At 41.2% G+C, this 266,106-nt stretch overlaps 5 protein-coding genes, 1 long non-coding RNA gene and 1 other non-coding gene across 12 annotated transcripts; 1 reads left to right on the top strand and 6 right to left on the bottom strand.

The window, feature by feature from the left end:
* Positions 1 to 27,749: 27,749 nt before the first annotated feature.
* LOC115789189 (disabled homolog 2-interacting protein) lies at positions 27,750 to 152,066 on the top strand. Of its 5 annotated transcripts, none has more exons than XM_030742471.1 (16): positions 27,750 to 27,984; positions 77,940 to 78,058; positions 85,310 to 85,428; positions 117,557 to 117,710; positions 119,600 to 119,698; positions 121,475 to 122,029; positions 135,484 to 135,628; positions 137,094 to 137,238; positions 137,558 to 137,794; positions 137,900 to 138,101; positions 139,970 to 140,157; positions 141,956 to 142,835; positions 144,280 to 144,417; positions 149,806 to 150,008; positions 150,093 to 150,180; positions 151,768 to 151,935. In XM_030742471.1, exons 1-16 carry the CDS (start codon positions 27,945 to 27,947, stop codon positions 151,933 to 151,935), a joined length of 3,480 nt encoding a protein of 1,159 aa, XP_030598331.1. In that variant the 5' UTR covers positions 27,750 to 27,944. The 5 variants fall into 5 exon arrangements, with proteins under 5 accessions (XP_030598331.1, XP_030598333.1, XP_030598332.1 ...); XM_030742472.1 differs by lacking the exon at positions 27,750 to 27,984 and adding an exon at positions 40,248 to 40,454; XM_030742470.1 differs by lacking the exon at positions 27,750 to 27,984 and adding an exon at positions 62,276 to 62,378 and having other exon boundaries at positions 151,768 to 152,066.
* Positions 152,067 to 158,671: 6,605 nt separating this feature from the next.
* On the bottom strand, positions 158,672 to 176,419 carry ttll11 (tubulin tyrosine ligase-like family, member 11). Its single transcript, XM_030743033.1, has 10 exons — positions 175,295 to 176,419; positions 171,131 to 171,230; positions 170,402 to 170,535; positions 169,157 to 169,447; positions 168,770 to 169,054; positions 168,389 to 168,484; positions 168,195 to 168,307; positions 162,897 to 163,142; positions 162,162 to 162,268; positions 158,672 to 160,183 (listed from the first exon to the last, which is right to left on the bottom strand). The coding sequence occupies exons 1-10, from the start codon at positions 175,817 to 175,819 to the stop codon at positions 159,876 to 159,878; spliced, it is 2,205 nt and encodes a 734-aa protein (XP_030598893.1). The 5' UTR covers positions 175,820 to 176,419; the 3' UTR covers positions 158,672 to 159,875.
* A 3,882-nt stretch (positions 176,420 to 180,301) lies between these two features.
* Positions 180,302 to 187,183, bottom strand: dipk1b (divergent protein kinase domain 1B). The gene is made up of 5 exons (XM_030742852.1): positions 186,678 to 187,183; positions 185,653 to 185,787; positions 184,744 to 184,851; positions 181,740 to 181,916; positions 180,302 to 181,408 (listed from the first exon to the last, which is right to left on the bottom strand). Exons 1-5 carry the CDS (start codon positions 186,744 to 186,746, stop codon positions 180,596 to 180,598), a joined length of 1,302 nt encoding a protein of 433 aa, XP_030598712.1. The 5' UTR covers positions 186,747 to 187,183; the 3' UTR covers positions 180,302 to 180,595.
* Positions 187,184 to 188,024: 841 nt separating this feature from the next.
* LOC115788934 (uncharacterized) lies at positions 188,025 to 191,880 on the bottom strand. Its single transcript, XR_004020652.1, has 5 exons — positions 191,833 to 191,880; positions 190,720 to 190,777; positions 190,473 to 190,555; positions 189,917 to 189,981; positions 188,025 to 188,534 (listed from the first exon to the last, which is right to left on the bottom strand). It is a non-coding gene; the product is annotated as an uncharacterized LOC115788934 (long non-coding RNA).
* LOC115789867 (small nucleolar RNA SNORA17) lies at positions 189,777 to 189,886 on the bottom strand. The gene has a single exon (XR_004020741.1). It is a non-coding gene; the product is annotated as a small nucleolar RNA SNORA17 (small nucleolar RNA).
* Positions 191,881 to 192,797: 917 nt separating the features above from the next.
* On the bottom strand, positions 192,798 to 196,094 carry mrps2 (mitochondrial ribosomal protein S2). Its single transcript, XM_030742045.1, has 4 exons — positions 196,024 to 196,094; positions 195,631 to 195,747; positions 195,418 to 195,538; positions 192,798 to 194,078 (listed from the first exon to the last, which is right to left on the bottom strand). Exons 1-4 carry the CDS (start codon positions 196,046 to 196,048, stop codon positions 193,532 to 193,534), a joined length of 810 nt encoding a protein of 269 aa, XP_030597905.1. The 5' UTR covers positions 196,049 to 196,094; the 3' UTR covers positions 192,798 to 193,531.
* A 78-nt stretch (positions 196,095 to 196,172) lies between these two features.
* ppp1r26 (protein phosphatase 1, regulatory subunit 26) lies at positions 196,173 to 206,977 on the bottom strand. 2 transcript variants are annotated; one of them, XM_030742988.1, is made up of 5 exons: positions 206,541 to 206,977; positions 199,351 to 202,682; positions 197,019 to 197,133; positions 196,801 to 196,878; positions 196,173 to 196,694 (listed from the first exon to the last, which is right to left on the bottom strand). In XM_030742988.1, exons 2-5 carry the CDS (start codon positions 202,611 to 202,613, stop codon positions 196,623 to 196,625), a joined length of 3,528 nt encoding a protein of 1,175 aa, XP_030598848.1. In that variant the 5' UTR covers positions 202,614 to 202,682; positions 206,541 to 206,977; the 3' UTR covers positions 196,173 to 196,622. The 2 variants fall into 2 exon arrangements, with proteins under 2 accessions (XP_030598848.1, XP_030598849.1); XM_030742989.1 differs by having other exon boundaries at positions 196,793 to 196,878; positions 206,541 to 206,976.
* Positions 206,978 to 266,106: the final 59,129 nt, after the last annotated feature.

Raw genomic sequence — 266,106 nt, 5'->3', positions numbered from 1 at the left:
GGTGCAACTCACCAAAAACAGCCTATAGTCTTACTAGGAAGTCTTTATTTCATCAGTGATATAAACATGATCAGATGAACAAAATATGTGCATATTGATACACATAAGCAAAACTTTGAAGCAAAAACAAATGAATGAAACTGAGAGTCTTATTTCTATCTCAAGAACTGAATCTTTTCCCAATCTCTAAATCAGACCCTTGTAAAAGTCTCATTCGGGTGAGTTGGCAGGTCAAAAATCCATATCATGTAGGAGTTGTAGGTGCAATGACTATTCTCTCATGACGATTCAATAATAACTTCAAACAAAACCTAGAATATGCAGAAAAAAAGGAAGTTAAATTTAAGACCTCGCTATAAATTTTCTTCAGATTAGATTCCAGCCGGAGTCGGCCTGACATTTCCACAACTCATCCTAAATACAGGCTCACATATCCTGTGTTTCTGCTTCCACTCTCTCATTTTCCTCCATCACTCACTGCACTGGGGTTTATACAAGAATATTTCAGACTCAAAGTATTGATTTAAAACCATTTGATATTTGTTCCGCCAATACATGATGGTGGAAGGCCTCTGTAGCGATAAGTAGAGAGCGAGGTTTCTTATCGGAGTGCTAAGCACAGCTATTGATGCACGAGTAATAAATGCTAATATTGTGCCATTATTGATCTTCTCAGTCAGCCACTAATATGTAAAACACATGAGGCAGCAGCAGCACAGGATGGTCAGAAGTATATGCAAATCCAGTGTGGCCATGCATGTGTCCTCTGGGTTAGATTAGAGCAGCTATGTGCTATCTGATTGAAACACTCCTTACCAGAGTGAAACACACTCATGTGTGACGCTGCACTTTCACGGACATACAAATATCAGTGCACTGCACACAAACCCAATGAGTACGTGATCTGTTGTCTCTTTTTAGCCTCCTGTTCATTTGAGCTCCAGCAAAACATGCTTTATTACATAACTGCTGCACAATGGAAGGTAACACTTCACAAAGAACCAGTGTGAATGCGCCGCTTCATATCACCTTTTTATTCAGAAAAACACTTTGTGGCTTCAGGACAGAAACGGAGAAGGGAAAGCGATGCTGTCCGTGTAATGAAGTGATACATTTAGACCTAATGGTTGACTGTGATGTAATAGGTATTTTATATTAATGAAATGTTATGTAAACAATGTGAGATACAAAGTGTAAATAACAAAATGGATAATTACATTTTTTTTATATGCAATGCATCTAAAAAAAAAAGTAGAACATTTTCTTTCATAATTTGAAATACACTTTCACATATTGTATTCCTTCTAAAGTGAAGCTTTTTGGGTTTTCATTTGCTTATAGATATAGAATAGGAAGTCCAGTAACAACAAAAAATAAATAATACAGTATGGAAACCTTTGGACAGGCAAGTTGGCTGGCCAGTGAAGCACAGCAATAGCATGATTTGTAAATCAGCTGGTAGTAATTTTGGCACTGCGGGCAGGTGCTATGTCCTGCTGGAAAAGGAAGTCGCCATTTCCATGAAGCTTGTGAGTAGATGAAATCATGAAATGCTCTAAAATCTCCTGGTAGATGGCTGTGTTGGCATCTAATGTGATAAAACATAGTGGACCAGCCACCACCAACAGCACCATGTTACCCCCAACCAGAGATGTATAGTAACGAAGTAGAACTACTTAAGTACTGTACTTAAGTACTAAAATGCAGTATCTGTACTTTATTGGAGTACATATTTTTTCCCCTACTTTCACTTTTACTCCACTATATATTTTTGATTAATTTAATACTTTTACTCCGATACATTTTTCACGTGCTGAATCGTTACTCGTTACTATTATGAAAACGTTATTAATCATCCCCAAGTCATAGTATCAATGCCAGAGCGGTAGATGGCGCTGTCACGGTTTATGAAGCTGGCTCATCATTGGGCGATTTGAGCGATCAAGCCTAAAAAAAAAAATGCAGGCTTCGTCTCCGCCTTTTGCGCTGTTGCTTGCAAGTATTGAGGACAAAACGCATCAGCTTACTGTCCGATATCGAGATGGATGACGTCCCAGGAACACCTTGTCCAGGTTTGTCTTTTAGCTGCTCTGTGGACTGCCCCTCTGGCCTTTTGAGATGTTTTATTTGTGTTTGTTTTTTTGTAAACACTTGTATGGCCTTTTATCATTGTACTCCAGCTTCAGCCAAATACATTGTGCCTTTCAAATGTTTGAAATAATATAAACAATGATAATCAAACTTTTGACTGCCTTTCTTTAATATACACAGTACTTGTACTTTTACTTGTACTTGTACTTTCGGTACTTGAGTAGCAATTTTTGAAATACTTCTACTTGCAATACTTAAGTACCAAAAAAATTGAGTACTTCTGTACTTCCACTTGAGTATGGTGTTGAAAGAACACTTCAACTTTTACTCAAGTCAATTTTTTTATATAGTACTTGTACTTCTACTCCACTCCTCTACTCCAGTACTTTATACATCTCTGCCCCCAACTCATCACAGGCTGTAGAAACGTCACACGTAGATTTGAGACACCTTGGATTTGGTGCCTCTCCACTCTTACTCCAGACTCTGGGTCCTTGATTTCCAAACAAAATGCAACATTTGCTTTAATCTGAAAAACGGACTTTGGTTCACAGAGAAACAGTCCAGTTCTCTTTAGCCCAGATAGGACTCTTCTGACACTGGCTCTGGTTCAAGAGTGGGCTGATATGCCACAGTTGTAGCCCCTTTTCTGAAATGATCTGTTTTTGATGGCTCTTGATGCACTGACATGAGCCTCAGTCCACTCCTTGTGAAGCTCTCCCAAATGCTTGAATCAGCTTGTCAGTCCTCTAAAGGCTGGAGCCATCCATGTTCCTTGTGCTCCTTTTCATACCACATTAATGCAGCACTCTGCCAGCAGCCTTTTCAGCAATGACCTTCTGTGGTTTGCCCTCCATGTGGAGGATGTTAATGATAATATACTGCTCAAAAAAATTAAAGGAACACCTTTTAATCAGAATTTAGCATCAAGTCAATTAAACTTGATCTGGTCGGTTAAGTAGCAGAGGGGGTTGTGATCAGTTTGGTCTTAATGAAATTATCAACAGGTGCACTAAAGGGCCAACAATGAGCCAATCCCCAAAACAGGAATGGTTTTACAGGTGGAGGCCACTGACTTTTTTGCCTCCTCCCTGTTTTTTCACTAGTTTTCCATTCGGCTAGGGTCAGTGTCACTACTGGTAGCATGAGGCAATACCTGGACCCTACACAAGTTGCACAGGTAGCTCAACTTCTCCAGGATGACACATCAATATGTGCTATTGCCAGAAGGTTTGCTGTGTCTCACAGCACAGTCTCAAGAGCACTGAGGAGATTCCAGAACACTGGTAGCTACTCTAGGAGAGCTGGACAGGGCTGTAGAAGGTCCTAACCCATCAACAGACCAGGAGGAACAGGATGAGCACTGCCAGAGCTACAAAATTACCTCCAGTTGTCCACTGGTGTGAATGTCTCTGACCAAACACTCAGAAACAGACTTCATGATGGTAGCCCAACATCCTCTAGTGGGCCCTGTGCTCACTGCCTGGCACTGTGGAGCCTGACTGGCATTTACCATAAATACCAGAATTGGCAGGTCCACCACTGGTGCCCTGTGCTTCTCACAGATGAGAGCAGGTTCACCCTGAGCACATGTGGCAGATGTGAAAAGATCTGGAGAAGCAGTGGAGAAAGTTATGCTGCCTGTAACATCGTTCAGACCACTTTAATTGTGGTTTAGTGATGGTCTGGGGAAGCATCCATTAGGTGCATGCTCCAACGTTGTCAGGCATGCATACAAGCACGCGGGGCCATTCAAACTACTGACCATTTTGAGTTGCTGCAATGGAATTTTGGCATAATGGACTAGCCTGCTGCATATTTTTTTCACTTTGATTTTTGGGGTTGAAGTCAACCCTCTGTAGGTTGATAATTTTTATTTCCATCAAAAGATGATGCATTCTTTCAAGCTTAACATATTACCCAGGCCATCTATCTAGCATGCTTTTTTCCCATTGAGATCTGATATTTCTATTCTTATATTCTTTTGAGCAATATATATATATATATATATATATATATATATATATATATATATATATATATATATATATATATATATAAAACCAAACACATATATGGTAACATTGCACATTGTATGCTACAGCATGACTGAGATCTCCTCAGAAATTGTTCTAATTGTCATGATGAGCCAAAAAGCTTTTTTTTTTTTCTTTTTCATGAGAAAAGTGTGGTTCTATCTTCAGTCCATCTGCTGTGCTGGTTTTTCCTTCTCTGGAAAGATATTGTGTGTGGCTGTTCTTTCTTTGAGTGGTGCTTGAGTAAAACTCTTCCATATATTCTCCACCACTCAGATTTGTTCTAGACATAATTAAAAAAAATGTACATTCAAATAAATAGAAGGCAACTGTTTACCATTTGAGGAGCTACTTACATGAGGTCACTGAGCTCACAGCACTAAAATTGATTAAAAGTGTAGTTAGTGTACTTTAGATTGTAACAAAAACTGAAAAGTTATTGTTTTGCAGGTTTATAAACTGATATGCGTTTGTCGGTCCCAGGGACAACTGCTGTGGCCCCACTGACAGTGTTCACTGGTCTAACTGCTGCTGGTTTCTTTGGAAAAAACAAAAACAAAAAAAAAAAAAAACAATAGCGCCATTACAGGAATGAAGAGGAGCTGTGAAAGTAATGACCTTACATTTGGCTTCAATTGTGGGGGAGAAAGTCTACACAAAAGTTACTTATGCATGCAAATTGTGAATGAATGCAAAGTTCTATAGTATGTAAGACCTAGCTAAATGAACCTAACTTGCTAGGTTTCTCTTGGGTGTGTCATAAGCCCAGAGGTGGGAAGTAACGAAGTACAAATACTTCGTTACTGTACTTAAGTAGATTTTTTAGGTATCTGTACTTTACTTGAGTATTTATTTTTCTGAGTACTTTTTACTTTTACTCCCTACATTTTTACACAAGTATCGGTACTTTCTACTTCTTACATTTTCAAAACAGACTCGTTACTTTTTAACACGTCAGGGAGAAATTTGCGTTTCCGGTCAGTGCGCCGTCAGTCATCAAGCGATCTGAGCCTAAACGGAGGAATATTAACATATAGGAGACAATCGTACTGGCGTATCCTCCATCACCGGGGCTTATCGGGTACAAAGGGATTAAATACACAAACCCATGTAATTAATGTCTCATTTATAGCGCTATAATCAGGGGTCACAGCGGGCCGGACCGAATCAGTAAGTTATGCTCGCAGGACATAAACAGCTTAGCTAGCGCTACTGAAGAGGAGCGAGCATGAAGGGAGTAACGTGTGGCAGGTAAATGCAACGTTTCTAAATGCTCAACAAATATCAGCAAACACACAAAGTGTGTGCAGTTTGTCACACAGTGTGTCTGCTAGCTAAAAGAAGAGCTGCTGCATTTCAGGGAGAGCAAAGAGAGAGAAGTTCACTCAGAGATGGAGAAAGAGGACAAGAGAGGAAGAAGAGAGGCTAGAATTAAAGGTAAGGACTGGAAAATAAACTGAAGTATGCTGACTTTGTGTTATTCAAAGATTGGATGAAAATACTGCAGTTTAGTACGTAATAAACAGGTTATCTTGTTGTACTGTATTTACAGTAAAGCTCTGTGTTGGTGCACTTTGTGTTGATGGTCAGAGTTACAGGTTACATCAGTGCAGCAGAGATGAGTCTGAATCAAAGCTGCTGATGCTGAGATTCATTCACTGAATCCAACATTTCTACAGCCTGTATGCTGTCAGTGTAGGGGATGGAGATCAGCTCAGGTAGCTGTGAAATACTGGGTTACATCTTTGTGAGTTCAGTTCATCCACACAGAGCAGTAAACCTCAGAGCAGCAGCAGCAGGTCAGCTGATCACAGCCTGCACACCAACATCATTTACTGCAGCTCACAATAGAAAGTTGTGATTCTTCTCCCCATGCAGAACCACTACAGCTGATCTTAGGGTTCCTCCAGCTTCTGAATCCCACTGTAACCCCTGAGTATCCTCATGTTGGTGTTTAGGTGGAGGCACAGTCACCCTCTACTATGGAGGACACCGAGAACAGAGCTGTGTTTAAATTCACTTTCACAGTTTGTGATTCAAGCTGAGTACATTCATTAGAATTAAAATTTAGATTGGAATAACGTTTGTGTTCTCATGTATTATTTTATATTATTACAATAATATATAATAAGGTTCAGTTAGCTTTACACAAAAATAGCAGGTAGAAACGTCCTCCAAAGAGCTACTTTTACTTTCTTACTTTGAGTAAATTTCAGAGCCTGTACTTTTTTACTTTTACTTAAGTAAAGAAGTTGAACCAGTACTTCGACTTTTACCAAAGTATTTTTTAACACAAGTACATGTACTTCTACTTAAGTACAGAATGTTAGTACTTTTGCCACCTCTGCATAAGCCTTGCCTGTGTTGAATGATGAATATTTTGTTTGCAAAGTATTTGGTTAATGAATTGTCAGCAGTGTTGTTTTATTTCTAAATCAGTTTTGGGGACTACTGTTATGCTTTGTACAGAATTTGCTTGTTTTCTGTTATGTGCAGTGTGTGTGTGTGTGTGTGTGTGTGTGTGTGTGTGTGTGTGTCCTCAATTAACTTTTAGTTAATTGGGGATTTTTGGAAAAACCAAGACGTTCTATTGTGGTTGTGGTTGGGATTCTCTTCTAACCACCTGGATAGAAAAAAAAAGAAAGTGTCTGCTTTCCCACAATAAAAGATAGAATTATTCTCCCAGGCAGGCTGCATCTCTGTTTCCTATCCAGGTGGGTCCAAGCTTACCTGGAGAACAGCTGTCCTTTGGATTTAGGTTTCTCACAGTTGCTTCTGTCTCTTCATGCATTCCCAAAATGACTCAGTGATGTTGTTATCAGTGCTTTGTGTGGCCCATACCATCTGTTCCACGACTCCTTGTGCTTATTAGTTTGGGATTGTTATCATGCAGCAGAATTAATTTTTGGATGGATTGGATTCCTTCCTGGTGGCATTGTGGTGGGTAACTATCTAATGTAATCATTCACAGAACCAAACCACATCTCTAACTCCTTTTGGAGAAATACAGCTCCAAATCTGCCAGGAACTTCCATAATGCCTCACTGTTGCCTGTAGACAGTCATCCTTGTGGCACTCGCCAGGTGTTTTCAACAAACAAACTGTTTTCTTTCAGATCTGCAACTGTGTTAAACTCATTAAGGCAACACTGGGAAAGGATGATCGTATCTAGGGCCAGACGGATGTTCCAAATAACCTTCATATATGCAGTTTGCTTCACATAAAGCCATTAACAAAAAACAAAAAACAAGTTGCTGCTTAGCAGTTTACCACATCTCTCAAAATTGTGTGCTTTCTGTCATTCTGTCATTCTTTTAACTTGCAGGTACAACTGAGGTGTGGCCATCTGTTCAGTTTGTGATTAAGCTACTTTCAGCTGCTCTCTGAAAGTTTTTTTTTTTTTATTAATCTCAGCAGTGTTTTGCTTTTGTGGAAGAGGAAGTTTGTTGAGTTTTTCCCATACAAAGACATTACTGCCAATTGTCCTGCTGTTGGGCAGACTCTGACTCTTACTGTCATGGACTGCAGCTGGTGGCAGAAGTGAGAGCGCCACTCTAACTCCAACCTGTAGCAGGTGAAGAACAGGTTTATGTGCCACTACAGAGAGTTCCCCGAGGCTACAGAGCAAGGACTTCTGTCACCAGCAGGATGGCAGAGTCAGAGTCAGTCAGTGGGACAACAGACACACTAGAGAGATAGCTAATTACTGCTTTTTATTTATTGCAAAAACTATATATACATAGTACTATTTAAAAATGAATTTAAGGAAGCCTGGGTGCACCTCCTTTTGCACCCATGCACGTGTATGTGTACTACAGTGTGTTGCTCTGAGGAAAATGCAGGTTGCTTATGTCATCCGAGGCTTTTACCTCAGGAAGCAGTCCTGTATTGATTGACAACAGAATATGTACCTGTCATAAGCCTGGAATAAATCAGCCAAGCCATAAAAAAAATCTATATTTATATCAGTGAGTTGTCCTTGGATCTGTCTGTATACACAAATCCAGTAGGTTGTCTTGAAGACCTGTTTTAGAAATGCGGTGCATTTTTATGGCATCGCAAGGGATGTGTGGGCCTTTTATTTCTACCTTACTTTCTGTTGGATTACATACTGAAAAGTTGTGTTTAACAGATTTACAGTGTGAGACTAAAACAGTCAGAACTCATCTGCATCACACACAAGCTCTGAGTCTCACCCTTGTTGCTCAGTTGAAGCAAATGAAGGCAGACGCACCAAGGAACGACCGTGACAGTCAAAAGACTTCCTTCACTTTGATCTTTCTTGCCTTTCTATCTGTTTCTGCATCAGAACTCTAAAGCTTATGCAGCTGATTCTAAACTGCATAATTTAATCAACACCAGGATTAGAAATCTGTCTCTAAATAAGCCCTCGCCAAATGGAAAACTGTGTTTGACCTCTCCTGTCCGCTGCGTGACTGTAAGCTGATCACACAGTTGCCATATGCTGAAACTGTATCTCTGTGTATGTTTGTGCATTAATTTGTTTGTGCACTCGGGACTTACTCTCTAATTGCATACTTATGCGGCTATCTGGGATATGAGAGAGGTACATCGGTAAACCAGCAGGCAGTGTACGCAAGCTCTAATTACACAATATTGCATCTGAGATTATTAAGGAATGAAATGATAAAAACCTGTCAGTGCGCTGTACACCTCAGTGTACTGAGCACTCTTGTAACTCTGCATGGCTGTAGAGTATGTTACAGCACTCTCACAGTTTTACATTTCAAAGAGCAGCAATGATAACCTCCAGTTTCAAGGATGCTACCGGTTGCGTTTTAACAAAAGTATTGCATCCACTGTTTAGGAATTACAGACATTTTAATGCAGAGTCCCCTGTTTTTTGGAGGCCCAAAAGTCATTAGACAAGTGACTAGCAAGCACTTTCATAGGCTGGTGAAGCCTGTTCCCTCATTATTCCAGGAGAGATTAAGTAGATAAAACATCTGGAGTTGATTCCAAGTGTTGAGCTCACATTTGGTAGCTGTTCACTTGAACCCTCAATAAAGGTTCAAAGAAATGTTGATGCAAGTGAAGGAGGCCATTGTTAGGTGCAGAAATTCCAAATAAACCTTAGACATAGTAAAAATGTCTAAATGCACAACCAATTCACTCCTTAAAAAAAGGAATGCACTGGCCAGTTCAGTAGCACCAAAAGGCCTAGAAGGCCAGAGAAGACAACTAAAGTGCATCATTGCAAAAAACCCCTCTAATCAACTCAAGAACAATCGAGGAGGTTGATGAATTCATGAAAAAGATACAGAGGGTTTACAATAAGGTGCAAACCACTCGCTCCTCTCAAGAATAGAAAAGCCAGATTAGTCTGGGCAAAAAAAAATTGTTGGACAGACGAGTCAAACCAGAATGATGGGGAAAGTACACAGAACAAAAATAACATTAAACATGGAGGAGGTGATGTTATGGCTGCCAGCTGAACTGGGTCGCTAGTGTTTATTGATGATGTCAATGCTGCTGGAAGCAGCAGGAGGAATTCTGCAGTGCACAGGGCTACACTCTCTGCTCAGACTCAACCAAATGCTGCCAAACTGATTGAAAAGCCCCAATGGACAATGACCTGAAGCATACTGCAAAACCACCCAAGAGTTTCTCAAGGCAAAGAAACGGGATGTTCTTCAATGGCCACGTCAGTCACCTGATCTCAACCAAATAGAGAATGCTTTTCAGTTATTGAAGACAAAACTAAAGGCAGAGAGACCCACAAACAAGCACCAACTGAAGGCAGTTGCCATAAAGGCCTTGCAGAGCATCTCAAGGGAGGAAACACTGCATTTGGTGATGCCCATGGGTTCTAGACTTCAGGCAGTCATTCAGATTTTCATCCAATTATTAAAATTTGTCCAATTACTTTTGAGCCTTTGAAAATGGGGGGAAATGGACCGTAACTCCTAAAGAGTTATCGCAGTACTTTTGTAAAACCTGTTAAATCAAACCTGATAGTCTGCACTTCAATCACATCTTGATTGTTGGACTTCAAATCCACTGTGCTGGTGTACAGAGGAAAAAAATAAATAAAATGTGTCAATGTCCAAAAAGATCAGAAAAGCACACTCTGACCCATATGCTGCATTCTCTTGCCTCTGGCTGACATTCACCCAACACAGCAGGTGATCACAGTTATCACTGAAATGTTGCGGTGGATGTTAGCCGTGAGAAATTTATTTTCTCCTGCGTGGAGTACAGCTGAGAAGGTTTTAAAGTTTTGTTTTCATCACACAAGCGAACCGGAATAAAAGCCTTTGAATATGCACGGTGTTGATTGTCGTAGTGTAACAGTAAGCCGTGTGTGAGGCTTGATGAATTACATTTCATTTTGAGAAGGAGCACATGCAGTGCCTTTCTGAGATTTATGTCAGTGTATCATAGCAGATGCTAGAGAAGCCAATTTACGCCTGTCTCGGTTTCTTTTTAAATGGGTTCTTTCTTCACCCGACATCCACGGAATGATTGAAGTGAAAAAAAAAAGTGAAGCGCGTGCAGCAGTCGTTACCTCTCCGGTGGCGTTAATGATTAAGGAGAGTTTTGGCATTTGCTCAGCAAAACAGTTATTTGGACAAGTTCCTCTCACAGAGATGTGGGGCCCATTAAATCTGAATGCATCGCCTTTCAGAATAATTCATCACTCATTCTGTGGGGCTTTTTTTAGTATGTAACTCATTCTAATCTATTATCAAGTGCACAAATACACAGTTTCTTTCCTCCAACTTTATAACTGATATTTTTCTTCATTGTTGTGCTGTGTGTGTGTGTTCTTTCCCTCTTTAGATGCCCGATGTCCGTTGAGACACCGGATGGCTCGTGGTCATTCCTATGAAGAGCGAAGTGTGTGGAACCCGAAGTACTGTGTGGTTACTGACTGTCAGATGCTGCTTCTGAATGAAGAGGAGGTGGTGAGAGCAGACAGCACAGTCCGGTCTCTTGTCTGTCATCTTTCTCTGTCACCCTTTTTCTTTTTTCCTCTTGACAAATTCATTGTGTGCTTCAATTTTGTTGTTAGATAGTTTTCATCCATTCTTCACAACGATTTATTGCATCTCTGGATTTGTGAGTTGTTAGGTGCTGTGGGCAAACCAAACATTCGAAGTATGTGGTATGTGGGAATTCAGACTACAGTCCATCAGTAGCTGGGTGAGCTGGCTCTTTGCCTCCATTGTTTTGATTAGTGTCACACCGGATTATGCAAGTCTCAGTAAGATTAGAGGTCCGGCTCAGCAGAGATCAGGAGTCAATACGCTAATCTAAATTGCACTGTTCACTCAGCAATAACCCGTCCTTGTGAAGCAACTTTTTGTGAGCCTATATTCAAAGGTCTTTAATCCACTTTGGCTTGCTTTGGTGTCTTCACAATGCACACATCCCTACAAATAGCAGGCATGGGAATATTTTATAATAATAATCTAATATTCAAGCCCTGTGATACTAGTGATCTGGATGAATGGATGTTAAACGTGTGCCAAATCTCACTGCTGGTGGGCAGCGATTTGGCCACTGCTGCGAACCCACCAACTCGAGGGTGTCACAGTTAAGGGTCAAAACACCCAGTGAAGGTCAGGCACCGTCTCATTGTGCCGTGTTTAATATTAATGGTAAAAACATTGTCTAATATGTTGTAGAATATTAATTACACAAAACCAGATTTGTGACTTGTGTAAACTAAAGTAGCAAATGGCCTTACGATGCAGGGATGTGCTTTTTAAAGTCAGATTTTTATTTATTTTGTAGTACTGGATTGAGCCACAGTGGGGCCTAGCTTTCTTTCTCTATAAAGCCACTATAGAGGAAATGATTTGATGATTACATTTTTTTTTTTAGCCGCTGAGACTGATTGAAGGCTGCATGAATGGCACAAAAAAATCATATTATGTAAGACCCCTTTTAAATAAATCTGACACTGGAATAAATTACTGAAACTGGGACTCCTGAAAAAGTAATTATTTGAATATACAGGCTCAGAATATTTCCTTTTTCCTAATACAACTCTTTTTCTTTTTTCCTTTAATGATGCCTTAGGAAAAATGTTGCCAGGCATCTCATGTTTCAGTTTCAACAGGTGCATTGATCTAAAACCCGCAGCTGTAGCCTAGATCGTCCCTTCTGAGGGAATATAGGAAGCTTTGCATTAACTGTTAAAATGGTATGGGCCACCTTTAAAGGAACAAAAGAGCAAGAACAAGGCATAGATATTGAATTTTCCAGACCTTTTTATATACCAGTGTGACTGCTGAAACTGGGAAGAACAGCATGGCTTCAGTGTTTCTTTTAATGCAATTACCTAGCCACACCGTGCTGAAAGAGAGCAATAATTGCAGGGAGGAGTAATTTAAATCGACCCACTGGCAGCCTTTCCACTATGGTGCTTTTTGTTTCTCGACAACAAAGAACAACAGCTTTTAAATGCATCCATCTAGAGACCCAGCCTTGAAAAGGTCATCTCTAACATGTCATGTCAGCATGCTGTAATGGTGTGATGACATGGCTTTGACAGCTAAGCAAGCTCAATTCTAGTGACCAAGCAATCATACATTCAGGGTCAAACAGTTATGTACGCATTATGGACATTTATGTAATGGTAACTGTTTTAGTAACTTTTGATTTTGATGTGACTGTTGTACTTAGTCACAAAGGGAGTGATTTGACTCAACAACAATAAAAACAATAGCTTAACTAAAGCTCACTCAACCTGGATTTGCTATAGACGTTCCTCTTCATGGGTGTATTTAATGATGTGGGGAAGAGCATGCAGTGATGTTGATAGATCAAAAGGAAGCAAGAAAAAAAGCAGTTCAGTCCATTATTATTAACTTAATATGCTCAAAAGTACTGGGTCACCTACACTGTATACTTAGAGGAGCTGCTCAGCCATGGAAACCCAGGCTATGAAGCTCCCAGCACACCACTTTTGGTGCTGATTTTAATGCCAGAGGAGGTCTGGACCTCCGCAGCCAGTGAGTGGTTGGATATCTCAGCTGCTGTGGTTCCTAAACACTTCCACTTTGTGAAAATACTGCTTACAGTTGATTGTGGTATATCTAAAAGGGAAGAAATTTCATTGACTGGCTTTTTGCAATGTTGGCATCCTATTACAGTACCACATTAGAATTCAGCAAACTCTGTGGATCCGTTCTTTCATAAATGTTTGGAAAGGCAGTCTGCATGGCTAGATGCTTGATTTTACACACCTGTGGCAATGGGACTGAACGTACCCAAATTCAAAGATTAGGAGGTATAGCCCATATAGTGCATCAACTAAACACAAACAGATTAATTCATCTTCATAGCACTCATCGATATTTTCACAAGTTTCAGGTTTCTTGACAGAAAAAAACAGAAATGTCGAAATCTTTGCAAATTTATTAAAAAAGAAAAACTGAAATATCACATGGTCTTAAGTATTCAGACCCTTTGCTCAGTTCTGAGTAGAAGCACCCTTTTGAGCTAGTACAGCCATGATTCTTCTTGGGAATGAAGTTTTTTACACCTGGATTTGGGGATCCTCTGCCATTTTTCCTTGCAGATCCTCTCCAGCTCCATCAGGTTGGATGGTGAACGTGGACGGCCATTTTCAGGTCTCTCCAGAAATGCTCAATTGGGTTTAGGTCAGGGCTCTGGCTGGGTCAGTCAAGAATGGTCACAGAGTTGTTGTGAAGCCACTCCTTTGTTACTTTAGCTGTGTGCTTAGGGTCATTGTCTTGTTGGAAGGTGAACCTTTGGCCCAGTCTGAGGTCCTGAGCACTCTGGAAGAGGTTTTCTTCCAGGATATCTCTGTACTTGGCCGCATTCATCTTTCCTTCAGTTGCAACCAGTCGTCTTGTCCGTGCCGCTGAAAAACACCCCTTATAGCATGATGCTGCCATCACCATGTTTCACTGTTGGGATTGCATTGGGCAGGTGATGAGCAGTGCCTGGTTTTCTCCATGTGTTTTTTGGCAAACTCTGTGCGGGCTTTCATATGTCCTGCACTGAGAAGAGGCTTCTGTTGTGCCACTCTGCCATAAAGCCCTGACTGGTGGAGGGCTGCAGTGATAGTTGACTTCGTGGAACTTTCTCCCATCTCCCTATTGCATCTCTGGAGCTCAGCCACAGTGATCTTTGGATTCTTCTTTACCTCTCTCACCAAGGCTCTTTTCCCACGATTGCTCAGTTTGGCTGGATGGCCAAACTAGGAAGAGTTCTGGTCGTCCCAAACTTCTTCCATTTAAGGATTATGGAGACCACTGTGCTCTTAGGAACCTTGAGTGCTGCAGAAATTCTTTTGTAACCTTGGCCACATCTGTGCTTTGCCACAATTCTGTCTCTGAGCTCCTTGGGTAGTTCCTTCAACCTCATGATTCTCATTTGCTCTGATATGCACTCTGAGCTGTGAGGTCTTATATAGACAGGTGTTCGCCTTTCCTAATCAAGTCCAGTTTAATTAAACACAGCTGGGCTCCAGTGAAGGAGTAGAACCATCTCAAAGAGGATCAGAAGAAATGGACAGCATGTGAGTTAAATATGAGTGTCAAAGCAAAGCATCTGAATACTTATGACCATGTGGTATTTCAGTTTTTCTTTTTTAATAAATTTGCAAAAATTTCTACATTTCTTTTTTTTTTCTGTCAAGATAGGGTGCTGAGTGTACATTAATGAGAAATAAAATGAACTTTTTTGATTTTAGCAAATGGCTGCAATGAAACAAAGAGTGAAAATTGTAAAGGGGTCTGAATACTTTCCGTACCCACTGTACATTAATGATGCATGCACTCAAACTGTGGGACTTCACAAAGAAAAAAAGAGAGAGGAAGCCGTGTGACCGACTCGAAAATCAGTCGGAACACTTTTTAGCAGCAATCAGAGTTGTAGAATGATCCATAGCACCCCTAATCAAAGCTGCAGTGACTTCCCTCCTAAAATGATGATAACTGTGCAGATTGCGCTTTACTTGCACATCCGCCACCGAAGGACGAGACAGGCCAGTGCTTCATGCATGGCACAAGGGTTTTTAAAATGAGTATTATCTGCAAAAGCCAATAAACGTGAAGGACTTTGCATCCAAATCGTCAGTGCCATCCGAGGGAAAGAAAAGCACAATATTGCGCGATTTAACAAAATAAGATCAGAGTGCAGAGTACTCTTATTTAGTCATACAATGATAAGTTTTTTCAGCTCAGCTTTGGTATGAACCAGGTGAATTTGTGTCCTGATACTGGAGCTCAGAGGTGAGCAGGTGGAAAAAGCAAACTGTTGAAGGAATGAAAAAAACGGATTCTCAATGCAGAGGATTGACTGTCAAAAATAAAGCGTGGCATAAGAAGTATTGGGGGAAAAAAATGTGATTTGAGTCTCAGTAATAAACAGTATACTGATCCACTTATTGTGAGGTCTTTTTTTATAGTAAAGTCTTAAGCTGTAATTGTGCTGTATACCACGTTTTATTCCTCTCTTTGCTACCAAAGTGTACAAAAAATGTGCAAGTAAAAAGTAATCAACGCGTAGAAGTACAATGAGGCTCGAGTCTTTGAACAAAAGTTTTGATTGTTTTGTTTGTTGTGATGATGTTTGCTGTAGGGTTTCTTTGCAAATACTCGCCTTTCTTTATTGTTTTGTTTCTCACTTTTTGTTTCATCCTTTGTCGTCTTCTGTTTTTCTGTCTTGTTCGGTTCACTTAATCTCTGCTTTCATCACTTTTTGTGTCTTTTCTCCCGTTCCTGTTTGTCTTCTTTATTCGTGCGCCGTGAACCGACGTTATGTGGAAGATGTGAAAAACATAGTGTGACAGCAACTGATGCTCGCTTTAATCACTGCGAGTTTTCTGTGATTTGTAAAGCCAATGTGACTCTTCTTTAACACGTAACAAATTAGACCTGAACAAAACACAAAGAGGAACCAAAAAGAGAAATGTAGAAAATGAATGCAAAACTTAGTGGATACCAGTCTTTACATTTCTCAAGTGTGTTACAGTTCTTGATCCCTGAAAGCTTCCTAAAATCTATATTTTTCTTATTTCTATCCAAGCTTGTTGTGAAGCTTTTACAGCTTCCTTGGGGCCATGGAGCACACTGTGATCCCGAAGGTCTCCGATTTACTGTACACTCACTGACCACTTTATTAGTGACGCCTTGCTAGTTCTGGGTTGGACTCCCTTTTGCCTTAGAACTGTCTTAATTCTCTGTGGCACAGATTCAACAAGGTGCTGCAAACATACTTCAATGATTTTAGTCAATACTGACATGGTAGCATCACAGAGTTGCTGCACATTTGTTGGCTGGGCATCAATAATGTAAGTCTCCTGTTGCCCAAATTTGCTCTATTGGATTGAGATCTGGTGACGTTGGAGGCCATTTGAGTGCAGTGAACTCATTATGCAAGAACCTAGTTTGAAATGATTTGAGCTTCGTGATATTGGTGCATTATCCTGCAGGAAGGAGCCATCAGAAGATAAGTATACTGTGGTCATGAGGGGATGGGCATGATCAGCAACAGTACTCAGTCTGTGATGCTTTCCAATTCTCTTCTTAGCTGACAGCAGTGGCACTGGGCATAGTCTTCCACAGTGTATCCCATCTGCTTCGAGGTCCAATGTATTGTGCATTCTCTTCTTCATACCCTGCTTGTAATGAGTTATTTTCCCATCAGCGCGAAGGAATCTGGCCATTCTCCTCTGACCTTTGACATCAATAAGGCATTTTCACCCAAAGAACTGCCGCTCACTGGATGTTTTCTCTTTTTGGGGCCATCCTCTGTAAACCCTAGAAATGGTTGTGTGGGAAAATCCAAGTAGTTCATCAGTTTTTGAAATACTCTGACCAGCCTGTCTGACATCAACATTCATGCCACCTTCAAATCATTTGAACCACCTTTCTTCCCCATCCTGATGCTCGGATTGAACTCCCGCTGGTTGTCTTGACCATGTTGACATACCTAAATGCACTGAGGTGTGATTAGCTAAGTTGATATTTGTATTATTGAGCGATTGAACAGGTGTATCTAATGAAGTGGCTGGTGAGTGTATATTTCTAAGGCGCACAGTACTGCCAGTACAGGGGGTTCTCCAAAACCAATGACAATTTTTATACTGGTATCAAAAATCATAAAATCCAAGACACACATTCAACAAGTTAACATGGCTCTTTGACTCTTGTAACTAAACCAGTGCTTACATCTGGGACAAAAGCTATCATCTTAACTAAATAATCAGAGAATGAAAAAGATACATTACAGCTTACTGCAACATTACTGCATTCTGCATTCTACTCAGTTAACTGCTTCATTATAAAACTTGCCAAATGAGTTTCTGGATGCTTTAAAGCTATAAAACAGCAACAATGTTTGCTAGCATTTAGTCAGGCTAGCTTGTATGCTGTACTATTGCTAGCCAGTTTCTTAGACCCTTATGTACCATCTCCAGCATTACTGAGTTATTTTAGTGCTGGTAGCTACAAGATCTGTAATGAACTTACTGAACTGACTGAAAAAATTACACCGACTGGGAAGGTTTGCTTCAGGTTATGTAAAGTGATTCATTTGTGACTCTCTGGCATCTGGAGTCTCATCTCCACTCTTTTAATATTTTAGTCATCTGAATGTACAGTAGGCTACGGTCACTCTTCAGATAAATTATTACACTTTGACTGAGCTTGGAACATGAATAATTGGATGAGAGGGTGGTTAAGATAATTAAATAATTAATGATCACAACAAAGCCACAGATTATACTCCAGTCCCTGCTCAAAACCAGTGTCCCAGAATCTGCTCCTGGCAGTACTGTACTGCATACAAGACTACAGGCACTGTCTCAGGGAAAAGTAGTTCAAGTTACAGCCAATGTTACAGAGTCATTATTGCTACCAGACACTATCACCGATACTGTCAGTTTGAGCTGTCCTTAAAACTCGAGTCCTATGAGGCAGGCAGAGGGGAGACTCACAGAGAGATAAACAGACAGACGTGAAAACACAGGAACAGAGAAGCAGACAGACAGACAGGGTGCTGCATTGAGTTGAGAGGTGTGAGGATGTTCGATAAGCCATTATCACTCCACTTGGAGGACAACTGGCCCTTTCTTTCTCTCTCTCTTTTCCAACTCACCACTTTTCTTAACGCAGCCATTTTTTTTCCCTTTGTCTGTCTAATCTTTGGGAACCAAACATTTGGTATGCAAGCAGCAGGATGATATGATCTGACACTGACTGATGTGCTGCTAATGCCTGCTCTGTTTTAGTCAATGACTGCTAATTTATCAGGACTACTACAGCTATTGTGTGCTGATGGCCCAACACAGCATTAAAGATGGCGACCAGAATAACCGCAACAACAGATAAGGGACCTCAGTGATTGCTGTGTGTGCTATTCATTTGTTTTTTTGTAACACCACCATTTTTTTTAAAACCATTCTTCTTTGGTATCAATGCTGTGATTTATTTTTTATTTTTTTTTTAGTCAGGATTTTATCTGCCTTGAATTATTTGCTCTGTGTCTGTGTCCCTTGTATCGCTCTCTTTCTCAGCAGACCCATTTCTTGCTTCCTCAGGAGAGGTGCTCTGCGTCATCCAGGGGCCATCTCCTGCGTCGCACCATCAGCGTCCCGGTGGAAACCCAGTTTCCAGAATTCCACAGCCAGCTGTCCACTGAGAGCGGTGAGTAGCCGGAGGATATACCTCTGCAGTGTTCGCGATACACGCACATATGCATTCATACACATGTACATGTTGAAACTACTTTAGTTGCTTTCTATAAGCCATTTAGTTAAAGTACAGTTATTGATAATTATGGATATTTAAAACAGGATCTGTTAATATGTTAGGTACAAACAGTTGCTGCTCTACTTATTTCAGTCTTCTGTGTCCAAAGCTGTTGCATTTCAGTGCTGAACTTTCTTTGTACTCCTCTGTGATCTAACCAGTCACACAACTAATACAGGCAAGTGAGCCTTGAGCTGCTTACATGCCTGCTTTATATCCACTAGATGGAGAGCTTGCTGCTTTATAGCGCTGCTCTGCACTTATGCTGTCACATTTTAACCCCTAAGAGAGACAATGAAAAGTTCTTTGCAAGTGCTGCAGTTCCAGTGAACTTTTTCTGTTGCTTTTATGTGATAATAGCGTGTTGAATACTTTCTAAAGGTGCAAGTGGATACGTGTGTCACTAAAAGCTGGAGTCTGTGGTTGTGTTGAGGATTAGCACTTACGATCACTCCAAATGATCACGTTTCCACTGATTCTGTGCTGGTGTGGAGTCAGCTCTGCCTCGGTGCCTTTTGAGAATAAACTCAGGAGTTTCAGGATCAGGGCCATGATTACTCCAGATACTTTATGCTCAAATTTTTAGTTCAGTGATTTTTTTTTTCCTTCCTTATCCACCTGTTTGAGACTTGGAGTTCAAGGCCTGGTTGATATGGAGTGAAATTTGCAGCTTTGACCAACCATCACCATTAGAGGGAGCCATTTAATTCCTTTTTAACATTTAACTCCAATTCAAAGCACTTAAAAACGTTTTTCCCAGACTTGGTCAGTTTTGTGGGCAGGGTTGGGCTCCTCTAATGACTGGATGTTGGATTTAGTAACTGCGCTCTTACATGTGCGAAATATTATTGTTCATATTCTTATTTACTTTTATACTGCATTGGTACTGCATTGAACGCACAGCCTAAACACCTCATGCTGGTCTCCTTATGCACTGTGCACCTTTGTTTTCCCTCTGAAGAGATGATTATATTTACATGTAAAACAGAGACATTACATTTTGTTTCAGTGGATATTAATGTGTTTATTTCAATCTTCTTTTTACTGCAGCTACTCCAAGGCCATTGGTTCTTAACACAAGTTTAATCACAGTTAAAGGATCAGGTTACATTAGAGAGCATAGCTTTAAAACAAAGTGTGACTCAAGTGTCTTTTCAGTTATTTTGTATTCTCAGCTAAAATGTTTTAAATATTTTAAATTTTCTTCTTTCTGGGACTCTGTTCTTGACTCATATCTTTAACCTTTACCGCCTGAGTAAGGCCACATTATTGTTGTTAGTATAATGAGGGCTAGATAATGTGACAAGCAGAAAGGTCTTTCTGTCTCCTCAATGTTATGGCTGACAGCCAGGATCCTGTGCATAGCAGATTCTTTTTTTTTTTTTTGGCTGGAGGAAACATCTCACAAACACACCATAATAAAAATCAGAAGAGTTTTGCAATATGAGTATTCCATTTTTGTGTCATTTATACTGATTGATTCAAGCGATGACATGATAATGAGAAATCAGCATAAGGCACATGATTATACTGCATCTCGGTGATTAGGTTGATTTTGTTTGGGAGGAGATGGAGGCTAAAAGAATAAATAGTCTGTCGGCTTCTCCCATAATTACAGGGTACCTTTGCAACTTTGCCAGTGACAATCAAAAACATTTCCATGATGATTATGTAACACAGTCGCTGAACTGCTGATTCGCATTTCCATAGTCAACATAATCTATTCTGAGTGTTACGCAGAATGCATTACAATACATTAATATATTACTGTAGCAGTTATTATGTCAGAAATTAAAATGTAACCTCACACTGTATACTGCTGTGTTACCTTGAAGGTATTTAGGCAAATTAATCTTCTTATTCTTTAATAGTATTGCCATGTTGCAAAGATTTTGACTTCAACAACATCTAACCAATGCATTCATCCATTTTCTTAGCTGCTTGTCCAATCCAGGGTGACGGTGGGCTGGAACCTGTGCTAGCTGTCATAGGGCAGACCCTGGATAATCGTTCACACCAGTGGCCAATTTAGACTCATCAGTTAACCTAAAATGCATGTTTTTGAACTGTGGGAGGGAACAAGAGGGAACCCAAGCAGGCACAGAGAGAACAAACTCCACAGAAAGCCCCCAACCAGGAAGCAGGTTCCAACCAGCTTCTAAAACATCAGGAAAAGTGATGGAATAATAGATGACAGAACACACAACTTTTTTTTTTTAATTATTTCATGTTTGATAGCCTGTATAGATGGCAAACAACTTAAGAGAGACCCTTGTTTTCACTAAATATAGTTTTTGTACATTTGACTACATAAAAAAACTAGAACATGCCAGAACATGTCTTTACAAATAAAATTTTAGACATTAGAGAAAAAATTATTCATAACCATCTCAAAGATTATTCTTCATGTTCGGCTGCTTTCAGCACTGCTGGTATTTGTTTAGACTCTTTTGCTCCAGTTGATCTTTCAGAGTTAACTTCAATAGTTACTTCCTCCAAACCAGCAACATGTTTATTAGATCCCATTCCTACTAGACTGTTCAAAGAAGTCTTTCCAATTATTGATGCTTCAATCTTAAAAATGATCAATCAGTCTTTATTAGTTGGCTATGTACCACAGACCTTCAAGGTGGCTGTAATTAAACCTCTGCTTAAAAAGCCATCACTTGACCCAGCTGTCTTAGCTAATTATAGGCCAATCTCCAACCTTCCTTTTCTCTCAAAGATTCTTGAAAGAGTAGTTGTAAAACAGCTAACTGATCATCTGCAGAGGAACGGTTTATTTGAAGAGTTTCAGTCAGGTTTCAGAATTCATCACAGTACAGAAACAGCATTAGTGAAGGTTACAAATGATCTTCTTAGAGCCTCTGACAGTGGAATCATCTCTGTTCTTGTCCTGTTGGACCTCAGTGCAGCTTTTGATACTGTTGACCATAACATTTTATTACAGAGATTAGAGCTTGCTATAGGTATTAAAGGTACTGCACTGCAGTGGTTTGAATCATATTTATCTCATAGACTCCAATTTGTTCATATAAATGGGGAGTCTTCTTCACACACTAAGGTTAATTATGGAGTTCCACAGGGTTCTGTGCTAGGACCAATTTTATTTACATTATACATGCTTCCCTTAGGCAGTATTATTAGAAAGCACTGCATCAATTTTCATTGTTATGCAGATGATACTCAGCTTTACCTATCAATGAAGCCAGATGACACACATCAATTAGTTAAACTGCAGGAATGTCTTAAAGATATTAAGGCCTGGATGACCTCTAATTTCCTGCTTCTAAATTCAGATAAAACTGAAATTCTTGTTCTCGGCCCCACAAATCTTAGAAACATGGTGTCTAACCAGATACTTACTCTGGATGGCATTACTTTGGCCTCCAGTAACACTGTGAGAAATCTTGGAGTCATTTTTGACCAGGATATGTCCTTCAATGCACATATTAAACAAATATGTAGGACCGCTTTTTTGCATTTGCGCAATATTTCTAAAATTAGAAACATCCTTTCTCAGAGTGATGCTGAAAAGCTAATTCATGCATTTATTACTTCTAGGCTGGATTATTGTAATTCATTATTATCAGGCTGTCCTAAAAGCTTCCTGAAAAGCCTTCAGCTGATCCAAAATGCTGCAGCTAGAGTACTGACAGGGACTAGAAAGAGAGAGCATATTTCTCCCATATTGGCTTCTCTTCATTGGCTCCCTGTTAAATCTAGAATAGAATTTAAAATTCTTCTCCTCACATACAAGGTCTTGAATAATCAGGCACCATCTTATCTCAAAGACCTCATAGTACCACATCACCCCAACAGAGCACTTCGCTCTCAGACTGCTGGCTTACTTGTGGTTCCTAGGATACTTAAGAGTAGAATGGGAGGCAGAGCCTTCAGCTTTCAGGCCCCTCTTCTGTGGAACCAGCTTCCAGCTTGGATTCGGGAGACAGACACCCTCTCTATTTTTAAGATTAGGCTTAAAACTTTCCTTTATGATAAAGCTTATAGTTAGGGCTGGATCAGGTGACCCTGAACCATCCCTTAGTTATGCTGCTATAGGCCTAGTCTGCTGGGGGGTTCACATAATGCACTGTTTCTCATTCACCTTATTTACTTTGTTTATACTCCACTCTGCATTTAATCATTAATTGATATTAATCTCTGGCTCTCTTCCACAGCATGTCTTTCTCTCCCCTCAGCCCAACCGGTCGCGGCAGATGACTGCCCCTCCCTGAGCCTGGTTCTGCTGGAGGTTTCTTCCTGTTAAAAGGGAGTTTTTCCTTTCCACTGTCACCAAGTGCTTGCTCATAGGGGGTCGTTTTGACTGTTGGGTTTTCTCTGTATTATTGTAGGGTCTTTACCCACAATACAAAGCGCCTTGAGGCGACAGTTTGTTGTGATTTGGCGCTATATAAATAAAATTGAATTGAATTGAATTGAGATTTAGATTTAAAGTTTTTATCACTTTCATACTCAGTAATATAGTTAAACTAATAAAGTTTATATGCTGCCAAGTATTTTGGTGTTTTTACACATGAATGCGACAGTAATTCGATGCATGAATAAACAGCCTTTAATAAGACTCCAGATTTTCTGCAGCTTGTGAGTTATGAGTAAGTTCATGTGTGGATGATGCGTTTAAATACAGAGATGTTTGCTACGTTGGTGAGTTAGCTAAAAAGATTAAGCCACAATGAACAGCATTGCTCTCATTTTGCTTTTCATACTCTGATGGCTTAACTCACACTTGTTTGACTTAATTTAGGACATGGGTATGATTACTACCCTGAAAAGAATAAGCAGAAGAAAATGGATGCCTGGGTGGATGGCTGGATGGATGGTATGATTACTATATTCTGTCACAGTAAACGTACCTGTTGCACTTGAAAATCCATTAGCCAACAGAACGGCTTGTCTTTTGGCCAACTTCTTATCCAAGTTGGACACATTAACTCCCATCATCTGCATAGATATGAAACATCTTTTAAAGACAGGTTTTGTGGTGTTTGCAGGCTTTGCCTGATTGTCAGCTGTGTAGCGTTAGTGGATCTGCTTTGCACACGTGTGTTTGCAACCATGCCGCTCATTTTGTCACTATAAAAGCTAAAATGAACTGTTGTGCCTATAACTTATGTATAGCACATGTAGTATGGGACAGGTCCATGATATCCCATACTATGTGTTGTAGCGAGTGAATCAACTGAAAGAGAATGCACAATATGTCTACACCATTATTATGTAAAAGGGCATAGTGCTGTTTTTGCTAGCAGGGTACATTTGGAATTGGATTTAGCAATCAACTGCAATTTACATTTTAGATCCAAATCATCATTTTCTAAACACACTAAATGGATACTACTGCAAAATTAATGTAAGTCTTTAAATGTAAATTTGAAATGTTTTTTTGTGAACCGCTAGTTATGATAAAAAAAAAATAAAAAATTCATGATGTTATCTTCTGAAGTGCAGATGTCCAGCAGAAACATGATGGTCTCCCAAACTGAGTGGAAAGTAATGTAATCGTAAATGACTCAATTTTATTAAATATCAAACGTTTTCTCATACAGGGGCAAAAACAAGTGCCACATCAAAAATGAATCACTTCAAAAACCAAATTGACAGAAGGGTTTCTAAATTTATTCCTAAAGCAAGTAGTAATGTGTGCTCTAATCCCCACAGCAGTGTGCAACCTTTAAAGCTGCATTGTGTGTGTGTTTCACACCTGTATCATTTTCTAATCTTGATCCACATCACAACACTACAAACACTCAACACCATCTTTTTTTTAACTAAATTATTCATCGGCATAGGTCCCAACTGCTCTTGTCCTTGTGTGACACGGGCTCTAAATAAGCAGTGTGATGAATAAAAACTTCACTTTGATGAATAGGAATCTACCGCGAATCAGAGCGCGCTCTCATCTCATCCTCAGACTGAATAGCGAGTGGCTGCCGCCTCTATTCTTTTGAACTCGTCAAGGTTTCGGCACAAACACGCATAAGAGCGAGAACCTTGTTATGCTCCCACCAGAACAACTGAGCTTAATTTTATGGAGGTGAAAGTTTTAGCTTTAGAAGAGTTCTCAACTTTTGGTTCTCGGGCATATGCTGCCCTATTTTCCTCCTCTTTTTTCTTGCTGTAAGCTGTAACATTTAGATAGGATTAAATAGATCTGGATAACTGACCAAAGGCTGCTGAATGATTTATACAAGCCTTACAGCCCAAATACTGCCTCACGTGTGCTTCAAGTCATTTTTCTTCACAGAATGTAGAATTACAATAAGCTGCTATTAACTAAAAATGATAGCTTGCACGACATTGTGCCACTTAGGCTCGTCTATCTTGCTATTGCACTGCTAAGTATTTGATTATTTTGCCTTAAATTAAAACCATCTCAAATATGGTGGAGATATAACTTATCAGAAACTTGAGATAGTTGAGATTAATGGCTCCATTTGGCTGGGTTGCTTTGCTGAGAGGATAGTACAGAAACATTTGCAGTGTGTCTGCTGACTCATCCTGTTGATGATGAGCTGTACAATCACTGCAACAGAAACGGGCACATATGCACTCACCAGCTACTTTGTTAGATACACCTGTTTAGCTGCTTGTAAATGCAAATGTCTGACCAGCCAATCAAATGGCAGCAACTCAGTGCATTTAGGCATGTAGACACGGTCAAGATGACCTGCTAAAGTTCAAAACAAGCATCAGATTCTGCAGACTTTGTGAAGGCCTTGGCTGCTCATTTATCTGACCATTTCAGAGGATTGTTTGTTAAGCCACTGAACACAGACCTACTGTATGAATGACTGAAGCATAAAAAGTGCAACAAACTCAAAGAAGGAACCAGTGTTGCGTCTACACATGACAGATGACTTAGCGAAAAAAAAAAAAAATTTGAAATTGTATCTTTTGTTGGTTTGTTACTAGCAGTTTGCAACAAAAACGTATCATTACCTCACCCACAGAGGTATTTGCATTTGTCTGGCCCCAACAACATATGATTTCATTTTGAAGGTCAAAGGTCAAGGTCACCAAAAATTTTCCAAATTTTTTCATCTATTGCAATGAAATTTGATGCTCAGGTATAAACAGTTACTGTTGATAATTCATTTACTTTTTCTATTTTAAATTAAAATACAATAATGCAAAGTGACCTTCAAACACATATACACATATACAATTCAAATGTTTGTTTTTCTTTTTTTTTTTATTTAGTTTTTTTAAGAGGATGCTATTAGGGAACTTAATACAATATATCCAGACTATATATGCCATTATCTGGTCAAGTGGGTCTCATTTTTTTTTTATAAAAATATAAAATCATTCAGTTTTTTAAGCCAGTAGAATAAATTTGACCCTACTGAGTGCCCTTCAAGTTTATTTTGTGGGTTATTTATTTATTTATTTTGGTTGAATCTATGAAAAATGCCAAAGATAAGACAGTTTGATAGACATAAAATAGCATTTTTGCATCAACATTCCTTCCTGAAGAGCTATTAGCAGAAAACATGGCATATTTCTGCATAGCGTGCAGTGTTCCCTTAAAAAATGTGAGGAAATTGACAAGTGCAGGACAAAAGAAGAAGCAAGATGAACAGATGAACAGTATCTGAAAGTCATGTCCTTAGGGAAAAAAAAAAAAACATCCAGCAACAACCTGACACAGGATCTGAGAGATGCATCTGGGCCCTTCAGCTGATCCGTTTACTGTTCACTGAAGCCTCATCTGAAAAGGTCTCAGTGGAAGGGTGGCTGTCAGAAACCATTTGTAAGGAAGGGAAACAGGGAGAAAAGGCTGAGGTATGCTAAATTACACAAGAATTAGACTAAATATCAGTGGCAACAAGTCTTATGGATCCAAATTTGAAAGTTTTGGTTCCAGTCGTCATCGGTATGCACAGAAGAAGTGAGGAAAGCGGTACGTCAGAGAGCGTCTACAGCCTGAAAACATGGGCTGCGTTTCATCCAGTGATGTTGGGGATCATGTGAAAACTGATGGAATTATGGAAGCAGAAGAATGCAGTCAGATTTGTCAATTGCGTACTTGGTGATGCGTGATTGGCTATTCTGCAACATAGTTTTTTGCTTGAACCAATCAGCGGTGGCCTATTGGAAAGTCTTCAGCACCAGAACAATCCAGCATCAGTGATCGCAATAACAGTTCAATTAAATGACAATTAAAAAGCATCCTGTCAGGCTGAACATGTTTTTGACCTGGAAGGTGGACAACACAATCAGCTTGTTGTCGAGGTGAGTAGTCAGCCTCAGCCTAGGCAGCCCCAGACCCCCAGCCTTCACCTTACTTACTAACCTCAGCATTGCTGAAGCAGTGTGGGATCATTGCAACATCTTTAAACTTTTCGTCTCGCTAAACAGCCCAAGATTCATTTTACCGTCATGGAAAAGAAGAAGAAGGGGATTGTAAAGTTTGGTAACGCCAAAAATGTTATACATGGTTTTGACAGTGTTCCATTTTTATTTGTATGTTTGTAGGTCTTAAAGATGTTTTTTTAAAAGCAGTCATTTACTTTGCCCACTCGTTCACAGTTAACTGCTGAGCTACCTGCTGTTAAGTTTGTAACAGTAAGAGTTTGTAAGAGTTTTTTTTTTAAATGATGTGAAAGAATACATATAAAATGTAATACTGATCAAAGTGGAAACACTCCCAAAACTCCCTCCACCCATCTCTCTCTCTCTCTCTCTCTCTCTCTCTCTCTCTCTCCATGTGGAAACTGCTCTTTTCCCTCCTCCCTCCCATTCTGTGCTCTCTCTCTCTCTCTCTCTCTCTCACTCCCTGCTCTCCAGAGAAGGGCTCAGTCAGACAGATGTAACACAGCGGCAGAAGCCTGAGCTGAGCTGGCAGGCTGCAGGGGCCAGACCAGCGGCTCTGACTGGGGAGAACAGCAGAGCAGAGAGCAGACACGGCAGCGGCAGAGGAGATAAAACAGCACTTGTAGTTGTAGTTCCAGTAGTTGCAGTTGAGTTATCGAGTTAACTTTGCCTCAGGATATGGGTGTGTTGATCTGGGCGCTCAGCACCCTGTGAATTTAACATGGACCCTGACACCAGCACCCATCCAGAGGCACAACATGGTAAGTGGGAGGAAAAGAAGAGAAATGATGGAAGTGATACTTTTTTTTTGGGGGGGGGGGGCATATGTAAAAGAGAGTTATGTCACATGGTTTTCCTGTTAACTTGCGGCGATTATGTCTATTATCTTCACTTGGCACTTAAGCTGTTGACTAGGGCCTCTGTGGTCAGTGATGAACAGGACGTCAGTCTGTTCTTTGGGGTGGGGGGTTAAAGGGTGAAGGGCGTTACATGGCAATGTGATGAAATCAGCTGCCTGCTGAAGACGTTTTGGTTTAATGACCTTTTGGGCATTACTTCAGCAGGATTAGGCTTTGGCTTTGTTGTATCTAAGCAAGTTCAGAGCTCTATGTTGAATGGATTCTCTGTGGGATCTGCCTTCAATTGCTGACTGATTTTGGTATGAGCTTCATAGAGTAGGTAGCTCTCCTCTTGGTCTTTGAATAGAATAATTAAATGTGGAATATGTGAGGTCCGTGGGTGGACCTTTTTTTTTTTTTTTTTTTTTCTCACAAATGCACTGAGATGATTTTATGGTTATTTGAATCTGAATATTTGTAGGCTGTATAGTGGTTGTACCATGTGGGTGTTTGTGTTAGAGACACAAAGCAGCAGGAACAAATGAAAGCAGGAGACAGAGGGAATGAGAAAGAGAAAGAGTTATGTACACAAATAAATCCAGGGGGATTGAGACTGCACTGTAGGCCAGTGAGTGCTCACTCTCTCTCTCTCTCTCCCCCTCATTTTCCGCTGCCTCTTATTTTTTCTTCCACCACTCCAAATGTTAGAGCCTAAACTAGATAGTTAAAAGCATGGGGGAAAAAAATGGTGTATTATTAACTGGGCCAGAAAAGACGATGTTTTGTCTTCATGACCAACGGGAAGGACTCTGCTGTGCTGCCGATGAAGAATGCGGTTAACGGAATGAGTCAACAGAGAGCATATTTCCAAGAGACCATAGTTTCTGTTTGCCAGCGTCTAAGCCACATTGCTTTATGCACTGGGCTGTCTGCCATGATGGAGAAGGAAAGACAAAGAAAAAGGGAAAGAAAACTGTTAGATGAAACTTTGGCATTTTCATCCATCCCTTGAGACACGAAACTTCTGGTAACAATCTAACCCAAATAAGTGAGAACACTGAGCTTTTTTCTCACCTTCACTTTAGGCTGTCCCGAAATAAAATGTCAGCTTCACGCGCTAACATCAGCCGTCACCTCTCAACCACACAGACGGCCTCTTCCAGTGCACACAGTCTAAGAACATTCCTCTCAAAGGTTTAATATATAAAGAAAAGTTAAGAGTAGAAAGGCAATAATCAGATATCATCCGATTACATTCTCACTTCAGGTTTGGAAGCCACAGGAAGAATTCGCACTTCCCAAGGCTTGCAGGCTTCAATTTTCACTCTGTCATGTGTACACACGTACACACACACACACACACACACACACACACACACACACACACACACACACACACACACACACACACACACACACACACACACACACACACATTGTTGCTGTTGTTTGCAGCACATCTATGAGTAGAGCCTTGCTGTGCATTTATATAAGCTAGTTATTTACATATAGTGCCGACTGCATTATGCATTTATGTATTTTGCCTTTAAAGGAGATGTTGAGATGTTGTCTGCAACTGGCTGATTGTTATAGGACCGATCTGTGACTGAATCTACCTGTTTCCCATTTCTGTCTACAGAAAGCAGAGAAATGCTGATGCTGTGTATTACTCTGCGAAATAGCACCGAGTGGGAATTGCTACCAGACAAGCTCATAAAAACTGATCAATAGTCATAACTGTTACTGTTATGTTAGAAACAAAAACAACAACAACAGAAATCAACATAATATGATGTAATGTCAGCTTCTATGGAAAGTTTTTGGCCTTTTCAGTCCTAAAGGAACTACTCTCAGTGTGAGCAGTTACTCTCCAGAGTTTCCTTGTTGTTGCTTTGCCTCTGCCATCATCATATTCTGCCATCAGTCTGTACTCTTTCTTTTCAGGTGCCTTATCACTCATGTTGAAAGTAACACAGTATTTCCATCCCATGCCATACTAGCATTGCTGCAGGACTGTCACTTTCCCATGTTCCTGTCTATTTATCTTCTACCAAGGGCAACAGTCATAAAAGAGAGTACCCTTTTAACAGAGAACAAAACACATTATTCTGTTACGATATGATGGGATAGGTCATTATTCTGCTCCTGGTCAGCTTGGGACATCCAGACAGTTTTCTTAGTGATGATCCCACTATGAGTATATGAATATAAAACAGCCATGCTTTATTAGGCATCAAAATAAATACATGTACTGTGCTAGTTTATAGGAGCATGCAGAAATGAGAGGAGGTTCCAGGACGGGAAGTAAAAAGGGAGAGGCAGACAAAGTCCTCATCCATGGCCTTCATTGACATGTAAATAGGTCTGCATGTTTTTGTCCTAGATGAGAAAGGTTGAATCCCTGCTCATATACAGTAATGTTTTTTTAGTATATGAGTGTGTGCTTTTACTATGTAAGGCAGGAAGATTAAACCAGCTGAGGTTTCTTCAAATATTTTTTAATCATTTTGAAAAACAGCCACCGTTCTCCTTGTTTTCCATTTTGACCCCTTGTCTGACTACCGTTCTAAACTTACTATGCAGATGAAACCGTGGTTAGAAAGAGCTGCGGGGCTTTGTCATTAGGAATCTTCAGCTTTTAATAAAAGATTTATTCTTGCTTCTGTTGTCATGTGCTAAAACCTAGCCAGACTTGTAAATTTAGGAACTGGGCTGTCAGCTTAATACGTGTAATCTAGTTTTGAGAAAGGAAACGTTATCCTGCAGAAGGCCTCAGTTCAAGTTTATTCTGGTCTACAAGACACATCCCTTTACACTGGGTGGGTGTAGCCTTGGCAGATGAGTTTGAGAGACTGATAAAAACACGATGTTTAGTCTGTCTTGTTTCCATCTGTACATGTTGTGTGTTGTGTGTGTTTCTCTGCACTTGCATCTTTGGGGAAGCATATCTAGATTTGAAACACCAGTGGAAAGACAATATGAGGTCATTCTGTCCCACTTACTAAAGGGGCTGTGTCAAAGTTTCAAGGACCCAGATTTGAGGTTATGGGTTACACTGTCCTAGAACAGTAAACTTGCAGAGCTGTCACAATATTTTTCTTGTCTGACTGATGAGAGGGTGGAGCTGGTGAGTGAAGCCTGATTAGAGAAGCATACCCCTCTGAGGCTTGAGATCTGTGATGGAATTATTTTCAAATGGACCATCAGCACAGTGATCAGAAGGAGTGAATTCATTTTTTTTTTTAAAGTTGTCTTTTCTTTTGGTCTGTCCCTATATGATGATGACCTCATTCTATAATTTAGGTCCGCCTGCTCTATCAGACAACCTATCATTAAGAGCCAAAGTATAAACAAAGGAACACCTTTAACCTGCCACTGGATTAGTTTGGCAGGGAAAAGAATGTCAGAAGTAGTTTTAAATGACAGACTGTGTGTTGTGGTAACTAAAGAGCCTCTGATGTTATTTTGAAACAAAAACCAGGCATTACCTTTAAATGTATCCACATTTGTCCACCTCTCATTAATACTGGACTACATCCATATAAAAAAAACACAGCTTTGTAACTCTTAAGACCTTGCGTCATCCACATTCAGATTGTATCAACATCTAGCTGATTGCATTTCATACTTTGATTTAAAATTCTCCACAAATGCATTTCAATTGGCTGCTTATGATGAGATTTTTTCTTCCACACTTAATAGTATATTTGACTTAATCTGTGGGGAATAGTGTGAATGTTTCTGAATATAAATGGAAAAAAAAAAAACATCACACACATTGCAGCCATGCAGCCACACAAGAAGATTGCTGAGGGCATTTGCATAATTGCATAATGGATAGTACAACATCAAAAAAAGAGAAAAAAAGCTGGCAACAAAAGACCCTTGAAGCCACAAAGAAGCCTCAGTCTTCTGTGCTTGAAAGTTTTGTCAAGCTGTCTATATAGACTTGACTAGGTGGTCCTTTCAAAGAGATCAGTGACACATTTGCTGCATTTTTTTGTAAATGGGGATGCACTGTTCCAACTGTTTAGGTAGCAATACCAATACAGATATTTTTGGCTTTGAGTAGCTGCCTTTACTGATAAACTGTATTTCTCATTGTGAGGAAGAGAGGCTCTTTGACAAGTAAATACACTGAAGTATATACATTTACTGATTTTATTATCTGTTGGTAAAATAATACATATCAACAGCACCAAAATCAATAAAATGAACTATTTTACTTACACTCTTGTGAATTCAGCTCAGTGTGAGAGTCTTTTCTGGGCTTTGCCATCTGTTGTGACTGCACTCCTTACGTTCTTTTCTCTGCTTCTCAGTTTCACTACATGTGCAGAGGGAGTGGAACAAAAATAATAATCAAGTTTGAGGACAGCTCATTATGTTACTGAAGAGCTGAAGCTCGGATACTGAGTGAGAGAAAGAGTTAGAGAAACGGTGTGAATTGGGTTAGCTCTGCGGCTGCAGTGATGCAGATGCTGTACCGGTCTTTTGTGGTGAAGAGAGAGCTGAGCATAAAAGTGGAGTAGTTGATTTATTCGTCAATCTACGTCCCCACTCTCATCTATAGTCACAAGCTTTAGGGTAGTGGATATTAGAATGAGGATATTAGTTTTCTCCAAAGGGTGGCTGGCCTCTTCCTTAGAGACAGAGTGAAGAGTGCAGGGGCTCAGAGTAGACCCGCTAATCCTCCACATTGAAAGGTGCCAGTTGAGGTGGTTCAGGCATCTAACTCGGATGCCTCCTGGATGAGGTGTTCCGGACATGTCCTACTGGGAGGAGGCCCCGGGGCAGACCCAGGACACGCTGGAGAGATTATATCTCTCGGCTGGCCTGGGAACTCCTCTATACTCCCGTAGATAAGTGGAAGAAAATGGATGGGTAAATGGATTTAGACTGAGGATGATCTATTCATTTCTTGTCAATACTAATCTAGCTATTTGAGTTAATACTGGACTGATATCCAATAAAGGTGTATGACCGGTGCATCCCTAGTTGTAAATGTGAATGTGAACAGTCAGGTGTCCTCTGTGCTTTTTGGGATGCTGCTACTAATAATTGTCTTAAAAGAGGGGTTAATTACCAGGGAAATATTTTAAATAAATTTGTCTGCCTTAGGTCAGGAACAGAAACAATCTGCTCCCCAGTTTGTTTTTCTTTACAAAGAAAGCCAAACACATCACACGTTACAGCAGGCAAATGATTTTTTTTAAAATGCAGAGAAAGACTCAAGTAAATATAGATGAGCCTGAAGTTATTGTGTTCATTTCTAAGTTGTGTGATTTGTGATGCTCTGAGGGAAGCATTCATCAGAAGAAATGCCACAAACATTTGTTTCTTCCTCTGTTGCCGTGCACAGTTTGCCTGCTTCGAGTACAGAACCACAACAGAGCTGTTGGCAAATATATTAATCTTTCAGTTTCTCTTGCTCGTTTCCTCCCTCCCATTTGCCTTCTCTCTATCATGCTTGTTTTCAGGCTCTTTAGTCATTTTACATGTCAAGTAACACCAAAGTAAAAATGGGTACCCTGTTTGGAAAACATTACTGCGTGCAGATATGTCCTGTAATCGCTTTGCTTTAAATTACATGTTTGACCAGTCAGCAGTGTTGGTAGTTACAGGTCCAGTTAAAAAGCTCCACCTAGAAGTCATTCAAAGGTCAAAAACCTGACGACAGTTTGTTCACGTTTGCTATACACTGCTGTCTAACTGATAGTGTCGCTACCCCTGATTTTGAGTGTACATGCGTTGGTATCATCTGCTTCCAGGTAACAAGGAAATGACCTTTTTTTCACAGAGCATCGTGATTCGCAGAGCTAACTAGACATTTAGACTTTTTAAATTTAAATTTGCAGATAGATAACTCCATATTTTGAGTTAATTTAGAGAAATCAAGTCAGAATTTTGAGAAAATAAGTTATGGATAGCAAAAAAAAAGAAAAAAAATTTTTTTCAGTGGCAGAAATAAGCTTCCATATATACGGACTCAATCAGACTTTAGAATTAGTGCTAGGGAGGCTGGCATTGTGTTCTCACAAACAGTTCCTCTGAGTAAATGTCGAGAAAAGGTCAGGACTGCAGTGCATTTGTGTTGACAGCTATGAACTTCTTGAGTTCCTAAAAAGACCTTGATCAGTAATGACAAACTTTATTTTGAATATACAGTAAAGAAACAGTTGCAAAATATATATTTATACATTAAATATACACAGGAGATCACAGATGAAAAGTTAATCAAACCTAGTCTGGTGGTGTATATGGTGTATATAAATAACACTGTAAAAGCAGAGCTCAGCAATAACCTCAGTGAGCTGACTTGTGGCCAGCAGCAACAGTGGCACGACTCCATTTGGCCCCATTTGCTAGAAAGCCTCCCTGATGGGAGACTGTCAGTCAACAGAGCACTGCAACAGGAGGAGGGTGACACCATGAAAAGCAGAGCATTGAGAGATTATCAAAGAAAAGATTGTCCGAGACAACAGAGGGTTAAAGAGTCAAAATGGAATGCTAATGTAGACATAGATTATGCCTTTGCAGCGTGTTGTGCAGATGCCAAGCATGTTGGTGTGGTTCACGTGTACATCCATGTGTGAATTTGTCCGTGGTATGTTTTGCTTTGGAAGCGTGCGCCGTACGTCTAAGATGAAGTGACTGCAAGGGCGAGAAACGGAGCCAAACACGGCCACGAGCATGTTACATGCTCACAACAAATTTATGGTGGTTGTATGCTTTTCATGTCTCTGTAAATCGGCTGTAAATGTAGCGCGTTGGGCGAAAAAGAAGCTGAGAGTGCCGAGGGGAATGAGCAGAAAATGGAAAATACTGACTGAGTGATGGGAACAGTAACTGCTAAAGCAACAAGGAGCTGGATAGCACACTTGGGCATATTTTTCCCCCTTTGTAATCAAAGTAGGATTCTTGACTTTTGAGGTAAATTGATTTTAATTAGTGTTTATCCTTTGTTATTGTTCATTTGGCTTACTGAGTTACAGATCTGTCCTAAGCCACCAGAGTATTTATTTCAGTGCCAGTGCTGGTGGGAAAATACAGTTATTTGAGCCTGAAATGAGACCTTTGGAGTAGCAGCAAAATACAACTTCAGGTACTTGGTCTAAAGCTTTTTGTGCCTTTGTTTTCCCCGTTACACTTAAATCACACCTAGCCTGTGATCATAGAGTGAACTGGCACATTGTGCATACTGTATGGAAAAGTTTGATTGATAGTTCAGTTCGATGCAGATTGCCACAACCATGATTGAACTTATTGGTAGTAATATGCCATGTAAATAGGGTATATAGACACAAGTTGAATGCCTCCATGAAACAAAATGTAATATGTAATAGACTGTGGCTGTGGCTTGCTTATAGTGCTAATTGAGTAGGTTCAATCTGTTCTGATACCGCCTCTCATTCCTGTGTTTCATTAAAAGTAACTGTTCAGTTTTTATAGCTCCAGATTCGAAACTCAACACAGTAAGAAGGATTCCATGATTTCAATAGGAAGGAGATGACAGCTTGTATTTTTCAGGAAAAGGATGGAGACACACAAACAGCAACTCAAGTGTTATTGTGGTGGCTGTAAAGTACTACACCAGCAACATCATTCCTCTTTTTTCCTTTGGCATGTTTACAGTGGTACAGAGCTGAGAGGTAGAAAGAAAAAGTCTGAACAGCTGACTGGGTGCTCTGTACTGGTATTGGTCAGCCTTGCAGAAGAGAAGGAGGCATCAGGTGTCACTAAAAAAAATGTACACATAATCTCTGTGTCAGGATTTTGTAAAGCATCCCAGATGCGGTGCAGAACGTTTTGTAAACTATGACAAGCTGTGCGGGATAAAACCATCAACAGTCATGCACCACTCCCAGTTAGTCCTCTGAGCCAAAAGACAACCAATGCCATCCAAGTCAGGCCACAATTGCGCTGATATTATGCAGCGTTTTATGATTAGATCAAAGTAAAGTCATAATTACATGGGGAAAGTTGAGTGGTGAATGGCGCTACACTACACTGTGGATGTAGACAACATTTTGCATCTGGAAACAATACAAAAATGTGTAATTGTGGGAAAGGACTTGTTGGATGGGATTTTTCCTGTTTAGATGGTTGACAGTGGAGCTTGACCAATAAAGGATTTTTAAGACCCAGGGTAAGGAATGATTCTGAATGGATTCCAGCACCTTCAATTAATGAGCAATTAAATCTGATAGGCAGGTTAATACATACTGTCGAATGAGTTGCTTGTGATTTTTCATGTGCCTGCAGCTGATGTACTCGCTCAGTAATAAGAAAATAATGACATCCCACGGCCAGCTCACACCTTCAACACATCCTTTTTCCTCTTCATCCCTGTGATGAGTTCAAGGTGCATTTGCAAAGTTGCTGTCTAATTATGTGCTAGTCAAAGGTTGTATAACAATATGTGCAGTTTAGTGCAGTGTAGGACAGGCGTGACTGATTAGTCTGCAGTGTTGTTGTGCAGTTTTCAGTGATGCACTATGTTAGACTGGTGCAGGGCTTGCTGTGGTGTTTGTGTTAGGGTACATCAAGGGTAGCAGACATCAGTCTAAATTAAAGGTGAAGACACTGACTAGATTCACTCACTGATTTCTGCCTTTTATACTAGCTTCATATTGGCCGAGGGTTGGAAATCAGCCATATACTGTAGCTCTCTGCTTATATGTTGCTAAATTCAGTTGGCTCATCCACAAAGAGCAGTAAATATCAGAGTAGCAGCACAGGTCAGCTGATCACAGCCGGTAGACTAAGAAAAAATCTACTGCAGCTCACAAAGGAAATTATTGTGACTTTTCCCTATGTTGCACCACTTCACCTAATCTTAGGGTTCCCCAGACTGCCAAATCCCCTGCTGATATTGATATCTGCTGAATAAAAAAATCTGATATCATGATGTATTGGCCTATTTTTTTTTTTCTTTCAGTGAAGTTGCAGGGTGCCCTCTGGTGAAAAACTACGCAACATCCACACTCATAACATGGTTGAAAAATGGTTCTTCCATCTGTTCTTTCCCTTTTTTTCATTTTCTTTTATCAGCTGTTATAAATGTCAATACTGATAAATCAGCAAATAGCCAATATCGGCCTGCCGATAAATCAGTTGTGCTCTAGCTGACAGTAGAGTGTCAGAAAAAGTGTGGAGGGAAATGTGTGATTCAGTTCCTAATGAAGCTGAGGCCTGGACAGTTATATGGTATGCATGTTCAGTTGCTGGTGAACAAGATGCTCCTGTTGTACCTTTTATGAGTTGAATTCCCTTTGGTATTTTTCAGCAAAAAAGCACTTGCTGGCACAGTCGGCGTGGTAGCAGCCTGACCCCACGTGCTGCACACAAGTGCCTTTGTCTCTGAAATGGCAGATGTTGGCATTCCTGGCTGTCCCACGTCCAGCTCTTCCTCCAGCTAAAAAAAAAAAAAGAAAACACTCTCTTTGCCGCTGCCGGTGAGAGGAAATCTTAAGCCAGACAAACTGATTTGAATTGATGTAAGCTGACTGCTTCATGTGATAATTTTTCTCTTACTCAGCCTCCCGAAGAGGGTAATGTCATTTTGTTTATGCATTAAGTTGGGCCTTTTTTTCTTCTTTTCCAGCACCGAATAAAATGTGGAATGACAGAAGTAATTCTTTATTTTGTTTTTTCTTCATTGTTGCCGCCATTCTTTTAACTCTGCTTCAGCAGAATAATCCCTGCATTTCATTATACGCCTGTGAACCTGACATACACATGGTGGCAAAAAAAACCAAAACAAATAGATCTTTTTATAGATTAAACTAAGATGCAGGTTGGTCTTTGCTGTTTATGCCCATAACTTTTCACTTGTTCCTAGACACACATTCACACACACACACACACACACACACACACACACACACACACACACACACACACACACACACACACACACACACACACACACAGAGGAAAATAAACAGTGACAGGGGTTGAGGGATTAAGGAGACAGAAAGGGAGACAAACAGAGGAAGATTAAAGGAGAGGTGTGTCCAAGTTGTCAATAGGAGTGGACCTCACTGCTTCACTTGTTGTCCCTGGGTAACTCTATAGCTCGCATACCAAGTGCTCATTGTGTCATTTCATCCTTTGGGTTTCTGCTTTCCCGTTTGTACTCTCGCCCCCTCTTTTCACCCCATTTTTCCTGTTCATTGTCTAATGAATGTGAGATTAGACCTTATAACATGTACTTAAAATTGCTTATTTTAAATAACTAAAACTAAAAGCTGACAGCAGTTTAGACCCAGGTGGAGGCCACTGCGCTGAAATTTTGTCTCTTAACTCAAAGCTTTGGCCAGTATTTCTTGGAAATTGAAAAACCAGAGCTCTACCTGCAAATACCTTTTGGACATCTGCATTTGTCACGTTTAGCTTGCAGCGGCGGGCCACTGTGCTTTTCGTTAAAAGAATGTAGATGAAAGACGCCACTAATTGTAAGAAAAGTTTGGAAGTCATTAAGCTGCTCTTTCAAAAACAAAAAATGGAGCAGGCCAAATGTGTCAGATAACTCATCGCCATGCTTTTGTGCACTACCGACAAAGACAAGCTCAACAACAGAACTTCTAAAAGAGTTTTACAGTTTTACTGGAGGCCTGAGAAAAATGAAGTAATAGACTTCAACTACTTTTATTCCATCTTCAGCAAATGTCACACACTGCCTGTGTGTACAGTGTATCATTCTACATTTAGTGGTGCAAACATGTAGCAGTCTGCCTTCACTTCATTCTAACCTGGTGACTTTTCAGTGCTGCAGTAATCCTGTGTGGCTTAATTATAAATTAATTATAAAAGTACTTCAGCCGAGGAAACATCCTGTCATCACAATGTGTCAAATCATCAGTGGAAGTCGTTTGTCTTCAACACGAAATGTGCCCAATACACAATGAAAGAGTCTAGAAAAAAAAAAGGAGAAAAACAAATCTACTGAAAAGATAAAGACATTTTAAAAAAAACAAGCCACAGATTTGCACAGCATTCAGCACAGAGGCATTTTTAAAACACACTTGAAGAATATCACATGACTTTTTTCTTCTTATCCCTAAGGCTTTAGTGTGACTGGATGTGGCGAGAGGAGTGAGGGGAGAAGGTAAAGCAGCCAGAAGAAGAAGAAAGTAGTGTGAATATGAGGAGGAAGAGGAGGAGGAGGAGGAGGGTGAGGGGGGAAATCTGCTGTCACTTCTGTGGACAAATGCCTTGCTTGACAAATGTCTGTCCAAGGACAAGAGCAGAAACATGAGAGTACTGTTATTTAGTGGGAAGGAGGGAGGGTTGTGGGAAGAGAGGGAAAATTTTCAAAGTGGGATTTTCTTATTTTTAGTTAGTTGAATTGTCTTCAGTTCAGTTGCGCTGACTATTTCTACGTGGTATATGTACTACAGAGAGCAAACAGTTTGGGCTTATTTGTAGATAGAGATGTCCTGTGGAGTGATATGTTTTGGGAACTTCTGTGCACGTTGAACTGCTTTTGAGTCTAACGTGTGCAACGTAAAGATTTCTTGCCTGAAATGTGTTAATATTGAAAAAAAACTACTTTTCCAGATCTAAGTGCATTTGCACCCAAGAGGGTGAAAAGGGTTATCATCATCATCAACAGCACCTCTGCTGAGGTTTGCTGAGCGCCCAGCAAACTTCGACTAATGCTTTAAAGCTGGAGTGTGGTAGTGAGGCCCGGCCTGGCCCCATGGTTTTTGGTCAGCCACAACAAGATCTCTGATTGGTTGGAGGTGGGGTAGGAATTTGGCTCTCTGAGCTCTAAACTCCACCTCCTCCTCCTCCTCCTTCCAGCCCCGGGTGCTGAGGCGCAGCAGCATTCCCTGTGCACGAGTGCGCGCACACGCACGCACTTTTTTCTGTCATTTGCTTTCTCATATGAAAGGGAGCCGCAGAGCAGGGAGTTGCAGATATTTGAAGGCGCAGAGTGAGGACGTGAGAGTGAGCGACAAAAGATAGAGTTCTCTTCTGGCCTCTGTGTGTGTGTGTGTGTGTGTGTGTGTGTGTGTGCTTTTTTTCCTCCCTGTGTGAGTCTGAGAAGGGGGAGGACCTGATCCCTACTAGGAGTCAATACCCCTGTAGGAGTCCGCCAGACCGTACACACTCTCACTCACACCCTCAGACACACACACACACAATAACACACACACACACACACACACACACACATACATGTCCGCATACTTATTCAGTCCACTGCAGGTACTGCAGCCTTAATAAGTTCAAACCAGACGGACAAACACAGCAAGGAAGCTGAAGTGTGAGAGAAGGGAGGAGAAATCTCTGGAGTTACTACTTGTTGCTCTTGGTTTTTGTGAGTGGATTGAAGATGATTTTCCTTCTGCTTTCCCAGCGGCAGTGGAACCTTGTCTGAGGTGAGCGATAGCTCCATGCTTTTCCTTCTCTTTTCACTGGCCGGTAATTGTGTTAGAAGGAAAATAAAGAGGGGGGGCTGAGTTAGATCTTTTATGAGGGTTTGTGTGGGATTGCTCTCTTGGTAGAATGGCGCGAGGGGGGTGGGGTGGGGGTGGAGGGGTGGTTGGGGGATGGTTAAAGGAGAGGAGGAGTGTGGAAGGAGGATTTTTGCATGTCAGGGAAGGATCATCTGTGAGAGAAAGAAGCAAACTATGGGTAGAAAGAAGTAGACTTTTATGGTTGTGTCTGTTATGGAAGAGCTGAATGAGGAGCAGAAAGCTCTGCTGCAAATGTCTGACTCAAAGACACAAAGGCCTGCAACATGTGATTCTGAGCTGTGGTTCCAGCAGAAGATGAGAGTAGAAGAATCGGTTCAAATCTTGTTGTGATTTATGCCTCCTTTTGGTGTTCGTGCATGCACCTTTGGGCTGCTTTGCTGACAGAGCCATGTAATATAAATGTGACATTTATTCACCTTCTGTGTGTGTGTGTGTGTGTGTGTGTGTGTGTGTGTGTGTGTGTGTGTGTGTGTGTGTGTGTGTGTACTGGAGGAATATTCTCATTACAAAGCTCTGTGGCAGAGGCAGAAGGTAGCGTTTAACTACTTTGGCCATGTGTAGTCTTCATTTATCAGCTCCTGCATGATTACAGTGTCCCAGCAGATAGCAGCTTACTTGAATGTGCAGCCTCATCATCATTCTTCCACCAACATGTGTTTACATGCTTCAGTCTGTTATCCACTTACATAAGGGCAGCATGTCAACAGTTTAGATAGTTACTCTTTTGGAGTTGGATATTAACCATTTACTGACCTTTTTTGCATATCTTTGTAATCATAAATGAATTAGCTGTTCTATATAAAGTCAGTGAATTTTGAATTGTTGAGCCCCCCTCCCTCCCTCTCCCCAGTAGTAGTGCAGTGCTGTGTGTCCGGGTGTGCTGCATTCATTGTTGTCCTATTATTAGAGCAAGCCGGGCCAGCCAGCAGCTGTGGGGAAGGAAGTAGGTTCAGAACAGCCGGAGTAGAGGGATTACTTGGAACACTGAGTTAGAGTTATGGACTGACTGCTAGAATGGCATTCCGAAGGTGGCAGTCACTGGAGAGGAAGGTGGGTGAAGCAGAGCACCAGACAAGGATCATGGGATATTAAGAGGGACAGAAAGACATACGAGGCTGGAGGTCAGCACTCTGCTGTATTTGTAGATCCTGTTTGTGTTGGACGGCTTGGTTGTTGATTTATTGGCCCGAGTTTGTTGATGCTTCAAATTCTCTTTCATTTTTTCTTTTTAAACCAGTGAACCGTTTGTCATTAAAACACTTTCTTAGAACGTAAGGCAGCAGTCCAGAACAGACATAAAGCAGATATCATAAGCAAAATACAACTTAAACCTTAACATCTGTAAGATCTTAATATTTAGCGGCCCAGGCAGCTCATTAAGTGTTCTTAGGCAGTGAGAGTGAAGGAAGCTCCTTGCAGGTAATGACTGACTGCTGTGATAAACTGTTGCCACTCTGGCTAAAGGCACAATAGAATTCCAGTATTAGTCGGTATCTCTGTTATCTCTCTCTTTCTGGCCTTGTAATTTTTTTTTAATCGTATTCCAGTGAAATGCAGGGCTGTTTGATAACTTTGCACCAGTGCCGTTTGTTTTCTGTAACGCGTAACTATTTGTGTATTTCATTTTAACTTAGTTCATTTTTGTAAGTCATGCTGAGTTTTCTGCGTGCTTGCAGGCTGTAATGTATGAAGTGAAGAGCGAAAAAGCTGAATAAAACAATTATGCAAAAGTTGGGATGCCATGTACTGCACAAGTATCCCACAGCAAGCCTGTATAGGCCTGGATATATGCACCTCTGCCATAGATGAGGTGTTGCTGTTCTACTCCAGCTGCAAACACTTTACCTTGGAATGAAAAAAAATCTTGTGAGTATTATAGTAGTAACACATTTAATTATTTATAGGCATATTATGGGTAATACCTTACAGGGAGAGATCTTTAAGTGTTGCCATACAGGGGTCCATTCTCCTTTTAGCAGCTCCATTAAAACCAGCTCATCTGTGTCACAGGCAAACTGGGGAAACTCCAGCATGTACACTAATACATTTTGCAGGGATCCATTGCGTTTTCATAAATCACACCAACACTCGAACCACTACCTGAACCAGCGAGGCTTCATCAGATGTCACTCGCCCTTAATGAAGACTCAATATGCGCTTCGTGAAAGACTTCCTGAATTTCTCGACACGCACTCCGAAGCCTCGACACAGCAGTCCCATCACCAGTCTGTTCACGTTCTGACTCCCGAGTCCTGCATTCTGGGTCTGAAACCTGCCTGTTTCACTGCACTCTCTGATGATATACTTTTCAGCACTGATGGTGCCTTATCCAGCCTTTCCTCTACGATGCCCAATCAGTCATGTTGTGGACATGTTGCCAATTAACCTAATTAGTTGCAAAATGTTCCTCCAGGTGTTTCCTTTTAGTACCACTTACTTTTCCAGCCTTTTTGTGGCCTTCTTCCAACTTTTTTTGAGACATCTTGCTGCCATCAGATTAAAAAAAACAAACAGCCTGATGCAGAGAAGATTCAAGATAAACATCTTTTGTCTTGATCGTACCTGCTCAGATGTTCCAATCATTGTGAAATCAAACCACCTGCGCTCATTTGTCAAATTCTTTCCAGTTTTCCTTTACCCCTCCCACCCCCACCCCCCACCCCCACACTCCAAAATAAAAAAAGTGTAATTAGGTAGAGTCATAAATCACACAACAAAAGGTTTTTGTGTTTGACAGCAGCATAAAGAGGTGGTTGCACTGTGTATGTGGACTTTAAATTGGGGGGGGTGGAAGAGGGTAGGGGATGTTTTGGCTTGCAATTACTGAGCATGTGTTTTGCAGGGCGCTTTCTGTGCACATGCTCCGTGTGCGATCGTGTGTAATAATCTGTGCCGTGTGTTTCATTTTCTTTCAGATAACATGTTTGGACATGTGGGCGCAGCTGTACTCTTACTGCACTCATTGCTCAATTAGCCATTTCAATTGTTTTCCTGGCCAGTGAATAAAAAAAATGACTACTGTGAAATGTCCTGAATTTAGGGCTACAAAACATGACTTTGTGACCCCAAATTCTTTGTTTTGTTTTTTGGCGTTTTCTACCTTTATTTATCACTGCAGTCCAGAGAAAGTGGGAGGGAATGGATATGTAGAAATAAACATGTAGGCCTTACTTAAAAACTGTTTGTTTAATTCACTAATCTTCCTAATTGCGTTGTCTAATTCAGCGTGGAAGGGGGCTGGAGTTATCCCGGCTGTCATGGGAAGAGGCAGGGTATACCCCTGGATAGGTTGTCAGCCTATTGCAAATGCCACCTACAGCTAATTCAAGTCACCAGTTAACCAAACATGGAGAGAACCGACCAAAGCAGCCGGCTCCCAAGAACTGACAACATCTAGACAAACTGTGCTGCTCTTGTATCTTTGAAATGTTAATTTATTCCAACACAGCTGATGTTGCATGTTGAAAGGGACCTGCATAAACACGGGTTACGCTAGGAGCCTCAAGAAATTCTCGGGACTTCAGTAAAGACAACTATAACTTTGCTGCTTTGGTGGAGACGCTAATGGCCAAATAGTTAGCATAAGTTGTATCTTGGTGTGTGAGCTGTCCTGACAACCAGAAATAAGTAGTTTTGTATTACTCATCACAGCCCTTGACTGCAGAATCACAACAACAATGCCCTTGCAACTGGCTGGTATGAAGCAGAAAAAAAATCTTGTTTGCGAATTTAGTGGTGTGTCAAAAGTAGCTAAATGCTTATTTATTTATACTAATATATAGAGACAGTTTTTAATGAACCCAGCAGTACTAACATACTCATCAACATTTTTACTACCAATGAGTAAAGGTCCCTTACATTTGTTACATTTACCACAATACTGCACTGCTTGTTAATGCGCACTGAGGTATAAAACTGGCCTTATTAGACTGAGCTGTGAGTCCTGAAACTTTTTTTTTTGATCCAGAACTTGATCCATAATTCATTTTCTCTTTTGAGGCCGTCGTCATTACTGTCCGCCTCTCAGCTGGAAACCGAAATTTGAGTCTCATTCACATTCATTTCATTCAAATATTGAATGTGTCACCAAAATAGCGCTATTAGACCCTGCACAGTTTTGAAATGTGTGTAAGCCACAGATTAAATAGACTTTTTATTTATACATTCGTGGGTGTTGCAAGCTGTATTGTTAGTTACGGAATAGCGGTGCAGTGGTTGGCACCATCACATCACATCAAGTCAGGCTTGCCAGGACCTTTTTGTGAGGTGTTTACATGCTTTTTTTTTTTTTTTTTTTCTTCCTGTGATGTGTAGTGTGGATGTGAGGGTGAGGGGTGAGTCACGCTGTGTCAGCCCCCCCGTGATGGACTGCAGCCAGTCTAGGGTGCCCCAGCCTGTTGACCTATGGCTGCTGGGGTAGACTCCAGCCCCACAGTTGTTTAAGCAATTAGGAAAATGGAGTCATTTTAAGAGACTTTCTGAAAGCACCTACTTTGAAGGAGAAATATTTTGTATTCTTTGTTTATCAGTTCTCTTCCCCAGTTTATCTTACAGCCTTTTCTCAGTTTATCACTTACATACGAGAACATACACAAACAGGAGGGATCGTGAGTGACGTAAAGAATGTGGCCAAATATGCTGAGGAGAATCAGAAAACAGGAAACGGGGGGGAAATTAACTCCCGTCACAGAGGTCCCCCATTCCCTGCAGTGTACCTCACTTCCTGTCACATAACTTCCCACCACCCATTTTGACTCTTTCCACACACACACACACACACACACACCACACACACACACACACACACACACACACACACACACACACACACACACACACAAACCACACAACAGATACTCGCACGTTCCAACATAACTGCCCACAACTATTTTAATGACAAATCACTAATTCCACTATTAGTGGGTGTTTGGGGGGTTTTGTTTCAGTTAAACCTGTTTTCATTAACAATGAGCTACAGTTGAGTGGCTTGTCAGTGTGAGACTGCACTGTCCTAGATAGTTACACTCCTCCTGCGTCCTGCCCTCGATCTCTCTGAATAGCTACACACACACAGTAAAGCTGCACAGATGAAAGCGCGGTCGCTCAGTTAGGTGTTTGAAGCTGTTAAAATACAGAACTCCAAATCCATCTGCTTCCTCCCTTTCTAACAAGTATCATGTCATCATCGGAAGGATGCCAAATACAACCACCCACTGCGTGCATCTGTGTCTGTGTGTGTGGTGTGTGTCGGAGAGCGAGACTCGAAGATTATTGTTTATAGCTTGGATGTGGATTCCCACACAGCAATGATGCTGATCAGTCAGATGGCTTCGTGTTCAGGGAACATAATTTAAATGCCTGTTTTGATGTTTTTCTTTGCTTCGTGTTTGAGTGTTTTCTTCCACGCATCTGTGTGCGTTTAGATTTGTTGGCAGATTCGACTAGCTGTGTTGCCTACAGTGTGCCTGGCTGAAAGTGACTGAGATCAGAAGGCTTTTTGCCAGCTCTGTTTCCACATAACAGGAAACTGAAAAGGTGATGCTCACTTGCATCAGCTGTTAAAGCTTTAAGGTTTTCCCAAACCAAAACAAACTTTTTTTTTTTGGCCTATGCACAGATTTCATTTAGAAACTTGCTGTTTGTATTTACCTTGCAAACAGAAAGGTGCCATGCTGGTTTCTAGACTTGTGGTTGAAAAACAAGTACTAAAAATAGAGCAAGATCAACTTTTATAGTGCCAGCAATTACTCAAGTCATGGTTGCCAAAAGTTGTAACTAAACCAGTACTTCCTTCATCCCAGGGATTTAAAAATATATATATATACTAATGATCAAGTCATATGAGCCAAAATTAACCATAATATTTATAAATCAAACCAATATTCTTTGAAGTGTTCTTGGAAGTCTGCTGGTGCACACTACAGTAAGATGCTGTTCACACTACATAGATGTGGTGTAGTGGTTGATTTATTAAAAACAAAGTCTTCCCAGTTGTTATGAATAGACTGCCATAGACTCCACAGCTGTTTCTCTGCTCTAGGCTTGTAAACATCTTAAGTTTGGGCGTTTCAGCATGAGAGTCTATGGGAAGTGACCAAGCAGCAACCTCTGGAGTTGGAAAAATGATGAAATGAAATATGATAAGCTGGCCAAGGGAGAGAAAGCTCCTTACCATGCATGGAGGCTTTCACCCCAAATCCAGCACCCTGAGACTGTACGCTAGGCGGAAGGAAGGAGGTCGAGGACTAGTGAGTGTCAGAACCACTATACTAAAAAAAAAAAAAAAAAAGAACCACTATACTAGAGGAAATAACCAAAATCCACGAGTACATCAGGAAGATGGCCACAAGTGATCATGTCCTGAAGATGCCATTCAAGGAATTTCACTTCTGCATTAGTTGTATTTTGCCAGTTGGTGCTGATATTAAACAGACATTATGTTTACCGTGATCACCAGTTTAGTAAATTTGTAAATTAATGTTTGCTCATAAACAGAAATTAGTGCTCCAGCTAATGGGAAGGCTGATTAATTTTGACATTAACTAAGAACTGAGCATAATTTCTACTTAATACATTCGCTTACTTTGTCAAGTCGATCTCAGTACATCTCGTTTAACCCTGCAGGGGAGCCCAGAAATACCCTGCTGTGAATTTGTACTGAATACAGATCAAAATGATAAATTATGTAAGGCTCTTGAGTACGATACCTTCACACAACTGAGTAAATCTCACAGTTGCCAAGTCCTAGTGTGTGCTGCAGGGGTACAGGTTGTTATAAACAAACATAAAGAAAGATATATGGAGAGAAGTGATATAGTGGAGTGAAATTTTATATTGATTTCTTCAGATACACAAGCCCCGCAGGAGGAGATACAGGTTTGCAGCTATGTAAGGTAACCATAAGGGTGATATAATGCAGCTATGGGCCATGCAAAATAATATGCCACATATCAGAAAATATACTGGTAAGTGTGAGCTTTAGAAGGTCAGGGACAGGGAGCAATATTTATTCTGACCTCCAGTGTATTCACTGCAATATTTATGCTCTGCTCCTTGTGAAGCCAGAGCAGAATATGTGGGATTTTCAGCAACACAAAATGAGCTTTATTGTCCACAAAGTCTGAAGTTGAGTCAGATGAAGAGCAGGCTTCCAATTTTATGCAAAAGAACGGACGGCCCTGGGGAAATCACAGACTTTGAGGATTCTTGATGCAGGTGTGTTGTGAGGGCCAGTCCAATAGCATTAACCTTTTTTTTTTTTCTTTTTTGAGGAGGGGAGGTATAATGAATTCTGGGATAACCCAGCCTCTTTACAGTTTCTTGGCATTTTTATCCAGAATTTGAAATCCATTACTGTGTGTAATATGCTTTGTGCCACCGTCTGCCACACAACCCCAAAGCAGAATATCAACAGCTGGCAGGGTGGCGTTCTTTAATCAAATGCTGCTTCTTTGTCTCTCTCTGAGTACACCTTTGAAAATTGTTGTCAGAGGCCATTTTTGTCTTCATCTGTCCATATCAGTTTAACAAAACAGCACATCCAGGTGTTCCTTTGCATGCTGTAGACATTGATTTCTGTAATGAGGTCACAGGCGAGGTTATCCACTGTTTGTGCGTCAGTGCTGCACAGCTTTCTTTTGCGGTGACATGGAGGCTTTGTGTGGCCTTTTTTTCAGCAATCGCAAAGCTAAAAACGCTTAATGCATTTTTATAGATCCTTTCCTTTCCTTTTAGGCACCACTCAGGCATCAGCTCAGATCCTCAGTCAGTAAATGTGGTCACGAGATTTGAGCTGACAGTGCTGAACGCCATTTCTTGGCTTGCATACGACTGATAATTTAGTTAAACCTTAATATGTTTAATGCATATCTTTGGACTGTGGGAGGAAACCGCAAACACGGGGAGAACATGCAAACTCCAACAGAAAGACCCGGCCAAGGTGGAACCGAACCTAGGACCTTCTTGCTGTGAGGAAGCAGTGCTAACCACCACGCCATAGTGCTGCGCCAACACAAAGTCATAACTTTAAAAATTAATTACCTATTTTTAATCCTGAACTCGTCTTTTATCCGACTGTTAGTTGGAATGAAATAAAACAGAGCTGTGGCTTCAGGTGGCAGGAGTATAGCTAATGATGGAGAATCAGGTTCAATAAGTAGTGATCAGAAGATCACTGGAAATATGTAGTTTCCACCTGTATATGATGACAGTTGTCATTGGTTGGGCTGCAGAAAATGTTCAAATTTCAAACTGAAGTTTAGGAATGGCTGCTCTGAAATATTTACCCCTCCGTCAACAGTAATCCACTTCTTTCCCGTCAAAGCTGAGCTTTTCATTAGTACATAATAACAGGCAAGACAATAAATAAATAAAATGAACAGTACAGTAAATTCAAAAACTGCTTTTAAAAAGAACATTTTTGAGGCAATGCTGCCTACTGTATCTAAGGCCGTGTGCCATCCACAGCTGTGCCGATAATCAGCTATTTGGATATTATTTTCATTGTTTAGAGATTCAGTTTCCGGTTTAGGGATCCGAATAATCATTTTGTAAAAAAAATGTGAAAAATATCCACCATCTCAGCTTGGCCCCATGGCATCTCTCACTCTCAGACGTGATTGTCACGCTGCAGTTCACCTCTTTGTTGCTGCGACTGTGTCATCTAGAAATAACACTTTTTATAACTTTTCTTCAAAAAAAAAAGTGCTCGGCAAAAATGCTGTGAACACCACTGCTCTGCAGCGGAGCTCTTATTCTCCCTCTCTTATTCTCCCTCTGCTCTCTGCCTATGCAAAGAGAACAAAGCAGCACTCATCCTGTTGGTTAGGACATTTTAGGGAATCATTTAGATGTAAATATGGCGCAGCCATCATCTGGTATAAAATCATGAGACCATTCACTTAGATTCTTCATTTGAGATAATTACAGGCTTTTTTTTAATGTGGAAATATCAGCATGTCTGTCTTGCTCGCAGCAATATAATCATGCTTCTGTTGTGCTGGATTTTCTTTTCAAACTTACCACTTTTTTACTAGATTTAATTACTTTCTTTCTTTCTTTTTTCTTTCTTTCTTTTCTTCTTTCTTTCTTTTCTTTCTTTCTTTTTCTTTCTTTCTTTCTTTCTTTCTTTCTTTCTTTCTTTTCTTTCTTCTTTCTTCTTTCTTCTTTCTTTCTTTCTTTCTTTTCTTTCTTTCTTTTTTCTTTCTTTCTTCTTTCTGTCTTTCTTTTTTCTTCTTTCTTTCTGTTTCTGTCTTTTTTTCTTCTCTGTCTTTCTTTCTGTCTTTCTGTCTTTCTTTCTAATAAGCACCCAGCAAAAACAATCTAGGAACTCTTGCTCTAGTTCGGCATGAGGAACACCTCCATCTGTACTGTTCAGCACACAGCAGCAACACCATGGAGAGTTTGTGCACTGTGTGAGACACTGAGAGACACTGTGTTCCTTCTAACCTTCTGCCTGAAAAATTGTCTAACTTGTGCTCATGATTTTGCCAGGCGATGTTTGCCGTTATAATATCCAAACCTCTCTCCGCTCTCCTCCGGGAGCAAATCTTTGACTATTCCCAGCTGATTATCATCTATTGTATGGTGCACAGTGGTTTATGTGTAAGCTAATCCCAGCTGTGTTGTTTTGAATACGGTGGGCAGCATATCTGGGGAGCATATCTCCCGTCTGAGTGTCATTGACGCATTGATTTAAGTCAGCTTGATTGTACTGCACAGTTTGTGTGTGTTTGCTCTTTGTTTAAGAGGAGATCTAGACTCTGTGTGCTCATAGCATTGTAATCTTTGTAGCGCACCAGCTCAGTGCGGCTGCCACATTTAGACATGAAAGCGGGTGATTGTATGTCAGACTGTGTGCATGCAGGTGAGAGATCAATTAACAGTTGGCACGTTTGCTCACATCAAAGGTCAGTGGGTTGATGGAAGAGAAGTACCAGCCTTTGGCATTGCCTGTATGACTGCCAACTCTCTAGTGACCCCTCAGTAGCCTCCCTCTGTGGGCCACTTAAATTTCACATGGGCCGTTTACAATTATGCCCAATTTGTTCATACGACAATGGAGCCTCTGTGACGGAATGGATAGCAATGACCCTTACATGGGTTGTGACTGAATTCCATGCATTCCAATCTAAAGCACATAAAGTGTGATTAAATAAAGTAAGAAACACAGTAAGGTTTTATTGGTCTGATTTAAGCTTTATTTAAGCAGAGTTGTGGGTAGTGTCTAAGTGTGAATGGCAGATGAGCAAAGAGAAAGTGAGGAGTAATTAAAAGAGAAAAGAGAAATGGTGCATCTTTATTGCATGCGCACAGTTAGGGAAAGAGCAATAAAAAGCTGGGGAATGACGTTTGAGGAGATAATTGAAGCACTACAGTTCTACTTCTGTAATGACATGTTTCTCTTCCTAAAAAAAAAAAATCCACTTCCTTGGCGTTCCCTGTCCTCTAATTTTTTAGTCTCTAGAGACCGTCCTGCCAGGGAAAAGAGAATTATAGATTTCTTACCAAAAAAAAAAAAAAAAATTATGAACACTATTTCAGAAGTGTGTGTGCATATTTAGTTATATATTAGTCTTCTAGCTGTAAAGCAAGAAGATGAACACTTTTTATATAATATTTGGCATCAGAATGGACAAGCTTTCAGTACATCCTGTTGAAATGAAAGGTCACAGTGCTTTATTTGTAGCTTTTGTTTCACAACTAAGCTCCACTCTCAATCTTTAATGACATATTGTTCAGTTTATTTAGTATAGAGGGTTATATGACGTCATGTGCACATTGAATGTGGTGCAACTATCAGTTGCAAGGATGGCAAGCGGTTGGTGGAGGTTGCTTGCTGTTGGCAGGTGAAATCAGTTGCAAAAAGAGCTCCACACCAAAAACCTCTTTATGATTGCTTTGGTCACTACCAGGTCGCCTGTAGTTTGGATGGAAGATGCCAACTTATCTGCAATGCTTGCCAACTAATGGCCAAGAGGTAGTAAAACTCTCTGCTGTTTCCGTGAGAAGGCCACTCTGGAACAGTTAAGTTAACAGCTTTATAACACAGTGGAGGATGTTCACGTGGCCTGCCTTGCTCTTACCAGTGTTTCAGTTGTGTTTTTGCTTTCATGTGGATGGAGATTTGTTAAGCCTTTATAATATAATGATATGATTATTTTTTTCTTTTAGAACAGCAGAAAACCCCATTTTAAAAAATAAATAAATAAAAATTCTGGCATATGTGTAGATCAGGCCATAATAAAGTACTTTAAGCTTTTATTTCTTCCATCCCCCTCCTGAAAGAACAGCCTGCATTTGGCATGGGATTTAAAGGGACTTTTCATCTGGATTAAAGGAGAAATTACTTCAAAGGAGATGGACAGTGAAAACTTATAAAGAGCCTAAAATGTACTATGTGTCAGTGTACGCTTCCTTGAACAGATTCTCCATGAATGATTCTTCCTGTTTTCTTGATTAAAGTCTCATTAATAAAGATGTAATTGCACTCATGAGTTAGCAGGTAGCTAGAATCTGTCCAGCAGTCTGCGGTTCTTTCTCTGGGTGGTTGTTTTGTGCCTTATTGAACCTACTGAGGATTGATTGCAACAGATTTTGCCGCGTAAGCGTTCGCTTGAATGTCAACAACAGACTAACAGGGCTTTTCAAACCATAATCCTTACATTGTCTCTTTGATATGCGTTGCACACAGCCGTGCATGACCGTGCTTGTTTACTGTCAGCAGGAAGGCTACATGGTATCACACATACTGCATATGTGTTGGAGAGTCATGTGTTAGTCACATTAAAAAAAAAAAAAAAAAAAACTAATCATGTTTTAAAAGTTATTGAAATGTGTGTCAGTTTGTCTGATGTGTAACATTGCAGACACACACATTGTCAGCTGGGAGTGAGTGGGGGTCATATCAGGGTTCAGTCTCTAGCAAGGTAGATAAATTCAGGCATGAATGGAAAGCAATAGCTGATTTTTTTTCTGTGCTTTAAAAACGCTGTTGCAGCATGTTCATGGATAGAGCGTGGTTGGTTTCTCTGTGTATGTCTTATTTAGCGAGTTACAAATACACAACAGTGGCATTGCAGATTACACGTTCTACTCTTTACGGTACTTGTTGCCATCTTGGATCTAATTATTATACATTCTTTTTTTGAGTTCTGGTTTTCAGTTCAGTTTCCCTTCACTCAGTTTCCAGAGTTTCAGTTCTGTTTTTATTAGTTTCAGAGTTAGACTTTCATGTGATTATAATATGGAGGGGATTTTTTTTTTTTCAGGGGCACATTTTATATTCAGAATAGATATTACTAAATAAGCAGCACTTGAACACAGTCATGTAGACTGTCTCAAGTATTAAAAAACAGATGCACAAATCTTCAAAACCTAATGATAGCTGATGATAGCTGGTATCAAAGTGGTTGTTGTCAACTTTCTCTGTTAAGTGGGGCTTTCTGCTTCAGGCTCTGTGCGCGCTCATAAGAAAGGGTATTTCACACATCATATGACTCTTATTCCACGGAAAATGTCAGAGACATTATCAGATGATAAAATGGTGATAAAACATAAAAATGTAACAGTAAAATGCAACGCTGCTGCAAATAAGACGAGAGAACAACGCCGCAGACAATTGGCAATCTGGTGATTTAGGAACAGAGAGCGGTAAAATGAACATTTAATTCCAGTTAATTATTTTAACGCCAAGCGGCCTCTCAGTGCTGCTGTTTATTTCTAATGCGACGGCTGCACACTGCAAACTGCATCCATTTAAACATTAAAGTTTATTTTCCCGCAGCCTGATGATGGAGATGTGGAAACTGCTTTAGATCAAAGTGAAATTCATTTTACTCACTGAGCAGGTATTCTCGGTGTGCGCTCTGTGCCAGTAGCTGCAATTCCAACACTGTAAAAGAGACTTAGCAGCAGATTAGAATCAGGTTTAAAAACATTTATACAGTTCCTAAATCGCCAAATTAATACGTGCACAGTTTCTCCTCTGTAACTTCACAGCTGGGTTTCATTCACGATGTCAGTAAGGTACATCTTGCGCATATAAAACACATTTCCCCCCAACAGAGACTCTACATTGCATTATGTGGTCAGCATAAGTTACCACAGTGATTTAGGCAGGTAAAATCATCCTAACATCATAGATCTATGCAGCTGCTGTTGCACTTAAGAGAATTAGGATTAAATAGTTTAACCAACTAGTATTTCTGGTGCTGATTAGTAAGCACAGCAAGTTTGAAATATCCAGTCAATTAGGTGTAGTCACTGTGACATCATCTTTTTGCTCATATAGGGCTTTTACTTGTATTTAAGTGGTGACAGGCATTTGTGTTTGTAATGTACAGTATTGTATTTGCAGTAGGACTACAGTTCAGTTTTCTTTGAAAGCAGTTTAGTTTTTGTTTCATCTTCAAGTAATTTTGGTGATAGAGGCATGTTTTGCTGTCCATCAGCCTGTCTGTACCATAGTTGTACATCCAATATCTTGAATGTCTTCGGGGAAGAGCAAGAGCTTGGCAACAGTGGGAAGGAAAAACTCCATTTTAACAGGTAGAAACCTCCAGCAGAACCAGGCTCAGGGAGGGCCAGACACCTGCTGAGGAGACAGAGAGTAGCAGAGACATGGATCTATAGAAGAATTTCATAAAGGCATTTGTGGCGGTTCTCCTGGTGTGAAAGAAGCTGGAGTGTAGCAATCTTGTTATTCTTTAGTTCTTTTTTTTCAATGTCGCCGTCATCATTCATTTAACAGAGGCTTCAAAATAAGCACAAAGTTACCACAAAGGCTGCTTAGTGGCGAGACTTGCTTCTGGAAAGAGCTTGAAAGCAGTCGCTTGTTACTTTAGATAATGAATATGACTATGCATGTGCCCCTTGTGGCATTTAATATTACATTTGAAGACAACATTGTCAAAGGTCCTTCTGTGCTTCTCTCAAGTGGTTGTTTCATAAGTGAGATCTCTCTCATCTCTCTCTCTTCCTCACTACTTATTTGTTCTCTTTATTCCTCTAATCAAAGCTAAGAGGAGTTCATCTCTTCTCCTCCTCCTCCTCCTCCTCCATCTTGCATATCTGTCTCTGGCCAACGGTGTCACACAGGCTCGCCTGTTCTCTTTCTGTCTCTAGGCTTGTATAATGAGCTCTGCTTGGGACAGGACATTCTGCAATTTGGCCTTTTACTCTCAGGCCAAGAGGGAGTGGGAGACATGAATAAGAGGAGGAAGAAAAGAAAGCATGGATAGATGTAAGCAGTCTGTCACTACAGCAGCACAACTAGAATGCGTTCAAAGAGAAATTCTGCATCAGCTGACTCAATTGCTCTACATATGGTATAGTGACCGGAATGGGCAGGATTAGAAATGAGTACATCAGAGGGACTCTGATATATTCAGAGTTATAGAGGCAAGGCTGGGATGGTTTGGACATGTGCAGAGGAGGGACTGTGGATATATTGGACAAAGGATGTTGAAGACAGAGCTGCCAGGCAGGAGGAGAAGAGGAAGAGCACAGAGGAGGTCCATGGATGTAGTGAAGGAGGACATGCAGAGGGTTGGTGTTAGGTGGGGACAGGCTGAGATGGAAGCAAATGATCCACTGTGGCGACCCCTAAAGGGAGCAGCCACGAGAAGAAGAGGAAGAAGAATGGTAGCAGAAATCCCACCGTCCACATCGGACACATCGAACTGTCGGAGTTTTGTAATTCATGGTTCCCCCTGTTTGTGCAGATTCATAATTATGATGCTGTAAATTGAACTATGTCACCTAATGAGGATATTTTGCATTGTGCCTGCATATCATGATAAACAATACTTTTTCTTTCTTTAAATGTTCAACCCAAAGGTAAGACTGTGCTTAAAAGTCAGAAAAGTAATTAATATTGGAATGAAAAAAAAAAAAAAATGAAGTAACCCCAAATGCTCCAAAGGAATAAGCCAATGTGTGTAGGGAAAAAACATAAATAACCAAAAAAAATCAATATATCCAGGACAACACGGCCACTACCACCAGCTCCACCCTCCCCACCCCTCAGGAACCACATGAACAACACAGACAAAAATCTGCAACATTGAAGCACCAGAGGAAATGAACAGACCGATTCATCATAAATACACTGATCACCCTTATTATCCATATGCCACATTGAGATAAAGGTGATAAATTAAAAGGGTAAAACCAATGCAACCAAAAAGAAATAAAGATTGTACATTAAATATACAGTTTTAGCAGTTTTGTGACAAACATGTTTTAGTATATGGTCACTGAGATCCCTCCTGTATGTGCTTGCATCAGTTAAGGCTAAACAGCTGCCCTATTGACTGTTTGAAGTGGCTCAACAGAGTGATGTCGCTGCGTCACTGAGTTGTACATTACCATGTTTTCCAGGAGGGGGCAGTATTGATACATGTTTGATCTGCCTTGGCTGATAGGCTACATTTGTATCTAAGTGCTGTATATTACAGCTATGTTTTGCACAAAGAATAATGACTACATTATAAATACTGTGCATAGTATAGATAAAACTGCAGACATAACTACCTAGTTATGATAGAAAACAGGTTTTGTTTACCAAACAGCTTGGATTTAAGGAAAAGTTTAAACCTGCCCGTGCCTGCTTGCTTTTATTTCGTTTTATCTATTTATAGCATTTTAATTGTTGTGCCTTATTTTAGATTGTAAAGCAGTTTGTGGCTTTTGTTCTGAAAAGCACCACATAAATAAACTTGACTTCCTCACTTAGTTGTAGGACAAGTTGGTTGCTGTTTACACCAAATCAGAAGTGACTTTATTACATATAATAAAGTCAAGTTGTCTTTTAGAGGATAAGCTATGATCTCCCCAAGGAGACTCGAGCAGCAGCAGTCGCAATCAGTTTTGGCCTATCCGCTGCTTGTAATCCATACTAATGTGTTTTTCTATTTCCAGATGAATGAGACACTCAGTCCTTGAATCTTTATGCTTTCTTAGAGCTGTCTAATCCCCGTGACTCCATCTGAGATGTTTTGCTCTAATGGCTGGCTGTATTTCAGGTTTAATAGCCACTATGTTTCCCTCTCTGCGTTAGACCCTGTATCTGTGTGGGGAGAATAGAGTGGGCTGTGCTGAGAATCAATACGTCTCTCTCTTTGTCTTTTTTGTTTGCGGGGAAAGTGGAATAAGTTCCATTTTCAGAGCAGCAGTAATTTAGAGCGTGGCAGACTTTCTCAGTGCCTTTCTGGGTTTTAGGTCTCACTTTCAGAACTCTGAAACGCCATCGCTCCTACCATCCTAACACTGAGTGTTTCGGTTTAGTATGCCTTGCTCATTACGCTCTTTCAAGTACAATACTCTTGGTAAGTCAAGGTTAGGAGAGAAGCTGACTGAAACTTGTAAAGAAACAGAGTGAAATATTACTCCTTAGTGCTAGCTGGACTCACTTCTACTTTTCTTTTTTTTTTTTCTTTCGTGTTTGCTACCATGTGGATTCTTTCCCCAGTCTCTTCAACTTCAGATTCCCAGTGTGATGTTTTCACTCCTCCCAGGTTTATTTTCTCTCAGATAGCAGCCATCACAGGTTTTTCAGAGCTTTTTCTAAAGGATTATACTGTTGTGTTTGAGTGAATAGAATAATTTACCCTCATTTGCTGTAATACGCCCTCTTACATCAAACACTTGTTGTTGAGCCCATCATTTGATGGTCAAGCACAGGAACACAAAGGCTTTGCGTGAGTTTACCTGCAAACCTCCTTTTTTTTGACTCTTGCTTAATTCCTTCTCAGTGCCCCTAATGGCCTGTACAGTCAGTACAGCCGGTGGAATACATTTATCATGATAGATTGAATCATTACTCTGTCTGTACACTGCAGGACTTTTTGTTTAAAAAGCCTTCTCCACTCTGCTGCTCTTGAGAATAATCAATTCAGTTGGCTGACTGACTGGAAAATGGCCACTTAAATACCTGCTAGTGATTGTTGGCTTTCAGGGAAAGGCTGTCAAAAAAAGAGCGTAAAGAAACCTGCATATCTGCATGAGCCCTATGATGCACATTCAAATATTCAAGTAGACTGAACAGAGCTGACAGTTTTCAGAATTTATGCTATTTTTAACAAAAACAGCTAACGCGTAGCTCCGTGTAATCTAAAAAGGCTCTAGAATTTTCCTGAAGCATCTGCACTTAGAAAATTGGAAGAAAAGTCACTACAACTTGAAAAAAAACTTCTAATCAAATGCACTTGACCAACTCTATAAAAGCAGAGATTTTGGTAATTTGCTGATCTGGAGCAAGTGTGTGTTTAAAAACCCAAGAGCTACAGGTCAGACTCACCAGGCCTCAGTTCATGACAGTAAAATCAGAAAAAGACTGAATAGGTACGGCTTGTTATGAAGGGTTGCCAGGAGAAGGCCTCTTTTGTCTAAAAATAACATGACAGCACAGCTTAGGTTTGCAAAGTTGCATCTGAACAGACCGCAAGACTCCAGCAGCAACGTCTTTTGGACACATGAGACCAAAATGGAGATTTTTGGGGCCATAATGCACCACATTTCACCTCACATCAGCTGTCAGCCACGGCGGCGGAGGGGTGATGATTTGGGCTTGTTTTGCGGCCACAGGAAACGGGCACCTTGCAGTCCCCGAGTTGACCGTGAACCCCTCCGTATGCCGAAGTATTCTAGAGTCAAATGTGAGGCCATCTGTCTGACAGCTAAAGCTTGGCTGGAATTGGGTCAAGCACAGCAGCAACTCTACAACAGAGTGGCTGAAAAATAAAAGAATGAAGGTGTTGGAATGGCCCGATCATCTGTCGACCTCAATTTGATAAAATGCCCAAATGCTGTGGCGGGAACTTAAGAGAGCTATGTGACAATAAATCAAAAAGTAAACATGGCACATATCCTGATCAGTCATGCTACAGGCTTTATTTGGGAGGGATTGAGTATTAGATTTGTTAATAAAGCACTTTGTAATTCTAAATTAAGTTGCCACTGGGGGAACTCTGCCTTGATCTCTTTTTAAAGCTGTGTTCTTCTCAAATTTATCTGCATTTTGTTCTGGAGGTGTTTTTTTATTATTATTATTCTTGTAATGTTTTCAGTATTCATTAATACACACTAAAGGTTATACCACAAGAGTTTGCAGCCAGTACAAACAATAAAACAGAAGCCTGTGGTTTACTTTTTTCTTGGCCTTTTTTTTTTTTTTTTTTTTGGCCCTTTCAATGCCCACTGGTGTGTTTATCATCGAGGCAAAGGGGAGCCACCAGCTGTACATGAACTCTCTATGACCGCGTTTCTCTGCTCTGGCCGTCTATAAACTCCTGGCCGGTCAAACAAGAACTCATTGTAGGTAGCTATTCCCACAGTGACTATCATGCTGGCAAGATCAATCTGCTTTGAAATAAATAGAAAAGGGTCAGGGCTTACACGCGCCTCTTTTGTGTGTATGAATAACACTCAGCTGCCATATATTCAGTAACCTTACGGACTAGGTTCTTAAAACTAGAGATATTTTGTGTATATGACTGCTTTCACCTTTGAGAGTGCTTTTTGTCCATGAGTTCAGTGGCAGCAGTGCAAAGCCTGGACACTGTGCATTCCCTCTGCTTAGCAGCAGGAGGCTCCGGCTTGATACTGAGTGATGTATACTTGCTAAATACTCTCTGTGGGACCAGGGGAATGATTAGCCTATGTTAAAGACATACAGACACGTACGCACACTGCTACATTCTGTCCATGGGAGTTTATGGACTGGGGTAAAGACAGAAACTCTTTTCACGTGCAGCGTTATGGTCCCCACTGCTCTCACTAGCAACAAGCATCATCACAGCGAACAATTGAGCAGCCACTGAAGGAAGGAAATGTATTACAGAGAGAGAGAATGAGAGAATACGAGAGGAAGACTATGATTAGGTACAATCAACACAGAAATCCATTCATCTTAGAAGCCGTGGCAGACCTTGATTACAAGAATTTTTAAAATCGACCTTTTTTTGAGCTCTTGTTTATGATTGGGCACATTGCTTTTTTGTGGTTTTTGTGATTAGGTATCTTGAAAATGCCCTTTTCATAATAGGTTTAACATAACTTTTAAAGTTTTACTCAGTTCCCAGCTGCATATAATGGCTGTTTTTAAATGAGTGGAGTTGTGAAGCAATTTTACTTTTGGGATTCATCTGCCTTACAATTTTTAATTATGAGGATATAGTCAAAAAGTTTTGGAATTCAGCCACATTCTTCTTCAAGGCCAGGTCTTTGTGTAGTGCTGCACAGCTAGGGCGACAGCCGGACTGATTGGCTGTTATTATCCACCAATATTAGGTATTTGCTAATATATGGGTATCAGCATTTATAATAGCCTATAAATGAAAATTTTAAAGGTAAAGAAGAGACAGGAGAAACGCCCTTCAGATATGTTATAGGTGTTGATGTGTTTGTCCAACAACTTCAACTTCTCTATTGGCAACATGTGTGTTTGGAAGCACAACAATCAGCTGATCGCTCAAAGTATAAACAAGTAAATAAATAACTGCACATAACAGACTTCAGTGAAATCTATTTATGTTATGTGTGAAAAAATATATCAGAATATTGGATTTTTAAGTCATCATATATCGGTATTGGTATTGGTCTTAAAAGTCAGCCGAGCTCTAGCCGTGAGTGTTCCTGCTTCTTCAGATTGCTCCCCTGAGTTTCTCTGACCACTTGAAAAACCAATGCAGTTTCACCACAGACGTCAGTAACCCAGCTTTCATGTAGAGGATCATAACCGGTGGCAAAAATTGGATTTCCAGCTGCAATGCAGAGACCAAGCAGCAATAATCAGTGGAAGAACTCATGGTATATAAACCCGAGTGTGTCTTGCTGTTGTTGCGAGCGCCCTGAGGCTTTTCAGAAAGGACACTGGGGGTAAATTGTCTACACTGTGGCCACCACGTCCCATTGAGTTTTGTTTTGGCCACACCAGTACAGTATTTGCTCATCACCCAACCTGTTTGCTCTCTGTGACTCAGCCAAATAAAATTCAAGTTTCAGGATGGCTGTTTTGACAGAGTGGATGAGATGGAAGTGCAGCTGGTCAAAAAAACATAATTTTCCGGAGTAGGAATGCTGGAAGCTGTGCTGTGCTTCACAAAATGACAACCTTAATGGGGACAGGTGAAAGCTTTGGGACACAACTAGTATACTCTTTATTTTTATTTTAACATATTTAAACAAGCACACAGTTAGATCCCCTTTGAAACTGCTTCCAACATCATGAAAGTAGTATCAGTGGTTCTAAACGGGTTGCTAGTGATTAGCAACATGAGGAATGACAGGTGGAACCTGTTCCATTTAAACGCATTACATCATTAAAGTTTTTGGTGTTGTGTCAATATCTCAATGGTTCTCTAAGGTATTCAATAAAAAAAAATGCCTGTAACTGTTTCAAAGGGTTTCTCAGTATCTCACAATTATTTGAGATAAATCATCCTGATGTAACAAAACCATCTACAACTGATGGAGTGTGAAAAACGGTCAGTTTGTAAAGGACTGGCTGCTCCAGAAAATCCAGCTGGAGAGCATGAATCAGCTGTATGTGAGGTCAGAAAGAAGCAACAACAGCTGCCATAATTAACCCCTAATGTGCACGCATCTGTGCATTTGTTCCATTGTGTTTAGTTGTGGACTATGGTCTGTCTTCTTCAGAACACTCTTTATAGCTTATTTATTTTGCTTCTGATAGGCTGTTACTCCCAGGCATGCTTTTTTCTTTTTTTCTTTTTTTTTTTTTTTGCTTATGAAGGCAAATTAGTGGCTGAACTGTAAAACCCGGAACAAGAGTAAGACCGGATCTGGAGCCACTGAGCGTCAGGGGTTGTGATGTTTTATAAGCAAGATTTGTTTACTGCTCTGGCTTTTGTCTTGTCTGAGTGTTTAACCTCCTGAGAACTGAGGGGGGGGGGGAAAGTATCTTTCATTGTAACTGTTTTTTTGTGACCACGATAGAGGACATAAGGTCTCAGGAGGCTGTAGCAGCTTAGTTTGTTTGTGGGTGGGAACTGAAACACGCTGTCTTGTTAACTCCATTCCACTGAAGGCTGCCTCTGTGCCTGTTTTCTAGGCATCCCAAACTTTTGTCCCTGTTGTTCTGAACCACATAGCATGTTTTCTTCTCTACACTCACAGGACTGAGTTCCAGGAGGTGAAGATAGTGGTTTTGATTGTATGTAAACTGTGTTAGGAGGTTCTCCTTTACTGCTGTATGAATATGAGGAATTGGCTTTGTGACTGTCTATAAAATTCCTTTAGTGCACTCTTGCACTGGGAGCAGGAACAGCTTTCCTGTCATTCAGGATACACGCTCACACTATTCCGGACATCATGCCTTTGGGATCTCAGTGTGGGAAACTTTGAGGGGGAGTGCTCAGAGCTTCAGAGCAGTAATCTGAGCTTGTGGGACAAGACACAAGTATTGAACTGAAGTGGATGTTTGATGGCTTAATCTTCTCTTTCTTCAGTGGGAAATGGTTTCACAGTGGAGGGGATTTAACCTAAAACTACCCATGAGGACTTAAGTAGGTGTGAATGTCTGCAAGAGGACTCTCAGGTGAAATTTGCCACATATTTGAGTTGTAGCCCATGAAAACTTCACCTCACGTTTATCTGCACTGATAGCACGTCAGGAGGGCTTGATTTCAGTGCTGTTCAGATATCGAATCTGTGGTGGATTCAGAGTGGGAACTCGCACCATGGCTGGAATTACGAGAAAGGGATCTGGGAGACCCTCATACTACTACAGATTCCTGGGCAAATCCCGACTGCAGCGTCAGCGAAGCCGGTCACGCAGCCGCACCAGGCCGTCTGCCAGCAGGGGTAATAAATACTACAACTGCTTAAAAAAAAAAAAAAAACTCAGCATGCAGCAGTTTTAGTCTCATGTACACCACAGTTTGCAAGTACAGACTTTTTATTTAAACACCAGAGTTGTTTGGACGAAACTGACTTGTTTCTCATTTAATGTTCATATTTCTGTAATCTGTGGCAGTTCCTCATTTCTAATTAAGTACCTCTAAGTACCTCTTTTCTGCATTGCTCATGAGAGAGCTTCTCTTGTGATGGCATTATTTTTAGTCTTTGTAACAAGCGTGCAGTGTGGCTCCCGCTTCTGTGTTCTTAAGAAGAAGTTTGCCAGTTGACACTTTGCTGTAACTAATACACAAAGTGATGCTGCTCTCACATTTCACCATCAAAGCTTGAAAGCTCACAGTTCAGTGTGAACCTGCTGAATTCCATCCACCCTGTTTGGCCACTTTGCCTGCATGTATTTTTAGTTATTAGCAACCACAGAAGGCTGTTGGTTAGTTTTCTGCACTGCATAACTGCATTTTTTTTTTTTTTTTTTTTGCTAGTCTGTGTCCTGGAGCAGTGTGTGTGTTCACTTTCCTGCTTTTCTGCTTCTCTGTGCTGCCTTACTTAGTGGTAACAGCAGTGTTTGAACTGCAAGGTTATAGTGATAAGTCTGCCCCCAAGGCTTTGCCAACATTACTTGAATGAAGAGGAAAGAATTATCTCTGAAATCTTCAGCCTATTGATTTTTTTTTCTTCTTCTTCTTCTTCTAAGTGAGTTGCAGGAACATGCCAACCAGGATATGAAGAATACTGCTACATATGTGTTTTTCTGCCATAGTTATGATGCAAAGTTTCTGAAGTCAAGGTAGTTAAAAAACAAACAAACATCTGGCTCTCTCACTGCTCCTGAGACTTAGCAGCGTTTGTGCTCCTTGGATTCTATAGCAAGAGACAGACAAACCCAGACCTGACCGTGAGAGCGAGACAAGCGCAATGTGTAGGTGCCTGCTTTGTATGTCTTCGCTCCAGCTGATGAAAGAGATGCTTTGAAGTCTCCACTCTGTGTCATTCACTCCTCCAAAGAGCGCACATACACACACACACACATGCATCCAGTTTAAGTACAAAGGGGCACGCAAACACACTTTGCCTTGATCTTTTGCGGCTAAGTGCATGCTCCTCGCACAAAAACTTTTTACACACAGGCTGCGCATTGATATGGTGGCACAGAGACGGGGAAGGACAGGTTGTGAGCAGATTGGATGTTGGTCGTAGTGGTCATATTTTAATAAAAAAGCCAGCAGTATTGAAGTTATATTCCCACTTCTGTCTCATGAAGTAGATTTGAAAAGAAGGAGCTTCTAAATTCATTGCTGGTGTATATGTAGGGCTAAATACATACAGTGAGAAGAATAACAGGCAACTTTGTTAGCTGCACCTGTTTAACCACTTGTTAATGCAAATATCTGGTAAGCCAGTCATATGGCACCAGCTCAGTGCATTTAGGCGTGTAGACATGGTGAAGACGGCCTGCTGAAGTTCAAACGGAGCATCAGAAATATCCAGTTGGCGGCACTTCTCTGGTTCAAAATGCCTTCTGGATGCCACAGGTCAGAGGAGAATGGCCAGACTGCTTTGAGTGGACAGGAAGGCAACAGTAACTCAGATAACCACTCAGTATCGCCAAGGTATGCAGAAGCACACATCAGGTATCCCTCTTCTGTCAGCCACGAACAGGAAACTGGTGCTACACTTTGCCTGGGCTGACAAGGTTAGATTTCTGTAGTGACATTCAGATAAGGTAAGGTCAGAATTTGGCATAAACAGTATGACCACATGGCAAACTGCCTTGTATCAACAGATCAGGCAGGTGGTGGTGGTATAATAGTGACTTACTTGACTTATGCCTGTTGGCACCCTGTGGAACATAGGGCCACAGTGTAATAGTGTAGTGGATATTTTCTTGGCACTCTTTGAGCCCCATAGTACCAACTGTACATCATTTAAATGCCACAGTCTACCTGAGTATCATATATGACCGTCTCCATTCCTTTATAAACACAGTGTACTCGTCATCTGATGGCTGCTTCCAGTAGGATAACGCACAAAGCTCAGATCATCTCAAACTGGTTTCTTGAACATAACAATGAGTTCACTGTACTCAAATGGCCTCCACAGTCACCAGATCTCAATCCAGTAGTGTACCTTTGGGGCGGGGTAGAACAGGAGATTTACAGCGTGGATGTGCAGCCGACAAATTTGGGAGCAACTGTGTGATGCTCTCTATTCTAGCATCTTGTTGACTCTATGCCACGAAGGATTATGGAAGGTCTGAAGTCAAGGTGTACCTAATGAAGTGTCCAGTGCATGTATATTGTGAGATGAAATAAAATTGCTAGCCATCTTAAACCTAATTCAATCTGATTACATCTAAAATCAGGCTACGTGTTTACATGCAGTGTAACTAGGTGCTGGGATGTCAGTGTTTTTGCTCCACTTTGCTTGTTGTCCACCTCCTGTTGAACCAAAGATGTACTTTTCATTTCTGAAAGCAGCCAGAATGTAATAAATAATTTGTGGAAGGGATCAGTTCGCCTCCTACTTCTGCAAAGAATTCAGCCCATTGTTTCAGCCCGCAGCTTTAGTTCACTTCCACTGTTCTGACCGTGCATGCAACATGAAGCTATTTTCACCCACTGCACAGCTGTTTTCATACATGCACTGCAGCCCTGAACTTTTCAACATGTCACCTGACACAGGTGCGTGTGGGAACACAAATGTCTGATGAAGCTGGATTGGGCGTTAGCTGGTCTTTAAACCGCCACCCATGTAGTACATAGTCTTTGTGATGTCAGATTGTGCCAGTGTGCAAACAGTGCAAGTAGACATCTGTGCCTTCGCCGCGTGTGAGTGAGGGTCTTGTGTGCCCCCTTCTGCACACTCTCCCTAGGCACTGAAACAAGCCAATTCTTCATAAATTGTCCAAAGGTTTGAATCACCTGTCTGTCACCAAAATGGGATATTGTTATTTAGCAAGTAACGGAGTCTTTAGTAACAGAATAGCCGCATAGTTTTTCTCTCTTATTATAAATTTAACACCCAGTATTTTCATTCAGCCAAAAGCAGGACCCCGAATGAATTCTGTTGCTGCTCCAGATGGTTCAAACGTCTAAATAAGACATCTGCATCAGCCATGCTTTCTCCAGTTTCTTCCAAAATGACTTTATTACCATAGAACAAATAAAATTGCACCCACATGGTAAGTTTTCTCTAATTCACTGTAATGAGATCTGTGGGGAGAAGAAAAGAAAAAGACAAAAAAAAAATAAATAAAATATGTCTCTCTGGTAAACACTTCACTGTGCCTGAAGCAAGATGATTCGCTTTTGCTGAAACGTGTCTCATATGTGAGGCCCAGCAGCAGAGCGCGAAACAAAAGAGTACTTTTTGTTCACACTATAATCTCGAGTAAGTCGACGATCGCGCCGTCAGTGGCGCACATCAGACGGCAGCCGCGTGAGCTCACGCGTTATTGTTTTCTGAGCGCGCGCTTGTCTGCGCATTGTTATCTGTGAATGGAAAAAAATTCAGGAAGGTTCGCGCTTGCAGCGCTCTGGATCTGTTTCCTCTTCTCTGCCAGGGTCGGCGACATTTACATACAAAATTACGGCTCATCTGAAAGAGGATGTCAGAGAGAGGGAGAGCAGTGCTGCCTGTTCTGACTTGTGTGCGTCGAAACCCCCGCTGCAATCAGAAACCTCGATCTAAATTGTCCTCTGATTGGAATAATGACATTTTTTTTTTTCCACAGCCGAATCCTTCGTTTGTGTCTTCTGTGTCAGTCAGAGTCTTTGTGTATTACATAACAGCTTTAAAGAATGAAAGTAAAAAAAAAAGTTTTTCTTAAAGGTGACTTCACTAAACTTTTTCAGCCTCCTTAGAGAGATGGTTTTGTTGGGGGTGGGGGGGTGACTTTATTAGAGTTTGAGTCCCTTGTGTGCGTGTGTGTGCGTGCGTGTGTGTGTGTGTGTGTAGGCAGATTCCTTATATGGTTGAGCTGTCATTTCCTTCCATCATATCTTTCAGGTAAAAATCTGATATCGGATATGAGACTTACCTTAAGAGTGTTTATGGAAAGTTTGTATCTTTTTCTCTGTATCACCCAAATCTGCCAGTTATTCCCAGATAGAAATAACTTGACGTGTTTTTATCCATTGATCTCAGTCTGCTCCTGCATATGTTTTTTTTTTCTCTCTCCGCACTTTAAAGCTGGCAGAACATCACTAAAACACCACAGGAAGCGATTCTTTTCTGTTCTTCTAGATTACTTTGATTTCCTTTCATCTCAGATGTCTGAGTGTTTTAAATTAGTTTGAGCAGTTTAAACTTTCCTAACCCTTGTCCTGTTTCACAGACTGTATGACTGTAAGAGATTTGTAGTGATTTGGATGTCAATCAAAATGGTTTTGGGATTATTGTTTGACGTCTCAAGCTGAACATTTTTGGCAATTTGCATCTTGTTTTTTGTTTGTTTGTTTGTTTGTTTGTTTTGTGACGGGCAGAGAGGGGGATCGGAATGAGAAAAGGAGGGAACTGCATGCTCCAAACATCAATTACAAGGTAGCCAGACACTATAGAGAACTCTGCTTTCTCATCTGTATGCAGTGAAAAGCATGTTGGATTACATACTGTAGGCGTTTCAAGTAGGGGTTGAGAGTATAAACTCATCAGTAAAATGCTTAATAAGGTCATAAATCAAATGGGGGGTGTGGCCATTTTTTTGGTTTTTTTTGACAGACTTGTGCAAAATCTCACTTCCTTTTTGCAACCAGAGGTGTCGCCCCCTGCTGCCCTCTAGTAAGAATGCAGGTTTAAAGCACTAATGTAATTTACAGACCTGGATGCTATGGTTGTAGTTTATATATGACCTGTTTCCTACCCCAAAGCCAGTTGGAAATAGCTGCTATTCTCCTTCAACTTCTTGCAAAACATTAGATGAGGTGATCTAAAAAGCAGTCTTGATTTGATCTGTCTACAATCTTTTTAGATAGGAGATGTCAGAAAATGAATATTACAGTACATTAAATTACAATAGAAATTGATGTACACAACAGTATATACGGTGACCAAAGTTGGGTTGTTTTTTTTGTGTTTTTTTTTTTTTAAATAATAAAGTTCTTTCTAGCTACCAGGGTGTCTCCCCTGGCTTTCAGGCAACCACACAGTAATGACAATACTTTGTGTAGATAAACAAACAGGGCACATGTGCTAATAAGCGAGTGTTAGCCGTTCCCTCCTGTGTCTAATCTTGTGCTCTGCTGAGCTAATCGGATAATGGCTTTATAATAAAATTAAACAAAAATGACAGCGCTAGAAGATTTCTCGTGGTACTCTCACTAAGTACTGTAAGTGAAGAAACGTGTTTTCCAAAATGGCAAACAGTTTTTTTTTTAAACGGGACGAGCCACAGTTGGAAACTTGATTTAGGTCAAGTTTAAGTTTTCAAGTCTTTGTTTGGTTTAGTGCGGCCTGCGATCACTCAGTGGGCTCTGTGTGTCCGCAATAGCAAGTGAGAGAGGACTACAGAAGAGAACAAAAGAGGGGGAAACGCAGGCGTGGGAATGAGAGAGAATAAAATAAGCAGAGGAAGTTTGGTAAAGAGAAAAATTGAAAAAGACAAGTTGAGTTAACTAAATATTTTCCTCATAAAGCACACATACTCAAACTTAAGGGGTTATATTAAATAAAACTGGAATGTAAGGAGTACTGTAAACTCCAGTATGCAAGTACACAGACGGATAAGTGTGACTCCACTGAGAGTACTAACCAAATCCAGTGCAGTCACATAAGCAACAACTGCATGAAACCATCAAACAGCACAGAAAGAGTTACGGGCAGCAGCAGCTTGCAAGAAAGCGTTTGAACTGCTCAATAACAGCTCAATAATGCATTACCACTGACACTTACTGCTCGTAATCATATTCTCAATGGGTCATTACCAAGAAACACTTTTGATCTGTGCTGCTGTGTCATGCTTGATTTTTGTCCGGTTGTTTACGCTGCGTGTGGGTGTTTGTGTGCGCTCGTATCTACCGATGGGAAGTGAGGACCGAGTTCGGGCTGATAGATAGGAAACATGTTGGCAACAATACAGACAGCCGCGGTGACTCACTTTCTCACTCCTACGTCACATTTCCACCCAAACTCAGGAAGTCAGACAAGTCTGCGTTCATGCTTTGTGTCCCCAAGTGTTCAGCTAGTTTGAATATGAAGGGGTGGTGGGGTGGGGTGGGGTGCTAGAGCTAAGTGGTGCCAGGTTCAGCTGCAACTTCCATGCCGAAGGAATCATTTTGCTGTTTTCTCTCAAACAGATTAGCCCTTTGATCTGTTTCTGCAGTTTGCTCCTGAGCCTCCTCTCTGTGATTAAAGTCATGTTTTAGTAAAAAAAAACTCACTAATCAACATAGACAACGTGATTTTTTTCAGTATTTTCACTTCATTTTCTTCAGATGCATACAATCAGGTCAAGAGTCTGGAGAATATATGAGATGAAACGGCAGAAATTAACATAGAGGCAAAAAAAAAATATTTCCCACTGACTTCCCCAGTTCTGTATTAAAGGATGAAGAGGATGATAATGTATCGCTTTGCCTTGGAGATCGTATAATAGAAAGCAGGGACATGAAACAGAGGCGGTTAATATAGCAGTGCGGCCGTGAAGTGAAGCCATCAGTGCGCTTTACATCATCTTAGTATTTAACCCGGGATTACTCTCTGATCTTAGTCTCATTTCTGAAGTCCGTGTCTTTGCCTACCCTCTTTTTTCCCCCTCAGCTCAGTGAGTCATGGACACAGACCAGACAATGCAGTCCAATAACAACCTGACAGGTGCAGGCTAATCCCCCCTTAATCCATAGATATCAACTCAGATTACAAACTGGGGCTAGTTTTTTTTTTTGAGAAGTAGCTGTAGAACTATAGAAGATTATTGCCTGTCAACACACAGCAGACTGTATGTGCCACTGAGCGTAGTTATTTTCTTGTGCGCTTATGGTACGTGCAGGAGCACAAATGCGCAATTGACAGTAGAAGTTGGGAAATGATGCCATAATGATGCCATATTTCACTAACATGCATTTGGTTTTTTTAGCCATTGTTACCCTGCTCGTGCCTGAAAGACCAATTAAAGACACTGAAAGCAGCCCAGCTCATACTGTAGTTTCTATTCTCAGGTCTGTATGTAATACTGTGATCAACAAAACATGGAGACTGAGAACAAATACTGCGAAGCACAATTTAAGAGCTGCATCCAGAGCAACCTGTGAGAACCAGTTCATAATATCACATAAAAAAGTAATGCAGGAATGATTACCACTTGGAGTTTGAGTTCACCTTGTGCATTAAAGGAAAATCTACCTAGTGCCCTACTTCATATGGTGCCCCAGTGTTTGCCTCTGAAAGAGCTCCAGGGTGCCTTGACTTTCACTTCTTTTCCACCAGTACCTACTCGGCTCGACTCTATTGAATTTTAGGGTTTTCCATTAGCTGGTGGTACCTGGTACCAGGTGCTTTTATTAGTACCTACTCAGTCTGAGTTCCAAGCGAGCTGAGGCAAGCTGAAAATGTGACATCAGCAGACTGCATGCCGCTGATTGGCCAGGGAATGACGTCGCTAGATGAGTCATGAGAGCGACTCCTTCACAAGAATCAAACATGCAGTTTTTGAAACTCGGCAACGAGGGAGATGGCTACAGACCAACAGATGTTGCAGGCTGTTAGTGGCTGATGGTAGAGTCCAGAGGGAGCTAGATGCATACAAATGACATCATGGGACTTTTGGGCTGCCTTGCTATAACGACCCCACCCACTCTTCATACTCTTCATATCATTCAGTGACAGTGGAAGAGGCCACCCCATCAGGACAGAACTGTTTTATCATACCCAGAGCAGCTCTGTATTGATTTGCAGTGACCCTTTCCCCGCGTTGACCCAAATCATGCCAGGAAAATATCCCCACAGCCACCGGTAGGGGCTCAAAGGTTTGGGTTTTCCCTGTAACTTGTCAGATCATTATGGGATACTTGCTTCATGTCTGTGTGAGTGTAAGTGGGTTAGTGGATGTTATTGAAGTTAGTAGGATTCCAGCCGGCAGTTACAGGAATTTTGCTGCCGAGTCGCCCTCTGCACAAACACAAACTTCCTCCTCCTTCCTCCGACTTCTTCTCCTCCTCCTTCTCCTCCACCATCCCTCTCCCGTGCTTTTCCATAACAAACTGCAGACAAAGGCAAGAATGTGCCAAACTAAACACAAAGCAGAGCTCCTCTCTTTCTTGATATCACTTGGATATTGTTGAATACCGACTTATGCTGCTTGTAGAAAAGAAAAAGTCAGCTGTAGCTGACTGCTGCTTGATGCTTCCTGCATCTGTGCTTGTACTCTGTTTATTGGTTGGCTGGTTACACAAACCTGACAGAAAGCTGAGGTTTGTGCTGCTTTGATTTGTGTGTTATCAACGCACGGTCGACTTAGGGCGGACCTCGGTGCCCGGTCACGGCTAAGCGACTGCTGTCTGTGTCTGCACTGGTGGTTTTTGTTGGCTGAAATGATTCTCTTTTATTCTCTCCAAGCAGACGGAGCAGCACCTCTTTATCACCCCGTCGTCTCTGCGCTGAGTAAATACAAATCTCATAGGTCAAAAGTCCAGTGTTGTCCTCACAGTTCAGCGTTAAAGCGTTATAGTTTCTTTGTGCACACAAAGGATAGCCATTAAGTTTGACGACTCAAAGCTGTGCCCGTGGTACAGTGTGTGCCTGCGTGGGCCTCTGCTGTTACACAGACCGCTGTCCAGCTGGGAGTCAGATATTCCAGCAGGGAGACAACATCTGACAAAACAGCTAAAAAAAATAATAACAAAAAAACAAAATTCACAGTCCACAGACAGTTATTTTTGCAACACTAAGAGCTATTCAAAGAAATGCTTCTTTTTTAGTTGAGGGGAAAAACAGAAAATTTATGTGTTTGTGAAGCTCCTGCGATGAGAGCCGGGGTGGACCGGGAGGAGAGAGTCTTCCAGGTAGAGAGAACATAGTAAACACAGTCTGACAGCCTGTGATTTTGGTGTGTGTGTGTGTGTGTGTGTGTGTGTGTGTGTGTGTGTGTGAGAGAGAGAGATATCTCTTCTGTTTTTTTTCCCCCCTCCTGTCATAACACTAGAACTATGCAATCTCTGTGGGGGCTATTTTCCGACCCTGAGGGTATAAACTGCTTGAAACACTGATAACAGGATCCTGTAGTTAAACCTTCATCGCATTAGCAGTGAGCAGTTTTTTTTTTCTTTTTTTAACCTAGTTTAAATATGCTAATTAAAGAGGCTATAATAAATATTTAAATATTAATGATCGGTTTCCACTTGCTCCACAGCTCTGTAGAATTTTTAAAAATTTCAGCTGGTTTACTGTTCATATTTGTGTTCATATTTGTGTTCATATTTGTGTTCATATTTGTGTTCATAGTTGTTTTCATCTTTGGCCACATGATTAAACTGAATCAAATCGCATATGAACTCATTAGCATTTTTTTTTGTTTGTTTGTTTGGTTTTTTTGTACCGCTGGTATTTAATGGGAAACTTTTTGGAGTTGAAAACAGAAGTTGCACAAACTGCAGTTCCTCTTGGTGCCCTGTGAGGCTGCATTTCCAGCATATTTGCTGGTGCGAAATGCAGTGTTGGCCTCTATGGATAGCTTCTCCCTCTCATAACTTTTTTTTTTTTTTAATGGCTACTCCAAGTGATTAAACTGGACCTCCTTAATGTGTGTGCTGGGTTTCTGAGGAATATTATGGCTCGCTGTGTGGTTCAAGCCATCCCTGGATTTTGTGCTTCAGTTTCGGTGGGTGAAATTCTATTGCTTTATTAGTTACTTAGCACTAGTTAGCTGATATAAGTCTCCGTGCGTTGCATCCGGACAGTTTATGAATGCCACTTGCTAACTTAGCACTTCACAATTTCATCCAACTTCTCGGTTAAAAAAAAAAAATGCTAATGCTGAAGCTTTTTTTAAAAAATTATTATTAAAAGATAAACTGTGACAACACAGAGTTTAATTTCCTTCAAGAAAATAAGGTAGTGTAGCTTATCTTTTTGAAAATGTGCATTTATGAATGTGTAATTTGGCAGCGATTAACATCAAATTGAATTTCAAATTAAAAGGAACCATTAGCCAGGTGATTGGTTAGCTGTATGAGCATTTATAAATTCAGTCATTCATACAGAGTGTAGGATGATGTAGGTATATAGTTAAGATAAGTTAAGATCCTTATCCATACTATTTTTGCAGGTCCCTATTTTGTTTCTTTTTCTTATTTGTGTACTTAACCATACACATACTTTAGGTAAGGCCGGGAAGGAGCAGAGTATCATCGAGCAAACAGAAACACTGCAGGTTCCAAAATATTAAATAATTCATGTAAATGTTTCAAAGCACTCAGTTTATCTTTTTATATAGCAGGATATGCACAAAGTGTGTTTTGATGACAATAAATGAAAACACAAACTTTATTTATGAGAAAACCACAGGTGTCATTTAACAAGCAAATGTTGCTTTGTGTGTGTGTGTGTGTGTGTGTGTGTGTGTGTGTGTGTGTGTGTGTGTGTGTGTGTGTGTGTGTGTGTGTGTGTGTGTGTGTGTGTGTGTGTGTGTACTTTGCTTTGATTTAGCAAAGAGACCCAAGCGCTGGAAATTCTAACACATTATTGTCCCCGTCTGAGTTATCTTATATAAAGGCTTCATTCACTCACAGAAACGGCAGCATCCGTGTAAATGTAACAGATGACTCATATTTTCAAAGAGGGACTAAAAAAGACAAGAAAAATCAACCACCCGAGCACAGCGGAATAATTACCAGCTCCGGCAGAACAGAGTGGAGATACTTAATGTTCTTTTTCACATCATTTGGAGGTAGATTAAAAACGCCGCACGACGACGTCTTCCTTACAGTTTCATTAGTCATCACAGAGCCACTTAGCACAAGCAGCTCCTCGAGGTCACAAAAAAAAAAACACCGCTTCAGGCAAAAGAACAATGTGTGTTTAAGAAGCCAGGCATCATTGTGAAACAGCAGCACTTTGGTACGGCCACAGTAAAAGTACGTTGGTATGGAAATATTCCTCACCAGACCTGTTCTCACATTGATGAGTGACTAGATGTTAGCAGTGGTCTGTCTGACATTTGCCTACCTGATTTGGATTTTTTTTGTTTCCTTTCCTTGTTTCCATGAGAGTTTTAAATATCACACTACAGTTATCCTGCACACCCCCACCCCCACGGTCCTCAGTCATTTGGGAAATTGGTGCTAGTCAAATCTGAGGAGTGAAGGTTAGCTCTTGATAGACTAAAGGAAATGGGAAAGAAGAAATGCAGCTAGGCCCATACAAGTTTGTGAATGCTCTGAGTGTTTCATCAGCAGCCTAATGACAAAAAATCAATAGAAAAATTGTGTCTGTGCACTAAGTATGTTATTAGAGACTGCAGTAGGTTTGCTTAGATAAGCACAGAGAAGAAATTACTACACTATCAACCAGCTGTTGACTATAAAGCTAACTCTTGCCCAAAAGTCTAAGATTCCTAATTTAGATGTAAACTACATTCACTCCCAGGCTACACTGTGTCTGTCTCTGCTGTCAACTAGTTTATTTCCAGGGTCCCATTAACAAGCTGAATGTGGGTGGTGCTGAAACAGACATGGCACTTCTTGTGGTAGACTGAAAGGTGGTTGTATGAGTTTTTAGGGATGTAGGAGATTGGGGGTGGGGGTGTTGATACAGTAAAGCAATTTTTGGATGGATAAAAGAAAGGAGATGACATCGGGATAAGGAAGACAGTTTACTGGATAACGAAATGAAGAAAAGACGCAGTATATGACCTTATGGCCTTGAGACTTGCTCGTTAGGTAACACAAGTTTTAACATAGCTGTTGTCTGTGGACCCTCTGATCCTCTGACCTTACAAATGCACCCATGCATTTAGCTCCCAAACACAGGCACAACTTCAGATCTCAAAATAGCTCCAGTTAATAACAGTTCCCCAGAGCCCTCGAGCAAGATGTTTCAGCAATCTGAGACCAGCCGCCACATGCAGCACAGCACAGCTCTTTCATCGCTTTCTTCCGGATTTTGATTGGAATCTGTGTTTTTAATTTAAATTTCATTGGGTGCGACTGTCTGTTTACAGCTCGCCGTCTGCTTGTGGGTTAGAAACGGGAGCAAGTTATAGCGGGGAGAGATTTCCACGCTTTTGCGGAGATGCATCGCGCGCAGATGTTGAAGACGTGTGGAAGCACGGGTTGCAGTTTCTCACACACACACACACACACACACACACACACACACACACACACACACACACACACACACACACACACACACACACACACACACACACAGCAATTAGTCCACAGCTAAATGATGTGTGTCTGCGTGCGTCTTTATGTGTGAGCTTCCCCTTTTGAGTTGAGCGGAGAAATCCACACTGCTGACTTAATTGAGTCAGTGCTGATGATTACTTTAATCAACCCTATTTTCTCATGAATGATTTTCTGATTTTTAAAAGACTGAATGCATTTGTTGTCGTGGCAACATATATTGCAAAAATCTTTGCTGCAAGGACGCGAGTAAAAGCAAGTAAATGCTGTCCCATTACAATAGATCCCCACAGCAGTCAGCTCCTCACGAGTATAAGTCATACAGTGGTCTTAGAATCTGTAAGCAGCCCTTGTATCACGTCTATCTGAACACGGGCTCTCTTCCATCTGGATATGGACTCAGCTTGACACTTGACAGACAGGCCTCTTGAGTCTTGCGCCCTGCTTTGTACAGATATAGTGGTTTTAGATGAGTCTAATTCTGATATCTTATCTCTGCCTGCACATTTCTAAGCCCTGCATGTCTCCTTGGCGTTAACCCTAAGCTAGTTTGTCTTGCCTTCACAGAGAAATGGATCACCGCTCAGCGGATCGGCGGTTTCAGTTATAGAGATCTGAATTTGCTCCATGTCAGAGCATTTCTGTTTGATTCCCTCAGACCACGTGCGTTTACGGTCACCTCTTGGTGCGGATCGGGATGCGAGCCCGTGCCCCACGCAGCAGTAGGTGCTGTTCCTCCATTCGTTCATCAGTTCACCGTGTGAGCTTAATACAGTCAACCAGCCTGTCAAACAGCAGACAGCTAATTTAGCTCAGCTCAGCTTGATGAGCGAACAGGAAAGACAGCGCCGACAAATACGTCCTCCAAGTGTGTGTTCTCATGTGTGCGCGCGTGTGTGTGTGTGTATGGATGGTCTTTTAGGAGATGCCTTAAATGCAAATATCATATTAGGCACATGTGTCACATTTGATCCAGTTTTTAGGCATGTCATAGCAATCCTGGGCCACTTCAGTCCTTAATTAGCCAAAACCAGTTTCCATACCAGAATATTCAAATACAGAAATATTACCATCCTAAAGTCAAAACTGATGCAACAACAAAGCATATAAACTTCCCTGAAAGTGGGTATGTAAACGCTGCATAATGAGCATCTATGTCAAACTGTAAACTGCTTCTTTACTGTGGCCAATAAAGATGTTGAGAATTTGGAGATGTTATGCATTTCAAATCTCACTAAAATGGTCAGTGCGCCTATTAAAAAATGATGCGTGTGTGTGAGAGGATGTTTAATCCATATTAAAGTCACGTGGAACCGCACGCATTTATCGCTAATTTAATTCATTAGAGCTCATTTAAATGCTCTAACATGTCCTAATTGAAGCCATGTCCCCACAGAGACCTCTAAATGTGCTTAGATATCACTGTTTCTGGCCCAGTTGTGCACGCTGTCTGCTCTAGCTTTGTTTTATATTTTCTTTTTAAATGGTCTGCAGCACTGTGCAGGTTTGTCTGATAGCTGCTGCACTTCCAGGGAGAGAAAAGAGTGAGCAATAACTTCATTTGGAGATGGAGAAAGATTGAAGAAAGACAGGACAGGAGAGGAAGAACAGAGGTTAGATTTAAATGTAAGGACTGCTCAGTGACATCTGATAAAGTGGAAATTTAAAGCTTCCATGTCCTCATTTTTTAAATCCAATAATGGATTATGTGAAGTTATGCATTTTCATATTGAGAAACATCCTGCAAAACAAACTGAGGCATGCAAATTGCGTGTTATTCAAAGGTTGCATTGAAATACTTGTCAGTTTAGTGCAGGCTGAACAGGTCAGCATTCCTCTGAAAACTGTCAGGTACAAGGACTGGAGTGAAATAAAAGAAAGACCACTTTAAAAAATGAGATCCAAGGCTGGCTCCTCGAGAATAAAAGTTGAAGAAATAAAGGGTGGCTCTGGACTTTAATTAAATTCAATTTACTGTCCATCAGTTGGTTAAATGTGAGATGTTTGTTGTAAAATGGACTTAGGTACAGCTTTCCATTTATAATATGGAATTATGTTAGTTCATGAGCTAAAGAAGCACTTTGCGGCGATGGCTGTCTGAAATCTGTGAGGGCTTGCAGGCTCGACGTCACACATTCCTCCTGGACTTGTCCAGATATGCTTCTTCGACGCACATTCACAGTTTCTGACTCCACAACACATTCAAAGCTCATTCAGATCAGTATGATTTATTAGATCTTATGCTGCTCTGTGTCTGGGTTCAAAGGGAAAAACGACAAAAGAGAGACACGTATGATAAAAAGGTAACACATGAGTTTAGTAAACATGTGAAGGATGGGAAAATAAGAACTGGAAATTGAATGTTCATGCATTCAAAAAAAAAAAAAAATGCATGTTTTGACTAAGCTACTGTGAACAAACACTGAAATCATTCGTCGTTATGACCTTAGCTAAAGTTGTTGAAAGCATTAAGTTGAGGTTTGAGTTTGTTGTGTGTTGTTTTCTTCTTTGTAGAGAGTTTTCAGTTGATTCCAGATCCCTCCAGTTTAAGCCCATTTGGCACCACAAGCTCCAAACCTTTATTTGTATCATGCTGGCTGTGTCAGAGGGCTGCCTTTGACACAGGCAGCATGATCTTGGCTCAGTTTGACACTCGGGCCAAGTTATTTCAGTTCGGAGTCTGTTTCCTCTTTGAGTTTCTTTTTTTTTTTTGTCTCTTGATTTTTCAGAGTTGTGTTGAAAGTGAGTTCAAGTGAGTTTTAAGAGCAATAACAAATGATTTTTTGCGCACGATTTGCTGTGTTAGACCTAAAATGCATCATACACCACTCTTGTGAAATATTGGGAAATGCACTGAATTGTTTTCTTGCTGAGGCAAGAAGCTCACCGCCACCCTCATGTACTGTGTGTATCTTAGCATATTAGAAGGACTGAAGGGAGACACTCTGTCCAAAGCCTGAAATGCACCTTCCAGCACAAAGTGACAAGTGTCATATGTGTTAATTAGTCGGCTTTTGAGGTGCTGATTGCTGCGTTTACTCGCATAAAGAGCCGGGCTAGCACTTTGCATTTGTTTCCAGGCTTGACGCAGTTATGTAATGGAGTACTGAACAAATGTCTTTTTACAGTTCCAAGGCCAAAGCTTAAGGTCTCTCTCTGTTCACAGAGTCTCCTCCAGAGAGGACAGGACGCCGACGCAGTATGCCAGGGTCCTCAGACAAGAGCACACCCTCCATGGAGCCTACATCCACCGCTGCCACGCCTTTCAGAGTCACCGTGAGTACTGTGAGTTACTTTTTGTTTTGTTCTCTGACTTGGTCATTTTCTCCCCCTTACTTTGCCTAAGCAGGCTGTTACTAACACATTAGTTTTTCTTCTTTTTCTGGAGGCTCGTCCGGTGTCCAGATGGAACAATGGCAACTCACTTACTGGAATGGGGCCTTTGATGTTTGGCGTCTATAAAATAAAAATACATTTGCACAATTTGGTTTCATACTCAGCACTCAAACCCTCACAGATTTATTTTCTTTCATTGAATTTCTTATAGTAAGATTCAAATGGTTCATACACATACCTGCGCATGCGCACCATCCACCTGCCGTCCTTCAGTCCTGTTAAACACACATGCGCGCGCAAATGCCGAGCAGTGCGTTGTCTGTCATATTGCATAATTCGGCTTTGCTTACTGCCATGTTTAATTCAGCAGATAAACAGTGAGTTGATTAAGGAAAAGGATCCTCTATGAGTCATCAATTTAAAGATAATTAGCAATTAGCAGCGCATATTTCCATTAATAAATAATGAGTGGGGAGATGTCGCCCCAGAGGTGAACTGTAAACAGTCGAAGTTAGGCCAGCAGAGCCGCACACGCTCAGTAATTAGTCTCTTATAAACAATCTTCTAACTTTGTACAAACTGTCAGCCTTTGCAGCGTTTCAGCAGGTACTCCAGTGGACTTAGTTAAGAGCTACACATTCTTACATCATTCCTGAAACCAGAAATTATGCATTAGTTTTCTCCACCATCAGCAATATTCAGCACTCAAATGACTCGAGCGATCTAATAAAAGCCCACAGTAAATGTAATAACTATAAACATTAGGCCCACTAGTGCTGGACCACCTGCAGAGTAACAATAAAGTCCATTATTATCCGTAGCACCTATTTCAGGAGTTACTCATATAACATGATCACAACTTGCCAACCTAGAGATGGCCAACAGCTGTCATCTGTCCTTATAAAAAGATAGAAATGATATTAGCACAGGTGTGTGTTTGTGTGTGTGTGTATGTGCTCTTTCTCTGACCTTTTGATTACCATTGCAAACTTTACCAATGTAACCCGACTTCCCGAAATATAAAAACGAAAAAGGAGAACTGAAAGCCTGCAGACAGAAATATAAGAGTGAAATGAAAAAAGTAAGAGCTTGGAGGAGACGCTCAGGTAAGATGGGCTACACACTGAGTAAGTGTCACCTCAGCAGCTCATTTGTACTTTCCAAGGGGAAAATGGGGTTGAGGAGCACTGCAACAATGGTCACATGACCACTTAGCTTTTTTTCTGACATTTTATTGACAAGCAGAAGTGAAGATTTTGTATAAAGAAGGCAAGCTTCCTCAGGGGGATATTTAACCCTCTCCTGCACTTTGCCCAATACTGCCCCTGTCTGGCCTCTGTTTGTAGCACAGCAAAAATTCCCCCCACACTACACCAGTTTTCTTTACCAACACTGGTTACAAGTAACAATTGATCAATATTTTTGATGAGCAATATTTTCTACTGAAATTACTGAGGGGAAACAAGATGATGTGACCAACACAGGGACTAGCAGATCATACAGATACTTGTACATTAGTAGAGATTAATACACAGCTGTACTGGGCTATACAGAAACTTGCTGTTCACTTTAAACAGTGTGCTATTCCTGGAGCCCCCCCCCCACCCCCAGATAGAGAAGTGAAGTTGCTGTTTTATGCTGATGATGTCTGTTTCCTACTGACTAATGACTGCAGAAACACACATAATTGAAAAGTGCTTTCAAATTCAACTCGGATTCAAAGCACTTAATGACAAAATTAAAATGTTCTTTGGATAAAGAGACGGGGCATGTCTCTATGCCCAGTATTTATACAATGACTGTATGAATGACCGGTATATTATTAATAATAGTATATGAACATTCATGATATTGTTGTAAATTCTGACAGTGTTATTTATTGATAGTTTCGTGCTAATAGAGCCCTTTGAATTGAGCCTGAATCACGGGTGGGTGGATAGATGGATAAGGTACAGACACGGCGCACGCACTAATATTGGAGTGCAAACTGGAAGACAGGCAGTGGTTTTCTTCTCCTTCCCTCCCGCATCTTCCACTTTTCAGCAATAACAAACCACCCCACACTTTTCTTCTAGTGAAAAGAGTTGTGGTGACATCTAAAGTAGTCCTCCTAGGCCTTGAGCTAAATCTGTCAAAATGGTTTTTTGTCATGTACTTTGCAGCGACTGGATTCGGGATCTGAACGCGCACCACGGAATCCGCGTGCACGCGTGCACGTGCGCATTCGCTCGCATGCAAAAGCACGACTCCTCTAAAACAACTTCTCACCAGTAGGCAAGAATAAAATCTCTTCTGAGCCTAATCTTTCAAAGCCAATTCAAAAATAGTGGAAATTTTTCAAACTTTAAATGTAAAAGTTACAACTTGGTACTTTCTAATATCCAGGGCTTGTTTAAAGAGCAGACAAACAAATCTTATCTAAGTCTCTCATGTCCACGTCCTGCTGATTGCACTTGCTGGCTGGATTGATTTGACTCAGCTCTTTATCCTATCGCTCCCTAACTCCATTCTCCCTACCTTCTAGCTCCTCTTAGATAATAGCAGGGGGTCTAATTGGACAGGTAGGTCGCTTGTTTTCATCAGGTTGCTCTAGAGGAGGACAAGAGAGGTTGATGTGAAAGCAGGGAACACCCTGCTGATTGTCCAGGCACTGATTCTATCAGCCCCCATTAAGGGAGCCTGGAATTGCCAAGCCAAGGGAATAGCATTAACTCGTTGCAAGCATTTACTTTAATTTCAAGAAGAAAAAAGCCCAATTATACAATGAGCTGAACTCTTAGTGCTGATTTAATGAACTCGGACAGGCTGAGATTACAATCAAGAATGCAGACCTGTTATGTACTCACACACAAACAGGCATGCACAGAGCCGCACTGTAAACAAGTATCGTATTAATTATAGATGGATTCTTTTGACAGACAGATTTCAGGGGCCTAGCGCAATAAAGGAGGACAGAAGCGCTCCTCCCTATTAAGGATGCTCGTTGATCAGAATATTCGATCCCCCTCCTTCCCTTTAACTGTCAACCATAACAATATGAATTGATTAAGGAGCTCACTGGAATTCACCATAATGCCTCCCTTTAGGCTGCGTCTTGTTTCTGTGTGTAAATGGGAGCAAAGGGCCTGACCTCAGAGAAAAACATGTAACGCTGGTGAAGACCCGCCGCAGCATTGTTGAATTAAAAATGAATCGAGCATTGTTAAACTGAGCTCGCTGGGCGACTGTATTCTCATTAGGAAGTTTCTTTAGCACACAGCAGAACGATGGCGTGACGCATCTCATTTAGGTGTCAGTTTCTTTGAGAGCGTACAGCAAGATATAACGGGGTGAGGTCAAGCTTCCTACAGTGATGTCGGCCATCTCTGCTTACAGCGTGGTGATTGGTGTCACGTAGTTTGGTAACATTTGCGCAGACAAACACCCAGGACTATTAACCACAGTGGGGGGGCAGACTTATTTGGGCGTCTATGGTTTTAATGTTGGCTTGATTCTCTCAACAGCTACTCCTCTGCTATAGCCCTCATCCGCCAGTGACCTTGTCACTCGTTTGCTATTCTTTTCTCCTCACTTTCTCCCTCATTTAGTTTCATTCTATTGCTTCTTCTATCAGCTCATGCTCTGCCACCTCCACATCGCGCTCCACTTTTTTTTCCATTTATCCTGCTCCTATAGCTCATCCCTTTCTGCAGGCACTCGCTGTCATTTTCTCAATTTTTGACTGGTCCCACCTCTATTTCTGCGTCTATCAGGCGCTGAAGGCAAATTCGGTGCTAAAAAATTTTTTTGGACCAGATTTCAGTCAGTCTGGTCGCCCCATGGGGTTTAAGCTAATGTTAATATAGGCATCAGTCATTCTTGAGAGGAATAGCGTGAGAGGAGAATAGGTTGCTCTCTTCTGCTGACCTGTACCCTTTCCAATTGCTCTGTGAGGGCTTTGACAGGTTAACTGAAATATGGAGCGCTGTCTTTTTTTTTTTCCCTTTTAATGTCACGTCACTCTCTGCATGCACCGGAGAGGGTGAAATGGAGAAATTATAGCTTTGTGTGTGTGTGTGTGTGTGTGTGTGTGTCTCTCTCACTCTTTTCTTCTTGATTCTAATTTTCTTTCTGCTCCATTCTTCTGAGGCCATCTATCAGGGGAAGGGAAGAAGTAAAAACAAAATGAGCAGCCACTAATCAATCCACCTCGCCTACAGGGACGTGTTTCTATTCACTGACTTATTTCTGCAAATGGGAGAAAAAAAAAAGGGGGTGGGGGAGCATTTTAATTTGTTAGCTGTGAATATACCAACAGTAGCAGGCACCACACACGCTCCGGGGGCTTACAAAGAAGAAGAATGGAAGTACTATGACTTCGAGAGGGATTTGTGAATGATGATGTGTGGAAATGCAGAAAGGTGTGCGCTGCACTGCCGAGAAGGTCAAAATCTTTTACCTTTCTTTAATGACTTCTGGTCACGTTGGTAACCCTGACGCTAAGTGCAATCCTGCTGCAGAGCCTGACTCATATTTGTCACCGTTTTCTGTGGGCATCTATGCTAATTTAACCACATGCCCACACAAAACCACATGCTCACGCCCTCGCATACACATATTGAATGAATTATGTATTTATATGACTAATAATATACGAGAGGAACTGGGAGCGAATTAGATTTAGTGAAGGGGGCCTGTCAAGAGCATCAGGTGTCTCTCTCGCTAACAGCAGTGACTCAGCCCCGTTCGTTTAGCTAATGGCCCCTGAACAGAGTTCACCGGTGGCAGGTAGCAATTGTAAGCCATTTGCTGCCTGCTTCTCTCTGGGCTTGCACCTGTTGTCAGATCTAGCTAAAATAAGACTTGCATACAATACCAAAAAGTATGATTTGTTATCATGGAGTACACACACAACCAATGCAAATGTCATTAAATTACAATTAGAATAAATATTTAACAGTTGTTCTTATTGTTTGAGCCCAAATTCTGGTGTTAATTAAAAAAAATCTCATAACCACCCGCAGTGTGATCTGTTTGATGTTGGCATTTAAATGCGTAATATCCCACAGCCTTTGGGATTCTTCATAAAGCAGCGTCATATCTGTGCACATTAGCCATACCACTAGAGACCTTATAACCACTTGAATAATCCTGAAGAGTAATTGGAAATTTGTACCAACTGCCGCTGATTTTCAGCCCAGTTCTTGTGTAACTTGGCATACTTCAGCCTGTTCCCCATATTTCCTTAAGAATGGCTGCTTGACAGCTGCCCTTCCATTGATGCATCTCTCAGGTCCTGTGTCGTGTCTTTGCTGGATTTTTTTTGGGTCTGCCACCGCTTCTTTTGTTCTCCTGTTCTCCGCTTGTCCAGTTTCCTCACTTTTTTTTTTTTTAAGGACATCCTTATAAGCTCTTTGGGAATCGCCTTGCTGGTGCAAAAAAGTACTATTTTATGCCTGTCAGCCTGTGTTATTAGGCAAATAGATTGGATTGAAAATGAGTGCAAAAGCAGCCAATGTCCAAAGAAAAACTTTGAGAGACATTCAGAAAATCTGACTGTTTGGAAGCGAAACACAAAGACATGAGGGGCAACTCAAGACTTTTGCGCAGTACTGTACTTCCAGAGTCACAAAAGGAATTTTACTATTATTTTCATAGGCTGGCGGGTTTGCGAGGTGTTAAATCGATTCTGTGTACTTTTATATTTAGTTTTTGGTCCTTTTCCCCAACATCTTCCTCCAGCTGTCTCACTACCATCTAGAAATTCAGATGCAGCTGAGAGTAGCTCCTCTGTTTCCTTTGAGCATTGCATTGTGGGATGGTAAGTGTGCACCAACAGCACACTCAGAAAGAAGTGTGTGTGTGTGTGCGTGCGTGCGTGTGGCTGTTTTAAGTACACATTTCCTCAGCATTCCACTGACAGTACAGTAGTACTGTTGTCATCATACTTGAGTGTCTAACTTCAACCTTGAAAATATGGATAAATATCCAATATCCAACACAACGCTGGATACCACACGCCACATATGCACCCGCTAATGATACATAACCACTCTTATGACTGGCGTGAGCTTAAATGTGTTGTCATTAGCAAGCCTTTGTTCCCAGGCCAGAGCGCCTCCTGATGACAGGTGTTGTTCATCAGGATGCTGGGGCTCCTCTGTGATCAGCTGGCAGGCTGTCTGGAAGTCACTGTAATTATCCCTATTCCACTGTTGCCTGGGGCGACCTGTTCACACTGTAGGCGGTAATTATACAGGTGTGTTAATGGCACGAATGGGAAGCAGGGAGGTCTTTTTAGCCTGTAGCTTGTATAAGAATGCGATAAACCACTATAGGTATGAGTTGTTTCGCTACATTTTTTCCAGGAGGCACTCGGTGCATATTCAGCCTATTAAACAGCTGCTGTGTTTAATTTTAAGAAAACGCTACACCTGAACAGCTGATCAGTTTAGTATATATACGAGCGTGCTTCAAAATGTCCTCCTTTTTTGTGCTTTCCCCTGAAGATGCTGTATACACCGCCTTTATTAAGAGTCCTTTTTTGGTTTTCTTAGTCTTAATAATCGTCCCTGCAGTAAAGCCTTGAAAATAAACCAAAAAAAAAAAGGCGATAGAACAATCAGGATTTTGTCTCTCGAAAACTTGCAACATCATACTGTTTATGCAGCGCATCTCATTATTCTCTCACTTTTAATGCCAGCCAACAGTTGCCATGGACACGGCGAGGCGCTTGGGGGAGTGTGATTGCAGATGTTAGAAGAAGAAAACAACTCAGACAAAGAGAAGAGTGAGAAAACAAAATAAATAAACGGGTGCATCCATAGAAACATTGCAGAAAAAAAATGATTACAAAACACGTCGCAAAATTTGTCACAAATGCATAATTAGTGATGTGGGAAGAGCTGTAATTTCTTCGTGCATGCGATCGAACGCCGTTTTATGCGTGCGCTCTTTGGGAATGTGTGAGAATATGCTGGTAGTCTCTCTGTACTCGGGAAATGTTTTGTGTGTCTAACCTTGTACTGACTTTTCCCAGTGTGAGCCTTTTTCTGCCTTTGCTATGAGATCTGTACTCATTTATTACCTTTGAACTCTTCAGGACATTTGACCTCTCCTTGAATTTAGGATGTGGAGCTTGAGTCTTGGTATTAATATGTTCTGTCTTGCTGCCAGGTTAAGCAGTGACACTGTCTTATTGAACGTCTTTCTCCACATCAGGGTTTTCTAAGTCGACGGCTGAAGGGCTCCATAAAGCGCACCAAGAGTCAACCCAAACTTGACCGCAATTCCAGCTTCAGACACATCCTTCCCGGCTTCAGGAGTGTTGACAATGACAGGTAATTGTTGGTTATTGTTCCTGTACCCTCAGCTTCTTCATACATCACTTCTTGTGCTCTCCTTTGGCCGACAGCTGGTTATTTAGGTCACTGTTGACATATTTGTGTTGCAATATAAGTGCAAAAAAAAATAAAAAAATCGTAAATCCACTTTTTTTTGTTGTTGTTCATCCGTTCTTGTCATGTCATAGCACGCAGTCTTTGACTTGGAGTTAAATTGTGGATTTAAGGTTATATGCCTGCGATTCAAGTTAGAGCTTGTGCTGAAATATTAGTTATGTTTGTTTTTTGTTTTTGCAATAAGGCCTAAGCACACACGGTTTACTGTTGACAATAAACTGCAATGGTAACCTTGTGTACAGTTGTTCCGATCGAGGAAATCGGCCGTCTAGACCAGAATTATGTTTAGCACCAAAGCTGTAAACTTGCTTCTGCTTTAAAGTTGGATGTTTTAGCATAGGAGTCTAAAGGGGACCGACACGCTTTTAATGCCAGCTTCACGTGGCCGCTTGAGGAACCGTCTTTTTTTTTTTGTTTTGTTTTTTTTTTGTTTTTTTTGGCGCTTCAACACTTGGCAACCCCCGGAGCTGAGAACCAATCTTATGCTATTACTTTGGTATGAAGGTCAGATTAAAAAGACATCTACAGTCCCTGAGGAAACCTTTTCATGTCAGCACAGAGAATGCCAGCAGTCGCACAGTCACAACAACCTTAAATGTTAAGAGCTGTAATAAATAAGCAAATGAGCAAGATGCGAGGTGCGTGATCGTACTTTGGCTAATGCAACACTCCCAAATGGGAGCCGCGCTGCTTAAACGACAGGCTAAAACGCTGGAAAATACCACCTTAAAAAAAACAGCGTTCAATAAACTATTCGAGTGGTGATTAACAGTGTCTCTATCAGCAAAACTGGTCATGAGTCATGAGACTGACATCTTCCACAAGATCCAATCTCCTACAAGCCTGCATTTTAGACTTTTATTTATAGGACTGATATAAGTAGTTCCTTAAAAACAGTTTTAATGTAGTGTATTGATAAACCCAAAAGAAGAACATGAGTGTGATAATCTTTTACCATATTTACCAGCCATACCCACCAAGATCTATTAGTCCTGCCTATACAGTACAGATCTATATTTGGTTTTCTACCCACAGTGCTACTCATGTAATATTGTTTTGCTTCTAGCTGTGATAATTGCCAGTTTGTCATAATGCCTCCTAATTTCCTCAGAAGTTCAGTCACTTGGCAAATATTTGCCCCCTGCCTGGCAGTGTCAATTAGTATTCCGCACCAGGCTGCGGTGACCTGTAATCACACTTTCAGCTCACTCTGGATTTTTGATGGTCTTTTTTTTTAAATTTTTTATTTAAGTGCATGCATAACTAACAGCTATCACTCCCAGTACCTATCTTTTGTGTGTCTGGGAATAAGCCAGGATGTCCATCTGTGGGGTTTAATTAATGGAGCTGCTGCATTTGAAGAGATGTTCCACGGCTTTCTATTTCAAAACTTGGACCTGAGTGGCTGCCTCTCTTCATGCTTTTAATGAGGCATTAACATTACTGTCAAACTATCACAAGAGGACACTAGCGATTGTTCAGTGTGGAACACGGCGAACTGTTCCTTTGGTGCAGTCAGACAAAATGAGCTAACCTCCTCTTCTTTATCTCGCTGTCTTTTTCTCAGTCTCTTTCCACTTCTACATTTTTTTTTTTTTTATAGCTTCTGTGTTTCTATTCTCACTCCCTTCCATCCGTTCCAGCCTCATCACTGCTCAGTTTACCCCTCCCTCTCCCCAAGGTTGCCTAACCTATCAGCATTTGTGTGTTTCACTGATAAAGCGCTCAACAAAGAAGGTAAATACGGGACAGGAAATTGGAATGTCCAGGAGGTGTCTTATCTCTCCTGGCTTAACACAGAAATGCACAGACGGCACACACCTCAACTGCAAAATGCACACACTGACTCCTGTGTAATGGTGCACCTCCAAACACATACCCGCATGTAGCGGAAGAAGAGAGAAATGCTGCTCTCTTATTTACACTCTTCTTAGATGTTATTTGGGCAGGCGATGGATATCCTAGCATATGTGTGTGCGCTTTTGTGTCTGCGTGGAAAAAGAGGGAGAAAGGATGAGAAAGATGCCGAATGAGAGAGTAATGTGCTGTGAGAGGAGTCAGTGACACTCCCTGTCAGCCTGAGAGCTCCCTCCCCACAGGGGAGGCTGCATAAGAAGACAGGCTTGGGAACTGGCAAGGAGAAAGAAAAGAGATGATGAGATGCAGGAGAGGTGGACTGAAGAGAGAGGAGGGAGGGAATCCTATCCCCTGAAAGCTCCTTGGCGTGCACACGTTTAGACTTGAATGCTGGAGATGCAGCAAGCATTTTTAGTATTCACTGAGCATCTCAAACACTGACCACTACTGTTCCCCCTGTATGGTTAGAGAGTTACAGAAACACTTTGGATAACACCCAATGACACGTGCACTGTAAGGAAGTAATGGACTCCGAGTTCTGCCCTTTACCTCATCTCTTAATTCCTTATAGAGGATAAGTTGGGGATTTTCCTGCATATATTGCCAGCACATGAGAGTGGAGGGAAAATAGTTTTTATAATTTTTTTTAAGATTCATACAGTTTGACATGGGATGCACCTGTATATTCTGGGCTAATGCCAAATTGTGTGCATGTGTGTGTGATTACATTTGTATTACTGTATTACTTGTTCCAGGAAAACAAAGATAGTTGACTCTTTAATACTTACACAATTCGCAAGTGTGAAATTGATATGACACAACAAATGAACCTCTGCCTTGCTGCCGTGAACTTATTTGCCGGTATCAGCTGATACTAATGTGCTGGCGTTATTAGTTTAGATGCAATTACATGAAAACAATATAGCTTTTTGCATATAGCAGGAATAAAAGGCATGTACAGTGCAAAATAGCACTATGATAATAAATATGTGTAAGTCTGTAATAAAATTACATCACAGATCACGGGTCAAAAGTGATAGTGATGATTGAATAACATGCTAGTTCAAATTTATCAAAATAATAGTGCAGATAAACTGGTGGTTATGCAAAGCCCTTTCTGTTCTGTTGTTCTGGCCCATCAGTCTGATAGGAGTCTGCTCCTGTGCCTTTTCCCTACTGCATGAGTGAAAACAGGCTGTGAGAAGGATGAGTGGGGTCATTTGCATTGCAGCGCTGGTTGTAAATATCCAGCAGAGATAGCTGGCATGGGAGCAAGGCATCAATCATCTTTTCTACTGTTCTTACAGCCCCGCTTAATTTTCTGTCTTTCCTCTAATTTGCCATCGCCAAACCAGGAAGTAAAAGTAAGCGATGCCTCGATATAAAATGATCATGTCTGGAGTGGGAAGGTTCGCTCTGTTCAGTCTGCGTGGGTGGTCGAGGCACTGCTGGGCCTTTTTTAATGATGGCAGCAGTGTTGTGACTGGAAGTCATATTGTCCGTTAGAAGTACCCCCGAACTTTGTGCTTTTACCCCCTCTCTAATGCAGAACTATTGATGATCAGCAGAGAGTGATGGCTGGAACTGGCCCTCCTGAAGTCTTCAGTTTTCTCTGTGTTGAGAGTGAGGTTGTGTGTTTGACACCAGGCTGTCAATTCCTCCACCTCCCTTCTGCATGCTGACTCACTATCATTGCTGATGAGGCCCGCAACAGTAGTGTTATCCAGAAACTTTATGATGCGGTCCTTGTTGAAACTTGTAGAGCAGTCATGTGTCAGCATCATGAACAATACTGTACTGAGTACGCACCTTTGAGGCGGTCCTGTACTCACCATTGCAGTTGTGGAAGCTGTGCTGCCTGCTTTGACCATCTGCTGGCTCTGTGTACGAAAGTTCATGATCCATGATATTGGTGCATTCCTATATTTGGAATTATGCTTAACCACAAGGCTAGCAAGGCACCCAGCCACGTCAGTGCCCCCAAAGCAATATCAGGATCCTCGTGAACAAATGGTCACTAATGTGTAACGCTGAAGGATCAAGATGTGAATTGAAGATTTTCTTCCACTTTCTTCCAAATTAAAAAAAAAAAAAACAGCCATTTTATTTAATCTTAAATAAAACTGCAGGTGTGTTTACTGCGAAATTTGACAGAGAAACACAGGCAAATCCAACAAAGCAGCCTTTGTGAAGGAGGGTGTTTGACAGCTGGAGACTGGCCGTAATACTTGTCGGGCCAGTGTTTGTCAGGACATTGGAAGACGACAAGACGTGGCTCCGTCCTCGTCTCTCCTGCACTGCCGGAGCTCAGTAAGCCCCCAGGCTGCCCTCGCGTCGATGGCTTGTCACCCACATTATCTGATGGCTCTCCAGGCCGGCGACAGAGAGCCGACCCACAGCGGTGCTTCAGAGATTTGCGCAAGACACATTAAGACATTAAGTGTAATAACCTCTTTGCCGCTTTAAAGCATGTTCCCTGGGAAGTGAAGTCCCACTGGCTGCCTGCTGTACCACACATTAGAGACCACAGTGGACTTCTGATGGTAGAAGAAAGATTAATTATCTGATGGACCTTTGTTAAATACATGTATAACAGTTATATTTCTTTAAATTTGCAGCAGGTCACACCAGAACTTCAGGGCTTAAAAATATAAAACCGCTAGGTTTGCTTTGTGTGGGTCATCCGGGTCCTTGTGGAATGTGCACCAGGCTTACATATTCAACCCCATCATCATCTCTATGCATGATGAAAGACGTCAAATAGCTTGCCCTCCCTACCACGCTGAGCCAAATATAGTTGGATGTCATACTAGACTTTTCTGCCCAGGCCAAGGAGCGTATTGAGAGGGCAGTGGAATTACTAATGAGTTTAAGTTCTGAATTAAAGATGCAGGGCTAGTGGAGCCTGGTGTCTGCTTTTTCTGTGTTGTTTAAGGATGGCTTTGAACACCACATTTCCGGTTTTGAATTTGGTGTGTGTAATGCCACTGAATTCAGCTAAATAATAATTAATAGCCCTCCAACGTCTCAGGCTGTCAACGCTTTAGTCTTCCCTAGCCTTGATGGAGCAGACAGTGGCATAAAACTCCCGTGGTGTCTCATTCAGGTCATCAGCATAGCAGCTTTCAAACTGCCATTGTTGGGTTCCATTATTACCATTTTCCCGGTACTCCTTTTTTCTTTTCAACATCTGTATTTTAAGCTGCAAGATTTTTGATATTCACCAAATAGGTTAAAAGAATTGCATCTGCTTTATTAGACTTATTAAACATCAGCTTGTTAGCGTTGCAATAAAATGTAAATGGTAGGCTTTGACTTTGTCCCTGTTGCCATGGTCTCCCTGCAGCCAATCAGAATCAAGTAAGCTCTCTGACCATTGTATAAGTAATTATTTTATAATCTTCTATTACATTTCTCAAGCCATGAATTATTACTATTTGCAGAGAGAAGCAGACATGGAATCATGTGAACACACGCATACATTTTCACTGTGTGGGTTGTTAGCTGTGATGACATTGTTAGGGATTGTAGCCTGAGGCAGACTCAGGAGAGAGACCTGCAGATGAGGAGCAGCTGGACTTCTGAAATGAAATATTCATCTGTGTTAATCAGAGGGTGGACACTCGCTGAGCACTCCTATCTTCAGCAAAACACAAGCACAGCAATGTGTGTGCACGCACGCTGACACTGTGTACACCAACTTTTTTTTTTTTTTTAACGTTATCTGCGTTGCCTAAAGAATATTTGTGCATTTGTATTTCATTAGGCTTACAAGTGCTCATACCAGATTATCTCTACCATTTAACTGGGTTATTTTTCAAGGGTCTTTGGGTTGTCAGGTGCAGTGTGTCATCAGGAGACCGTAATAGGTTGTGCACACGTTGCTATCAGTTGAGGGAAAGGAATGGAAAACCTAGTCTTTGGATAAACATAGTCTTGAAAATCCACACAGTTTCTAGCCTGTTATGTATTTCTTTGGACTATGGGGAAAACCCAAGCAGGAAGAGGGAGAACGTGCAAAGTGCATGCAGAAAGGCCCCGAGGTTCCACCCAGGAACCTTCTTGCTGTGATGGAAATGCTAAACACTGCACCGCCACGCTGACCTTTGTATTGAAAATGAGGAAGCAATTCCAGTTGTTTGTGGGCGGGAAAAAAAAAGTGCCTTTGCAATTCTGTTACTGTTGTGGGCAAGAAGAGTACAACAGCTTTGCGTTAGTAACAAATAAAAATTTGCAAATATATATTCCAGTAATTTGTGGTATTTTCTTCCAGAAGGACACAATACAAAAAAAAAAAAAAATTACCAGTATGGTTTAATAAATATTCAGTTGTCTTTATCATCTTATAAAAACAAATTATGCACCTCCTCTCTTGTTCATTTTGGATTTACCCTTTTAGGATCGCAGAGAGTACATGAGTGTGTGCACAGAGTATTGCGTACACACTCGTGACAAAATTTATGTCACTCCTACCCTAGCTGTGGAAAGTGCAACACTAGCTTTGGACTTGAGTGCAACCTTATCAGTAGATACATCTGCCAAATAAATATTATGCTCATTTCTCAATCTGCACCCATTTTTGGCCATTAGTTCTGCAATTCAGGCTGGTATCTATATAGCTGCAAATGATGCAATTTATTGCACTGACCTTATTGTGCCCTTGTATGCCTCTTGTTGTTCTCCGCTGCTCTGAACGACCCTGGACGCTTTTCTCGTATCAGAGATTATCTGACCCTTACTGCTGTAGCGGCTGCTCCACCATCTGATCTGCACTGACCTTGCTTGGACATGCTGATGAATATCAAATTGGTTGTGATGTGTGGGCAACAGCAGAGTGCCTCATTTGGATTAAGCAGTTAATATCATTAAATATATTTTTTTCCTGTAAAAACTTATACATTTATATAGTAAATGCTTCTTTGAGAATAAGTAATTATTTAATAAGCCCACAGAAAAGCAGTTTTTGGCTTTGAAAACTACTGTTAGACATCAAAGTTGAACAGAATATAGTGTCATGTCGCCACATAACCTCCGACTCTCTCCTCTCTATCTGCTGCTTTTCTCTTCATTGCAGCATGTTAGATGTCACTGGCCATTGTATTTCAGGATCATTTATACATTGTATGACTCATTAAATATTCAAACAGGGGTGTGTGTGTGTGTGTGTGTGTGTGTGTGTGTGTGTGTGTGTGTGTGTGTGTGTGTGTGTGTGTGTGTGTCTTAGATCTTGACATTGCAAGTGCCATGTTCCAACTGGACTGAAATCCAGTTATACCCTTTATATAGTTGTATTATTTCACTCATACACATGCAGTCTTTCAGGTACTACAATCATTCTTCCAGCTATCTTGAGTGCACCCACATCATTAATGGCATCATTGCTGTAGAGAGTACTAACCCCTTTCTTCCGGTCTGTCTAGCCTCTTATCGAGTACAGGAACAGTTGCCTTTGTGGATTTGTGGTCACAGAAGGAGTTGATTTGAAATGCGGTGATTTTGATTATGTGTTTGTGATTCTGTGCCTGTAATTTTATGCATATCTCTGTGTGCAAGTGTGTGTCTTTGTGTTTGGGTAACTGCAGTTTTTAGCATGGTGGCACCAGTGACTCATGGGTTTTTATAACACACCAGCCTTTTTTCCCGTCACTCACAGAATTCAGCTCTGAATATTAGCACATAAATAGAGCAGCTGAGCTGATTTATAACATCCACATTCCTCTTCCTGTTTTGGTGCCATGTCTCTCATCTCTCCATATGCTGTAGTTATGTTTACAGTACACACGATACCATAGCAGAAAGGGACAAGTCCTGAACAAAAAATGGGTTCATAGACAATGGATGTACATGATAAAATGTAGTAAATGTAGTAAATGGCTTGTAAAGTAGCACTACAATAACACAATATGGTTAGTGGCTTTGACTCACTGGCACTTATTATGCAGTCATGTGAACAAAGTTTCCACAGGACTAATCAGTCTTGTCTTGTGAAATACTGAGTATACTCTGAATCAGTAGCAATAATAGAACTTTAGGTTACTTGCATAACCCCGGTTCTCAGAGTAGCATGAGTGAGATGTCTCACTATGGCAGTGCTTCTCAAATAGTGGGGTGCACCCCCTTGAGGGGGCGCAGTGCGCTACCAGAGGGGCACGTCTGACCCCGGGGAACATGCTTTTTTTTTTTTGCCGTACTAGAATTAAGTGTAATTGCACATCCACTACAGTAGGTGGCAGTTGTGCTCTGATTGTCAGAGTGTGCGCATTAAGTAATAGTACTATGGCGTAGCAGCAGGCTGTGCCGTGACTATTTATAGTCGCGGCAGAGAGTGTGGGGGGGGGCAAAAGGTTTTCTTCTTCCTTTGGGGGGGGGATAACAGAAAATAATTGAGAAGCACTGCACTGTGGGAATGTGCCTTCCTGCGTATTCCTCAGAAGCATTTATCTCACTCCACCAATCCTGACTGGCTGGTGCAATGACCATGTTGGGCAGAGCCACCCACCCTTTTTCAGCCATGCTGTTTCAGATTTGCTGCTGTGCTTGGGATCACTGTCCTGTAGTATGGTCCAATTTCAGGAAAGCTTTAGCTGTCATACAGATGGCCTCACATTTGACTCTAAAATGCTTTGCTATACAGAGGAGGTCATGGCTGACTCAATGACCCCTCCACCACCATGCTTGACAGTTGGTATGAAGTGTTTGTGCTGATATGCTGCATTTGTTTTTTGCCAAACATGGTGCTGTGCATTATGACCAATCATCTCCACTTTGGCCTCATCTGTCCAAAGGAGAACATTACACCGTCAGACCTTGGGGTGATATTTTAGGAATGAGTAGGGTCTGTAATGTCAGAGGCAGCTCTGAAACTATTGCTTTGTGAGATATGATAGCAGGGACACTTGAATCATTTATGACATTCATGTAATGGTCACATCCTTTGTTGTCTCTTAAGTGAGGTGTTTGGTGATTTGGTGGTTTTGTGTATGTCGTAAGAAGCTTTATGTCTGAACTCTGAACGTCTGTCTGTAACATGATTCAAGCACCCTGTCATTTTTCCATAAAGCTGTACCAGTGTGAACTGTTGCAGGTGGGGCTGCTGGTGTGTGTGAGTGAGAGAGAGAGAATGATGGAAAGAGTGCAGCATAATGGGAGAGAGACATCCGTCCATAAATCCAATAAAGTGATGACATTTAGAGTTATTAAATTCTGTAAACATTCCCCAGGTGGTCCGACTGTAATATCCAACCTCCTCTCAAGCTCCTTCCCTTTCTTCCTTTTTCCTCTTCCTATCCCCTCCTCACATCTCACTCACTCACTGACATTCAGTTTTTGGTCTTCCAGCATCCAAAATCTATCAGCCCTTGACATATTTTTATATGCCACCTTTGTCTTTGACTTTCTCTCTTATTTAATTCTTTTTCTCCGTAGCACATTTCTCTCATTTGTCACTCTGGCCCTCTCTTACGTACTTCCTTCTCCTCATGTTAATAGTCATGTTGGAGCTGTTTTTTTTTTTTGTTTTGTTTTTTAAGCTGCAGACTAATTGTGGATTTCAGCTACATTAAGCCTGACTTGGTGCTAGCAGATTTACCCACAGATCCTCTTCTCTCTTCTGTAGTTTATACTGCAAAACAATCTAATTCTTGCACTCGCTGAATATATGATCTCAAATGTTGATCCCGTGTTTATTGATGATTTCTTGCACAGTGTATGCGTACACATGAAGAATGATGGCTTGGACGCTGTCCAGAGAAAGTAATGTACTTAGCAGTGACAACAATCAAATGCTCAGTTACAGAATTTTTTGCCAGCGCTTTAATTATGTTCATTGCAGCCGTATAATTAGACGGGGAAAGTTTGCGTCTCTTTCTTTCTGTTTTTGGCATCCTTCCCTTTTTGCCATCTGAATTTATAATGCATCAGCGTGATTTGGTGCAGATGAAACAGCAGAGTAATAATCAGCTTTACAGAGCAGGCTTCACCCACCACTGTACTGTATTAAGGTCTATCCCATACAGACTGAATGAACCCATCAATAGCATCTGAAAATGTAAAGCCTCTGAGTTGGTGATGATTGTAAGACTTCATTGTACTTTTTTTTTTTTTCTGTTGGAGCATATAATAGAGATTTTAATAATTTTAGAGTCATGCAATGCTGTTTTTGGTGACCAGACAGAAGCAGATGATTCAGAAGGGTTGATTAATCATGTGCCTTCATTTGCTCCAAGGACAGACATGGCTATTCAGCTTTGAAGGCATAACAGTGTTTGTTTTTTTTTTTTCCCTGTTTCAATTAGAGTCTAACGGAACAAGTTTTAAATTGATATCCAAGGTTAGAACATTGGTACAAAGAGTCCTCAAAGTACCTTCTGTACTATAACTAAGATAATCTGAATGAGACTGCTGCTGGTTACTGGACTGCTCTTTCAGTAGTCCGTACACTCACACAGTTCATACACTTCCACAGGCTTTGTGTAAGTTTTGTTAACAAGCAACTACATATTCTAGGTCGAAATCTATGTACAAGTGTTGGAAAATGCTGGCCCCAAGTACATGGGGATGTTTGTGTCAGAAAGGGCATCTGGCATAAAATCTTTGCCAAATCAAACATGGGGATCATCAGTAGATTTCCCATACTGGATCAGTCCGTGCAAAGGTTAACAATGACCGCCACAGGTGCTGCTGACTGGCAGGATTGACAGAACAGGGTGGAAACTGGCTCTGGCCAAAGGCAGAGCCATGGACATACTGGAGGAGGAGATGCACAGGGCTGGTGTGGCAGAGGAGGATGCTGGGGATAGGGTGAGATGGAGGCAGATGATCCACTGTAACGACCCCTAAAGGGAGCAGCAAGAAGAAGATGATGATGACAAAGGAGACGATAAAGAAGATGAAAATTCAATTTTCAAAAGGGGAAAGAAAAAAAGCTTCACGAGCGTGGGGAGACTTTTCCGGCTCTGCACACCCCTCACATCTCGTGCTTCCGCTGAGGTTCTGTGAAAGCTGTTGTGATAGCGGCATGGTTCACAACAACCAGTTTTTCCTTTGAAGCTCCGACTTTGTCAGTAACCAGACTTTACATGTCTTTATTTATGGAGAAAAGCCACCTCTACGACCCACATTTCCAATCTCGCTTTGTTAATTGGAACGTCTGTATCCAAGGGGCGTCTGGAAAAGTCATTATCACAGAAGTTTATTTATATTCTCCATCCAGCAGCTTGAGTGATTACATGAGTCAGATTGTGTCTACACGTGCAACTTCAATGAAGACCACATTTTTTGCAGAAATGCAGATAATCAGTTCTTTTTTTTATTTTCTATTCTGCAATTGACTTTGAAAACAGAACTTTTTTTATTGCTACTTGGTTAACTTTACTATGTGCACGGTTTGTCAAAGAATCATCCCCAGAACAATTATAGCTGTGTTTACAATCCTAGTGTTGTTGACACCTGCCCAGCTGGTGGGATTTCGTGGCTTGGTTGATGTTTAACCCTGCTGCGTCTTCTGTGAGCTCAGGCAAGCATGGCCAAGGGTCTCTACTTTCTTTTATTCTCTCCCCGGGTAATGAGCTGTAATGGATAGTGCCTTGGGCGTGACAGGAATACCGAGGGCCCCATCAAAGCAGTGCCCTGCACATCCCCTTAAAAGACTGCTCAGTGCACATGCAAGCACTCATTTACTCATTAATTCCTTCCTCTCTTTAGTCTGAGCTGGTCACAGGCTTTTTTAGTTATTTGTCAAGAACTGATATAAATATTAGAAACTATGTAGCCTTATGCGTGCGTCACTTTCTTTGTTTAAGTGCTAGCTGGGCAGAGGGTTTGAGGTATTTTTAAAAGGTGCGGTGAAATTGTTTCATTCATTCATATACAATTCAAACATCACAGGAAAGCTGGCTTTCCATCCAGTGGTTATTCTGGTCCTTACATGGACCAATGCATATTAAATCTGCCCCTTATGTCCTCATCAGCTTCACTAATCTGCCACATAATTGAAACCATCTGCCTATTGTTGTGTGTCTCCCCTTCAAGCTACCAAAACAACTCTTATTCATCAGGGGTGTCTTGCGGTACCTTTGAGTTATGAGTTGGGGGTTTGGAGGCCAAGTCAGCGTCTTGTTCTCTTTGTCATGTCGTTTGAGCCATTCCCGAGCAATTTGCGTGATTTGGCAGGATGCGTTACCCCCGCTGTGGGGAAGTGCTGTTACCATGGCGGGATGCGGTGCTCGGTCTGCAGAAATATTTAGGCGCGTGATAGATGTCAGCCCAAGGATTGCCAGCAGCGCAAGGGGGTTTTATCAAGCGTATTCATGTTATTCACCTGTCAGTGATTTTAATGGTGTGTTGATTTAAAATTAGTGTGATGCATAGCACTTCTTCAGTATAAAAAACCCCAGCCTTTTAAAAAGCTCTGAATGGACATAATAGTTCTTCAAAAAAAAAACGTCTCCCGTAGATAAAAGAATCACTAGCTGGCAGACGGTGTTACATTAGAATGACCTTCGAGTCATTCAAACCATGTTTTAAGCAGTGTGTTATCCTTTCATCCTCTTTGACGGGGGTCAACGTTTTTATGTTTTGTCTCTGTAAATTTGTACCTAAGTGCTATTTGAATTAATTTTTAATAAATTAAGTGTTATAAAAGGTGTTCAGAAACCTTGGTGTGATGAAGCACTTCAAAATTTGATTCTGCATTGATGAAGCTTGATGGGCTCCTGGTGTGCTTTGTTATTCACCAATCACCAAGCCTCCTTCAGACGCTGCCTCATCAAGGTCAGACTGCCGTTATGTATGGGTGTGTCTATATTAAAGCTCGGCCGGTGAGGCCCACTGACAGAAAGGAAACACAGTCAGGGTTACAGTGGCTGTACTTCATCCTGATGTTATATCACTATATATATATATATATATATATATATATATATATATATATATATATATATATATATATAATTATAAATTATTTTTTTACTGTTAAATTAATTAATAATGTTTCTATTATTCTCTGGATAATAGACACGTTTTATACTCAGTTGATAAATGCTATTGCTGCAATATCTAACTCATAGCTCAAACAGAATGAGAGAGAGAGAGAGAGAGAGAGAGATTGGCATATGTGGTGTAAAAACAGCTCAGCTCTGATGGTGCAGTATGACCTAGTTAGAAACAAAAATTTAACTACCAAGTGTCGTAGCAGCCTGTTTGCACCTCTTCCTGCTCATAGCTGAGCGTGGATGGGCTTCCACTGACGTCGAGGTGCACTTCAGGTCGCAGAATGCTCACCTGTCACCGCCATATGAGAGAACCGCCGTCGTGTTTTTGTCTAGTTGACTAGAATTAGTTGCAGACTGCTAGACTGACTTTAGAAGTGTGGTCCACACTGATGCACTGAAATGCATGTTATTAACATAATGAATTGTAAACACTGACGTGAAAGAGAGAGACCCTGAGACGCCTTCATTAAGGGCTGTTTTCGGAGTGCTCTCACTGTAAGCTGGATTGTCTCCGGGTCAGGCTGTCGGCTTCTCATTGTCCATTCGTAAACCTTCTCAAGTAGCTCCATGCACTCAGGCTGCAATCTTGTTTTTTGTATTAAAAAAAAAAAAATGCAGTATATTTTTCAAATGTTACATTCACAGAATATTGAGCAAGCCTTTGTTTGCAGATCTGTTCTGTGGTGCAACGCAGAGGTAATATGCCTGATTTTTATCCTCATCCTCGAGATGAGGATAAACATTTTCTCAGGCTACATTGATTTGTATCTGGTTTGGGTACAGCAGATTATATATTAGTCACCCAATGGTTAATTTTGCTTCATGCATTTTGGTCTACTTCTCTTCCCTCAGCTGCTATATTTTAAAAGCATTTGTTCATCACAGCTGTCATAGAGCACCAATGATTTCTCTTCCACTGGTTTGCATGTGCAATGTGATTATGGCACAGTAATCCAGACACTGTAACGTGTATCGTTTGGGGGGGGGCTGATTTGATAATTTGGATTATTTCTAAATGAAGTCTTGAGGAGACGGTGGTTAAACGTTGGCATCAGCTGCGGGAGCTTAAATCAGCATGCCACAGGTGCAGCTAATTGGTCTGATAAAAGGGATAGTGATTGGTTTGTGTGTGGGAAGAGAGAGGAGTGGTAGCTTTAGGCTTACTTAATTGGATTAAGTGAACCAGAAAGGAGTTGCCGTGTAGATTTTCAGCTGATAGGATAATAGAGCGAGGCAGTAAAATATACGAATGGACAGGAGCCCAGAGGCATTGCTAAGAGGACGTTATGAACGTAGAAGCCTTCTTAATAAAAGCCTCATTAAGATCAGTTAAGAAAAAAAAAAAGATTGATCTTCAAAAGCACCCACGCTATCATGGAATCAGGAGTACTCTGCTGTATGAAATTTTTTAGGTAGCTAAAATCAGCAGGAATGTGATGAATAATAATTAGGACCGATTACCTTCATTTTGAAGGAAGTGGGAGTGCACACTGTTTGTCTGCTTTGAGAATATACTGCATACATGAAACATGTTTACTGCAGTGTATACAGACACACACACACACACACACACACACACACACACACCGCAGCACTGGATTGGGCCTGACATTGCTCTCACTGTGAGAATGAGTAATTAATCCACACACCACAGCTGGCTACGCTGAGGTTAAATTGTAATTGAATTTTAATTATAATTGTTTACAGTTAAGTATGGTTAAGAACCTGTTGTCATTGTTTTTTGTTTATCTACTGTATTTTTCTACTGTATTTTTTTATTTGCCGTGCATGCACGTATTCCGTTCAGTAGACAAACTCTTGGTCAGTCCAAACCTCACAGATTTAGACTAAATTTGTGTTTTGCTTGAGTTGCTTTTCACTTGTAAATGGATAGCTCTTCTTCGCTCATGTTTTGAAAGAGGTGTCCAGCAGCAGGGTACTGCGATACTTGGTCATTTTAAAGCCAGTAGAGTTCTTTTGTTTGGAAAGGGTGTGGAGCTATACCTCACACCCTATTGTGCAGTAATTTGGTTTATAAATGCACTTTTGTGTGTGTGTGTGTGTGTGTGTGTGTGTGTGTGTGTGTGTGTGTGTGTGTGTGTGTGTGTGTGTGTGTGTCTCATGTGTCTGGGAGTATAAGGGGTAAGGGTGATGTCATATTTGATGACATCATTGCAGACGTGCGGGGAGTGCAGATTAGTGGCCGTAGCTCTTTTGAACAAACTCTCCACAGCTGCCCTTCCTTATCAGTGCGCCCGCCCAGCCCTTTATTCCGTTGTGCCAGCTCTGCCAATGTGTAATCTCTCGAAATAGCATAAAACTCCCACCCCCCCCTTCCTCTTCCAGTCTACCATTCCAGGCTTAAATTGAGCATGGCAAAACCCTCCTGTCTCACTACTACCAACCCTTTGGCTGGCCCCATCAGTCAAGTCACTTTGCCAAAGCTGAGCTTCAGCCACATATGTACAGTGTTTTTTTTTTTTTCCTGTCTGAGTTCCAGTACAAGTCCTGGTCTTCCACCTGATCTGAGTTCACTCTAGGCACTCTGGGCTGGTTGGCGCCACACACACATTTCTCACTCCTCTCAGTCCCAGTGACACCGGGGGCAACAGCAGCAGCAGCAGTGGCTAACAGAGAGAGCAGCACACCTCGCGCCAGAGTTGACAGGACAAAGAGCACACATATAACACTCCCCCTGGAGCCACACAGGGGGCAGGACAAAGCTAGGCTGCACTACACACACATTTGATACCCTCGCCCACACACACACACACACACACACACACACACACACACACACACACACACACACACACACACACACACCACACCACAAACCACATGCAGGCTCCTCCCTGTGCAAGGAGACAGAGATGGGAGGTGCAGTCAATCACTGACAGTGAGAGAGAGAGGGTTAAACAGGAGTTACCAAGAGGGGGAGGGACAACAGAAGAGGAAAGGGGGACAAATCTTCATCATTCCAAAATCCGAGTCAAGTGTCAGGATACCTTTTAAATTCATTCATGAGGAGTAAAAGAAATAAACAGAAAAGAAAAGGGAGTGTGTCCCATTTCAGAGACAACACAGGAAGTAGGGCATGCTCTGTGCAGGGTGAGCAAAGAGAGGGTGGGAGAAAGAAAGGAGGAGAGGGAGCAGCAAGAGAGGGAGACCATTGTAGCGCTTATTCCCCACCCCTCGCCTTAAAGCAGCAGCAGGAAGAAAGCGAGATGTAGTCAGGGAGAGAAGGAGGAAGAAAACCACAAGTAAGGAAGAGGAGAGGCGAGCGACAGTCTGCATCGGCAGCAGGGGGGGAAAAACATGGAGCTTTGAAATCGCCTTTACCCTCATCCATCACTGCCCTCTCTCTCTCTCTCTCTCTCTCTCTCTCTCTCTCTCTCTTTTTCTTTCCTCTCTTATTCTGACTCAGCCTCGCTTTCTCTCTCTCTGCCTGCCTTCGATTGTTCTGTGAGATTCTAACAATGCCGGGTGAGTGTTATCCTGCTTTTTGTTACACGTCACTCGCCCTCCTTTGTATGTTGGTCTGTGAACTGTGAGATTTGCTGTATGTGAATGGTGTGGCCATGAATAGGAAAGTGGACTCTGTCTGTAGATGGAGATGCTTCATTAAAGACTGTTTACGCTCTTCTGCCTCTCAGTGCTCCAGCTGTGCTGTTCTCTTACTTCTTTCCCTTCCTGTAGCAGTGACAATGCAAGAGAGGGTGCTTATAAACGCACACACACACACACACACACACACACACGCTACACCCTGCGCACATTCAGGATTCTTAGTCATTATGTAATTGGTTTTAACTCCCAATTGGTTTTCATTCAAAGTAGCGCGTTTATCATGCGTGAGATCATATGTAACACCAGAGATGATCATGAAAAAATGTTGCTTTTTTTTGTTTGTTTGTGGCAGTGCTTTGAGTGTTTTCCACATCCTAAATGTGGTGCCATCGCACAAAGCTGGCCTGTGTGACAGAGGGCAGCCAGCTAACGCAAATCAGATGACTGGGCCACAATGTGAGGTCAGCCGCTGGTTTTGGCCGCCGTTCTCAGTCCAAGTCCCATGCTGGAGGCAATTAGCAGTTGGAGAGGTGTGTGGCAAGAGAGTCTGAGAGTTGCACAGAGCAACAGCTTATTTTGTTGTTGAAACATTATAATGACTGCACAAGTGGAAAGGCTGCTCTTAGTGGTTTGTAATCACTTCATCCAAGCCTCAGTTATGTATTACAAAATGAGATTCAATTAGCATGAGTTATTATGCTGGCTATACCAGATTTATATGCAGTTAGGATGAATTTCCACAAATGTCCATAATCCAGCTGATGCACCATACACAGTTGTACCCACAGAGACATGGGCGTCAGGCTTCTTCTATGCATGACATTAGATCACAGCTACACGTGAAGGATAATTTAATCTATTTAGCTGAGCTGTGCATTTTATATGTGTATCATGACAACAGATAAAACACTCCAGGTGCCTGTGACCATTCCACACAGCCAAACTTCCCTGCCACATTATGCAAAAAAAAAAGAGCTACATTAAACAGTTTCTGCTTGAGAGCAGGATGCATCCCAACATTCATTTTCCTCAGAGGAGATTGTTTCTTGGGAGAAAGCCATCCCTGGTTTAGAGAATACACAAATTGTTGTTTGATGGTCGATGATTAGTCTGCTTGTTTACTGTAGCGCGCAGATACGTTTCAGTGTGAGAGCTCAGCTGGTGGCTCTTGCAGCCTGCTCTTGAGCACTCCGGAACAAAACTGAGCTTGACTTCGACATATTATGCCACAAGCATGTGGGAACAGTCAGTGTTTGTATGCAGTAACAGTAGGGTCCTGTTTTTTTTTTTTTCTTCCTAGCCTGAAGTGCTGTATCTGCTTGTGTACATGCACAAATGTTTCTGCACATATGAATGCCTGTTCACGTACTGCCTTCAGATATGAATTCTGACTTTCTGACTAGTAACCCAGATAAAGGATGGAAGTGTGAGAAAATGAGATTTTTATTTTCACAGTTGGAGCAAAAGGGAGAGATCGACAAATGTGAGATGCAGACAGTGAAAAAAAAAATAAACCAGAGAAAATGGAAGAAAGGGGAAGAAAATAAAATGAATGATATGACAAAACATAGAAGGGCCAACAGTGAGCAATTGTTTATGCCCCACTATTTTGTGCACTAGTTAATTCTGGGTGACTAAACCTCTTATGCAATGTTCATTCACCTGCCAGATTGTTGCTCTTAAATTTTTTTTTTGTCTCTTGGACTGAATTAAAAATAGAATGTCAAAATTATGGGGAAAAAAGTAACTGCCGCTTTTGGGTGTTAAATATATACCGTGATCACATGTTTCTGCGATTTCAGAAAAGCAGATAGTGAAAGCAGAGCTTTGCTTTGCTCATTATCTTTCCACTCTTCCTTCCCATCTCTTCATATCGTTTTCAGAGCGTCCTGTCTCTGTGTAAGTACTCTATCACAGTGCAGATTATCTCTGTGATGTCCATTGATTCACTAAGAGCTGATGAAGTGGAGCAGAGCATTCGATCAGACGTGTATAGGGAGGGGTGGGCCGTACAGCACTACACCCAGGGGCTGCTACTCGAATGGGGGTGGGAGGGCGGTGGGGTTGAAGAGGTTTGGACCACTGCTGGTTTAGAAATGGGGGGAGGGAGAAGCATTTGAGCACTTGGTCACCAACATGGGTGGGTACAGGTGTTTGTTCACATTGTCCATAAATAGTTACATTTGTACATTCATACGTACATTGAAATATAAAAAATCAGCCTGGTTAGAGGCATTTTAAAAATGCATGGCAACGGGATTGTTTGTGTCTAATTTACTGTCATTGTTTTTGTTGTAACGCATCAGAAGCGCTCATACTTCCTGTTCATTTCAGAAGAAGACAAGGTTGAGGCTGGCATCAAGCCGGCGTAACGCACTTTAAGTGCTTTATTCCAATCCATTTTTTATACAAAGTGCGCAGCATTTAGGCTTGTTTTAGTCAAAATGGTTAATCTGAAAAGGATTCGGGGCATAAAAGGAAGAGAGAATGTGAGGCCTTGCACAAAAAAAAACGTCTCATTTCAGACGGTTTGTCCATTCAGTGAGTTTAATGCTTTGTCATTGGTGATGCACGTCAGCCAACTGGAGGCTGGCGCATTTGCTTCAGTCGAGCTCACTGCTGTGAATGGAAGATGGTAGACTGGGGTGAATAAAAGACGTTCAGCAACATTATTCTGCATCTCCTCAACTTTGCCTGGGAGGAGATGAAAGCAAAACATATGCTCATGATGAGGCAATGTTGCGCGTTGTCAATAATTCAATCACTCATGCGCTCTCTTGCCCCGAAGGCCACAGTGCAGAGTCAATAGGAACAACAGGAGAGGGGAGCTCTCAAGCATCAGACCTACAGGACTCTTTCTGTCCATCTCCTCTCATACTTTTTATCTCCGTCTTTATATGTTTCTTTTACCCAAACAATCGCACTGCAGCTGATCCTAATGCTACATCTCTATTCTATTTGTGTGCCTGTTTCTCAGCAGTAAGCTGCTTTACAAAAATGAAATGGAAGGCAGGCTGTACACGCAGAAACGAATAAAGGAACGAAGGCAGGGAGCCGTAATACCACCTTGTACCATTTCCTTTCTCTTTCTCTTCCTGCGCCCACCTCTGCAGGAGACAGAGACGCTGCCTTTGAATTACCTTTATCTTTTAACAGGACTTTAGCCAAAAGCGGCTGACCATGCAGTAGCACAGAAGCACATTGATTCTGCTCCTCTCTGACTGCTTTTGGATGCAGACATTACAGTGACAAGCGATTTACACACACGCTCGCAAAACACACTGAGTGTGTATGGATTTGTGCTCTCATTAACTGTTGTTGACTCCGGAATAGGGAGTGGATGATACTGATAAAATCCTCAGATAGGGATTTAACTGTGCTAGATGATAAGACTGGTTATATTCTGTATATCATTTACCGTCAAAAAATGCAATGAAAAGATTCAGTGCAACAAGTAACTTATCTTGTTAGTGTATGTTGTGCAGCCAAAGGAAAATACACTAGTTGCGTCACTTGTGGTGTTATTAGTCAGCAGTGATTAGTGTTATGTCGTCCCATGTGTATAAATACTAACATTTTTTCTATTGTTGTGTGTCTGAAAATACTCTTAAGAAATATTTAGGGGAAAAACTACAGTTTTACTCTTTCAGGAATTGAGTTACATTAGACTGGATTTGGGATTTAGCCCACAGACAGGATAGGGAAGCAGGTACATACTGAAGATTGCTGCTCTCATTGGATTATGTTGGCGGTGGGGGTGGGGTGGGGCGGGGGCAACTGTATCTTTGACATGATGCAAAAATCATATTGGTATTTATTTGTTGTGATCTCTATTGGCCCCGCAGCCCAGCTTATCTTCCCTTCTCCCACTTTCAGCATTGCATGTAGAAAAACAGACACACAAATCAGTGCATTTAAAAGCAGATGATTCCAGTTTTCACAAATGCAAACACATTAGAAAGCATCATTAAAATATAGGAGGAAAACTGACTTTCAACTGAGTTTCCACCTAGAAGCACAAATTACTGTAACAGTGGTACAGACTGTATTTCACTCTGTCCTGAAGAAACTGCCTTTCATATTTAACTGCAAAAATGTCTAATGAAACCTATTAGTTACCGATCATTAAAGCATTGATGATGTGAGCCATCCCCCCCCCCCCCCCCAAAAAAAAATCCCCCTTTCTGTCTTGTTAGTTTCTTCATCTTTTTCTTTCCATCTGCACTCTATCTCCAAGATGTCTCTGGCTTTCTCCATATCCAGCTCTCCACCATGCGGACTTGTGGAAGCTTGCCTGGAATGTACTGTGTCCACCAACAATTTTTTTCTCATCTACCTCTCCCTCCCTGTGTTTTCCTCTATTCATGCAGGTGTTCTCCGCTCCTCTAAGCGGGTTAGTGGTTAGCAAGGGAATAACACCACAGAGGCGAGGCTTCTCGGGGAACACCTACCATGCAGCCAGCCAGCCAGCCAGCAAAGCTACCTTCACTTACCATCTCCTTCTGTTGCTTGTCTACTGCTGCACACTCGGCTCCTGACCTCACACATAGCCGCCTGCACACTTGTTGGCATGATTTGATGTGGATTTTTCCTGCAAAATTGCATCAAATAGAGATGCAATTTCTGTTTGCGTGTACACACATGCAAGTAATAATGTTGTCTGCACACTGTATTTCACATATAAATATTGAGAATGGGGGGGAGGGGTCAATTCTCAATTGAATAATGAAGATTCAAAAGAGTTTTCCGCTTCCTTCTCCCGCTGCTGTGATTATAAACAAGCTGCAGCGGTACAGCATTCTTTGCGTGTCCCACATTTTATTTGGGAGCACACCCCAAACAAACCAATAAGGTATGATATGATCATGGCCCAGACCAGAGGAATGAGGAAATCCCCTTGAGTGTTTAGTCTCCCAGCTTTGGCTTGGCTTTGTAGTTAACCTTTACCCAGCCGCTCTCCAAAACAGCAAGGCATGCAGGCGTGTTTGCTCTAGATAAGAGCAAACAACTCTAAATCGTAACATCAAGGGGAACAAGTACATTAAACCTGGTCCAGTTTCACCTTTCAAATGATGCTTGAAGTGTTTGGAAGCCTGACAGTCGGTGCAGCTATAATGGGCTGTGAGGACCTTTTTCGCTGTACAGTTCAGTGTATTCTTAACTGTACAGTAGATGATTGATACCAGCTCCTATGGCGCTCCATTTGAGTCCTCTGCTGACTCCTGAATGATTGAGTTATAATGTTATCCAGTCATTCAGAAGCAGTTTATCTCATTTAAACGAGTCCATGCCAAACTGGTCCTGTTTCCATGTGATTTTTTTTTTTGCCAGAAATGACACTTTTTTTTTTAGCTCAGTCATCAGTTTGGATTGAAGTCCTTGACAGCCTGTCTAAGCAGCCATGTCTTCGCCTAAATGGGTCACCAGCTATGTGGAAAATGGGGGGGAAACCCCCCACCCCAAAAAAACAAAAAACAAATGATACATCTGGCAGTGCGTCCATTTTCTAGACCTGGCAGGCCTCATTTTCTTCTTCTCTCTCTCGCTCCCTCTTTTTCTTTTTTGAGCCTTCCTCTCTCATTCTGTTTTCTCCCTTTTCCTCAAGTCCTCCTCTCTAGCCAAGGACCCAGGATTTTCCCACAGAGCACTGGTGCTGAAGGCTGAGCCATTGTTTCCTGCTACAGGGAACGGGAGTGGGGGCGGGTGGTGGGTGGTGGTGGTGCGGGTGACTTCCTGGCTGCCAGTATAGGGCCTGTGTCAGTGTGAGAAAAAGCAGAGGAGACCGATCTGAAGACATAGAAAGTGTGTATCCCAGAGACTGAATATAGCTAGATACAAGCAGGAACTAAATGACTTATTTCTCTTCTACTAAGATTACCCATATATGCATACACAATCCTTAAGAAATACCACAGTGATTTCAAGGCACTATATTGAGACAACATTTCATGCTATTATTTGTGCATTATTTTATGTCCGCATGCTTTTACAGTGCAGGGTGGGCAGTCTTGTTCTAAATAACAGCGCTGTCTTTTTAAATGGGAATGTGGAGATGGGTGTGTTAGCAGCAGCAGACATCCTTAGGGAGCGGTGTGGTGTAACTCGGAGGGCAGAGACTCCAGCCACGTTCCCAGAGACTCAAAAATAGTCAGAAAGCTCTGAGACTGTTTCGCTAGTGAGGAATGCAACCCAACGTGGAGTTGTGTGTTTCCGGGATCCGGCTCCGAGAGGTCCTGCTGGACAATGTTTCAACTATTCCTTAAATCGTAAGTGTCATTTTGTTTTAATACTTTTTTCAGGGGAGTGATTGCTTCAGCGCTGGATAGCTACAGCACAGCTGCACGCTGTTTATGGAGACCGCTGTTTCTGCACCCACCCAGGGTTCACTGTACGCCGGGGCTGCGTTCAACTAGTTTTTTAGGGCATGAATGACAAAGTGTTTTCTCGGGGCGCTTAATTTAAAAAAGAGGAAAAGTTATACAGCTGAAAAGTTGGATGGGAAGGTTTCTAGAGGAAAGGTGGAGACAGGTTTAGACTTGGAGATGAAAACTATTCAATGCCAGGGGCAAATCTTGGCTTGAGATTGCAAATAAGAGCTCTGTATTGACAGCACACTCTGAAGTTTAGAAACAATTATGTGTGAGAATGACTATATAACTCTGATATGAATAAAAATGCAACTATGAAAGCAAGGGGGGCAGAAAAAAGTACTATTTGCAAAGATCATAAGCTAGTTATTGTTTTTGCCATCTTGAGTCTTCCCATGTTGTGTGGGAAGAAAGTCTCTGCTCTTTTCCTCGTTGTGAACTCTGGTGCTCGCCTGTTTTTTTTTTTTTTTTGTTTGTTTTTTGGTCCAAGGCCACAGGGGGTGTTTGGATATTCAGGTCAAGAAGTGAAAAACACGCTTCCTCATCTCCTCTGCTCATTTGCACATGTTTTTATCAGTTCCCCGAGCACTTAGCAGTTATGCAAGAGTTCAAGAAAGAGGCTTTGTTGCTTCTTACTAATTTATGCTTCTTCTCAGTTTATGCTCATCGGTTTAAGCACATGCTCGTGCTGAATCCGGTGGTGTCACATAAGTCCGCACACATGGGCGCTTTAGCACATGAGCACAGATGCTTACACTGTTTCTATGACCTTGGCATGCCTTAAGTATTCTCAGCCTCACGGTCATAGCTGAGTCATACCCAATAATATTTCCTGATCCTAATAGTCTATTAATGTCACTGTGGAGGTTTGTTGTTAGAGCCTATATGTTTGCTTTCTCCAGGTGATGGGCTTAAGTAACAAATCAATAATGGCTAATGAATAAAAAAAACAGGTAACGTTTAGTGGAAAATGTGTTTGTCTATATGCCGATAAACGTTAAAACCACTGACAGGCGAAGTGACAAATGGTGAGCTCATGTTCTCTTGACCTTTACCTTTGGTCCTAGCATACGTGGATGCTACTTTGGCGTGTACCACCCACATATACATTGTATAGACACAGTGTGCACCAAAAGGAGCCTAAAACCTTTCCTGTTCCAAAAGACCACTGTTCCCAAACACAACCTTCAGTACACAACAGTACTGAATGACGCCAGACCTGTCTTACACGAGGCTTTATTGTAAGTCATTTTATAAAGGCTGCAGCTTTAAAGCAGACATTTATACCTTGTTTAGTCAGTTGCTCACTCTTATCTCCCTCCCATTCCTGGTAGCGTCTTTAAATGTATTTCTGTGCTTCTATCGCCCGGACAGTTACATGTGTGTCTGGGTGAGTTGAGGACATGAATTCTCAATGAGTATGCCACCCCACTGTGTCGGGGGAAATAAGTTGTGTGCATTCTAGTGAAGCCATATTAGTCATGATCAATCATTGGGATGCTTTGGGGGTGTTTTTTTTCCTCTTCTCATCACATGAAGTGCATTGTTTAAATCAATGCAGTGATCATACTTCATTGGTGGTCAATACTGTGACCTTTCCCCTTTAGCTATGATTTAAGGAGTCATTTATTAGTATAACCCTTGACCTTACTATAAAGTCTCTGTCGCTGCAATCTTTTGTTGAATTACCCCAAATGTAATTACTATGAATACAGCTGTGGATAAACATTCAGTTCATTGCACTGCAGAAACTATGCAATATATTTTGATAGACACTTGGTTCTGACCCCTTACTGACCTGGGGACAAAAAACAATATGACTAAGAAGGATTTACCACATGATATGACATCACCACCAATATTAAAGGACTAAACCGTCCTTGCAGATCATCATTCAGTCATCTGTATGCAGCCGTTGTCTTTGCAGCCAGCTGTCCTGTTCTCTTTCACTCAGCACACAAGCTCAGAGCCAAAGCTCGGCCCCCACACCAAATCAGCTCTTCAGTGGTCCTCATTGGCCTCCTGCTGTGAGTGTCCTAGCAGATGTTACACTGAATTACCTCCCAGTCTCGCAGGGAGGCTGCACACTCACTGTAATCAAGCTGGGCACATGTGTGTGTATGAATGTTACCAGACAGACTCAGCGGCTGTCTTAGCTCTCCCAACAGTTGTTCTTCAACCACCTGATCTCAGCTACCAGCCAATCCTTTCCACACTGCAATGTGTATGCCAGCACTCTGAGTCAGACATCCCTACAGATGCCTAAAAAAGGGGCGCCTCAAGGATCCGATCATTCAGGAGATACTAAATACTAAAGCTAGGTCCCTCCTTTCCTGTGTGTATTTGTCTCTTTTGTGGGAAAGGGGTGTGAATGTGTTTCTATGCGTCTCATTCTTGCCTTTAAAAGCTTCCTTCCTTTTATGTGTATGAAAGTCCCTCTTTGTGCAGTGCTGTTCCTTCTATACTCTAAGCCAATGTGTGCTTCAATGTACAGCTCTGACTGGTTTTTGGTGGTCACACCAAAGCTTCGGTGTTTTATTCCCTCTTGTTTGGCGCAGGGATGCCTGGAGCTGTGTCTTTTTCTTTCCCACTTCCCAGTGTAATCTCTCTTTTGTCTTGTGCATTAGACCACTGGCAGTGTAAAAGCCTAAAGTGTTGAAACTGCAAACAAGAACAGGTCCTGTTAAACACTAATGCACTAACGCCTATGTTGGCCATAGGTTTACACGTACATTAATGCTTTTTCCCCTTTCACTGTCATTGTTACGGCTCTAATAGCCGCACTGTGGAGCCGGTCGGGGTTCACTGGGGTCACGGATGGATGAGCAGAAAGGGGCTTTTAATTAAGAGCGTAAGCTTAGATGTGATATGTGCAAATGTCCCCTCAAGGTTTTTTTTTTTTTTCTTTTTCTTTTTTCTGCAAAGGCAGCTATAGGTGGACTGTCACATTCGCTGCTGCGTCTCAAGTTCACTTCACCCACAACCTCAACCTCTGTCTTCATCTCAAGAAATCATTCTTTCACTGTGTGTCAGGCTTCAGCTGTGAATGAGGTTTGCTCTGCTGTTCTGTTGACTGGATCCTCTGGCTGGCCTGATTGCTGTTTGGTCTCCAAGGCCTGTAGCCACATGTCAGTGGTGCAGCTCACACATCCACTGTTCTGCACCAGCAGCATCTGACAAGATCCCTTTTGTCTCTTTCCTTTGACTGCTATTCTTTCTGGCTCTTGCTGTGGGCCAGACATTTTTTGTTTGTTTGTGTTTTTGTGTTTTTTTTTGTTTTTTTTTTTGGTCTATATTCTCTTGCTACCCATCACCCAACTGTTCGCTCCAGTTCAGATGACAGTCGACAGATGGCTGGTTGATGCAGGAAAACATACATTTTCATGGGTTTACCCGAAACACAAATGGCATTCTATTGCTGAATAAAAAAAGTGAAACGGGGTCATGAATGCCCCCCAAAAAATTCCCAACACTGACTGCGGTAAGATTTTAACATCCTCCCTGAGTCCATATTGCCTCATTATTGAGGTTGAGCACTGAGAGAGATTGCCCACATCTGCTTGGATCAAATGAGCGCGATCAGGCTTACGGCAGAGTTTTCTGCAGTCACTGTGACAGACACTTTTTTGTTTCATCGTGGCCCGTGGTCCTTTCCACTGACTCAGCGCCAAAGCAGTGAGAATAATGGACACTTCATTGTATGAGGCTTGATGCATGAATAATGGCCTGTTTGTCTGCTTTCCTGTTCATGTAGTGCACGTGTTTCATAATCAAGCTCGAACAATCACTCTGTGTGTGCGTCTCTGTGTGCGTCCGTGTTTGTACAGTATATGTTTGTTAAGTGCGATGCTTTCCTCTTTGATGGTTTGTGTTGGGGCCCAGGTGCTTGCAGAGGAGTTGCTGCTGGCTGGCTAGATCCTTTTTGCTTTAAGCACCATCTATAAGCCAGGACAGCTGCAGAAGCTGGAGAATGCTTCAGGCGCAAATGTGATGAAAACTGAGTGTATTGGACGTTGCTTTAGGTATACTGTTACAGAACTGGTTTAACCATTCTTCCTTAATGTCTTTGTCTGGTTTCGTGGAGAAGAGAGCTAGCTCAGTGGCCTCAGGGTATAGACCTGTTCTTTTTGGTTAGGAGGCAGCCAACGTTTAACTCGCTCAACCCAAAAGATACAACTAAGTAGCTATTTTTTTATTACTTTCGCCAAACTTCTTACTCAAAGTCAAAGTCTCACTGAGACCATGTCAAAGAAGTTGGTGATTTTGCTGATTGTTATAAAAACTGATGGCCAAAAAGCTCAACTACCAACATAACATCATCTAAAAACACTCTATCAGAATGGACATAATTCAATAAGTTTGGCTTATACTTGTTTTCTAATGGCAGGCACATCCAGCAAGCTGTTATAGAGCTCTGACAGCTACACCCAGACCAAGCTGGATGCGAAGCCTCCTCTCATCAAGATAGAAAAATCTTATCACAGGAATGGGCACAAATGCTGCAAAACTACATATTTATATTTCTCATTTGGGCTAAAAAGGATGGTGTGCATTTAGTACACTGTGGCAGATACAGTATGGATAATGTAGAGATACTGTGCTGAAAGTTTGGGGGGGGGGGGGGGGGGGGGGGGGTTCCCTCCCCTCCCCTCCCCCTCCCCTCCCCTCCCCTCCCCTCCTGTGACCAATCAATTGGTTTCAGAGCAGGCAGGATTTCAGCTGAACATGATTTTCTGTGGTTGACTACTGTATAGTTTCATATCTATACATTGCCAAATTCTAACAGTAAATATTGATATTTGTTCTTCCTGATCCAGATAGTTTCTCTTTCCATAGGCTGTATTTATAGCTGCACATGGGCATACATCATAGTTAAAGTGATAATAGACAACTTATCAACCCCCTGCCCTCTGTACAGCTGTTGTAAAGTTCAAATCACTTTCCAGCTTTCCATTTCAAAACACACTGTTTTTTTGTTTTTTTTTTGGATTCAGATTTTTTAAACTTATTCAACTAAAAGAAATCTTTTCAAGTCCCTGAGCTCTCTCAGCTTTCACTCTTTTTTTTAAAACTTTATCTCTCTCTCTCTGCCTCTTTGCAGAGACAATGGAGCTCTTTTTGTTTAGCCGGATAATGTTCACAATTACTTTGGAATAAAATAAGTTCATGTAGCTCCTAAAAGACCGTGAGCTAGATGTCATCAAAAATTTTGCATGTACTCATCTGTCATCCTTTATCTTTGACTGGCTCCACTTGCTAATATGTTTACCTAAAGGGCACACAGGTCTCTTGTGTGCTTGGTAGAGAGTGTTATTAACAAGTAATTGCCCTGCCAGCGTGCAAGTTGAAAGAGTATCGATTGTTGTAAATGCTGGACTAACTAAATGCTGTGCAAACACTGGACAGGGTGGTATCCACAGTAAACACCAGAATTAAGAAGACTTAACATTCTGCCTCTCCAGGGGAAAGAAGGTTTCTTTTTTTGGGGATGTTAGAAGGGTTGACTTTGGTCATTTGGCTCTTTCTGCTTGCTGGTTATTGCAGCAGTGTGATTGGAAAGATAATACAAAGAGGGTATTATTTCCCATGTGGAGATTAGCACTAATTCACATGTGCTGTAATGTGTTTCTGTTGTAGTTCGTGTGATTGCGGTGAAGCAAAGCAAACTCTTGTAGTAGCTCAGTAGGATGCAGATTTGGAAAGTGCTGTTACTTTATGTTCCACTCCATTAATTCAGCCTATCTTGAACCATCAGTACAAACATACTCCCTTGTGGTGTAGCCAGTGCAGTGTTGTGTGTCTAAGTACACTGACGCCTATATGCGCCTGATGTTTTAGACTATATCAGAGCCCAGACAGGCTATCTGATGAACTCTTTTTACAGAATGCAGACACAAAGAGCACTGGGTGAAGCCCATACACGCTCAGGATCCATTACTCTGCTGAGGTTCAATGGAAATTCAGTTAGGAGTCAGTATTAGGGCTGGCAGAGCAGAGCACAGTCTGTCTAGTTCTCACACTGGGCTGATGGGATTTGGCCTGATGCAGTGGTATAAATTCCTAAATGGTGAATGTAAAGCTACACTAGCAGGTTGCTTGGATTTTTAAAAACAATCTAAATGTAAACAGTCATTTGGAAACAATTATGTACTGGAAGAGTAGCAGCTTTATGTGCTTTCCCACAAAGTCAGTCAAAGAGGATTTTCACTCGTCACTATCCCTCCTTATTTTTGGCCACACGAGTCAAATTGTTGTCGATACGTTTTTGTTCTGCAGTTGCGAAAGGAGTCTACATTTGGCTGAAGTGGAAAAGCTGGCAATGAGAAAAGGAAACGGTACAGATAGGAGCAGATTTTTTTGTGATTTTTTTTAAATACATCTTGGTAACGGTAGAAAAAGCATTTGTGTCGTGCTGCTACTCGCTGTTGCGTGTCTCTACTCCAACAGGAGACAAAAGGAAAGGATGAAAAGGGGGGGTTTTACAGAACATGAAAGCCCCCAGTTTGAATCCAGGCAGGAGACTTTGGTTCATGTCGGCCACGTCTCTAAAACTTTAACGCCTAATAAAAACCCGACAGGGGGCCGCTGTGCCTTCTGTGATATTCAATCACATATGAGGTACTTTCTTGATTAAAAATTTATTCCTGCCATGTCTGTATGAGTGTAGAAATACGCACTGATTCTTATCCAGGCTAATTCTCTGGGGTTAATGTTGTCATCCAGTAGTTGTAGGACTCACTATATACTCTTACACGAGCATCTATTTATGCCTCTACCCTCAGGTACTAGAGATACAGTCCTCTTTGCAGCGTCTCTTTCATTTCTATTTGTTTTTCCTGTGTAGGAGCCACTGGTTTGTGATCTGTGAGGAGCTTGGGTATCACCTGCATGGGATCTGAAATATTTAAAAAGTCTGAATGAATCCCAGAAGAGCACAGTGTGTGAGACAAACCTGAGACACAGGGAGAGAAAGCGCTGGAAAGCTGTACACCAGAAAGTCTGAAAGCATCCACCTAAAGTAAAATGTGCCCCAAACCTCAGGTAAACACTAAAAAGAGAACTAGAGATAGAGAGAACTGAAGGTTTGTCAAGGACAAAGAAGGGCATTTGCTGAGGCTGGATGAAGCTGGGGGGGGGACGGCAGCAGGCTGCGCTTGTATTGCTGGTTGTCATTTGCAGAGGTTGGCACGAAGAGTTTGTCAGATGTAGAAGTTATGAACAGGATTCATATGTCAGGCAGTCTTTCACTGTCATTATGGCAAAGTGGCTTACAATAGGCTGTAAATTACACGGTGCAGTACAGTTTAATACAGCACCACACAGATGACAGGCAGCGTTTTTATTTATCAATTCATACTTTCCCAGCCTGCTACAATTCTCACTGACACTAATGTTCTCATAATACAATATGCTGAGAGAAAAAGAAAGTCGTTATGTAAGAATGAAATGGATCACTTTTAGGAGACGCAGTACATTCTTTCTAAGGCAGTTTCTCTACACTTTAGTCAAATATTGGCCGCATCTTCAGGGCCATTCTTTGCAGATAAAATGTTTGTTCACGTCTGCCTCAATATGAGAAATGCATGTGCAATTAGTTCATTAAAATCGTAGCGCTGTGACAGATTGTTTCCCTCAGAATCATCATGCAGCTTTAGGAGTTTGGACTGTGGTCCATGGACATTCCCTTCCTGTTTCTAACAGAACATCCCACCACAAGAAAAAAAAAACCTTGTTTCCCCTCCTTTCTGCTTATTTTACTTGCTCTCTGTTCTGCCCAGTACCCTGTCAGCCAATCACAAAGCAGAGGAAGGTGCAAAGTCACTTCCTCTGCAGCTGTGCTGAGGAGTAGTCTAGGAGCTCCTAAAAATGGGATTTTCATATTCAGAGCTATCCTTTGCATGAGCTGTCTTCTTTTCTTCTATTTCAGAGGATGCCATTCTCCTCTGTGTGCTTGTGTGTGTTTGTTATTAAGGAATAATAAAAAAAAAAAAAAGAGAGTCCAGGTCATTATCCACTTCACATTGCAGAGGATTTGACAACAAAGCTGGCTCACTCTACAAATGACTGCATGTGGTTGCTAATCTGTCATTACGGCTGCTGCATTTTTCCTGGAAAGCTCTTCCTCTAGTCCACTGAAAATATGTATAGCACACACACACACAAGCTCATACACATGCATGGGATTAGTGTGTAAGCCGTCCATAGAGGGCACTGTTAAAAGACTGTTCTCACTCATTACATGAGCAATTGACCCTTTGTCTTCATCTTCCTCTGAGTATTGGAGCATCGGGGGCTAATGTTATGTAGCTTGCCCGTTGTTACTTACATCCCTCACTTGTGTACAGTATTTAAATTTTCATCCTCTTCCAGCTGTGATGCTGTGGGAAACTTAGCTTTAGGTTATATTTAGTGTTGTTTTTTTTTACCCTGAATAATAGTTAACAAATAATGTGGCTCACTAGCATTATATACACAGCACAGAGACACGTTTACTCTTTCTAAGTGACAGCCACTCAATCCAGCTCTTCTAGAAAGAAAAAAGTAGGCCAACATCAAACACCGCAAACAGTGGAAAGCTCTTTACTTTGGTCTCTTAATCTTCTGTGGTTAAAGAAAAAAAAATGGCCGTGAATCGGGCCCAGGAGCTGTCTTTGTCAAACTATTGAAGTGCACTCTGAGGTCTTGTTGTGGAGAAGAATTCACATTTCTGCGAGGATGCTGTTGTCTTTTGTGGCATAAGTGAAACTCCAAAAAAAGCAGCTGGCGAGCGGTTTGTCTCTGTTGAAGATGATTGCATCATGGGTGTCTGAACATTAATGATAATCTGTAAAATGTTTAACTTCCTATTTATAGTGGTTCCACTGCATTAGTTGGCAGAGCAGCTTGACTCGATCTCCCGAGCTTGTTTCATTAATTCATTGATGTTGCAACTCGTAAATGAGGAGCCACAAAGCATCTGCTAGCGCTGCGCTTAGAAGGGGCTGCATAAATGTGTTGATATAAGCATAGCGCGCGAGCTTGTCATCCTGAGAACTGGCTGACTTCGAGGCAAGTGGAGCATCCTCTCTTCGTCATCCTCGCACTCGCCTCCTTCGCACTCGCCGTGAACGTTCGCTGTTACGTGCAGCCCATATGCTCCCTCTCTCTCCCTCTCTCTCTCTCACTTCCGCCAGTCAAACTCAGCAGGGTGATTCAGTTCTCTTCCTCCTTCTCCGCTCTTAGATCTCATCTGATGCCAAGGCTGAAGGAGTCTCGCTCCCATGAATCACTGCTCAGCCCCAGTAGCGCTGTGGAAGCCCTGGACCTAAGTATGGAGGACGAGGTTATCATCAAGCCTGTTCACAGCAGCATCCTCGGGCAGGACTACTGCTTTGAGGTGAGGGGTGTATAGGGGGGGCACATATGCATCCACACACACACACACCTGATACTGTTTTACTTGTAAAATGGGATAAAATAGTTCAGATGCACATAAATAGAAGTTGTTTGCAGACATCAAAAAGATTTCTTCTTTCAAATTTGTTTTAATAAAGCAAACCTGTATTAAAGTATGTTGTGTGGCTCTTGTCCCATTTGTTGTATTAACAGTAGTTTTGCTGCCTGTAAATCTGATCCATGTTGGTCAGCAGGCATCAGAAAACCTTTAAAATCCACCACACGCTGGTTTGACTGCAGCACAGAGCACACAGTCAACAGCTGTATATGAATTTGATGTCCAGATGCTGGCGGGCATCAAAGCAGAACTTAAAGGAAGAGTCAATTTAGGATTTATAGTTTGTTCTTCTCTTATTTTTTTTTTTTTTTTGCACGCACAGCAGAAGCCCAGAATAAACTAATAGTTAAATTATTCAGTGGTTTTAATGAGCTTCCCTTTTGTTTCTAGTTCAAGTGAAGTTGTGACTCTGTGTTGTGTTCTCAGTCACTATAGCAAACGATTTGGGGTTTCCTGTAACTCTAAACTGGCTTTTTCTCAAGTGAAACTGCTGAGTAGTCCTTTAATCTGTATAAAACTGTCCAGAATTTTTTAAAAAGGAAGGGAAAGGGGCTCAGATCACAGAAGACAAACAAAAGCTGAAAAAAAGCAGGAACTTTTTTTTTGGGGGGGGGGGGGGGGGGGGGGGGGGGGGGGTGTCTAATGGCAATACTAGCTGAGGCTCCTGGGCATTCTATTGTTAAGCGCCATCTGCCAATCTGCCATATTTAAACAATAATATTACTCAAAGCTGAGAAAAAGCTAATTAAAACTAATATTCACTACAGAGTCTTCAGTATTGGTATTTATCCAGGAGGCTTCTATGTTCCATACTGTTTACCGTTTAATAATTCAAACTTTGAACTGTGAATTGGGAGCTAGAGCCCACAGGGTGATATTAGCTATTTTTTAATTTTTTTTTAAACTCGGTTGTGATATTATGTGAGGAAAGACTCGTAACTAATGTTAGAGAAATCTGTCTGTGGTTCATGTGCCTGGAAGAAAAGGGACATCATGTTGGACTTGTTGGTGTCTGTCTCATATCAGTTGGACTCTAACAGGAACATTTTTGGAACCAGCGAGTCCTCTAATCCCACGTCTCTGCTGTAAATCCACTTCTGTCTGAGGTGCTGATGACCAATAACAGTAAAAAGTCATAATGGAGCCAACCTTTCTTTATTGTAGAACACACAATGTCAGTGATTAACTCCTGATGACTTTTCTCTAGTTATAGGAAATAAATGGAAGTACAGTGGGCAGTTTGTTTAATTACTACATGAAATTCGATGTCCTGTAATTATTATTGTTGGAGTCGAATCATTTAAAACAAATTTGTCTTTAATTATTGTTTGAATTTGCATGAAATGTGCACACAAATGAATTAACAGCTGAACTGTTAGCGAGGGAGCCTCTTAGCCTATATTGTCCTGTACTTTCTGCTGTAGAGACCAGAAATCTGTGAAATCTTTACAAGCCTGCTCATTATGTTGTTTCTCATTTTGTAGTTTTCTGCTCTCTATTTTCTGTTCATCCTGCTGTGCTTATTTTAAACCATCCAGTTAAAAAAAAAACAGCCATCTCTTCTCTGACAATCCAGCCATTTGTCATCTTCAGTCTCTTCATATCCACTGCTGTCTGTGTGTGTATCTTCTTGCTGTCACAAACTGGTATTTATGAACAAAGTTTAGCGAAACCTTTACTGTTTTTCCTGTAGCTGTTATGCTTGAGTTTTTATCATTAAAGCATTTGTTTTTTGTTCTCCCCCCCCCACCCCACCCCCCGCTCTGTGGTAGGTCACTACCTCCACGGGAAGCAAATGTTTTTCATGCCGTTCAGCAGCCGAAAGAGACAAGTGGATGGAGAACCTGAGGAGAGCGGTGCAACCAAACAAGGTGAGTATGCAAATACATAGTAGATGGGACAAGGCCGTATGAAGCAGTGACTGGTAATAAGTTCATATGCACAAGTGTCCCAATTCCAAACCACACTGATAAGGACAGAGCTGCACAGTGTTTGCATCGTGTGCTGTAATTCACACAGCAGGAGTCTGATATGTGTACATCGAGTTGTGCTCTTCCTGCCACGGGAGCAGAGGATGGAGAGGGTACACGGAGAACGTCTGAAGTGCTTTTCTCTTTTGTGCGTCTTTACCATCTGTGATCCTGACAAGCAGCTGCGACAAGGGGAAGGTGGCAAACATTTTAAGCCAAGAAAATGGCCCTACACACTCAGCCTCTTCACTCTTTCATCTGCCATTATTTAGCAAATTACTCATTAATTAGATGTGGAGAAGTGGTGGTAATGGGGAGTTGTTTAGATAGCTCTGGAATCTTCTTTCCCCAGGTGCTTTTGACAGGGATGTGTTATTTCTGTCTTGCAGTTGATATTACTGCACAATTTTGAGTGGATGCAAGGCATTTTTTTTTTTGTAATTGGAGAATGAAAATGATTAAAATAACATGAAAACGTTATAGTTGCGATAAGCACCACCGATCACGTGTGACAAGACATCTAAACTGCAGCTCTCCATTATGAGAATGGAGCAGGGGAGCATAACTACAACCAAACAATGATTTTGATGTAACAGTGAAGGAGTGAGACGTGCTTTTAGGAGCAAACAACACTGAATTTAATGATACTTTTTAATTTCCTGCTTAGTTACCTCAACAGAACTGTCCTTTAGTTATCTTGTGCAGAATGACTCAGCACACAGATATCTGCTGTCTATTGGAGAAATTAATAAGGAAGTTAAGTGAGTGCTTATCATTCGGCGGGCTTATTCACTCGGTTTGCGGGGGATGGACCTGGAAAGGAACACAAGTGTGATCCCTTAAAATTCCTTGAGGATCTGTGTAAGACTGTGACATAACTAGGCAATAAGTAGAAGAGGAAGAGGATGAGTTTTTTTGATCTAGACATATATATGTTTTTCAGTCCCTTGAGCAGCTAGTTTAAAGGGCTTGGGGAAAAAAAAAAAAAAGCCACCTCTTTTCTTTGGAGATGTCTGTAACTCAGTGCCTGAAATTTCAGCTCCCGCTTCGCGCAGCTCCGCTTAAATGAATGACAGAGACATCAAAAATAAGATGAAAAGCAACAGAAACATGAAGCATAAACTAAATTTTACTGCAGCAAATAAAATGTGAAAAGCGTTCAGATGCTGTCAAGTTTTCTTAAACACAGTAGTCCCTGGCACTTCAGGGATCCAAAGCACTTCTTGTGATTGTAAGAGGCTCTGGAATTTCTTTTTAATAATGTAATTATTATCTCCTCTCTTCATTTTCGGAGGTAGTTTTCAAAGGCAGTGTGAATAATGGGCCAAAAATATGCCCGCTCTTGGCAAAATCAATTGATGACATAAGAATGGGTTAGCACTCTGTTAAATAATGTAGGAAATTTCTTAGCTCTTTAATGACTGGAAATGGAGGGGAGAAAGGGTTTTTAAATTGCTTCAGTGAAATGTTTGAAATACTGCCTGGGTTGTTTTTGACACTTGAAATGGAGAAACTTCACTGTCAGGGTCTGATCTTGAATTTTATCGGTTTATTTTTCCAATTATGTGGTTAGCTTTGTGGATTTGTTCACTGCCTTTTTACCCAGTACATGCCCCTCCATCGTGCTGCTTTTAAAAATATCTGACCAACCTACTTCCTATCACCCTCTGTCTCCAGGACAACAGCCGACGGGTCGAAAACATGTTGCGGCTGTGGATCATCGAAGCCAAGGACCTGCCGGCCAAAAAGAAATACTACTGCGAGCTTTGTCTTGACGACTCGCTCTACGCCCGCACCACCTGTAAGCTCAAGACCGACAATGTCTTCTGGGGAGAACACTTTGAGTTCAGTAACCTGCCGGCTGTCAAGACCATCACAGTCCACCTCTACAAAGACACAGATAAGAAGAAAAAGAAAGATAAAAACAATTACATTGGACTCATCAATATTCCGGTCGCAGCTGTCACCGGGCGACAGTTTGTGGAGAAGTGGTATCCAATCAGCACTCCGAACCCCCCTAAAGGCAAGACATCCGGGCCCATGATTAGAATTAAGGCACGCTATCAGAGTATGAACATCCTTCCTATGGAGATGTACAAAGAATTTGCAGAGTACACTACCAATAACTACATGCTACTATGCTCAGTTCTTGAGCCCGGGATTAGTGTCAAGAACAAGGAGGAGATGGCGTGCGCGCTGGTCCACATCCTGCAGAGCACTGGCAAGGCCAAGGTTAGTAGCAAAGATAATTTCTTTCAGATGTTTCCACGTTTGTTCTCTCTCTCCACGGAAAAAAAAACACACGTCAGACCATTACCTTGCCATGAGGTAATGACAAGTCATTATGAAGGCTCACAGAGGTTAACTGTTCCTCAGCTGCCTGTTCATCTTGTGAACTATTGACCCCCCCACTGCTGTAATGCAGAGCAGACAAAGACCAGACAGACAAGTGATTTCCTCTTGCTGCACCAGCCCGTATTACAGTTTTAACTCAAGCTAATCCCTTGCACATATCCCCCGCAGTGCTCCGCAGCATACCGATGCAGGACCGAGCACAATACATCCACTGCTGTCTGGAGCACTCCACGCACAGGGAGAGATTAGCTCGCCGCAGTGGTAGCTAAGCCTCCCATGACAGCAGGTCGTTGGACTCAAATAATCTTCTATCCATCTAAAATAGCAGCATTTTACTTTCCTTTGGCCGCACAGCGTTTGTCTTTTCAGTGGGTAAAACATGATGGACCATTGCAATGTGAAAATAAAATGTAAAAATACACAATAATCATCATAAGAAGTAATAGTAATGGAATTTACTAAACTGCAACACATGTGTAGTAAGCATGTATTGCTCTGATACATCATATGGAGAAAAGTACCAGGTCACACCTCTTGATCATTGAATTCACCTGTATGCAGCCTGCCCTTACGAAAGCTGTGAAAGAATGGGAGGTTGTAAAGGGCTCACTTGGATTCAAGCATGGTGCTGTATTAGGATGCCACCATTACAAGTCAGATGGATATTCCACGATCAGCTGTTACTGGGATTACTGCAAAGTTACAGAGCAGGGTTGTCGAGTACTGAGGTGTGTAGCGGGTAAAAGGCCCCACTGCTGGTATTAACATCAGCACGAACACTGTGTTCTGGAAGCTTCGTGGCATGGGTTTTCAAGGCACCTGTAGGTGTAATGTGTAGGTGGCTCTGTACTTTAGTCCATATTGTGTATTATATTAGTGTAGCATCAGTTTATGTTTCCATTTAGTTTCTCATCAGCAAAGCTTTGGACTTTCTTTGACTTCATCACGGCTCAGTGGGGCGATGAATGATTAGCGCTTAAGAAGTGATGTCAGTACACAATGTGCTGCCACTCTGCTGGGTTTAGGCTCAGCACTGATAGCTGCTGATTGATGGGGGGAGAAGGCCTCTACTAGTCCCTGCAGAGATGGCTACTTCCTTAATTACTTTCAATTAATCCCAGACTTCTGAGCAAAGCACTGAAACTTTTAGACCTCCTGGTCTTCCTTCCCTGCTGCTCGATGCACATATGCCGGTGCTGGCACTAGGAAGCGCTACTGCCAACTGCTCGTCTTAAAAGAGAGACACAAATAATGTCCCGAATGCATCTGTGTACAAGAAAATAAAGTCCTTTTAATATGAGCCTTTGCATGCTACATATTGATGCCTTTAGAAGAAAAGGCAAAGAAAAGTCTGAGGATTGACGTGAACACAGACTTAATGGTAGCTGCTTTCAAAATGTGCGTTTGTGGTGTTAACTACTGCGGCTTCTTCTTTCTGTCAAGCCTTCGAGACACTGTAAAGTGGTCTGACATTTTTAGGCGGCTTACTCAGAATTTTTTATTTTTTTTCCTTTAGCCTTGATAGATCAGAGATAGAGAGCGAGAGCAGTCATGCTGTGCCAGACAGCACCCTGTATTTCCAACAAATCACTTATCTTAAAATATTTTTAAGCCTAATGATGATGTTCTGTGCTGCTGCGCACGTGCTTTAAATAGAGCCATTTCTGCCCGTGTTGCAGAGTTTGTTCAGTTCAGCGATTAAGTGTTTTTCATGTCCTCCCAACTTAGCTACAGCCTTCCTGAAAATTGGGAAGTTATATTTAGGAATCAAGCAATTTATTTGTGCAGAGATAGACTCTGGGAAATCACGTAAGCTTGGCTTTCTGCAATTGTTTAATAGAGCCTTTTGGTTATTTACTTCCCTCGGTATTATTGTGTAGTCTACCAACTATCCAAGCTCAAGTCAAATCCATGAGTCATTTTGTCTAATTCAGTCTGCACCACACTGGATTTTAGCAGTTCAGAAAATAGAGACTGTGTGTTGCATTGGCTTCAGACGGCGACAAAAGAACACATGGCGCCCAGAGGGGTTGAAGTGGAGGTGAAAGTCTCTGTGTAGTCCTCAAGTCCCGCTGATGTGCGTTGTCTTTAATCTGCCGTTTGCAGGTGAGAACCTGCTTCTAAGTGGAGCTGGCTGTTGTTAAAAGATGCAGATTGCAGGTTGCAGCAGCCATCAGTATGCAACACTTCTAGGCTTCTGTTCCTTCTTGTGACATTTTCTCGCCCATCACCAACTAATTTAGCCCTGCATATTCTGCTCTGTTGCACTCCTTTTCTCTTGTTCTCTCCCCCACTTTCCATCTTTGTCTCCCTTCATCTCTCTCTCATGCTTCATTGCATCTTGAGGCCAAAGGTTTCTGGAGAGATGTCATTACTGATGCTGTATTGATGTCTTGATGCATCAGTGAGCACAGCCGCACCCCACGTCAATGCATAGGACAGATTACACACACACACACACACACACATACACACACCTTTGCATGATCACAAAGCTTTAGTGGGTCATTGATTCAGTTTATACATGACCATTATGCCCAGTTTCGACTACATATATTTATTCACAGTTCAAAATAATCTGTACTTACTTTCTTATACTGGGACTAATTGTTCCTCATCCACTGTCTGAAACAAGCTGTTTTATCTCCCTTCCCTTTGAAGGCCACCCTCACTTAAGCCAGCTTTCTTCTAATAGACTGACCCTGACAAACAGAAGGTTTGAGCCACAGATGGGTGAAGTTGCTGTACTCACAGCTAGAGCAGTGTGCCTAAAATGACCACATTGGGGATATCCTGCGTTATTGACATCATAGCGAGCCAAGTGTAGAAAAAAAAACGCTTGAAACTGAGCATTTAGAGGCTTTTAACTCATAGGGATTAGTATAATTATTTGCATTTTATATGTGAGCTTGTTGTATTTGGATTTGAAGCCATATAGCAAAGCTGAAAACCAAATGAGAAATCCAGTTTTTCACAAATCTGTAGGTTTCCAGTGCTGTTGGGGCTCGACATCAGGCCACGTCCTACCCTGTGGGAAATGCTGTTTTGTCTGTACACCCAAGTGATACAATTTGAAGTTCCCCAATAACAATAACAAGCCCTCTGCCATATTGGAATTGCCTGGAGAAGTTCACCTTCCTTTTTATGTGGAAATATCCACTATTGGCATTATCGATCACGTCCTCTCGACACCTCGGCCCTCAGGAAGATTATGTTCTAATGTTGTTGCCGCTCATCTTAGCTGACTGTGGGAAGCGACGATAAGGAGAATTTATTTTTATGATAACTGGCCAGAGGACGGGGGTGTTCTGCTTATTATGCCATACCATTTTATGTCACTGCTCCTCGAGGTAAACTAACGGTCCTGCTTAAGAGGGAGAAATATGTGAGTCTGTCCTCTGTGCAGCCTGCAGCACAGCTTCACTTATGTTAAGCATTTTAGTAATGTATTTTTGCGCTGTCATCAGTCGGTAGTGATGCTCATCGCCGCAGCTGTGGCACACAGGCACAGTTGGCTGTAGGAACATAATATGGTGTGACAAATGATTTAGTAACATGACATAGAGGGCTCGGATAGTTTTGTACTCCTTTGGGCTTTTTCATTGTGGCTTGGAATGAATCGGTTGTCCCCTGATGAGGCTGGTGAGCATTCAGAACATGATGGCTGCTTGTCAGTGGATACCCTCCCCATTAACTGCAGTAACATGATTTGTGTATAATGTGGACAAGAGGGCACACTGAGAACAGTAGATGTTAGCTAGTCCTGGTGCCGTAGAGCGTTGGCCCTTAAGCAAACAGGAAACAACTGCAAAGCACATCAGTGTCCTTGCTCTTCTCATTGTCCCTTGTGTATTTGCAATATAGGTGCAGCCTCATCATACCTCCTGACTTTTTAATCATTCCAGCATGATTTTTATCGACCTTCCCCTGACAGCGTGGGGTGACGCGGGAGGTGAAAGCATTTAAGCAGCATTTTCTCATAGAGGAGAAAACTAAATAAGGGAGATGCAGACAGAGCATACAGAGTGATTTTGTTTCACCTTGTAGCAACACAGTTTTAGACCGTGGAGCCAGACAGCAGCGGGGAGGGAAACATTCAGCTCTACAGTGATGCTCAGAACACACTGATCTTGGAAGTCTTCTGACATATCTGTTGGCACTAAAAATACCTGCAATCTCACACGCTTCTGCTCTGTCTTTGCTCTCTCTCTCTCTCTCGCTGGCTGGCTGTCTTTAAAATAGTTAATTTCCTTGGTTGCATGCATGTGCACTGAAATGCATACAAATAAACTATGTGAGTGCAGCGCTGAGACGGGAAAAAATATGAAATGGAATATATTTATATGCAAGTTCTCTTTGATGTCCCCTGTCTTTGGCAACACACTGAGCCTCACTCAAAGTGAGCTTCATTTTGACTAGCTAGTCCATCTCAATTTTGTGCTAGGTCACTTTTGATCTTCATGTTCCCAGTCCCCTCAGCGAAAGTGCCTCTATTTGCTGCACTTGTAGCCACTAAAGTCGATGGTTATGAAAGCTTAAAAAAAAAAAAAAAAAAAAAAAAAAAAAAAGTGGTTCGGGCTCTTTTCTCGTGTGACACTGTTGTTAGTTGCACAGGATTGGTGGCTCTCGATGACAGTGGCTTGGGTGGTCGCTCCAGACTGAAATTTGGCAACGTGTAATCGATGGATTTCAATTTGTGGTCCAAAAAGTATGAATCTTAACAATGAATCTTGATATTGGAATTAGCTTCGTACCGAGGTCAAATTTTTAATTTAATTAAACTGGAATCTAAAACTGATGCCAACCCCAAATGTTCTGTATTTAATGCTAATTACCAAATGCTTCTATGCTAATGCAGTAATCATGGTCACTGTGATACTTGGCGAACATCAGCATTCTTGTAGATCAGTGTGAATATTAGCATTACTGAGAGTTGGCTCAAAGCAGTGCTGCACCCAGTGCATTTTCACAGAGACTCTAACAAGATGTTGACTTTTAATCTTGTCTTAAAACAAACTGTCAGTGAGTTAATTTGAATCTTAGTGTTTTATGTGTTCTGTGTTGTTTGCAAAAAAAAAAAAAAAACCTGCAGCAGAAACAAGTGGAAATGACTCAACAATCTGAAAGTCTGCATAACATCTGTTGACTTAATCTGAGCCCTTATATGCTTTATAGGACTATAAGATACATCCCTGCAGAAATGCAAACAGTAGTTACTCCTGTTAATGTGTTTTGCAGCTGATGGCATTTTTCTGTAAAACCCGGTCAAATCTATCGTCGTAACGATTATCTGCACCAGCAGCTAAATCGCGAGGGTTGCAGGCTTTCCGGTTTTTGCGTGCAGTGACAAACCTGCGCGCCTACGGGAGGAACCGCTTCCATTTCCGTGCAGCCTCTGGTCCTCTCTGTCGACCCCGCGTGACCCTCACAGGAAGAGCTGCGGGCTACGCTGCTGTAATACTAGCCACCAGTCCGCAGGGGGAAAAGACCAGAGAATGCAGAAAGTGGTGGAAAGATGAGGAGAGCCAAGAACAGAGTGGAGAAAACTGCGCTCATTAGTGAAATTGTTAATGTCGCTGGTTTTTGCACCCAAATTAGTTTTTTTTTTCTTCCGTTTTCAATACTCAAATTATTGAGCACACAATTTGTCATTTTAAATACCCTAATGTGCAGCTACTCCCTTGTATGTAATGCACTGCTGTCATCAGTTGAACCATCAACAGATAACTTCTGTTTAACATGATATCCAATAAATCCAAGTACTGCAGTTCCTCGTCTGTGAATCCCGCCCTCATGGTGTCACAGGAAACGGGGAAAAAAAAAACCCCTGAATGAAAGAAAAGCATTTATGCCAAATTGAAACCTTTATTCATGCTCTGTTGGACATCAGTGGAATCAAATTCAGGACACAATGAAAGAAAAGAATAAGTGCTGCTATGAATTCATTTCAGTAGTTTGAATTCTGTCACGCACATCATTTTCTACACCAAACGCAGCATAGTGTGCATTTATTCTACCCACTGAATGTGAGGTAAATTGATCTGTCAGTATGAGATACACATATAGACAGTTTTAAAGGAGAAGAGTTCAGAAGGGCATGTTGTTACTGAACATCTTTTTTTTTTTTTTGTTCCTTTTCTCCTGCCCTGTTACTTCCTTTTAAGGTATTTTATTGCTCTCACTGTTAGATGTCTTCTTTTTATTGCCATAGAAACACACACACACAAAAATGTCTGAGCCAGTGCAGAGCATAAACACGACCCCCTTTTTTTGTGTACTTCTCCTCTCTCTCGTTTCAAGACTCAGTGTGTTAGCCTTGCACGGCACAGCAGTTGGAAAGCGTGCCATTCAAAACTTCGGTGCGTCTTGTTGTCTTTGTCATTGTCTGAAGCACTTGCAGTGAGAGCCCTGATTATTATCTCGCAGATTATCGTGTCTCTTCGGGCTTCAAAGGCCATCCGCGTGTTTGGGTTTCAGCTCCAAAAACACGTGGCTGCACACTTGGCAGGGGGAATATCGCTGAATAGAGACGTGACACCGCTTTAATGGCAAAGTAAACCCATATATAGGGAACTTCAACTTTTTCAACAGGACTTTTGTTCCCTACTATTTATTAGATCTAATGAGCCTTGCTGCACCGCCTACCCCCCCCTCTGACCCTATAGTCATATCACCCTCCTTTCTCCGCTCTCTGTGTGTTGGGTTTTTTGAGGCATGGCTTGCTTGATGAGATGTGGCAGTGATATAGAGAGCGTTCTACTTCTCCTTATTAGCACTGAAGCAGAGGGAGGGGAGGGGGCAGCAGGATGGAGAGCGTCAGAGAAAAAAGGCTCAAGGCAAAAGGAAGACACTCCAGACACTTTTCAGGACATGATTGCTCAGAACATTGTGATGCTAGAATTATGTGCCCACCTATAATAGTTGCTGTTTTCCAGTGTTACATGTTTAAATGAATGTCCACACTATCATTTGTTTTTACATGCAGTACATAAATATAGTATCAATACCACTAGACGAGGCAAGAAAGCCAACCCTGTGAACAGTGCTAATCTCAGCTCCTGTTTGTGCTGGCCTTCATGGTCCACAGAGGATGAATCTTAGTGGCTTTTGTGATACCCTTATTTATCCTCTTGTGCCACCAAGTGGTCAGCTGTTGTTCATTTTTGAGAAAATACCTGCAAAATTAATTAAATTCTCATCTTCCTCATCTGTACTAATGTTCATGCCCAGCTTCTTCAGCTGTTTGTCAGCGGATCTATTAATAGGTTTTTAAGGTTGAGTTGATTTTTTTTGGTTAATAATGAAATCCAAATACAGGGCAACATACATTTACCAGACACTTTATTAGGTACACCTTACTAGTACCTGGTTGGACCCACTTTTGCCTTCGGAGCTGCTTCAATTCTTCATGGCACAGATTCAATAAGGTGCTGGAAACATTCCTCAGAGATTTTGCTCCATATGGACCTGTTAGCGTCACACAGTTGCTGCAGATTTGTCGGCTGCACATTCTTTATGGGAATCTCCCGTTTCACGACATTCCAAAGGTGCTCTGTTGGATTGAGATCTGGTGACTGTGGAGGTCATTTGAGAGCAGTGAACCCAGTGTCATGTTCAAGAAACCAGTTTGAGATGATCTGAGCTCTGTGACATGGTTTGTTTAATGCTGGAAGCAGCTGTGGTCATAAAAGGATGGACGTGGTCAGCAATGATGCTTGCTTGTTTGCTTTCATGTTGTTTTCATCAGTTCTGACCCTACTATCTGAATGTCACACAGAAATTGAGACTCATCAGTCCAGGCAATGTCTTTTCCAGTCTTCATTTGTCCAATTTTGGTGAGCCCGTGTGAATTCTAGCCTCAGTTTCCTGTTCCTACCTGACGGGCGTAGCACCCAGTGTGCTCTTCTGCTGCTGTAGCCCACCTGCTTAAGGTTCAGTGTGTTTTGCGTTCAGAGATGTTCTTTTGCAAACCTCAGCTGTAACAGTCTAACTTGGTTGTAGTGTTGTCTTCCCATCAGCCCAAAGCAGTCTGGCCATTCTCTACCATCAATTGTCCATTTTGCTCAGAGAACTGGATATTTTCTCTTTTTTTTTTTTTTAGACTGTTCTCTGTAAACCCTTGAGATGGTTGTGGGGGAAATTCCAGTAGATCAGCAGTTTCTGCAATACTCAAACCAGCCCGTCTGGCACCAACAACCCTGCCACCTTCAAAGTCACTTAAATTAACTTTCTTCCCCATTTTGATGCTCAGTTTGAATTTCAGAAGGTCGTCTTGACCGTGTCTGCGTGCCTATAATCACTGAAAAAAAAAAAAAACAGTGAATAAATAAAGCATGTGGCTAGACGTGTTTCTATAGTTGTCCCTGGTGTTTGCAAGTGTCAGCATTCTAACGTCAGCTACCCATGGGCTGGATTGGCACTTATATAGTGTTCATGTAGAATTACTGATCACTCAAAGCACTTAAAAGCCACATTCACCCATTCACACAGCAATTTGCTCTGTACACTTTATCAATCCCACATCCACCCACCCACTAAAGCCCACACAGGCTCATGGAGAACATGCAAACTCCATGCAGCAAGGTTCAAACCCAAAATCTTCTTGCTGTGAGGCCACACTGTGAACTACTGCACGACCGTACCACGAGCATCAGAACGTCAGTCCTCACTTTCTCTCACTGACATTGTGAGCTTGCTGTCATGCTCGCATTAGCATATAAAAGAAGAGACAAATTCCCATCTTTTTCTGATTTGTGTCATCAACAGGAAGCCTGTGAGTGCAGTTGACTCTTAAATAAGGATACTGACAAAGGTGGCCCTTGCAACAGCACTACCATGCTGAAATAACACAACTTTGGAATAAAAATAACCAAAGGAATGGTTGGAGTGTGGATATTTTTATAGCACGCTGAAATGAGAAGCAGGTTGCCGGTTGCCACACCAAACATTAAAAACCACGCCTAAGAACATGTTACACACTGAAAAATGGTCACAATAATGTGTGCAGTGTGTGCCTGATGTTCATGTTAACAAATTATAGATATGCTTGCCTCAAACTGGAAGTCGTGTGTGTGTGTGTGTGTGTCTCACTGATTGCATCTAATTTTTGTTTCAAACTATGAGCAGAAATTACTGCTGCTCATTTGCCTGTCTTGATAGTTTGCCTTTCCCCGTCCCTCTCCGCCTCCCCTTCATCTGACCGTCATCTCTAATAACACTGGGATTGGCCTCACTTCAGTAGCCACACAAGGAACGCAAAAGGAGAGAGCCACGGAGGTTCAGATGTTAGTGGAAAGATCATAATTGGGGTGACATTTTCATCCACTAAAAAAAAAAAATAATAAAGCGGGAGCGAGAGCGAGAGAGAGACACACCTCAGGATTAATGATGTGCTGGGTGTACGTACACAACAAAGATCAGCTTTCCTTAGTTGTTTATGTGGTATGTGTGCTGCTCTACCTTATTTAGTAACAAATAAAAAAAAAAATATGGCATGAATAATGACAAAATAGCTTTCTAATAAGGAATAAAAATTCTTAACTTGTAATTGGCATAGATGAGAAGCCAGTATGAAAGAATGTCATCCAAAACAAGGATGATTTACGGTGCCCAGAGAGCTCCACTCCCTTTGGAGGTTGCTATGTTGGTTTTACAAAAAGATTTAATTTAACCGTTTTAATCACGAGAAGAGGGAAACTCCACTTGGACGGTTCTCAGCTTTGCACTGTCTGAAAACTTTCAAGGTCTTTCCAAAACTTCGAGCTCTGTGAGGTTCCACAGAGTCAACAGCCTTTTTTTAAGTGCAGTCACGTATTCTCGCTCGCATTGAGATCTGGACTCTAATTTAGCCACCGTAGCGCACGAGTCACATTAGAGTAGCTGGTATTGCTTTCACTTCCTTGGTCATTGGGATAGATCACTGTAGTTGAGATCTAATGGCTTAGTCACAGTAGAGTAAAAATAGGCCAGCAATCTCATTGCCAGTAGGGATTACATTGGATGATTTCACATTCGGCACCAATTGCAATTAGTTCCAGTAACCAGAGGTCGCATGTGAAACCCCCTCAACTTCTGGGTGACCATTTTTGATCACAAGGCGATTGTACAGGTCTCCTGGTGGATGGCAACCTGTCTCCAAACAATCACTGTCCGACTTGGACTGAATGCAGTTACTCTCGAACAGAGTGGTGAAGGTTTGCAAATAATTGCAGTCTAACATATAAACACAGACAGATTGCCAGCACATTGCAATCAATCTGAGTCAGCCTGTGCCAGTGAGCATAACCCATTTGCAGTGCATCTCTTTGCAGTAGGGGACTGACTCAGACTGATTTGCGATTTTCATCGATTATCACAGTTAATTGCAAACTTGACCCCTAGACTGCATGTGATTGTCAACTTGACCCCAATACCAATGAATTCTCACACCCCAGACCCATCACAGAGCTTACTGTTTAAACACCACATACAGATACCCAGGATGGGGAGTTGCATTAAAAAGTCAAAAGTGCTTGATAGGCCCCCTACTTCATATACCCTTTACTCAATACGGATTGGTCTCAATGGTCGGACCACACCCGTCTAAAACTTGACCCTTATTTCGATCCAAACCACACCTGTAAAATTTAGTGATTCTGTTTTGCGCCTCCTTACAAAATCTGCCCAGAGACAGACACACACATAAACACGTGCCTTTGTGGCAGTTTCTGCTACTGCAGTTGTCACCAGAGGCACATTTTCCCAAGATGATACACACACGTACGCGCACACACACACACACACACACACACACACACAAACTTACAGGCTGAAAACAATACCAGCCATGCGGTTACAGCTGGTAATAGTGTAGTAATGACTATCAAGAACACACGGAACTGAAAACCACTGTGGTGACTGTCGCGGCTGGTGTGATCGTATTATAAGAGTCTTTCTTGTATTTCTTTTTTTTTCCTTTAATCAAGTGTTCCTTTGTCATCAATGGTAGTTTCTTTTTTTAAGCACACAAGTGGTCACTGCACAGTGGACACTTTTTTTTTTTTTTTTTACTTTTAATGCTTCTCACACTGGAGGACTTTGTAGAAAACTTAAACATTAAAGGGTTTTATTATTTTTTAATCAATGTCAAAAAGTCCCATACTAGCTACTTTTATAGTTACTGTATTATTTTTTTTATCATTATCCATCTAAGAAGCACACTCGCACACAAAGGGCCATCACACCTACAATACCATCCTCGGGATTATTGATCATTTCTGTGCATTTGTTGAACTTAAGTTTTGATTTTCTTCTGTGTGAGTTCATATTTATATGTATATGCGCGTTTGTGCGAGGCTTGTGGACGTGTGGAATGTACAAAATGTGTTAACCAAAAAAGGCTCCTTTTCTCTGCACATCAGTGGATGATTGGCTCCCTGTGGTTTATCTTTGATTAGCCGGATAACGGGCTGCTCCAGCAGCTATAGAAACTGTCTGAGAGTGTCTGTTGCTTCCCCCCACCGACACCACCTCCTCTGTTCTTTAAACTCCACCACTCTGTCTCCTCTTCTTCTTCCTCTCTGTTTCCCTCCATGCATCTGTCACTTGCCTCTCGTCTCCCTCGCTGTTACGCTGGTTCCCTAGCTTAACAAGCTGCTGGGGGACTTACATGAGAGTACACCCAGAAATTCGCTGAAGGGATCTAAACAAGTGATGATTCATCCCCAGATGGCTTCATCTCCATCTCTCCCTTTCTTTAATGCCTTAATGCCCCTCTCCACCTGTTTTTGCACCTCCATAAAATACCTAATTGATTTTAATTGAAATGGCTTTTCATTCAAATTAATAAATAAGAGCATACAGTCGAAATAATGCATACAACCAGCTTAAAAGAAAGAAGAGAAGCATTTTTAATGTGACGCGGTGCTTCAAAGAGATCACAGCCTTTGCAGACTCTTGTCAGTTGTCTTTTATATTTGTTGCTTTTCCTTTGCATGAAGGCAGGTGCAAAGATCAATCTGTGCATATGAATCAAAGTGAAGAAAAAGCCTCTTGTTATTACATGGGAACAAAGTTACCCCAGGGGCCTGGGTTTGAATCCGCCCCCAGACCATTTCCTGTGTGTCATTCCCCCTTTCCTGTCTGCACTGTTCTATCGAATGAAGAACAATTTTTGAATCCCTAAACATGCCTGAAAATGTGACATTCGCACACCTCTGGTTAGTTTACTGCTGCAGATCAGCTGATGAGTTTGTCAACTTCTGGCTTTTTCCCGTGGTTTGGTTTCATCTCACACACTGTGAACTCCACGCAATTCAGTACAAAGCACTCGAGAACACTTTGCTTATCTGGTTATTGGTCAGATGTGTTTGTGGCAGGAGCAACAAAAGTAAATACAGGAAGAAGGTGCTGTGTTCTGGACTAGTGGATAACATGGAGAATTTATTCCTAACATTTGTATTTATCTGGGTGATTCATTTTAGCAGCTAGTTGTTACAGTTGCAGAAGGTGCTTTTGCTCAGACTTGCAGAGTAAACCTGGTAGTTGGGTTGGATTGAAGTCACAGTCTCACCGTAAGCAAACCGCTCTGGGGTCTGTTTGGTCTCCTCTGAGAGGAAAAATGAGCCAGAGTTCATTTTAAATGAACTAAATAGCCTTAAATGTGTGTTTGCACGGGAGCTTCTGTATGTTTTTGTTTGGTGGGCAGGGGTAAATTATGTTCCCCTCCTCAGGACTTGTTACACCATAAAGAACCAGGCTCAAAGTGACAGCCATCATAACTAATCATAATAATAATAACCACTAAGGTTAATTACTCAGATATAATTTTCCTAACAGTGTCTCATTGGCTGTGATGGAGTTCAGTGCTCCACCTGAAGAACAAATATTTAATTTAAAGACTTGTGCTGAGCCACGGTGACAGGTAGCAGCACAAATGCGCACCACAGAGAGATGGTGGAGGCGAGAGGGGGGCCCTTGATATCCGCTGTTGCTCTGATTGTGCATCTTTAGGAAGTGGCTGAAAATGAATGAGATGAAACTGTATTGCGAGCCCAGGCCATTTTCTTTTTTTCATCACACGTATTTATTATTCGCTTGTCTTTCTCGCCACCACTAACTCTCCTCTGAGGACACTTTTTGTTTTCGTGGCCATAACATTGAATTTCTGTCGTACGTCGTCATCTGTTTTGCTTCCAAATTGCAAAAGTCTCACCTTCATGCACGATTCAGCTCTTTGTATAATTGGACAGACATCTTCATCAACTTATTCATTAAGTGTGTGTGTGTTTGTGTGTTTTGAGACTCGCAGTTATTAACCTTGTGCTTGTCCTGTTTTGTTTTTTTTTCTGCAGGACTTCCTCACAGATTTAATGATGTCAGAGGTGGACCGCTGCGGGGAGAACGAGCATCTCATCTTCAGAGAAAACACGCTGGCCACAAAGGCCATAGAGGAATACCTCAAACTGGTGGGGCAGAAGTACCTGCACGATGCCCTCGGTTAGTGATCCGAAAGGGAGCCGGGGCAAACGCTGTAATCTTCCGCTGTTCGTCTTTTTGTTGCTTTCTTCTGCTGCATGCCGACACGTCCTCTGATGTCTGTTTGTCCCCGACCTCTCTTCTCACACCGAAGCGGAGCATACACAATACACATTGGGTAGGAATATAGTAGGAATAGTGTTATAGTAAATACAAAAGACAAGTAAGAAGCATGTGGCACGCTGTCAGGCCATAGCATAACTAACACAGCAGCAAGCAGGTGGAGAATGACTGGTGAGTGGGGGTAGATGTACTGCAGGTGTGTATGCTGTTTGGAGCAGAGCCAGGGAGGAGTGAGATGCCAGTGCCAACTTCCAAGATTAGCCCATACAGACAGACCAAAATCAAACATGGCAGGGCAGCACAGAACAAGCATGGAACAAGAGGAGGAGTCACAGCCAGGCTGAGAGTAGTAGTGGATAGAGTGCAACTAATTAAATAACAATCAGTGACATTAGACATTAAATTCATTAGTCCACCTTACTTTTGCTTTGGGAGGCCCACTGTGGATAACATATTTCAGCTGCCCAGTCACACTTTTTAATACCCGATTGCATAATCAGGACCTGCAGCTTCTCTGCCATAAGACTGGAGCTCACACTGACTGTAAGGTGGAAGGCACCACATGCTTCGTCTAGTGGCAATTTCAATAAAGTTTTTTCTTTTTTTTTTTTTAAGTTAAACAAGATAGCTGTCCTGAGAGTGGATAAAGGAGAGAAATACAGTGTTTCTCTCTGAGGCTGAAATTGGAATTCAGCTTTTAGATGCAGATGCGAGACACAAAGTCGAAGTGGATTTTGTGTGGCTGTGAAAGGAAGTATGAATGTTAGCCTAAGGTTAGCTCAGGTTTGAGAACTTTGTATCCACTGTGTGCTTTTCCCTGTGCGCAGCAGCAATCTGTAAATAGCAAACATCCTTTCTGGCACCCATTTTTAAACTTTTTTTAAATTAATTAATTTGTTTTTTATATTTTGCCAGTATTGGTACCCAGTGAGTTTGTTTATTTATTTTTGTGTCCATGTGGGTGTCTTTTTCTGGCTGTCTTCAAATTGCTGCTTGTTTCCTTGCATGTCATTCAGAAATTGAGGTCTGGACGTCTGGCTAAGCTATTAAAATGACTGAACCTTTTTTAGACCACCGGAAACCGAAGACGCTCCCGTTCCATTTTCAGTCACACTGATTAGAGTGGAATAATAATCTCAGACCACAGCCAAACTTCAAATTGTCTCCTTTTATGTGCCGTAGACTTTTGTTTTACACAATTCTTCTACATGAATATTTTGGATCTTGCTGTCTTTTAGTTTTATGGACCCTATCACAGCAGCAACTTTGTAACCACTGTGTTACTGTCTGTGTCACAGATCTACAAGGAACCCTATAAATCAGTACTGTATGTTCCTTAATTTTTTATTTATTTATTTTGTAGGGGAGTTCATCAAGGCTCTGTATGAGTCGGATGAGAATTGTGAGGTTGATCCATCCAAGTGTTCATCAGGTGACCTGCCAGAACACCAGAGTAACCTGAGGATGTGCTGCGAGCTGGCCTTCTGCAAAATCATCAACTCGTACTGGTGAATACTGGAGCTTATTGTTGTTTAAAAATGTGCGCACACATTAGGTGTGTCCAGTGCCTAAATTAATGTTTTGTAACTTTTAGCAGTATCCAGACTTCATCGTATTTTTTTCAAGGACAAGCACTAATATGTATTGTATTATGGAAGCAGAAAACACAAATAATTTGCATCCTTTCTTTGAATCCAAAAGAATCATCTTAAATTTAGGGAAATTATTACATTTTTGTGTCACGCCTCTCTGTGCCACTTACCGTCAGTGAAAGACTACGTTTGGATCTCAGAAAGTAACTTCTGTCCTCTCTCTAATCATCAACAGTGTCTTTCCACGGGAACTGAAAGAGGTTTTTGCATCATGGCGGCAGGAATGCAGCAACCGGGGTCGACCGGACATCAGTGAGCGTTTGATCAGCGCTTCCTTGTTCCTGCGGTTTCTCTGCCCGGCCATTATGTCCCCCTCGCTTTTCAATTTGATGCAAGAGTATCCCGATGATCGCACGGCACGTACACTTACGCTCATTGCCAAAGTCACGCAAAACCTGGCAAACTTCACCAAGTAAGTTTCTGTTTTCAGCTGTACGTTTGACGAACCACCTTCTATTATTAGTGTAGAACTTTGGACTTACAGCTCTGCTATTTTCTTTGCCCCTGTTTCTAATAGATTTGGTAACAAGGAAGAATACATGTCCTTCATGAACCAGTTCCTGGAGCACGAGTGGACAAATATGCAGCGCTTTCTGCTAGAAATCTCAAACCCAGAGACAATCTCCAACACAGCAGGCTTCGAGGGCTATATTGACCTCGGCAGGGAACTCTCTACATTGCACTCCCTTCTTTCTGAGGTGGTCTCCCAGATGGACCAGGTACTGAAGAATTTGTTGCTCATTAGCTGTTATCAGGACTTGTCTCAAACTTAGCTTGAAGATGCAAGAAACTAAGTAGGTGGGTTTAAATACCTGGAGTCAACCATCCACAGCAATGGACAGTGCACAACAGAGGTGAAGAAGAGAGTGCAGCAGGGTGGAGCTGGTGAAGATGAGTGTCAGGGGTGATTTGTGACAGAAGGATGGCAGCAAAAGTGACAGGGAAGGTTTACAGGATGGTTGTGAGACCTGCTATGATGTACGGTTTGGAAACGTGGCGCTGACGAAAAGATGGGAGGCGAGCAGCCAGAAGAAGAAGAAGAACTCTGCCAAACAAATAAATGTGCATGTACCTCTGAGATTATTTGGGAAACTCTGGATAGATTTAGTCAGAAACTAATGTGTAGTGGAAAAAAAATGTTTCTGTAATGTTTTAAAGTTAAGGACATAAAATATACCCCTTTGCAGTTGGTTAAAGTAAGTCTTACATTTACCTGGAATGTGTCTTACAAGGTTTTTCCTCAAAATATTTCGTTACACCTCTGATTTTAGCCCATTTGCAAACTGGATTTTTCTGTCAATTCAAATGCAGTCAATGCGCTGCTGCCCGTGCCCCTTTCAGGAAGAGATATGTGAGTGACAGAGAGAAGCGCTAATGGGAGAAGTACGGCATATTTAGCTGACTGGACGGCAGCTGATCAGACGTGAATGAAACATTCTGACACTTCTAAATTTCTCCCTGAGTGATGATTCTCGGATGCAGACATAAATCACAGCACGGCCGTTGCTTTAAACTTAAAATCTGGATTTTTACCGCTGCAGAGCGGCGGCTTGAAAAATGGCTTGTGACAGCAGGTTAACACGCAGTTAATGGGCCACATTAGAGTCAATATTTCATACTCATTCTGTTGACTGACACAGAAAAATGTGTACATGAGAGCAGATTTATTGGAAATTTGGCTATATTGAAAGACAGTATATGTGAGCATTGAGAGAAGGAGGGAAGCAGATCTAAGTGGAGTTTAGCTTGCACTAACACAACCTTAAAGGTTTATGGTTTATATGACTGTTTGCCAGCACTGCAACTTATATAGGCCATCTATACCAACAGGCTTGGGCCCAAAAACATATTATACTGTTAACAAGTTTCTTGAATGCTTATGAATCTGCTGATTATGGTGTTATTATTAGCACTTATCTAGCCTTAATAGAATGTACCAGTGGATTTTATAGGTTATTTAATTCTTATTAAAGGGGTCTTAAAAATGGCACATTGCAATATGTTTTTTATAATCTCTGCTAACTCTGAAGTGCTTACCCAGTAACCAACTCTGTGCATGTACCTTAATACCCAAGTTTGCCCAACTTTGAATTAATATGCATTCAAATAAAGATAAATTTGATAAAGATGAGATCCTGCTGGTCAGGATAGAAAACTACCTACTGTAGATCAGGATGTTTTCCTACGTCATCGATCAATAATTTTTTAGTGCGTTACGTAAACAGTGCGCTTGGGGAGAACACACTGAGAAGCATCAGAGGCTGGACGAGGCATGTTACGGGTTTACAAGGACATTTACATTAGCTGTGGGAGCAGATTTTTTTTTTCCTTCCCTTCCTGTAGATCATTCAGCTCTCTGAAACTTTGTCTTTCAATAATTGAAAAATCAAAGTCTGCTTGAAACCGCTGTCTATCAGACTGCAATATAATTATTCAATGTGGCGCAGGGAAAATAACATCTTAAAAATATGCAAATAAGAAACTCAACCAAACAGCACTTAAATAAAATTGAATTAATGCTGCCGCTGGAGTGGTCCGGAGTGATGTTTCATTTGGATTACATTTAATTCTGGCTTTTTCTTCACAGAGTGCTGCTTCCAAGCTGGGTCCTCTACCCAGGATCCTACGGGAGGTGAACACAGCTCTATCGAACCCGTCCAGTGTCCAGATGGCCCCCGGTCAGTCCTCAGAGCAAATGGGCTCGCCTCCTCCTGAGGCAGGCTGCAGCATTTCCACTGGCCTGCAGAAGATGGTCATAGACAATGACCTTTCAGGGTAAGACACCTTAGAAGATAAATCCACAAAATTCAGTTTTTAAACAAGAAATGCAATTTGAAATGTTATTAAGATGCAGTGGAGTCTGAAAAATTATACATACTGAAAAGTTTACGTGCATGTGCATCTGTGCAGCGGAAAACAATATATTTGTCCTCAAGCAGTTCTTTTATCACTAAACAATTTAAAAAATGGGATGTTGAGATCTGCTAGTGACTCACCCTTCTCCTAATGATGTAGCCTTGAGGTGTTTTGGGGCATCTATCCAATCTTTAGAGAGCTGGATACCCTGAAATCTGAATTTAAACCCTGTGCCACTCCAAAACATAAAGTGCAGACATACCTGAGTTTGTTTACAGTTTTTAATAATGGATGTCTTCTCCAGCCTCAACACTAGCAGCTAGCTGTGGGCAGATTTGATTACAGGTTGAGTCTGGAATTGATTTGGGAGACGGGCTACTTGCAGGTAGTAGATGTGCTACAGGAAAGTTCTGTGAGCTGTCATAGGATATTTTGCTGCTGATTTTTTTATTTTTTTGTGGTCAAAGGTCAAGATCACGGTGGCTTTGCAAAACATTTTTGTTTTTTGGCCATAACTCAGGAAAAAATTGGCTAATTGTGACAAAATCTTACACGAATTTCTATGGATGGGACGAAATTATGAACTCGACTGGTTTTCGGAGGCACGTATCTGGATAGCGAGGCGGTAATGAGAGTTCAGCGCCAGCTAGATCGCCTTCTCACGCTAGCACTTTTGCTGAGTGTTAGTGTTTGTCAGGTGAGGCAGTGACACAGTGAAAAGTGTCACCTCTGCTTGTTTACATCAGCCCAATGAAATCCTGTTTACTTTCTAGTGGATGAATACTCACTCAGACAGCGCCTCGTCTTGCTGTCCTCTCACCCCCCCCCCCCCCCCCACCCCCCCCCCACCCCCGCCAGAACAATGGCAAGGTGACACTTAAAAAGATTAACATAAAAGCACGGGAAACAACGGAAGAGAGATGTCAACAATAGTTAGAGAAACAGCCCACCGCCAGAAAACAGGTAGACAAATGAGAAAATTATACTGCACGTTAAGAGAAGATGAGGAGCGGGAAGAGTGTCAGACAGCTGGTATCATTGTGCTTATCGGGCTTCAGGATCAATAGAACTAATTAAGCGATGTCCCTATATGACCTGATGTCAGGGCCCTGCCCTTGTTACTTTATCACAGTAACTGTTTGCTTGTGTGTGTGTGTGTGTGTGTGTGTGTCGTAACCTCATGAGCAAGCTGTCAGACTGAAATTCAAATGAGCTCGCCATTTGCCCTTAATTGCTTCTCATCCACTAACCAGCAAATGTGAAAGGTAGGAGGAAAAATAGGAGTGTGTGAAGATTTGGGAAAGGAGAGCAATTGAGCAGAATGAAGAGGAGAAAGAAGTTAAAGGAGGGAAAGATAATGGAACACTGGCGGAAGGACACCAAAAGAGCGAGGAGTGGAGCGTGAGGTGAATGATAGAGATTATTTGACGATAAGTCACATCTGTCAAGGTAATGGTCTTCTGGCGGTGAAGCCTCCATCTGCTATCAGAAGGGAAGGAAGAAAGAGAATGTGAGGGGATGGGTGAAAGAAGCCAGATAGTCATAAAAAGATTGATTTATCAGAGTATTTGGTTATATTAGATTAGATTTGTCTGTTGTTTTAACTCATTCTGACTCTTGGATCCACTTTATTTTAAGACGAACTAACATTAGAGGCACTATTTTGGCAAGCAAATGAATACTCATTGTTATTGCTGCTGCTGTGTGCCTCTTTCAGATTGGTTGACTTCACTCGATTACCCTCACCCACACCAGAAAATAAGGATCTGTTCTTTGTGACAAGGAGCTCAGGTATCCAGCCTTCCCCCGCACGCAGTTCGAGCTACTCTGAGACAAATGAGCCTGACCTGGGCATGGCCAATGGCAGCAAGAGCTTGTCCATGGTGGACCTCCAGGACCCCCGCATTCTGGATGGTGGCACAGGTCCCAGCTCCTCAGACGCACTGGGTGAAGGGCCAGCTTCTGTGGGAGGCTGGTCAGCTATAACCTCACAAGGCAACATCCCCGGAGGTCCCACCATAAGGAGGCCAGGCCAGACCCCCACCACCCCAGGCACGGAAAGCACTCCTGGCCGACCTGTCCAGCTGCTAGCCCCATTGTCCTTCCAGAACCCAGTCTACCAGATGGCGGCCTGCTTGCCCGTGTCCCCCCGAGGAATGAACGACTCGGGCTCAGAGTGCCACAGCTCAGTGAGTTCCCATAGCAACAATGAGGATGGACCAGCAGGAGGGAAGCACTCCTTCTTGAACCATGGTGGAGGAGGGGGCGGGGGGAGCAGCGGGGACGAGTACACAAGGCGTTCGGGGGAGTTCAACCGCCGACAGCTGTCCCTAACAGAAACACCACATCAGCCCGCTGTCCCCAGACAGAACAGTGCCGGCCCCCAGAGGAGAATAGACCAGCCTCCACCTCAGAACATTACTCGGGGCCGCACACCCCCAAATCCACTGAACACTGGACCCTACCCCCGGCCCACCTCCGGCAGCATGATGACATCGTCACCCGACTGGCCCGGCAGCGGGGCTCGGTTACGACAGCAGTCGTCCTCCTCCAAAGGTGACAGTCCTGAGACCAAGCAGAGGGCTCAGCACAAACAGGTATAGGTTGCACACTGTGTGAGCTGCAAATGTAAAATACACATTTCACTTACAGTCATATAGGCGTTATTTGAGACAGCCAGCTATAGCTGCCTCACTGTATTTAATCACTTTAAATTACAGTAATGTACAAATTTGCTGTTACCGAACACCCAGTTATGTCATGCATGTCAACGAAAGGGTGGGTGGGTGTTCTCGCAGACACTGCACATTGTGCCCTAATGAACTATAGTCACTGTGCATGTAATAATAGTAATTTGCATACAGGCAGCTCATCACCGCACCACTGTTTTACTGGTTAAGTTTAATGGGTTGAGAATTAGGGTGGTGGAGGCATAATTAGTATCTTATTAACAAGCAGTATGCGCTCATACGTGCTCACAAGACAACAGAAAGCAGATCTCATGGATACAAACGGTTACAGTAAATTGCTAAGTCCCTGCTCAATATTGGAAAGTTGGGACTTTAGGGTGTCATCAAAAACACTCCTCAATTTTTTGCCCCTGGCAACTGGCTAGAGGGGAGAACATCTGCATAATAACCATAATGCTTTGCTCCCCAGTGTACTAAAAAGTTTACAGTATTGCCCTAAGACTGGCTGAATTAATGATAGCAACAGAACAAAAACTAACAAATTGAATTTGTGGCGCTCTCACTCACAGTTATCATTAAGCGGAGGGCCTTAATGCCAATCTGTGTAGACTGATGGATTGATACATTAATTTCCAGGCTGGGGGTGTAGCTCTAGGGATGCTAATGTTTATCAGTCACTTAAATACCTCAAGTATCTGGATCAGGAATTCATGGCTCCAGAAGATGAATCCTTCCCTTAGCCATGCTAAATTTCTCAAAATTAGCTCCACATTTTATAATAATACTGATACAGTGAAAATGTGTCATTCACATCGCATGTATAGATGGGCATAAAGTTTTATCCAGTTTTCTTATATCCAGATTCAGATATTTCATCCTTCAAAAGCAATAATGCAAATGAGAGCGTCAGACTAATAAAAAAAAAAACATTTCCTCTCAGCCCACGGCCACCTCTCTGCTCAGCTGTCCTTCAACAAAACCGGCACATAGAAACGACACACAACTGCTTACCTCTGCCTCCAGGCAGATTTCAATGCACTTATTGAATCCCACAGTGTTTACTTTCCTCGCTGCTAGTATGACACTGTAGCTGTTCTCACTCCCACATGTTTAAAAACCTGCTTCAGAGAGAGTGCGCCACAGTTTGCGTGCGCCTGAAAACTGGGACGTGTATCCATTCCACCTGCTGCTTTCAATCCAGATGAGTTTGGTGCATTTCAAGCTTTTTTTTTTTTTTTTTTTTTTTTTTCTGTTGTTTCTGTGGCGTTAATGCAACCTCCCTCCTCCTCCCCCTCCTGCTCGTCACTTGCTCTCATGTGTGTGCGTGTGTGTTGTGTGTTGGTTTTACTAGGCCCCCTCCCCAGTGAACCCCAGTGCGTTGGACCGCACAGCAGCCTGGCTATTGAATATGAATGTGCAGTATTTAGACCATGAGGGGATGGAGCCCGAGTCACTGAGAAACAGAGAGGATCTAACTCAGGTGGAGAAGGTAACCTGCCATCCGACCCCCAACACCCCTCCCCACCTTTCACAAACCACCTCAACCTTCAGCCCTGATACCCCACTGAACTGTCCTTCCTTTCTTTACCACTCATACACCTCCCTCCTGAAAGCGCCCCTTCTGCTGTTTTTACTCAAACTTTGCCCTTGCCTCTGAGCCAAATTGCCACTAAAAGCCGAAGCTTGCATATTTACAAGATAAAAGTGAGGTAAATAGCCTATTTCGTGCATTGGTCTGAATCAGTAAATAATACATTTTCACAAAATTGATTTTTTGGTGATAGTCCAGCTGTTTATCTGTGATGGGTCTGTTTTTTTTTTTTTTTTTTGCCATTTTATGCAGCCAGGATTGAGCTTAGCTGTGGGAAAGTCATAGCAACAGCAGTTACAGCAGAAGGTAGTTATCATGGGCAAATAACTGTAAAGCTAAATATAGTAGGCAAGAACATCAGTGTGGTCTTTAGCAAGCTCCAGTATTTACAGCAGCAGCTTCATTAATCTCAATATTTTATTGATTAATAACTAAAATCCAGAATATATTAATATATATTGTCATGCAATTCTATCACATTTGAAAAGCTTAAATTTAAGAATAATTTGAAATTATGTTTGCAGTGAGAATTCAACTTCTTCAAAGACATCTCCCAAAAAAAAAACCTTCCCTCAGTATCTTTAAAACAAAGTTAATAGTCCAAACCAGGTGTGTGTGCGCGCGTGTGTGTGTGTATTCACATGCAGCATCTACACAGACATCTTGTAGCTTGTGTGTGCTCGCATCTGTGTGAGACATGAAAGACATAAAGAGGCTTTTTGCTGCTTCCTCTGCCTACGTTCGTTGCTTCTCTGCTGAGCTACCTTTACAGCTGTTCACTCTCAGCTTCCATACTTTGGTTGACTTGCCACATGCTCCCTCCCCCCTCTTTTTATTTCCTCTCTCTCTCTCTCTCTCTTTTTTTTAAACATCCATAATGAATACAAACCTGTCATCCAAGCATAGCTCGTGCTTTATGGAAGCCAGCAGCCCAGGCAGGGAGAGCAACCAAAGAAGGCAATAACTTCAGTCTTAACAAAGAAGCCGCAGCCACCTTAAAATAGCAGAGCAGTAACAAGACAGGGACCGGAAAACAGTTCAAGAGCAGCTTAGACACTCCTGCAGCTAATGGTCTATACAGTCTTAACTATATAGCCATTATAGCAGACAAATGTAGAAATAAATGCTACTTGAATTTTAATTTTTTTTCTGTTTCTTACATATGTTTAAAAATTGATATCCTGAATAGTTTGAGTATCTAATTGATTTGATTGATCATCCACAAATCCCTCCTGTTAGGGTCATTCCATGGAAAATAGTGAATACCTTCCACCTAGCACCTGAAAAATCATTTTGACACAGAAGGAAATTAAATGGAAGTAAAATGCAAACCTATCACATGCCGCACAGTATTGTGCAAAAGTCTTGAGCCATCCATTATTTGTTTATATTTTGCTTTTAGGGGAAAAAAAATATTCAGCAGAGACTTGATACAGAACCTGAGAGATGCATAGATGGGTCAACTAGCAGTTTAGTTGATCCATCTACTGTTTGCATGTAGCCTCATCAGAAATGGTCTCAGTGGGAGGGTGGCTGTCAAGAAGCCATTCTTAAGGAAGGGGAACAGGGAGGAGCTGGTTTTGGCTTTGGGGTGTTGATGTGGATCTTGTCAAAACTGATGGAGTTATGAACACAGAAATGTACCATCAGATTTTGATCCACCATTACCATCTGGTAAACATCTAGCAGTGGCTTTATTTTTCAGCATGACAATGATCCCAAAGACACAACTTTTCCTGAAGACTATTTCAAGAAATTCCATGAAAGCTTCTCTAAGAGAGTTCAGGCTTTCAACCTTGTTAGAATTGTACAAACTTTCCTTACTGTGTATCCATTTATGTTTGCACATTTCAGTAAGTCCCTCTACCTATTTCCTGTTTTCCTAGCGAAATATAAAGAAGCGAGGGGTGGCTCAAGACTTTTGCACAGTACCGTAAAATTGGTTGTACTTAAGAAGGTATGAGGGCTCAAAAATGCTGGAAGAAATTCTGCCAGCTGAAAAGCTGAAAACATTTTGATTCAGGCACTGTAACTACAAAAATCAATTGATTCTGATGGACTCAAAGCTCTTTTTTTTTTTTTTTTTAGATTTCATTGATTGTATATGGAGTGACCCATCATCTCATTTCCCTGTACACCCTTGAGTTTTTTTTAATTATATTGGTTAGTCTGGTTCATATGCCAGTGTTGAAGAGAAGGTTTAAAACCTCTTTAAGAAAACAAACAAAAAAACTCCTTTCAGTGATTTCTGTTGGGCTTCTATTTTGACTTAATTGTCCTGGGAAAGACACACAGACACGATAGAAATATAACCTGGAGCCTGGAACGTTGTCAGATGTGCCATCAGGACAAAAGAAGCACAGATGCATCTGTTCGAACTGCCTTTGTTTTCCAACTCTCTCTTCTTCTGTTCTGTGTTATCAATATTCATATGTGTTAATTGTACTTTTTAGCCTGCTGAATATCAGGTGCACGTCTGCGAAGGACAGGTAGAGCCAATATGAGTGAAATACTCAGATCGTCTGTGTGTCATTGGCTGAAATGCATAAATATTTAGTGGAGCTCAGTGTTGCAAAGGCACGGGTTTTATATTTCAGCAAAACCTTTATTATGATAAATATTCAAAAACAAAACATTACTTGTCAAAATAGCTGCTTGGACAAATGTTCTAACCCTTTTGACAAATACAGAGGGAGAAGAGGATGATGAAAGGAGGTGATAAATGTTTTTTTTTGTGTGTGTGTGTGGATAGAAGAAAAGGTTTGACAGCTTGTACAGCTGCTTGATTTTCTTTGAGTTAGATAGAAAGAAAGGATGCAGGTAAAAGGACAGTATAAGGAAAGACACTGGGGTACCAATCGGAGTCAGTGTTTACTGCATTTGAAGCAGACCGGTGCAGGGACCGAGGACAGAACAAAGGAACTTCAGATACAGTAGATGTCATTTATTCTCAGGAGATCTAGTGACAAGAACATTTGGGATATCAGAGACGGAGAGAGGAGCAACCAATACGATGAATCTATTTGAGGGCACGCTTACCGCTGGGAATGAGAGAGTTGATGGGAAAATATCCCAGTGGTAGGCAGGAGAGTGATGTGGGGAAATGAGTAAAAGGTGAATGGGATGTTAAACGACCTGATCAGCATCATCCCTGTGTGTATCATTTGGGATGCTCTAATTCTTTCACGTCATTCTTCATCAGTTATGGCTGAAAGATTGTTGCATTTTGTTTAAAGCAACACAAAAGACAAGAATTAAAGTGAAGCAACCAGAATTTTTTCTAAAAAAAAAAAAGATTTTAGAAAATCTGAAGTAAGATGAGGAGCATGATAAATATAATCATCACAAACATGGTAACGTGGCGTCAGGGGTGCTGGTGGCCTGAAAATATCCGAACATTTGTGATGGTACCTCTCATTATGCTCTTCAGCCTCAGTGAACTACCAGAGAGCAGCGAGTGAACCAGTTTTAAGCCAGCTGCAGGTTCTGGATGGAGTGCTCCTCCAGCTCATAGAAGTCCTTTACAGGAGGTCATAGAGTACCATCACCAGCTGCAGTTCAAGACAGTGGTGTTAGTCTGTTGGACCGCGGGATCAGGACCTGATGAGACTCCCAGTAGGGAAAGAGCAGACAGGAAGGGTGCTAAGGGGGCTAACTGTTAGCAGTAGCTGCAATTTGCCCAGTACTAAATGGTGGTATCATTGCTTCTCGGATTTATGAAAAATAAAATAAACCGTAAAATATAGTCGGTTGCTGGTAATATACCTGGGAAGCCCACATAGGTATCTGTTTATTGCATTCATTCACTGATGCAGGTACAATAATATTTAAATATATTAAGCATGGCTGGTTTAGGCCCCAACCACACAGGCCTAAAGACTGGTTGGTGACTGTCTTGTATTCCTCAACTGTATGTAAATGATTGCTGGAGATGAAATTGGTCACAAGCAGGTATATGTGTGATTGTGATTGCTTCAGTCACTAGCAGGTTGCCGCGGTCAGTGCAAGGCAAACTGGAAACGGAGATCGTTTGCCTTCAAAGTAAAAGTTGTGCAAATTAGTTATATAGCGAGTGTCTGCTGACATGTCATGTCAAGTCAAGTCAAGTTTATTTATATAGCACATTTAACACAACAACAGTTGACCAAAGTGCTGTACATAAATTTAGAATCAATTTAGGGCCAAATCATTGTACATAATCATTGTACATAAATTTAGATGTCGTCATCTTCCATGAAAACTACAAATGACCGCAGAAATCTGCTAGCGGCCAAAACAGTCGCAAGGATGTTTTTGATGCAGCAGCCTCTTCGGGGTGGCTGTGGCTCAGGAGGTAGACCCAATCATCTACTACTTGGAAGGTCGGTGGTTCAATCAAGATGCTGAACCCTGAGTTGCTCCCAGTGTGTTCATCGGAGTGTGAGAATGTTAGATAGAAAGCACTTAGCTTTAGAAAAAGTGCTTGTGTGTGAATGGGCGAATGAGATATGCTGTATGAAGCACTTTGAGTGCTCAAGTAGAGTAGAACCAGTCCATTTACCATCTACGACCAATTTCACACAGAGGCAGCCAGCAACCACTCACCAACCAATTGAGGAATTCCCATTTTTCCTTAGCAACCAGAGGCTGCCAGAGGGTTCGCACACAGGTCTCAAGGCCTGTGTGACTGAGGACTTACTGTGTCAAAGTCAGTATGGCTGTCAGAGAAAAAACATTGCCTACCCCTGCTTTAGACGGTTCAGACCCCAAAAATATGTTTGATTCCTCCACTCGTTTCCCCTGAAACATAGACCATATATAAAAGATGGACATAGCCTCTGAGTCTAAAAGTAATGTGGAATTGCCTTAAAACTGCAATCTTGCTAATGCTCAGCAGGGGGCAACTCCCCTGCTGAGCATTAGCAAGACAGCAAGAATCCCCAAGTCTGATTTTGCTCATTTCATAAACATAGCAATAAAAGCATCGCCATGTGAATAAGGCTTTTTTTTTTTTTTTTTTTTTTTTTTGTGCAGCTATACAGGTCCTGTATAAAAGTGCTATTATGAGAATTCCATATAAAATGAACCATATGATTCCCTGATAAGAGCCATCTCTCTAGACAGAAATTATTCTCTGTCTCAGACACAACATGGCATAATCTCAGGTCTGATTGAGAGATTGTCTTTTTTTTTTGTCCTTGTCTGCTGTGGTAATGAAGAAAGAAAACCCTGCTGCTAGGGCTGATGATAACGCTGATGACAAAAGCGATGATGAGAGTGTCCTCATCTCTCTGCTCCTTTGTTCAGTACCAGCAGGAGATCGCAGTGCTGCAGGAGAAACTGCGGGCGTCGGTGCAGAAGCTGGAGGAGTACGAAGCCCGTCTGAAGGGTCAGGATGAGCAGGCCCAGAAGGTGCTGATGGAGTACCAGGCCCGGCTGGAGGAGTCGGAGGAGCGCTTGCGCAGACAGCAGGACGACAAAGACCTCCAGATGAAGAGCATCATCAGCAGGTAGGGAGAAGATTTGCTGAGATGCATTTTCATGCTTTGCTCCGCAACTCCTGTAACGCTGCCCTCTCTTGTTTATATTCTCAGGTTAATGTCAGTGGAAGAGGAGCTGAAGAAGGATCACTCTGACATGCAGGCAGTGGTGGACTCTAAACAGAAGATCATCGACGCACAGGTCAGTTCACTGCAGCGATCCCTCTGCTGGCTGCATATGGCTCTGTGGATACTTTTCATCTGCATGTTTTAGCTTTGGATGTGCTGTCACTTGTGTCTCCTACTCAAGGAAACAAAGGGTCACTGAAATACAAAGAGATGTTTAATTCATGGCTGTCTAGCTTTGGCATTGACAAGCTTGAATGGCTGAGCAGAATTTCTCAGCTCCCTCCCACTCCTCCTTCTAAAACAAAAATTTCTGATCTAGTTTTCTGTCAGCACGCAGCACCTCTGTAATCCGTGATGGGTTTTATTTATGTAAAACTGCGTTTAAAATCTACCTTAAAAGAAAAATGTTTTTTAAAGGAATCTTGAATGTTTATTGTTGGGAATATGAACATGTCACCAGAGAATGATTGTGTGGGCATGAATGTTATAGGCCGTATAGAAGGATTAAACCATCTTGCTTTGTGGTACAGCTGTATATTCCGTGCAAACAACAGCACAAAATTAAGCATGAATGTGCATCTTTGTGGCTTAATGTCAAAGGTGTTTTACAACAAAATAGGGGAATGGCAGGGGGGTGGGGGTGGAACTGTGCTGTAAGATGACATTTACACAGACGCAAACATGCATAGGTGAATAATCTCCATCACACCCGCAGTAATGAGAGCTTGCATCTGCAAACACATACGCCGCAGTAAGGCGATGAGTCGTCTCCCTCTGTAAACAGGGGCAGATAGAAGGAAAATAAAGAGGTCATTACAAAGACAGAGAGGGAAGTTTGCTTCTGTGGATCAGCTCAGCCTCGCACAAGAAGCAACTGTACTCACGGATTTTTAACTAGTGCTTAATTTGTTCACTAGTTTTTGCCAAATTTCTCAAGTGACCTGCAGCATGAGTCATCATACTGATGTCTCCTATTAAAAAGAAAAAAAGAAGAAGAAATGCTTTTTGAGGATTCATATGAAGTTTGAATGTGTTACCAAAACACTGACATAGGTAATTAAGTAATCTTTTTTCTTTTCTTTTTTTTTTTTGATGCCCAAATACAAAATTTTAATATTTGTTATATTTACACCCGCTGTGTTAAACCCCACAGAGTAGGTTTAAAACTTCCCAAACAGGGGATCAATGTGGACGCATGCTCACATTAACATCTCATCAACTGTCTCTCCAACAGATAACTCATAAACAGTTGTAAATTAGCCACTTACAACCATAGACTGTAAATAAAAGATGGTTATAATCACAGTAATTTCACCTACTGATTTGTGGACTGAAGTAACATCCCCCCCAAAACTGGAACATAGACTTCTTAGATGAGCTGTTAGCAAGCAGCTGTGAAGCTTAAGTAGACAGTTAGCAGCCTAGTTGGCACGTACCTGTCACTCAAAGCAACCACACCCAATATAATGTGACCTTAAGCCCTAATAAAATACAAAGTTAGAAAAGATTAGTTTGTGGTATGTTTGCACATCAGTGATTTCACTTTTCTGCCCTAAAGGTGCTTTGGTTGTAGAACAGATATCACAGGAAAGGAACCCCCCCCCCCCCCCCTCAAACACACACACACACTGCACCTAACTGTATTTATGTGTGTTTGCAGGAGAAGCGCATAGCATCGCTGGACGCTGCCAACGCCCGTCTGATGAGCGCTCTTACCCAGCTGAAGGAGCGCTACAACATGCAGACCCGCAACGGCATCTCTCCCACCAACCCCACCAAACTGCAGATTACTGAGAACGGAGAATTTAGGAACAGCAGCAACTGCTAGACAGACTGGCGTCTGGCCCGAGTGAGAGTTGAGTGTCTGAGAGTGTACAGTTGTTTGGCGAGGGGGAGGTCTACGTGCATGCGTGGATGCATGCCTGTTTGAAAGACAGTGAGACTGCTGGTTCATGTGTGCGTGCGTGCGTGCGTGCATGTGTTTTATAAGCCAGACTTTTTCACTTTTTTTCGGAGACGGTGTAGGAGTGAGGGCATCGCTCTTTAGGGGCCAGCCAGAAGAGGCGGAACTTCAACGTGATGGACAGATCACCAGACAGCCTTGATTATGAGGGTGATGGCCAGAGGAGGTGGGGCAGAGCTTGTGTATATATATAGAACTAGAAGCTGTTTGCCAATGGATGTACGTAGTCGCTGGGACAATTCAAGCTGCTGCCTAAGCCTGGGACGAACCACTATATTCCCACACACAGTGACGACCACCAGACACGGTCACCCTCGCAACCCTCCTCTCCTCCTCTCTCTCTCTTTCTTCTTCTTCTTCTCCCTCTTGATGACCAGGTGAACCCACTTAAAACCAACAGCACGTATTGAGGATTATCGCTTTAGTTGTCTCAAGAGGATTACTTCCTAGTGCTTTATTTTAAAGAACCAAATAGGAGCTTATTAAAAAAAAAAAAGAAAAGAAAATATTTTTAATTCAAAACAATCTACATTTCCCTTTCCGCTGCCGGGTGTGTTCCTGAGCGTCCCCTCGTATCCCGACCCCCGCCTCCTTCCCTACGTAGTGCACTTTGTGAACAGCTATTGGTACATGAAAAGCCTTAAGTAAGGAACACACCTCGACTTTATCCCACAGCTCCCCAGCAGCTTTTTTTTTCTGCAAAAAATTAAAAAGAAGGCACAACTTATACTGTGGATTTGTAAAGAATACAAACACATTACAGATGTATTATAAACACTTAAGTAAATGAATTCTATGTGATACTATATTAATGAAATTTTAAATAGATGTATGCAGTTTTTTTTCCTTCTATAGATTATACACACATATACCTATATTTGATAATCTCAAATATAAAAGCAGCCCTTTATTTCCGAGTTTTATTTTTCCTTCTCTTACGATGAAAGACTGTAGTGTGTAGCTTGCTTTAGAGCCCTGGAGAGAGGGAGGCCACGCTGTGAGCAGTTGTGAGCACCTCAGTCATCCTTCGGAGTAATGTAAATGATGCGTTAACCCTTTACATGCAGTTTGAGAGACAGCAGCGATCTGGTCTCCCGGTGCTCATCGCTGCTCTTTAGAGGCAAAGATTACCAATCATGAGTTCTATGCGTGGTCTTTTTTTTTTTTTCCCCTTTCTTTTTCTTCTCTAGTTGCACAAGAGCTATTGAGAGATGTGTTTAAACACACTCGCTCATACTATACACTGGACCGATGAGCCGTTGTTACAACGGCCCCCCCCCCTAATCTTGACATTGTCGCTCTCGATGCTTTATTTGTCCGTGGTTATGAAGTACGCTGCATCCAAACTGTGACTGTTGATCCTAGTGGCATCATCCTTGTCTCTGCGTTTTGTTGTTTCTTACTCACCTCCACCTTCCTTCACCTTGTTCTTCTGAGTTCTTCTGAATGTGAAGATGCTAACTCACAGCTGGTCTTATCACAGGGTTTGGTCCTTCTAATCTCTCCGCCCTGTCCCTCCCAACCATCTCTGTATTTTGAATATTTTTGTAGCCAATTTTTTTTTCTTCTTACCCTGTAACAAACTATATACATCAAGTGTGAGGCTGTGCATGCTTCATCCTTGCTCTATAGCCAATAGTAGCGTCAGTATCACCATTTGTTTTCTTTGATTGCCAGCTGAACAGTGATGATGATGATGATGATGATGATGAATGGCTATCTGCAGACATGACGTGAATATATGATATGTAACTGAGTGTATTAAAAGGCTGGACAGCCTGAGATAGTGTAAATAAAATACTCACACTATTTTTACCTAATGTTAACAGAGCTTTTTGTAAATGTATCTTGTGCTCAGACTCTGCTGTACCATTATGGATATTGTAAATAGGAAACGGCTCAGCCAGTCATCTGTCCTCATCGGGTAGAACTATACAATCAAATTTAACCTTTCAGTGTTCTCTGTTAAAGCTGTTGTTTTTTGTATTTAGAGTGTATTATCACTAGCCAAAAAAAAAAAAGCTCATTAAGTAGGAGTTTGACTCTTGGGATGTACTTCTCATTGGTTACAGGCCAAGTCGAGTCCAGTCTCGATGAGATTCACAAGCACAATCCTGTATTTCTCATCAGTCTAGCTCTATGCACTTTTACGTTTAGTGGTTGGTGTTTGTAATTAGCTTTTTTTTTTTTTTTTTTTTTTTTATTTCCAGGTGTTTAAAAACGTGGCAAAGTTCAAAACTAAAGAAAGGGATTTTTATGGTATGGCAAATTCACAAAACTTTGTATGAAATTAACTTAACAATATGACTTTTTTTTTTTTTTCCCTGCCTGAACCAAAACAAATTGCCTCAGACTGATGAGTTCACAGGACTGCTCTCCTTATCGTATCTCACCCGGCGTCTATCCCTAAACTGTGGTGAACATCTGCACGGGTAAAAGCCAGACTATGTCACTTTGAAGAGTAGAAACGATGCTTCAGCTTAAAGAGCAATAAACAGATTGCGTACTGTTTTCACCAGTAGCATTTGATGACTGTCTGTTACCATTAGCAAATTTTTAGGTACATTTTACAATAAAAGGCACATTAGTGTATTCAGACTCTGTCCTATTGTTAAAATAGAGTTCAATAGTGAGGTTCTGGAAGTTAAAAATCCCATTCATATTCTCCATAGGAATTTTGATTATAAGCCATAATATCTTAACCATCCAAAGTAGACTGACTGTGAGCTACTACATTATGAAAAAATGGCATGTGCTCCTGTAGAAACCACAAACCGGTCTATCGGCTTTGTTTTAATTAAAGTGTTTGTCAGGGAATTTCTAAATTGAAACCGCTACGTTTCTGATTGGTGGAGGTCGATAACATTCATTCAAAACTATTATACAACACTATGATACGAGAAGGATTAAATTCAAGAAGGTTGAAAGCCGTTTTCTCTGGTATCTGGGATTTGCAATGAATTATGGAATAAGTAGTTCTTTCAAAGTTAAAAGTAACTGTGCAGTTTTAAACTTTTGGTTTTTTCCTTAATTCATTTTTTATTTTTTTTTTTATCCACATCAAATCTTTTTATGGTCATGATTCATCTCAAAGGTGGTTGGCTTGGTTCAAGGTTTAAAACTCTTCATATAAAGACTTCTTGAAATGGCAATGGAGAAAATGAATGGGAACCAGAACCCTCTGAATGCTAAACTACTGTTTAAAACAGTTTAATTTGCTATTTAGCTAATTATTTTATTTGGTGCCCTTTTAGGGAACTACATTTTTAAGATTATATGGTCACAAAATTTGATTACATTTAGTTAGCTTTAATAAAATAACTCCAGTTTTTGTTTAGCCAGTTTTGTACATTAGCATACATTTAGCTCATAGAGGTAATAGTACTAATTAATAGCTTAGCACTGATGCTAGATAAACACCATGAAGCGGAGGGGCATTTATTATTTGACTAAACTGTTAGGAATTCTGGTGCTAACATTTTAACATGTAGCTTAGCATTTTAGCTAAATGGTAAACCAGTTAATGCTATTTTGCTAATCAATCTGTATCTGTTGATCAATAAAAGTCACATAGTCTCGCTTTAAACTTGACAAAACTAACTCAAGGTTGCCACATTTTTCCATCGAAACAGATTCAAAGAGAAGAGGCCTTCCGATGTTTGGTTTCTAATTCGACTCCTCATATTTCAGTTTGCTTTTTTTATTTATTTTTTGCTTTTTTTTTTTTAATGTTCTACTTTTATGAATCAGGAACAAATGAGCTCACTCTAAACACACAGTTCAGCCAATCTGACAAAAGATGAATCGAAATATAAAGCTATAAATAAAGTAACAGATGTATGTTTTCTATTATCTTGTAGAAAATACTTTTGTAAGTATGTTGAAAGTATAAAGTATTTGCTGGATTCTGCTTCCTTTGACAACGGTGACAAAACAATAATGTACAGAGGAATTTGTGTTGACGAAATGTGGCTGTGCAATTTATGTACATTTGCAACTAGACCTATTAAAGTTTTATTTAGCTATTTTAAAATCGTCTGCCCTTCTGTCTTTGTCTCATCGCCTCGCTCGCGCTGTTATACGTCAAACTTACTCTGCTACTCTGACAGAATAAATGGAGCTTAATTTGAGAACATAACAGATGAATCACGTGTTCATTAAATACTCGAGCAGGCCTCGATAGATGACAAGCAGCAAGGGAGAACATATGCTCAGAAGCGGGGTCCAAAGGCAGGGTGGATGGTGTGATAGTGCAGTTTGATAAGTGTCTGTTTTTCTCAGCAAGTCTGACCTACATACTGGCTCATTGTTATTCCCCACCATGGCTTTAAAAAAAAAAAAAGGCCTGAAATTTACAGGAATGTTGTTGAAACTTACAGTGAAATTTCTGTACAGAGCTGAAAGGTAAATTTTAAAAGAAAAATTCAGAACTGTTTCAAGTGCAGGAAAAAAAAATAATAGGAATGTACTTTGAATTGTGTTTACTTGTAACAGAATGGGAACAGCCAACCTCATGAACTCCACATCAGTTGTGTTTTTTACAGGAAAGGCCCTCTTCCATACTCTTGCTCCCTGTGAAGCTCCCTTAATTCTTTGGCCAAGTGGAACAGCCCCCCCCCCCCCCCGCAGCAAAGGCACACGTTCAGTTTGTCAGGCTTATAAAAACACTTTTCTTACTACTACTAGCCACACCGGCCTCCAGTGGTCACAGTCAGGAGATAGCAAAGGTTCAAAAACAGAGCCGCCAGCTTAAGACGAGATGGTTTACTCCCAAGTGCAGAGTAACAGCGTGCATGCTTCATTTCCACTTCAGTTTATACATACATGTTTTATTGAAATTATTAAAAAAAAACAAAAACTTTCAAGTGTATGTAAAGGTAAGTAAACAACACATGACCAGACCTTTAACTCAATACTCCGGTCTCTGTAGACCAACAATGGTAGAACATAACTCCCCCCTAAATACAGAAATCTCTGAAAGTAAGCTTAAATTAAAGCTGCACTTTATTGGGATCATTGTTGAGCTGAAAAATGAAGCCATTTCCAATCAGACGCTTTCCAGATGGTATTGCATGGTGGATCAAAACCTGAACATACTTTTCTGTTTTCAGAATTATATCAATTTTGACAAGATCTTCAACACCGCTGGCTGAATCCATGACAGAGCCTCCACCGTGTTTTACAGATGGCTGTAGACACTCACTGCTGCACCGCTCTCCTTACCACCTCCGTATATGGTGATGATTCATCACTCCATCAGACGTGTTGCCACTGATATTCAGTCCAGCTCTTGTGTAATTTGGCATGCCTTCTTTAAGAATGGCTTCTCGACGGCCATCCTTCCACTGAGGAAGGTTTCTGATGAGGCTTCAGTGAACAGTAGTTGGATCAGCTGAAGGGCCAGATGCTTCTCTCAGGTCCTGTGTCAGGTCTTTGCCGGATTTGTTCCTATTTCTTAAGGACATGACTTTCAGATACTGTTCACCTGCTGTTTTTTTTTTTTTTTAAAGGTCTGATCTCCACTTGTCCAGTCTCCTGAAGATATGACATGACAGATTTGATTAATAGCTCTTTGGGAATCACCTTGCAAAAAGACTATTTTATGCTTGTCAAACTGTTCTTGTTGGCATTTTTCATAGATTTGACTAAAGAGATGGGGAAAAAAGTGTTTTTGTGACAAGCTGCTACTAATAAAGTGCCAAAATATACTATTTAAAATCAGTTCTTTGCTATGTTGGGCATAGTGTGCCCTTAAAAAAAACCTGAGGAAACTGGACAAGTGGAGGACAAAATAAGTGAAAAACCTTAAAACAAACAAAAAAAAAACCAACAACCTTCAGCTGAAGCCTCATCAGAAAGTGTCTCAGTGGAAGGATGGCTGTCAAGAAGCTGAGAGAAGGCTGAGGTTTTGTGATTATTTTTGCCTTGTATACTGCATTTCCATTTATGTTTGCACATTTCAGTAAATCCCTGCACCCGTTTCCCCATTTTCTTAGTAAAATTTAAAGAAATGAGGGGCGGCTCAAGAGTTTTAACAAGAGTTATAATTTTAGAAATGAGAAACCCATAAGCTGCGTCTTCACACACAACAGCAACTAACGAAGCAAGCACAGTGGAGAGATGAACTTGAATTTAAAGATATTGCAGTAGTGGCACTCTTCCAGTCTGTGTTTACACACACACACACACACCAACCAGGGTCAAGAACAAGCGTTAGTACTGCTGGTTATTAGCAGCAGCAACAAAAGAACTGGGATGACTGAAGATGCCGGAGATGCGGCATCAGCTGGCACCGGCAGCCTCTGCAACAGAAGGTCGGGGAAACATTGGCAGATGGCTGTGCTGTGAAACAGATCTACGGTCTTAAAGCGAGTGAAAACGAGCCATTTTAAATTCATCCATCAGCCTCGTTGAAGACGGCGATGTAAACAATGAAAAGTGCCAGCCCTGCTGCCATTATATGCGACAAATGGTGCCCTTTTAATGAGCTCGCAGGTGAATTTACTCCAAGGCGGGATAATAACAGTGTGCATATGAGCTGCAGATTAATGTTTTAAATATCAGGTCATTAGCACAGCCGCAAGAACCCACACATCTTCAGTTCAAAGAGCAAAATGTGTTTATTTGTCCATAGTGTTATCAATACATGTCATTCATATAATGTGCCAGTGTTTAATACCTCATACATCTACTTCACATCATGAATACGACACTGCATTAAATAAGTTTGCCCTACAGTATGTGTAGCAGAAATCTCTGTATGTTTTCCACAAGCTGCCCACACTGCAGTTCTTTCATTTGTTTAATAATATTAGCATAAAAGGTTAAAAAAAAAAAAAAAGCGACCTTCCAGCAGCTGCCATGTTATCGTGGAACTGCGAGACATAAGGTTTTCTAACCAAAGCTCTCCAAAATCTCATTTAACTGTAAAACGTCTCCCCATGCAATTATTTCTAGACATCTACTTCCAATGGCAGTTGTGTGGCTACTTACTAAAAAAACATAATTGCTGGAGGTCTTGCGGCTGCCTGACTGGAATAGCTGCTGAACTGAAAGAGGATAAGTGGCAGCGTGGCCTTTTCCCTTTGAATACTTATTCACTTAACTCATCGCTAATGGGCTCGTGGAGGATGCACAGCTGAGCCGCTCGCTGTCAACAGGCTTTCGCCGCTAAGCTAAACGCAAATAAATACAGCAGTGACCATCCGACGCACGCACGCACGCGAGTTCAAACACTTGCGACCCGAGCGCGCGGATGCACGTTCACGTCCATTTCTGTGCAAAAGGAATATAGCTGAAAGAGTTACTGTGCAAATTCAAGAATACACTGAGGATTCTCCCTTTTACTTCTTTTATCTGTGATGTGTGAATCGATTCAAGTGGAGCGACTAATGTTATCCCTGAAAAGAAAGGTGGTTTTAGTGGACAGGTTACCAGACAAATGCAAAGGGAGGCAAATAGCTGCCTTCTAGAATCAGAAAGTATATTTAAAGCAGCCATTTCTTCCTCCTGACTGGATCACACTCTTCATATATGATCCCACCAGGAGAAGAAGAAGAAATGCACCAACCTCCTTATATCGTCTTCTATTTCCATTCCAACAACCCCCCCCCCCCCCCCCGCGGGCATCTTCCTCCTCTGAAGAAAAAGCAATCAGGCTGAGAACAGTCCTCCTGCGAGTCAGCCAGCAGCTTCGGCTCGTCCTTCTCTGGGGCTGCAGAGGAGGGATGGACACCTACCTTCCCCTGCTCCTGTGGAGAATGCTAAAGGCAGTGTTTGGGGGTTGGATGACTAGTTCCCTCTCATCAGTTCTCCACGTTTGCTCTGAGCGAGCGAGGCTTGAATCTTTGATGCAGCCGGTAGTCCTGGCTGGCCGCCCTTCGGAGGGGAGCCGGAGAGTTGAGCTGAGGGTTGGTGAGGCACAGCGTTTTGATGGTTCGCGGCAGCGCCCTGCTGCAGCTCAGAGAGCGCCTCTCCTCAACGCCCGACTGAGGCCCGAGCTGAGTCTCGCACAGCTCCAGCAGTGACACTACCTGCTCCCTCAGCGCCAAGGATTTGAACCTGCGAGCTGCCAAGTAGAAAAAGGCTTCCACGAACGCTTGCAGTCCCATTCCTGTGAAGCAGAAGGTCAGGTTAATTAAGTCAGTGTTTTCACGCTGCTACCAGATGAGAAACTGGCAATTCTAACACAGTGGTTTGACATTTCCCAAAAGATCCTTATTAGCTTTCTCAAGATTAACAGTATTTGTATGTCTGTCCGGCATATATGAAACCACTGTGAGCCACGAGCAGCAAAAAGATAAGAACCAAGGAGAGCTAGAACAAAAAAATACCTGTCACCACGTTTAAAGGGCACTATTACCATCCCTACTTATGCGAGAGGAGCACATGGGCCAAAGAAGAACCAATTAATGATCCAAATTGTAATGATCAAAAATATCAAGCTGGGCTGTTTATGAGGCATTTGATTGCACATTTGTGAGTCAGAGAAGAGAAGAGGTCTGTGCTGTTAAATCCTGATAAAAATCTAATTCTGCAGAACTTTGATTTTTGAAACTATTTTTCAGTCGAGGAAAGCATGAGAACAAACTGTCAGCTGAAAGTTATTCAATGCTGAAATGTTTGCTGGGAGCCTAAGAGTCAAAAGAAAGGCAGCTACAGTTTCTTTTTAATTAGAATTAAATTCCTTAAGTTAATTTTACTGTAACATCTATAGACGTCTTCATAGTCATATTTCCTTTTGAAATAACCTGGCTGAATGACTCAATGTGTGATGCAACACTTATAGTCTTATCTTTATGAAGGTTATATTGTTCAGACACCAGTCACACGGGCCTAGAGACTGGTCGGCAACCCCCTGGCAGCCAGTGCTGTTTAGAGAAAAGTGTGTATTCCCTGACCTGGTGATTGGTTGCAGACGCTGGTGTGCAACCACTCACCAGGTCAGGGTCACCAGGTCACTGGTCACAAAGAGGTTTAAAACCTGCTTGCAATTGCTTTTGTCGCCAGCAGGTTGCCGCGTTCACCCGTGGTTGGCATGGAAGATGCCGGTGTGGTCAGCAATAACTCTCCAACTACTTGCTAAGAAGTAGTGAAACTGTGAAAAGGGCAACACAGTGGCAACACAAGTTTGTGCAGACAATTTGGTGCCTTCCTCGCAAACTATGGACAATAGTGGCAACCTGCTCGCGACCAAAACGATCGGAAGGTGGTTTTCGATGCAGCACCCTCTTTGAGGCCCATTTAACCTGGCGACAACTTCTAGTAACCGCTGGCTATCTGGTCAGGGAATACACATTTTAACAGCTGGAGGTTGCCAGGGTGACTGCAGTGTGTAATTGCAGCCATACCATCTTTTATTAAAGCATCAGTTTAACGGTTTAATGAGATGAGAGGAAAGTTCGACCTCTATTTATATCACTTTAATTTTAGGTTTCACAGATTTTTTCCTACTTTTTTCTGTTCTCCACCTAGAAAACTAACAAATCCATGGGTTCAAAAAAAAAAAAAAACTATTGGGTGACACGGTTAAAGTTTTTCTGTAGAGTCTGGTACAAAAAAAAACAATGTGAATTTTCTCATTTGTCACATAACTCAAACATAACTGGGGGAAAAAAAAACAAACAAAAAAACTGTGTCAAAGTTTATCCCAGTCCTCTACAAATCCTCCACTTCACAAATACACACACACACACACACACACACACACACAGAAATAACAGGCGCTGACTTCAGCGTTCCTGAATACGTATGAGCTCATTCTAAATTCAGCCCACAATCTCCTCTGCACAGGCCCTCCATGCTCGTCCATGTGATCTCCATCCATCCGCTCCGCCTCGCAAACATTCCTCAGAAGGTGCAGCGTCTGAATAATTCATGTCAGATAGTCTCACCATTGTCACAATGTGATCTCAGCTCATTTCAATTACAGTGTCAGAGGGAATCTGACAAAGAATGACAAGCAATTATCTCCAAACACATTATTTGCTCCGAGTCTCAAGGATGCCCCGCTCTCTGTCCTCTACATATTTTTCCTTTGTGATAATTTTGTTATGGCATGCATTTTTTGCGCGTCTGTGTGTATGTGTTACCTGCTTCTCTGGAGTCAGACATCGCGCCCGACCAGCGGCGTGTGATATCTATGTAGAGGATGTCCACTGAAGCCATGGTGAAGTTGCTGCTGCTCAGTTTACAAGTCCTAAAAAAAAAAAAATGAACAGGAAAGATAAAATAAGCTCAAATATGCAAGGCCGTTCCTTAAAAAGATATCATCTGATTGCCCTGAATCCTGTTTAAAACATTCAGCATTAAGGCTTCCGTTACAAATTGGGGGGGGGGGGGGTTACTCATGCCATGTGCAGTAAATTCACCCCCATACAAGCTGCAATCAAAAAGTTCCCTCACTGCGCCTTTTAAAAGCAGAAACCATTTGGCTGCGATTCCCTTCACGATCATCTCCTATACACAGTCACACATCACTCCTGCTACATTAGGATCACTCCCTGGAATTTAATCTTGTTTCTAAAAGTTTTTTTTTTTTTTTGCATGATAGTGTTTTAACTGAAATTCATGGATACAGCAACAAACTGTGTCCACTGACCGCAGCCTTCAGACGTGTTCCTGCAGTGATTTCCACTACAGTGTGTATTTTTAATGCTGGACTGCCTGAGGGCCCAAAGACCGCAGCCACAGAATATTGGATTTCAGCCTTGCTCCTTGCATATGGAAAAAAAAAAAAAAGATCTCAAATCTCAAATTTTGTTATTCATTTAGTTGGTTCGAGCTGGCTGTCTATAGATCCCAAATAAATAAATCGGTGTACCTACCTGATGAAGGTCCGGAAGGCAGTGGGGCCAAGGCGCATGTTGCCCTTCACCCCGAGGAAGCGTATGAAGAGAGCTGCAATTCGCTCCACTAGCCGCAGGTAGTTGAACTGCTTGGAGTACTTTGGGTAGACCTGCTTCAGACACAACGAGGGCAGAGCTCCCGTTTCATCCTGGCTCTTCTCTTGTGACTCTTCTTCCATGGGAATCTCTTCCCCTTGTTCAAACCCACCAGCCCTCTGTTGGGAACTTTTGGTGCAGAACAACAAGAGAGAACCAAATGAAAGCAAAACAGATTTAATGTACATTAATGAATGGATTAATTTGCAAGCTCAGCAGACTCAAGAGACTTCAGATGGTTTCTGTTGTGCAAGTCCATTGCTGAGAAATATCCTCCAGGCCCAACAGCACTTAAATGCAAGACCAACTCGGAGAGCTTTTGTCACCTAAGCCACAGATAGCACACCACCCGAGGCAGATAAATGCACCCTGCTTTTCACTTGAATCTGCACTTAAAGTCTGGCCTGGCTGGGAATGACAGTGCAGCATGAAGCACGAGTAACTGACTCAACATTTCCTGTCTCGCAGTCTCAGCGCAGCCTTTTTGCTGTCTGTGCTTACAGACCCACCATTCACTGTCAGCGGTAAGGTGCAGCTACGAGAAAGAGAGTCGAAATGTAATTGTTGGTTTCTTATTGAGGGAAAAGTTGACACAAATCTGGAAAAGTAATTAAGCTAAGTGGTTCAGGCAGGATTGAACGAAGCAGCGTGCGACTCATCCTTCACCTGGGTACGCAGCGTTCTGCATTGCTCAGCAAAAACGTGTGCTCGCACAAAGACCTATAAGACCATTTCGGTGTCAACCTCAGGTGATGGACAAGCTGTGCTTTTAGAGGTTCGTTTATGATGCTTTGAATTAAGCAAACAAAAAAAAAAAAAGCAAAAGACCAAAAGAAGTCCGTGAACCTTTGATTCAGTCCATCGACCTCCCGTTACACAAAAGCAGTTAATAAGCCGGTTCAGACGATAGTCTGCTAAATTTCTTCCACGCAAGCATTAAATTACAACTTCATGAGGCAAATGAGAACGAATGCACGATTATTAGATAAACACAAATCCTCTGTTCCTTCAAAAACAAGTTACACAGAGACTAATCCATTCATTTTAAAATCTCAGATTTTGTGATGGTACTTTTATCCATAATAAAGGTAATCTTTAGCTGTAAAATGTAAAAACAAACAAGCAAACTGTCAGCTTGGATTAGTTACACTTCTGCAAATACAAAATCCCTCATTTTACCGTCACTCTCTGTCCCTCCCACCAGCTAACCCACTGTGATATTCCTGAGTGGCAGGCTCTTTTTCACAGGGAATTAATGTAAACCGCGAGGACTGTGCGAGTCTGTCCTTGGAGCTCTTTGGGTGTGTACACGCTGTGCTTGACTGACATCTCCCCTCACTCTCACCTGGTAGGTCAGAACAAATTATACCTTCATCATTCTTTTTAGAACATGGAGTGCTGTGACCTTAAAATATCCCTATAGAAGAAACTTAACTAAAAGCTAGAATAAGTGAAAAAACAAAAAAAGCACCTGTGTGAGTGCAGGGTGGGGGGGGCTAAAAGCTCAACTCTGATCATGTGCGTGTGTTTTGAGACGCATGTGCAACAAAAAGGTAACACTCAAGGGGACAGAGCACTGCTGACTTTTATGAGGCAGTTTCTTTCTCCATGAATTAGTAAGCAGTGTGAATGGCACTGAGCGAGCGCTGCTGAATGTTTAATAGAATCAATCAGCCCTCAAAGCCAGAAGAACGCCACCCACATCTATTTAGACAGGACGGGCTCTGCTAAAAACGGACACATCCTCAACAGAAGCTGACAGGCAGACAGACAGCGAGGCGAACGTCTGCAAACATTTCAGCGGAGGAAAACTGATGGAGGCGAAGCGAGGGAGGAAAAGGTGAAGAATGGCAGATTTTTTTAAAAAGACGCACGGGAGCCGAGCATATGCGCCCAATTTGTCGTCAGAAACTGACAATGGGAAACTTCTTGTCTTAATGTGCGCGTGTGCGACTAATTCAAAGCCTCTTTTCTCAGCTGTTTCAATACACAAACATAAACCGACCCTCACGAGAATTTTCTTCCGAGGTTTTCCCGGCAGGAAGCCATCGAAAAACTCTCGCAATCCTCTGCCCTCAATCTAACGTCTTTCTTTTTATGCAGATGATGCTTTTGTAATAAATGTGCCTTGCCCTCTATTTTAAGGTAAGGCTACGGCGCTCAGCTCTCACTCACCTCTCATAACGGCTCATAAATCACTCTCAGAGACATCATACATCGGATTAATGAGCAGGGTGAGAGGAGTGCATGTCTGAGAGTCACTGATACCATCACACAGCGCTTCTTAGAATTCCTCATTTATCTCTTCGCCCTTCTCTCCAAAATGCCACTTACCCTCCACTGCCAACTACTCTGCCATTTCATATTTACTTATCTCTCTCCTATAAGCCTGCCTCATTCATTTAAATAGCAGCACAGCTGGGTTTTTTTTTCACTCAGCTGTTAGTGTGTGCCTGGTCAGCTCTCACCCTCATTTCACTTCATCTTAACCAGTGAAATTCATACTTGGCTCATTTCTGTGTTCTGACAGACTGGATCCCATCCATCCCACTGCAGACCAGCTGTCAGCAAACACAATACACATAGATTTACTTATTGGTAGACCATCTGTGGAGTAAACCGATTACTTAACCTTCCGTAACAATGCTGGGGACATTCAGTTTGTGCTCCAGAAAGCCTGCTCGTTAATAATTCGCAAATTCTGCAGGATTAAAAAGAAAACAGTTGCCTCCTATTAAAGTACTGAATCTGTGTGAAGCAGAAACAGTTTCTTTATCAGAGATATAATCCACCAGATCCCTCAGATTTTAATTTTCTCTTCAAAACACTTTTAACACCCTAATGTCCTCAAAGTGTATTCTTCCTAATGCCTCTTTGGACTTGTTTTTATCCAGCATTATAGAAAAGAATGAAATGATATAAAGCTGTGAAATACCTGATGCACCTGTATAAACGATATCTCTATGGCAACAAGCTTCTTTTACTTGAGTGGGACTTTCATAACGGAGCACCTTTACACCGTATAACTGCTTAGTGCCACATCTGTCCACTCGAGTCGCTTGATTTTAAAAATATGAATTGGCACTGAGTGCGGTTTCAATTAGACAGGCACGCATTTGCTGCCTGTGCCTTTGTGCAGATTTGATTTATTTATTTGAAATCACAGTAGTTGCACTGTGTGGAGCTGAATGATTAAAGAGTTCATTTTCTGTGGCTGTGTTGTTGGCATATGATTACATTTTTCGGCACAGAGCCAATCTAACGGCTAATTTAATAAGTATTAGCAATGGCTAGTTGGGACATAATTAGTGTAACTCTCTCTTTAACCACAAGACATTACCACCAGCACCATTTGCACAGCTGACAGAACAACTCCCTGTAATCACAACCTGACTTCATGATTCTCTGAATGTTTTTGTTTCTTTAACCATGTACAGAGTTACATAACTGCTGGTCAAGTTATCATGTGTCGAGATGCTTTCATGAGGTTTCCTTTGATCTTGATTTGAGGCATCTATTCTGGGACATACTTAATGATTTATTAACAGCCTTGGTATTGGTACCCAGCTAAATGCACGCACTATTTTGTGAAGTAACGCCTGAGCCCTCGGTTCTTTACTTTTTTTCTAGGAAAATGGGAAATAAGGCAAAAAAACAGACAATTCCAATGATATTAAGTCAATATTTGGTGTGACCACCTTTATGCTTCAACACAGTTTGAACTCTCTTAGGCAGCTTTCTTCTAATTTCTTTCAGTAGTTGGCTGTAGACACTTAATCTTGTACCTCTCTCGTTACCTCAACTAGAATAAAAAAATTTCAGATTTGGATTCATCACTCCATCAGACCTGTTGCCATAAATTTTCAGTCCAGTTTTTGTGTAATTTTGCATACCTCAGCCTTTTCTTCCTGTTTCTCTTCTTTAAGAATGGCTTCCTGACAGCCGTCCTTCCACTGAGACCATTTCTGATCACGCCTCAGTGAACAGATGGATCAGCTGATAGGCCAGATGCATCTCTCAGGTCCTGTGTCAGGTCTTTACTGGATTGGTTCCCATTTCTTAAGGACATGACTTTCAGATACTGTTCATCTGCTGTACATAGATTTTTTTGAGCCTGCTACTTCTTCATTCGTCCTCCACTTGTCAAGTTTTCTCAAATTCTTTAAGGACACACTGCACACCACGCTGAGATATGACATATTTACAACTAACAGCTCTTTGGGAATCACCTTGTTGGTGCAAAAATACTATTTTTTGCTTGTCAAACTCTTTGACATTTTTCATAGATTTGACTAAAGAAATGGGAACAAATTGCGTTTTTGCAAAAGGCTGCTACTAACAAAGTGCCTAAAGATACAATTTATAATTGGTTCTTTGCTAAGTGTGTGTTACGTGTAACCACAACACTGGTTCACTCCTGGAGATAAGTGCCTTTTTACACTTGAATCAGTGTGAAGTGGCTTAACAAAAACAAAACAAAAAAAAAACACCTGGCACAAGACTTTTGCACAGTACTATCTTATAAGATTTTAGGGACTTTAAATTAAAGGATCAGGGGTCTTTAAAAGGGAAGAGCTTTTCAATATATAATAATGTCTATACTGTATTTGCTCTATAGACGAGTTAAGAATACGGATCTAGCTGCATAAAAATACAGCAGATTACATTTATAATAGGCAGATCACATCAGCATGTCACTGATCATGACTTTTAATAGCTATGTGGACAATATGCCCAATAAGAGCCCTCTCAAGAGAATAATCTGAGGAGGGGGGCAAAAAAAAAAGCGAGGGAAGGACGGAGAAAGTGACAAAAAGACAAGAAATTGAGATGGTGGCTGAACAGAAGCTGTAAATCCTCTTGTCATAAAAGAAAAACAGACTTGGGGGGGGGGTTTAAACAAAAACCTAATGGAGGAGGAGATTTATTGCCAGGCACCACACAGGGCCAGTCAGCCAGAGAGAGACTGAGCCACCAGACTCGTACAGTAATGTGTGACTTTCCACCACGGCTCAGCTGAATTTAATTTTTCCATTTAACAAGCTTAGGGAGAGCTCCGAGGAGGGATGGGCAGAGTGAGATATCATGTCCTTAAAAGTGAACATGCAGACAAGAATGCAAGGACTTCAGGCTGCGCGTGTGCACGTGTGCGTGTCAGTGTGTGCATGTACATATATTTACATTGTGGGTTTCTTGTGGCTCGGGTCCATGAGGCGCAGAGTGTCTCTGATCACGCCCACTTTCACCTCTTCATCCACCGGACTGGGAACATATTCAAAAACTCCAGGTGCCACCTGAAATAAGCGAGTACTGATTACAGTAATATAAATGAGTTATAATAATATGATAATGCTGATGTCTGCATTCACTCTTACTTCCTGCTCGTGTTCGATTCTCATACTAGGGTTGGAGTTGACTTCTAACAATACCGGCTTCAAGTTCTTCATCAGCAAGATGTCAAAGCCTAATATCTGAGACACGCACACAGATTATCAGTAACATCCTGTAGCTGTAACCTGCTAAGGGGCTGCAGATGCAAGTTAGCTTTAAGCTAACTCTGGTGCAAAGCATCAAATGGCAACATTGAGGTTAATATTGTGCATGGTGCCACTTCAAATAAAAATCAATAACGAAAGACGAGTTCAGATTGCTTTATTTTCTTAACTTCAGCACAACTAATTGTGACAACTAATTGAAAAGGTAATTAAGGCAGTGCTAATATGAAAAACGCATTGATATTCTTTCACTTCTTTTACCTGGAAGCACGTGGGTCCTGGTTTCCCAGGAGGAATGTCAGCCTGGTAGTAGACTTTAAGTTCAGGCACCACAGCAATGACAGTCTTGATAACAAGAGCGATGATATCCGACCACACCCTCTTGATGTCTACACCTTTAGCTGCTAACCTGTACAGCACACTGGAGAGAGTGCGCTTGCTGCCTGTGCTCTGGCTGTCTGAGTGCACAAAGTTGCCACTGTGGACGTTGAGCGAGTAGTTTGTCAGGTGCATGAAGACGTGGCTAAGATTTTTCTGGCTTGGCTCCTGCACAGAACAAAAAAAAAAAAAAAAAAAAAAACAAGAATGAAATTTGATACCTGCATAGTCACAGCTTCCCAGCACATTTTCCAGAACCATCACGACTACCTGATACGGCTCAGTGCAAAAACGAGTCAGCCCTTCTTTGGCAATGTAAATCTCCAACGGCTCCAAGGACTTTATGAGCACATAGAGCCGGATGTCAAACTTGAGCTTGTCGATGAGTAACGGCTTATTGATGTACTCCTGGACTACACCCTGTTTGGCCTGTGAACCCGTCATGAGCTTGAGGTCACTAGGGTCACGGATGAGGTAGATACCGTCCCCCTGAGAGCCCCCGTCCGGCTTGACAATGAAAGTGGGATTCACTGTGGCATCGTTCTCCTTCACCATGCGAATCTGCAACAGAGACAGGTGGAAGAAAAGCTGTAGTGACTCATATTCTTCATGCTCAGTGGGTTTCTTATTGTGAAATATAGTTAAATAAATATGCACAGGAAGCAGTAATCAAAGCTTTGGGTAGTCTGAATTTTGCAAAAGGCTCACATTTACCCGCTTTATCGAGGCTTTCATCTCTACCTAAAAGATGAATCACCGTCAGTCTTTCAGTGTATTACTCCTATGTATTTGTCTTCAGAGGGACTCAATCAATAAGACAGATTTATATTATAATACTGAGGTATGGATGCAAGGCTTTTATCAGCTGAAAGGAAAATTGGGAAGAAGAACAGCAATATTCTGGCGCCCCCTGCTGGACATAACATATGGTTACAAAGTAATCTCCTCAAAAGTACTGACCAGTATGCATCACCAAGCTATTTACATATTTCAACATGTAATAATAATTTTTTATAATTTTATTTTATTTGCCTTAAACACCACCCTTTGCAGCTGACCCATCTATCCATTTAACATTTAAATTTTTTTTTAAATTTTGATCAACTTCTAGGTTTTTAGCTTAATTATTCATTACATTATTATTTACATTAAATGTCTCTTTTGTTTACTGTGCCAGTTTTTGCTTTATTTAATTTTACAGTGCATGTTGCCTGATTTTTGCATTTGACATAAAGTATCAAAAAGAGTAAATTTGTAAAAAAAAAAAAAAAAAAAAAAAAATACATCTTGGAAACACTCCAGTTTCCATTTCTGGTGTTTTCTCATCATATTAGTGTAAATCCATGATATAACTTAGCCACATACAGTATAGCTTCTATGCTTTCCCTTCTATAGTTGCACAGAAATACAGTTAAATACTCTTAGCAGCTGTTTTCTTATCCAATATCACATTTTTGTTTGTGTCTATTTTTATTTATTTATTTATTTGCTTATTTTAAACTCGCGCAACCATACCTGTGTGGTAAACTGCTGGTACTCTTCCGGCAGGATCCAGGAGCGGGGATAGAAGTCGTATTCCTCTGGGAACAACTCCTGCATAGTCCGAACTGCTCTGCTCAGGTTGATCTTTCTCAGCATTTCGATCATTCCTGAAGGGGCGGTTTTAAAGATAAAACTGAAAACACAACTGCAGTCACATTAACGTACACTCACAGGCCACTTTATTAGGTACACCTGCTCAACTGCTCATCAACCCTAGAACACTGATGTGAGTTTTGTAACACTGAAGAGCATCACTGAATGCATATCATGTTGAACCATGGGCTACAGCAGCAGAAGACCACACAGGGTCCCGCGCCTGTCAGCTAAGAACAGGAAACTGAGACTACAGTTCACATGGCCTCAAGAAACTGAGTTCAGTGTACTCAAATGGCAATATGGACCAAAATCTCTGAGGAATGTTCCCAGCACCTTGTTGAGCCTAATAAAGTGAGTGTATATTGTTGCCTGTTTTACAATAAGCAGAATGATTCCATAAAAGAGCTATTAACCATTTTAACAACCCTTGTTGGCTCAGAATAGAGTGCCTGAGGTCATGTATAAACCTGGTTATGATAACAGAATATTGAGTCCATACTGTAATAAATAATAAAACCCATTTTGCCAGCTGCAGTTCAGCAAGCATTAGAAAACAGGGTTCGCTATTTAGGAGACAGCAGGAGAGAGGAAGAATCTGTGAAATACCTGGGAACTTGTTGACCTGCCCTGAGACGATATTTTCATTGTCATGGAAGGAAACACCGTGCCAGTAGATGTCACAGGCTGCTCGCCTTCCCAAAGGAAACTGAGAAAAGCAAGAAAGAGCAGTGAAAGGGAGGCATAATAGGAGCCTAAAAAACGTACAGTATGACGGGAACAAATAATTAAGCAATTTGTGTTTGCAAACAAGAACGAAGGCTTAATCCATCAGGATGACTCAGGACATTAGAAAGGTGCTTATCCTCGCAGTGAACCGAGGAAACGGGGATAACCGTGCCCAAAGATGGCAGGTAGTGCGTGTTGTGTTGTGAAGAGCTGAGAAAGAGGAGGAGAGGTGATACTATAAAGAGGATTTATGCAGCAAGGAAATCCTACTGGCACAAGGAACGCGATTTTGTCTTCTACACCTCATCTGCTCACACACACACACACACACACACACACACACACACCACCAAATATCTTACAATAAGATGCATTAAAGATATTTAAACAACCTCACATCACTCAAAGAAAGGATTATGTGGGGTTTTTTTCCAGCTATGTGTAGCCTCCAAACTATCAGCTTTTTATGGTTGTGATACAACTACAAGTAATTCAATTCAATTCAATTTTATTTATATAGCGCCAAATCACAACAAACTGTCGCCTGAAGGCGCTTTGTATTATGGGTAAAGACCCTACAATAATACAATGGGAGGATTATTCTCTCAACAATAATTAAAGCTGTACAAAACGCTCTGAATAATTTTTTTTTTAACTCATCCAAAAGTCAGCCGCCATATTATCCAAGTAGACCATAAGGTGGGTTAACACTGCACTGCTCCACATTTGTACCGGCTTTCTACCTTCAGACATGCTCAGATAAATTGTTTATTTTAAAGATTCCTCACAGCTGATAAATTAAACACACATCTCAGAGCTAGCAAGTTCAAAGCATCAACGCGGAGCTGGGAAGAACTGAGTCATGGAGGCTATGACTTTATTACATCAGCAGGCCTTTATCAGATTACACTGATAAGTCAGCAGCACATCATCGCGAGCCTGAATTCTACTTTGACTCAACCCACTCTGCTGCCTTGCTACAAGATAAACATCTTATTAATGACTCGGGGAGAGACTGAGAGACCGGCTATAAATACTGCCACACAGATGCCAGCGTGAAACGCTGTCGTCGTGTAAGAGAGTGAGGTCAAATTATTTAGAGCAGGGATCACACCCAAAAATAGCCATCTTGTGTTTGCACGGACTGGTTAGCGTGCAACATGTGGGCAAAGTTAGCTTTATGAGCCACTCTTTGAATGAGAAGAAAGAAAAAAAAAAAAAAACACTTGGCTTATAGGTTACTGCAGCACAGATATTTCAAGCTGCACCCAATCTGCCATACCTCCAGTAAATAGCATTTATAGTTTCCAGCGGGAGCTCCACAGAAGCCTCTAGGCATAAAGCATTTTAAAATCCATACGCATTCATTCAAAATGTCAGCTTAGTCTGTGGGATCCTTATGAAAATACCATGCATATGTTGACATGCACGGTCATTACTCTACTATTCTGAAGTTGACCCTCAGGCTGGCATTCTCTCTGCCTCAAAGAGGACTAAAAGTTGATTGGATTAGAGGAGCTTAAGGCTAATGATTCCCCACTGTTTAGGAGAATGCCATATGCTGAAAGTCAGTTGACAGCACAGATGTAGAGACGCAGCAATCTGGATGCTCCTTAAAGCCTCATCAGCCTCTCAAATCTTGTCAAACTTTGTAAAATTGATTTCAATATGTTACTGCTACGTGTATTCCAACTCGCTGAAGGGGGGGGTTAATTTAATAATTGCCAAATGTAGCCAGGCTACTTAAGTTTCAGCCCCTCCAGAGATGCTGACAGGTGCTTTCAAAATGACACAAGATCTAAAGCGCCACTGGCTTTGTTGGGGGTTCATTGTGCAGAAAAGGTGTGGTAACGTATAGACCTTCTGCCTATCATTCCCAGTGTGAGACCTGAAGGGGTCCAAGTGTCACTGCTTGGTCGCCGGTGATAAGCAGGGTCCTTACCACGCCTGTCTCATCGAATTGCCTTTTTTCACCTCTCATACATAATGAAGCCCGCGGTAATAATGCCTGATAGCAGGTATTAATTGCATCACATTCAAAATTAACAGATGGTGTTTACAACTCGGAGTAAGAAGAAAGGGATCAATTAGGCCTCTCATAAATGTTTGAAAACTGTCATTTAGAACGCGTCAACAGCCGTCCACTGTAATTTTATACATCGGATGCAGGCGGACTGAAACTGTCAGGTTGTGGCTAAGTTGATGGCAATCCTGCTTTCTAACATCTAGATAGTTATAGGAAAAGATAAGTCATTATACTCTGAGGCTACTAATTAGCTCATTAACTGGTTGTTCTACAAAACAACTGAAAACAGTGCCTGCCAGGCAACAATCAAAGCATTAAATCTCCTATTCAAGTTAGCCTGCTCGGGCAGAACTGCACCACTTGAAGCTTGATTATTTGCACTTTGCAGGATCTCCACTGTGTCAAAACAATGACCCTTCAACTTGAATTTCATTTTGGAGAAGTGGCAAAGCAACAGGGAGCCAAATGTGGAGACAGAGTGGGTGGTGAGTGGAGACTGTGTTGGTGTGGCAGGAACAAACTCCATCCATCCATTCTCTTCCACTTATCCTGTTCAGGGTCGTTTGGGGGTGGGGGTGGGGGGCTGGAGCCTATCCCAGCTGACACAGGACGAGAGTCAGGGTACACCCTGTACAGGTCATCAGCCTGGCAATTTAGAGTGGCCAATTAACCTAACCCCACTAACTGCATGTCTTTGGACTGTGGGAGGAAATCAGAGTACCCAGAGGGGCGAGAAGCCTGGGCAACGGTGGAATTGAACCCAGGCCTTCTAGATGTTATTCCAGCTGTGAGGCAGCAGTGCTAACCACCACGCCGCCCAGGAACAAACTCCTACTTTTAAAATGTGCTGCATGTCTGTCGCTGACTCTGGAAACAGTCTAGAAACTAAGCAGAAAACTGCTGTCACGAGCATGAAGACGCTGTTTTGCAGCTGTCAGAAATTCCACCAGATATAAGAAGAAGAAATAAGTTGGAAGTTATGATTCTGATGCATTTTGCCAGTTGGGAATTGGTTCTCAAGTCGCATCCATACACATTTCTCTATGAGTACTTGGTCTCAACCACCCACCTCTGAGTTCTCCGAGTTTATCTTGTGCTTCTGCAACATGTCTATGCCACAAATTATGTTCACAGAAAGAAATAGAAATACTTGCCAGATCACTGAAAACCACCTTCATAGTTCCCAGTACAGTAAGTGCCTCCAGGAGTACATTTTGCCATGATGACACACACACACACACACACACACACACACACACAGGCAGAGAAACATGACTCAGAAGAGGAAAACAACATGAGCCTTGTTGTCGCCGCTGGTAAAAATCCACATGATAATTTTTTTTTTTTTAAAGTGCATTTTGTAGTCAAAAATATACAGCAGCACCAGCACTGACAACCTCACTGACCTATCTGTAGTGAGCTTCAAATCCGTGCTGAGTGACAGGCGCTAAACAGGATCATAAAGTTTGGATGAGTAGGAACAGATCCACGTCTTTAGGAATCCACTCACTCCTGCTCTATTTCCTGTCACAACATTACAGCCATATCGTCATCGTTTCATCTGTTTTCTCATTTCCATCTTCTGAATATATATATATAAAATCATTTTGTGATTTATATTTTGCAAGAGTATAGCTCTGTTATAAAATAACAGAGCTGGAACAGTGGAGAGACGAAACACACAAGGGGAGAAAGGCTAATGCAATACCATATCCAGGTCTTAATTGTCCATTACAGTGATGCTTATAAGAGGCAGTGGTTACAATTATAAAGATTTTCAGACATGGTTCTCAGTGGCTCGTGGTTACAGAACAGTAAGAAAGAAGCTGTGACATATGCACATTTGCATGCCTGGATGAAAGACTGATGCTGTGAGAAACTGATGTTTGGGATCCCCTCTCCCCCTGCATGGCTACTATCCTGCCGGATAATAAAACCTACACAGCACATAGGTGCAGAGTAAACCGCATATAATCTCAAACAGCAAAGACATTAGATGACAGCCTACTGTAACACACCTCTTTCCACTTCAGCTGCTTGATGCTTATCTTCAGCGCCTCCAAAGAGGTTTTGGCTTTTGAGGTATCCACTGTCACAGGTCTCCGCTTCTTTGCAAGTTTGAATCCGTCCTCTCGGCGTGTTTCTTCGGTGTTTTTGGCTGTGTGGATGGTTACATAGTTGCCATTTGTCTCTGACTTTCCCTGCTGTAACTTTCCAGTTCCCTTGACATGAAGTGTCCGCTCATACCCCAGTCTGTTCAAGTTTTTCTCAGAGGAAACTACAAACCCATGCGATGTCGCATCAGACGTGTGTTTCTTGTCGTCTTTGCCCGGCTTACTACGACTTTTACCTGTTGGTTTACAAAGCAGAGGAGTGCTGGATGCATCTGTACCGGTTATGGTGATGCTGGAATGATCTGGTGAGATAGAGGCAGAAGGAGAGGAGACTGGCACCTGCTCCTCCGTATCCACACCCTCCTTCTCTGCATCCTCGCCGAACGATTTCATTTGCTCGACGTGAACCTTGTCATATTGATCACTCATTATGCGAAATGCGACGTGTGTCGCCTCTGACCAGGGCACTGCTGTGCCACGGGGTGCAGTAATCCGACGCCGGCGAGCTAATTGTATTCAGAGACGATGAAGTACGCATTGCTGGCTTAAACGGCCGATGAACAAATAAAAGCCATTTCTCTGCGGTCAGCTCGTTTCCCAGAGGGACCGAGAAAGCACACAGTGTAAATGCGCCCAGACTTCTGCGTTACTGAGCTAGTTACCGCTTGACATCTCAGGCTGAACAGCTAACGTCGTTAGCCGGCTGGTCACAATATTTAACGAGCCGCTTCAAGCAGCTAGCGGTTCTCATGAGCTGGCAGCTAGAGGCAGGCGGCACTTGTAGCCAACACTGCTAGCCGCTTCATGAGAGCTAAACCCGACGTTAGCCTGTTAAACTTCATTCAGCTATGGGTCGGAGCCCAGCCGGCGACACTAACCTTCAACTCATGATAGACTTTATCTTACCAGTAGCGATATCTACTTAGCTAGCGGTGCCCACAGTCCTCTGCTCTACAGTGTGTGTATGTATGTGTTGTTCTCCCTGTGTTGTTAAGCAGCAGAAGCCAGTATAGCCCAGCGCCCAGCCTCCATCTGGTTTGAACCCAGCTGATGTTGCCTTTGGGGTTCCTCGGAATCCCCTGCTTTCCGAGGTCGTGTCGGTTCTATGGCTTACCTTACCACCTTATTATTACCTCAAATGAGAAACCGTGGTGCTTCACCTAATGGAAATAGAAATGATCGGTTTTTTTTCCCAAGACAGTGCGTTTACAACCTGTAGCTTTAATTGCAGAAAAAAGAGTCCACAGCAGCTATGTCAGAAACTGTAACCACCACAACACTACATAAAGCCGCCTCTACCAATGTGTTCTTGTTTTTTTATTTTATTGTTTTTTATGAAATGCTGTATTCAGGTGTTATTTATCGGATCAATGAGTACTCTTTGGGGGTCAAACCTTTTGTTTCCGATAGCACCTAAAGGCTATATTGGAATACTTTGGGTGCAGTCCAAAATTCCTCCCATTTCCTTTTTCTAACTTCTTTTCCTTGACCTCGATGAAAACGTCATCGAGGTGGCTAGGAGAACTGATAAGGACTCAGGAAAAGAGAAGAGCACTAGACTCCTTAACAATGTGACGCCGGATGTTGAAACTACAATAGGTAGAAGATGGACTACAAAATGCGCATCTTACTGCACCACAACGTGTTCTAACTCTTTTGTTTTATGTAGGTCATTTAAACGAGAACAATTTACTGCAAATTGCACGAAATCTAACACCGAAAAAAATAGTAGTCATGATAGTTGCTACTAGGAGGACTTTTTTTAGGAGGAGGAGATGTTACCAGAACTAGTGCGTAACCGGCACCTTTCCAGGATGGCTCAAAGTTGGCCAGAACTCTGTCTTAAAAGTCTTCACTCACACTGTGTTTAGAGGCGAGGCCCACTTGCTGCTCCTCAGTAATTGTATTATATCATTTCAGTGATCCAGTGGAACTCCTTACCTCCTCCGTGTTCAGGATTTCTGACTGCAGTAAAATTCCCTCCATCCATCACTGATCCCAGCTGACCTCAAGTACAAATAAATTCATAATAATCCAAAGTGCTGCAGTACATCAACAAACATAACTAACTCATTATACAGAACCTTAAATGCATTAATCCGTTAATATAGTTCATAATCTTTGGACAGCTTATGTAATTCTGTGTTTTTCATGCCAGGCAACAACTCAACAAGAAGTCGTCTTTCGTTACAGCAGTGTGATGGTGTGCATTTAACGGGCTGTTGTTAAAAAAAAAAATCAAAACATATCAGCAGATTATGGCATGCGATGGAAAATGCAGTTACAATTACACGATCTGCTCACGTTGTTTATCATGTTTATCATGTATAGTGTTATTATTTTCACAACCGATCAGAATTTCCGTCACAATGAATTACTTTCTCCTCTCCTTTCATAAAGGATGGATCCAGTGTATCCTATGCTAAAGGGAGCAATAAAGGAAGCACTGAAGCTGACTCTAAGAGAAGAAGAAATGTCTCTGTTTTGGGATATATGTGTCACTTTCTTTGTTTTAATTCGTCTTTGCTGACCTTTGCAGAGCAAAGCTTCTTCAAAGACAAAAGGAACTGGACAGAAACCCCAAGACCATCTGCAGTGGAGTTTCCTGCACCCACATCCAGTCAGTCCAGTGCACCCTCTGTGACCCCTGTGCCATCACCTCCCAGTGAGGATAGTGAGTCTTCAGTCAGGACTAGCAGTCAGTGTGAGCATGTGCGTCCAGCTGTCGAAGAAGAGAAACTCCATTCTAGTAACCCGAGTCGCACACTATCAGAAAGAATTCCCTCTCAAACAGAGATGGGACTATTTCTGCCACCTCCTTGGCCAGTACTCCCTCCTATCCATAAGAAACTTTCAAAGCAACATCAGGGACAAAAATCAACCAAGAAGCATATCTGCTGTCTGGCTGATTGTCCTTATCATAATAAATATACAGAAATCTCACTAGCTGATCAGAGCGTGGGGCCAGTTAGCACCAGCACAGTGCCGGCAGCAAAAAAGGGTCTGGGGCTGCACAAGTCAAAAGCAGAGCCTGGACCATCTGAGATTCATTTTCCTTACAGACCTAAAGGATTAGGTCTGTAAGGAAGGGGTATATAGTAGGGTATATAGTAGATCCAGAACTAAAGCCAAAGAAAGTCAGTGCAGGGTCTTTGAGAAATAGGATAATGAAGCTGCATAGCATCACTTTGCAACCTAATTTGGAGCATCGGCATGATGCGTATAGCAGCAGCACAAGTGATCCATTAACAAAAACATCTTCAGGTCTCTAGAGCGCATCACCAGATTTATCAGACTGGAACAATCCTGAGTTGTCACTTGGCACCAGTCAGTCCCAGGAGAGGATTTATTCCAGTTTCTCCTCAGTGGATTAATGAAGAGGATCCTTTGCCCCCTGGTTGAGGTGTCTTTATCACAATGGTTTGATGTGACTTCGGTATATTGACTTATCAGGCCTTGCCTTGTATATTAAATATGATGCATTCAGTAATCCAAGTGTTTCCATCTTCTTTCTTCCTGGTATGCCCCATCTCGACTACTTAACTTGTTTCTAATCACTGCACTTTTGTGTCATATCATACTTTTTTAGATCAGATTATAACCTCTCAATTATGCATTTTTATGCAAGTAACCCCAGAGCTGTTTCTGAAATACTTTCTCATGTGTAAAAATGCCATAATGCAAAAAACTGTTTGCAGATTTTCTGTCCTTTGTACTTTGAAGTTGGGGTAGAATGTGGACTTTTGGACTCACTGTTTGAGTTTTGGACCCTAGTCTGTAGCATCTGTCTCACTGAATCACATAACCTCCTTAATAAATGTAGTAACTGTGTAAAGTCATCTGTAACATTTTCATCTTCTAGAAAGCTGCAGGTCAGTCAGTGTGTAACATGAAAAGATGTTCTGTGGCTTCACTCATCTCTCTGTGATGTTGAAGTGAGCTTACCTCACTTTCATCTTTGCTATGAATACCATTAACATTTCACATACAGGGAAAATATATTCTCAAAAAATTAAAGGAACACTTTGAAAACACATCATGCAGCAGAGGGCTGAGTTCAAAGACACCCCGAAAATGAAAGTGAAAAATGGTACTCAGTGGTTTGTAAGCCCCTGACAATGTCGGGGCATGCTCCTAATGAGACAACAGATGGTGTCCTTGGGGATCTCCCCTCAGATCTGGACCAGGGCATCACTGAGCTCCTGGACAGTCTGAGGTGCGTCGAATGCACTGAAACACAATGTCCCAGAGGTGTTCTACTGGCTTTAGGTCAGTCAGTGGTATCAATTCCTCTATCCTCTGGGAGCTGCCTGCATACTCTCACTACTCTCATGCTAAACAATGTTACAGGCAGCATCTTCAGATCCTTTCATGTCTGTCACATGTGCTCAGGATGAACCTGCTCTCATCTGTGAAAAGCACAGGTCGCCAGTGGTGGACCTGCCAATTCTGGTTTTCTACAGTAAATGCCAGTTAGGCTCCACAGTGCCGGGCAGTGAGCACAGGGCTCGCTAGAGGATGACGTGCCCTCAGGCCACCCTCATGAAGTGTGTTTCTGATTGTTTGATCAGAGACATTCACACCAGTGCTGAAGGTCATCTTGTAGCTCTGGCAGTGCTTGTCCTGTTCCTCCTTGCACAAAGGAGCAGATACCGGTCCTGCTGATGGGTCAAGGACCTTCTACAGCCCTGTCCAGCTCTCCCAGAGTAACTGCCTGTCTCCCGGAGTCTCCTCCATGTTCTTGAGACTGTGCTGGGAGACACAGCAAATCTTCTGGTACTGGCACGTATTGAGGAATTGGACCCCTTGTGCTGTACAAAAACTATTTCACCTAATCAAAATGACTGTACCAGGGACAGAAAAAATATTCTATGAAATCCCAAAATCATCCAGCATGTCGCTTGATTTATTTTAAAAACTTCTTATTTACATACAGAATTTTAGAAATAAAGTTACAGGCAGTGTCCTGAGAATATTATGTGCAAACACACCCATTGGAACACAAAAGCATGATGGGGATTATATGAGGATTTAAGCCTGCTTCACATTGTATATTCGGTAGTTCACAGTTTCCTGCTATTCATAGTCAGTGTGGAGTGAAAATACAAGATTAACCACAACCCTCTAAAATATTTAGCGTAAGGATCACAAGCAGAAATCACCCATCTTCATGTAACAGTTCATTTATACTAGAGCATCCTGTTTTCAGGAGTACTGAGTGTTTGAAATCTTCTTCCACAGTAATGTCTTCAGGTTGTTAAGCACTAGTGAGTGGTGAACTTCCATTTGGCTTGCCAAACCACTGAGTGTCACACAGGTGCGCAGCTGCTTTTCCAGATCCCCACGCAGGTCTGAAGGTGCTCCAAAAAGCAGATAATCCTGCAGCAGCACACACACCTTTGCGAGATTAGGCTGTACAACCTCAGTGTTACACTGCTTCACCAAACGGTCGCACGTGGCTGTGCAGTCCCGCCTGTACGTGCAGTCTGCGTTCGTCTCGCATCGCCGTCCCTTCAAAAATCCCCGCACAACAGCTTCTGACGCCACGCTGCCCAGGTTGGCCATCTTGCAGTCATACTTTGAATTATAGCCAACATGGTAAGGATTGGCATCACATATTAGGAAACTCCCGTAAGAGCCGTGGAAAACCTCTTCCACAAATTCCAGCAGGCCGATGGTGATGCGAGCTCTGCGGGGCCAGGCTGGTGCGAGCCAGTGGTTCAGGCTGGAGCTCAAGGCCTCTGGGATGAGTGCCTGCAGGTAATTAGGAACCTCGAGCCTGTAGAGAGAGCTGTGGCTCACACGCTCTGTCACATACAAGTCTCCACAGAAGCCTAGCAGCTTAGGGGTGTGCTCCTTTTCCTGCAGCGCCACCATCAGGAGGAACTCGTTGATCTGGAGAAGAGCCCAAATAGACTTGGCCTCTGCTAGTGACACTTTGCCATCTTGGTTGACATCAGCCAGTGTGATGACCCTGTCCACCAAGGTGCTCAAGGATGGCTGTTCACCAAGGTTAACCTGCAGGAAGGAGGTTGGTGCATGTTATAAATGTGTTATAGATAAACACACACACATATACACACACACACATACACACACACACACACACACACACACACACACACACACACACACACACATATATATATATATATATATATATATATATAAAATCTTGATTTAACCAATGAGCATAAATGCTGCTGAGAGCAACACACTTTTAGATAAGATCTCTACATCCAAGCTCATTTAAACACATTAATGCATAACCAATGCTTCCTAATAGGTGTGTTTAGAATTTGAGTAGGTTGTTCCACGTTATTTTAAAATAGACTATCTGCACAGAAACCTTGAGGAAAGTGTGCAGCATCTCTTTAAATTCATCCATCGAGGTTCCGCGAGTGGGTTTGTCAAACAAGTTCATCTCCTGTCGCAGAATGGAGTCGGGAGCTCCGTCGGCTTTCACTGGATCCTCAATGCCACATTTGATTACAACAGGCCTCTCCTTCCACAGTCCATTGTACACCTGCAAACATGAAAATATGATTTTAGTTAGAGCTGTGTGGCCTTTTGTGAATGTGCAGTTCCACAAAAGGCCACTAGAGGATGACAACAAAAGCAAGTCAATCCTCACAGAACTGCATGCTGAAAGAGTATAAGTAAATATAATTTTATGATATTTACTTAGACTCTTTCTCGCCGACCTAGAGAAATAACAATGTCCTCCAAACTATCAAAGTGCCCTTTAAACCCCACTCCTACAAGACTGCTCAAAGAAGTTTCACCATTAATTAATGCTTCAATTTTAAATATGATTATCTTTATTAACAGGCTGTGCACCATTACTTAACAAGAAGCACTCAGAGAGCACAAAGAGAGGTTTGCAGTGCAGTAAAAATCAGATACAGGCAGCATGACAGAGGTTTACTTTGATTACAGAGACATTATGTAGGAACAGGTAATGGATAATAGGTACTGATTCATAAATAACTGAACATGAAGAAATTGAGCTAATTATATATTATTATACTACAGTATATTTCTAACTAACCGGGAGGCTCATTCTCTTTCTCTTGACTTTCTTTAAAAATATAAAACATTTTTAAACCTGAAAGAAAGGCAGATGTGAAATGTGATATTTAGAATCCCCATAGACCAGTATCATTTCCATTACAAACACAGGCGGGAGAATTTTAAGCAGAGTTTTAAAGATAAAAAACATTTTATAGTTTGACCTTATTTGACTTTTAAGAAGATAGCAGATAGCATCTATATAGCATTATTATCACTTTGACTATCGACCTTGAAGGAGAGGTCAGAGGTCAAACGTGACGTGATATTTTAAATCTTTATATGGTACATTCTATATGTTGACAATACACACCACACTTGTATGACGCATAGTTTCTAAGTTATAAGGCTTTTTGTCAATTTTCAACCAATAAATCATTAACTTGACCTTGAAGACCTTCGTGGATGCAAGCCAAATGTTAACGGATTTTTTAAATGACCCCACTCTGCACCCCTACAAAGTTTGCAGCCAGGATGTAGAGTGCATCACGGCACAGACACAGCACTAGTGACAGTGTAGAAAAGTCCCTGTTATTAGAGAACTACAGCCCTTGTTCAGTCATGGGACTGCCCCTGAGCTGAGCGGCATGACTCTCCTGGGCTGATGATGGCGTGGAGAGCTTTTGGGAACTAAGGGAATAGTCATCCGTTATTTGTTATGACTGGTGTGCGTCACATGAGGGAAGCACACCACACATACCTTCTTGTACCATCACACTGAATATAAGTAAACTGCATCTCTTGCAAATCAGTATTTGGATGTCAGCCTCCCCTTCTGAACCAGGATAATATAATATATAAGTGTCTAACCAGATGCTTACTCTAGATGGCGTTACCTTGACCTCCAGTAACACTGTGAGGAATCCTGGAGTCATTTTTTTTAAAATCACAGAATGTCCTTCAGCATGCACATTAAACAAATGTGTAGAACTGCCCTTGAATATCGCTAAAATTAGAAATATCCTGTTGTGATGCCTGACTGATGCTGAAAAGCTAGTTCATGCGTTTATTACTTCTAGGCTGGACTATTGTAATTCATTATCAGGTTTTTCTAAAAGCTCCCTGAAAAGTCTTCAGCTGATCCAAACTGCTGCAGTGAGAGTGCCGACAGGGACTAGAGAGAGAGAGAGAGAGAGAGAGAGAGAGAGAGAGAGAGAGCATATTCCTCACATACTGTCTTCTCTTCATTGGCTCCCTGTTAAATCCAGAATAACAATACCTTATTATCCTAACAGAGCACTTTGTTCTCAGACTGCAGGCTTACTTGTGGTTTCTAGAGTTTTCAAAAATAGAATGAAAAGCAGAGCCTTCAGCCCCCCCCCCCCCCCCTCTTCTGTAGAACCAGCTCCCTGTTTGGATTCGGGAGACAGACGCCATCTCTATTTTTAAGATTAGCCTTAAAACCTTTTTGATAAAGCTTACAGTCAAGGCTGGATCGGGTGACCCTGAAACTTTAGTTACTCTGCAACAGGCCTAGGCTGCTGGAGGGTTCCCATGATGCACTGAGTGCTTCTTGTCACTTTTGTTTATACGCCACTCTGCATTTAATCATTAGTAATTATTCATTTCTGGCTCTCTTCCACAGTCCTGTCCCTCTCTGCTCTCTTCTCTTTCCCCTCACGCCACAACCAGTTGTGGCAGATGGCTGCCCCTCCCTGAGTCTGGTTCTGTCTTCCTGTTAAAAGGGAGTTTTTCCTTCCCACTGTTGCCAGGTGCCTGCTCATAGGGGGTCATGTGATTGTTGGGGTTTCTTTCTAATATGATAGGGGCTTTACCTGACAATGTTTAAAGAGGCAACTGTTGTTGTGAATTGTTAACTGATGACTTACCACTCTACCCTGTTATTCAAATATGGTCACTCTGGGCTCCAAAAAACAGTTGGTGGCAATTCAGTGACTGCAGTCAACTTTTTATAGTCGATCATCCTGTAACACTGACGGTCACATCTGATACTGTAACTAGTCCGATTATTTATTTTTCAGTATCACTACATTTGTTGTTATACAGTATTTTCATGTTCCACTAATGCACTGGTGCATTTATATTAAAAGAAACACTACAGCTCTGATGTCACATTCACCACTTCCTGATATTTGCAGTGATGATGCCATAATGAACATTTAAAGTCATGGTTTTAGGGTTACATGTTTAGGTTTTGAAATAATAAAACTTGTGCAAAATGTATTTACTTGCCACACCAGACATGCACTAACATACATTTGGAAATATATTCTTCTGTCAAAGCTTATTCTTCATGCATGTGTAAAGAGTGTTGATTTTACCTGGTGTGTAGAGGAGGTGGACATGCAGCGTTGCAGAGTTAGAGTTCTCTGGTCGCACAACGCCTTGCAGGATGAACCTGATATTATCCCTCTTCTGTAATGATCGCACTGCAAAACCAAATCAGAAACACTCTACATTAGCTGGGGGAAACAGGAAGATTCTGTAAGCACCTATTTATACATGAGGTACTTTTACAGGTAGCACACTGGCAGCTGGTATAGAGAGATAAACTGATATTTGAGGGGTCATGTGACACGTCAGCTTTCCGACATGGGGACTGAGAGAAAGGAAAACACAACTGCAATTTGCAGTGCTGGTTTAAATTGATGAATCAGTGAGATAGCATTATTTTAAGTGGTATGTTTATAGATAAAAGATGAAATATGAGGCTTCTTTCGGCTGCTCCCTCAGTACACTGGATATCGTTCCTGACGCAACCCTCCCATTTATCCAAGCTTGGGACCGGCTCCAGGAATTCACTAACTTGTGAGCCCTTGAGGCTGTATTTGTGTCTCTAAATATGAAGCTACCACCAGGAAATCAAAACTATTGTGCCAGTTTTACTTCTTTCTCGTGAGGGCACTGTACTTACTCGTGTAACCTGCTGACTTAGATTCAGCTTGTTGTCACAAAGCAGCACAGGACATGAGCCTGGCACCATGCGCAGTTTACCTGATATCTACTGACTCTCCTTCACACTGTGCTTCTCCTCACAGATCAGAGGAGTCCCCAACACAGAAAGCAACAAGAAGGATATTTACAATCGAATGAAATACCAAAACACAGTCATCGGTGTTTTTATCCCAGTTTTGCAGATATCCTGCACTGTTGGTTTTATGCTGATTTCTGATTTCTAAATTAGATTTACCATGTAAGTGACTTTCATTTAACTCAAATATAATACTTACAATGACCATGTGGCAAACATGCCCACGGCAGAGCTCAGAGTAGGAGGCGTACTGCATGTAGACGATCCAGCTGATGATGAGGATGCCCAGCCATGCCAGGAGAAGGTACTTCACCTTTATGGCTGGGAGACGACTCTTCGGAGGTTGACAGGAAAAATGAGTGCATGGGAGGAAGAAAAGAAGTCAAATTAGAGCCAGGCAGTGAATGAATGAACAGCTGGTCACCTGGCCTTAAGATGAAACTGAGATACTCAATTACACAAAGCTGCAGCTCTGTGAAAAAAGTCATTTCTTTTTTAGTGTTTTTGCATATATGTTACACCAAGCAATTCAGAGGAAAGCTTTCCTTTGTTGATCTAGAGATCCACAATATGCAGGCCGATCACTGGTATCTGATATCTGACAAATAAGATGACATTTGACAGTGGCTGACAAATCTCTGCCTAAATGCTCAGTGGACTACAAATAATCGCTGGGAACTAGTGGTTTAAATGCTTTGCATAGCGTAGTTGAGGGAAGGGAAGTGAAAATAGTAAAAATAGTAGCAGTGAGTCACTCACCTACAAGTAAATATTATTTATGGAAACAGAAACATGCGCATCAACACAAAATGTACTAAAAGTGTCAATAATATTTTATTGGAGTATTTCATGCGTGCACAAGCAGAATTTAAATGATTCTGCTTGTCACAGTGGAGTTTGCACTATAGTGTTAAATTATGATTTCACAGTCCTACATGCGTTGCAAAAAATCACAAACCTGTGGCTTCAAATTCTGGGGTATCCAGGCCCATACAGCAATAAATGAATGAGCAGCCCATCACCTGACTTTAGGATAACGCAGAGATAAATGCTGCACTGGTCTACGCGTCTATTTATTTCGCTTTTCTTTCTCGGATTCGCGACATTTTGTGATGCATATGAAGTGATCTGGGAATCTGGTCGTTTGACATGTATGCTGGAGGTGGGCAATGTGGCCCCTGTTGGTAACAAAAAAAGGAGACTGACATTGTGCAGACCACATACCTGCAGGCCTTTGGATAAAGGGCAGAACAGCATCAAATGGACCAGTCTCCGCAAAGCCCTGGGCATCATGAGCGACTCTTGTTTGGAGGCAGCGGAGCGAGAAACCAGAGATTCCTGTCTGATCACATTCTCGCAACACCCCACGCCAAGCGTCGCATAGAATCTGATTATTACGCGCGGCAAACTGAAATCTTGACTTGGCTTGTCTTTTATGACACAAGATCAGAGCATGTGTCTCAATCCGGGGTTTCAGTAGAAATCATTAGCAGCTCAAAAAATATGATGAGTATGTCCTTGACACTGAGCAATGTTTCAGTTCCATTTGGGCCAGAAAATGTCCGCTACATCCCGGAATTAGAGACCTCATCCGCAATGATCGCCAATATGTCCGAATATTAGAAAAGCGGCACCTTCATTATCCCATCAGATCAAACAAGTCATCGTACTGACAAAGAAATAAGCAGTGTGTCGACCCGAAGAGCGCACAGCCTCCGTTTCCCAGCGACTCGCTGCTGCGCATCTTTAAAGGGAGAGACGTCAGCTCTGAGGGGGGATTTTTATCCGCCGACATAAAATCTTAGTGCGCCTCTTGCCTGCAGCAGGTACTCTTGTCTTTTCCACCTGCTGTCAAATTAAAGGAAAACCACGGGCTCTTGTGAGGGGATCCTGTGGCTCTGTTAGGCTGTGGAGGGTCCACTTGTCACTTTCGAGTTGCATAGATCCAGAACATCTGACCTGATAGAGAAACCTCCTCAAGGAAACCAAAGCAGGAGGATTTATTTCTGTTCACTGCAAAATGCATCAGCAGGGCCATGGTGGAAAAACTATGCAAGCAACTCTCAAATCATTACACAACAGGAAATGATAGTTGCTGCTGAGAAACAACCTGCACAGACATGGTGCCTGAACAAAGACACATACAGGAAATCTTTCCTACATTATACAAAACCTTTTGACACACTTCTGTAAAGACACTTTCACTCTGCCAACCACTCCTTACACATACAGAGCCACTTTAATGTACTCTGACATTTTTTTCCCCAGTTATATTCAACCATTTTATTTTCTTTTTGCTTACAGAGCTCTTTCATTTTATTTCTTTATGTAATTGAGCCTTTTAATGAGTAATTTTTTTTTATCCTGCCGAGCATTGTCTTCTGTCCTATTCTACTTTACTGAAACAGGTTTACTGCTTTAGCTGTTGTAACTGGCATTTTCCAACTTTCAGGAAAAAAAAAAGATATTATATCTTACATCATTTATTTTATTACATTTTCTGTTTTGGTAGGAAAAATATGACAATTGACACAAATACATTAAAAAATTTATTGATATAAAAAGCCACAATTAATAAAATTGAGCCATCTCAACTCATATACCACCTAAGTAGTCAAGTAAAAGCTCCCATTAGATGTTTTAAGCTTTTAAATTTGGTGGAACAGCACGGTGGCGTGCTGGTTAACACTGTTAGCTCACAGCAGTTCCCAGGTTTGACTCCACCTTGGCCGGGGCCTTTCTGTGTGGGTTTTCTCCAGGTACTCCGCTTTCCTCCCACAGTCCAGACACATGCAGTCAGTGGGGTTAGGTTAATTGGTGATTCTAAATTGCCCATAGGTGTGAATAGTTGTCTGTCTCTCTGTGACAGGTTGGTGACCTGTCCAGGGTGTACCCTGCTTCTGACAGCTGGGCTAGGCTGCAGCAGAGCCACTAAGCGGAATGAAATGCTGAAACTGAAAACCAAAACATGGAGGAGCAGCTACACGAATTGGGCAAACTGACAAGATGGAGTTAGATGGTGATGGAGAGCTGCTTTGGCAATAATAACATCTGCAATACTGGGGCACCCTGGGTATCCATCTGCAAAGATAAATCACAGTTAGAAGTTTGGTTATGTTAAATTCCAGTTTCAACAAACATTTCATCACTTGTCAGGGTTCAATAAATTTGCACGTTGGTCAAGTCCATCACTTCGAAGTCCCCAATGTCGTAAGTACTGAAATCAATGAGTAAGGCCTCAGTCACACTCTAGGCCTGTGTGGCTGAGTGTGGGTTCTCTCACAGTGCATCCATAGAGATGGAGCCAAGAACCAAGAGCCAACGAGCAGTCTCCGGTTTCTCATAAGTTTAAAACAAATACATAAAACTCCTTTCTCTCATAACATCACATTTAAAGGCAGAGGTCTAAAAACTGGAGCAAACATCAGCACGACCAAGCTGCTGTCAATCATCTGTGATGTTCCGTATGTATGTTGCATATGCATAATTTACAATTGAATCTGCACCCATCTTAGAGGAAAAAAACAAAACAAACAAAAAAAACCAGATAAAACCCACTAATTAAAACAGTAGTTCAAGGTTACAGGAACACCAAGAGTGGTGCCACCGTTAAAAGGTATTAGGAACATGATTTTTTCCCACACTGATATCATAGATGCCTCATTTATCCATTTCCTGCTTCTTGTTTCATTCCATGCGATCGATCAAAAGCAAAGGCAATCGAAAACCCCGACTGTGCCACCTTGAAGTTACTAAAATACACATTCAACTCTCCAAAGGATAACAAGCTGTGCGGATCAAGGTTATTACAGTTAACTAAAACCTAAAACTAGAGGTACATGCTAAATAAAAATAAAAACTAGGCTTTTGAAAAAAATGTATTTTGTGAACTTGGGAAATAATTACCACTGTGTAGAGCAAATATCCTTAATATTACATCTAGTAAAAATCCTATTACAGCTTCCCTGATGAGGTACTGATGGACACGTCTGAGACTCACAAGTCTCGTCACCTTCAGTCGGCTGTTTGCTTTCCTCTTCACTAGAATGCGTCCGGGCTTTTACTGTGACAGTCTCAGATTTTAGACCCTGCTCCTTCATTCCCCCTGCTGCACTATTTTAAGCCTTCCCATGAGCCTACCTGTGCTCCTCCTCTTATTTTCTCCTTCCACTCTTCCTCTATGATGTTAAGCCCCGAGTCTGCATCCGTTTCCGTCCCATCACCCCGAGCAGCACCCGTGTCACCTTTCTTCTGTCCCGAGCATACTCATTGATTTCACTATACACTTTTTCTGATGACCGGTGGTTACCAGGGGGCCACCAGGCTCTAGGCCTGTGTGACTGAGGCCTAAGATGACACAGACCTTTGGATTCTCTACCCCATTATGACACAGTGTCAACTTAATGTTGGACCGCAACGCCTCAAAAGGCAGACTGGACGAGAGCAATATTATAAATTCTTACCTTCCCAAAGCCAAACTGCTGCTGCTCCACATCTATGTGCACCATCTAAGTGGAACCTTTGGCATCTATTAATGGAAACATTCATATTCAGGTCTGAATCCAATCAATTGTAAAAGCAATTCAAAATCTCATGCCAAAAACTCATATTTAGTCCTCTTGCCATAAACATCAAGGTCAATTTGATGTCAACTGTTAAAGTCAAAATGTATTAATTATATACTCAGTGGCCACTTTGTTAGATACATAGGTATAAACAAGACAAGACAAATTTATTCATATCAGATTATGTATAGAAAAACTTCAAACAGGTAGAAATGATGCAGATTTTTAATACCACATAACTACAGACCGGCAGTCCAAGGAACACATCAGCCTTATGGCAGATTGAGAGTAAATATCTGGCCCGGTTCCATACCCAAAGCCCACTTAAGAGTGGATTTGAGCTATCGAGAGCCCGTTACTTTCTGCCATCATACTGCGCAGCAGAGGCACTGGAGCCAGGGTTGCGTCTCAAGAGGCAGTTCGAGTCACAAAAGCTTTCATCAAGACCTGTTACCATTATGTGAACTGCATTCGCTTGAGATCAGGTGTCTTCAGCAGCATGGAGGCAAAGCAGTGGCATCTCTGCTCGCTTCTTATCTACATCAACAAAAACATAAAGACATACTTCACTTATCCCAGATCTGCAAAATTATTTTATTACAGCAGTTTAACACAGGAAACATATAACAAATATAAAACAACACACAATGTTTTAAACTTATTAAATTCAAAATGACAATCATTCAAATATTTTTACATACCAAAGATCATTTCCTGTTGGTCCACTAACATCTGGTATCCAAGAGCTGGACGGCACTTCTGCAAATAAGAAACAATGTCCAAATTCAATTTGCTGGAAACAATTTTAGTGAGTATTTAAGTTTTTTTTTTAATTCTGAAAACTTCGTAGGGGTGTAGTGTTGTCATGTTAACAATCTATTAAAACTGGACTCCATCCACCGAGGTCTTCAAGGTCAGCTTAATGATTTATTGGTGGAAAATTGACAAAAAGCCTAATAACTTAGAACCTAGGATTCTTAAAGTGTGGTGTGTATTGTGAACATATAGAAAGAAACACATTTCACATTTGACCTCTGACCTCTCCTTTAAGGTCAACAGATTGAGCTAAAGGTCAAAGTGATAAGTTTTTATCAGTTTTTATCCATTTAGTCTTAAAAAGCTTCTAATATGCTTTCCAGTAACACCGAGATCTTTAAAACTGAGCTAGAAACACGTTGCTTTAATTTGCATAACTTCCGTGTTATTTGTCACAGAAATGTGACAAAAGGTGGTTTTGAGAGATTTCTAATGATATCAGTTTCATTAAAATGGATCCGCTTTCAAAACTGTTGCCACATACCTAAATTATTTTATGCTGGCGTCAAAACGATCATATAAATACAACACAAATAATGTTTATTTGAAATTACTGAAGTGATAGAATCAAAGGATGGTTAAAAAATAAAACGTTTAAGTAATAATTTGGATTGTGTTTGGTATAAAAGCTGAAATTTGTATTAAAGAAGTAGAGGTTTTAGTTTAAAAATATGCAAATCTTAACTTTGCAACAATAGTAATCATTTTAAATGGCATTACTTATGTAACTAATAAGATTCGCTATTATGATTGCTTCTTCCGGAAATTATCCTTGGAGTCTCCAGGGACTGTGGCAGGCAGTCAGTCCGTGTATGTTAAACGAGTAGATCTGTTGCACCACCCGGGAAGGCCGCGGGAAAACGCAACCAAATAAGTTTATCATCACTCAGACGTGAATTTATATCCAGGTGAACGTCGACCGCTGCAAACTTTTGAGATAGTAATTAAGAAAATACGAGCGAATAAACTTTTTTTTTCAACCCTACACACCCACTCACCATTTTGACGTGACAGCGATTTTCCCCCCTCGTGGCCACAGAAGGTCAATAGAGGATACAACTACGGAAGCTGGGAGAAACCAAATTTAACCGACGAACGGCGCATGAATTAGGATACAGACAGATGTGCTGCAGATATCTATTTATCTATAGAGATTAAGCAATCACATCTTAAGCCTATAGTCTTCAATCTGCACCACATCAAGTGTGTGGTGACTGCACACTTTCTCTCTTTGAGGAAATGTTAAGATTTCAATCTATTCTTACTCAGACTACATTAGTCTTTTTATTATTAAGGTCATTGCACATCTGCATATTACTCCTTGTTCTTCTAATGGCTGTTCAACTTAGTCACTGTTTACCCCAATTATTATTCTGTTTACGTACCTTGATTTGTATTCATTGCACATATCTGTACTGCTGTAACCCCTTGGGGATAATAAAATATTATACATACACACACATACATGGGATTACATTATATTCCAGTTCAGCTAAAGTTTGAGGCTCTAGTTAACAAGTCATTAAATGGCTCCTTGGCACCACAGCCACATGTGGGAGAATTAAAGGAAAGCCTGAACCTGAACCTTTGACCACCTACAGTGAGCATATGAGCTGGTTCTATCATCTCTGTTATGCTTGGCAACACTTGCAAATCAGTGTAGATGGTGGCATTGTGTTATGGCTTCCGCAGTCACCAAATATCAAACAAACTGACCACCACTGTATGAGTTTGAACAAATGTGTTAAACACTTTCCAGAGCAATCATCAAAATACCAAAGGAATGAATATCTTCTGGCAGAATGGTGATCCTTCTCTCCAGTAATGTTGCAGAGTAGGAGAAACAATACCAGAGTGTACTGCAGTGGCACAACTGTGTCTATATTTACTGCATGCAATAAATATAAAAAAAATCAGTCCACACAATTTCTAACCAGTTCAACAGAAATGACTTCAAGCTACACTTCTTAGAAACTGCTTTTAATAAATGTTGAGTACAGAGGGTGCTTATGTTACACATCATTTGGCTGACCTGCACAGGTATTTTTGTTTATGGAAATATATCTAAAGACTACATTTACATAGACTGCACACTGGAGTAACTCAAGTTGGGGCAATGGGTCAATTAATTTTCTTTCAATCTACAACTGCGACTGTGCACGACCCATTCCAGGATTTCCTGCTCATATAAATTTGGAATTTTAGTCCACTATGGGAATTTCAATCATTTTGTCAGATTACTAAAAAGCAGCGGTTTAAGAAAGATCTGTTGTCCGTAGTCATAATCAGCTGCTACAGTTCTGAAGATAGAAATGTATAAGGCTTCAGCAGTATGTTCATTTTTATTTTTTTAAAGAAGCAGGGGCTCAAAGGGTTCTACATCTGTTACTGTCTTTTGTGTTGGAAATGAGAAAACTGAGACAATGAGATGCCATATGAAGGGTTTTCACTTTTAACTGGAACAATTACAAACTGGTCTCCAATTCAAGATCATAGCAGTCCATGTAAACACGGTAACTTTATCATATCAGAGATTTCTGCTCCATTGTGAATTTTGAGACATATTTTAAGAGTGTGGCATAAATAAGAACAGCACAGCAGCACTGTGTTCAACCAGAGGATTTGTGCAGAAGCATGACGGAGGGAAGAAGCCAAAATTTACTTGAAATGCATTTTTAACGTCTCTTATTTATTTTGTCATGAGCTCTGTGAGGTGGGCGCTGACAGACTATAAATGAGCTCCATCTGCCTTCTTCTGTCTTTGGCGCGGTTGATGGCCATTTTAAATAAACGACAATACAGCTCCACGGCGACTGGAGTGTCGTCGTTCCCGGGGACGGGGTAAGTCACCAGGCTGGGGTTGCAGTTCGAGTCCACCACGCCCACTGTGGGAATGTTCATCTTGGCTGCGTCTCTGATGCCCACATGCTGCTGAAAGACATTGTTGAGAGTTGAAAGGAAGACGATGAGATCCGGTAAGCGGACTCCGGGGCCGTACTGGATGTTGGCGTTGGTGAGGAGGCCGCCCTGCCAGTAGCGCGTGTGCGCATACTCCCCACAATCCTTGGCAGTTGTCTCCACCAGATGGCCAAATTGACGCCGCCTGCTGACAAACAGAATGATGCCACCGCGATATGCCACGTGGGCGGTGAAGTTGAGGGCTTGCTGAAGGTGCTCCACAGTCTGGTCCAGATCAATAATATCATGATCCAAACGACAGCCATAGAGATACGGCTCCATGAGCCTAGAAACAGAGAATTACAAGTTAGGAAAAAACAAAACAAAACCAAAGCCCTTTACCTCAAGGTACACATAAAGAGTGGGATATTTACATGATGGGCCCTTTTGTGTAGGTTGTACTTCTTTATATTATATATAAAATCTCACCTACACAACTAAGTTCCTGAGTGTGTTTTAATGTGATTTTGTTTTGGAAGTATCCCCATTTTAATAAAGAAAAAAAGAAAGAAAATGAATCATGTACAGTTATGACAACCATGTAATTGATATTCTAAGTAATATTAACACTGATGCTACTGTCTCTGTCAGGTAGAATAATACATAGATGCCAGTCAGTCTGCAACTACACATTTAGTCTTAGTTATTCTCACTTTTACTCCTCTGAATCTCAAAATAAATAAATAAAAAGAATCACTGCAATATTGAAGACTTTCATTTAAAGAAATACCACTTACTACTGCTGAACAAAGTAACACAATGGTGATTGAGCCTCACGAAAGTATTGCAATATTTATATATTTCTAGTATTATGAAAAGTGTCTCTGTGGTGATGTTCCTGATGAAATGCTGGATCAAGTAACCAAAACATTTCCTGCTCCTGGAGTTTTCCATTAGAAGCATTTACTGGCAAAACATTAGTTATTCTAGTAGTTGCAAGAAGTACCATCTTTATTAAAACAAAAAGAGTTTGCATAGCTACCTCCAGTATTCTATGAGCTGTAGTACTTAAGGTTGCTTTTACCAAACAGGTGCTGATTTCCACTTTAATAAAAGTGGGTTCATACACAGAGTGAAGATTTAGGGCCCTTTTTATTGATAAATCCCCACTTTAGAACAAAACATAAGGAGAATAAGAGGACTTGTATACAAATGCCACTGTTCTTGCCAAGTCATAAGGACTTATATTGCAGACAGTATAAACAGTAGATAGAAAGTATCAAATCTAATATGTACCAAATTGTGACTGAACAGGCTCACATAGAAACACTGCTTGTATACGTAAAGCCTACATTCGTATCATAAAAGCTACTCTACTTTTTTAAATGAAAGAATAAGAAAAAGGAAAACAAAGACACCAAATTTGTATCCCTGAAGTATACCACATCTTTTGTTTACCTGCAAAATGTCTTCTTTGATGATGATTTGAGAAACCCAACACACAAAAAACTAAGGTAGAAGATTAAACAAATGGTTTTAAATTGGTCAAACCGTTCACCCGAGGAGAAAGAGGCCAAATGTCTGCTTTTAAAGGGCTGCAGCTCATACAATTAGAGTCTTCAAACACTTTGCAACTATAAGGGGTGCATCGCATTGGAAAACTGTAATATTAACATTACACCAACCTGTGCCTGCAGCCTTTCTTGTGACCCAGGTGCACTCTGGCGTCGAACAAGTCTTTCAAGGAGAAGAGCTCAGACACACGGAAAAAGTCTGGCTGCTCAAGGGGCTGGTTTAATATTTTTTCTATTTTTTTAAAAGAAAAAAAAGAAGGCACATTAATCAAATTCTTGAAAAAGAAATCGGTAAAATAAACTTTAGGACACCCCTGTGCTCACCTGTAACATCGTCACACTGCGGTTGAGACGGCTCAACAGACGGTGCTGTCACATACTGATGTCCACCACAGGAGGATGCTACTGTGACAGCCCGTGAATATCGTAACCCGAAAAGGCCTAAAGAGGAGACAAATGTTAAAACACTGGATGTTAACTTGTATGAAGCGAGTAACACCAACCAGTAACCTGACGCTAGCGTGCAATTAATGACATGAATACTAAGAGCAGCGCATTTAGCTGTAAGCTAACGTGCTAAAATGTAGCGTACCACACATCGAACTGAAAACTAAACCGCAGAAGTACCTAAATTATAAAATGTTAGCTCTGCTCAAAGTCCTATAACAGTAATTTCATCCTTTCCCACAATTAAATAAACGATATATCTGAGGATACCTTTCGTAAGTGCCCGGGTAGCCATGCTTCCAGTACCATGGAAGGTCAGCAAACTGCGACTGCGCGGTTGTAGTCCGTGGAATGCCGTAAAGTAAACGCCTGTCGTGATAGATTTCTAAAGAAAACTACAACACCCATGAGGCCACCTGTTAATTTTTTAAAACTTTATTGAAATAGCTGCAACTTCACATGCTCCATGTGTTACTTAGCTATAAAACGCAGTCAAGAACATAAGTCAACATTAGTTTTTAGAGGAAAAAGCAAACTACGGATACAGAACAAATGTTTGTAAATAAAGATGCCGCTTCTAGTAAAAAAACAAACAAAAAACATAACAGCAGCACCAGAATCAATATATGATACATAATACAATATAACTCAAAATCAAATTTACTGTGCATTAGGGAAAAGAAAAAGCAAATGCTGGAATACTCAAAGTATTCCTGAGTTCAGGATGTTCAATCCAAAATTCAAATGAAATGCCCTTATTCAACTTTTGTACTGTGCAGTTATACAAGTTATCAAAAGATGACCTTATTTTATTTTTTTCCCCCCAAACTCAAAAGAACACCTGAAATATATAAACACTGAGGCAGCATCTAGGTGCATCTTTTAACGTAAAGTTTTACTCTGCTGTGTTTGTGCTGAGCTCGCTGCGTGCATCCGGTCTCCTGCAAAAAAAAACACAAGAAAACTAAGTAGTAGAGGAGTTTTCTTTGCCTTTGATCCTTCACTGTTGAGGCAAAACCATTTGGGTGCAATCACATACCTACTTACTGGAACAAACTGAAGCTTCCTTTTGACATGCTGCACAGCCTTACCGTGCACAGAAGCGCTAATGAGGGAAGTTTCCCCCTGCAAGGATTACATAATACACATTTCACCCTCTATGGATTTGAACTTCTCACAAAGAACTGAAATAGTTTTTTTGTGATCAATGGAACTTGCAACAGATACACACTATCAAAAACTGCAATGTTTCCACCTAATTGTACCTTCTTGCACTTTTCTGCCAAGTATCTCCTGTTGAACAAGCTGCCTCTCTCCTCTGAGGTTAGCGCTATGCAAGGCTTGAAGATGATGCCAGGATCAATGGCACGAGACAAAGACCTGGTCAAGGCAGAGCAGGATATGTATCAGACTTCTGCAGTGCTCTTGTTTATTCCAAAGCTTATCATCACCATAACCCATAAATTATAAGACTTTAATAATCAAGAGACCCACTGTTGCTCAGATTCCAATCTTTATTACACAGATGCACTTAAAAGACACGGCAAATGTTTCTGTCATCAGAAAGAGTAAAAGAAAGAAAAAAAAAACACTTCTTATAAAATATTTACAAAAAACTGGATATGCACAGCATGTTCAGTAATGCTTTTATTTCATAAAGAAAAATAAATAGTCTTTCTTAAAACAAGAAATTAGAAAAAAAATTTAACATGACAAAGAAACAAGCCACACAAAATATCAACTTTAGCAAGACAGCGAGGAGGAATTGGGGTTCTTGTGGAATCTGGAACAAAACTCTGACCGAGACTGCTGTAATGTCTGTCATCAGCAACTTACTTAGCTTTAAATTTCCTTTCATGGAAATAAACCATTGAGCAAATGAAAAGCGCTGTGCCTGAAAATCAAAAGGTTGGTGGGAACTTGGTTCCTGTACCCAAAAAGACGGCTCACAAGAGTCAAAGTCATAACTGAAACATCGGCTGCTTCTGCTGTATACTCAAAAGGTAGAAATTGTCTGAACTGATCTTCATTTAAAGCACACAGATTTAGAACCTTTGCAGTCTGAGGTGAGCAGGGAAGGAGGGACAGGGCGAGGAACAAAGAAAAGAGATTTTTCAAAGTGGTGCCGACAGTATAGAGAGATTTTTCCTTGCTGCACTCGAGTGGGAATGTTGTGGAGGAAAGTGTCAAAAGATCTGATGATACACACTCTGCAGAGTACAGCACATGGTAGGCAAAGTAAAGTGATGATGGACACGCTATGAGAAAATTCCATCAGTGGACCTCTGACCTACTTTGTATTTCAGTTTAAATGTTTTGTTTTTTTTTAAGTTTGTTTAAACAGTACTAAAGTCTGATTGGTCTTTTTTTTTTTCTTTTTTTTTAAATTAGAGACACTTTTATACATTTAAGTTCATATTAATAATAGTGTTTGGGGCTACAACTAAATATCTTTATATCTTTGTAAATTGATTCTATTTGACAGTGAGGAGTAAAAAAAAAAAAAACTGTTTGCTACCACACAAAGTAATGAAAAGCAGGAAATGATCATATTTGAGGAGCTAAAATGAGCAAAGATTTGTCTGAAAACAAAACAAACAAACAAAAAAAAAATCTATTTTGGGGTTTTGTTTCACTTTTCTTTTCACTCAAACCCTAACCCGAATTTTTGTGCCATTTGGATTTGCTGCACATGTAATTGTGACTGCATCTGTTCAATACCAACATTTGTTTTCCTCTGCCTTTTAATTGAGAAAACCATAATCCTAATCTATAATCCAGGCATTGATGGAAACATATTACAATAAACAGGAACGCACCAGTTGTGAAACTCGTAACTGAGAGCACTTTTGAAAAAGACAATTTGGCCAATATCCAGTGAATTTGTTATACTTTAGCACAAACTTGATGAGACACTAACGATAAATCAGACCACTGCCATCAGTGCCATCTGATTTGCTGTATGAGCAGATAGTGATGTTTGGCTCATCCACTGGTGTGTCACTAAAATAAATGTTGGAAATTACTTTTTAACTATTTTTTTTTGACTTTCTTTAAAGGAAGTAATGCAATAAAATGTAATAACATGTATATTTCTCATGACTATTTACTTACTCTGGGTTTCCTACTGGAAGATACAAAGAGATTCAACCTAATTTTAAGCATTTGGACTCTAAATCTTTATTCTGCCAAACTGAGGTTACTTTTCCCTGTTGTTTCTTTCTTTTTTTAAAAAAACAAAAAACAAACAAAAGATATTTAAAAAGATGCAATTTTCTGCATTCATGGTAGCACTACTCATTCCTTTTTGTACCAAATTGTCACTGTACTGCTTTTCAAATGATCCATGATAGATAACTTAACAGCACGAGTTTTCTTTGTGGAGCCATTTTGGCTCCACAGTGTTACATAACTGCAAAATTGTACAAATACATTAAAAAAAAGTGTTTTATGATTAAAAAAAAAATCATAATAACAAACATTCCTTTAGAACCTATAAATCAATGAGCTTGATCAGAATCATAATAATTAGCAGGGCACATTTGAAAAATCTGAAAATGATGACGCTATGGTCTATAGTGGTCAAAAAATACTTACAATGTGGAAAAGCCCTGCTTCTTTTCTGGATTTCTCTTGTGTTCTGATTCACAATCTGTCTCATCTATAAATTCTTCCTCTTTTATTTCTAGATGCACGTCTTTGTTATCTATCTTCGTGCTCTCGCCTTCGCTTTTTTTCTCCCTCAGCATGTTCACTCTCTCCTTAACCTCGCTCCTTTCCCTGCACTGAACCTGGACGTGATTTGTCCTGTTAGCTTCCAGTTCCACAAACACACTCTTGTCCTTAGTCATATGCACCATACTCTCCTTCTCCCCTTCAATGGAGCACTGGGACCTTTGGCCAGGGGGGAGATTCCGTGCAAAGGACATCCTCGGATGCTGCCTGGCAGCGGAAAAAAATTTCAAAACAGGAGAGCTGATTCTGGTGTTTACAGCTGCGTCTTTAGAGCTGGGGAATGGCGATTTACTGGTCCTTGCAGAGGACCAAACAGTAACAGGAGTCTGTAATTTGTGGCCCATTCCTTCACTCTGCTTTGTTACTGATGCACCGTCGCTGATTTCAGATGAGGTGATGTGGAACGGAGTCCGACTGACAGTCCTTCCTTCGTGAGTAGGCAGTCCTAGGCTCTGGCGCCATTTGATTGCCTCTGAGCGAGAATGAGCAATGTTATGACTCAAAATTGGTCGAACCCTCTTCATGTGGACGTCACCTTTATCAGCGCTGGGCCTCCTTTGTTCAGTTCTAGCTGCTCCTGCCCCATCTGCTGGCTCCAAAAGACTGAGACTGCAGGAGCGGGCAGAGGGCAGATGTGATTGTGCACCGACCATAGAAACATCAGGAAGAACACTCTGTGGCGTCTGAAGTGACGAGTGATGAGCCGGACTACTAATGGGAGACTGTTCAGAGAAAGGACTGATACTTTTTGTTGGAATCTCAGCCAGCTGATTTTCCTGTTTAATGTCTTTATCTTGAAGTGGGCTACAAATGTTGACTGTACCATTCCTCGACACGTCTCCATCTTTCATTCTCCCTGCGGTAGAAACTTTGGCCTTTTCCGCCAGAAACCTTCGGATCTCTTGCTCAATGCTGTCATCGCTGTCTACCGAGCTGCTGTCTTCCTTTATCTGAGGTGCAGTTTCAGCACTGTGCACAAATTGGGCGTCCAGACGCTCAGCTGCTTTCCGCATCTCCGTTTCACCTTCATACACCTCGTGCTTCTTACTTTTATTAACTTGCTTATGTTGTGAAACACTCTTTTTCCCCAAACCAGGCTTGTCTTTCTTGTCATTCTTACTTTTCTGCACTTTTCTCAAAGCACTACACTTGGAAAGAGGATCAATTTTTAACTTTTTTGTCTGTAAAGCATTTCCTACCAGCGGGTCTTCATCCTTGAGGCACTTCCTTGATTTCCGCTTTAAGTCCCTCATCTTTTTCTTTGACTTCTTTTTTGTCTTCAGAAGGTCTTTTATCGCAGTGTCTAGGTCCTCATCACTGTCAAGTGAGCTGCTTTTGTCTCCACTTTGGTCTGTCTTGTGTAATCCAGTGACAGGGTGCGTTTGACTTCTCTGGGGCGATGCCAAGGGCTTTGATTCTTTTGTATGGTCAGGTAAAGGCTTACAGGTGGGTTCTTTAACATCGTCCTCCCTCCCTGCCATGGCGGAAACACAAGTGTTTTTCTCTTTGTGTTTTTTTCTTTGTTTTAAAGATAATCTTGATGGTTTGGTTTCGACTGCTGATTCTCTTGCTTTTACTTTCTCTGCTTCATTTGCACTGTGAGCGTCTTGAATCACAGCAGAGCTGGGTGGCTGTTGGTGCATTTGGGCCTTCTGCTCGAGAAATTTCCTGATTTCTTGCTCAATCCCATCTTCACTATCAATGGAGCTGTCATTGCTTTCTTCACAGGGGCAGTTTTCCGGAAGAGAAGACTGGAAGGAGGATTCAGTGGAGGCACAACTGCTAAGGCCAACACTATGATGGAAGGCCCCAGGCATAACAGTCTTTGAAATGTCCAGTATTGCCTCAGCACACATAAGCTCTGCGGTTGTATTGACCTTTGGAGGGGCGGGAGCTGATTGCTCCCTCAAACTCTCTACTTTAAATGACACAAATCCATTTCCTTTATCTTTCAAGCTGTCTGAAAGTGTAGTTTTGGGTATGGAAACAGAGGAAGTAGGATGAAAAGATTTCACTTCTTTTTCTATGCTGCTCATTTTTTTCCTCAGCTTGTGTTTCTTCATGTTCTCTGTGCTTGTACTTGCAACATTATGTATTAACTGCTTACTGAAGGGTTTCTGCTTGTGTAGGAATGGCTTCAGGACACTCTTTTCCTTGAGTTGTTCAAGCTGGTAGCAGCGAATAGCTTCTTCAATCCCGTCGTCACTACTAGAGTCAGAGTCCTCCTTGAACGCATGTGGATGGAAAGCTTCTGTTGTGGTCTGCTGCTCCTTTTTCTCCAGCTGGTATCTCTGAATGGCCTCCTCAATGCCATCATCGCTACTGGAATCATTTGATTCCTCCATCTTAACTGTGACTGGGTATTTGACAGTTTTGTTGAAGAGGCTGACTGGTGTGGGGGGATTTTTAACCTGCTCTTTAGAACAAGCTAAACTTTTGGCTGTGCTTTGACTTGAACAAGAGTTCTTGACTATATTTTCATTTAGGGATGCCTTGTTTTTAATATACTTTTTTATAGGTATGACAGCTGGTACTGTGGGGGTCTCGGCTTTGACGCTTTTTGGAAAATGGCTACCAGCGATCAAGAACGCATCGCTGTCATCGTTCTGTTTGGACACCTCGGGGATGGATGGATGTTTTCTAGGAATTTTGGACGATGGGAGAAAAGTCGAATACGGTTCCGCCTTGCGTTTATTATCATCCTTTTCTTTCAGGTATTCCAGTATTGCCTCCTCGATTCCTCTGTCCACAGAATCATCGCTATCTGAGTCACTGCTTTCATGGTTGTTTGGGGAGGAAACATCTGCATGCGGGTTTTCAGTGGGGCTTTTAGTCTTGGACTCGGAGCCCATGTAAGGACCTACTGCGGCCTTGCAGACTTGGGGATGACCTTCCTGTCCTGATAGCACATTTCCCTCGATCTCGTCGCCCATCTCGAGTGAGGACTGGGTGCTCCTAAGACTCTCTATGATCATCTGGACCTTGTCTGAGATAGGTGTGCCTCTGGTGGACAACTCTGTGCCAGAGTCATTGAAGCAAACTGGAGGGCTATAGCCTCCAGGTGGGCCACATGCTCTCCATTCTGTTTGCGTCACTGCGACAGGAGGTACATTCATCAAGTACATTCTAGTGAAGTATGGTGAGGTCTTCGACCATTGGAGCGCAGCTGCCTCCGTACAGTTACATTGTTTTATCTGCAATGAAAGAACACACAGAAAAAAAATGTGACTTCAGTGATGACTTAAGACCACATTTTGACTTCATCACAACAAACCACTCTTACTCAAATCTTATAGTCTGTAAGAGTTTTAAATCAGGTCCTTTATGTCCAATATTGCTATCTGGCTCATGTGCATCGGTGCATTTTTGTTACACTGAGGAAAAAGATTCAGCTTTATTACAACTTCAATACATAAACACAGATAGCCTCAGATCACTGAAGTAGGGCCAAACCACGAGAGCACGCCAGCATGCTCATGACAGGATTAACCTGCTAGGGGCCAAATCACCCTTCAGATGATTCATGGACTGAATCATCTGGAGGGTCTTTTGTGATTGGTTGTTACTTTATGAGATAAAGTAAGGGCCACACTGCCATGGTTATTACATTTGTAGCACTATGAATTGCTCTTTAGCTGTAACCAAGTGAACACTCGCCATCTGAGGCGGATGGAAGCAGACTAGGCCCCCTTGAAAATGCCCAACACTTTTTTCCCCATTGTAAACCTCCCCTCAATATGCACTATTTACACAGAAAAAATGTAATCAATTAGTACTCTTTAACACTCTCTTAACTCTTGTGGCACTTTCTTATTGAGATAAGGCTTATGCAAGTGTGCTGACCAAAAATTTGATACTTTGTTGCAGGTTAAATTTTTTTTTGAGCTCTTTAAAATGTGCAAATGTGCTTCTGTTTTCTTCTAATAATTTACGGGTTAGGTTAACTGGTAATTCTACATTGCCCAGAGGTGTGAATGTGAGTGTGCGTGGTTATCTGTCTCTCTGTGTTAGTCCTGCGACAGGCTGGCGACCTGCACAGGGTGTATCCTGCCTCTCACCCTATTATAGCCGGGATAGGCTCCAGCCCCCCGACCGAAAAAAAAAAAAAAAAAAAGGATAAGCAAAAGAAGATGGATGGATGGAATTTATGGGTTGAAGTGGTTGGATGGACAAAGCAAATATTATGATGCAACATTTTAAGCTCAGAGTGACACCATTATAATATCTGTTCAGAATTATTTTTTTAATATATATAAATATTTTAAAATATTTATTAATACAAAGAATTTGTTTGTTCAGAATTTATACAACCCAAGTTTTCCCCCCCTTCGAGGAGCATACCACATACCACAGTTCAGAGGTTTCTGAAAGTAATTTAGTCTACCCATCGACCGCAAAGCTCTTCAAAAGCAAACAAAAATAACCCAACAAAGCCGAGTCTACAGCTGACCCATTAAGCTCCTGTGCGCAGCCTTTTAAAATACCTTAAGCATCATCAGTTGCCTGACAGCAAAACAACCCAATTGCAGCAGAATAGTGTCCCTTCAGCTGATCCAATCTTCCACCAACCTGAGTGCCCTGTTCATCTGTTTTAACAATAGAAAAATTCAAAACTTAAATATTTCAAAAGTGGTTTGACTTGCCACCCCTCTACAAGACTGGCTGCAAAGATAAGATCTGATAAAACTCCAGAAGCCACCGTTTAATCAGAGCATATAAAGTGTGTGTAGAAAAGATACTACTGTGCCCCCTAATTACTGAACTCACTTCCTCAAATTAACGACATGAAATTATTGTCTATCCAAAAGATGCTATTTATTTTCCAGTTTTTAACAGGAATCACCTGTATGGGGCTTCTTGTCCCATCACAGATGTCTCAATGGTTAGCACTCCCACCAAGGACAAATTTCCTCCTCTGATATTTTGCTCATGGTGAAGCACTTCAAAAAGTGCATCCTAAAAATGAAAAATAGACCAGTTCTGTCATATTGAGCTGTGTGGCTGCAGAGGTTAGACCCAAAATGTGGGACTCAGGCAGCGGGTGAACTTAAAGTGGTTTATTTGGGTACAGAAAACAAAGGACAACAATGAACCTAAACTGGGCCTGGACGAGTGCCAGAACTAAATAGAGGAGGACAGCTGGGAACAGGGAGACACACAGGATTGGGAGCAAATGATGACGACAGGACAACAGGGATAGAAAACACAGGACTTAAATACACAGGACGCCTAATGAGGGAAGTGGAAACAGGAGGGAACACAGGTGAACCAAATTACACTGACGAGACAAGGGGACGCAAAACTGAGCATGACAGACAGGGACCAGATGATTATCAAAATAAAACTGGAAGTCAGACGGGGGAACAAAGACGCAGACCTGACACAGGGAAACACAAGGAACTAGAAATAACAAACTGAGGACCAATACAAAAGAGAACTAATAAACATAACCAGAGATATAACGTAAATAGAACCAAAAGAACACAAAACACTGGGCCACCGGCCCAGGACTATGACAGCTATAGCTGACTTTTGTTTACAAATGGCCATGAAGCGCCATAAACTGCAGTTCCTCAAATGGCCACTTGAGGCGAGGTCCAAAATAAAGTCAATTTTCATAGAACCCAACTAAATGCACACCTTTACAGCAGAAAGAAACATGTTCATGGCTCTGATTGCTATAACCGTCTTTCCCCACTCTTGACATCTCTGTTGCATGTACATTTTTATAAGTCATTGGTATTAAGGATCAAAGTTACACACAATTAGGGCTGTGCCACCTTTGAGAGACAAGCGAATGTCATTTTGTCTTTTTTATGTTGGATTGTCAACTGTTGAATTTGTCTGGTGTGTACTTTTTGTTTTTGATACTGCAGCGAATTAGAGATGCATCTCGCTAATTAAGCAACTCCCTTGGCCTGCTGTTTCTGATTTGAACTTACTGTAGCTGTAGTGCAGGTATAATTACAGTAAAGTTATGATCTTCTTGATATTTAAAGAGACTAGAGCTTGTTTGCATTCTGTTAAAGATGCAAACACATCTGAGAGCCCAGAAAACTGCGCACTACTCAAAAAAATAAAAAGTTGTCCTGACACCTGTCAGGTTCCGCAGTTATAGGATTGTAGTGTGGCCCTTATAGGGAGGCATAACTAACGCAGTATCCAGAGTTACATGTAGCAGTGTGCCCTCATGAACTAGTAGCCTCAACCTGCTGGAGGAGTCGCTGTGTCCGAGCCTAGCCTGCTTGCACCAACTGAAAATACTGCCCTTCCAGCTCAGTATGCCTACCGGCGGATAGAGCCAGCCCCTCTATAGCCCGGCTACGAGACAATATGCCAAACTCTTACCATCCCGGTGAATGCGTATAACCCGCTGAACCCGGTAGAAAATGCAAGTAGCACTACGTAACCAGAATGGGTCACCAAAGACGCGCCACTGAGAAAAAAAAAGCATATAAACCGATTCAAATACGCCTCACACCGTTGTCCTATGTCAACTTTGTTTCATGTATTATGTATACAAAGAAACTTTTGCCAGATATACCAACATTTCATGAGCAGAATTTTCTCCATTACATAACTAAACGCGCCTTTGCCTGTATTTTCACTCCGGGGCGGTTTCCTGCTTACAGCATACCAACCCCGGCTGTCCCCGTAACCCAGTAGCGGCGCGGACTGCACAGCTGCCCGGCTTGCATCGTTAGGAGACTCCGCAGAGCAACCATGTTTCTTCGCACCGGCCACGGTTGTCACAACCCTCGGTACTCGGTTCATAACGCCGCTGAACGTAAGTAATGTCAGTTAGTGCGTTTATACAGAACCAGAAAAGCGACATTTTGGGGAGAAATGAACGAAACGGTCTGAAAAACTGGAGGGTTAAAGCAAGGCTACTCGGTGACTTGAAAGACACAAGCGGGCCTCCCGGCTGCTGCAGCCCCGGCATTTTCTCCGGCAAAGAAAGCCTTTGTATTGAGCCGCAGCGTACACTCCTAGCCTCGGCTATCTTCACACAAACGGAGCCACACGGCAGATAATGTTCAAGTTTTACTCACCTGAATATGACACACAAAGAGAGTTACAGCTACAATATGCACGTTGCTGCGTTGGTTTAAGATGCTCGGAAAGCCGTCGCGGAGCTATTTCGGTGTCCGTCAGCAGCTAACACCCCGCCTGAAGCTTCTCGCCGACGAATCCCCCTCCGCTCCAACTGCCGGGCGGACGAGCTTCCTTAAACCGGAGTCCAACCAACCATGGACCCGTTCAAATATGGTATCAGCTTTTCTCCCGGAAAATGTTTGCGCTTACATTTTATAGCTTGCTTATTTATATTACACTACAAAACCCATCGGCAGGTCTAATATAATAATGCTGTTTTTAAACACTTTGCCACAATGAACTGCATGACCCTAAAGGAAATCTACAGTACGCCTTCAAAGTTTTATCTCCTCAGACAACTCCCAGTTTATGCCCCGCACTGATATCAGCTCTAGAGTTTTGAGGGTTGTATACTGCAGTTTTTAGTAGCATGTATTTATTTTAAACTGTAATATCTGTTGTACACCTCTTAATACTGTTTGCATTAATAAATGAGTTGAACAACTTTTAAATTTAATCTATTTATTTGTATGAAAACTTATAGAAAATGTTTATTCAGTGAAACTGATGCCTCAGGGTTTCTTGATTATTGCTTTGAAATGGTTTTGTGTATATAATGTTGGCAATGCAAAAGTTATTTTATTTGTAATTTATCGTTTTGAACCTCAATGATCAAATCAGTTTTAGTCATCATCACATTTTATTTTTTTTGCTGTGTTTTACTTTATCAGTAAAACGTAATCAGAACCAGTGTTAAATAGCTAAAAAAATATTTGGTAGTTTATGCAAGATTCACATGAACATAAACTGGGTTGCATGGCTGTGAGAGTAACTCATTGGAACTCTGTTGATCTGATGGGATTCACCATGATGTAAAATTACATTTAAAAAAAAGAAAAAAGAAACACATTTATACATATTTATAAAAAACAAAGAACAAAAGTAGGGATGATTACCTCTCTAAGAAAATCAAAAGATTTTCTGTGAAAAAGTACTGTCACGATATGATTCTGATTTTTTTTTTTTCTTGACACACCACCAAAGCCACCTTTTGTTTTAGAATAAATGATGGACTCGTCTCTTCAGAAGGAACGTAAAGGAAGACTGGGAGGACACTGCAACAATAAAATAGGCTTAACTGGAGCTCATCCCCACAACAATTTAACCTCCTGTACAATGCTCAGACTTCCAGAAGCATTGCACAATTACTTGATCACAATCATCCCTTCCTTAAGTTCATTCCGTCTCATTACAGGAGTGCTAATGTTCTTTAATTTTAGGTGGGATGGTACAGTGTGGCTTTCTTTCCAGGATGAAAAAAAAAATGCTGCTTCTTTAAAGTTAATTCATCGAATCCTCTGGGCATTTCCCCTCTGCAAGTAAGCACAATCCATTTTTTGGCCTTGAGCTGGCCAAGCCCAAAACCTAGACATAACAAGCCCACAATAAATGATGACAACTGATCAATAAAGCTATAAATCTTCCTATTTGAGAGGTCAATGCCTTTACAGTTTTTGCATTGCATTTAGGAACATTTTGTCAAAGCAGTTGAATATGTGAGTCAACCAATCATTCACACTGTAAATCACATTGTAAATCATATTGCAAATGTAGATCACTTTTTAGGTACACCTGCTTGTAAAAATTTTCAAGTATCTGTTTCAGAGATCATTTACTCAGCAGTTTTCAGGTTTACTTCCCAAGACATGTTAATATTGAGCTTTATCTAAAACACTGTGCAATATTGTTGGATTGATTCACTTTAATAAATGCAACACAGATCCCTTCCTTCAACACTTAAATGTTGAATGCATGCGTTCCTATGTAGCTTGTAGCATGCAGATTGCAGTGCTGTTTCTGATGCTATCTTTGCCTTGCCTCCAGACATGTGAATCGTACAACAGTAATATTCCACACAGTAAGAAATTATTCCTAAATTGGTTGCATTTAATTTTTAATTTTTTATTTATTTGGGACAATGCACATTAATAAAACAATCAATACTTAGTACAGATTGTAAATGAGCCAGATTATAGCATATTTGCTAATTTGCATCTGTAGTCCCTAGGCAGAAGGACAAACAACAGAAAACATCATGAATATACAATAGTAGTAAAAGACAACACATTGACAAACATTAAAACAATATACAAATGGAAAAAGAAAAAAGGAGAAAAAAAAAAAAATAAAATAAAATAAAAATAAAAATTAGTGAAAGTGCGAACATGTCTGGGAACTTTTAATGAACTGCTTAAGGTGCTTTTTAAAAGTACTGTAAGTGGAGCATTCTCTGATGTTAGTCGGTACAGTATTCCAGAAATGACCCCCTCTGACTGACAGAACCGTTTGTCCAAAGGTTGTTTTTCTACGGGGGATCTCAAGGTCTCCTCTGGAAGAGGCTCTGGTGCCAAAACCTCGGTCAGTTCTTGATTTAATGTATGTTGAAAGTGGAACTGGAGCTAGTCCATGAAGAACTTTATAGATCAAGCAGCTATTTTTAAATTTAATAAAATTTTCAAAATTGAGCATATTGTATTTTTCCAAAATATTACACTGATGATATGATAAGGGCTTTTGATCAAGGATTTTTATAGCCTTTTTAAATAATATTTCTATTGGTTTTAAGAACGTATCTCCAGTGAGTGACCAAGATGTAATGCAATAATCTATATGTGATAATATCATTGAATGTAGAAAAACCTTAGCTGAAATAATTGTCATTGATGGTCTAATTTGTTTGAAGTTATTTAAATTAAATTTAATTATGCTTGCTGTAAGTTTTATATGTTTTTTAAAAGACAGTGTGGGATCCAGTGTGACCCCAAGGTACCTGAAATCCTGCACAAGATCAAGCTCTTCGCCCCCCAGGAACACACTAGACCGCTCCAGTTTTATAGGTTTTTTTGTAAACATCATTGTAACTGTTTTTTTCTTATTCAGCAGTAAGGAGGACTGAAGGAGCCAGTGTTGTATATTCTCCAAGGCTAATGTGAGGATTGAAGATGCTTCCTGAGGACTTTTTGCAGGTGTAAAAATAACAGCATCATCAGCATACATTTGGAAGTGGACACTTTGACACACATTTGGCAAATCATTTATATACAAAGAAAACAGGACTGGTCCCAAAATAGAGCCCTGGGGAACCCCTGCTGGACAGTCAAGGTATGACGACATTGTGCCCCTGACAGACACAGACTGTCTCCTGTTGGATAAATAAGATTGAAACCAAGCTAATGCATCTTCGGCAAAGTTAAAATAAGTCAGTTTGGACAGAAGGACCTGATGGTCCACTGTATCAAATGCCTTCTTTAAATCTAGAAAGACTGCACCAACACAGGTGGTTTTATCGAGCAGGGATTTCACTGTTTCTATAAGGACACAATTTGCCGTCTCTGTGGAATGATGCTGGCGAAACCCGAACTGCATGGGGTGCAGAAGAGATTGGTGGCTGAGATGTTTGTTCAGCAGCTTGGCAATCCATTTTTCTGCAACCTTAGAAACAACAGGGAGGATGCTAATGGGACGATAGTTAGAAATATTTGATTTGTCTCCTGATTTAAAAATTGGTGAGACTATGGCAGCCTTCCAACTTGCTGGGACTGTTGCCATTCTGATGGATAAATTTATCAGATGTGTTATTGGACAAACCAGTGCATCTTTGTGTGTTTTTAAAAAGTGTGTGTCAAGCCCGTATGCATCTTTAGTTTTTGAAGCCCTCATTGATTGAATTATACTAGCGACTTCCATATCTGTAATTTGATCTAATCTAAAAAGAGGCTGTCCAGAGTCACCTTTGGCTTTTTACTAGATGTTCCTAATAAAGACTTTTACCATTTTACCATCTATCATTGATTTTCTCTGCACTTTCCACCTCATCCTTGTGTCTTGGTTTGCAGCTAGGGCCAAGTTTTATTATTCTCTGTCATTCAGTATTGAAATCTTTAAGAGCAGTTTTCCTGAAGATATGAAAAATGGGTCTAAATGGGTCAAGATCATAGTCACTGCTATACTTAAAGTCTTAAAAGTGCACATTTTAATAAGCATAAACAATCATTTAAATGCTGGTAGTTGAGTTTCTTGTGACAAGTATGGTTTTCATTGTGTTTTGCACTAAAAGCTGTGCACAAAAACTAGCCCAAAATTTTACAGTTTGTATTTGTAATCTACTGGTGATGAATGCCATTAATTTTTAATTGTATTCAAATGATAATAATAATAATAATAATAATAATAATAATAATAATAATAGATCACAAAACCAAATAAAAAAAACAATACTGTAAGCATAAACTACATGGCTTTAAAACTGAGAAATACAAGAAATAAAAGCAGCCTGATAAAATAGGTAGGGGTTCTCTAATAAAAGTATGTCTTAAAAGGAGATGTAAAAGAAGTCACTGGCCTGATTTCCTCCGACAGTTCATTCCATGATTTTTAGTTTTTGGTCTCTAGGCTCAGGTCTCAAGCTTTGTACAGGCTCGTATGCAATTATGAGCACTGAAACATTCTGGGAGTCACTGCAAAGCAGCCATGAAGCCTGCCAGCTTAGTTCTACACAACTTGTAACCATTTAATTTATATTTTATCAAGGCAGGTGAAGTTGGAAGCCCCAGGGAGATGGAGGCATGCAAAATGGTGCCATTGACTTTAAGAGAGCTTATTATGTGATTATTAATAAGCTGAGGCTCCTACTGAATGAGTATGAAATGTCAGAATAATCTTTACCACTGTTACCCGTTACTGATAGGAATTAGATTAGGTTACAGTTAGAGGTTAGATCATCAGTACAATGAACAAAGAGTCCTGTGAAGGTGCATGTTATAGGTAATTAATAAATAGTCATAACCTGTTCATACTTGAAGATTTGCTGCCATTAATCAGTATGTCTCACCAGAAGATGCATTTTCATGTTAATTCAGTCAGGTTTGAAAATTGTGACTGCCCTATTGCCCATTATGAGTCGGAAACTTCTATGTAAAAAGAAGCACATTTGAAGCTTATGTTTGAGGATTATTTTCTTCATGAGAGAGGCAAAGGCTTGTGGGACAATGGGAAAATATTAGAGTACAAAGAGACATCATACTGTAGCTGCACAATTCTGAGTAATTCACACATAAAGGCATGCAAAAAAAAAAAAAAGCTGTTTGAGTAGCTCCAGTGGTAATTGGCTTTATTGTCATGGAGCTGCCTAGATTGGCACAAGCAGCAGCATATTGGTGCAGGCTGCTGACCTTGAAATGCAGTTTGCCTGGCTGTTCGGTGTTTTCATCTGCATGCAAATGAGGAAGTGGGCAGCTAGTTCTCGATACTTGGTGATAACTGAGTCTGATGTCTCACTGAGAATAGACGTCAGAAGACCGTGTAAGTAATTCAGACTCATTCATCGGATAATAAAACAAAGAGGTGTGATGGAAATACAAAACTGCCTCTCTCTTTCCTTCTTTTTCTCTCTCTTCTGCTCACTTTACAAATTTTGCCATTTAAATGCAGAAGCTGAGGCGTGGAGACGAAGTTACCGAAGTGAAAAAAGAAGTTCAGCACCACGGACAGCAACTTGTTCACTCCTTAAGTCCAGCCATGACATTTCAGCAAACTTGTAAAATTAGAAGAAAAAAAAAAAAAAAGGATTAATGTAAGTAAACAACCAGGGAAGTTTCATGGTGATATCGAATACTTCAAAGGTTTGCCATGTTCACCTGTACCTTTTTAACATTCTTGGTTAAAGAACCAAGAATATTATTTAACCACATTCTTGGTCTTCTATCTATATCTGGGGGTTTTATTAAATTGAACCAGTGTTCACATAACCTGTAACTGTGTTATTTTGTTTGAATTAAGTAGTTCTGGAGTGTGGAGTCTTACAAATGTGAACCCGCTTGCATTTCTTCCAACTTTCTCTGTGCTCTTTAGTGAGTGAGCCTGAGGGTGCTCATAAAAGTTGGAATGGATCACTTGAAGTCCACAGTTTGGTTGGATTGAAGGGAAATAGAAACTTCAAGGTCATTTTAAATGGTGTAGGTTGTCTTGCATTGGTCATCTCCTGTGGATCAATATCTCCCTTGAAAAGGCAAATGCTGCAGTCCAGAGTCATATTTCAAATTAATCAGTGAATAAGTGAATGCCATGAAATTTGGTTTGTGACAATCTGCATAAATATTTGGTTGTTCAAACATACTGCAGACCTGCAATATGCAAAGAAGAATAAGATGTGTTCTAGAGGAGAGAGGAGAGCTTGTGGCTAACAGAAGTAAATGCCACAGGCAGGTGCTGCTTGCAAGGCACTGATGGTAGTGCAAAAGTCTCAAGCCACCCCTCATTTCTTTATATTTTGCCAGGAAAATGGGAAATTGTTGCAGTGACTCGTTGAAACATGCAAACATCAATGGCAATACAGCATATACGGAAAAAACAGTTAGTACAACAAGCTTGAAAGTCAATATTAGTATGACCACCTTTATTTTTCAACACAGCCTGAACTTTCTGAGGCAGCTTTCTTGTCATTTCTTTAAACTGTCCTCAGGAATAGTTCTCCGGGCTTCTTGAAGGACAGATGCCAGATGCTGTTGCATGTGTTGGTTAAAAATCTGACTGTACTTTTCTGTATTTAAAGTTCCTTCAATTTTGAAAAGATCACCAACACCACTGGTTGAAATGCAGCCCCAATGATGCTGTTTCCAATGATTTCCAGTCCAGTTCAGCCAGTGTCCAAAGAAAAACTGAAAGTCATTCACAAAACCTTGAGTGCTCAAAACCACTTAAACAAATTAAGCAAGTCTGAAGCAAACTATAAAGAAAAGAGCGGGGCTGAAGACTTTTGCACAGTGCTCTAGTCAGTGTCAGTAATGTGGTAATTATAAAGGTAATCTACATCTAAATAACAGTATTTCATCTCCAGCTACTTTCAAATCACACACCATACAAGTTTTGCTCATCCTTTCATGACACAACTTTGTTTGAGGAAATTTTATGCAATGCACCACCAGATGGCAGTGTGGACCTGTGTAAAAATTCAACTATCTTCTATGAGTTGTGCTTCTTCCACAGAGAATAAGTACAGTTTTAGAAATGCATGACTTAAGGAAACTGGCAAAAATAGGCATAAATGAGATATAAATATAGAATACAATATGTTTAGCCTAATGTTTCTTACAAAACCATACAACATTACAGATGCTATATATCTTTGGGGCTGATGATGAAGTTTTTTATTTTTATTTTTATTTTTATTTTGCATTTTGTTGCACATTTACACACTTTACTTATAAATGGCCTTCCTTTTCATACAAGGATATAATTAATATGTAAGATCCATGAGTGTAAAACACAGTGTCCTGCATTAAAGAATTAAAAACAGCATGTCCTTGATGTTCCACAAAGCTGATTTCAGGACTGAGATTCACTCTCAGCATTTGCAGCTCATATAAATCATGATTGTTCAAAAACATTCCCATAGTTTAGAACCCTCAAAGGAGATATCTCCTTTGAGGGTTGCAGTGGTAACAGCACTCAAAATACACGTTGCATTGCAGCTACAGATGGCAGTAGAGAGCCACTGTGGACTCATTTATTATATTGGAATGAGCAAAAGTTAATACTGTAATAGCTTTAACTATGATGCAAAGTTAAATTATTCTCATTCTGAATCATCCCCTTAGAGCAGCTCGACAGCTTGAATTGATGGTTGATGTTTAACAGGCCAGAATTAAACTGATCCAGAGCTTGAAATGCCACTTGGCAGGGCCATTATTTTTTTCCTAATGTAGCTGTCAAGTAGCAGAAGTGCACATGTCTTGCTGACATGTGATTTTTAGAGTCTGACAAGTGGAGAGTCTGCAAGTTTGAATCATTTTCGCAAGCTTACCTAAATAAGGGTGAGGGGTTCCTGTTTTTAGGTGAGCCTATACCGCAGGCAATACAAGCCATGAAAATCAAATTGTAGCAGACATTATCAATTAAATTATTTTTTTAATCACAGTGCAGGTTATTGGCATGCAACAACAACAATGGCACCACCATCACTAGAGAGAATCAATGAAAATAAATACATTTATAGCATATACGTGTGTAAATATTTGCAGATAATGAGAAATCAGGGTGTTTTCCATACATCTTATTTAGTAATCGAATCATCTGTGGAATGAAACCAAGAATTCTGTTTGCTTTGCAAGCTGGAGTTTTTCTCCTCCTGAAGGAGTCATCACAAACTCATTATGGGTAATCAATGAGGGCATATAATTTACTAAGAACCGTGCTTGGAATCTTTAAACTTTCTTAATAGAGAATCTATGGCAAAACTTTCTTATGGCCTGTTTTATAATATGCTAAAATTATCCTCCTTTCAGCCTCATAGGTGGAGCAGTTAGACTCCACCAGCAGTTAGATCTAATGCACCTTTGTAACGGTAACACCTGTGTTCTCAGTGAACCCCCAAATTAGCCTCAGACACAGTTCCCAAACATTCACAACCTTTACACCCTCGATAGTTCGAGGAGAAAAGAAGAGCGCTTGAGCCTCACACAGAGATGCTTCACAGAGATGGGAAGCTCAGGAGTTGGGTAAGGAGAGGTTTCACAATGAGATGTAAAAAAAGGCTTGAAGATGTGTTCAGAGAGAACGCCAAGACCCCAGCTGTGCCCCTGCTCCCACTCAGCACACATGTATGCACATATGCAACTCCACCCACACACAAACAGAGCGGGCCAGTGCTGTGTTTGTGTTTAAAACAGCAAATTTTTGCCAACCAGCTCCACCCCGCGATGGTGCTCGCAATATATCGAGAGTGTTGAAACAGCAGAAATGTGAAATTCAATCTAAGTGGGAAACCACTTTCACAAATTTTCAGATACAGATAATATAAACCGGAAAACACTGTGACTGTCAAATAAAGCAGGTCAAAGAAAATAATTAAGATTTATCTTCTTCCGGCTAAGGTGTGGCACCTTGTCAGTGCTTTTCAATAGACAGCATATTACATATTCAAGCAATAAATGAAATGTTTTGCACCCTCTCTTTAAGTCTCTGCTGGCTTACGCAGTTTCCAAACACTTTAATAATAATGTTTCCATGCGGCTTATTTTCCCCTGAATGTAACTGTCACCACAGTGAATGTAAAGCCCCTCAGGAACAAAACGGTGCATTAGCAACTCAGGTTTGATATGTGCGATGATTCGATGGTTCTTTGATCTCTGACATCCTATTCATGTGAATGCTTCCAAACACTCACAGCAGGTGTGAAGCATGATGGCAGAGGGGCTGTATCGTGTTTGGGATAAAGAAAAAAGGCAAACTGACTCTTAAAGATTTAAAGTTTTCTGTTTGTTTTTTGTTTTGTTTTTTTGCAGCTTGTATTTTGAGCTATTTTCTGTGGCAACAGCAGATGCGTTAGTGCAAAAAAAAAAAAATTCCAACATAATCAAGCAGATAAATCTGATTAATTCAGCTCTGGGTTTGCGCCATGTTTAATTTGTTCTTGTAGCCCACTCAGGGGAGAGTAGTGTTTGTCAGCATGTTTGCTGTTGACCAACAAATGAACATGAGCAGTTATCCTATTGCTTTTGCCTCTTCTACTGTTGCAGCCTTCTCAGGTATTCAGCGCAGTACCCATATTTGTTATCACAAGTTTATGTCCTTGTGTTTGTTTTCTCACAGTCATTGCATAGTGAGGATCTGCAGTGTCATCCAGAGGCCATGCTGCAGAACCACTTTGATGATCCAGAAAAAATAGTGAGTTTTCTTGCAGATTCTGTAGATTTATTTATTTAAAAAACTATTTCTTTTTCCATTTTTTCCCCTCATACAATATAATCACTTTCACAGTTGCTGTTAGAAGTCTACATATACTCGCTATGGGCATGAACATATTACAATATTACAATATTACAATACAGAATATGTTAAAACTGTTTGCTATTTTCTTTACATTACATAACAACCCAGCTAAAAGACAGAGAATGTTTGCAGAATGTTCTGAGTTCGGAGTGAAGGATGTCACCTCCTAAGGTTAACAGAACACGGTGTTCTTTAAAGGGCAGGTGGATGTTATGCGGCAGACATCCATAAATGCTCTGGGAAACGTTAGGCCACCATTATTGGTCTCTTCTCTCATTATGTGCATGTCAGAATATTCGGAGACCATAAACTTTGTAGCTTGGTTGAGGTGTGGGAATATGATGGTTTGTAGGCATGCATGGTTGAAAATGTGTGGAGGGGGATGAAGGCTGTAACTATTTTAGTATAGCATTTCTGCTGTGAAGGCAGCTAAGCACTCCAGAATACCCTGACATTTCAAATTCATTTTCAGAATGGATGAAAATGAGTTGCGTGAAAAGACAAATGATGGTGTGAGCACCAGGGGCTGTATAAGAACAACTTTTGTTTCATTATTATACACTTAAAATTCCTGCCTTCGGGGCACAATCAATAAATTTATTAGCTTGTGAAAAAAAGCCTCTCATGAATGAATTTGCTGTAGATCACTCAGAGGCAGATGAGATAAAAGCTGATTTAATGAGATCTCTAATGCTTTTAGCTAATGTTTGCACACGGAGTGACTGTGATGACCCTGGCAACACTAAGGACAATGTCATATCAGATAAACACTCTATTTCTTACCCCAACAACCTTCTATCATCTCCACACAGTGGGGTATTGATTGGTGAAGAAAGTACATTTAATTTCTCCCTCAGCAGGTTGCCTATGCCCAGCTGTCCTTCAGATCCTTATTTTTTTTCTCTGCTTCATGGAATATTCTAGCGAAAGATAGAGACTTGCATGCAGGCACAAAGATGGAAAGTGTGAGTAGACGTGTGCCTCCATCACCTCCACTCCACGGGGATTATGATTTGATGAGTTCCTGTCGTGAAAATTGCAGGGCAGTTATGCATTTGGCAGTTTTTCCAACAGTCATTCATTTTGTCATTTGAATGTGATTAATCTATTGTGTAGGGTGAAGTTCATAGTAGATCATCTTGATCGTTGCATCATAAAAGACAGTTTCTCACTCTTGCACAGTGGAGGATCGTTTCAAACGCTCCGCAATCAGCACTCTGCAGAAAGCAATGTTTTCCTTTCTTTCGGCTGCACCTTTTCTTTCCTTGGCAAAGGGGAACATTTTTCAGAATATTTAGCAAAAACTGAAATGCATAATTTTTGGTATGATGAATTTTACCCTGAAATCAGACCTTCTGTATTTAATATGATTTATAATATGAACTGATGGAAGCAGTGCCACGTTTTGTGACTAATTGTAAATAATATGCAAAAACCAATGAAAAATTCAAGGAGAAATCTGAATAAATCAGTCATCATACAGTAACGAATGCAAATGTTTCCATGCAGGGCACAAGAGGTCAAATGAATTGTTTGAGTATGAAAATAATGCAAATCATATGCTATGGCCTTCATAGAGCCAGGTCCAGATGCATAAAACAGTGCGCAACTGAAACTTGTACCATAAGCAAACTTCTGGAATAATTCTGGCTGGATATTTGACCACTTTTCTTTCAGAATTGATTTAAATTGGTTGCTTTCCTGGAATAGAACCGGCTTTTAAGTATAGTGTACAAATTTTCAATATGGTTGAGGTTAGGGCTTTGGGAACTCCATTCCAGAAGCTAAATGGAGCCTAGATCAGCTCAAACAAGTTTTTAAAATGTGTCACCACTTTGCCAACGTCTGGAAGAAAACCCAAACTGAAACCTCAGATGGGAAGAAATCAGCATGTTCAGGAACAATCCAGGAACCACCAAGGCTTAAGCCTGCCATGAAATGGAAATTGCTTAAATGCCAGCATCACTGTTCACAGTGAAGCGAGTTTTATATCTACATGGACCAAGAAAGAAGCCCCTCCTCCAAAATTGACCTCTTCAAGCTCGATTGAAATTTGCAGCTGCCACATGGACAAGCCAAATGTCTTCTGGAGAAAGGTTTTATGGTCTGGTGAGACACAGATTGAGCTCTTTGGCTTTCAAACCTAAGAACACTGTGGGGCTGTTTTTCTGCCAGTGGTACTGGTACTTTGCACATAGTGGATGGAATAATGAAGGAGGACTTCCCAACACACATCAGAGCTGGTTTTGTAATGGATAAAGCAGGCTAACATTAAGCTGCTGGAATGGCCTTCCCAAAGCCCTGACCTCAACCCTACTGAAAATTTCTGGACTATGTTTAAAAGCTGGATCTGTGTCAGGAAACCAACCAATTTAAATCAACTCTACCAATTCTGTCAAGAAGAGTGGTCAAATATCCACCCAGAATTATGTCAGAAGCTTGTTGATGGCTACCAAAAGTGTCTGGTTGAGGTCCAAATATTAGTGGGGGTATATGTATACTTTTGATCCTGCGTGGATTAGAGAAAATAAATTCAAACTTGTGCACCCAATTCTGGTTTTTAAAGTCTTTAAAGATGCGTGCTGTACAATCATTTCATCTTGGAGGTAGAACACTTCAAGAAAATCATTAAAATCCCACAATTACCATGACTTTCATGCTCGTGCTTATGTAAATATTTGACCACAACTGCCCGTGGGAGATTTTTGAGCATCTTAGCACTTTGAAAATTGTCATCAATACACCAAATAAATAAAAATCTTCTCAAAAAATAGTTTTGTCAAGTAGATTGTGTAAAATTTCTCTATGCAATTTGTCATTTGGTATTTCTTTCATTTTCTCCCTTGGTATGCTTCCAACATTCACATTAAAAAACAAACAAACAACAAGAAAATAAATGCACAAACACGTTTCTTACAAAATAAAAGTATTTTTTAAAAGGTATCTGTTAGGTATTTGTTTCTCAGAAGAATGTTATTCCACAGTTTGGAGGCTCTCAAGCCAAATGTCTTACCACCCTCTGTCCTAAGCCTTTCCCTGCGGCCCAGCAGCAAGTGATGGTCTGGAGATTTGAGTGTAACAGCAGGCTGTCAGAGGTGAGAAGGTTGAAGATTTAAGAAAGCAATAAAAGTTTAAAAACAGTTCTGAGCACCACTGGTAACCATTCCAAGGAGGTGAGAACCTTGGAAATGGGACTGTATTTTCTAGTTTTTGTTGAGTTTTTGATGCTTGATTGTCTCTGGGGTATACGATACACAATAAAACACAATAATTTAGATATCTGCAGACTAGCATAAATAATTATTTGCTTTGGTTTTTCAGAGGTTACCTGACAGCCAGGACCTTATAACTGTGAGTTTTGTGTTGTCCCTCTGTTCTCCTCTATTCTTCCTTCTTTTTCATCTCGCTACAGGTGGCTGCCCCGCCCTGAGCCTGACTTTGCTGGAGACTACTTCCTGTTAAAAGGGAGCTCTTCATTCCCACCTTTGCCAAGTGCTTGCTCATTGGGTATCATATTACTGTTGGGGTTTTCTTTCCAACATTGTAGCGCCTAGAAATATACAGTGCAATGTCAAGCATCTTGAGGTACCTGTTGTTGTGAATTGATCATATAGTCTATGCACTGAGGTAAATAAGGGCCTAAGATTGAAAATCTGGAGTTGGAAATGAGTATAATAGATCCTCTTTATATTTTCTGACCTTTAGGAAGGCAGTGCCTAGTTAGTTTAATAGTGTTTGTGAATTTTACGGTTTAATCACAGGTCTCCTAAGGGGATGGTATTCCCATGTATATTTTTTTTTCCTTTCACTTCTACCTCTGGGGCTTTTACAATAACATCCAACCTAATTATAAGCACAGCTGACATCATGTGCACTCTGTCCTTTCTCCCCAAAGACCCAGTGTGGAACAGTGTTGAACCTGGTTTAACGTCACGGACACTGAAAAACACAGATGTTGGCTGCACTGGATGGCCCATCCTCATCTGTTTTGATGGAAATAATCTATTATGTAACAAAATTGTTCAACATTGACCTAAAAGTGACATGATGGTAAAATCACAGTGTTGCCATTCAGTAACATTTACACTGTCTGAACTGATATAAAACCAAATGCAATATAGCATCATTAATAGTCAACTGAGGATTTAGTGGTTCACTGTAGGATTACATACTGTCACCAGTAAATTGTGTCCAAAACTATCACTACTGTTTTTGAGCAGCCTTGTATGCGCATTTACAAATCCAAAATGATCCAATGAAATTGCAAGGTTAACAGTGGTGTCACTTCTCACACATCCTGTTTAGTTCTTGGCAGCCAGGAAGAAAATGTTTGCCTAGTCGATGTGACTTTTAACCAGAATGCCCCCTCGGGTTCAGGACTGGGATTGGAGTGAAAGGTTGTCCATAAAATATGCATGTCACGTTAGGGACTAGAGGTGATCTAAGTGTGAGTGTGTGTTTGTGTGTCTGTGTGTGTTTTCTTCCTCTGTATATCCTTGTGATGGCTCTGGCGCTGGGGATTACTTGAAAAGGTGGAGCGGTGTGGAGGTGTAATGTAAAATAAACTCACATTCTGTGAGTAGATTTATTCTTTCACTGTGTGGAAATTCAATATGGAAACAATTCAAATGAAAATGCAAACCCACAAAAGCATTTTGTTTTCATTTGGTGGGCACAAAACCCCCAAATGCCTTCCAATGCCTCACTTTGTATTTTCATGATCAAATGCATATTAATGCTTTTTTAATGCTCTCACCCTTTATGTGATAGACAGGGGACACTTCAAACAGAATCACACCCTTTGTCTGCCTTCTGCCATTTGATTTGTCTCTCTCTCTGTCTCTCACTCTCTCTCTCTCTCACACACACGCATGCACGCACGCCCACACACAGAGCATGCAGATATACTGATTTGATGGTCTGTTCAATCCCAAAATGCATGATTTATAATTTAATATTTACAGTCATGGTAAAAAGAAAGAACGCCATTTGTCAATTCTAAGGTATTGCATATCAGCATATAATAAAAATAATCTGCTCCTTAGCAGGGCTTAAAATTAGGCAAATACAACCTCAGATGAACTACGAAACATGACATCTCATACAGTGACATTATTTATTTAGTAAAAATCAACCCGAAATACGGAAGCAGTGGGTGAAAAACTAAGTACACCCTCACTGCCTCCATAGGAATAACACCCACCTAACTAATCTGCCTCTTTAAGGGCAGAAGCTTTGACAGTTTGCTCATTTAGGTGTGTGTTAATACAATGCCAAGGAGGAATGACATCAACAGTGAGCTTAGAGAAGTAACTGTTGCTGCTACGCTTTGACATGGTAAATGGACTGGTTCTTTCTACTCAACATACCTCATTCACACCCATTCATACAAGCACTTTTCTCTACATCTAAGCACTTTCTATCTAACATTTGCGCACATTAGCACGATGAATGCATTGGAGAGCAATTAGGGGTTCAGTATCTCCCCAAGGATACTTTGGCATGCAGACTACCACCAACCATCCGATTTGTAGGTGACCTGCTCTACCTCCCGAACTACAGCCACCCCCATCATGTGCCAAAAATTCAAGACAGTTGCCAGTCTTCCCAGGAGGACACATCCCAGCAAATACACCTCAAGGTCAGACCACGCAATACTCAGAAAACTGTAAAAAAAAAAACAAACAAAAAAAACAAAAAAAAACCAAGAGCTACATCTCAGACTCTACAGGCCTCACTTGGCATGATAAATGTTACATTTTATGAAAGTACATCAGTTTATTACAGAGGGTTGCCAGGAGAAAGTCCCTTCTCTTTAAAATGAACATGGCAACACAGCTTAGCTTTGGTGGGTGCAGCTGAACATCTAGCTTGTTTTGCGGCCACAGGACCTGGACACCTTGCAGCCACTGAGTCGACCACGAACTCCTCTGTATACCAAAGTATTCTAGAGTCAAATGTGGGGCCATCTGTCAAACAACTAAAGCTCAGCCAAAATGTCACGCAACAGGTCACTAATCCCAAACAGAACAGCAAATCTACAACAGAATGGCTGAAAAAGAAAAGAATCAAGGTTTTGCAATGGGCCAGTCAAAGTCCAGACCTCAACTTGATGGAAATGCAGTGATGGGATCTTAAGACGCCTCTCCATAAACAAATGCTTGCAAACTTCAATGAACTGAAACAGCGCTGTAAAGAAGAGGGGTCAAATCTTCCACAATGATGTGAGAGACTGAGAAAGTTATAGAGAAAATGATTATTTTACATTATGCTAAAGGTGGTTCTATAAGCTATTCAGTCATGGGATGTACTTAGTTTTCCACACACTGCTGCATTTAGGCTTAGTTTTTGTTAAATAAATAATGCCAAGGGCTCCTGGGAGGGTAAATACAAGACTAACTGATGTGAGATAAGGGTTACCTATGACCCCTCTAATTCTGCCTTGACAGACTGTGGGCCCAATTTAGACTCACAGACCATTCATTAAAGATTGATGTCACCACTGTAATGTCACTGACTGGTTTGTTGAATCTCCTTTTGAAACCTTTTAGTTTACCATTATAGTAGTTCCCATAACGCTAACTCTAGCAAGAATGACTAACAATGTGTATCCATAGGCTGTTTGGGTACATTGCATAGACAGAGGGCTTTTCTCAATTCATTAATTTGTGCCTCCTCGTCTCATCCGTCCTCCTGCCTGTGACCCTGAAATCAATCTCAGTACACCATACTGAAAGATGTCTCAATTATTAAAATGCATTCGGACGACAGGAGAGAGGAAGCTTGCTGGGAGAGCTATAGTGGAGGATGCACAGGCATAATCTTTGCTGAAGTGTTTTTGTTTTTTGCCTTCAGCATATAAAAGAAGTGCGACGTGCAACTGGCTTATACGAACCACGGCTGCAGAACGACTCTTCAAACAGCCAGTTTATATTCACAAGTTCTTTCAGTTATTTAAGATGATCTTTGTGCCCTTCACTGTTTCTCTGTGTGATAGAACAAAGGTGTAATATCCTGTCACATTTTTGTTGTTCATTTTGTGAGTTTAATTAAATGTGGCCCTAATTATAAAACATGTTATGAGCACTGTTACACATAAGACCATAAAATACAGCTGTAGCTGGGCTGCGAGAAAACTGTTACAGATGTGTCAAACATCACATTTAACTGACATCACCTTAAAAGGAAGTTCAGAGGCGGGAATGTCAGCTTTCGTAAACTGCCCACTTCCTCAGCTCCTCCATCCTTGCGTCTCCTTGCCTCCTTTGCTCAGCTCATTGGTAGGAGGGGCTAAGATGTGAGGAAAGGAGCCAAGGAAAGGAACTGAGGATGTGTAATTTGGGAAATGAATTTCATTCAGCAAAACTGAACAGACTGTTTGCCACACAGCAAACCATATTATAAACATGATTATGAGGTCCAGCTCAAGCACTCAAATTAACTGAGGTGATGCCTAGCAGGCAGTTCATGGCTTAATTAGCACCTACCTCTTACTTGAAGCAGCCGGGCTCCTCATGACGAATACCTTTAGGCTGCAATATAATGAAGAGGTGTCACGAGGGGGGAAATTAACCAAAAATTAGACCAAAACAATTTTATATGTGGGTTTTTACTTGCTTTTGCAGCAAGCCTCAAGTGGCCATTCAAGGAACTGCATTTTTCTCGCTCTGTATTGGCTTAACGTTTCAGCCCCAGAGGCTGTCATTAAAAACAGCATGTGGTTAGTTGCCCTCGAGATCATGACCTGCAACACCTCCCCCTAGTGCACTGGGCCACGGGGGAATGAGGGGGCCTTAGTGGATTGATCCCTGGATTAGAAACTGACTGATAGGTAGATGCTCTGGGAACCTATTAAGCTTGCTTGGTGGAACCAAACTCCCAGATAAAGCTGAACTCTCACCCCCAGCTGAGCTGAACTGCTCTGCTCCATTTCCACATTTATCCTACTGCGTTACAGCACCAAGCCAACTCATCCTTTCTTCAAGGCACAAAAGAAATGTAAGGGTAGTACAGCGCCAGTGCAGTTATTCAATGTATTTCTCCAGCAATACAGCTGGCATAAAAAGCAGTTTAACCTGCTTTATCAGTTTAAAATACTTGTTCCTTGTATCCCATCCTTCTTCTAAGACAGAGTATATTGTATATCCATTTGGACTCCAAGGTAAGCTGTTAAGACTTAATCTGCTTTTGCAGATATTCAAGGAAAAAAAAAACCCAATCATTATCTTTAGAGAACGGTAGGCTGTAAAGTTTTTGTCTAGCCGAATTGTCTTAATCTTTAAATTTAGCAACTTTTTGCGATCTCCTTACCCAGTTTAGTAAAATATTCCACCACTCAACCAGTTTGTGTCATTCAAGGACCATTTATGTGGCAGATCGAAGCACATCTAACAGACCCTCTGTGGTCTTCAGCCACATATTCCTTGCAGTAAAGAGACATGCAAATACTTCACTATACAGATGGAATCGCTGGATGGTGGTTTGGGATAATGTCACCTCACTCTGCACTGCCAACCCTTTTTGTTGGTTGCTAGGAGACAACACTGTAGTGCCTGAAGGTTTCAGACATAGTGTAATGTTCGAGAGCCCTACTTTTTCAGCTAAAAGTGTGAGGAGCATGTTAGCAAAGATGGAGGAGCGTTGGATTTATCAGCCAAAGTTAGCCTGGCAACAAATGAAAATGTTATTAGCAGGAATGTGGCAGAAATGCTGTTCAGCTAAAGGATTTTACCGCAGTGAAAACAGCAGCTTTCAGTGATATTGCACTGTTAAAGATGAGAAAGAATTCTAGCAAACATAATGATTATGTAAACTGCATAAAAAAAAAAAAAAATAAAAAATCAAGGGATTTGAAAAGGTGTGCATGTCCCTCTCTCTTCCTGACAGTTTCATTGTAAATGATTTGGATAGCTCCACCAATGGGGGGCAGTAAAGGTCTTTATCAGGCTGATATTCACTGGCAGCTTGTTCTTTTTTTGCCTTGGTTTTCTCCTCATTATGTTTCAATTTTCTTTCTGTCCACTCAAACTAAGTTCCCACAACAGTAGCGTGGAAACAGACTAAGCAGTCTCTTGGAGAACACTGATTTGGAGTAAAAGGTATTTCCCGGGAGGCCTTTTGGGCTTCATGAAATCCCCGACCACTTCCATTCACCTCCTAAAGATCATATGTGCATAATAAACTGTCGATTCAATCAGCTCATATATTAGGGTTGTTTGTCTGCAGCAGGGTTATTATAGTTAACGAAAACGAACGAAATAACGAAAACTGAAATTGAAAAAACATTGTCGTTAACTGAAATAAATAAAAACTATAATTAAAAGGAAAAAACGATAACTAATTAAAACTGAATTGTGAGTTTACAAAACTAACTAAAACTAACTGAAATAATCGATAAACTTACTTTCATTTACTTGTTTTTTTGGGGGGTTTTTTAAGCCTTGTGGATTGATATGAAATCATTGTTTCCGCTCTCCGAGTTTAAGCTGGGAGCGCCACAGGACAACTGTGTGAGTGCGCATGTGCGTGCGCTCACCGCGCTGGTCCGCAAAGTAATGGCTGCGGTCTGCCGAGTCCCGTATGGAGGTTCTTTGAGTACAAACACCTGCACACGACCACAAGGTAATTAACACACACAATCCAGCTACACAAGCATAAATGCGGACATGAGGTCGGCAACTTCTGTAGGTTGTGTACAGAGGCCGCAAAGACCCTGCAGGTTTAATTAGCGAGCATCTAACCAAGCTAGCTCCAAAACAGAAGCAGCTTCAGGTGGTGAGAACATCAGGATGCAGCTGGATTTGAGCTTTGACTCCTTCAAAGAGTTTGTTTTTGTTTAACACCACATGTAGGCGTTATTAATCTGCTGCACTGATGCTGAAGTTTATTGTGGAGTTTATTGTAGAATTTATTGAGTTTGGGAGTTCATGTTTTTCTTTGTTTCTCCCTGATTATGCTCATGTGTGTCCTTAATATTACACAAATTTAGCATGTCTTGTGAACAGTTGGTTGTTGACTATATTTCTTTAAACTGTATCTTTTGTCAAGTTTTCATTACACAATAGTCACTTTTGCGCCTTGAATCTTACACCTGATTAGGTATGAAAATACTAAAACTAATACTGAAACTAACTGAAACTAACTAAAACTAAGCATGAAACCAAAAATAAAAACTAATAAAAACGAGCAAAACCACTCTGAAAACTAATTAAAACTAACTGAATTAGAGAAAAAAAAGTCAAAACTAACTAAAACTAAACTATAATGTAAAATCCAAAACTATTATAACCCTGGTCTGCAGGGGACATCTCTCTGCAATGCAGGCTTCTTTTTCTGTTTTTGTAAGGAAGGAACACACTAATCTGCAAAAAAGGCATTTAAAGCCTAATTTGGAGGTTAGACTACAGAAGCTATCAGTTCTCTAAGTGATCAGTGACACTTCAGGCTTTAACAGAAAAACAGATGTCTGGCTGACATCTGAATCTGACAGGGGGTTTGGCCAGAAATTATAAAGTGCATGAGCATTTTTTTTCTTTACAATAATGTATTCTCATATTAAATGTGGCCAAAGTTTCAAATAATAAGGTCAGTATATGTGCAAGCAATCCCTATAAGCAAAAAACTCAAACCTAATACTCCTCTAAATGCTCAGCTTCAGACACAGAGAGGGGATATTCTTAATATGGCCATCTTAGGCAGCACACAGCTCTGGCCTTTCAACAAGTTAGCTTAAGGGATCGGGAGCGGAGCTAAAATGGCTTGTTTCACACTATGAATGGAGTAAGGGGCTATATCAAATATATAAGATGCATAATGACTAATATTAACTGTGGCTCATGCACAGCTACTCTAGTAGGGTTTAAGAATAAAAATATGGAGTTGGAAATAAGCATAACATGACCCCTTTAATAACTATTATATTTACAGATGTTGGCTAAAAGCCCAATGCAGCAGAGAACGTGGACACCATCATTCCTGTACATAACCATGATGGGATCTATGAAAACACATAATTTGATCTTGAGAATTTAGGAAAACCAATGTGGATATTTCCTCAGTGATGCAATCTGATTGTGTGTGACCACTGAACTTGATTCATTCCATTTTTGAGCTATCCCACAAAATGTACTTGTGGTTTGTTTTTTTCCCTTTGGGCATCTCCTGCGTTAATTAAACTGAAATAATTGAGCTGATAATAAAATGGAACTTACAAGCTGCAGCTTCAGTACTTTGGAATTTAAATGAAATCATATTCACATGCAACACTTAAATGTGTAGGCTACAAAGAAATCTCACTGTGATTCACAATGTTGCCCACTGTTGTTTCTTTAAGCATCGAATGCAGATGCTTTGCTTCTGCTATGCAATATTCTTTGAAGTCAAACTATGCTGGCACTCGTGCCTGCATAGTAATGAGAATTATTTACCTTGTGCAGGAAAATACATATGCATATGCTTTCTCCCACAACACAGTTATTCCCATGCTGGTCTTGCTCATTGTATCCTTTTTTTTTTTTTTTTTCCAGAGCATGTACTGGCTCAGAATTTAAAGCCTAGGAGAGAGAGAAAGAGATGCAGTGTGAACAACCAGAAGTACAATTTAATATCAGCTCTGTAAACTGACAAACCTGCCTGGAAGGAGTACACAGCATGAACCAGCACAGTAAGCAGTTACCATACGGTCGCATATCTGCTTCTGAGACTGTCTGACAAGCCAGACTAAAAGGAACAGAGTGTGCACACAAGCTCTACATGTTTTTTTTTTTTTTAAAGTCTTGAATCTGGATATATTCTCACAGTTAATGTAGGATGTCTCAACTTCTGGATAAATTGTCACACTTGAGGCTTCAAAAGGTAATCTACATTACATTCTGGTTATGGAGGCTACTCTATGTTCACTTTTTTGTGCAGAGTTTACAAAGGTTCAAAGGATAACGCTACGGTCACCATTCTGGTTTAGCATGTGAGTGTGCTAACATTTGCTATTAAAACACAGCTGAGGAATAAAAGTGGTTGTTCTATAGGTGTTTGGTCAGAAAAACTATAGCATTATTATAGCATTCCCAATCACTTCCATTTTGTTATAATCCCACTAACAGTTGACTGTGGAATATTTAGTAGTGAGGAAAATTCACAACTGGACTTGTTGTACAGGTGGCATCCTATCACAGTACCACACTGCAATTCACTGAGCTCCTGAGAGCGACCCATTCTTTCACAAATGTTTGTAGAAGCAGTCTGCATGCCTAGGTGCTTGGTTTTATACACCTGTGGCCATGGAAGTGTTTGGAACACCTGAATTCAGTGATTTGGATGGGTGAGGGAATACTTTTGGCAATATAGTGTATCCTGAGGGGAACATGACTGTCTGTATTATACACTTCCAAAAACATTAAAGGAACACTTTGAAAACACATCAGATCTCAATGGGAACCCCCCCACCCCCCACCCCCCCAAAAAAACAAAAAACAAAAAACAAAAGAAACAAACAAACAAGCTGGATATTCATACTGATATCGACAGGGTAAAGCGTTAGGAACGAAAGGATGGCAGTTTGTTTGATGGAAATCAAAATTATCAACTAGCAGAGGGCTGAATTCAGACACCCTGAAAATCAAAGAGAAACAGTCCATTTTTCTGAAATTTTATTGCAGCAACTCAAAATGGTAATTAGTGAAAAAGTGTGTGTGTGTGCAGAAAGTTGAAATCACTTAAAAATTTGAGTGAAAACAATCTACATTTCTGCTTTTGTTTTGTTTGTTTTATAGCTAAAGCAGAAATGTAGATTGTTTTCACTCAAATTTTTAAGTGATTTCAACTTTCTGCACACACACACACTTTTTCACTAACTACCATTTTGAGTAACTTTCCTCACATACACATTTTAGAGTGTACTCAGTAGTTTACATGTCCCCACATGCTTGTATGCATGCCTGACAACGTGGGGGCATGCTCCTAATTAGATGATGGATGGTGTCCTGGGGGATTTCCTCTCAGATCTGGACCGGGGAATCATTGAGCTCCTGGACAGTCTGAGATACAACATGGCAGCATCAGATGGACCAAAACCTAATGTCCCAGAGGTGTTCAATTGGATTTAGGTCAGGCGAGCGTGGGGGCCGGTCAACGGTATCAATTCCTTCATCCTTAAGGAACTGCCTGCGTATTTTTGCCACATAAGGCTCGGCATTGTCGTGCACCAGGAGGAACCCAGGACCCACTGCACAAGCTTAGGGTCTGACAGTGGGTCCAAGGATTTCATCCCGATACCTAATGGCAGTCAGGATGCCATGGATATGCCTCCCCAGACCATCACTGACCCACCACCAAATTATTGCTGTTGTTATTAATTTCATTAACACCAAAGCAGCTGAAACTGATTAAAAACCCCCTCTGCTGGGTTCCCAAGATGGCGCCGAGGTGAACAGACGCACTGAACGAGCGCTCCCAACACGGCTGATTAGCTCCCCTACGCCAAAGCTGTATTGGCATTTTTGAATTCATAAATTTATGATGAGAAGGGGAAAGACACTAAAAGGTAACTGTAAATCAAACCAGATACAAGAAACAGGCGAGAGAGACTCTAAAGGGAAAGCCGACGAAGACGTAAACGACCAACACATGGCTATGGCAGGCCTCCAAGCTAGCATCGAAGCCATCCACAAAGAGATTGTAGCCATTCGCACAGACGTGAAAGAAGAACTAAGCTGCTTTCGTGACAACCTCTCCGGCGACATGAAGAGAGATCTAACCATTTTCAAAGAGGAGGTTAACGAAAAGCTAAACGCAATTGCGACCGACATGAAGGAGACCAGAGACAAAGCGGAGGAGTCGTTAAAACGAGTTGCAGAAATGGAGGAATGGACTGCGGTGGCGAAAGAGGTGCTGTCCCAAACCACAAGCAATCAAGATAAAATTCAAGCCAAGCTGACTGAGTTAGAAGCACGCTCACGAAGAAATAACATCCGTATATACGGGATTCCTGAAGACACAGAGGGTGAGAATTTATTGGAGTTTATTGAAAGTTTTATCAAGGCTGAGCTGTCACTTCAGGATAACGATCTGGCTATACAACGTTGCCACCGTGCTCTGGGCCCCAAACCACCGCAGAATGCCAACCCCCGCTCCGTCGTGATTTATTTTTTGGCATACAGAACTAAGGATTTGGTGCTCCGCTCTGCATGGAAGAAAGGAGAGATTCGCCTCAATCAGCAACGTGTATACTTTGACCATGACTACCCGGCAGAGACCCAAAAGAAGCGGAAAGCTTATGCCCCCATCAGAAAATTTCTGAAAGAAAAAGGTCTCCGCTTTCAAACCCCACCGCCGGCAAAGCTCCGTGTGTTTTTTGACAGTGGTTCGGTTACATATAACAGCGCAGATGAGGCCATAAAGGATCTAAAGAAGAGGGGTCTCACACTTGACTACAACAGTAATGACAATCCCCCCACGACACCACCGATGGAGAGACTGGGCAGACTGTCCTGGGAGAGGGTGGAGGCCAAACGACCGAACCCAGATACGCACGGAGAAAGAGCACGGAAAAAACTCAGCGGATTTCGTCATGATGCCGGGGACACAGCCCCTCCGCCAAGATAAACTCATTCATGTAACTTCCTTGTGGTAAGATTTGCAATCATAGTGCCTTAATCCAGCGTATGGACTAAAAACGGAATATTTGCATAAAGAGACACTGTCAGATTTCACCTTAACCATCTCTCACCCTGTCTTTGCTAATGTTAACAAGATAGACGCCAGTTACCGTTACACACAGATTACAAGATTAGACCGTTGTTTTGGGTGCTTGTTTAAAGGCTCTGATTGTGCACTGAGCTTATACTCATTACCGAGCAATGCCAGTTTGCACTGGAGAGACCCCCCATTTTCCGGGGACTTTTCTCTCCAACCAAGACTCTCATATGAGTCATTTTGTCTTGGAAGTCGCTTTTTCACTATCTTTATTTGGACATTCACAAGTTACAAGTTCATTGGTTTTATTTTTTATCCATGTTCAAATGTTAAGGTCACCCTGGATGTGTAAGATAGAGGGAACTATTTCATTTAAAGATTTATGTTTCACCAACAATATAAAATAATAACTCTTAATGTGCATGGGTTACAAAACCCAATCAAAAGAGGAAAGCTCATAGCTAAGATGAAGAGAGAACAGCAACACATTATCTTCTGGCAAGAAACCCACCTAAGAAAAGAAGACCATGAGAAATTTAAAAAAATGGGGTTTAAAAAGACATTTTACTCTTTTCATACAAATGGACACACGAGGGGTGTTGCAATACTAATTGCAAATAGGATAGACTTTAGGTTATCTAAACAGATCACGGACAAGGAAGGGCGTTTTGTTTTGGTGAGGGGGACATTAGACTCAAAGGAAGTAACTCTACTCAACGTATACAGGCCACCAGGTCACGACAAAACACTAATTGACAGATTATTTGATCTCATAGTGGCAGAAACCTCAGGTGTTTTGATATGCGGAGGGGATTGGAACGTACAACTGCATCCCTCCCTGGACTCCTCAAACCCAATTAAAAAAATTAACTCTGAATCATTGTATATTAAAAAAATGATCCAAAAGATAGGCCTAATTGATGTATGGAGGGAATGCCACCCATCAACCAAGGAATTCACCTTTTTTTCTCACCCCCACGCCGTCTACTCACGAATCGACTATTTCTTCTTATTCCGAGCAGACAGACACAGAATCCTAGATTGTAATATTGGCACTAGGGATGTATCCGACCATTCTGGAGTATACCTGAAACTACATTTAGAAGTTCAACCTAAGACAACAATATGGAGACTTAACACAGCTCTGTTAAATGACAATAAATTTAAGGAATTCATTAACAAAGAACTCGCAGAATATGTAGAATTTAATGATAACACAGAAGTGTCTCCAAGTATCCTATGGGACGCTGCAAAAGCAGTACTGCGAGGAAAAAGCATAATGTGGGCATCAAGGAAGAAAAAGGAAAAATCCGAGCAATTCAATTACCTGACTAAACAACTAGACACATTAGAGCAGAAGCATATTGAGACCAAAGACCCTACCTTACTAGAGCAAATTGCAACCATAAAAGAGGAATTAAATAAGAAACTTGATGACAAAGTGGAACTTAAACTCAAATATATTAAACAAACCTACTACGAAAATGGACCGAGAGCAAAAAAAACATTGGCCTGGCGACTCAAAAAGCAACAATTAGACAGATCCATTTATAAAATTAAAAACCCGGTTACCAATCAGATGTGCTTCACACCGGATGAAATTAATAAGTCTTTTGAAATATATTATAAGAATTTATATAGTCAACCCGAACTAACCGAGCTTTCATCGGTAAAGCAATATCTAGATTCTTTGGACCTGCCCTCAATCGGCCTAGATCAAAATAAAGGGATAACTGCAGAAATAACACAAACGGATATTGATAAAGCCATCTCAAAACTGAAGGCAAACAAGACACCAGGCGGAGATGGACTACCAGCTGAATGGTATAAGACCTTTAGGAAGTCTATAACACCTTTGCTGTTAAAATCTTTTAACCACGTGCTTAAAGGGGGCGAGACCCCACCATCCTGGAAACAAGCAATAATTTCTATAATACCAAAACCGGGAAAAGATAAAACGGAGTGTAATTCATATCGGCCCATCTCTGTCTTGAACACCGATTATAAAATATTCACTTTAATAATTGTTAACAGACTGGAAAATATTATCCCTGATCTGATCGATACAGACCAGACAGGCTTCATCAAAAATAGACGTACACAGGACAATGTGAGGCGGGCACTACACCTTATTGACATTGTGAATAAGAATAATATGAAATCCCTGGCAATTAGTTTCGATGCAGAAAAAGCCTTTGATTCTGTACGCTGGGAATACTTATATCTGGTCTTACTACGCTTTGGCTTCAGTAATACAATCATAAGTTGTCTGAAGTCAATATACAATCTGCCGGTGGCTCGGATTAAAATAAATGGCAGCCTTACAAATACAATCCCTCTGGAACGAGGCTGCCGGCAGGGATGCCCACTGAGCCCCATTCTCTTCGCACTTTTTATAGAACCACTTGCTCAAAAAATTAGGGAAGACCCAGAAATCAAGGGAATCCTATTTAAGGGAAGAGAATACAAAACATGTCTATATGCCGATGATATTCTGGTGACCTTATCTGACCCAGATTTTAGTTTACCCAACCTCATGTCCTGCCTCCACCAATTTGGACTCCACTCGGGCTATAAGCTGAATATAGAAAAAACCCAGACCCTCTCTTTTAACTACTCACCCCAAGAAGATATAAGTAAAATGCTCAAATTTAAATGGAAAACAAAGATCCTGAAATACCTGGGCATTAACATTACCAAAAATCTAAACAAAATATATAAAACAAATTATGATACCATGACTAATAAAATTAAAAATGATCTGGACAGGTGGGCCCCTTTGACACTTGACTTATATAACCGCATAGAAATAATAAAGATGATTGTATTACCCCAACTATTATTTCTTTTTCAATCCTTATCAGTGGAAATCCCTACCAAGCAGTTTAATAAGTGGAACCGATCCATCTCTAGGTTTATATGGCAGAACAAGAAACCGAGGGTACGCTACAAAACTTTACAGTTACCAAAAGATAAAGGAGGAATGTCACTCCCATGTCTGGAAAATTACTACAAAGCAGCGCAACTGCAGTATGCTGCTTATTGGTGTGAAGAGGGGTATGATGCAAAATGGAAAGAACTAGAAGTAAATCAAACAGACATCCCCCTTCAAGCCCTGCTGGGAGATAAGCACCTCAAGAATACATATTCAGAAAAGTTGTGTGTTTTTACAAAAGCCCCTCTCAACACCTGGTTTAGAGAATTCCGCAACCCCCTCACAGAGAGAACATGGCTATTTAGATGGATTGAATATGATAAGGACTTTAGACCCGCACAGCTTGATTCCAGATTCAAGGAATTGACCAGAAAAGGTATTACGTCATACTGTGTGATCTCTTCTGGAACCGACTTGGAAAGCTTCCAACGTTTACAAGAAAAATTTGACCTTGACAAGTGTGACTTTTTCAGATACTTACAGCTCAGGCATCACTTTAATAAAAATGTTAAAATACTAGAAAGAAACGATCAGGATTTAGCTAATATTTTTATTGACGCTTATAAGGGTAAATCCAATAAGAAGAGACTATCCAGAATATATGCACGCCTAGAAGCATACAATAAAACATCAACACTACATATTAAAAATAAGTGGGAGAAGGAGGCCAAAATAACATTGACAGACAATGAGTGGCTAAACATATGCCAAATTAATTCCACCACCACCAGCTCAGGGCTATGGAGGGAATATTCATGGAAAAATATCATTAGGTTTTTTATAACCCCCAAAATAACATACTCTCAGACTGGCAGAACTGATTCTGGGCATTGTTGGAGACAATGTAACAATGTGATGGCAGACCATTTTCATGTTTTCTGGGGATGCCCACTGATTCACTCCTACTGGTCAAAGATAGCCAAAGAGATAAGAATAATTCTTGGATTTGGAATTGACTTTAACTTTCAAACTATATATTTATGTAATTTATCAACTGAACTCAACTCTCCAGATAAATACCTTCTGAAAATACTACTGATAGCAGGGAAAAAAGCAATAACAAGGAAATGGCTTAGTGGGAGCCCACCAACACTGAAAGAATGGTCTGCCACTGTAAAAGAAATATGTGATATGGAGATGCTCACCTACTCCCTGAGACTTCAAAGCAACAAGGCCGAAAAATACTGGTCAAAATGGTTAATATATGCAAATGTAAAAATACTGTGAAGTAATTATTTATTTTTCGTTTTTTTTTGTTTTTTTTTTTTCTCTCACCTCTCTCTCTCTCGCTCTATTTTCCCTCTGCTATACTTTGTGATAAAGGTGACTTGATATCAGATAATAAGACATTACTGAAATTTTCACACAGGGGTCTCCACGTTCTTAGCAGGTGCGTCCAACCTACAACCCCATTCATTCCCCTTGAGACCTCAATAAGTTTTACTGTAACCCGGTGCTATTTGGAACATTATTTGCCCCTTTTTCTTCTTTTTTTGTGATACACCACTGTCTCTCTCCCTCGGTGACCCATTTGTTCAATGTTCTATATGTTATTCAATTCTTATGTTGTGTTCACCTTTGTAAGACTATAAAACTGTTTAAAAATAAAGTTTAAAAAAAAAAAAAAAAAACCCCCTCTGCTACTTAACTGACCAGATCATTATCCCAGAAGTTTACTGTAACTGGCTTGATGCGAAACTCTGATTAAAAAGTGTTCTTTTTGATTGGTGTATTTTATGATAATCCTGCTAGCACGGGTAAAACAATAAGAATAACAAATATTTTATTGATCCCATATTTGGCAAATTCTTTTGTTACAGCAGTTGAAGTAATGGTAAATGGACTAGTTCTTATATAGCGCTTTTCTACTCAGTATGAGCACTCAAAGCGCTTATACAACCTGTTTGCATTCACCCATGCACTCCCATTCATACAAGCACTTCCATTTTTACGAAGCTAAGTGCTTTTTAATTACCTAACATTCACACGCATTCATACTCCGACAGAACGGTCGGAGAGCAACTTGGGGTTAAGTATCTTGCCCAAGGATACATTGGCATGTAGCCCGGAGTAACCAGGATTCGAACCGCTGACCTTCCGATCAGTAGGTGACCTGCTCTACCTACTGAACTACAGCCACCCCAGTAATAAAGCTGTACTCATGGCAGTGGAGCTGAATCATTTGGTTACAAAAAGGTATTCTGCTGCCTGTTGAGTAAGTGCTGTGGAGGGTGGTCAGGATTATCCATGATGGGTAACAGCTTATTCAGTGACCATAAAGAAACGTGTACATATATGTAAACTGTACAGATAAAAATGGTGAGCACTGTACCTTACTGAAAGAAATTGAAAAGTAACATCACACCACGATTTCACTAAAAGCTCTAAAGTGCCTTATTTTAAATGGAAAATGAAACAGCCAGAGCTTTCCCTGTTTTTAAAATGATAATACTGTGCTTAATGTAAATGTTCAAGATCTAACATTTAGAATACAATTCTGCTAATTTTTTGTTTTTTTTCCATTTGCTTCTTGGATGGGCTCCAACTGTGCACGGACCCTTGGGCACGTGCCCAGATAGCCCATTGGATAATCCAGCCCAGCTGCTGCCTCAGAAGACCACAGTAAAATAGACTGTGCTCACCACAGCAGACTGATAGAAAATCACCAGCATTTTTGGTTGTGTGGTCATCCTCTTCCTTCTGAAGTTAATCAGCATCTCTCTGGCCTTATTCTAATTAAGAAGCTGATTATTTCTCCCACACCACTCCACAAAATCATCCGCTAGTCCTCTTTACTCCTCCCCCCTTCCCATCACTTATACCTCCAACCTCTGCAGAATCTTCAGAGTATTTCTGTAAGTGGCATGACCTTGCAATGAAAGTTTGAAGTGTATCAGGTGAACAGGAATGGAGACAACAGAGTCCCTTGTAAAACCTGTGGGAACCTCAGAAGTACATGATTGCTTATACTGCAGAATCTGCTAAGAAGGAGCACATTTGTCTGTAGCTCTATGCAGCCATCAGCCATTTTCAGTTCATTCTTTTGGATGGTATTGTTCAGTTTTCACAGATCCCACACGTAGCCCCTACCAACAAACAAGCCCACACAATCTGACAGTACACTGCCTGCCTAGAGCAAGTGAGGAGAGGTAGTGCACGCAATTGAGCTACTTTACTATAATTATAAAGTAAGTAAACATACCAAGAAAGTGATTTCAATTAGAAAAGTGTTCCACGGGGGTTGCAGGACATTAGGAATGTGTTAGTTTATGTGGCAACCATGAGCATTTGGTAACTTGGCATGTTCTGCTGGAGATAGTCTGATACAGCTTTAAAACTACTGAAGGACACAAAGGAAGAACTTCAATTCTTTTCTATCAAAGCTTGCTTTCAGACAACCACACAATAAATGACAAAGTTACAACTCCCACAAACAAATAAGCATCTAAATAGGACTTACAAATAAATCAGACAAATTCATAAACCATCCCCCGCTTGGTGCAAAATTATAGCCCTGTTTGTTGGTATTTGATTTGTGTCTCCATTTATTCCCCCAAGCTTTGTCATCTGCCTTCAGTTTACAGACAGTGGATATAAATGAAAATAATTTTTAAAACTGTGTTTATATTTCCAGATCTTTGACCTGGCACCATGCAACTGAAATAAGAATCTTGCTAGGGAAACTTTGAGACAAAGCATAATGATTATCTGTCTGATATGTGAGAACAAATCAACAATCAGAAAAAAAGCATGTTTTCTTATTGCCATTTCCTCTGTCTTCTGCACATAGGGTGTATTTTTCTCTCAGTTGTGCGACCCACAGTGCTCCTTCTGATGTGATCACTGTCTTTGGGGACTCCGTGTAGAGCACTACCTTCAGCTGAGAAAGGCTTCGGGTTTCTTGGCATGCCTGGAGGCCCGAGTACCTTAGGTGATTCGGGATTTGTCGCAAGAGACTTTTTCCTGTCGTGGCAGCATATGGGAGGTGAAGAAGCTGTACTGAGCTAATGACCCATTCATTTTTGTTGACAGGATGCTGGTGAATCTGGACTTAGGCCATATGCTTGGGTTTTGTGTGGTCTTTCACAGCCACACTGTTAGAAAGCGTAGTTTAATCCTCAGTGGATCAAACTTATTTGTTGAAGAAGAGCAATTTGTTTAGCAGTCCACTCAGTCTCCCGAGAAAGCTCAACAATTGAAAAAAGTGGAATGGAAGTCTGCGCTCTGAGTGAAATTGGAAAATTATCTGTCAGATACAATAAGGCTCCGGGATTCAAAAAGGAAATATAAATCACTAAAAGAAACAGTCTTGTAAAAAAAAAACACATTTTAAAGAAAAGAAAAGAAAAAGTTTGAAAAGAAAAAAAATATACATCCTGCAGGAATCACATATCACATATCACATATCACACCTTTGGGCTGGTTGGTGATAATACTGATGCTCTTTGATGTACCTCGGCCTTTTATTATGTTTTTTTTCAGTTTTCAGGTCAGAAAAACTTGAAATATTAAAAAAGAAACACTGAAACATTGCAAAGGAAAAGTTGGTGTATCACGAAAAGTGAAATTGAAATGAATTCAACAAATAAACCACATCATAACTAAACCACAGCTCTAACTGGAGCATGCAACTTCATCATATGTTGTTCTTTACTGTATATATTAACACAGATTCTTTTTTTTAAATCACGTTTCATGATTTACTGATGCTTTTTATAAATTTGTCAGGTCTCATGTTTCTTCTTTTTTAGGCTGCTCCCTTTAGTGCCTGCCATGGCAGATCATCTCACTCTATCCTTAGCATCTTCTTCTGTCACACCAAACCATCGCATTTCACTCCAGCCATGAATCTTCTCTGTGGTCTTTCCCGCTTACCTGACAGCTCCATCTTCAACATCCTTTGTCCAATATATCCACTATCCTTCTGCTTCTGCTCACGTCCATCTTGCATCTCTGACATCGTCTCCAAACCACTCAACCTGAGCTGTCCCTCTGGTTTCTAATCCTGTCCCTCCTGGTCATTCCCATTCAAAGTCTTCAACTGAAGAATGAAAATTTACCCTTTTTCTGGAGTTGTTATGAGCTACTACAGTGAGGCTGGTAACATTGTCCTCTGCTACAGGGCTGCTACAAAAGCTGTTTTGAGTATGTTAGCATGTAAGTCTGTCTTTCCTCAGAAAGATTTTGTAGTCTAATTGCAATCATGATAATTCCAGTGAATTCCAGCGTGGTACCATGATAGGATTCCACCTCTGCAACAATTTCCTCACTACTAAATATTCCACAGTCAACTGTTAGTGGGATTATAACAAAGTGGAAGTGACTGGGAATGACAGGAAGTAGTAGGTCACATAAAATCACAGAGTGGGGTCAGTGGATGCTTGGGCGCATAGTAAACAGAGGTCACCAACTTTCTGCAGAGTCAATCACTACAGACCTCCAAACTTCATGTGGCCATCAGGTTAGCTCAAGAACAGTGTACAGAGAGCTTCATGGAATGGGTTTCCATGGCTGAGCAGCTGCATCCAAACCTTACATCACCAAAGCAGTGGGGTAAAGCATGCTGTCACTGGACTCTAGAGTAATGGAAATGTGTTCTCTGGAGTGACGAATCACGCTTCTCCATCTGTCAATCTGATGGACGGGTCTGGGTTTGGCGGTTGCCAGAAGAACAGTACTTAACAGTAAGTTTGGTGGAGGGGGGGATTATGGTGTGGGGGTGTTTTTCAGGAGTTGGGCTCGGCCCCTTAGTTTCAGTTAAAGGAACTCTTAATGCTTCAGCATACCAAAACATTTTGGACAACTTCATGCTCCCAACTTTGTGGGAACACTTTGGAGATGGCTCCATCCCCATTCCAACATGACCAGTGCACAAAGCAGGTCCATAAAGACATGGATGAGTGAGTTTGGTGTGGAAGAGCTTGACTGATCTGCACAGAGTTCTGACCTCAACCCGAGAGAACACCTTTGGGATGAATTAGAGCGGAGACTGTGAGCCAGGCCTTCTTGTCCAACATCAGTGTCTGACCTCACGAATGTACTTCTGGAAGGATGGTCAAAAAATTCCCATAAACACTCCTAAACCTTGTGGAAAGCCTTCCCAGAAGAGCTGAAGCTGTTGTAGCTGCAAAGGGTGGCCTGACATCAAATGCGAATGCATATGTGCGTGAAGGCAGATGAGAGAATACTTTTGGCGATATAGTGGATGTGTATGTGGAGCTCACTGGTGTCCTCACTTGCTTCTATTTATTGTTCATTTGTGATTGTATAATAACAAACCTGAGTGTTTTTTCTATCACTCCAAATGCCTGTTGAGGCAGACGGCTGACCACCCTGAGCCTAGCTCGGTTTTTTCTCACTGAGAGGGAGTTTTCCTCCCCGTTGCTTATTGGCTAAAGGAGGAATTGTTGGGTTTCTCAAAATATTACTGTAAGGTCTTGACCTTACTTTGCATGCGTTTTGCCCTGAGATGACTTATGTCATGTTTTAACACTACATAAATAAAGCAGAATAGAAATGAATTATTTATTGTAGCCAGGGGAATTTGAAGCAAGGAACCAAAAATTGTAGAAAATAAATACTGAAATAAAATATAGCTTGCACGGTGCTTTTGCTGTGTAAATGTTAAACCAGCAGTGCTCCTCATGACTCTCAATGTCACTCCTACACTGGAAATGGATGCCTTGGAGCTTTGTGTGTAGGAGACAAAGACTCTGTCCACTGGCGGCAGCCAGATGTAGCGTATGTGGCTGTAACAACTGAACAAAGCTGCAGATAAATTATGAATGCACATTTGTAAGCTTGGGTAGGCAGTGTTTATGTGGTCATATCAAATGCATGTCAGGTCTGAAGCTTTTCACTCACATTTACTGTAGCCAGTTCATAAGTTATGCTTCCATGAATTGTTTGACCTCTTCTGCATGTTACGCAGGGAACAGTCCACGCTGTCACTCTTGTGCTGTAGCCGTTAAGTATCGATGCGGGTTACGGTGTCTACACAAGTTGCGTCTGGTCTTCACGGCAGAGTGCTGATGAAGGTGGTCAGGTGGAGGCCGAGCTGTCAAACACAGAAACAGTTTAGAGGCTACATCTGTCACAGTTGTGTCAGAGCACTCAATGCGCAGCAGGCGAGAGGGAAATAAGGGCAAGAAGCCATTTTACAGCACAATGCCCTGCTGTTTATACACTACTCAGAGGCTGTTCAGCTGGATTGTGAATGGATTTTAACCCCCCACACTCCCTCCAATGCCAGAAGCCACTGAGTTGAAAAAGAGGACCATAAATCATAGGCTGCTGAGGTGAGATGTTAGCCCATGAGTAAGAAATGGAGACATTAAACCTCAAATGGTGCCTTGAAGATGTGAAAACATGAATGCTGGTAACACATCAAAGTCTGCATATAAGGCTTGGATGGCACTACTGTATTTATTTATTTATGTTTTAATATGTTATTTACAAAATTTTTTATGTCCAGGTACAGAGAGTTTTCAGGTTAATAGACAAGCAGGAGGGCTTGCAAAACACAAAGTAATTCTTAATAATTCCATCCATCCATCCATCCATTCTCTTCCTCTTATCCGGGGCTGGGTCGCGGGGGCAGCAGCCTAAGCAAAGAACCCCAGGCCTCCCTCTTCCCAGCCACCTCCACCAGCTCATCTGGAGGGACCCCAAGGCATTCCCAGGCCAGGCGAGAGATATAATCTCCCCAGCGTGTCCTGGGTCTACTCCGGGGCCTCCTCCCGGTAGGACATGCCCGGAACACCTCACCCAAGAGGCGCCCAGGAGGCATCCTAATCAGATGCCCGAGCCACCTCAACTGGCTCCTTTGGATGAGGAGGAGCAGCGGCTCTACTCTAAGCCCCTCTCGGATGGCTGCATTCCTCATCCTATCTCTAAGAGAGAGGCCAGCCACCCTTCGAAGGAAAATCATTTCTGCTGCTTGTATTCACGATTTTATTCTTTCGGTCACTACCCAAAGCTCGTGACCATAGGTGAGGGTAGGAACGTAGATCGACCGGTAAATCAAAAGCTTCGCTTTTACACTAAGCTCCCTCTTCACCACGACAGACCGGTGCAGCGTCCACATCACTGCAGACACATCCCTGATCTGTCTGTCGATCTCGCGCTCCCTTCTCCCGTCACTCGTGAACAAGACCCCAAGATACTTGAACTCCTCCACTTGGAGCAGGAACTCGCCCCTGAGCCGGAGAAGGCACTCCACCCTTTTCCAGCTGAGGACCATGGCCTCAGACTTAGAGGTGCTGATTCTCATTCCTGCCTCTTCACACTCAACTGCGAACCGTTCCACTGCGAGCTGGAGGCCACCACCTGATGAAGCCAACAGGACCGCGATCAGGACGAAAACCGCATTGTTCCTCTTGGATCTGAGGTTCGACTAATGGGCGGACCCTCCTTTCCAGCACCCTGGCATAGACCTTACCAGGGAGGCTGAGGTTGGATCACACCCTTTGGTCTCCATTTTTAAACCCCATTCTGCCAATCCAGTGGCACTGCCCCAGATCTCCACGCGATGTTGCAGAGGCGTGTCAACCAAGACAGCCCTACACCATCCAAAGCCTTCAGGAACTCTGGGCCAATCTCATCCACCCCAGAGGTCCTGCCACTGATGAGTTGTTTAACCACCTCAGTGACCTCACCCCTGGTGATGGGTGAGTCATCCCCCCCGTCCCCAGACTCTGCTTCCACTACAGAAGGCATGTCAGTGGGATTCAGGAGGTCCTCAAAGTATCCCTTCCACTGTCCGACTATAGCCTCAGTTGAAGTCAGCAGCACCCCACCCGCAATATAAACCGTGTGAGTGGAGCACCGCTTTCCCCTCCTGAGTTGCCTGACGGTTTGCCAGAATTGCTTCAATGCCGTCTGAAAGTCTTTTTCCATAGCCTCGCCGAACCCCTCCCACCCTCGAGTTTTTGCTTCAGCCACTGCCCGAGCCACGTTCCGCTTGGCCTGCCGATACCTGTCAGCTGCCTCCAGAGTCCCACAGGCTAACCAAGCCCGATAAAACTCCTTCAGCTTGATGGCACCCTTCACCTCCAGTGACCACCATCTGATTCGCGGGTTACCACTACGACAGGCACCAACCACCTTGCATTCATAATAATTGTATTTGAAAATCATCAAAATCATCAAATGATAATAAAAATGTGCAATATGAACTCTCAATTAAATCTTTTTTTGCGCAGGTTTACGGCTTGGTTTAGAAACATTCAGTACATTATCCAGCTGTACATCCTAATTTACTGTAATACGCAGTTACCCCCCATGCGTCAGATACAGCAATTCATACAAAAAAATGACCGTAGCATCTGTGATTCACTTGTTTTTGTCTTTGTTTTATAAAAATAATTCTGTGATGTTTTATTCTAAGTACACTGATTTACTGTTAAAATCTAAAGCCTTGTTATGTTTTCATTCTCCCTACACTGGATTGATATGAAACTTTAATGATCTTTGTGTAGGAAACTGGGTCATTGCAGCAACTGTGACTACACTATAGAAATAGGCAATCAGATCACAGAGAATAGCACAAGTAAAACCTGAACACATAACCTACATACATAATGAACAATGTACATATTAATTCATATAGATTGTGTACTATGTGCACATTATGTTGCCTGTACTGCAGATAGAAGAATGATAAGACGGTTGTAATGTCCCCGAATAGCCTGTTGCAAATTTTACAACAAGTGCTGCATGCAGGTTTTGTTCTTGTTCATTGTAATTATTTATATTTTCTTTCACTTCTGTATTCAGACTTTTGCGGTCTCAAACGTTCACATCTTTTCCACCTCTGCCTCTCTCAGATCTGCATGTCAACCCTCCCACATGTTCTGAGGTGCTCTCTATCTGTCTCTCTGTTTTTGGCTTGTTATTTCTTTTCTTTTGAGTTGGTTAATCTCTTTCCCATGGGTTAATATATTCAATTTTTGCTGCTGAATATGGATCCAGAACTTCCCAGACACATGTTGTCAAACTATATAAAATCAAGGCACGGCCGTCTTGCTAAATGCTTAGAGATATGTGACAACTGTGTTGCTCTTGTTTCAGAACCACGGACAGCTCAGCCTGCAGGGGCATCATGATGGCTTAGATTGTATATGAAAGATGGAGATTGCCACTGTGACATTACGTATTGGTTTGTGAACCATCATTTTAAAGCTTCGGTATTTTGATCATAACATCATGTTTTTCTTTAAAATGATTTCAATCACCACAAAGAACAATGCACATCCTTTCATTCACTTTCAGCCCCAGTGACACAGGTTGGCATGTTTGGCAACCACTTGTTGCTAGGTAAAAGTGTGTATTCCCTAGCAATTTGGTGAGTGGTTGCTGGAGGTTGCTACCAGTCACTGGTCACAAAGAGATATACAAATCTGCACCTTCTTTGCGATTGCTTTGTTCACTAGCACATTGCCACAGTTGCCTGTAGTTTGACACTTGCCAACCAAGCGGTAGTGAAACTATGAAGAGTGCTATGCAGACCAAAAAAGGAGAGCATCTGCCTTCAGTGTAAAAGTTGCACTTTTTGAAATGCACAACTTGTAGCAGTAAGGCACAACAAGTTTCACTACCACTCACATTTTTCCCCCTAGTGACCAGAGGTTGCTTTTGTCGCTCCACAGAAAAAAAAAATTGCGTGACTGAGGCCTTAATCTAAACGAGACCATCATGCTGTATTTAATAAGACTTAGGAAAGTGTTTGCTGAGCCATTAACTCAAATGAGAAGTCTTTTTGCTACCAGGAGAGTTACCCCCTGCTGGCTGTTAGGAAAATAGTTGTTTAAGGGACTTCTGGGCTACATTCCTCTTTTATATACAGTCTAGACTAACAAGACTGAAATGGATCAGTGAAGCCCAGCAGAAAGACACTAATTCAGTTGCCTCACCCTCCCAGATTTCTTTAAATAGAACTTTTAGCCCTTTGGATTTTCACTCCATTGTTACAATCCAGAGAAAATGAAATGGGAAAGAGGTAATTGACAGAATATTGCAAGGTGTAAACAGATATTTCTACATGCCTGCTACTGCTGATTATGAATGATTATTGTGGATTCTGTTATATTTCTTGCACAGACATTATCCAGTGTGTTCCAGTAACCATGTTTTTTTTTATTTTTCTGTGATCCAGGGCCTTTTCTCTCCCTTGACACCCCAGAGCAGCACCCGCTCTGTGTTCAGAGGACTTCCCTATTGACAAAATAAACATTAGGTACTGATTTCTGGATTTTCATGTCATCTGGTTCAAATTCTTACAGGTTGGACAGTTGAAAAACACTCAATACCTTTCCAGGATTAACAGATTTTTTTGCCAGAAGGAGGAACAAAATACCTGTTAAAAATGTGTAGTGTTTTCAAAACTTTGAACTTAGCTTTTTTATCTTTATTTATAAATAATTCAGGCTTGTGAGGCTAGTAGGTGGAGTGCACTGTGGCTGAGTTAATCTAGAGATAGACTTTTATTTCCTTGTGGGCATAATTTTAGTCAACCAAGAGTGTCCAACTGCAGCCCTAGTCCTGGAGGTCCTTCACCACTTCAGATGAACTCAGAGCAGCTGAACTCTGAGTAAAAGAAGTGAAGGGTCCTGGTGGGATGGTAGACAGGTTTCTCCCTGTGGCCCGATTGTGATAATACAGTTTTGACCTTTGCAAAACCTCAACTGGATTTCCTGTTGGCAATTCAAAGCAAAGGTATAGTTGTTGATGTTTCCTAGCAACATTTCTTTCAAAGACATTTCAGGTTGTAACAGTGCAACCCAATTAAGCTGATTGGAAATAACCATCTTTTAAAAGTTAAAAGGACCTAGCAGTTCAAAGTTAGTAATGCATTTGTCAGAGGTTGGAACAACTGTTTGGAGGGTTTCTGTCATTAGCGTCGGGCAGCAGCTTAACCTGAAAGGAGTCACAAGTTTGAGACAGGATTTTTTTAAAAGCTTTGGAACTGGGTGAGGCGGAAAAGAAAGTTATTTGATTGAACTTGAGAAAAGAGAGAATTGCACTGCCTGCTAGATATAAATAATTAAAGCAGTCTTTGCAGCAGATATAATATCATAGCACTCTATTATACACAGACAGGCTGCCGCTAGCACTCTGGCACAAACACCTCAGACATGGTAAACAGTCTGCACTTAAACAGCACTTTCTAACCTGAGGTTCTAGAAAGCGCTTTGCATTGTGCTTCTCAGTCACCCAAACATATTCACATGCTAGCTCGCTCTGGCACTCATGTTTGCAAAATTTGAACGTCAGTATATGACCACCTTTTGTCATGGTCCTCCAGTCCTGTCTCACCTTTCTGTCTCTCTTCCTTGTTGCTCTCTCATTCTCTTCCCCTGTCAGTGTGAATGTGTTTGAACAGATAACCATGCCTTTGTGTTTCAGGGGGAGGGATTTCTTTGGTCTTCTGCTCTTCATTCATGTGCACCTAGAGGTGATGAGCGCACCTGTGTGCCATCATCTCATTCTGCTACTGCTACTTAAGCTGAGGGAAGACCTTCAGTCAGCACCTGGTCATTGAACAGTGCCAGTGAAGTCGCCTCCTCCTCACGGTTGAGCTGTTTTTGCTCCGTGACTTGCACTTACCTGTTTTTCATCTGTGCAGAGAGACCTGACGTGTTCCTAGGAGAGAAAGCTTCAGAGAGAGAATCGGTTGTGTGGAAAGCGGACTTCGGACTTGCCTTATCGTGGACTCGAAGCTTCGCTAACAGGAAATCATTTTGCCTCAAGTTTCTGTTCATCTTGCTGTAAATAAAGCTGTGAACTTTTTCCACGAGTCCAGCGTTTTGAGTCCAACCTGCCTGAACGCTGTTAGGCAGCTTTCTTCTAATTTCTTTAAGCAGTCGTCAGGAATAGTTCTCCGGGCTTCTTGAAGGACATTCAGATTTGTTTGGTTCCTAGGCTAACTGTTCCTTTGAGACTGAGTAAAACTGTTAAACTGTAAGTGTGAACACACAAAAAAATAGGGGACATTATTACTGCAGCTGTAGGTGAACAGTCGGACTTTTCCCAGTTAAATATAGCTCTAATACAACTTGTAATTTCATTTTTTGGGGAAGCATTATATATCATTGGCTGATAACTTCTCATCAGGCTTTCTTTCTTGGAAGCTGTATTTGGTTTCTATATCCCACAGCTACGTGCTTCTGCTGTTAAGATCTCAGACTTGGCCTCATGTTTCCTGTCATTTCTATAGGATCTCCACTTGCTGCTGTTGTACTGTAGTAATGGGAACGTACTAGTATAGCTACTCCAGTGAGTCCCTGTTGGCTGCAGGCCTCATTAAAGCTATGGAGGGCTCAATGGCCTGTCACACCACATCTCTCTGCCAATTTATCGAGGAGCTGGGGGGTGACCATTGTTGCATTGTTTTGTGTGAGAGAATGTGTGCTAGGGTATCAGTAGGTCACTGTGTTAGAGATGTCCACAGTCTTTCTCTCTTTACTGTCTTCATTTCATCTTGTAGCAGATACTTTGGCCTCCATTCACACACACAAGCTCAACAGCAGGAGCACACTGAATATTTCTGTGTGTTCACTGATGGTATGTGAATGTTTTAATGGGAAAAAAAAAAGAATGGAGATTGCTAGTAAAGGTTTACCTATGGAAATCATCATTTGTTTAGTCTTCCCATCCATGCTCACAATAGATGGTAATTTATGCTGTGGATAAATAAACTGTTGACTTTTTGCTTTTGTCTCCTTTGCAGCCTGTCAGAAAGTCCTTGCATTTTTTGGCATTTTTTATCTTATTAGAATTCCCTGCAGGCATAATCCAAGGACGCACTTGTTCTCCAGGTGGATCATTTCAGCTGTCAGACCACATTCCTGCAGGAAACATTGTAAACAACACGTGAGTAGAGTGACAGAGAGAACTGCTTCCATGACAGTCGGGAGAAGAAGGAGGTTTTTAGTTGTTTAAAATTAGAAAACCCAGAATCCATAAAGGACAATGGAGCGTGCACTGCTATACATTCACTGTGGTTAGAATTAATATCCTACCAACTAAACAAATCTCTCAAACTCATAACATTTTAAAACTACATTGACTGAGCTGGCATTGTCCCAAACTCTTTTAGCCCTCGGCACCTCAGTGGATTGATCTTTCCTTTTCACTGGAAACTCATTTTCTTTTCTTTTCTCTCCTTTTCTTCTGACGAAGCCTCAAATTCCCCTTAACGCCACCGTTTTCCTTGACTTGCAGCAAGAGGGTAGATATTTCTCAAGGCACAAATACAAGATGGTGACGCTTGAAACACAGCACATTATTAGGGCTAATTTCCAGCCTGACGTGAACTTGTTCTTCTATGTCTAGACTTTGATTACAGAGGATGAAACAGGTCATCATCATCATCATCATCATCATCATCATCAGCCAGCAGGCATTATGTTGTTAACCCATTTCAGTGTCTTGCCTTCCAAATGAGAATCAGACCAGTCTAGGCTATCATGATAACAGTCATCACGGCCTATGCGACAGGTATCTAATGCAGGAAAGCTGTTTATCCTTTGCCTGAGTGCTGCTCTTCTAAAAAAGCTGGGGCATTAACATATCCAGTCCAACTGATATCACAGTTATTCCTGAATAATTTTTTCACTTTAGAAATTGATACAGTTATTATCAAAGGGAAAAAACTGTAAACAAATATTCAAGCTTACCTGTAAAAAGACCAGATATGTGACCAGTTATATTACAAGTACTGAAACAGAGAACTAAACCAGCTTAATCAATTTATTTAACTAGTCAGTTTATTTATTTATTATCATGCAGGGTATGTATGGTGGCATGGTTTTTGTTAAATAAATAATGACATGGTGTAATATGTCACGTGCCGTTGTTCATCTTAGGTTGTATTTCTTCAGTTTTAAGGCCCGGTAAGCTGTGTGATGTGCACTTTGTTCTACAACATGTTTTCATTCACTGTTTGGTTAAGTTTCAGAACCAAAACTTGGTCACATTAACCCAGCACTTGACCAGTGCAGTCAAATGACGTGAATGGGACCTAATTGAGTGTCCATATGTGAGAGGTTTGGGCTGAGACCCGTCTCTTTGACACATATGAAGGCACTGCCGCCAAAGGACGGCTTGTGCGCATCTCTCTGACAAAAGAACTGCGTTTGATGGTTTAGGAATGAGGACGGGCTCTCCCAAACTTGTGTGATCTTCCCTCCAAAGTCCTCAAAAGACTCGGTTAGTGCAGGCTTGAAGTGACCTATATTGAGATGTGGCTGCTTTCGTGTACAAGTTTCATCATTTTTAGAGAAGATCTGCATAGTTCTGCACAAAAACACAACACAACTGGAATATTCTGCAGATGGCCAGTTTTCCTGACTTTTAATACAATGTACAAGTGAAGCTAAAATAAAATCCCATTTTTCATTGGACCAATTCTACAGCTGAATCACTCAGCACAACCAATAAACTGGCAGCTATGTGTAATATAGGTAGGAACAATATTCTGCGTACATATTTCTAACTTACTGAAAGAGATTTGATGACCCAACAAGCAGTTAAAGGATTATAGTTTCATGGTGGTAATGATTTATTTGTGAGGTGGGAATGACAAATGAGAAAAAGCACATTTTAAAAATGTTTTCTCCCCTCCTCACGAGTTATTCCTGTAACACAGAAAAACACCCACAGCCGCCTCATAATCTCATTTGAAGTGTTCCGTTTATATCTGAGGAGGAAACCTTTTTTCATTTTTTTTTTTTTTATGGTGTCGCCGCTGGTTAAATGTGAAGCAAATGACTGTCACATCCAGCATTTCTTGATCTTACGGGAATATTTTTATGTTGGTATTCTGCGTTTCAAGTGCAGAAAGCAGAAAATAAATAAGGCAACTCTGGGTAGGAAGTCGTGCATGCACTGATGGAAATATGCTGCCAAAAAACCCCACAAATACAACCAGGAAACCAGTAAAAAAAAAAAAAGAAAAAGAAAAAGAAGAGCAGGAGTATGTTAGAAAACTAAGAAAAATTGAGAAAAATGGTAACAACCAAACTGTTCTTTCAACACAAACCACAAAAACCTAACAGATGTTTTCGTGCCTGCACTCATTAATGTTTGCATTTCCCTTTCTGCCGCTCTGTGGCCTTTATATGTGAGTGTGTGAGTAGCAGCTCTAACTACTGCGAGCGGTGTAACACACTTGAATCTCCAGCTGAACTGTCAATAGATGAGTTGATTGTGGGAAATGTAGGTATCACATTTTGACACAGAGGAAGAATGTGTGGAATAAAAAAACGGAAAAAAAATCAATATTTCTGGTTCTGCTGCATTGATTTTTTTTTTTTCACCTGTAGACCACAAGTCCACTAAGTGTAGCGCTAAATTGGTCGAGTGCACACACACCCACAGTGTACCAGGCAATACTACTGGTTTATCTTGTCTCATAAAAAAAAAAAAAACAAAAAAAAAACATCTTTCCATGAAAGCTATTGGTGGTCATTCTTTACATAGCTCTGAAAATCAGCATATGAGCAAACAAAGCACATACGCTGTGAATGAGAATGAGGTATTTAAGGAGAAATTGTGTTTAGCATTCTGCAGGTTATCACAGTCTCACTGAGAGACAGCGTCACAGCACAAACAATCTTTCTGCATGTAGGTCAGAAAGAGCAGAGTTTGCTGAACAGCCACAGCGTGAACTTTCTCCGACCTGCGTGGAGTTTCTTCTTTCCGTGATGAACACACAGGTGGAGAACTGAAATAGTTAATTATGTAACAAAAGCTGATTTTTATAAGACTTCAGTAAAAATGTTAATTGAAAACACATTTTTGGTGGTCTCACTGCCACTTTAATGCCTAAGTCATTTTCAGTGTTTGATAGACTTTAACAGTGTGAAATGGAGACTGTGTAGAAGCTTGCTTTACATGGGTTTACCTTCTAACATGTGGCGATATAATTAAGGGGTTATTTCAAACCAAGTCATGTCTTCATGAACCTAAACAGCTAAACTAAAAATATCTGAAATCAAAGTCTAAAAACAGCTGTGGTTGACATGGATGCCTGTATCCTGAGTGGCAGTGCTGTTTCAAAGTGGAGCCATTGCAGGTAGATAAAGAATGGCTCTGGTTATTGGTTCGATTTTACCCATTTCACAGTAAGCCTTTACTATTTTTGCTCACTCTTTGTTTTTCTACTTTATGAATATCCCCTAGGAGGCCATGAATTGGTATTAGCAGCAGGTGTCCGAGTAGCAGGGAGAAAAGTGCTAGCTGAAAAGGAGACATGCACGTTTGGTTTCAGTCATTGTTCTACAAAAACAGCAAATTGTTTTTTTAAAAGCAGACACAAGAGCAGCTAAACCACATTCTTTTTTTTTAACAGAGAAAATTTGCTTTTAATAAAAAGCCATTTGACTATATACATATACAGGTTGTAAGGGAAACAGTGATGACACATATTTAAATGCACTTATTCAAACAGTGTATAGACCTTAAAAAAATGTCAAAGCCATCATGATATTTCCCATCAGGTTGCATGCTATAATTCTGAGGCCTGGAGTTTTGCACTTTGCTGATCATCTATGGAAACTGGTGATAAACCTGACAACCGTTGCATGTTATCAAGAAAAAGATTGCACAGTATAAAACCTATGTGGATTATGTTTTGAATGCATGCACATATTATAGGAATAGGTAAGTATAAGTATATATCGTGGGGGAAATAATTATTTAATCTCCTGCTGAATTTGTTAGCTTGCTCAGTCTCACAGTCATTTTAATGGAGGGGAGACAGAATATCAACCAAATATTCAGAAAAAACACATAAAAGCTCTAAATTCATTTGCATGTCATTGGGTGAAATAATTATTTCCATCCATCCACTTCTCTGGGTTGGGGGGGGGGGGGGGGGGGGGGGGGGTGGAGCCTATCCCAGCTGTCATAGGGCAGAGGGCAGGGTACACCCTGTACAGGTCGCCAGCCTGTTGCAGGGCCAACACAGAGAGACAGACAACCATTCACACCTATGGGCAATTTAGAATCTCCAATTAACCTAACCCCACTAGCTGCATGTCTCTGGACTGTGGGAGGAAACAATAGTACGCAGAAAAAGCTCACACAGACACAGAGAGAACATGCAAACTCCACAAAGAACGGCCCAGGCTAAAGTGGATTTGAAGCCAGATCTTCAAGCTGTGAGGCAACAGTGCTAACCACTGTGCCACTGTGCTGCCCCAAAACATGCCTGAAATAAGTATTTAAAAAATGAAAAAAGAAAAAGAGACGGTTCATTTCTTTGTAAGCGAGCAAGCTTACAAATCCAGCAGGGGATCAAATAATTGCTTCCCCCATGGTAAGTATGAGTGAGCTAATGGCAGCTTTACTGAGAAAAACATGTTGAGTTACTTAAAGCTACCTCAGTGCTTTATGTAGTCACTGTTTAAACTAGTTTAGAAGCCACTGAGAGGCTGCTTTAGTGAAATTTATAACTGACATGTGCTTCAGTGAATGCTCCATTACCTAAAAGGTCCATTTATTTAATAATAATTCAGCGTACCACTGTTGATCCAAGCAATTCCCTGCATTGAGGCTCAGTAGTCCAATCAGTTCATATGCTGGTTAAAAAAAACAAACAAAAAAAACTTCCCTTTTTGCTAACTGACAGCACCTGAAGGTGCTCTATGCTTCCCACCTTAAAGCCAAGGCTTGGTTAAAAAGTAAATATCTAGGAGCACCACCTGAGGATCTAAGAAGTATCTAAGAAGCAAGCTCAATATAGCCATGTTTTCAAAGATAATGGCTGTCAAGACTGTGGTCAACTTTCAGTTTTCTCTGTTAACCCAGGCTTTCTGCTTCAGGCTCTCAGAGCACTTGCAGAAAACGGGGTGTTTGACGCCTCATTTCCCTCTTCTTCTGTACAAAATGGACCAAATGAATGCCGCCTACTCCAATCAGCGAGATTGTCGGGTGAACAAGTGATAAAGATAGATAACAAACCTAAAAAAATATCACATCAAAATGAAACACTGTTCCTGCAAATAGGACAAGTTAATGTATTTATTTTACCACTCGGCATGCTCTCAGTGCTGCCGTTTATTTCTGATGTGACAGCTGCACACGAGAGCTCTGAAACTTCAGACACTGAAGGTTACGGAGTGTGTTCAGGTCTGACTCTCTCCCATATTTTAATGGAGGAGTGCAAGTCACGTTAGTTTGTTGCCAGATCAAAGTGAATATAAAATATACAATATTGTGAGTAGAGTTGAATATCCTTGGTGATAAACAGCCTACAAATGTAAATAATCAAGCATCTTAGGACCAAGCATAAAAATATTTATGCATTTTCTACACCACCATTTATGCAAATCCCCGTGACACACTGTTTACAGCAGGGATTCGTTCAATGATTTTAGTAAGGTGCAGCTCGACAGGTTGCATATATAAAACATATTCCTTTTGCGGGGAATCTATAAGCACTCAGAGCAGACTGGAAATAAAAGAATCAGTGAAAATGTGTCATTTCCAGCTGGTTTTAACTCTAAACCTGCTGTGAACCAGGCTACGTGCCAACATACTGTGTTAGTCACACCCAGAACGACTGATTTTGGTCATTTGGAGTGCTCAACAGCATTTTAGTGACTGTATTTCAACTGTATTTGAGCATATTTCCAAATAAAATGCTCTCAGATTCTCAGCGTGTCTACAGGTTGGATTCAACAACTCACTTCAGGCCACGGTCTTGTTTTAAAGTCTTAAAGACATTTCACACTCACTGAATTATTCACATCATCGCCAACAAGACGCGTTCATCCATCAGTGTGACCAATTACTCTGGATGATTGATTACTGATCAGTGTTTTATGTGTCTAAGCTTCATATGGGTGGGTTTTATTTAAAGAGTCATTGCTGCAGTAACATACAGTAAATGCTTCAGAGGAACTGGCAGAAAGTGTGACTGCTGCCTCATTGTCTGCACAGACACACAGAAAGATGGACACTAAAGATTTTATCCCGGGCTCATATTATATCCATAATAATCACTGTCTCTGCCCTCACACTGACAGATTTGAAAAGTGGAAATGTTAATGAACTAACAGCTGCAGTCATGAGAAAAAGAAAGTTTTCACAGTATCCTGTAAAAAAAAAAAAAAAGTATGCTCCATGATTCAATACTGTAGCTCATAAAAGCAACTTTTGCAGCAATAACTTGAAATAATCAGCAATCAGTGTCTCACATTATTGTGGGGGAATTTAGGCCCATTCTTCTTTACAGTCTTGCAGGCATTCATTTATGCACAGGTCTCTTAAGGTCCCACCAAAACATTTCATTCAGGTTCAGGTTTGGACTTTGACTGGGCCACTCGGACGCCTCGAGTCTCTTTCAGCCACTGTGTTGCAGATTTGCTGCTGTGTTTGGGATCACTGTCCTGCTGCATGACATAGTTTGATTATCAGCGCCTAGCTGCTGCTTACCATCTTAATTCCTATGGAAACAGTAAGGGCGTGTTTAGTTTTTCGCAGGACCACAAACAATGAAATCCCAGTGGCAAAGATTTATATAAATTTGAGCTTTGATATTAACTGTAGGGATAACAGGCAATGAAAGAAAGAGTCAGACAACTGTTTCAGGTGCAGCAGGAGGAGTCGGAGAGAAAACCTGCCACCCAGCAGGTTAGGTTCACAGATTCTGCTACCATGGTAACTGAGGCAGAGTTTAAGTTAGCTCTTTTTGTGAAAGAGAGTTGGGTTTCTTTCACCTGAGGGTTAACAGACTCTTTCTGTTAACCTAAACCTGCTTTCTGGAACAGAGCCCTGGTGGCTGGAGGTGTAAACACAAATGAATACAAACCAAAAAAAGAATAAGAATCATATTAAATTGAAACCCGAGTCTGTCTGTCTGTCTTTATGCAGCAGGCTCCAAAATGCAACTGAAGACAAAAACTGTACTGAACCAATAACAAAAGAAACATTGCAGAGTATAAAGAATAGAACAAAACACGGATGACGTTATGTGGACATCACTCTCCCCAGACCTACAATAATGCCTCTGGATATCAGAGCTGCCTGTTAGTTTTTAATAACCACATTCCTGTCCACGGTGGGTCATTAGTAGCCTGAAAACAATAACAGCAGAGTCCAAAGAGTCCTTCCACATCCTGAGCCAAAGAAAGATACACACATGGAATGAATGTGTGAATATTCAGTCAGTGCAGTAAGATTGAAAAATTGTATGTATAACTAAAAGAAAAAAACTTTACCTAAAACAAGAAGAAAAAAAAAACTATGGAAAGAAACATTTCAGCCTTGATAAAAAGTAAAAGACAATGGTGTGGCAACAGTGCAATAAAGAGAAGATTACCACACCGTGGTAGGAATGGAGAAAGGCAGGGCAGACAGCTGTGCTGTGACAAAGAAGAATATTTCCCAAGTTCCCAAGCTCAGACTGAACGCGGAGCACTGACAGACCCTGAAGCAGCTATGGATCTGAATCTAGTTAACCTCAACAGAGACCTCCTGTCAGAGAAGCAACTGTGGTTGAGATAGCCGTGGAGCTGCTGCTGCTGGACCGAGTACGCCTGTACCAACAATCATCCTGACATCCCCTGGCTGTGTGACCCCTAAGCTGTGAAGGGTCCTCACTGCACACTGATCAGATGTTCCATATATAGCTCATACGAGACAACTTCACCCAGGAGTCCTCGCCTTGACTTATTGTGTCTTAACTGCACATGCATTCTTCATGAGAATCTTCACCCACAGATAAAACATGAAGGTCTTATGATCAGGTAAATTTATCAAATGCCCCAAAGCTCAACTGTATTTTTTTTTTTAATATTAATACAGCGATATTGGCGCTAATGCATTATGTAGTATAATCTGTTCTGTGTTTGTTCAACTCAGTATGCTCTATTCTTTACTTCATTGCTTCCTTGTAAAAAAAGTAAAGACTGATCAACCTTTTTGTTATGTATGTTCAGCTCTGACATTATTAAACTGTGATATGGTGTAAAGAAAGCGAACAATAGGCGGCGATGCTGTTATCAATAAACAGCGCTGCTGTCCCCTTAGACTGGATGATCCGAATCAATTTGTGGAAATTGCCACGTAGTGATAAAATAAATCAAGTGTCAATCCTTATTTTAAGAACAGCTAATGCAGACAAAAATACGTCTGCCATGTGGGGAAATACTCATATTTGCTTTCATACTCGAAAGGACAGGCAGCAGCAGCTTAGCTTATCTTGGAAACAGAATGGAAAGCTTGCTTGGCTCCATCCAAAGGTAATAAACGCTCCTTAATTAACATGCCATATCTTGCTTGTTTAATCTTTACAAAAACCAAAGTGTAAAATCAACAAGTTTACACTTTGCAAAACCACAGTTTGTCATTTTGGTGATATTTAGAAGCTTTACTATCCTGGGACACGGTCACACTTGCTGTTTCCCCTGGTTTCCATGTACAGATAAGGGAGTGATATTTGTCTTCTCACCTATCTCTCACCAAGGAAGTGAAAGAAAAAACATATTTCTCAAAATATAGATTCTCGTGCACCGCCTTCTGTGATGCAGTGGGCTTTAATCCATGCTCTCTCATCTTCTTTCCCTCACTGCTTACCAAATCCTCTCCATGTGTTCCTTTTCTCTTTGCCCATGACTTCTTATAATTTCCCTTTTTTGCTCTTTGTTTCTCTTCACTCATCCATCCCTGCTTTTTCTATTGTAGATGGGAGGCTAAATTAGGGTATAATTATAGTTGTCGGCTGCTGGCTGTGTTGTTCAAATGGATCAGAGCCTCCCCATACTCAGTGATAGCCTGACTGAATCCCAATGAGAGCAGCTCACGCTCCCAAGTGCTAACTCGATTCTCTGCACACACCTTAAACAAATCCAGAGCTCAAATTGGTACAAATTTGATACACCAAATATTCCACGGCTGTGACATTTCCAGTGATTGTCAGTGTTGCTGCAGCAGCAGCAGCTGTTGTTGTTCCATTCATTTATGCTGTGATGTTTGCATGCACTGTACTGTATTTTGTCCCACAGCACAGCTTTGAATAATGAAGCAGTGAGAAAGGTTCATGATGAATTATTGTCGTCTGTGGAGTGTATTTCATGTTGGGTCATTAGAAGTACACTATATTTTCATAAATAATGCCAGTCATGCATTTGCACAGGCACACATATACACAAACTGATGCTCATTATCTCCTTACAGTTGTCCCCATTTTCATTCCTCCAGCAGCAGAGGTTTGTGAAATCTCCCCTGGAAAAGCACAACACCACAAGGGCCGATCCTGACCCAGATTCATTTTCTCAATTGTTCCGAGGTAAGGCTGAGGCTCGGAGCCGCAGGTGAGCTGTAGGTAAACAATTCCTCTCCTCAAATGCACGCTGGCATCTATCTTTTCACACATTTTCTCATCAGGAAATGAGGCGTCACAGCTACATGAGCCTTTTTAAGAAAGTGGCATCACTGCAAACAGGGGTGACTTAATATTGTTTTGTCAGGAAATTACAATGATGGAGCCTAACGAGCTGAAGGCAGGCAGGCAGCAGCAGGGGGCTGGTTTAGGTTAAGAGAAAGAAAAGACAGTCACGAGTGATGTAAGGCGAAGATGGAGTGAATTCAGAAAGGTTGGCGCGGAGCGCTAAAAACTTTAAGGAGCATAAAAAAATAGCCGTAACCTCAACTGTTCTAACAAATAACCCACTGTCATCTGTGAGCAGCCAAATCCCAGGAGTCCCTTTAGCAGCATTGCTACGGGATTGACTTTCTTCTATAGCTTTTTGTGGTCAATGAAAAAAAAAAAAGAATAGGAGGGAACAAGTGAGCAAGACAGCAATGTTGGGGTAGATGACAAAAGAAAAAGACTGAAAAAAAGAATATAGAAACAGGGTAGCAAGGGACACTGGCACACAGAGAATGTCGAACCATAATGCACTCTAATTCTGCCATCAAGTGAAATAAATACTAGAAGATCCAAACATGCACTCTGATAATGTCCCTGCTATGCAGAGATGGAAAATTATAGTTTTCATTTACCATATGGCTCTGTGTATCGCCTAAGTGCTGTCCACGCTGGGCTTGTAAACCCTACACTATGTTACAGATGAACTATTAGCCTGACTGTTCACAGCAGCAGTGTGGCAACTAGAGCAGCTACTGATGGAATATTTAATGTAGGAAACTCTAAGAACAGATTCTTCACATGTCCTGCTACAGCAGTACACATGCTCTCTCCTTCTTGGTCACTCTCTCCACACTGACCCAAGAACAGATCCAGACAGTAAAAACATGCCTGCGTGTTTATCACCAGCAGCATTTCATATGTGTTGCATGATGCATACTTTTCTCTTGCTTTGCACATAACTCCTCGCGTGCTGACGCCTGTGAAAATATGCAGCTGCTCACTGAGATAGAAAGGAGAGATGACTTTAAATGAAAGGCTGGAACCAGAGAACCAGAGGGGAGGTGTTTTACAGGAGCATGAGCCAGGTTTTGATGAATTATGTACCACTGAAATGATTCCAATTCCCATTGTTCCCTCAAAAGAGCCACAGCTCCGTGCAGAAGACAGACCCTCACTCTCCGTTGATAGATAAAAGATGCAAAGGCTGCGAGACAGACAGGGAAAGGGCTGAGGAATTCACTGGAAGATGGAAGGCAATTAGAGAGGAAGAGATGTTAGGTATGTTTATAAGCTTAAGGTGTAGACCATGTCTTTAATTAGTGACTGTGCCGAGGATAAGACGCAAGAGGGGAGAGAAAGGTCAAATGAAGGGAGCAGGAGACCCGAGGAAGAGGGTGAATGATACGTGAAGGCTAAAAGGCTTTACTGAAAGCATGTTAGAGATGGAGCATTGGGGATAGAAAGATGGATGGTGAGAGAGCAAAGTCCATTACATTATAGCAACCCGTTTCCGGAGGGAATGGAATTTTTTCACCAACTGAACCCCCGACTCTACTGAGAGGAAAATGCACCTTCCGCAGGAATTTGGCCAAAACATTTTTTCAGTCATTACAACCGGAACAATAAAACGCTGGACTTGTAGCCTCATTACTGGGAGGCTGCAATCTCAGCCCTCTCTCCTGCAAAATACCTTCATGTGTTGCTCATTTTCAGCACCAGTTTGCCTTTTAATTTCACATAAAATGTAATTTATGACTACCGGCAATGTTTTCAGCAATCCAGGAAGCCTCCAGACGTACTGCGCACAACCTAAACTGCATTATCTCACTTTTTCTTGTGCCCAAACTGTTCACTGACAGTGTATTTGATATTCACCCATGCTTGAAGCAACTAGAACATGTGCATTCAAAGCACTTGTTTAAGGACCAAAAAGACCCACCTGTTTAAAAGTTAAACATGACCCCTGAAAACCATAAACTTTAACCAAATATTGACATGTCAAAACACAACCAGCTCCTGTTAATCACGACTTAGTTTCAAGGAAGCAATCGTGTGGGTGTTTGGGTTGACCCAAAGATGTCTCCCACTCACTTGAATGAAAATAGTTTGGCCCCGCCTGCATGTTCATACTGTACATTTTACTTTGGGGTGATGTTACACAAACAAAACTAACTTTTCCAGCCTGTGCCAAGGTTATGTGAGCATGAAATATCACAGTGCTTCATCATAATGCATCTCTGTGGATATATGCAATGAATTTTATCCAGTTAAATATGTAATATTATCATTTCCTGCCATTTGTCAGCATCTCTGGTGTGGACCAGTTTTCATCTATAAGTCACCTGTGGTACATATTATTCCTGCTATATGGTTTTAATGAATTTAAAATTTTTTTGTTTGTTTTTTGCATTTGTTCCTTGTGGCAAACGCTCTGGTGTCATGGCAAAGCTTTTTACTTATGGTACGTATTGCAGATGCAGATTGCTCAGAGAACAGTTGTTCTCATTCTTGAAACACAGGCAGTAAGACGTTTTCCTGCTTGGACTAGGTGGGGTTAATCATTCATTAGCAGGGCTATAAAACTTGTATGGCTTTCTAAAGATGTGTGGCAAAGGTCTAAGTGTTATTCTGCAGTTGTGGTCTAAAGTTTATGTGCACTCATCATTGGCATGAATGTCATGGTAATTTGGGGCTTTTAATGATTTCTTTGAACTGTTCATTTTCCAGGGTGGAACAATTGTACAGCGTACATATTTAATTAGTTTAAATAACAAGGATTGGGTGCACATGATTGGATTTATTGTGCATTCCTCTAATCCACACAGGGTCAGACGTATCCACACAGGGTCAAATATATACTTATATTCACTTAAATCATTTAATATGTGGTGCTGAAAGTTCTAGTGTGTTTTAACTTGATAAGGTCAAGGCCTATTAACTTCTCATTAGTGATCATGACTGACTACAACTGGTAGTTTCTCTTTGTCAGCATAAAAAATATAATTTTTGTTTCTCATTGGACTGACCAGTACTCAGAACAATAGTCCAAAAACTCAGTGATGATCTAAGATGGAGAACTGTAGATTTGAACGAGTGGGGAAGATGTCTTGGAGCCTTTTCTGAATAACTTCAGATTCCAAGATCATCAGTTCAAACAACTGTACATAAGTAGAAGTTATTCAGATGTGTCACCACTTTGCCAAGATCTGGAAGAAGCCCCAAACTGTCACCCTCAGATGAGAGGAAATTGATTAGGATGTTCAGGAACCACGAAGGCTCAAGCCTGCTATGAAATGGAAGCTGCTGGAACACCAGCTTCACCATCCACAGTGAAGCCAGTTTTACATCTCCATGGGTTGAGAAGGTGCCGACCAAGAAAGATGCCCCTGCTCCAAAATGGCCACCTTCAAGCTCGACTGAAATTTGCAGCTGTCTGCATGGACATGCCCTCTGGAGAAAGGTTTTATGGTCAGACAAGAAAAAAATGAGATATTTGGCATGATGCTACCAGCATAGTGGTGGTAGCATCATGCTCTGGGGCTGTTTTACTGCCAGTGGTACTGGTGGATGGAATAATGAAGAAGGACTGCCTCCAAATTCTTCAACTTCACCTTAAATCAACAGCTAGATGGTTAAAACTTGGGCACAACTGGGTGTTCCAACAGGACGATGATCATAAACACACATCAAAACTGGATTTGGAATGGATAAAGCAGGCTAACATTAAGCTGGCAAAAAGGCCTTCCCAAAGCCCCGACCTCAGCCCTGTTGAAAAATTGAAAAATAATGCATAAAAGCTGGGTCTGTGCCAGGAAATCAATTAATTTAAATGAACCCTACCAATTCTGCCAAGAAAAGTGGTTAAATATCCAGCTGTAATTATGCCAGAAGCTTGTCGGTGGCTACCAAAAGTGTCTGGTTGAGGTGCAGAATTTAACCAACTACTAGTGTGGGTGTATGTATGTAATTGAGTCTGTATGTATACTTTTGACCCTGTGTGGATTAGAGAAAATCTAAAGTAAATTCAAACTTATGCACCCAATTCTTGTTGTTTTGTTTTTTTAAAGTCATTAATCATTCCACCCTCCAAAAAGAACAGTTTAAATAAATCATTAAAAGCACCAAATTCCCTCAATATTCATCCCGATTATGAGTGTATGGAAACCTCTGACCATAACTGCACCTGCTGTGAACATGTGATGATTAAATGTGCTGGATTTAAAAATAATAGTAATATTCTGCAAAAGCAATCTGATGTTTTGGGAAGTTATGAAAGAAGGCAGGAAAAAATGGATAACATCAATCTTTGGAATACTGACTAAAAATGATAGAATAGCAATATGATAACAGAAAGTGCCTACAGTAAGTTGTATTAGCTCATCTTATCTTATCTTAGCTCAGTTATGGCCCCATCTAGCTGCACCTTGCCTTAAGAGATGAAGGTCTAATTTTACAAAGTACTCTTGGAAAGAATAGATAAAATACTAAATTTCTTCCTGTAAATCTTTGGCTCCCCTGGGTTGGAAGGCACTTTATGGTTATGGGGAGACTGAGGAAGAACACAGAGGGAGAGGAGGATTCTTGCAGAGAGCTGTAAGCATGCTTTCAATATCTCTGGTGAGTGCTTTCAGGGCTGCCAAACTGGCAATGCACTCTGGTGCCATTTTTGGAAAAAAAAGGTTGTGTGATCTGTCTTCTCACTCTCTCCCTCCTTCAGTCACTTCGCCCCGTCTAATTCTATTGCTCTCACAACAGCAAAGAACCTCAATTTTTAGGACTTCATGTGCAGTTGGAAGAATCAGTGTGATCACACATCAAGTTAATGCGCAGCAGTCAGTACCAAATAAAATATTAATGTGAAGTTATTTCCAAATTTCTGTTCCTGCCTTCCAACATCAGTTATATTGATGTTTAGTTAGGATGATCTGTAGCGGAAGTACGTAGCTGGATTGTTAAAAGGAGTTTACTTTTTGACTGATGATCCAATAAGAAATGAAAAAAAAATAACATGCATAAAACTACTGAAGCTGCTTTTTTTTTTTTTTTTTTACTTTACTACTAAACTAAAGCCTGGGGCCTCTGTGATTAAACTGCATTCATTACGACAAGTGTTTTCCAAAGCATTTTTAAAGGTTAATTACTAAAACCAGTCTGTCCTCTCAGCTGTCTCCTGGGCTGATGCAGAGCTATGAAGTAATGCGTGGCTTTTAAATTCCTTGGGAAGAGCGTCTGAAAATGGGAACGCTGATGGTGAGCCAAAAGCAAGAATGCAGCTTTCCCATTTTATTAATTGGCAAAGCAGATACAGCAATATATCGTGTGTTTCATGTGACGTGTTTATCTGCAACGACTTTTTTTCCCCCGCAGCTTTGTTTTTTTGGTGGCTCAGTCATAAATCACCTGGTTATAAAGAGATGCAGTGCAGTGGTTTTAAAACGGCCCCAGTAAAAGAATATTTTGTGAGCTCAGAACGTCTCTTTGGGGCAATTCACAGCAGATCTGAAAATACCACCACCCAGAATCCTGAACTGCACGAACACAGGAAATGTATTAGCTTAAGGCACTGCTATGTGGAGTGCTGTTCATCTGGCACATAATCACTCTATAAACCTGCCACACTGTGTCATCCACTGCATAAACCTTTGGATAAATTCAAAATAAATTCATATTGACAGGGATGGCCTGTGCAAGGAACACCTTTTTTAAATTATCGCAATAAAGATTCTATCCTGAACAAAAATGGGGGAAATGGAGTGAGACAGAAGATAATTTAAATTTTTTTCTACTCTCAGACCTGTATCGTGCCATACAGAGGGGATGTCTTTATTAGTCTTCTTTGGCTATGGAAACAGAAGTCCCATCCACCTGCTGTCCAAGCACAAAGGACACCCTCTGCAACTGAGAAATGAGGATCATGAGGAAGTGCCAAAAGCTGCTGTTCCTCTAGGTGACACTTGGCTCCAAAAGCAGTCAATCCCCACAGACTCTAAGGTTAAAATACACAACTTTACAGCATTAAAAAAGCATGCTTTCACCTTGGTACAAAAAATTGTTTCCCCATTTATTGCAACTCAGAGTAGAGTGATCAAAAGTGATCAAGAGCGAACAAAAACCCTTAATCTCTTCACTCTGTGTGTATTATTGGTGCCTTTTGGATCATTTTAAATGCTCCCTTTCCACAATGGTTCTCCACAGCAGGTCTGCATGTTTGAGTTTTACACCAAATTCCCTTCCTGACACAACCCTAAAGGGGATTTGTGTCTGCAGCTGGTTCGATCCCAGCAGCAGACAGAAGAAAGCAGCCAGTCGGAAGAAAGCTGGGCTGAAGGGAGGGTTGCCTTAGAGGAGAGGAGCTAAAATGGTTCATTTCAGAAAGAGAATAAACTAAGGTACTGTATGAATGATGAATGTAAGATGAATAAAGATTACTTGGTGCTATCAATCATAAAAAGTTATTCTTGTAGCTTAAAATATAGAGCTGGAAATGACCCTATATGGTGGAGACATACGTTAAAAGACTTGCAGCTATAATCGGAGCGAAAGGTGGTTCCACAAAGTATTGACTCAGGGGGGCTGAATACTTTTGCACACCACACTTTTCAGTTTTTTATTTGTAAAAAATGTTTTGAATCATGTATAATTTTCTTTCCACTTCACAATTGTATACCACTTCGTGTTGGTCTTTCACATTAAATTCCAGTGAAATATATTTATGGTTGTGGTTGTAATGTGACAAAATATGGAAAAGTTCAAGGGGTATGAATACTTTTGCAAGCCACTGTATTCATACTCCAACACTTGCACTGGAGAGCAACTTCAGTTTCAGTATCTTGCCCAAGGAGACAGTAAGTGGAGACAAACAGTATGATCACAGAGAAGGCCACACAGCAATGACAGTGGACATGATGGCATCACTCGACAATATGTGTCGATCCGCACAACTGTGGTGCTATGATTCCCTAAAGTTGCTGTTTGAGACCTGACGGAGACAATCAGCTGTGGAGATCTGAAGGTGGGCTGTCACTCTCAGATTTATCAATTTATTTTTAAACCTTGGCATTTTGGCCATTGCCATATTACTTTTTTTTAGATCCAGAAGTTGCCATATTTAGATCTGCTAAGTTAACTCCTAACAAAACACACAATTAGTGCTAAAATGTAAATAAACCAATAGTGGAATTCTTTCAGGAAATTAAGTACCAGTACTCCAAAACAAAGTCAAGAGATCCAGTTTAGTGGCTTGGATTAGTTGAGCTGAAACCAAGCATACAGCTAGCTGCTGTAGCCGCTGTGTTGGCACCTGTCACGCTAATACCGAACTTTAAATGCAATTCAAATTTAATTTATGAGCAATAAAAAAGAAAAAAGTAATCCCCCATGCAGTTGTCATGAAGGAAGTAATTAGCCAGATATATTTAAACTGTTTGCCATCCCAGGCTACAGACATGTTTATTTCTCGTCTGAAGTTGTTCATTTTAACACGGGAATCTTTGGGGATTGACTTGCACTTCCACATTGGCTTATTTTTCAGCCCTGGAGGTTTGTGCTTGGGGATAGCATATTAATTTGTGCAGTTGCTTACAAATTGCCATGTTTTTGCAGTAAACTAAAACGCCGTACAGAGCGCAGTTCAGATTCTCTGCAAACCTCATATAAACAAGAGTGCAAAGGTTCAACCAAACCCATTGCAAAACCGATACAGGAGTTAGAGGTTAGGCCTTATTGATATACAGCTAGAACTCCAAATCAATACGGTTGTATATCAATCAGGTGATATAGATATGTCACCTGATTGATATACATCAGGTCTACCATCATTTCATTTTTACAGCCTTCAAAGTTACAAACTGTGCCACTCGTATGCATTTATGAGAAATGGTAGCAGCTGTGTTCCTTTCTCCTTCTGTTCTGTTAGACCAGCTGTGTAAGAAATATTATTTATACATACCACTGCTGAAAAACACAACCCTACCTCAAAATTGGAGTTATACGTCCCAGTTTTAATGAAGACATACAGCTGAAACAGCTGTTGCAGCTGCACTGCATACTCCTTTTTCTAATGCCACGTTAAACTTTTCCTTCCAACCAGCAGATACATGCAAATGAAAGTCTGTATGTATTTAGATGCTCATACAAAAGCAGATGGACACTAAATCTTATCAGCGCTGATTTTTTTTTTTTTGTGTGTGTGTGTTTGGTGAATGTACTACATGCAGAGCTGATACAAACAATCACCAGTCAAATCAGTCTATTTGTTCAGCTGTTTTCCTATTCATTATTGAGGGGGTTTTATTATTATTAAATGATAATTCGAATGCACGGCTTGTAATTATCTCACATCAGAGGCAGCATCACACCTTCTCTTTGTGAGAATATTTTGCAAATATGTTCATTTAAACAAAAAGTTGCCTTTAGTTCTCCTCCCCACTTTTTCTGCACCTTTGTTTCTGCCATGTTAGGAGTGTTCCAATGAAACGAGCCAGCACTGCCTGCTACAGGTATGATATAATTCTTTAATCCCCCATTTCCTTGTTGTAAACACTTGTTGTACTTTCTTTTCCTAAAAACACATTTTTAAATGTGGTTTTGTTTGTGCAAGAAATGCAGTCCTGCTCTAAATAGTAATGTTTGATATGTTAATTTTTTGCAAGTCTTCAATCGATCATTGTATACTGACAGTCACTTTTTTCTT

Source organism: Archocentrus centrarchus, chromosome 12, assembly GCF_007364275.1.
Source record: "Archocentrus centrarchus isolate MPI-CPG fArcCen1 chromosome 12, fArcCen1, whole genome shotgun sequence".
Taxonomy (NCBI): domain Eukaryota; kingdom Metazoa; phylum Chordata; class Actinopteri; order Cichliformes; family Cichlidae; genus Archocentrus; species Archocentrus centrarchus.
The sequence above is the reverse complement of the archived record's forward strand: the minus strand, read 5'-3'. Positions and strand labels throughout refer to the sequence as shown.

What these genes read in the sequence shown, in the direction of transcription:
- LOC115789189 (XM_030742471.1), top strand. Translation starts at nt 27,945, where the DNA reads ATGGACCCTGACACCAGCACCCATCCAGAGGCACAACATG. An exon ending in AGAGCACTGGCAAGGCCAAG is followed by an intron (nt 122,030 to 135,483) that starts GTTAGTAGCAAA and finishes TTTTTTCTGCAG; the next exon opens with GACTTCCTCACAGATTTAAT. An exon ending in AACCTGGCAAACTTCACCAA is followed by an intron (nt 137,795 to 137,899) that starts GTAAGTTTCTGT and finishes TGTTTCTAATAG; the next exon opens with ATTTGGTAACAAGGAAGAAT.
- ttll11 (XM_030743033.1), bottom strand. Translation starts at nt 175,819, where the DNA reads ATGAGTGATCAATATGACAAGGTTCACGTCGAGCAAATGAAATCGTTC. An exon ending in CAGGACCCACGTGCTTCCAG is followed by an intron (nt 168,485 to 168,769) that starts GTAAAAGAAGTG and finishes TGCGTGTCTCAG; the next exon opens with ATATTAGGCTTTGACATCTT. An exon ending in AGCCACAAGAAACCCACAAT is followed by an intron (nt 163,143 to 168,194) that starts GTAAATATATGT and finishes CTGCACCAAAAG; the next exon opens with TTCCCAACAGAGGGCTGGTG.
- dipk1b (XM_030742852.1), bottom strand. Translation starts at nt 186,746, where the DNA reads ATGATGCCCAGGGCTTTGCGGAGACTGGTCCATTTGATGCTGTTCTGC. An exon ending in CTTTATCCAAAGGCCTGCAG is followed by an intron (nt 185,788 to 186,677) that starts GTATGTGGTCTG and finishes CAACCTCCGAAG; the next exon opens with AGTCGTCTCCCAGCCATAAA. An exon ending in ATGTTTGCCACATGGTCATT is followed by an intron (nt 184,852 to 185,652) that starts GTAAGTATTATA and finishes TTGGTTTTGCAG; the next exon opens with TGCGATCATTACAGAAGAGG.
- mrps2 (XM_030742045.1), bottom strand. Translation starts at nt 196,048, where the DNA reads ATGGCTACCCGGGCACTTACGAAAG. An exon ending in GCAGTGTGACGATGTTACAG is followed by an intron (nt 195,539 to 195,630) that starts GTGAGCACAGGG and finishes TTAAAAAAATAG; the next exon opens with AAAAAATATTAAACCAGCCC. An exon ending in AAGAAAGGCTGCAGGCACAG is followed by an intron (nt 194,079 to 195,417) that starts GTTGGTGTAATG and finishes CTCTGTTTCTAG; the next exon opens with GCTCATGGAGCCGTATCTCT.
- ppp1r26 (XM_030742988.1), bottom strand. Translation starts at nt 202,613, where the DNA reads ATGTACTTGATGAATGTACCTCCTGTCGCAGTGACGCAAACAGAATGG. An exon ending in AAGCAGGGCTTTTCCACATT is followed by an intron (nt 197,134 to 199,350) that starts GTAAGTATTTTT and finishes TGCCTTGACCAG; the next exon opens with GTCTTTGTCTCGTGCCATTG. An exon ending in GGAAGCTTCAGTTTGTTCCA is followed by an intron (nt 196,695 to 196,800) that starts GTAAGTAGGTAT and finishes TTTTTTTTGCAG; the next exon opens with GAGACCGGATGCACGCAGCG.